This window comes from Bos indicus x Bos taurus, chromosome 11, assembly GCF_003369695.1.
Source record: "Bos indicus x Bos taurus breed Angus x Brahman F1 hybrid chromosome 11, Bos_hybrid_MaternalHap_v2.0, whole genome shotgun sequence".
NCBI lineage: Eukaryota > Metazoa > Chordata > Mammalia > Artiodactyla > Bovidae > Bos > Bos indicus x Bos taurus.
In genome coordinates this window covers 23,227,694-23,516,051 of record NC_040086.1, presented here as the reverse complement: position 1 = coordinate 23,516,051, position 288,358 = coordinate 23,227,694, and positions in this window count along the sequence as shown.

The following is a 288,358-nucleotide window of genomic DNA, read 5'->3' as shown; positions in this document are numbered from 1 at the left end:
GACAGTGAAGGACAGGAAAACCTGACCTGCTACAGTTCATGGGGTCACAAAGAGTTGGACATGACTTAGAAACTGAACAGCAACAAATGAATGAGTGAAAGCTGCTCAGTCGTGTCCAACTTTTTGCGACCCCATGGACTATACAGTCCTTGGAATTCTCGACACCAGAATACTGGCGTGGGTAGCCTTTCCCTCCTCCAGGAGATCTTCCCAACCCAGGGATCGAACCCAGGTCTCCTACATTGCAGGTGGATTCTTTACCAGCTGAGTCACAAGAGAAGCCCAAGAGTACTGGAGTGGGTAGCCTATCCCTTCTCCAGCAGATCTTCCCGACCCAGGAATCGAACCAGGGTCTCCTGCATTGCAGGTGGATTCTTTACCAATTGAGCTACCAGGGAAGCCCGAACAACAACAAATATAGGCTACCTATGTTTCTGAACCTTGTGTGTATCAGTATCACTTGGAAAAAAATTTAAATATATATATATATAAATTAGTAGATCCCACCACTCAGAATTTCTGATCTAAGAAATTCATCCTCATTGTATCATGAACTCACTAAAAACATCCACTTATATCCCCAATACTCAGATTAATTTAGGCTCAGCAAAGGTATACACATTTTAAGTTTTGGGAGAAACAGCATTATAATATGTGGGGAGAATGCAAGAAAGTGTGTGTCAGTGTGAGTGTTTGTATAAAATGAATCCTTAACACACATTGAATTCAAATGTTACGGGGAATGGACGAAGAGAGAAAGGACACTGACTATTGTTTTAACCCAAAATCTGAAGAATTAAGTCGAAAATCAGAAATTCCAAAATCAGAAAACTACAAGTTAATTATTCAAGTGGGTAAGTACAATGCAAATAGCATGATGAGTTGATGCTAGAAAGGAAAGCAAGCTAATGTGTCTATCTAGGCACATTATTCTATAAGCTTAATGCTTTCAATTTTTAATTTTATAAAAAAATTGGTTATGAAATGCTTTTTTCTGTGAAATGTTACAAAGAAACTTAGCACATGAATTAGATCTTTAAAAGAGTGGCAATGCTGAAAAAAAAACTTTTAGATCTTCTTAGCCCTACAGGTCTTAGGAGCTAGCCCAGCCTCCAGCACATTTTCATTAAATAAACACAAGGTTTTACAAAATGCAAATTGTAGCAATCAGATTTGGGTGGCAAAGCAAACTGATGGCAGAGATTGCTTGTCAACCTCTTGGTTGTTCATCCGAAGCAGCTGGGACTGTGAACATGAGTGAGGTCTAAATTTTGCTATCAAAAAATTAGATCACAGGAATCTAAGGACAATGACTCTCCAGATTTGGGAATCATTTCCAGTTTCATCCCTGAATAGTCCCACACTTATTAGTTATCACATGTACAGGAGACATACTACATATGAAAAACTGGAGCTTATGTCAACAAACAGTAATGCTTCTTGGTGTCTGATAAAGCTTTTTAAATTCATGGTGAAGATGAAGGTGAATTTTGTGTAGTGTATGTCAGCTTCTTAGTAAGAAAACATCTAGTACAGAATAGCACACAGCTTTCTCTAGCTACTGACAAGAGACGAAGTGAAAGGTGCCTTCATGATCTCATACAGCAAGCTATACCAGAGTTAAGTTACCAAGTACGTGTGATTAACCTCAAGCAGATGCAAAGGCTTTTATGAAATCCAATCCATACTAAAATCTAATGCAATAACAGGTATTATCCATACTACTTCCATCAGCTAGAAATGTACTTGGCTCCAAGTAAAAGAAAACCTGTACGAAGTTTCACAAGAGTTTATTTAATTTATGCACCAAGACATACCAGGAATGGCTTTTCTAGCAGCTTAACACCTTTAGAGAGATGCTCCTTCTGTCTTTCTTTTCACAGCATTTAGTGATGGCTGCTTCAGTTTCGTGCATTGAGAGCCCCTTCCAGACAGACAGAAGGGATGAGGAGAAGAGGTTGCACTGGCTAACCAGCCATTACGTTTCATTGTGCCTCATGGCAACGTGAAGTTTGAAGGCAGGATGGAAAATTGGTATTTTAGCTTTAGAATGACTGAACTAGTTAGAAGGGAAATGGAGCTTAGGACATCCAACTTAAGTCTAATACTAGTTCTAATATAAAAAATATTTAAATATGTCTTAAATATTAATGTTAGAGAAGACCAGAGGAAACAATATATAATTTAAAACTTCTTATAACATATCCTAATGTATCTCTACTTGATCTATATATCTAACGTGTTTTGACATTCTTACTATTTTTTATCTTGCTGAAAGAAGTCAAACATTTTCACATGACAATGTCACAATGTTCACATACCTCCTCTAATTTCAGAGGTTAGGAAGCAAAACATGATGCACATTTATGTATCTTCTAATATTGGCCACCTTTATGTCATTAATTGGTAACATTTTCAAATATAAAAGCACCATTTTAAATAACATTTTAGGAAGAAAAACATTGTTATTTTAGTATTTTTTTTCTTTTTTAAAAATTTATTTAATTGGAGGCTAATTACAATACTGTAGTGGTTTTGCCATACAGTGACATGAATCAGCCATGTGTGTGCATGTGTTCCCCATCCTGAACCCCCCTCCCACCTTCCTCTCCATCCCATCCCTCAGGGTCGTCCCAGTGCACCGGCCCTGAGCGCCCTGTCTCATGCATTGAATCTGGACTGGCCAACTATTTCTCATATGGTAATATACATGTTTTGATGCTACTCTCTCAAATCATCCCACCCTCACCTTCTCCCACAGAGTCCAAAAGTCTGTTCTTTATATTTGTGTCTCTTTTTGTATTTTAACAAAATGGCTACAACCCCAGGGTTCATATTTAGGGTGTAATATTCCAGTGCTATAATTTGATATATTTTCAATCACACGATTAAAATAATTTTATAAGATTAGTGTACTGGATTTAATGAAAAATAAATGTTTATTTTTAGCCCGTACTTTTGGATATTGATTTTGCAAGCCTATTAAATCAAAATTTACTTTGAATGCATGTAGCATGGCATAAGACTAATTGAACAGACAGGTGGTATTCATAGGATTTCTTACAGAATCAACTATAGAAAGGTGTGCATTAAATTTTTAAAACTTAAGTTGTACTATAGGTGTAACGGATTCCCTGAAGAAGAGAAGTAGAAGGAGCAGTAGACAAATATTTGAAGAAACAGTGATCACAGTTTTTCAATTTAATGAAAAAATGGACACCACACGTCCATGAAACTCAACAAGCACCAAGACAAGAAATGTGGGAAAAACTATTCCAAGGCATATCACAGACTACTCAAAACCTATGGAGAAAGAGAAAATCTTAAAACCAAGTAACCCCTCTTCTCCCCACAAAAGACATGCTATATAATGTAAAAAGAAGAGCTGTAGGCATGACTCCAGATTTCTCATGGGCAAAGATGCAAGTGAGACTGCAACCACCACAGTACATGGTACAGCTATATAACGGCATAGTATAAAGCAACAAAAAAGAATGAACTGTTTAATATGCATGCACAATGAATGAACATCAACATAATTATCTGAAGCCAGACAAAACACACTGTGTGCTTTCATTTTTACCAAGTTACAGAATAGTCAAATTGATTATTTGTAACAGCAGATCAGTGGTTGTCTGATGGACAAGGTGCAGAAACTTAAGGGGAACAGAGAAACTTTCAGGGGTGATGGACAAAATTATTTTCTTTTCTTGTTGGACTAGGCTTCCTACACACATCATAATCTTTTTTAACTTTTTGAGATAATTTTAGGTTCCCATAGAGTTATAAGAAATGATACAGAGGGAGCACATGCCTTCTTTACTCAGTTTCCCCTGTTGGCAAATCCATGCATAATTATAGTACAGGAATTATATAAACAGGAAATTCATATCGACACAATCTACCAACCTCGTGCAGATATTACCAGTTTTACACATACTCATTTGTGGGTGGCTATTTAACCGTATACAGTATTATTGCCTATGTTGTTTCATGTGACCACCACCAGTCAAGATAGAACGGTCCCATTGCTATCTTTTCACTATCCTTTTATAGCTACAGTCACTTGGTTTTCTATCCTTCGTCACCACCATACCCCAGGCAACCACTAAACTGTTTTCCATCTTTTTAAGTTTGTCATTTCAAGAATATTATGTAAAGTGAAATTATATAGCATTCACTAAATACAATGAAATGCACGTATCTTTTTTCATTTTGCTGATTTTGGTGATGATTTCTTGTATCTATGTGTCAATCCTATCAAATTTTACATTTTACATATGGTCAGTGTGTATGTCAATTATACCTCCACAAAATACTTTAAATAAAAATGAAATAAAAATCCTATGAAGCAGTAAAAATTGCTAAATCCTGCTATGATTGTCCACATCTTCTTTTTATGCTGAATTTAACATACAATGAAAATGTGCAGGGAAATATGATAAAACTCTTATGCCAATTGGGTTTTCATTGACTACTAAATGTGATAGATTATAAAGGCTCCAGTATTTTTTTTCCTGTGCAAATTCTTGCCCATTTAAACATGAAGCTATCAAAGCTAAAGGGCACATATGTCCATTTTCAAACACTTTGGTAAATGCAGAGCTTTTACTTAAGAAAAAGTTTTGACTTGAAAACTTGGATTTCCCATAGACTTGTCATGAAAAATCCTGCAAATTTGCTTATCACCTGGCGAAGAAAAGTAAGACAATCATTATTATGGAACACTGATGAGGCCAGGTATTACTAAAATTATTAAGCTTGGAGTAGAAGAAAGCTCAAGCAAATCATCTCGAATGATATCATCTACTTGAATCACTAATTGCTGAAGTTCCTTTTATGACATTTATCTGCAGCATGAAATAGGGTGCACTTTATTTTAGGACAACTTTTTGATTTTCATTTACTCCAGGCAAACTGACACCATTGCAGAAGATGTTGAATTTTATTATATCCCTTTGTATATTACAAAGGATATTATCATATAGAAATATCAAGATATAAAAATCTTATTACATTTATTCTATGGAGCATCTATATTTTTTGATAATGATATCATCCTGCTTTAGTCATGAAGAGCATCTATAAGTCATTGTTTCTGCATTGGCCTATGTTATCCTCAAATACTATTAGGCTAAAATACAGCTAGTGTTAACTGTTTCTTAGGTTTTTCTGTCAAACAAGCAAAGTAGCAAGTTAATGTTATACTGGGGATAAAGAATAAAAATGAGGAGTTGCTGTGTTGTGAGGTTGATCATGTGATGCCATTTGTTCCTGGAGATGTGCTTGAAGGTTAATGATCAAACAGCTTGTATAGAATAGGAAATCCACGTGATTAGGTATGTGCATAGTTGAGGCTTGTGCTTTTTTTGTTTACTCACAGAAAAGCCATCAATACTCAAAAGTTCCCTCTGTTGCCATATATGTAAATGGTTGCCTCGTGAACATATATTGCAATATTCGATTTCTTAATGCATCATCATCAAGCCAACCTGAGATTTTAGTGTATTAAGCCAGACAATAGTCTATTAGAATCCACTTCTGGTCAGCAATAAAGTGACAATTTCCAATTTTCAAACAATTGTTTACTAATCCCATCTTAGTAATTGTTACACTTTATCCTGGTGACAAAAAATTATCAAAAAAAAGCACATATAACCAGGTAATATTAATTACAACTCCATTTATTCTGGCCCTCTCCACTCTCCTTTCCATTATAGATTACAGGTTTTTATCATAGAATAATAAAAATTCCAATGTGACCCTTGAGTTTGTAGGCACCAGTGTTTATGTTAATCTCATGTTGCCCAGGATTTGAGATTGCAGATGTTCATTCTGACACTGTTGAAGATCTCTTCAAATTTTAGTAGTCAGCTTTCATCTGATAGCACTGACTTTCAAGAATGCATTCTTATAGCTTCCAAGGCCATTAGCCAAGGTTTAGAGTTTTGAGGTTATGCAATCAGAAAGCCTATCACTAGGAGGAACAAGCTCAGGGTTGGGAGATCCAGAGACCACTTCATCATTCCAACATACTCTAAGTTGTTTTTTGTAGATTTGAAGCAATAGTAGCATTTATCCCAAATTCTAAGACTAGACAGTGATTGAAGGCTGATTGAAGTCCTCTATATTTGCTTCTGTCTAGTCTCATTCCACTGCGAGTGATACATCTTTATTTTATTAACAGTAATCTTTATATGGGCTTCCCTGGTGGCTCAGAGGGTAAAGCATCTGCCTACAATGTGGGAGCCCCGGGTTCGACCCCTGGATCGGGAAGATCCCCTGGAGAAGGCAATGGCAACCCACTCCAGTACTCTTGCCTGGAAAATCCCACAGACTGAGAAGCCTGGTAGGCTACAGTCCATGGGGTTGCACAGAGTCAGATATGACTGCCTTCCTTATTTAGCTATTAAATTAGGAGTTGTATTTCAAAATATCTATACTGATTCCCATGATGTAATACTGACATGTCTCAAGCAGCTTGAATAATAAGAGGAATCCAGAGTCTTCTAATGGGCCTGACACAGCACATTTCTTCATGCTGAGTAAATGAGCCAGTACCACTTACTCCTAACTTTCTATTGTTTTATACCAAGTTAAAAGCAGAGACATTACTTTGCCAACAAAGGCTCGCCTAGTCAAGGCTATGGTTTTTCCTGTGGTCATGTATGGATGTGAGAGTTGGACTGTGAAGAAGGCTGAGCGCTGAAGAATTGATGCTTTTGAACTGTGGTGTTGGAGAAGACTCTTGAGAGTCCCTTGGACTGCAGGAGATCCAACCAGTCCATTCTGGTTTTTTTGTTTGTTTGTTTTTTGTGTTTTTTTTTAAATTTTATTTTATTTTTAAACTTTACATAATTCTGTTAGTTTTGCCAAATATCAAAATGAATCTGCCACAGGTATACATGTGTTCCCCATCCTGAACCCTCCTCCCTCCTCCCTCCCCATACCCTCCATCTGGGTCGTCCCACCATTCTGAAGGAGATCAGCCCTGGGTGTTCTTTGGAAGGAATGATGCTAAAGCTGAAACTCCAGTACTTATGCAAAACTCCACCTCATGCGAAGAGTTGACTCATTGGAAAAGACTGATGCTGGGAGGGATTGGGGGCAGAAAGAGAAGGGGATGACAGAGGATGAGATGGCTGGATGGCATCACTGACTCGATGGACGTGGGTCTCAGTGAACTCCGGGAGTTGGTGATGGACAGGGAGGCCTGGTGTGCTACGATTCATGGGGTCTCAAAGAGTCGGACATGACTGAGTGACTGATCTGATCTGAAGCATTTTTGCCTAGCATGCAATTACTAGTGCCTAACTTCTCAAGTTCCCAAAACACCAGAACATCTGATCCAAACCCCAGCCCACTTCAGCAACATTTTGGCAAATGTTCTATCTACCTGAATTGAGACATCAACACTAACCCTGGAGCATTTTAGGTGGTTGCTAAGTCACTTCAGTCATGTCCAACTCTTTGCAACCCCATAGACGGCAGCCCACCAGGCTCCCCCGTCCCTGGGATTCTCCAGGCAAGAACACTGGAGTGGGTTGCCATTTCCTTCTCCAATGCATGAAAGTGAAAAGTGAAAGTGAAGTCATTCAGTTGTGCCCGACTCTCAGCCACCCCATGGACTGCAGCCTACCAGGCTCCTCCTTTCATGGGATTTTTCCAGGCAAGAGTACTGGAGTGGGTTGCCATTGCCTTCTCCGATTTTAGGTGGAGGCCTTATAAATTGAACCTCTACTTCATTGCAATTAGCCAGGATATCCTTGGCCTCCAGAGGGTGGTACTTTAGGTCATTTGGGTTTCAAGGTGCCATATCTATACCTCTAAGCTTGGTGCAGAAATTCTGGATTACAATATTAGTAAAACAGATTCTGCTAGCTTGTACCAGCTCTAAAACAGCTAATAGGTGCCAACCTAAGCAGACAGTACCTTCAGTTTATGGGTACAGTTTCCATGCTTAAATCAAAGACCTAAACTTGGCATCATTTTATGAAAATTGAAATGGCAAGAGATCTTCCTCCTATGTTATTAATTATTTATAATATTACATAATACTTTCTGAGATACATTTTAAGAGCCAGAACAAGAGAGCACTCAGCAGTAGTCTGGCCACCTTAACAGGTATCCTTCCTAAATAGTGATTAGAATAAACATTGTGTATTGGTGAAGCACATTAAACTAGTAATAAAATTCTAAGAGTTTTCTCTTTATCAGAGTGGATCAAACTGGGCATGGAGTAATAAGCAAAATAAAGTTCTTGTTTATGAGTGCCTTGGGAAAGAGTACTTGCCAGTGAAGCAGCATAAGAATAGAATTCACACTTAGGATTCATTGCAAATAAAAACTAGAATTTAAGACACAAGATGATGCCTGTCTACATCAAGTACAGAGGCCCAACATCTTCTAGAGTTTTAGATGTCTGTGTACATACTAGATGCTTCTCATTAGCCTTTAAATATGTCTGTATTGTCCCCATTAAAAAGAAAAGCAGGAAGAACATAAAAAGAGGAGGTATGAAAGAAGAGGGAAAGCAAGAAAATGGAAAGGAAAACAGCAAAGAAAAGGAACATCAACGATACAAAGACTACATAATTCAATGGAGAAAGCATTTAGTATCTTTCATCTCTGATGTGACATAGAGTTTTCTTTGAAATTATCTGGGTTCCCTGACTTCCTTAATAATAAAATACCTAATTTCTAGCTGGGCACATGGCCTACTGTGAATAAAGTATACATTTCCCAGACTCTTAATACTAGGCTTGGCTACATGACTAAGCACTGATCAACAGAATGCAAATAAAAGTATATGAAAGCGTCCAGAAATCATCACTGTTAGGATAGACAAGCCTCTGTCATCCTTGTCATTCTTTCTCCCTCCTGAAGGCTGAAGTCATTATGGCCTGAGAGTCAATAGACCTCTAAAATTATAAAATGGAAGCTGATGACAGGGAAGCAAGCTGACAGAGGTGGGCCCTGATTGTCATGAAGCTTAAATTTACACAAAGTTATATGTCAATTATAGCTCAATAAAGTTGAAAAAAATTATAGTGATTGTGCTGTAAGGATGACATAATGTTGAAAAGTCTTGGTACAAAAAGCCTGATTTTCTTTTACAAATGCTATTAAAAATGTGCTTAATAGGAGATTAATGCTTCAACCATTCCCTGGTGGTTGGATGTTTGGGACTCCATGCTTCCAGTGCAGGGAGTGTGGGTTCAATCCCTGGTTGGGGAACTAAGATCCCACATGCTGAATGGTGTGGCCAAAAAAATAAAAAATAAACTAAAATGTGCTTAATAAATGGTAGCTATTATAATGATGATGATATTTTTAGTAAAGCATTGTGCTAGGCAGTATGTGTACAGCAAGACAGTCCCTATCCTCAGTGAGCTTGTGGTAGAGGATAGACATACCAAAACATTAAGATGCATAAAATTGTGAAATATAAGCAGATAGTAATAACTTTTAATTTTACAATGTACTATATATTTTTTCCTGAGATTCTTAAAGTCACTGTAAAACTCTATTGAACTTTCACCTTTTAGACATAGCCCCAATAATAAAAATGGGTTTTAGTACTAAAACTACAAAACATCCACAAACCACCTGTTTGCAATTAATCCAGTTTATTTTCCACAGTAGAACAAAAATAATCCCAAAATATTTTGTCATATCCTTGAACCAAAGATCTGAAAGGAAAAAACCCCTATTATGACATTTCAATACATATCATCTTTTAAAGTACAGCCTGTTTACTTGAGGGAATATAATTTCAATTGTGATATGTATATATGATAGATGTTATATGTGTGTATATTGTTATTTGCCTAAAAATTGGTGGTAAACATGCAGCCTAACTATAATATATACCTATTTAATATATTTAGTAATAAAATTTTAATAGTACTCTTCACAATTTTATTTTATATGGAGAAAATTTAACCCAGTGCATTGATATCTTGAATATATCTATATATTTTTTTTACCAATGCGAGATTTTTAAAAAATTATAAACAACTCCAGATTAAATTTTTAAAAAGAGAAAGTGACAATTCAGGTTTTTCTCTTGGATTTTATTTTCAGTAATGCCCATGTTTCATATAATGATATTAGATAATTAACATTTTTAAAATAAATTAATTTCAGTAATGGAATCAGATTATCTCATAAAACCACAAGTTATTTCCTCACATGTACTAAATAAAAATGGCCCTCAAATTTTTCTTTTAATCAATAAGCTTCATGAATATTTTTTTCAATTGACATAATATAGACTATGGAGAACAGGCACTTAATCTGGATAAAATAATATCCAAAACAGAAAAAGTTCTGGATCTTTATTCACTCAGATTTCCTTCTTCCTGCCCCCGACAGGATTCCTATTGGCCAATAAAATGTGAAGAAAAATCTGTATGTGTGTGTGTGTGTGTGTGTGCGTGCGTGTTTGGGAAATGAGGTGCTATTGTGAAGAAGTCTCTTCTCTGACATGTTATGAATGCATAAGTCACGTGAACCCACTTCAGTCATCTGGAAGCCAGGGGATAAAGTTGAACATAAGGTGGAAAACAAGAGAAGAAGGAAAGAACCTGAGACTATCTATTATAACATTGCTGACCCACTAAATCAACAAAATCTAGAACGACCCTATGTCTAAGCTTGCTGTTTAATGAGGAAATAAATTTTCTATTGCTTAAATCAATTTGAACTTCCTGTTACTCTAAGTCAAAGGTCTCCTGATTAATATAGTCTGCACAATTGGAAAACCACTACATACAGACCAATCGTAGAATGGATAAATAGATTGTGGCATATCCATATAATAGAAAACTACTTAGTAATAAAATCAATGAGCAGATACATGCAATGACATGGTTCAATCTCAAAAGCATCAGGCTAAATGAAAGAAGTGAGACGAAAAACATCACTAACTGTACAACCAGATTTATACAAAATTCTTGAAAGGTCAAAATCAGACCAGTGATTACAAGATGGGGAGGGAGAGGTTTGACCTCCAAGAAGCAGAAAGGGAATTTTAGGCGCTGAGAGAAATGTTCTGTATTTTGATTATAGTGATGATTACATTCATTATACATTGTACATATATCACATGAGAATGGTGAACTTTACTGTATGTAAATTGTACCTCAGTGAATAAAAATATCTCTTTTAAAAATATATAAATGAAAATACTCCAAAAAAGGACTGGAAGTCATCATGCTACAATGTCGTCTCAATACACAGTAGAAGTGATAAAGTATTTTACAAGTAATATTTTGCTAATATTTAAGTTTTAATACTAAAAAGTGATGAGCTTTCTAAGTTAATTGCTATAGATTTAATGTAATCCTTAGAGTACCATGACTTTCCCTCACTTGCAGTCCTTTTCTCTAACCGAACTTCTTCAACAAATAGCTTAGCCTCTCTACTGCACTGTTGGAAAATCACGTGTTCTGCTTTCTTAACTGAGAGAGAAAAAATGATCATCCAGTGTCCACTTGAATGCTCCTGATGAATGTCTCTACTGACTTTTGAAAAGATGAAAAGCTATCCAAGTATTTAAGAAGTAGGAAGAGTCAAGACCATCAAGTATTAAAAGTAAGTGAGGATTCAAGGTTTTCATTAGAAGAATTTTCCCTGAGTTTGCTGGTCATTGGAACATTAATTACGAGTAGTTTTGGCATAAGTCTTTGCTAATGCAACACTAAAGCAGCTCATTCTACTAATGGCTAGCTCTAATTCACAGCAAGTCTTTCTTATAATAAGCAGAACTCTGGCTTGCTTTAACTTATAAACATTTATCTTCTGAATGAGGCCTTTTCTTTTACCACATTAGGATCGCTTAAATAATTGAAAGCATTTCATTTCCCCATCCCTCTCCACATTTCTGTCTTTCTTTCTAGGGTCTGTGTGTTACAAGGATGGAGGAAAAGGAACATTTCTTTATCCATGAGGTTATAGAAGAATAATTTTATTTCTTTTTTCATCAGCGATGAGTAGGAGAGACACAATTTGATTCCCTCTATTCACACCATCTATGCATAGCCTCTTCTCTCTTCCACCTGGAAAAAAAATGATTAATACAGGCAAAGGCCTAATATCGATTCCTCTCTGATGGTCAGAATTAATATTCCAAGTTCACTGACCATGTCTGTCTTGGCCTCTTGCAGTTTCTCTCCCAGATGACAGGAATGCCTCTAAGTGGCAGATATTCTCCTCAATCCTGTCTATGTGGTAAGCTCACCACTAAAGACCTTCCCAGTCTTACTAACTATAGGAAATAACGGTTATTCAACTGCCTGGCCTGAAACTGGATGGGCAAGAGAGTTCAATTCATAACGAAGAGTGTAGAAAGCCTCTCTTCACTGTTAAGTCCAAGACACATTTTCACATTCAATGTGAACAGTAAGCTGTGTGCTTTGGATAATAAAGTTGATACTGGATGCATTCCATCCTTCGTCCAAATCCTTGAACTTCATCTCAGTTGGCTCAGAATTTAGAGCGAGTCTGTGCATTATTCAGAGCTGGCAAATCTCCCCTAATAATCCTTAGTTCTTTCAATATTCTTTTGTACATGTTGTCCTTATTCTCCAACATTATGTTTATCCTTTTCTGAATAGTCTTTAATTTGTGTAGGCAACTCTAACACTGTGGCCTCTGAGTATCATAATATACTTGAAAAAATCCTTAAATTGAATTCAGTTAGACCTTGGTTAACATCCTGACTCCACTGGTTACGAGATGAGAGTGGTTGGGTAGATTACTTCACAGCCCTGAGTCTCAGGTTCTCCCTCTTGAATGAATAGAATATCAACCTCACAGGATTGTTATGAAGCTAGAGATAATTAAGACATTAATAGCATTTGTAAGTCATTTAGCATAGTGCCTGATATACACAAAGTCCCTGAAGAATGTAGTTTTCCTTTCAGTGTTCTCACACAAAACTACACCTATTTCAGTGTTATACCTGGGACATACTGAAGATATTTTAAAATGTAATACTTGCTCCACTGACTACACATATTTTGAGAAAATTTTGTGGAGCTGATATATTTCTATATAAATCATTGTAAGACAATCTCTTTTAAAGGAAGTTATACCTCCTCAAAACATTTGTTCAGTGCATCAGACAAACTTAACCTTCTTTCTGAGCCTCAATTAAATGCTATGTTTTCCGTGAAGGTTTAATGATGTCTTCTCAGCCTTAACAGAATCAGAATGATGCATTTGATTTAGGGATCTTTTATATTACTGACTTCATTCTTTATTTTGCTAATCTACTGTTATCTAATAATTCACATTACATTGTAAACTCCTATGAAATTAGGCCTGGCACAATGGTACTGATTCATACCAGGATTCCCATCTAATATCAGAGTTTCTTAGAGGTCAAAGGGCAGTGTAAATAAAATGTTAACACTGGGCCTGCTTGAAGTTAACACAACACTGCTTGACGTTTTCCTTGGAAGTACTAGTGAAGACAAATGAATGTTTATGCCTCCTTTGCGGCGTGGTACTGCACTGGTTTGGGAGAGAGGTGATTTGGGATGGAAGGCTTCAACTGCAACGGTATACAAAATTGGTGGGTAGAGGGGTGATGCCCTTCCATAAGTCAAGGTGATCCTCATACTCTTTGATCCTCACCTGTGGCAACCATATGTGACCCATGTATCCAAGGAGACAAAAGTAGTTGCATTTTTGGATACATTTTGCTCAGGCCTTCTAATGAGATGAAGATATTGTATTTCCTGCTTTGTATCCTTCTAAACAGCTAATTAACTATAGTATTATATTACTATTCTCTATTATTAGATTTTATTGCCATTTTGTTTATGTCACATGAGTCTTATTGCGAATCTGAAACCATAGCCATAGATTTGCTACTGCCAGGAGACTTTCATAACTTATCTGAATCATTCAGAATCAATAGAACATTTACCAAATGCTCCTGGTTTATCAGAATAATAACGCTGGCATTTGCAATTATTGAAAGATCACAAGGTTGGGGGTCAAAGAAGTTCAGGATGTATTACACCACTGAGTAGCTACTGTGGCTACTATGTAAGATAGAAGCCAGAAAAATGGGAAGACAGAGAGTCTGGGAAACTCTGCAGTGAACTTGCATACCTCCCTAAAATTTTACGCAGTATCTTTATAAATATGCATTGATTATTTCTCCGAATATGCTCACATTTTACAGAGGTGCTGAAACATGACCACATAAAAGGTTAAGAGTTATTACTTTACTTTAGAGAGGCTGAATGCTCTTCTGAGATAAATTCAGGCAATTTATGTGGAAAATTATTTCTTTGATGCCTCCAGGTTACCACTTAGCAAATTACTCTTAGACTCTACCAAGTGGCCTTAATTACCTAAAATTAAGGTTAATTTTTCCACCTAAAATGTCTTGCTCATCTCTGAGGAACTTACTCAAACACTGTTAAGGACAAGTTTTTCCAAGAGTTCCAGTACAATTGGCAATGTGTGTATGCTTAGTCGCTCAGTACTGTCAGACCCTTTGACCTCATCCTCTATTCATGAAATTTTCCAGGCAAGAATACTGGAGAGGGTTGGTATTTCCTTCTCCAAGAAATCTTCCCTATCCAAGGATCAAACCTTTGTCTCCTGCATTGATAGGCAGATATTTTTTAATCACTGTACCACCTGGAAAGCTGACACTAGTCAATACATTATTTCTAATGAAGGTTATCAGAACACCCCTTCATCTTACCCTTAGAGGAAAAATGCTCAAATAGGAACAAAGTTCATGTAAAAACTAAATGTTACTTTGATTGGCACTGGGGACAAAATAGTTGAAACAAAGTATCCCCTCACTCCTAGCCTCATCTAATGACCTTCCAGTTCCTGCAACAGAATGAAGCATTCAGGAAAGAGCAACAGCACTGCGCTAAAAAAAAAAAAAATCACAAATGGAAAGAATTAACTGTTCACTACTAGTATTGGTGATTATGGTAGCCTTTACAACCAACAGACAGTGTTTCTTTTTTAACATAGAGATTGTATACACATGCTAATGTATCAATTAGGAAAGGCTTTCCCTTCAAGTGAGACAATAGCCAAGCTAATGTAGCCTAGACTAGAGACTTGATTTTCTCTTCCTCACTCAACAAGGGTAGGATAATTATTTCTTGCAGTCATTTGTTAAGTCAGCACCAAGGATTTATGACTGGCATCACTACAGTTTCCCAGGTCTTTTTTTTCAGTGTTCCAAAATGATGGAAGTTATTCTGATCATCATATCCCCACAAAGATTTCATTCAAAATAATGAGACAAGCAAGGTGTAACCCAGAACAAATGCTTCTTCTTGAATCTACTGTAACTTTATACTAACTAGGAGTAATTTTCTCTGAGCTATCTCTGCCCCCAAAGGGCTTATTCCCAGAATTGAGTCACTTGCCAAACTCTAGAAAAAGTGCTATCTAGAACCACAGTTGATGATGTCAGAGATCACCACCTAATTCATAAACAAGAGATATTAGCAGAGATGAAGTAGTAATACTAGCCTTGGAGTAAGCAGCCAGTGTTTTATTTTTGCTTTATTTCATTTTGTTGTTTGTTGAGCTTCAATTACAAAGATTTGAATTCATCATAATCTGCAGTTCAAGTTATAGTCTCATCAATGATCAATGCAAGAAGCCTCTATTTTATAAATATTATATATATTTACTTATCATGTTTGGTCTCCATATAGTGCTATTTCCCTCACATGGGACAATGGCTATGCTCATTTACTGCTGGCTTTGATATTATTTCCATGCCTTTATAGTGGTCAAAAGTAAAATATCTGTACTTTTAAAGATAAAGTACATCAAGAATTCTTACTGATTAATTTATTCTTCATTCATTATTACAGATTTTACTTAGCTTCATTAAAATTTGCCAATTGAATTTATCTCATGATATAAATTTTAATCTCAATGATATCAACCTAGCTATTCACACTACAAAATAAAATAACAGTCTCTGAATACCAATAATAACATTTAAGTCATCAAGATAGTGACTAGGTAGTTCAAAAAACACAACAGTATGGTAATAGCATAAAAAAGATGCATAGACCAATGGAACAGAATAAGGAGCTCCAAAATCAACCCTAATAAACTAACTAATATTTGAAAAAGAATCAAGAAAAAAAAAGTTAGTCTCTTCAATAAATGGTGCTAGGAAAACTGGATATTCATATACAAAAGAATGCAACTGGACTCCAGTCTTACACCTCTCCCCCAAATTAACTTGAAATGGATTAAATACTTATGCAAAACCTGAAACCATAAAACTCCTAGAATAAAACAAAGGGACAATATTTTTTCATTGGTTTTGGCAATGATTTCATGGCTATGTCACCAAAAGCACAAGCAATAAAAGCAAGAACAAGCAAGTAATCCAAAAAGCTTCTGCACAGCAAAGGAAACCATACACAGAATGCAAAGGAAACTTACTGAATAGGAGAAAATATTTGCAAACCACAAATGTCATAATGTACTAATACTCAAAATATATAAGAAATGCATATAATTCAACAGCTAAAAACTCTACAATAAGTAATTCAAATTTTACAAATGAGAAAATAGACATTTTTCTTTCTTTTTTAAAAAATTAATTTATTAAAAAAATTAATTTATTTAATTGGAGGCTTATTACTTTACAATATTGTGGTGGTTTTTGCCAAACATTGATATGAATCAGCCATGGGTGTACATGTGTCCCCCATCCCAAACCACCTTCCCACCTTCCTCCCCATCCCATACCTCTGGGTTGTCCCAGTGCACTAGCTTTGAGTCCCCTGTTTCATGCATCAAACTTGGACTGGTCATCTATTTCACATATGGTAATATATATGTTTCAATGCTACTCTCTCAAATCATGCCATCTTTGCCTTCTCCCACAGAGTCCAAAAGTCTGTTCTTTATATCTGTGTCTCTTTTGCTGTCTCGTATATAGGGTCGTTGTTACCATCTTTCTAAATTCTGTATATATGCATTGATATACTGTTTTGGTGTTTTTCTTTCTGACTTACTTCACTCTGTATAATAGGCTCCAGCTTCATCTGCCTCATTATAAAAGCTGGAGAGGGTGTGGAGAAAAGGGAACCCTCTTACACTGTTGGTGGGAATGCAAACTAGTACAGCCACTCTGGAGAACAGTGTGGGGATTTTTCCAAGAAGATGTTCAAATGAGTAACAAGAGCATGACAAGGTATTCAACCTCATCAATCATTAAGGAAATACGAATCAAAACCTCATGAGTCTTATACCATAAACCACCAATGAAAATTATGAAATGCTGATAGTTATTGGCTTTTCCCATAATTTTCTCTTCTGAAAGCACAATCTTTATTGGAAAAAGGATTAGAGAAACCACTTCTGCTCCTTGATCCAGCTCCCCTTCCTGGACTTTATAATCAAAAATGAGATGTTTTTTAATACAATAATTTATCAATATTACCATGAAACTGAGCAAAAGTTGGCACTATATGTAGGACTGGTGAATTGGAACAGACTAAATTACATTGCTATCTAGGAAAGCAGTATATCTTCTATTAGACACACTAGTGTCTAGGAAGTCAGTATTGTACCTAACCAAACGTCTCGCTACATGCTTCTTCCATCAGAGAGAGAGAGATAGCTTGCGATAGTTATAGCTATAAAAGAAGAAATTCCTTATAGGAATTGACTCACAGTTTTGCAGATCAAGAAGTCCCACCGTCTGCCGTGTTCAAGCCTGAGAACTAGGAGGGTCACTGATGTAATTTAATCCAAGTCCAAAGAAGGGGAAACCAGAAGTGCCAGTGTCTGTGGGCAGAAGAGAGTTGTCACAGGTAAGCAGAGAGAGCAAATTCATCCTTCCTTCACCATTTTTGTTCTATCCGAGCCCTCAGCAGGTTGGGTAGTGCACATGGACACAAGCAGAGGTGGCCCTCTTTACTCAGTCTGCTGATTCAAATGCCAATCTTTTCTGGAGACACTGTCACAGACACGCCTCGAGATAATGCTGTACCAGCTGTCTGGGCATCCCTTAGCCCGGTCAAGTTGACCCATAAAATTAACCATCATAGGAATCAACAATTTTCCTTAAACTATTATTGCCTGAATACCCTCTTCATCATTCTGTTAAAAATATTAAACTCTACTGCTTCATATAATCCAGATACAGCATCTAGGTCCTTGATTTCATAATTTTTCCATACCCACTTGCCTTGCTCTATTTTTGCCACACATCTTATCACCTCCTAATGTTCTATATTATTTTATCATTATATTTTCTGTTTCCTCTTGCTAAAATTCAAGCTCCGTAAAGACCAATTTTTATCTATTTTAGCCTAGTGATATATTTCAAGCATCTATTTAAAATATACCTAGTAAATACTAGGGGCTCAATATCCATTTCATAAATGAACATAAGTAAAATCTTATTTAATGTAATGGTATATAGTTTCCTCTTTTTCTCTTCCTCTTCTATAGTGGACTACTCTTTGATAAAGTCCAGTGTAGAGTTATTTCTTATAATATTCATCCAACTTCATTTTTTTAGGTAACAGAAGTAGTCTTTACCTATCTAACATACAAACACATTTTATTAGTCTCCATGTATTTTAGTTTATCATGGATTTCCTGTAGATTATTTTCCTATATTCTCTCAAATGAGTTAGAGTAGACACATAGTACAATTCAAACTTTTTCAAAAAGCTTTTCTAAGAAGGTGTTGCACATATGAACACAGTACTAATGACCATATCAATGGAGAGACACATAACATACATATTCTGTTGGTCTCAAGAACATTTGTGTTTTTTTTTTTTTTTGCTGGAAACTGAACTGTAGCATTTTATGTATACTCTCACCTCCAAAATGCCCAGAGTAAAATGCTTTTGGTGTGTGTGTTGTTCAGTGAGAGACGGTAGCATTGTTACAGTTAAATCTTCATGGTATAGTAATGAAAGACCTGGTTCCCTAAAAGGCTGAAAAAATATTTCTCTCTGGGTTCTTATCTCACTGTCAGAAAGGGACTCAGGCTCAAAGAAAACATAGTCTGATACTTGCAGATCCTTAAGGATTAAACAACCAAGATTAAATTCCACACTCTTGCTTCTGACTGTTGATTGAACCCTAAACCATGTTTCATGGGTTGATGGAAATCAGAGTTAACTTTTATCTATAGGAAAATAATATTTTTATAGCTGCTCACAATCCTCCCTGTAAAACTGTCAATTTTACAAATGTTGTTGGCAATAGAAGCATAAGTTGCAATGCCTCAAAATAATCCTAAGTGCTATGCAATAAAAATAAATATCCATGGCCTGTTTTTTACTGAAACTATTATTTCTTGATTCACATTGACATAGCTGCTGCTGCTGCTGCTAAGTCGCTTCATTCGTGTCCGACTCTGTGTGACCCCATAGACGGCAGCCCACCAGGCTCCCCCGTCCCTGAGATTCTCCAGGCAAGAACACTGGAGTGGGTTGCCATTTCCTTCTCCAATGCATGCAAGTGAAAAGTGAAAGTGAAGTTGTTCAGTTGTCTCCGACTCTTAGAGACCCCAGGGACCACAGCCTACCAGGCTCCTCCATCCATGGGATTTTCCAGGCAGGAGTACTGGAGTGGGGTGCCATTGCCTTCTCCGCACTGACATAGCAACAGTTGCTAATATTTTTATTCATTAGATTTATCTTCTTCCCCTTATCTGCTTGCCTCCTTGCCTCCTGTGAAGACATAAGAACATATATTCTCATGACAATTAGGGTATTAATGACACTATCAGTATGGCCCAAAGGAGCAGCCAACAAGAGCACCTGCCTTTCTCTCTTTTCTTATATTCATTTAATTTCAAGTCCTTCTCCCACCACGAATACACAAGTATATCCTCCCAAAACTCCACAAAGAGTAAACCCACCTAGTATGGTGGTATTATGCCACCAACCAGAGAGAATTTTCTCTTTTTGGAACAATTTCAGTCTTAAAGGATATTTGTAATATTATCCTTAGTGAGAATATACTAATATTCTTCATGAAATGCTACTCATAGGGCTATCCTGCCCATTATCAACCTAGGAATATGGCTATTAATTAATTGTGTAGGCAAATTACTTGTTGGGGTATCATGTGGGCAGTATAAGTAAATTCTGGAGTCAAATTTTCTGGATTCAGTTCACAGCTCTGACATTTACTAGCTTTGTGACATTAGGCAGGTAACTTAAACCTCAGGGTTTGTTCATCTGTATAAGCCAACCTATAAAAGGATGGTTGTGATGATTTGCTGTGTTATTATCTTTACAGTTTCTGGTATCATATAATGTAAGATGCTATTATCAATATATAGCTACAAGTGATGGGGTGTTTTAGAAATATGTTGATAGTGACATTCAGTATCCCATCAGTTCTTTTTCTCCCTGTCTCTCAGGAAACTGAACTTACCACTGCCCCTAGGCAACTAAAAATGCTAAATAAATCAGCAAAGACCAGTAAAGGACTGGATTTATTTGTAGTGTTTCCTTATAGAAATTAAAAGTAAAAGTGAGTTTGCAATATCATAAAAGATTTTTATTTTTTTATTTTTTTTTAAGTATCTCAAAGTATTTTTTTTTTCCTCCTGTAGATAGGTTTTTATTTTTTTATTTTTTTTTTATTTTTACAGGTATACATGTGTTCCCCATCCTGAACCCTCCTCCCACCTCCCTCCCCATACCATCCCTCTGGGTCGTCCCAGTGCACCAGCCCCAAGCATCCAGCATCGTGCATTGAACCTGGACTGGCATCTCGTTTCATACATGACATTTCACATGTTTCAATGCCATTCTCCCAAATCTTCCCACCCTCTCCCTCTCCCACAGAGTCCATAAGCCTGTTCTATACATCAGTGTCTCTTTTGCTGTCTCGTATACAGGGTTATCGTTACCATCTTTCTAAATTCCATATTTATGCGTTAGTATACTGTATTGGTGTTTTTCCTTCTGGCTTACTTCACTCTGTATAATAGGCTCCAGTTTCATCCACCTCATTAGAACTGATTCAAATGTATTCTTTTTAATGGCTGAGTAATACTCCATTGTGTATATGTACCACTGCTTTCTTATCCATTCATCTGCTGATGGACATCTAGGTTGCCTCCATGTCCTGGCTATTAGAAACAGTGCTGCGATGAACATTGGGGTACACGTGTCTCTTTCCCTTCTGGTTTCCTCAGTGTGTATGCCCAGCAGTGGGATTGCTGGATCATAAGGCAGTTCTATTAAATTTTTAAAATAATTTCTAAGACTTGAAAGGCAGTAAACATTTCTCTGTACTGAATAGAAATGTATGGCTTTACTATTATTTTATATATGAAAGTCAAATTGATATTTTAAAAATTAGTAATGTGCCAAGTGAAGAACTCCTGGCTGATTCCATTTGAGATTCAATCCTTCTTGGTATTTAGGCTATTACAAAGCAAGATGGAGTCCAAGATGCCCATAGGACTTTTGCAAGATAAGTTTTTACCACATAGACATGTGATATTAATAGAGTGGAGGATTTACCAAAAGATCGTCTTTTAAAAACTCAAGAAAAGTTTAGGCATCAGTCACAACACTGCCTGGTCCCCTAAACTGTGCTGAATAGTAAAAAATTCTTTCCTTAGATTTTACTGATAGACTTTCAACATGAAATAGCATATGAATAATTTCTCCCTTTAAAAAGAACTTGTAAAAATTGGTACGGAATTAATATTAAAATTTCAATCACACAGGCCAAGTCAACACAAAAATGAACCATTACCATACCATCCTAAAGAAGTACTGTTTGCATTTAAAAGAGATATTTGATTATTACTCTCATATTTGGGTGAAGAAAAAAACTGAAATGAAACTAAATTTTGTGATGAATTTCAAATAGTTTCTTCACCATAGACATGTTATTTCCTAAATATCAATCTAGAGTCATATGAAATCAACATAAAAATATTGAAGTCCTTGAAAACTGGTTCTGTATTTCAATGGTTTAAACACTCAGCCCTACTCTTTCCTATAGAATTTCTCTATTTCTTTTTTTTTTAATTTAATTTAATTTTATTTTTTCACTTTACAATATTGTATTGGTTTTGTCATATATCAACATGAATCCGCCACAGGTATACTTGTGTTCCCCATCCTGAACCCTCCTCCCTCCTCCATCCCCATACCATCCCTCTGGGTCATCCCAGTGCACCAGCCCCAAGCATCCAGTATCGTGCATCAAACCTGGACTGGAGACTCGTTTCATATATGATATTATACATGTTTCAATGCCATTCTCCCAAATCATCCCACCCTCTCCCTCTCCCACAGAGTCCATAAAACTGTTCTATACATCTGTGTCTCTTTTGCTGTCTTGCATACAGGGTTATTGTTACCATCTTTCTAAATTCCATATATATGTGTTAGTATACTGTATTGGTGTTTTTCTTTCTGGCTTACTTCACTCTGTATAATAGGCTCCAGTTTCATCCACTTCATTAGAACTGATTCAAATGTATTCTTTTTAATGGCTGAGTAATACTCCATTGTGTATATGTACCACTGCTTTCTTATCCATTCATCTGCTGATGGACATCTAGGTTGCCTCCATGTCCTGGCTATTAGAAACAGTGCTGCGATGAACATTGGGGTACACGTGTCTCTTTCCCTTCTGGTTTCCTCAGTGTGTATGCCCAGCAGTGGGATTGCTGGATCATAAGGCAGTTCTATTTCCAGTTTTTTAAGGAATCTCCACACTGTTCTCCATAGTGGCTGTACTAGTTTGCATTCCCACCAACAGTGTAAGAGGGTTCCCTTTTCTCCACACCCTCTCCAGCATTTATTGCTTGTAGACTTTTGGATCGCAGCCATTCTGACTGGTGTGAAATGGTACCTCATAGTGGTTTTGATTTGCATTTCTTTGATAATGAGTGATGTTGAGCATCTTTTCATATGTTTGTTAGCCTTCTGTATGTCTTCTTTGGAGAAATATCTATTTAGTTCTTTGGGCCATTTTTTGATTGGGTCATTTATTTTTCTGGAATTGAGCTGCAGGAGTTGCTTGTATATTTTTGAGATTAGTTGTTTGTCAGTTGCTTCATTTGCTATTATTTTCTCCCATTCTGAAGGCTGTCTTTTCACCTTGCTTATAGTTTCATTTGTTGTGCAGAAGCTTTTAAGTTTAATTTCTCTATTTCTGAGTATTTTAATATAGAGTTAGTTCTTTATGTTCCATTTTGTTATATAATAGTTTTATTGGTTTAACAATGATGTATATTGTATTTTCCTAATTCTGCTTTATTTAATGTCTTTCTGTTTCCTTTAGAGATGAAGGGTAATGGGAGAATATAACATTCTTGGGCTGCCCTGTAGTTCTGGAATTATGGGTTATTGGGAAGAAGTCCAAGACCACCATGATTTCCCTTTCGATACTGACTTGCTCTTCTACCTGGATACATATGCTTTATTCCATCCTTGAAATTTAGCAACAAAGGGCCTTTGTAATGAACTTTACTAAAAAATCTCTAGCACCCCTCCTGGCTTTGCACTCTAGTTCACCCTTAGTTTTCCTCTGTTTCTATAATTTTATTTTTGTAATATTTCTTCCCCACTCACCAAATCTTCCACTCCTCTTCAGCTTGTTGACACTTCTCCTATTTGAGATATAATTATGTGTCAAAATTATGTGCTCTGAACATCTGTGTGATAAACTATTTACTGAACTATATTTTGTGTTTTGGGATGCAATTGTGTATTCTCTGTCTACTTAACAGAATGTGGTGCTTCTAAGTGAAAAAAGTGTTACAAGGGGCAAGTGATAAATACAAAGACATTAGAAGCCATGTATTTGCTAAATAAAAATAGCATCCCTGCAGTAATTGTCAGAATCACATGCTATATCAAACAGGCTTAGGCTGAAGAGCATCGTTTGTCAAACATAGCCTCACTGAGAACATCTCTCCCTTGGAACCCTCCCTGCCAGCATAATTTCTGCTGATTTCAAAGGTTTCTTTGTGGTTATCTTAGGTCTCTTGGCCAGCTTGTCACAAAGGGTAAACTGGTCTTTTACCCTCACGCACCCAACTCAGGATTTTATCTAGAGAGAATTAAGTTTCTTTTTCATAGAGAAGATGTTAGTTTGGGGCATCTATAATTTGGGGGTTCGGCAAAAGACCAAATAGAAAAGTCAAGAATAGAGGCATTTGGACTTTCAGAAGCAATATATAAAATGAAAGTTTTCTTAGGAAAAAAAAATATTTATCTTCTTTATATTTATCTACTGTTGTTCTTTCCTATTCACTGCACAAAAAAGTTTTGTTGTAAAAGCATTTTTTAAAGCAGGAACTTATACATTTAGAGTCAAATTTAAAGGCTCTATTCATAAAATAGGCAAACAACACATTTTGGGGCCATTATGAAAAATCAACTCCATATGAAGCATATATTTTATGGATTGCTAAATGTTCATGGTAGATTATACATAGAGAAGTCCTCATCAAAGACCTTAGGATGACACAAACGATAATAATGAGTGTCTTTGGTAAGGGTTTGAGAGCAGTATAGAAAATTCTTTAGGAGCTTCGAGAGGATGAGCCCCCTTTTTCTTGAAGGAATCAAGACAGATTTTATCAAATACTCAAGAGATAGAGAGAGGTGGACAGAATCAGAGAGTAACAGAAGCAAGGCATGGAGGCAGGCTATTACGATGGAAGTGTTCCCCCTCCCCCAGGAAATATCCTATCTAATGACAGCTGTGACCCTTAAAGTTTATTAAAACTTGTATAGCTATTGCACACATATCAGTAGTTTTACAAGTCTCTCTGATAACAAGTAATATGAAATGAAATTATAGTTGATACTATATTTAGTACCAGGTCATTGATTTACAGAAGGTCAAGATTAGCCACAGACTGAACAGCTGAAGCTTATTATGTTCCTCTGGTCACTTAGCTTTTATGACCATCCCTACACACACACACGCACACAGCCTTTCATCCTAGACTGTTAGCTTATTTTCCATTAACTTTATATGTCTTCTGCCATCCCACTTCCCTGATTCTCATGTCTGCAAATACAGTGACACTCTTTAAGAGGTACCCTTCTATGATTTCATTATGTTCCAAAAGCTAGCTTTTAAGCTCCATGTGATTTCATTTTTGCTATAGTCCTAGTTCCTGTAACACGGTGAATACTCAATAATAGTTGTCAAATGAACAGAAGATTAAGAGACTGTCATAGGCCAGCCTGTTTGACAAGCAGAAGATGGATTATCGTGTCCATTTTGTAGATAAGTTTGCAGAGATAAAGAGAGGTTCTAATTCCGTAACTTGTGCTCATTTTATCATGAGACATTGCTTTTACTCAAACAATGATTAATGGTAGCAATTACAGATTGGGTGCAGGAGTAATGTAATGATGGTTTGGATGCAGAGAACCTACAATGGTCCCTCAAATCATGCTACACAAGCATCACACAGTCAGCCAAGGAGGGGATAGTAGTATCTAATGAGAGAGAATACAACTGGGAAGAGACAAAAATTAAACATGTGTGGTTTGTCACAATTTCCTTAATTGTCTTGCCCTCTAACTTCACCTTTTCATACTCAGTCTCTCCCCTTTCTATAACCTGGATTATTAATAATTATACTTTTAGTTAATGATTCCCAAGTGTTTTCTTGCAGGGAGAATTGGGGCAATGGTAGAAACAGCACAGGAATAGTGAGATATTTTCATTAGAAGGAGCTTGAATTTATTGCTGATTAGACCAAAAGCAACAAAATAGTGTTATACAGGGAGAAACTGAGTATATGTGGGTTATGTGAGAGTAATTGTGGGTACATTTTGTCATAAAATGGTGAGATCCTTAGATATATTTGCACATTATGTGTGACACTGATCCAACTCTTTGCAACCCCATGAACCACAGCATACCAGGCCTCCCTGTCCATCACCAAATCCCAGAGCCTACCCAAACCCATGTCCATTGAGTCAGTGATGCCATCCAACCATCTCATCCTCTGTCGTCCCCTTCTCCTCCTGCCCTCAATCTTTCCCAGCATCAGGGTCTTTTCCAGTGAGTCAGGTCTTCTCATCAGGTGGCCAAAGTATTGGAGTTTCAGCTTCAGCATCAGAGCTTTCAATGAATATTCAGGACTGATTTCCTTTAGGATGGACTGGTTGGGTCTCCTGGCAGTCCAAGGGACTCTCAAGAGTCTTCTCCAACACCACAGTTCAAAAGCATCAATTCTTCGGCACTCAGCTTTCTTCACAGTCCAACTCTCACATCCATACATGACCACTGGAAAAACCATAGCCTTGACTAGACAGACCTTTTTTAATATGCTGTCTAGTTTGGTCATAACTTTCCTTCCAAGGAGTACACATCTTTTAATTTCATGGCTGCAATCACCATCTGCAGTGATTTTGGAGCCCAGAAAAATAAAGTCAGCCACTGTTTCCACTGTTTATCCATCTATTTGCCATGAAGTGATGGGACCAGATGCCATGATCTTTGTTTTCTGAATGTTGAGCTTTAAGCCAACTTTTTCACTCTCCTGTTTCACTTTTATCAAGAGGCTCTTTAGTTCCTCTTTACTTTCTGCCATAAGGGTGGTATCATCTGTATGTCTGAGGTTATTGATATTTTTCCTGGCAATATTGATTCCAGCTTATGCTTCCTCCAGCCCAGTGTTTCTCATGATGTACTCTGCATATAAGTTAAATAAGCAGGTGAAAATATACAGCCTTGACGTACTCCTTTTCCTATTTGGAACTAGTCTGTTGTTCCATGTCCAGTTCTAACTGTTGCTTTCTGACCTGCATACAGGTTTCTCAAGAGGCAGGTCAAGTGGTCTGGTATTCCCATCTCTTTCAGAATTTTCCACAATTTATTGTGATCCACACAGTCAAAGGCTTTGGCATAGTCAATAAAGCAGAAATAGATTTTTTCTGGAACTCTCTTGCTTTTTTGATGATCCATCAGATGTTGGCAATTGATCTCTGGTTCCTCTGCCTTTTCTAAAACCAGCTTGAACATCTGGAAGTTCACGGTTCATGTATTGCTGAAGCCTGGCTTGGAGAATTTTGAGCATTACTTTACAAGTGTGTGAGATGAATGCAGTTGTCTGGTAGTTTGAGCATTCTTTGGCACTGCCTTTCTTTGGGATTAGAATGAAAACTCACCTTTTCCAGTCCTGTGGCCACTGCTGAGTTTTCCAAATTTGCTGGCATATTGAGTGCAGCACTTTCACAGGATTATCTTTCAGGATTTGAAATAGCTCAACTGCAATTCCATCACCTTTACTAGCTTTGTTCATAGTGATGCTTCCTAAGGCCCATTTGACTTCACATTCCAGGATGTCTGGCTGTATGTGAGTGATCACACCATCGTGATTATCTGAGTCATGAAGATCTTTTTCATACAGTTCTTCTGTGTATACTTGCCACCTCTTCTTAATATCTTCTGCTTCTGTTAGGTCTCTACCATTTCTGTCCTTTATCGAGCCCATCTTTGCATGAAACGTTCCCTTGGTATCTCTAATTTTCTTGAAGAGATCTCTGCTGCTGCTGCTAAGTCACTTCAGTCGTGTCTGACTCTGTGGGACCCCATAGACGGCAGCCCGCCAGGCTCCCCCGTCCCTGGGATTCTCCAGGCAAGAACACTGGAGTGGGTTGCCATTTCCTTCTCCAAAGCATAAAGTGAAAAGTGAAAGGGAAGTTGCTCAGTCGTGTCTGACTCTTAGCGACCCCATAGACTGCAGCCTACCAGGCTCCTCCGTCCGTGGGATTTTCCAGGCAAGAGTACTGGAGTGGGGTGCCATTGCCTTCTCCGGAAGAGATCTCTAGTCTTTCCCATTCTATTGTTTTCCTCTATTTCTTTACATTGATCGCTGAGGAAGGCTTTCTTACACTGATGAACTGGTAGAAACAAGGCTTTTAGAAGTTTTGCTATATGCTAAAAATAGGAGTCTCTAGAGAGACTGTAATGAAGATTTCAATTCCTGTTAATCATCTTTTAGTTGCCAGACATGTTGTTCATTCACAAGTAGACATGAGGCAGCCTAGTTACTGTGATTTCCTTGTGGTCTCCTGATTTGGTAGGAATGTTTCAGCTCTATATATTGTAGCAGAAAACATGATATATAGGGGCCAATATGTAGAGGGGTTAATTTCTTCTCAGCTAACAAGAAGTCTGGAAGTACTTTCTTCTACCACTTTCTTCCTTCAGAAAAGGATGTGGGAAAAGGGCTTGTGTCCAAATAAATATAGAGAATTCATAACACTGTGCAAGTCTCAAGAAAAACAGAGGGTGTTCTGTAAGGTACCACTATTGTGAAGTAAGTCAAGAGTAGTTCAGAGGAAGGAATAAAGAGGCAAAGAACAGGAAGTATGGAAAGTATGTTTGCTGAAGTATTTAAGAATATTCATTTCTGTTGTAAAGACTGTGACAAAAAAATAGCAGGCAAACTTAAGCACAGAAGCAAGTAACTGCTGAGATATATTAAACATAGTGTTAGCATAGCACATATATCCATGTGTTAATTATAAGAGAGATGATGGAAGGAATAGGTAAACCTTATCTATTCATAAGACATATATTAGGTCATCTCCAATTGGTAGCAATGTCATCAGGTATCCATAGATGACACACATTCCGGCCTTAGGCATCCTCTTCCAAATCACAGATAAAAACCATGGATACTCAGCAGGCTAGCAGTCAGTTTTAACCATAACCAGTAATTTACCTTGACTCTCCCTAATAGAGCAAGTGTCTTTAGGCACAAGGTACCTTCCATCTGCCAAACCATGCTTGGCTTGTCTTCTGAACCATATGATTAACAGGAGGTTGGTGTGATATAGAGATAGAATATGCAAGCACTGCACAATGTAGAATCCATCTTTCTTGCATTTTATTTAAGGATACTTCCTTACCCTGTTACTAATATTGATAGTTGTTAATATTATATATAATACATGAATATTATATATGCATATGTTATATATTAATCATATACATTATAGCAGTCATTGATAATATCAACCATATAACATATTATAGCACATAATATTGTATATATGCATGTATTATATGTGACATAATTATTAATATTAACAGTTCATAGTCACAGTATGCAAGTATTTGCTCCAGGAAATGACTGATTTTAAAACAAATCAATTTCCTTTGCCTCTAATGAAAATTTTATAAGAAGATTTTATATAAAGAAGCTATTGAATGTGGAAACCTGTGTTTATCTCCTATAGATATTTTCCTCTTGATATTGCAAATGAAACTCTTCATGCATATACAACTCAGAGCTGACTTCCAGGCAGAGTGCCTAGCAATAGAGATCTCCCTGTACAGCATAGATCCTTGGAAGAAGGCTGAGTGCTGAAGAATTGGTGCTTTCAAGCTGTGGTGCTGGATGAAATTCTTGAGAGTCCCCTGGACAGCAGGGAGATCAAACCTGTCAATCCTAAAGGAAATTAACCCTGAATATTCATTGGAAGGACTGATGCTGAAGTTCCTGTACTTAGGACTTGATGTGAAGAGCCAACTCACTGGAAAACACCTTGATGCTGGGAAAGATTGAAAGCAAAAGGAGGAGGAGGTGGTAGAGGATGAGCTGGTTAGACAGCATCACTGATTCAATGGCCATGAGTTTGAGCAAACTCCTGGAGGCAGTTAAGGATAGCAGAGCCTGGCGTGCTATAGTCCATGGGGTTGCAAAGAGTCGGACATGACTTAGCAACTGAACAGCAGCAAATCAGAGCTTTAATGTCTGCTGCTGCCGCCAAGTTGCTTCAGTCGTGTCCTATTCTGTGCGACCCCATAGATGGCAGCCCACCAGGCTCCCCCGTCCCTGGGATTCTCCAGGCAAGAACACTGGAGTGGGTTGCCATTTCCTTCTCCAATGCATGGAATTGAAAAGTGAAAGTGAAGTCGCTCAGTCATGTCCGACTCTTAGTGGCCTCATGGACTGCAGCCTACCAGGCTCCTCCATCCATGGGATTTTCCAGGCAAGAGTACTGGAGTGGGGTGCCATTGCCTTCTCCGCCTTAATGTCTATATAATCTCTATTATAAACTTATTTGCCTGAGCATGTGTGTGTCCTTGGTTGAATCATGTTGGTTCTTATTCACCTCATTTACAATTGCTCTTTTTTCCATGTTGTAAAAGTTCTAACACTACACCTCATTCAATTTGACCCTTACTATGATACCTTACCTCAGATGCACAGTCCTAAAAACAGCCTACAAGCATACCACAAATCATTCACCTATTCATCTCAAGAGAAATTTATTTCAACATAATTATTCTTTTTATGTGTAATGTTTGTTCACCAAATGGTTAATACATTCAAGACTTGATGTTTTTATGTTAATAATAATTGGAATGAGAATTCAATTAAGAAGAAAATATTAGCACATAAATCCACATGGTCACAGGAAAGAAATTAAAATTTTCAATTATGTACACAGTTTTATTGTAGAGAATAATGACTGAGTGATTACTAAAATACTTTCAAGCATAAAATTATATTATGTTAGTATAAAATTCTATTGACGTGAAAATACAAACTTATGAGCAAAGGGAGCAATGTAAAATTTGTAATAATAAAGATAATTATTCATTTTAAATGATTTATAGCTAGTAACAAATTGCTATTGCATTAGTACACCACGGGAAATTTATAAAGGGATGATATATGCTAATTATTTTTTAACATCAAATTTTACAATATGTGATAAATCACACCAGTTCCAATTGCTTAAGTTTAGTATCTAAATGGACTTTTAAAAATCTAGAGGTAACTACAATGTGTACAAAGTAGTATAGTAGTAAAATACAAACATATTATTAATCAAAGTGCAACAGACTAAAATTTCCAGATAAAAGACAAAGTATATCATAATAGTGAAAAAAACTTGGACTCTTATAAACTGACTAATGTTTATATGGACTCAAAGGACTCAGGGTAATCAATTCAACATTAAAAGAGAAGAACAATGTTGGTGAACTGATTATTGCCGTCAAGACTTAAAGCTATAGTAATCAAGACAGTGTGTTTTGGACAAAGAGTAAACAGATCAATGAAGCAGTAGAAAGTCCAGGAAGAGACCTCTCTGAGGATACTCAGTTGTTCTTCAACAAAGGAACAAGGGCACTGCAATGGAGAATGGACAGCCTCTTCAACAAATGGTGTTGGAACAACTGGACATCCACATACCAAAAGAAAAGAATCTAGACACAGACCTTACACCATTCACAAAAAGGAACTCAAAATGATTATGGACATAAACGTAAATTTTAAAATTATGAAACTTCTAGAGGATGTAATAGGAGAAAATCCAGACGACCTTAGATATGGCAATAGTTTTTAGATACAACACCAAAGGCATGATCCATGAAAGAAATCATTCTAAACTGAAGAAATAAAAGCAAAAATAAACAAATGGGGCCTAATCAAACTTACAAGGTTTTGCACAGCAAAGGAAACCACAGGCAAAATGAAAAGACAACCTACTGAATGGGAGAAAATATTTGCAAATGACGTGACTGATAAGGACTTAATTTCCAAAATATACAAAAAGCTCATATAACCCAACAACAACAGAAAGAACAACAACAACAACAACAACAAATCAACTGAAAATGAGTATAAGAACTATATAGATACTCTTCAAAGAAGACATACAGATGGCCAACAGGTCCATGAAAAGATGGTCAACGTCACTAATCATTAGAGAAATGTGAATCAAAATTACAATAAGGTATTACCTCACATAGGTTAGAATGACCATCATTAAGAAGTCTACAAATAAATACTGGAGAGGGTGTGGCAACAACGGAACCATCTTACGCTGTTGGTGGAAATGTATGTTTGTACAGCCACTAAGGAAAACAGTACAGATATTCTCCAAAACACTAAAAATAAAATTTCCATATGCTCCAACAACTTTACTCCTGGACATATATCTGGACAAAACTATAATTCAAAACGTGCATGCACCCCTATGTTCATAGCAGCACTATCCACAATAGCCAAGCCATGGAAACAACCTGAATGTCCATTGATGGACGAATGGATAAAGAAGATGTGTCATGTATATACAACAGAATACTGCTGCTGCTGCTAAGTCGCTTCAGTCGTGTCCGACTCCGTGCGACCCCATAGACGGCAGCCCACCAGGCTCCCCCATCCCTGGGATTCTCCAGGCAAGAACACTGGAGTGGGTTGCCATTTCCTTCTCCAATGCATGAAAGTGAAAAGTGAAAGTGAAGTCGCTCAGTCGTGTCCGACTTTTCGCGACCCCATGGACTGCAGCCCACCAGGCTCCTCCGTCTAACCATAAAAAAAAAAAAAAAAAAAAAAATGAAATAATGGCATTTGCAGCAACATGAATGCACGAGAGATTACCATAATAAGTGAAGTCAGAAATAAAGAGACTAACATCATTTGATATTGCTTACATGTGGAATCTAAAATATGGCACAGATGAACATATCTACAAAACAGAAATGGATTCACAGACAAGAGACTTGTTGGTTCCTAAGTGGGGTGGTGTGAGATGGATGGAGTAGGAGGCTGGGGTTATCAGATGCAAGCTATTATATATAGAATGGATAAACAGTGTGTTCCACTATACTTAATGTAGAAAATGAACAAGCAGCTACCATATAGCACAGGGAACTCTGTTCAATATTATGTAGAAACTTAAATGGGAAAATAATTTGAAAAAGAACAGATACATGTATAACGGAGCCACTTTGCACAGCAGAAATTAACACAACATTGTAAATCAATTACATTTGAATTAAAACATAAATTAATGCACCAATTTTCCTGGGAAAAACAAGAAATAATTGTTAAACTGGCTTTATTAAAATTAAAATAAAAAAATTCTGCTCTGTGAAAGTCAGTGTCAAGAGAGTGAGAAGACAAACTACAGCCTGGGAGAAAATATTTGCACAAGGAACAGCTGATAAAGAGTTGCTATTAAAAATATTAAGAATTCCTAAAAGTTAGTAATAAAAAAATAATAACCTAATTACAAAAGGGGTTATCATGGTAACTCTTTTGAAATGTACAGAAATACAAGTCACTGAGTTGTGTAAGGACTGATGTTGAAGCTGAAGCTCCAAAACTTTGGCCACCTGATGCAACGAAGTGACTCATTTGAAAAGATCCTGTTGCTGGGAAAGATTGAAGGCAGGAGGAGAAGGGGATGGCAGAGGATGATGCCGAGGTCCTGCCCCAGCTGATCCGGGGTATTCGAAGGAGAGACGGCTTAGGCGACCTATTCAAATGTTAATTAGAGATATAAAGAGTAATAGAATGAGGACAGCTCAGTAGGAAAATTCAGTGGAGAAAAGAGGCTGAGTAGTTTGGTTTACGCGGAAAATCAATATAACCCGTGATAACAGGTTAGCGTTGACCACGGAGGCCGCAGGCGCCCTCTCAAATAGCGGAAGGTGCCCCACCTTAGACACCTTCTCGAGTGGGTCTTAGAAGCCCAGGCAAATAAATGGTCGCAGAGGATATCCGTGCTCCAGATGGAGACTTCAGCCAGAATGTGAAAAGAATGACATGGGGAGACCAAGCGTTGGTGAGCAAGGCCCGTAGCTTTATTTTCAACAGGGGCTTTTATACCCTAAGTTACATATAGAGGATAATAGGGATGCAAAGTCAGCAGTTTTTGATCCTTATCAAAAACCAGGGTTTCTTTCCTGCAAATTTATCGTATACAAATGGTTTAGGTGATTTACATCATCTTCTGGCCAGAAGGCCTATTAACAGTTTATGACTCTTGACAAGGACTTATCAACAAAGACTTATTTTCTCTAAGAGTAATTATTTTAAGGTTTGGCGCCATCTTCCGAAGATAAAATTGCATTCCTATAGGGCGGATGTGTAATGGGTTTACAACAAAGAAAAGAGTTTATTACCTTAAGGGTCTAAAGTTACTAACACCAAGGCCACTACTTATTTTTTCTACATACCAACTATTAATTAATTAATATTCAAGGATACAATTCAGGGGATGTGGAAACTTGGCAACAAGCATTGGCTCATCAATGAAATCCTTTACTAGTTTATTCTGACAGTTTCTAACTCTCTGAGAGGCTCTAAGCTATTTGAATATCTTAAGCTTCCCATGCCTCTCGAGGCTGGGAGACTGTAAACAATCGTATGCATAGCTGTAGGAGTCCACGTAAACTTGTCAGGCGAGTTAGAGAGCCAGCTGAGGGGTTTGGATTTAAACACTCCTAGTTGCCCAGGAACTTTATTAATTGGAGCTGTAAGTTAACTCTTTGACAGAGAGAGCGAGATGGTGGTAGGGGACAGCCCCCAGTAAAGTCAGAGGTGAGAGCACAAAGCAATAAAGTAGGCAGACTCTGGTTTTTTGGGGGTAGATACTCGAGAATATCCGGGGGGACTCCTGAGGCTCCATCCCACCTTTGCTTATGCCGAGCCTCCTTCCTCATGACCTTTGTCACAAGTGGAATATCTCTCGCTGGCTCCCGGCAGGATGAGATGGTTGGATGGCATCACCGACTCAATGGACCTGAGTTTGAGTACACTCTGGGAGTTGGTGATGGACAGGGAGGCCTGGCGTGCTGCAGTCCATGGAGTCGCAAAGAGTCTGACGCAACTGAGCGACTGAACTGAACTAAGTTATATAAAAGGAAATAACATAGTGTTGTAGGCTAATTATTCTTTAAAAACAAACAAACTCACAGAAAAAGGTCAGATTTGTGATTACCAGAGGCAAGTGGTAGGAGGAGGTAGAATTGGATGAAGGCAAACACAAGGTACAAACTTCCAGTTTTACTTTAATTGTAAGTAAGTACTAAGGAAATAAAAGAGAACATAATAAATATAGTTAACACTGCTGTATGTTATGGGAGTTTGTGTTACAAGAGTAAATCCTAAGAGTTCTCACATAAGGAAAAATTTTTCTTTACTATTTCTATAATTTCCTATTCACATGATATGACAGATGGTCACTGAACTTACTGTGATAATCATTTCATGATGTATGGAAGTCAAATTATGCTATACACTTTAAACTTATATAGTGCTATATATCAATTATATTTCAACAGGATGAATTAGGAGATTAAGATATATGTATATAATAAACATTATAATATAATATATATAATAATATAGAATATAACAAATACTATAACACTATAATATATAATATAATATAATATATAAAAATAATAAAATATAATTATATGATATAAATATACTATAATATGTATTTATTGTATTATCAATAATATAATATATATAATAAATATAATAATATAATACTGCTGCTGCTGCTAAGTCACTTCAGTCATGTCCGACTCTGTATAGATGGAGCCCACCAGGCTTCCCCATCCCTGGGATTCTCCAGGCAAGAACACTGGAGTGGGTTGCCATTTCCTTTATAATAAATATTATAATATAAAATAATTTAAAATATTATAATATAATATGAATTATATTATGATATTATTATTTATTATAATATAATATTATGTTTTATATTATATTATAATAAATAATAATATCATAATATAATTCATATGAATATATGAAATATGAATATAAAACATAATATTATATTATAATAAATAATAATATATTATATACATATAATCTAGTGTAAAACACCCAGTGGGCAGCTGCTGTATAGCGCAGGGAGCTCAGCTTGGTGCTCTGTGATGACCTAGAAGGCTGGGATAGGGGAGGTGGGAGTGAGGTTCAAGAGAGAAGGGATATATGTATACATATAACTGTTTCACTTTGTTGTACCACAGAAAGTAACACAACATATAAAGAAATTATACTCCAGTAATAAAAATAAATACAAAAGCAGTTTACATAAAACTACTACTACATGATTCTTTGCACATGTTAACTTTTTTTGATAAGAGCACAGCAATGTGGAGGAATGTTTCCAAGACACTGAGATCAGGCCTGTCTCCATGCTGAGGTATGTGTGCGTGTGTGTGCATGTAAAATAAGCAGAACCAAAATATTAATGGTTTATGAATATATATGCAATATAACCACAGAGAAAAGCATGGGAATGATAACACAATAATCAGGAGTATAATCACCCCTGGACAATGGGAGAGGAAAGTAACTGAGAGGAGAATACAGTGATCTTCTGAGGTGTAAATATTCCATTTCTAAGCTGCATGGGGAGAACTTGGGTGTTAATTTATTTCATAATCTTTAAATGTTGTATGTGCATTATGGAATTATAAAGGGAAGAGGTGGTAGAATTGATTGAACTCTATGAAATAGTCCTGGGATGGGGCGGTTTCTAGATGGTGTTTGCTAGAGAGGGCCCTATTATCATCAGGATCCCGGTTCCTCTGTTTTCCCGGTCTGTTTTCCTCCATGTGTCAGCTGCATCCTTTCCTCCTTGTAGTAAGGGTTGGCTGTTACAGTTCTGGTTTATAGTTTATGAACACAAGACTACTCTGAAAAGGAGAACTTTCATTATTCAAACTATCAGGCAAAAGTCCTTGACTTCACACACATCAAACCTACATAGGTTATGTCCCTGCCTGAATGAATCCCTGTGCAAGGAAGTAGGGGCGAGGCCAATTACTCTCCACCCAGGATACGGGTGGAGGTTGTGGAGTCAACCAACTAGGGCGACCACTCTGCTCAGTAGCCTGAGGCTTGACATGTTCTAGTTGATGCTTCTGTGTCCCACAAAACCTCTTAATCCCAGGCAAGCCAAGATGCTGGTCACCATACAACCAGCAGCGTAGACATAAAAATCAGCTGCCCCCTTCCCCCAAACCCGTGCTCAAGTCTTATTACTAGGTAGTAGATTTAAATAAACGACTATGTCTACTTTCTCATAACAGGCATCTTTCTCCCATAGGAACTACTGAATCTTTTTCAATTATAGAATTCCACACTCAAAGAATTTCTTAAAATTTTTTTCTCTTTCTCTTAAATGATCAATTAATATCCCTTATGTTTTCTGATGTTATTATTTGATGTAATTTTCTAGTCTGTCAGCAGCATTTCTAAACCTTCTTTAGAATCAGAGCCCCAAAACATGAGATCCTATGGAGGGTTCTGTGTAACATTTCACAGTTTCAGAAATGTTTTCTCAGCTATTCCCCAAATCCTAGTTAGGTGGGAGGTAGAAGGAACTGTCTTCTGAGAAAGATCTGTAATCTCCTAGCATAAAGAAGGTATTTAAAGGCCACTTTATTTAGAATGATAAAGTTAATTGTTTTCTTAAATTATATCAAACAATATCCTGGTTAATTTCTTGATTCATCTCAATTTATGCTTATTGTTTGCAAATATTCTACTAGTTTCCCTGATGAGCTTATAAAGCAGTAAGTTTTACAGTTAAATTTCTCTCTCATTTTCTGTTTGCTTTTCACTGTGTCTAAAGGTGTGAAACTGAGACTCCGAGGTTCTGTCCAACTACTAATAACATCAAAGAAAATATTAAGCTATTTGATCATTATTATGTAAAAAAGATAGGAAGAATTTCATATGTTTTATATCTTTCATTAGGTTAATTTCAGGAATGGGTTATAGAATCTGCAGGAATTCTTGTTAAAAATGGAGATTTTAGGCTTTTAAATTCAATAATTTGGAGTGGCAAGGACCTTGCTTTGAATGAGGATCCAAGACTAATCTCATTAAAATAACCTCTGGTGTATTTATAAATGCAGATACCAGGCTGGAGACTCTAGGAACTAATTCCAAAGTTTGTACACAACCATGAAATCTACAGTTCTGAGAGAGTCTGAAACCAGAGTGTTGAAATTCCACCACAGCTGAAGCTTTAATTTTGTTTGTTATCAAAAATATTAGATAACACGAAGGGGTTGAAACCCATAGGGTTTCGATGAAAAATGTCATGGAAAGCCCCAATACCCTCCATCCCCTCAAAAAATTGTGATTTGGACGTCTTTTGGAATACAGTTATAAAGCTATCTTCTGTGAGTGTTAATATGGTGAGAAGAACAATAATTTCTTTTGAATTAAAATTTTGTCAGAATTGATCAATCATTTCCTCTTCAAGCCTTTGGAATTAAATCCTATTATAGCACAGGGTTCTTTCTTCTCTACAAGGACATTTTCTGGTCAAGAATTCATTCAGTAACTTTGCTGTATCCACAGAGGAAATGGCTGTGACCTTTCTGGCCTGAAAGGTTATGCATTTTGACAGGCGGCACTGAGCCAATCCCTCCAACCACTCGGCACAGACGACCACACACTGTTCTCCTGAGGCATGCTGCTACTCATGTTGTTTAATCACATTCGGCATGTCTGGAGCTGAACGTCACTCAGAACATCAGAAAGACAGAAAAATCTGTGCTACCAATTCCATAGAAATCCTCAGTGAGAAGCAACATTCATAGCTGGCTGGTGATTTAACAGATATGTATTTGCTTCCAAAAATATCGTCCCCTTCTGTCTCTGTTACTTGCCACCATATCCAATTGCAGCCTCAAACATGAATTTTGATTTGTCAGAAATTACAGAACTTGTTAAAAATCAAAATAAAACATTAGATACCTTCTTTGCTCCACATTATGTACAGAAAAATGAATCACAGCCCTGACTTAAGGCTTATACCCTGGTTGGATTATACATGTATATATGCAGTACGCATGGAGTATTTACTAATACATGTTTCCTATCAGACTCCTTCATTTATCAAATGTTAGCTCTATTTTGACCTATGTCAGAAACAAAGCATATCTTTTCTAACACACACACACACACACACAGAACACCTGGAATTCATCATGGATTTTGGGAATCTAGTTACATTGCTGAGATTCAAGAATAACAGTGAGTGTTCACATCGCATTTTGCATGAATTTCAACCATCTCTAATTGATTCCTCAGTTGTCTCAGTCTCTTTTTCTTTCTCCTCCAGCTCCTGATTTTTTCAGGAACAATATGAATTCTCATTTTCCCCTTTATAGCAATTCAGCCAGACAAGAGCTGTGCTCTGTGCTCAGTCCTGTCTGATACTTTGTGACCCCATAGACTGTAGCCCACCGGACTCCTCTGTCCCTGGGATCTTCCAGGCAAGAATACTGGAGTGGGTGGCCATTTCCTCCTCCAGGGGATCTTCCCGACCCAGGGATCAGACTCCCGTCTACTGCATTGGCAGGTGGATTCTTACCACTGAACACCTGCCTACCATCAAACTTCAACCTCTACCCTAGGTTCCTTATGAAAATATCTCCATGAAAAAAATACAGTTTTCTTCTCCAGGAAAAATCTAGTGAATAAAAGTTTCTCCACCTTCAATTTATGAAACGACATTGACAAAAGTGTGAAACTATGGTGTAAGGAAAGGGTAATAGAGTTGTGAGAAAACTGAACACACCAGTGATGGCTGGAGTACTTAAGGACTTGCTGAGATGTCCTTCTGATATGTCCCCAGGATAATTCATGATTCAAAGAAACAATGCTCATATGTTTGCTGGTTCTCTTTTCATTAAATACTAAGCTTACCGAGGACAGGCACTATGCCTAAACCACTATGTAGACTGCCAACATGGAGAACAAGGTTTTAGGAAAAGAGGGAGCCAATTTTAAACTGAGGAGTATCTTGACTGAGTCTTGAAGAAAGCATGAGATTAAGGTGCTTTAAAGTAAAAAGAGGAAGCTTTCCCAGCAGAAAGAATAAAATGAGTCAATCACGGGAGAACTTAAAGACTAAATAAACAGACTTAACACTAACATAAAGGAGCTGGCAGATATTGAAAAGTGAGTGTGTTTAATTTAGACAGTGGTCAGGAAAAGGGAAGCTTGAATGCCTGTTGGAGGATGTTAGATGCATTGTTGCAGAAAATAGAATGATCAGAATTTTTTGAACATAGAACATAACTAAGAAGACTAGTATCCAAGAAGCTTAATTATACTGTATATGTGGGTCATTGATGTTCCTTGCTTTTTCAGCATCTAAAGTATTTGGGTTTCTCCTATTAAATCAGAGTTGCTATCTTTTTTTTTCTGTTCCATTTCTTTCTCTTTCTATCTCTTTCATACTATTTTAGTCTACCAAACAATATTATACATGCTGCTGCTGCTAAGTCGCTTCAGTCGTGTCTGACTCTGTGCGACCCCATAGACGGCAGCCCACCAGGCTCCCCCGTCCTTGGGATTCTCCAGGCGAGAACACTGGAGTGGGTTGCCATTTCCTTCTCCAATGCAGGAAAGTCAAAAGTGAAAGTGAAGTTGCTCAGTCGTGTCCGACTCTTCGCAACCCCATGGACTGCAGCCTACCAGGCTCCTCCATTCATGGGATTTTCCAGGCAAAAGTACTGGAGTGGGGTGCCATTGCCTTCTCCGAATATTATACATAGCACAGGTTTATTCTAACAAGTGAAAAATATTTGAAAAACTCACTTAGAAAGAGGTTGTAAGGTCTTAAAATGTAGGCTCTCCTGCAGCGATATGCAAAAGCATTAAAAGCAGAGACCAACACTCAGAAATTACTATAGGAGGAATTTTTATCACCACAGTAGGGTTAGAGTGTTGTAGGCCAGAGAAGCAGGTAATTTGAACTTCAGAGTACAACTCAAATCCCACTTAATAAAAAAATAGATTCACAGTTTATTGATAAGATTGATCTACTTGACAACAAAAAAAATTAAGCCTTAAATGTTTATATTACATAAATCTCTGACAGCTATCATTCTTCCTATTGTAATCAGCCTGTAAACACAGAATAGATCCTCATCCAAAATTTAGATTGGATGTTCACTGATACCGCATACACACCAATAGGTTAGGAAAACTTTTATTGCTTACATAAATAAGACTTTCTGGGAACACAGGGCATAACACCCTAGATGGTCAAAAAATGGCTTAAGGTAGTAGGGAAAGGTTCCTGTTTTTTTGAGTTCAGTTGCGCAGTCATGTTTGACCCTTTGCGACTCCATGGACTGCAGCTTCCCTGTCCATCACCAACTCCCGGAGTTTACCCAAACTCATGTCCGTTGAGTCGGTGATGCCACTCAACCATCTCATCCTCTGTTGTCCCCTTCTCCTCCTGCCTTCAATCTTTCCCAGCATGAGGGTCTTTTCAAATGAGTCAGTTCTTCGCATCAGGTGGCCAAAGTATTTAGAGTTTCAGCTTCATCATCAGTCCTTCCAATGAATATTCAGGACTGATTTCCTTTAGGATGGACTGGTTGCATCTTCTTGCAGCCCAAGGGACTATCAGGAGTCTTCTCCAACACCACAATTCAAAAGCATCAATTCTTCAGCCCTCAGCTTTCTGTATGTCCAACTCTCACATTCATACATGATTACTGGAAAAACCATAGCTTTGACTAGATGAAACTTTGTTAACAAAGTAATGTCTCTGCTTTTAATATGCTGTCTAGGCTGGTCATAACTTTTCTTCCAAGGAGCAAGCATCTTTTAACTTCATGGCCACAGTCACCATCTGCATTGATTTTGGAGCCCCCCAAAATAAAGTCTGTCACTGTTTCCATGTTTCCCCATCTATTTGCCATGAAGTGATGGGACCATATGCCATGATCTTAGTTTCCTGCATGTTGAGTTTTAAGCCAGCATTTTCACTCTCCTCTTTCACTTTCATCAAGAGGCTCTTTAGTTCCTCTTTGCTTTCTGCCATTATGGTGGTATCATGTGCATATCTGAGGTTATTGATATTTCTCCCAGCAATCTTGATTCCAGCTTGTGCTTTATCCAGTCTAGCATTTCCCATGATGTACTCTGCATATAAGGTAAATAAGCAAGGTGACAACATACACCATCCTTTCCCAATTTGGAACATACAACATCCTTTCCCAATTTGGAACCAGTCTGTTGTTTCATGTCCAGTTCTAACTGTTGCTTTTTACCTGCATACAGATCTCTCAGGAGGCAGGTCAGGTGGTCTGGTATTCCCATCTCTTGAAGAATTTTCTACAGTTTGTTGCGATCCACACAGTCAAGGCTTTGGCATAGTCAATAAACAGTAATAGAAGTAGAACCTGTCTTTTTAGGTTTTTATTGTAGTACAGGGGGTGGGGCCAAGATGAGGGCTTCTGCTGGTGGGCAGGGGATTGCATGGCTTGAACTTCCCATTGGCAACAAAGGAGAAAGCATCCATGCTTTGTTAACAGCTTGTCCAGATTAAGAGCATAGGGTAGAGAGGGAAAAGGGAGAGGGGATGCTAATAGCTATCAGAAATTAAACATGAAATGAAGTCAGACTCTTCATTTTACTTTCATAGTTTAATTTGCCTCAGTATCCCAAAATCACAATAGTTTTTTTTTTTTTTTTTTTTTAAGAGAAAGACATACAGTTTTTTCTTTTCCCGAGTAATCTTACAGAATGTGATATTAGCACATGGTCTTATACTAGTTCATTGCCCCTAAACACTAGTCACTGTAATCAACTCTCCAAAATCCTTTCACTCTAAACCACAGTACTCTCGTTCCCATAGTCAGAGATTAGAAACAGGCATGTGATGGTAACCTGGCCAGTGAGACCAGAGGGGAAGCTTACTAAGAATTCTGGGTAGGATTTCCTCACTATCAAGAAGAAAACAAAAAGAAGAGATTGCTCTGATTTTTTACTCCGGTAGTTGCCAAGCTTGAAAGTGGTACCTGAAAGTCCTGAAATTAAAACATCCTAATTTATATACCTTGTCTAATAGAAACGCTCTGGCCAAAGAACCAAATTTTATACAATCACACCTTTAAATGAACAAGACGGTACCATGGTAATGAGCAAAGAGTATTAGCTGCTGTACGGGACAACCTGGATTTCAGCTCGTTCTAACCTTTACCAGCAATGCATACCTGAGTGGACAATTTAAGTCATCTTGAGCATCAGTTTTATTCATTTGTAAATAGTGAGTATGTATTAACACTCCCTAGATATGTTTTGCAGAGTTATTGTTGCAATCATATAAACTAATGTTTTATTCATTACTTAATTATTAATTGAAACATATTTAATGAGGGCCTACTGCAGCCAAATATTATGCCCAGAGTGCAGAAAAGACTGGTGAATACAATAAAGCCCCTATCTTTACAGCATTTATAATATAGTTTAAGTAAATTTCTCTACATATTATAAAGCCTCAAATACACATAAATATGCATTCACTATACATTATTAGCACCCACCATGGGGGAAACATTGTTTTAGGTGCTGAGAATTTAAAAATAAATAAGATACAATTCCTGTTGAGATGCAGTCAACTGCCTTTATATTACATATAACTTAAGAACTGCTTCAACAATAAAAAGCAAAATATCAGATAAACCTGAGGGCTAAACAATGAAAATATCAAGTTTTTAAAGTCTCAGAATGCTTGGATATAGACTTAAAATGTCAACAAAGGCATAGCTCTTCTTTCCAAACTTCAGCTCTCAGGAAGCTAGGCAAGTATGTATCTGGCACAGGGGACTAGAATAACAGTAGTGACTTAGGCAAGTCATGATTCATCCTTCGGGTCTGAAAACATTGTGCTACAAACAGGATTGACAAGAAAAAAGATAAATGGCTCATGGGAAGATGTTTAAAATATCTGTTACAATATCTATGATGATTATATACGATTTAAAGGAAACAAAGTAACATCTTAATTTTTACAAGATAATAATTTTGTGCCGGGGGAGCATCATTCTCATATCATGCAGTTGCTAGTCCGTAATTTGCATGTTTATAAATTTGTGATTTTCATGTTTATATGTTTGAGTATTTTCTCTAAGTGGGCTTAATCTAAAGTTGAAAAGAAATCTAAAGGTATAATCCCTTTGGATTTAATTCCTATTTACCTTTGGATTTAACACTAGACTCCTGAAGTACCTATCCATGGTACTGGCTAGATCAAGTAGTTAAAAACAAAATAATACATGTACTCAGGTTATACACTGAGCCTTAGATATATCTCAGAGAAAGAGATACATGTCAGTTTAAATTCAGCACAATTCAGCCTCAAAAATAAAATTATCTTGCATTTTTCTTATTTTCAAGAATAAAATTATTCTTGCATTTATAGTTTTTTAAAGAATGTCTTATATCTTGTTTTACTCATAAAACATGTTTATGACATCAAATGGAAAACATTTGTTTTTATGGGAGAGGTAACTGAAACAGGGGCTTCCCAGGTGGCTCAATGGCAAAGACTCTGCCTGCCAATGCAGGAGATGCAGGTTCTATCCTTGGATCAAGTAAGATCCCCTGAAGAAGGAAGCAGCAACATACTCCAGTTTTCTTGCATGGGAAATCCCATGGGCACAGGGGCCTGGTGGGCTACACTCTGTGGGGTCACCAAGAGTTATACATGACCTCGCAACCAAGCATGCACACGTCTGAAACAAAGACATCTGAATGGCTTTTTAAAAAATACGACCCAGAGGGATGGCATGGGGAGGGAGGAGGGAGGAGGGTTCAGGATGGATTTTCTTTAAAAAAAAAAAGAAAAGTAAAAAAAAAGAAGAAAAAAGAAAAAAAGAAAAAAAAAAAATAAAGGTAAATTATGCTGGAAAAAAAAAAAAAAACGCAGTATACCAATGTCAGCAGAAGACTATATTCATTATGGTTCAGGTTGGAAAAATTTGGTAGCACTCCAAGCTCACAATCATATTTGCTCAGCCTGGAAGTTGACATTCAAGGACTTGAGGTAGTAAGAATTCTTCAAAGTTGAGGAGCCATTCATATGATATGAAGAACACTTACCAAGGTACTAAAATACAAAACTAGCAAGAAGTGAAGTCATAAAAAAGCAATTAAAAAAATGAAAATATAGTCATATGTACTGTATAATTTTGTGAATGCATAGACACAAATATCAGACTAGAAATATAATCATCAAAACGTTAAGAGTGATTACCCCGAGTGCGATAATGAGGGAATCTTAATTTTTGTCTTTCCTTTTTATGTGTTTTTTTTTCCATTTTTTTCTATACTGAAAATATATTAGTTTATATAAATGACTAATATATTTAAAAATAAAATGGGTGGTGACATGGAACAAAAAAGAATCCAATCCTTTGTCACATATGCCAATTCAGTGTCTTGCTTCATGTCATTTTTTTTTTTAAATTATTGTTATCTTCAAAATCGGACCCTAATCCTTCAGAAAACTCTTAGAACAAGGAAAGTATGTCTATTTTTTGGTTATACTCTTTATCAAGTACAGGCTTTTCCTTGGCTCTCTATCCCCTTAGGCTTCATTAGAATTGACAAAGGATTTTAAGCCAATAGGAAAAAAAAAAAGTCCATTGATTCAAGGCAATTCCATGTTTTTCCATACCAAGAAAGATTAATAGGGATGCTGCCACTGCTGCTGCTAAGTCGCTTCAGTCGTGTCCAACTCTATGCAACCCCATAGATGGCAGCCCACCAGGCTCCCCTGTCCCTGGGATTCTCCAGGCAAGAACACTGGAGTGGATTGCCATTTCCCTCTCTCATGCATGAAAATGAAAAGTGAAAGTGAAACAGCCACTATGGAGAACAGTGTGGAGATTCCTTAAAAAACTGGAAATAGAACTGTCTTATGACCCAGCAATCCCACTGCTGGGCATACACACTGAGGAAACCAGAAGGGAAAGAGACACGTGTACCCCAATGTTCATCGCAGCACTGTTTATAATAGCCAGGACATGGAAGCAACCTAGATGCCCATCAGCAGATGAATGGATAAGAAAACTGTGGTACATATACACAATGGTGTATTACTCAACCATTAAAAAGAATGCATTTGAATCAGTTCTAATGAGATGGATGAAACTGGAACCTATTATACAGAGTGAAGTAAGCCAGAAAGAAAAACACCAATACAGTATACTAACGCATATATATGGAATTTAGAAAGATGGTAACAATAACCCTGTGTAGGAGACAGCAAAAGAGACACTGATGTATAGATCAGTCTTATGGACTCTGTGGGAGAGGGAGAGGGTGGGGAGATTTGGGAGAATGGCATTGAAACATGTATAATATCACGTATGAAACGAGTCTCCAGTCCAGGTTTGATGCACGATACTGGATGCTTGGGGCTGGTGCACTGGGATGACCCAGAGGGAGGGTATGGGGAGGGAGGAGGGAGGAGGGTTCAGGATGGGGAACACAGGTATACCTGTGGCGGATTCATTTCGATATTTGGCAAAACTAATACAATATTGTAAAGTTTAAAAATAAGATAAAATTTAAAAAAAAAAGAAAGGAAGTGAAGTCGCTCAGTCGTGTCCGACTCTTCGCGACCCCATGGACCGCAGCCTTCCAGGCTCCTCCGTCCATGGGGTTTTCCAGGCAAGAGTACTGGAGTGGGGTGCCATCGCCTTCTCTGATTAATAGGGATAATGAATTTGCAAACCATTTTCCAGGATTTTGTGTTTTCTTTCTGGCTCAAAATTGCCACTATTGATAATAAAATCAAATTATGTGCACAAAAAGAGACATGCCAATAGTGTCATCTGAAAAACAAATAAACAAACCAAAATGCCCTAGAAACATGTACTTAGAAAATGTAGAAGCCTCACTCTTCAATGATATTATAATTGTTAGTAAGGAAACCTGTCATTAATTTTTTATTTTTTTTCTGAGCAGCCTTTCTTTAAAGATAAGTGTTAATACTCATATGATTCTCTATTTCCTGCTGCAAAACAATCTACTCAAAATATCTTTATCGTAAGATTTTTCAGGAAACGTGAGGCTTTTCTTGCAAGAGTAGGAAGTGATATGGAGCAACAGAGAAATTACAACATATGCAGACAGAGCAGGTGGCTATTACGGAGATAGACATGAGCATTAACCTTCATTCCCAAAATAGCTTCAGCTGAGCTAGCACTTTCTGCATTGTGCAAGGTCTTTACATGTGTGATTCTTATGAATCATTCCAATTTGGAATGAATGGGTGGTAGCTGTTCTCTTCATTTTATGTGCAGGAAAACTGTAAAAACACCAGAAAACTACCCACCGTTTCCAGTGTCATGTAAAAGTCAACATAGATGGGTAAAGAAGCCCAATTCTTTACAGCGAATATACTTAGATTTCAAAGTTACCTTTTGAAAACAACAGCTTTAAAATGAGTGCATTTTTTAATATGTATATATCTTAAATTTAAATGGAAGAAACAATTCTATGTCTACATGCCCACCAAAAAATAGAATCAGTAATATCAGTTCCTTGTTAGAAAATGTCGACAGCTTAAACAAACATATAAAAGGGGAGCATCCTTAGGTGTCAACACATACCAGAACTATTTAATGATGGGATGGCAACAAACATCTCTATACCAAGTAGAAAGATATCTCTGTTTGGGTTTGGTTTTTTTTTTTTTTTTTCCTTTTATATTACATGCCACTAACAGGATCATAGAATGTGTAGGTTTGAGCATTAAGGACTAACAATTCAAATTTCTGAACATCTTAAGGGAAATAAAGCCATGTATAAGGGGTTACATTCTTGAGTAAATATTCTTGACATTTTAATTAGTTTATGGGAATTCTTAGGGCAAATAAAAAGAAGAAATTTATCACACTCAAATTGAAGACAATAAGAACAAGTTACCAATTTTTTAATCACCATATAAATCAATATTTTGTCAAAATTTTAACAATTAATTGGTATCAACGTTTCCCTAGAGACTTCAAATATAAAACATCTCTAACGCTAAGGCTACTATCCTTTTGCCTTTTTCTCCCCCTCACTAGTTCTGGTAGTTTCCAGAACTTCACTAACAAATAGGATGATCATTTGCTTTCATAGAAACCTCTGCATTTTGTGCTTTAGGGTTATCTTGGGGCTACCCTAGTGGCTCCCCTTGCCAAGCAGGAAATGCGAGTTCAATCCTTGGGTCGAGAAGATCCCCCAGAGAAGATAATGGCAACCCACTCCAGTGTTCTTGCCTGGAAAATCCCATGGACAGAGGAACCGAGCAGGCTACAGTCCAAAGGGTCACAAAAAGAGTCAGACATGACTTAGTGACTAAACAACAAAGTTTATCAAACTATTTATAAATGGAATCTGTAAATGTGTTTTTCTCCCCTTTTCCTGAACACGTATACCCCTTCTCTTGTACTAGACTTTTACTCCGGTCATTGCTGCTACACTTGGCATAACATCCATTCAAATGAAAACTGCAGGCTCAGACTAAGCAAAGGCTATTACCATTTAGTTACATTTTCTATACTTTGCTTCATGAAAAAATTATTGTGACGGTTGCATTTAATCCTTGTATGTAGTTTTAATGTATAGACTAAAGCTTGAATTTTGTCTGATGATACTGGTTAACAGCTATGTTGTTTTAAAAACTTTTCTTCTGTTGAGGTACAAAGCATTTCAAAACTCTCTCTGATACAGAAATAGAACCACAAATGGCAGGGGATGCCCCTTCTTTATCCCTACCAGCAGAACCATGACCAAATTCAACAGGGGCAGAAATTTCCCTAAAATGCCTGCTTTATATTTTATGGCATCCAGCAACCTATGGGATAATGCTCATTATCCTCACTCATTTCTGTGATGCCAGAAATTTCCACTTCATTTAGCAATGAAAATCAGCCTTCCAAAAAGATGAAAAATAGGGATATTCTTTTATATTTTTTATTATTGAGGTTAAATTTGGTGCAAAATCTTTTACTTATTGAAAATGAGACTTATGTGCATAATTTTCTGTTTTTAGCCATGAGGAATTTCTTTGCTTATCTCCTAAGGCTCAAATATGTTAGGGTTTCTGTCTATTGGAAAATGTCAGATAAAACACTAAATTAAATGAGGTAAAGCTTTTTTTCCTCCTTTTTACAAGGCTGCTTAAAGGAATCAGCTTAAATTAAAAAGAGCAATGTAAAGAAGATAAAAGGTAAATGGTGACTGGTTTGACATGATGAATGTGTAGCTGATTCCAGGCTGCCTCATGAAAATGTCACAGTGCTGGGGAGATTTACCATTTTCTTCACTAAGCCAAATGCTATTGTTACTCATATTCAGTGAAGGCCATCAAATTCCATTACACAATATATAATAGATTTTTGAGATACATCCACAATAGTCACAGGTCTCAATCATGCTGTCAACTCTTGGAGTTTTCCACCAAGTTAGGAGTGGCCAGCCCTGGATCATGACTGGCCTAGAAGTTAGTCAATTGAGACAAATGTAAAACATGGTGAGGGATCAGAGGGAAGGGAGGACGAAACGAAACAGAGGTTTGAAGCCTAACCCATTTAATACTTTAAGAAGAGAAGCCTGTGAAATCTTGGAAGCATTTTCTTTTCCAAAACACAGGCCTAATGGTAAATGTCTGTGACCAGCATTTTTATTTTGACTTGAGCTACAGTTTTAGATTGATGCAGTCAGTTAATTGCTCAGCTATGCTTAATTACATTACATTTGAAACTACTAGGTTAAATATCATAAAAGGGTGTTTAATCCTCCTCCAGGGAAATGGTATCTTACTAAATACATGATTGAGGCATCAATAGTAAATGAGTATAACTTTATATTGATATAAAGGGAGAGAAGAAAAAGCTTAAGCATCCATCCCTTCATACTCCCCATCTGCACATTATGTATTAGGAATCAGAAGGAAATTCACACCTCTAATTTGAATCACAAGCAGATTGCTTCAAGAAATGTGTCACATCACTGGCTTCAGGAAGAACTTTAAATTCTTGGAGCAAAATACAGCACTTCTGTCGGTTTCAAATATCTCATAACTGCATGTTAATTTCAAAGGGTTCAGAAGGAGGCTTTGCCAGCTTCATGTCACTAATCCCACAGTTGGATCATTGTCAGAGCTGGATTTTTTCATTTACAGTCCAGAGGGGCTAATTGACTTGAGGAACAGTGGGTCAGGTTTTTTCTCAGTTCAGTCCCTGAGTTTGGGCCACCTGGGGATATAGGCATTACAGGGCCTCAAATAACCTTGAAGTTTCCATCTTTGAGATAAACAGTCTTATAAAATAAATGCCCTTTATAAGAAAAGAACACAGTGGGGGAAAAAAAAAATCCCAGGTGGAAGGAGAATAGCAATTTTGCTCCTCTTTCCACACTTCACAGAACTCTCACTACTCCAGTCCTCCAATCCTATCTTCATGAATGCAGCCACAGTTTTAATCATTGCCTCAAGCACTTTGGACCATTATTTTTTTTCAATGGATCCTAAATTTTAGTGTGGCAAGCTAATCATTTAGAAAAGTATCACTGGAATAAGCATTCCCTTCTTCCTCACTTGCTCCTCCTCGTCCTTCTACTCCCAGAAGCACAGACTTTGGTTGTGAAAGCTCTTCATTTTAGCCAGAAAATAATTCGATGGGTATAAGTTATCAGGCACAGTTTATTTGTTCCCCTTCCTAGAACCATTATTGTTTGAGTTACACTACAAGACTTTTTTTTTTTTTTTCAATTGCTTTCTTTTTCACAGAGCTATCTAGTGGTGGGGATGGAGTAGGAATGATGACCTTTCCAAGGGGAAGTGTTTAGTAAATGTGGAGTGGAAGCTTGATCTTTCCCTTAGGGCATGAAAAAAAAAACAAAAAACAATAGACCCATCTTACAGAAAATGGTATTACATTATCCTGCAGAAAAACAGGAGAGTAGTTAGCAGAGGAGTTCATCCAAAGAAAGAAGAAATAGATGACAATATATAATTCTGTTTTCCTCTCTCAAGGTTTGCATAAGACATGAAATGAGCCTCAAACTAAATAGCTGTTGCATTAAGCAAACTATTAAATGGAAGGGTTGGTATTTGAACATAGGATATCTGAGTCCCAAATCCAAACTCTTTCTGGGGAACCATTTTGCTTCATTCACAAAGTCAGTCAACCTCCAAATGAGATTTTCATTCATACACTCAACAAAAGTGATTAACTGCAATCCAGTCACTACATAAGAGTTGGGGAGTACAAATGATAAAACCAAAGTCCAGAGCCCAAGATTTTATATTCTAGTATAACTCATATACAACCATAGGAAGACTATATTTGATATCCAACTATCCTTACTGATATTTCATTAATTAGGTCATAATTGTTAGACATTCACAGATCGAATCAAAGAATTTGAAGAAGCAGTTAGATGTCATAGCCTCCAAATGCTTTGACCAGAGGTAACTGATTTTACATGCTTTTAAGAGTTTTGAAATCTCTCCTGACTTCCTCTCCCTCTTCCTCTCTTCTCAATCAATGAGATAGTAATTACTGCTATTGACGATGTCTGAGTTGGTGTAGATAGTAATCTAGTAACCCGGGGAATTATGCTTACCGTATTTAGAGCAATTACTTTGGAGATATTTGCAAATGAAAAGAAATTTATAAAATGACCTTGGGAAGAGCAGTGATAAAACTTTAACGAGGACAATGCCTAAGGCTGGATTTCAATGTCACTAAAAACACACAAATTATATGCAAATCCAAGAGTATGCCTCTGGAAAATCCTTGTAGAAGCCACATTTGTAGATCATTTCAAAATGCTGACTTTAGGCAGAGATGACACTTTTAGGACCTCAGTCTATTACAATCTATCCAAGTAGTTTTCTGCCATAGCATAATAAGTCTGTGAACACTGAATTAGCTTTATGTTTATCAGCCTACTTAAATGTGAGTTACATGCATAAATTATTAGACTAAATTATGACTACAGACATACTTTAAAAATCAAATTTTCGCCTGCTAAATCTAGAGTTATAAGGCCACCTGTGAAAATAAATAATGAATTATAAAAAACAATTGGCAGACTCAAAACAAGTTAGGGAAATACTTTTCCGAAAATCTAGTTGTAAAACATCCAGTAAAATCAGTAGTTTCAGAACACTAAAACTGGGTAAAATTGTAAATATTACATTCCATCTTCAGTTAATAAATCAATCAGTCAAAAATCTACTGTGAAGAATTCAGAAGACAAAAAATGGGTTCTCAGTCATTATCACATAGGAAAAAATTTCAGTGTACTTGAAATGCATTCTGAGCTATGAGCACGTTAGTGCAATATTCTTCTGGGAAAGAGAGAGAAATTCTTTGACTGTCCACAGTTAGGAAATCTTCAGGTCAGACTGATCACAACCCACACTTCACAAAAATGAAAAGCCAAGAGAAGGATGTCCTGAGGAAGGGATGACAGGGGTGTGAACATTAATTAAACAGTAAAAACACAGAAGCAGACAGGATGGCTTTGACATTGTGAGATGCAGGAGGAAATTGGTAAGCCTGACACAGATGGTGCAGGAAAAGTTGATCATATAAGTTAACACTGGTTTCTTGAAGACTGAACCATGACCCTTCCCATCCCCCAAACAATGTCACATTCGGAAGGGCATCTCAGGTCTACCATCCACCATAATTGGGAATATTACAGACTAACAAGTATGTTTGCTGGTCTGCCTATGTTCCAGTTTCATAGACCTAGCAGGTACTTGTGTGTGTATTGAGAGGTACGATATAACTGTGGTAGAGAAGGAAGTAGATAAATAACAGCTCTATACTTCTGTATGAATGGAGTTCATAGTCATTTTTGCCAGTTTTATTTCCATGAATAAACATTTTTAATTGTCTATTCAGAATCTTGGTTGGAAAAAAGGACATTTTAGTGATAAACATTTCAGCCATTATAAACCAATCTTTACAGCAGAGAATTAAAGTTCATGATTGAGCATGGACAAAAGTGCTTATGTCATCAAGAGAAAGGGTTGACTGCAAATTTGACCAAATGTTACCTATTACATAAAACTCTATATGGTGATATGATGAATTTTTATTACAGATGCATAATCGAGCTGTAAATAGAGATATAAATTTGAGTGTCTTCAGAGTATATATAGCTGTTATAAAATTACCAAGGTAACAAGTATATCTAGAGAATATGAAAAGCATGAGGGCTAAGCCAAGGGCATATCAATATTTAAAAGTCAGCAAGATGATGAAGAAAAAATATGGAAAAAGACTGGAAAGGAAATACCAATTAGGTAAACAAGAACTGAAGAAAGACTGTGCCTAGAAATGAAGACATGAATAACAATGTCAAACTATGCTGCCAGTTAAAGTAAAACAAGGTCTAATAGTTGCTAGTTCAGTTGAACCAAGTGGAACTCCTTGGTGAACTCTAGCAGAGCAATTCTCACAGAGTGGTGAAAGCAAAATCTGGGTTGAAATGAATTCAAGAGGAGAGAAATTAGAGACAGTGGCATATTTGTACATTGACTCAATCAAAACTTGCATCTTTTGTTTGAACTCTGGCATATAGGACCAGAGTGGAGATTTTAGATTTCAAAAAGATTACTGGGAAACAGCCATCTAGAGAGGAGGGAAGGGAACTATGAATAACTAAGGAAGGCCATCACCCAGTGCCCATTATCTCAGTGCAAAAAAGTAAATGAAATGCATTTTATAAGTTATAAAATAGTAATCTAGGAGAGTGAGACGGTGAATGAATTAGGTAAATAAAACAGGCACCCAGGGCCCTTTTAAGATAGGGATCATGAAATGAAAGTTCAGGTGAGTCAGCAAGTTTGGGTTTTATTCTTCAGACATATTATGTTGTCCATATAGATGAAGTAGCAGCAGTAGTGATAAGATATATATACTGAAGGGTTATAAAGAGCCGAACTTCACAACACATGCCTCAGAGGGTTATTTAATTTAATTTTTACAACAATCCTACAAGGTAGTAATGACTTTCAATTTACAACTTCCACTACTTTATAGATTGGGAAAGAGTTCACCATGAGTAGCAAAGCCAGAATCTGAATGTAGATGGTAGTTAAGCCTTTGACTTCATAACCACTCACTACTCTACAATGTCTCAGGCACTCTATTTCATTCTGCGAACAGCAACCTCACTACCTTTTCTAAGTCTGGTTAGAAAATATTCCCATTCCTTCTCGTGCCCCAGCCCAAACTCCTCCCTTGAGTTTCAGACCTAAATATTTTTTAGCCCACTTGGCCTTTCCCCTGGACGTTCAATCCAAAATCAACGTGACCCAAGCAGCTCTCAATTTCTTCTCCCCATGCCAGCCTCTTTTCTATCTTCCCCATCTTTCCATATTACAATTCAATAACTTTTTAAAACAAATTCCAAAATATTTATGGTTACCTATAGGAGTGAAAAATGTAAATGCAAAGTAAATAGAGTAAAAATTATAATGACCATGGAGGAATGGAGAATTCACAGAATATTAAGTAAAAAACTGCAAAATAATGTACTTAACTAGAAAGGAATATGTGTGAATTAAAATGGTTATCTCATCAAATCAGATCATTTATGTTTCTTTTTGAAAATTACTATTTTGGTTAAATTATCACAGCTAAGAGGGGAAAAGACATTCAACATAGACACAATATATGAGACCAAAAAAGTATATATTTTCCATGTTTTCAAAATAGAAATTGGTCTTAAAGTGTTGCTAAAAAGTGATAATTCTCAAGAGATTCATGAAAAGACACTGGATTCCTTGCAGTTAGTATCACTAACTGTTTAACCTAAGTGCTCAGAAATGTGATAAATAATCATTGAGGATTTTTCTCTCTGACAATTACACAGCAGTAATAAGAGCAAAAGAAGAGAGAAACTGAAGGATTTCTTGCAGGTTTCTGAAAACAGCAACCTGTGATTTTCATTAAATAGTTCAAAGGCTTCCTGCTGATACAATCATTTTTTCTGTCTACATCTCAGATTTTGTGTCTTCTAAAAAGGAGACATGCTTAAAGATGTAAGTTTTGATTGAGTCAATGTAAAAAGTATACCTTATTTAAACCTTAAGTAATTGCAAAAAATGTTTTCATTCCAAATAAAGAATATGGTTTCATTAAGATCAACTATATCTCTTGATGAAAATGTAAATTTAAACTGGAAAGTCATGGAGATTTCTGTGAAATGTGGTATCTTGCCTCACTGCATTCAACCAGGGGGCAATAAGGCTGCAAGATATGTCTATGTAAAGGTGTATTCACATGTCTATTAGAATAAGTCATGGTTTTTGACATACTTATTTTTTTCTTATATGATATGCTGTTAAGATCTCAAGCAGAAAGCCTCTCTGAACACTCTTCCCAAAAAAATACCTTGACACTATGATCACTGTCATTTAAAAATTTAACAGATCTAACAAAAATAAGATTTTTCATATTTCTTAATAACATAATACTCTACAATATATATGATTGCAAATTGTTTTCATGCCATATCTGAAGGTCTAGAAGAAATAAGGACGAGATGTAAAATATATATTATATATTGAGAGAGATGGTTCTGACTAGGATATTGACTAGGGGATCCTGGGTGAGATGAAGGTAATAAACACATTGGTACAAGGGGCTATTTCAAATCCTAAAAGATGGTGCTGTGAAAGTGCAGCACTCAGTATGCCAGCAAACTTGGAAAACTCAGCAGTGGCCACAGGACTGGAAACAGTCAAGTATCATTCCAATTGCAAAGAAAGGCAATGCCAAAGAATGTTCAAACTACTGTACAATTGCACTCATCTCACATGCTAGCAAAGTAAAGCACAAAATTCCCCAAGCCAGGCTTCAACAGTACATGAACCATGAATTTCCAGATGTTCAAACTGGATTTAGAAAAGGCAGAGGAACCAGAGATCAAATTGCCAACATCCGTTGGATCATCATAAAAGCAAGAGAGCTCCAGAAAAACACTTACTTTTGCTTTATTGACTATGCCAAAGCCTTTGTGTGGATCACAACAAACTGGAAATTTTTTCAAGAGATGGGAGTACCAGACCACCTGACCTGCTTCCTGAGAAATCTGTATGCAGGTCAGGAAGCAACAATTTGAAGTGGACATGGAACAACACACTGGTTCCAAACTGGGAAAGGAGTACGTCAAGGCTGTACACCATCATTGTGCTTATTTAACTTGTATGCAGAATAGATCATGCAAAATGCTGGACTGGATGAAGCACAAGATGGAATCAAGATTGCCTGGAGAAATATCGATAACCTCAATATGTGGATGATACCACCCTAATGGAAGAAAGAAAAGAAGAAGTAAAGAGTCTCTTGATGAAAGTGAAAGAGGAGAGTGAAAATGGTGCTTAAAACTCAACATTCAGAAAACGAAGATCATGGCATCCAGTCCCATCACTTCATGGGAAATAGATGGGGAAACAATGGAAACAGTGACATACTTAATCTTTCTGGGCTCCAAAATCAATGCAGATGGTGACTGCAGCCATGAAATTAAAAAACACTTGCTCCTTGGAAGAAAAGTTATGACCAACCTAGATAGCATATTCAAAAGCAGAGACATTACTTTGCCAACAAAGGTCCATCTAGTCAAGGCTGTGGTTTTTCCAGTGGTCATGTATGGATGTGAGAGTTGGACTGTGAGAAAGCTGAGCACCAAAAAATTGATGCTTTTGAACTGTGGTGTTGGAGAAGACTCTTGAGGGTCCCTTGGACTGCAAGGAGATCCAACCAGTCCATTCTGAAGGAGATCAGCCCTGGGATTTCTTTGGAAGGACTGATGTTAAAGCTGAAACTCCAGTACTTTGGCCACCTCATGCGAAGAGTTGACTCATTGGAAAAGACTCTGATTCTGGGAGGGATTGGGGGCAGGAGGAGAAGGGGACGACAGAGGATGAGATGGCTGGATGGCATCACCGACTCAATGGACATGAGTTTGAGTGAACTCTGGGAGTTGGTGATGGACAGGGAAGACTGGCATGCTGCAATTCATGGGGTTGCAGAGTTGGACAGGACTGAGTGACTGAACTGAACTGAACTGCATAAAACAGGAGGGACTGAGGTAAACTCTGTTTATACCTGGAAATGGACATGTCTTTTTGTTGGGCCATCAGTGCGCAGGATTGAGTCAATCTAGTCAAGAAGGACATTTGGTTTTCTTGTTAATATGGTTTTCAGCAGTGCACCACAGATCTCAAATTCCTCTAGCATTGACTGCCATGCTCTGTGCTTAGAGCTGAGGCTCAGTTGTTGGAAGTTTTTCTCCCTGTTCAATTATCCCCTTTCTTGCAGCCCAGGAGAACTCTTCCTGCACTTTTTCTTTCCCCAGAGTCCGCTGTTACTTCTACTTTGTCTTAGGCTCATGTTGTGAGTATAGGTTTTTTGTTGTTCTAGTTCCACCTAAGTCCAAGGGTTGCCCATATGCCTAAGTCTTAGTGGGGAGCCTTTCTCCATCTTCCTGTGATGGGTCTTAGGTGTGAGTTTCCTGCCCACCGCAAGTAGTACCTAACCTTTATATGGTGTCTTTATAGGCTCTTAGGCTCAAGGAAGTTTCTTGCTCCTCCATCCAGTGGTAAAAACATATTTTTCTAATCTTAAAATGCATCTGGGAAGCTTTGTATCTATCTTGTATAGCTCATTGCCAATTTTGAAAAGAGGAAAAGAGGATTCATTCCTACTCTTATAGCAACTTCTTTTCCTTAAGAGATAAGAGCTTGAAAAAGTAGGCTTGTCTTTGTGCCAATCTCAGCAACCATCACCTGCACCACTGAACGGAGGCCCTCACTAGTCTTCTGCTCAGTCCTTTCTTCCTCCAACTTGAGACCTGAGGTCCCACCTAGTTCCTGACAACGGCTTATGGGAAAAAGCTTACAAGTGAGTGTGAGCTCCCCTTGTTTGTGTGTGTGTGTGTGTGTGTGTGTGTGTGTACACGCACTCACACTTGTGTGTGTGCTCAGTGGTCTTCTACTCTCTGTGGACCCATGGACTGTAGCCCACTAGGCTCCTCTGTCCATGGAATTTTCCAGGCAAGAATTCTGGAGTGGGGTGCCATTTCCTACTCCAAGGGATGTTCTCGACCCAAGGATCAAACCCATGTCTCTTGAGTCTCTTCATTGGCAGACAAATTATTTATCAGTAGTGCCACCTGGAAGCCCTAGCTTCTGTGGTCCCCAGCTGTTTTAGTCCATGATTGGCCTTTGGGGTTTTCTCAAAATTTAACTGATTCTGGACAGAGCCTCTTTTTCCTGTGTTCCACTGGTCTGTGCTGCAGTGTCCACATCACTTTAGAGAGGCTTGGCCCACTTTGGAATTCACTTCGAGGCTGCTTTGCAATCTCAGTTCTCTGATGATGGTTTCCAAGTAATGACTTGGATGAAAGTTTACTAGGCTTTTACTCATTTTTGAGATGGGACCAACACCCTTTGTGGCTTTCTATAGCCTAGGAAACCAAAATTCCTTGCACATCAGTTTTAAAATTTTGAATGAGAATTCTTTTAGTTGAGACACACTGTACTTCTCCCATTCTCACTTATCTTTACTAAGATTTATGAATTAACCTTAGTACTTGTACTTTTCTTCATGGTAATTAGAGACATCTGAATTTGCAAAAACCTTTTCAAGTTCAATATTGTAGGAAATCTAAGTTTTTCAGAGATTCAAAATACCTAAAATCTTAGAGATTTTAAAGACAATTATTCATTTGAAATGGTGAATACATAATCTTTAACTATTAAAAATTCATCTTTAAAATTTCTAAAGGGATCTTCTATATTAATTTTTCTCTGCATATTAACTATATTTTATGTATTCAAACAGTAGAGAAAAGGTCAGCACTTCCAAAAACAGTATTTAGAAAAAGAGGTTCTAGATTATAACTGCAAGTGCAAATATAAAAATCATGACTCATTGATTTTCAGCTTGAGTTTTTGTATTTCTTTAACAACAAAAAAGAGTTGTAAATAAAGTAGAACCAAAGAACCAAATAAGGACAAATGTGTTTGTGTACCAACTTATCATTCAGGTATAGCTGATTGATTAGAACCTAAAAGTGTACAGTTGCTATAAGACTGTGTGCCTAGCACTAGCTGTCTCATCAAGCTGTTCATTTTCAAACTCCTAAGAACAAAGCCATCTAAGTTGCTGACCTCATTTGCTTAGACCAGGATGAAAAGGAGAAAAAAACAATAGAGCCTTTAATTTCATAAACTATTTAGAAAGTGCCTAGCTTCCTTGAAATTCAAATTGGCTAAGATTCAATAAAATAATAAAACTATAAAAGCAGAGCAACTTCAGTTTTCTGGCCTATGCCTCTACCCTCAGGCAGGCAGATATCCAAATATTCTAACCAAAAAGTTGTCTGTGCTATAGTTCATATTCTTTAAGGGAGAGATTCTGTAGTAGATTTTAGGGTTAAATTTTTGTAATAGATTTTAGGGTTAAATTTTCACAGGCTTAGGAGGTTACATTTGAGCTTCATAATATGGTGGAAGATGCGGAAAAATGAACTCTACCATTTTGTGTAAAACATTATGGTCAGGAGTAACAGCATTTGGCCTGCATTTAGGACTGTTTATAAATATTCACTAGCATGCAAACACTGCAGCAAAACTGACTTCTTTTCTTTCCTATGTTTGGCACAAAAATAAGTGTGTCAGTTACTTATTGTCACAATGAAAAATACCCTTAAACTCAGATAACAATTAATTTGGCTCATCTAGTCTGGCCTTGGCTTGTGGCTCTGATCCAGGCTGTTTAGGTAACTGGGCAGTGTACACCTGATGCTTGCACTAATGACGAATCACTGTGGTACAAAAGACAAGTCAGGTATTGCTATAATAATACTGCATAAAGAAACTCCTAAAATCTCAGTGGTGTAAAATACAAGCATTCCCTCCACACCCCACCCCCACCTCCATTCAGAGTGTGGGCAGCTATGATTTAGGCTATGAACAGGTCAGACTTAGTCTAAGTTTAGGGTTTGGGTTCAAATCCATTTTATACATCTCCACAGGGTCAATGGCAACCCACTCCAGTGTTCTTGCTTGGAGAATCCCAGGGACAGGGGAGCCTGGTGGGCTGCTGTCTATGGGGTTGCACAGAGTCGGACACGACTGAAGAGACAGCAGCAGCATAGGGTCCTTGAATAAGCGCTACCTGCGGTATGCTCTTCTTAAGGGAAATCTGGAAAAAGAGCCACACTGATGCTTACAGGCACATTGAAACTGTTCAATCATGCCATTTGGATAACTATAATCAAAGCAACACAGCCAAACTAAATTCAATGAAGTAAGGAAGTATGCTCTGCCTCAAAGAGGATGCTAATGTAAGAGAATATTTACTGTGCAACATGCTGGTATATTAGTGTAGGCATCCACATGTTCTTGAAGATATAATAATCACAATACATATGCATTCAGTGATCATTTGTTCAACCAACTACCAGGCTAAGACATATGTCATTTAATTTGACCCTCAGAAGACCCCTTTGAAAACATACTACAATTATCCACATTTACAGACAAGAAAACTAAGACAAAGGGGGTGCGAGTCATTTCCCAATTACATGCAGGTTCTGTGTGTCCACAGTGGTATCTGAACCCAGGTGGTCTTACTCTAGAACATGGCCTGCAAGCCACTCTGATAATGACATTGTGTTGATTGAGTCATCCCACAACCAGCCTGAGCAATCAAACTTTCTGACTGGTTGACACTATGACTCTTTAAGTGATATGTCTTCTGGATTGTAGACAGATATTGAACACATGGATTCACAGTGCTTCTAGTGTTCAGGGAAATCCCTGCACTCCCTGTAATCAGGCCTTTCAAGCTTCCTGTCCACTTACACTGGGGTTGTGTCTTCCAGCCTTTCTTTAGATCGTTTGTTAACTGGCTGATTCCTAAATAGCCACGTGCCAGTTTATAATCTGCTTGATCCCCTAGTCAGGGACGATGTCCCATATGCAGCACCTGCAAGAGTTAACACGTGCAGTTCAATCAAGTATTTCTGAGCCCTCCTAGGAGCATCAGCATATCCACAGTATCACAACAGTGGAGCAGGAGGAGAGAAAGAGCCTGAAGAAGGCACGAAATGCAGACCACACAACAGCAGAGGCACCAGAGAGGTAATTTTTCCTATATTAGAAAAGAAAAAAGTGAAGTTCAGAGAAATTGGTTAGTTCATTAAAGGTTGCTCAAATGACAAGCTGCACAGTCAACTCTCAGTTCAGGGTTTATATGATTCCTAAAATGATCTCACCTAATAGTCAGGACTGCCTTTCATAACTAGCCAGAATTTAACATGAGTCTAACAAAACCCACTTCCAACTAAGCTCCTACGCTATAGATGAGAGTCACAGAGAACTTCCCCAAGTCTATTTTCTCCCTGCAGAAAAGCATCTTGAACACTCTCCCCATTAATCTCCCTAATTCATTTACACCACAAGTTAACAAATCTAAATTCTTCCTTCTGACTTTCAAGCTCCTGATTAACTAATTATTAATACATTTGTCCTAAACTGATAGCCATAAAGGCAGTATGAATCACAAATGCCATTCTACCCTGTGGACCACAGGTAGTATTTCTCATTCAACAACACTGACAGATCATAATTTATTCTCATATGAACATGTTCAGAAGTCCACCAAAAAGTGTGTCTTTCTGATCTACTTTTCATGCATGATAAAACCCAATTAAGTGACACTCAAGCATCAGCCCACAGCACCAATATAGTATGTGTGTTAAGTCACTTCAGTCACATCCGATTCTTGGTAACCATCTGGACTGTAGCCCACCAGCCTTTTCTGTCCATGGGACTCTCCAGACAAGAATACTTGGAGTGGGTTGCCATGCCTGCCTCCAGGGAATCTTCTTGACCCAGGGATCGAACCTGTGTCTCCTGAGACTTCTGCATTTCAGGCAGAGTTTTTACAGCTGAGCCACCAGGGAAGCCAAGATAGTGCTATATTGAGTCTTATTTTGAGTCTTATTTTTCTTTCTTTTGCCTTAATCAGTCACATATATCAAAAAGCTATCCTTTATATACAAAGATGGGTCAATATTCTTATAAAGAATTTAGTAGAGGAAACTACATTCTCACTCTCTTTCTCTACATCCATAGAAATAAAACAGGAAAATAATCATAGAGAGGGAATCATAATGTGGTAGATATGACTTGAGTCTAAACGTCAAAGGATATGAGTTCTGCCGATAAAAAACTAACTCTGTGATTTGAGAAAGTTACATCCATCATTTTCTTGGATCTCTAGCAACTCCACTAGCTCACAACTATCTCATTGTGGTTTTCTCTCTGCCCCCAAATCTATTCAACTGTTTCCTTTCTTAGTAAATGGTATAATCACCACCCATTGCCTAAGCTAGAGACTTAGGAATCAGCTACCTCCTCTTGCTTTCCTACTAACTCAGTGAGATATTAAGTCTTATCTAGCTTACTTATAAATATATTTAAAATATGTCCTCCTCTTTCTACATCAGCTGCCATCACCAGGTTCAAGTTTTAAAGCTCTGGCAACAACCTTTTAACTCCTTTCCCTACATGCCTTCTTGTTCCCATTCAGTCCACTCTCCACGAAACAGACAGAGTACTACTGTTTGCAAAATGTTGCCTTAATCATGTCCCTCTTCTTCTTGAAACCCTTCAATGGCTTCCCATTGGCTGAAGATGCAGAATAAAATTTATAACCTGAGCTACAGGCTCTGTATAGCCTAGTTTGTCTCTTTACCCCTCCTAGTCTCAACTCGTAAGTCCCCTTCCACTATTGTCTCTATAGCTACACCAGCCCTCTTTCATTTTCTTTCATGTGTTCTCTTTTGCTTTAGGACATTCATGTATGTTCCCTGTGTCTGTCACTGTTCTGGTCTTCCACCCTTCACTTACTATCTGGTGCTAAACCTGTTCATTCTTCAGTTCTCAGCATAAGGTCATGATGACAGGAAAGTTCTTTTTTATTTTCATACCCCATATTAGAAAAGATATAGGATATTAAATTATATCTACAAATTATGCAATACTCTTCAAAAGGTGGAGCCTAATTATACTTCTTCCCCCTTGAGTGTGGGCTGTACTTAGTGACTCATTTCTCACAAATAGAATGTGGTGGAAATGACATTATGAGTAATGAGCAAGTTATGAGACTAGGTCATAAAAAGGTATTGTGGCTTCGCTTACTGCTCTTTCTTTTGGATCATTCATTCTAAGCAAAGCCAGAAGCCATACCATGAGAATATTCAAGCAGCCTTATGCAGAAGCCAATGTGGTAAGGAACTGAGCCCTCTTGCCATAAACCACGCGAGTAAATCTTCTTTAAAGTAGATCCTTCAGTTCCAGAACTTCCCTAACAACCTCCCTAGTCAGCATAAGTCTGCAGTCTCGTGAGACACCCTGAGCCAGTGCCAACCAGCTGGGCCAATCTCAGATTTCACTGTGTGTGTGCTCAGTCACTCAATTGCACGTGTGACTCTTCGCGACTTCATGGACTCTAGCCCAGCAGGCTCCTCTGTCCATGGAATTTTCCAGGCAAGAATACTGGAGTGGGTAGCCATTTCCTACTCCAGGGGATTTACCACTGTGCCACCTGGGAAGCCTGAAGCTTTCACTGTAAGATAATAAATACGTGTGTTTTAAGTTGATACATTTTGGAGTAATTTATCCTGCTGCATAGATAACTATCACAGCATGTGTGTCATCAGGCATATTCAAAATATGTTCATAATATTTATACATTTAACTACATTATTTCATAATAATATCTAATAAATGGCACCTATGCTTGATAGCAACTTCACAAAGGTAAAGACTATATATATTTATTTGCTTATAATTTTATCCCTCTTCATTCCTCTCCAAAACAGAGCCTATAGTACACAATAAATATTTCTTAACAGTATTCATCCATCTGAATTAATATGTATGCTAATGCTACAGAGACAGAACCTTCTGGTTATTTAATGAGTGCTATTTAAGTGATTGATTTATTCATTATGCAAAATTAGAAAAATAGATATCCTTATGGCAGAATGATTAAAATTTCTCTTTTAATGGTGCCTTCTGGTAATGAGATAAACCAGTACATCCCTACAAACATCTGAGAAATGATCCTCTCAGCAATAAATAGAAGCTTCAAAATCAACTCAGAGTTTTGGAAAAGAATTATATTTAGAGTAACAAAACATGTAAGGAATAGACAGTTGCTATAAAATTCAGTGTGAAATGTGCTATTTAAAGTAACATTTTGGGGTGCTTGGTCTTTCAGTCATTGACTCAACAAATTCATTTTTTAAAAATAGTCTCTAGCTTTTGCATTTTCCATAATGTATTTTGAAGATAGAAAGTCAGTCTGAGGCATTACAACTCTTTTCCATTAACTAGAACTAACATGATCTAGCTAAATTTTTTTTTTATTATATTTGTGACTGTCTTTATAAATTTTCTAATAGCAATTTTCTTTCCAGGATGTTGGAGCTCCTAATATTGAAATATTAAATTCTATTATCATTCTTTCTATTAATATCATTACTTGACCTCTTCCAAAACATTGCTCTACATATTATAGGAATTTTTGCACCTAAGTTCACTGTATTTGTCTCATTCTCATTCACTCTCGTTACTCAAGGTTAGCTTAAAGCTTAAATATTCAATAAATATTTATTGCACCTCTATTTTGTGGCATAGTACAGAATTAAAAACTATGGTTACATAACTGACCAGATTCTAATCTGGTGGCTGAAATGGTCCTTGAACAAGTATTTTATTGCAACTCTGATAGGTATAGCTTACCAAGGAGAATCAGATTCTGTAAGGTATATATAGAAGAAAATGGGAAAAGAGTACATCAAGGCTGTACATTGTCACCCTGCTTATATAACTTGTATGCAAAGCACATCATGCAGAATTCCAGGATGGATGAATCACAAGCTGGAATCAAGATTGCCAGGAGAAATATCAATAACCTCAGATATGCAGATGATGCCATCCTAATGGCAGAAAGTGAAAAGGAACCAAAGAGCCTCTTAATAAATGTCAAGGCGGAGAGTGGAAAAGCTGACTTAAAGCTCAACATTCAAAAAACTAAGATCATAGCACCCAGCCCAATCATTTCATGGCAAACAGATGGGGAAAAAAATGCAAACAGTAACAGACTTTATTTTCTTGGGCTTCCAAATCATGCAGCCATGAAATTAAGACACTTGCTCCTTGGAATAAAAGCTATGATAAACCTAGACAGTGTATTAAAAAGCAGACATTACTTTGACAGCAAATATCTGTATAGTCAAACCTATGGTTTTTCCAGTAGTCATGTATGGATGTGAGAGCTGGACCATAAAGAAGGCTGAGCACCAAAGAATTGATGCTTTCAAACAGCAGTGCTGGAGAAGACTCCTGAGAGTCCCTTGGACTGCAAGGAGATTAAACCCTGAATATTCACTGGAAGGACTGATGCTGAAGCTCTGATACTTTGGTCACCTTATGCATACAGCCAATTCACTGGAAAGGACCCTGATGCTGGGAAAGATTGAGGGCAGGAAGAGAAGGGGGTGACAGAGGATGAGACAGTTGGATGGCATCATTCATGCAATGGACATGGGTTTCAGCACACTCCAGGAATTAGGGAAGGACAGGAAAGCCTGGTGTGCTGCAGTCCAAGAGGTTGCAAAGAGTTGAACACAACTTAGTGACTGAACAACAACAACAATACTAGAGGAGCAGTGCCAAAGTTCAAACTACCAGACAATTGCACTCATTTCACATGCTAGTAAGGTTATGCTCAAAATCCTTTAAGCTAGGCTTCAGCAGTATGTGAACCGAGAACTTCCAGATGTACAAACTGGGTTTAGAAAAGGCTGAGGAACCAGAGATCAAATTGCCAACATTCACTGGATCATAGAGAAAGCAAGGGAATTCCATAAAATTTTCTACTTCTGCTTCATTGACTACACTAAAGCCTTTGATTGTATGGATCACAACAAATCATGGAAAATTCTTAAAGGATGGGAATAACAGACCGCCTTACTTTCTTCCTAAGAAACTGTATGCAGGTCAAGATGCAACAGAAACAGACATGGAACAACTGACTGATTCAAAATTGGGAAAAGAGTATATCAAGGCTGTGTATTGTCACCCTGCTTACTTAACTTCTATGCAGAGTACATCATGCAGAATACTGGGCTGGATGAATCACAAGCTGGAATCAAGATTGCCAGAAGAAATATCAACAACCTCAGATACGGATATAGTGAAGGACCCATGCTGCAGTCCACAGGGTTGCAAAGAATGAGACATGACTTAACGACTGAACAACATCTTCATCATCCTAGAATGTTGGTTAGGGCAAAATATAAAAATGGATATAATGAATATTGACATAAAGATGAAAGTTTAAAAAAGGCTTCTCAATCTCAGCACTATTTATATTTTGAGGTTATCTTTTACCTGTGGTTGTGGGGGTTGTGGATCGTGGAATGTTTAGCGGTATTCTTGGCCTCTACCTGTTAAATGCCATTGGAATCCCTTCTCACGGTGACCAAAATTGCCAGATGCCCTCTGGTGTAGTGCTGTCACGTTTAGTAAAAATAAGCACACCAGAAACCCAGCTGAATTTTAATTTCATATAAACAATTATTTTTAATATAAATATGTCACACATATTTCATGGGGTGTACTTATGCTTTAAAATTATTTATTGCTTAATTGATACTCAAATTTAATTAGATGTTCTGTATTTTATTTGGCAATCCTACTTGGGGGATGAAGTTACCCTTAGTTGAGAACCACTGCTTTAAGAACTTATTGATGAGTCCTTAGACCTTCAGTCTTATGGACCACTGATCTACTAAACATCTCTAATTTTATATTTTGTTCACTTTATCAACTCAGGGTATTCTTGTTCTCAGGGAGCTTGTAGACTATGAATAAACTGAGATTCTTAATAGTGCTCAATAGTTTAGTATCATCTGTTTCTTTTGCCTTCTTTTCTCTCTAAGTTTACACTGGAAATGAAACAATTCTTCTAAATTACAACCAGTTTGAAATTCTTATTAAACTTCTCTCTTTAGGTGAACTCATTCATTACAAAAATTTAAAATACTAATGATTCACAAATATCCATGGCCTACCTCCTAAATTCCAGATTGAAACTACAACTGACCACTAAAGAGCCTATCTCGCTGGGATCTCAAATTCAAAGTGACTTAAGTGAACTAAGTGACCTAAACTCTACACCTGGGATCTCAATCAACTACAAGTTCTGTATTTGCTAATTTAATTACAGGGATCATTACCTTTACTGGTAGGCAAAGCTTCTAAAAGCTTTGAACAGTTATTTAAATTTTTTCTTCTCCCTCTTTCTACTTACACAGGCTAGTGATAGAATTTTAAGATGAACTCATGATTGTTCTGAGAAATGGGATACTTCCTGGCATATCAATTAACAAAGGACATCATAATCATTAGCGATTGCAGCCACTGCCAATGGTGAACTGGTATTTGCTGAGGGAACTCAAGAAGGAAGAGAATACCTGCCATTTAGCAGCTGTCAGACTGCAGCCACTCCCTACTGTGAGCCCTGAGGAACCAGGATATGAAAACACAGGATACTGGCCCCAGGTACATATCAAAGAGATGATTTCTGTGAGCCCATTGAACCCAAACTTTCGCATCTTCCCATACATAGAAAAGCACTAAATTCTTTAACTTGAAATATCCAGTTTTCCTTTAATTACAATAATCATTCGATGTTCAGACTACCTACCCTTTGTTGAAAAAAGTCTATATAACTTGGTCTCTTCCTTACCCCACTGTTTAACTTGTTTCAACAGTTATCTAAGGGTTACTTGAAAAGCTGCCTCCCAGGCTTGAAGTCTTACAAATTCCCACTGAATAAAACATAACTCCAAACTTTTAAGTTGTGAATATTTATTACATCAATGACTGCCCCTGGTATACACATACATCCTCTCAGTTATTCAATCAAACACAAATCTAGGTGCTGCTACAAAGGAATTTCATAGCTATGATAATGTAGCAAATCTGCTAACCTTAAAATAGGGAGATTATCCAAATCTGGTGAGTTCATAAAAGGAATGACCAGTTCTTGAAATAAAGATTCAAAGTGAGAGAGATTTAACATGAAGGAGATTCTTCACTGCTGGGTAAGGAATGGATGGGCCTATGAGGCAAGGAATCTTATCAGTGTCTAAAAGTTGAGAATAGTCTTTGGCTGGCTGAAGCAAGGAAATAGGAATCTCAGTCCTACAAGCACAAAGAACTAAATTCTCCCACAAGCTCTCTAAAGATCCAGATGAGAAAGCAACCAGGTCTTGAAATTGGTCTGTAGATTCTGAGTAGAGGACCTAGATAAGCCGTATCTTTACTTCTGACATACGGAAATGTGAACTAATAAATAGGGATTATTTTAAATTGTGAACTTTGCGGTAATTTGTCACACAGCAGTAGAAAACCAATATAGGCTATTTTTGACAGAGGTATTATTTCTGCTAGTACTGGTACTACAATGTGTCTCCACGAGGTATATGTGAATCTTCCTCTTTTTTTCATTACCACTGCAACAAATTATCAAAGAACTTATCTATCTCTGACATGATGCTTGAAAATCCAGAATGGCCTTTCCATGACATTCTATCCTATTAAAATATCTGCTCATCTTACATTGATCCCAGATAACTGTAGGAAGTTTAGTCCTTCCTCCTTTGTCTCAAAACTTTTAAATCATTTTATATCGCTTTATGATAAGATATGGCACTTAGCTCAATGATCTTATAGCACAGCCCATTGTATGCACCCACTCCTACACTAATCTCTCAACACCTTGAGGTTAGAGATGTGTACTTGGGGGTGGCCCCCAATAATGAATAAATGTTTTAACCATGGGCTTCCTAGTACCTCACATTCCACACCACTGTTTTATTCCATATATCCGGTTTAATATGACGAAATGAACACAGAACTTGGAGTTGTGCCTTCTTAAATGGCTGACTCATCTACTTAGCAATAGTTTTGTGATCTAGAGCTGGCTGCTTTGGCCATCATGATTTATTTTCCTCCTTTCTAGTTAGGAAAGATAAATAATATGAGATAACTTAAAGGAAATAACTTTGAAAAAATAAACTAATCAGATTAGATATTACTTATGAGAATAATAAGTCTGTTGTCCCTTTAAGCCTATAGTTTTGTTTTTTTAAGAGGACTGATAAAAGCTTCTGGGCCTCATTAGCAGAGTTGGAGTAAGGTTCAATAGAGGAAGATTAGCAACAACAGAATATAAATAATTGGAAGAGCTGGATACAGTGCTATCTGGTGACATCTCAATTTTAAAAGTCATCTGTAACTCAAAATTTGGTGATGCTTCCATTTCCTACCACTGTAAATTTCACCTAGGCAGTCTGCACTCAGACTATTTGCTACTGAAAAATTTGCATCATAATTATTAAGACATTAGCTAGCCAGCCCATTTTTGGGACAAAAATATAACCTGAGCCTGTCACTATAGTTGAAAGAAAAAAAAAATGCTAACATTTTCAGATAAAATGACTTGGGAGAGATCACATGCTTTTAGTTATTAATACTTTTAAAAATAAAATTGAAATCCAATTAAAACAACTTCCATTTTGGGTATGATAGCATTGTTATGTTTGACTCTAATACAAATACAGACATTGAAAGAGTTTCTATAAGCCATTCTTTAGATCTAAATTATTTTCTACTTTGCTTATAAGTATTATATTTATCAGTGAGTCATCAAACAGCATAGATAATTATCATGTATTTCTTAAGCATAAATCAAATTCAGGAACAATGAAGAACTGAATACTATTTAACTCTTGTTTAAAAAATCTTAAAGGAAGTTGTCTTTTGTCTCCCCTTATTTAAAGCATTGAAACATTTTTCCATTCATCTAAAAAGCCCATGACAACTTTACAGCCCATTCCAGTTTATCAACAGGGAGTCCACTTCTAAGAAACAATCTCATTTTATTACCCAATTTTCTCTTCTTTGGACATCGCCTATCTTTTTTAACTCTTTCAACTTATATAAACATTAAGTTTCATAAACTTCACTGAAAATGAGATCCATTTAAAAATTTAAGTGAAATTGTCAGATATTAATAAGAGTTTTGGAGAAGGAAATGGCAAGCCACTCCGGTATTCTTGCCTGGAAAATCCCGTGGATGGAGGACCCTGGCGGGCTACAGTCCATGGGGTTGCAAAGAGTCAGACATGACTGAGTGACTAACACACACGAAATGAGTTTAGGCCCTAAGCTATTAAAGCAACAAAATATTTCTCTCTAGAAGAACTTTGATATAATTTTACAAATATAATCTTCAAAACAGTCCTAAGAGACAAAGTAATAAAAATTTTTGCCTAAATCTACTTTGTGGTTGACATAATATGGATGAGCAAAGTGATCTGTGTTATTTATAACTCTATACAGAATACAGCATAGGAGACTTTATATACCAATATGGAAAAGCCACAGGAAATTTTGGTTAATCAGTAACTTACCCCCAGATTCCTAGTGGTAAATAGAACGGCTAAGTCTTCCTTGTTTCTATAACAGTATACTTGCCCTGTGCAAGTTTTGTTCCTTTGGTGAGCTTTTGTGTTTGTCTCGTCCCAATGCTTAACTTAGACCCTGTACTTGCTTAGTCACTCAGTTGTGCCCAACTCTTTGTGACCCCATGGACTGTAGACCACCAGGCTCCTCTCTCCAAGGGATTTCCCAGGCAAGAATACTGGAGTGGGCTGCCATTAACTTAGACCCTAAACTTCCATCATTTCTAAGGAAGGAAAATCTACCCAACTCTCTAGTGAGTCATGTTGACATTACTAAATATGTCATAGAATAAAAAAGAATAGCTATACTCTACACTAAATAGCAAATGACTTAATAGACATTCATCAAATATATTTCTATACTCCCCAAAACTCCTTCTTTTATTTCCCATCTCTTTGACCCCAACCCCAACTGTTTTTGTGTCTGCAAGTCTCTCCCACCTCTTTTCTGAAAGAAAGGCCTCTCTTCTCATTTTAATCCAGAGGAACTTTACCAGGATCTCATAATCTAAGGATCTAGCCAACTCCATGCTTCTAGCCTTTTCATAGAATTATCAAAGTAGTCACAAAACAAAATGAGATTTCTATCTAGGAAAGACTGGAATTTAAAAACAATATTTTTTTAAAATGACTTTCTATATTAATGTACACATTTGAATTGGCCATTAAAGAGGATCCATTAGAAGATCAAGTAGTTTTCAGCTTTCTGTATAAACGCAATAAACATAAGATTGTTTATTCAGATGACCACATTCCATAAAGTTCAAGTGAATCGTTTCATGACACTGTATACAAATAAGCATGTATCCCATTTACAGTAAACTTACACACATGGAAGCTTTAATGTTTTGAAGATAAATAACCCACTAAAAAGTCCATCAAGATCTTTATTTTTTAAATCGGGATTTAAACTTTGTTTCTTGGTAAAGATAGAACAATTATCTATTTATTTTGGTTGATTAGGATTGTAATCACTCAAACCGAATGTAGAATAAAATAACAAGGACAATGTAGGGTAGTATCTTTTCAATTATTCATTCCCACCCTCTATATTTTATACTATGTTCATCATCTCTCGTCAGTTTCCTCATTAACTTTATACTGAGAGGGCAGATGGAGACTAAATCATAATCCTGGTATTCAAAATTAATTCTGGTGTAAGAAAAGAGATAAGCATATATAATTCAGATCATCTTGCATGTAAATATATGTGAAATTATTTATATTAAAACATACTCATTCACACATCACACAGACAGGAGTAAATTCTAAATCATTTTATCTTTACTTTTTTACATAGGTAATTTTATCCAGTTGCATGACTTTAATAAAAGCTATAAAACTAATAGCTATCAAATATTTCTCAAACTCCAGGTATTATTGACCAATTTGTCATGAAAATAGCAGTTGATAATGAAGAACAGAGGAACACACAGATGGATGAAAAAAAGAAAGAAATTTAAGTGGGAAAGAATAGATAAAATAGACATGGCAAAAAAAAAATATGCATGAAAGACAAACATTTTAAACCAAATGGAGTAATATGGATTATATTAACTTTCTTACCTGAATAACCAAAAATCATGACAAAACATATAAAATGAAACACTGGACATTAAAGAATGAGGTACACTGATTTCAGATAGAAGGTGGAAAACAAGTAAGGTGAGGCTTACAAAGACATGAGTTTTCGGATTTGAGAGAGTTTCTCAGTTACAGTGCAAGGAAAAGATAGCCATCAGGAACCATGAGTTGAAAAGAGAACTAAAAATAAAAGGAGACAAATATAGCTAGAATTTGCAGGACAGACAATCAAAGGAGAGAGAACTACACAAAGAAAGAACACGAGAGATGAGTAGAGGCCCCCTCAAGTATTCAGCAGAGGGCTGATCTGCACATGGAAATGAAGACACTGCCCAAGCCAAGGAAAATATTAGGGGGAAGAATGTCTCATCCTGCATAAAGCTGAGGCCAGTGCCTGCTCCTGTCAGCCAGAAGGGAAAACCTTGTAACATATGGAGCTCAGGCAGAGTCCTCAAAAGGTCTAGCTTCAGAAATGGAGACTATTAGCTCTAGCTCACTGCTTCTCAAACAGACATGATCTTGACTCCCAGGGGACCATTTGAAAATGTCCAGAGAAAGCTTTGGTTGTCAAAATAGAGGGGGGAGGGCACTCTGGCATTAGATAGGTAATGCCAGATGCCACTAAACACTGTACAGCAGAGCATCTCATACCAGGAATTACCTACCCCCAAATATCAGCGATGCCAGATCTGAACAAATTTCTCCTAGAATGAGACAGCCCTGTCTCACCTAACAAAATTTAAAAGCAAGATTCAAAAGGGTCATATTCTTTCCAAGAAATTTAACTGAGTCCCAAAACAAAGTTCAAAATATTTACATGAATAGGCAACTATCCAGCACTCACAGGCAATAGTCACCATCTCTGGCATGAAATAAAAATTGCAAGATATGCAAAGAAGGAGGACACAATGACTGACAATAAAATTTAAAAAAAAGCAATTAAAATCAACTCAGATCTAAAAAGTTGGTAGAATTAACAAACAAATGCTTAGAGTAGTTATTATAGCTCTCTATGTGTTTAAAAAGTTAAGTAGAAAAGTGGAATATTTTAAAACACAAGTCAGACTTCTAGAGATGAAAACTATAATAGGTAGGATTAAAGAATACTTTGTGGGATAAATGGGAAATGAGATATTGCAGTAGAAAAGTAGTGAACTTGAATGCATAGCAATAGAAATAAACCAAATGAAAGACACACAGGGAAACAAAAAAGATTTTAAAAAGAAAAAACATATCACCAGTGAGTTGCAAACAATTTCAAGCATGTAACACATGCATGTTACATGTAACATACACATGTTACATGTAACATACGCATGATACATATGCATGTAACAGTAGTATTTTTCTCATTCCATATTGAAAAGTTATATACAGATAAGAATTAATAAAATGCTAAAACTGAAGCAGGCTAATGAAGATATATTTGGAAGCCCTGAAGGAGAGGAATAGATGAGGTAGAGGCAGAAAACAGTTTAAAGATTTCATAGGTATAATCTTTCTAAATACAATAAAAACTATAAGCCCCTAGATCTAAAAAGCTCAAGACCCAGAAACATAAGAAAAACTATACTAAGACACATCATAACCAAATTGCCTAAAATCAATAGTAAAGAGAAAACCTTAAAATCATCCAGAAAATTGAGGTGAAAAAGTCATGCTTTAAAGTGCTGACAGTACAAAAAACTTATCCACTTGGATTTCTATAATCAGCAAAAATATATTTGTGACCCTGGATTAGGAAAAGATTGGATTAGGGATAATTTCAAAAGCGTGATGCATGAAAGGACAAAATTATAGATTGGAATCAAAATTTAACACTCCTGTTCTTTGAAAGACTATTAACAAAATGAAAAGACAAGCCACATGTTGGGGCAGAAATCTAGCAAATCATCTTCTGATAAAGAGCTTATATCTAATTAAAAAAAAAACACTTAAAATTAGATAATAAAAATAAAATATGGCCAAAACATCTGAAGTAATACTTCTTCAGGAACATATATGGATAGCCAATAAGCACATGGCAAGATGTTCAATATCATTAATCTCTAGGGAAATGCAAATTAAAAGTATAATGACATATTGCTACCCTTCTAACAGAATGGCCAAAATTTGAAAAAGACTGACCCTATTTAGCGTTGGTGAATTTGGAGGAACTGGAACTCTGTTATACTACTAGTGGGAGTGTAACATGGCAAAATCACTTTGGAAAATAATGTATCATTTATTAAAATATTAAACACATACTTGCCAACAGACTCAGCCATTCCACACCTAGGTATTTACTCAAGATTAATGAAAGCATATGTTCAATGTTCATAGCAGATTTATAATAGCTGGAAACAATCCAAATAGTAACAGTTGAATAATCATCTAATTATGGTATATCCATACAATGGTATATCCATACAATCCAAATAGTAACAGTTGAATAATCATCTAATTATGGTATATCCATACAATGGTATATCCATACAATCCAAATAGTAACAGTTGAATAATCATCTAATTATGGTATATCCATACAATGGTATATCCATACAATCCAAATAGTAACAGTTGAATAATCATCTAATTATGGTATATCCATACAATGGTATATCCATACAATGAAGTTTAAAAAAAAAAAAGTGAATACATTTTGAAACATGCAACATGAGTGAACCGCAAAATTATTTTGTATACTAACAATATATAATAGCTACTATATCAATCATATTATATTAAGAATTCAGACTCCCTCAAATAGTACATACTGAATGATTCCTTCCACCTATGTAAAATTCTAAAGTGTGAAAACTAACTTAAAGTAATAGAAAGCAGTAAGCAGTAGAAGGGTTGCTTGAGGTTCAGGCAGTGAGAAGGGTGGGAGGGACATGAAGCTGAGATTAATAAGCACCACAGGGGCATTTGGGGAGTTTGAATAAGTTCATTATATTTCCTTTTAGTGATAGCTTCATAGGTATATCTATATATCAAAACACACCTTAAATACGTACACTTACTATGTGTGTTAAGTCACTTCAGTCGTGTCCAACTCTTTGCAACCCCATGGTTTGTAGCCTGCCAGGCTCCTCTGTCCACGGGATTCTCCAGGCAAGAAAACTGGAGCGGGTTGCCATTTCCTCCTCCAGGGGATCTTCCCAACCAAGGGACAGAACCCATGTCTCATGTCTCCTGCATTAGCAGGTGGTTTGTTTACCACTAGCGCCGCCTGGGAAGCATTAAGTCAGTTATATTAACATTTCAGTAAAGCTATAGCTTTACCATCTTCCACGGGAAGATCCTCTGGAGGCAGGCATGGAAACCCACTCCAGTATTCTTGCCTAGAGAATTCCCATGGACAGAGGAGCCTGACAGGCTATGGTTCATAGGGTTGCAAAAAGTCGGACGCAACTCAAGTGACCACGCAAAGCAACGTTAAAACAAAATAAACATGTATATATTGAGTTGGGTTGGTGATAAGCAGAGTTACTGGTAATTTTAAAGTATTTTGACTTACTTAATTTTAAAAATTTCTGTTTTTCTGTTTCTTTGTACTTTTATTTGCCGTTTCTTCATCAAAACTCACCTTGGTTTCTTAGGGAGTAAGAGTCTGCTTTGCAGAAAATGTTTTCGTTTTGAAACATGAACATATGGAAGTAGTGGAAAGGGTCATTTTATTCCTAAAAAAAGAAAGAAATGTCTCAGTTTCCTATTAGTGTTTAATTCTCACTATAATGCACAATCTTCTAAAGCATATTAAGCTACCCAAATTCAGTTTTCTATGAGAATGAATTATTTAAGCAAATATGTTTCCTGTTTCCAGAAGTTTCTATTCCATAGAAAATGAACATTTTCTGGTTACTTTTCCCTAGAATATTTTAGTGCCATTATGTTACTGTGTCTTTTTTTTTTTTTTACATGATTTTCATGTAGAAAGTACTAGAATTATCTGAAATAAGGAAACTGCAAAATATAAAAGAAAATGTAAAGCAGTTTCTCGTACTGGGGTAGGCATATCAGATCTGCTCTGAGACCTTCATCTTGGCAATAAATTCTGGCACTCTTGACTTAAGTTTCTTAGACTTTAAACCTGACTCAAATACATCTGCTGATGAATTAGATGTCTTTATTTTTATCAATATACTTACTCACTCAGTTATTCATTTATTCAGGATCAATGGAGAACCCATTTTACCCCAAATATCATAATAGGAACCATAAACAGTTAAAAAGCAGAATTTCTAGTACTTATATTCAGGGAGCTTATGATATGATATGTAGAAGACAAATGGTACAGAAGTGAAGCAAGTATATTAAGTTACCACCCAAAGAGTTAGATAGTGTAATAATAAAAAAAAGGGAAGTAAAAAAAAGATTCATAGAGTGAACTTCGTTAGTGTGGTATTGTAAGTGTCATAGCCAGCCTTCAAGATGGCTTCTGATGACTACCTCCTCTTATTATTTATACTCTTTCATACCACCTTCCTCCTCACCCCTTTAGCTAGGACTGATCTATGTGAGGAATAGAATATTGCAAAAATGACTGAAACTAGTCCAGAAAAAGCATGTGGTTTTGACTTTGAAGCACGCTTCTGCAGGAAGCCAATTGCCGTGTTGTGAAGACAACTCAGTGGCCTTTTGTAGTGGTTCATACGGTGAGTGACTGAAGCTCCCAGTCAAGAGCCAGCACCACCTTGACAGCCATGTGAGTGAGCTATCTAGAAAGCAAATTCTTAAGTAATGCTGACTTAAGTCTTTAGTTAACTGCAGTTACTGCCAACTTCAAGACTAGAAACTTATGGGAGACCATGAATCACTCAGCAAAGCCACTCCAAAATTAAGAATTTAGAAACCCACAGAGACTGTTTGAGATAATAAATGCTTGGTGCTGCCTTAAGCCACCCAGGGAAAATCAGTTACACAGCAATTGATGTTTAATGGACTTAGACAAAGCTTGGAATCAAAACTGGCTCTAGTATCTGTGAACATGGTCAAGTCATTAACCTGTCTAAGCCTTAATTTACTTAACTGTGAAAAAGTGGTATCATCCAACTTTGGATACTTTATTATGTCTTTGTGGTAAAGAAAACAGTTTTTTTTTTTAATAAGAATTTTATAAAACTTCAGATATAATGAATATTATTATTAGCTTTTTTCATATAGGGATTTAGTATTTTCTGTTAACCCTTTTATATTAGGAAAACATTATCTATGATGAACTTTGAACTCCATAGAGGAAAGAATATATGCAGAGCAAAGCTTGTAGGTATGGCAACCTCATGCAAACGTCAGGTTTAATGTTAAGGCGCTGAAAGTTTAAGTCACTCAGTCATATGCAATTCTTTGTGACCCCATGGACTGTAGCCTGCCAGGCTCCTCTGTCCATGGAATTCTCCAGGCCAGAATACTGGAGTGGGTAGCCATTCCCTTCTTCAGGGTATCTTCTCAACCCAGAGATTGAACCCAGGACTCCCACATTACAGGCAATTCTTTACCATTTGAGACACAAAGCACTGATGGGGACCAAACAATGAATATATACTATCAGAGATTCTATCAGAGACTGAGTTTGAAAAATTCAGAGATACAATAAACATCAGAAGAGGATACATCCTCCTCCGATATTTTGAAAATTCTAGGGGCTATAAAATTATCTTCTGATTGGTTCTGTTAAAATTGTCTTCTTATTGGTTCTGTTACCACTTTTCCAATTATTTCCAGCTTCTTACTTCCTCTTTTCTGCTACTTTTTCTTCTTCTGCCTAAATCTCACTTTTCACAGGGATTCCTTTATAGTTAAATGTTTCCACATTTATCATCTTGCTATAAAACCTTATAATGATCTCACCTACAAAACTGAGCTTTGTTTACAAAAGGCAAAGAATTATTTTGTGATTTCTCCTGTTTAGAAAAGTGTCTGAGGCCATACCATGTTATTTCTTTCTTCAAGACAGGGAGTTATACAATATGTATGATTTTCTCCCCTGCTGTTCTTACAGGATATTTCTTTTTAACCTTTGTCAGTGTCTTCAAAGTCCTCACTTGCACCTAAAAATAATAGGACTAAAAAGATTGCTCAGCTATGTGCTAAGTGCTGTTGTCATCTTTTTAAGGTAGTATCAAATGACAGAATTAGAGAAATTCAGTTATTTATATATGTTGCATGGTAGAAATCATCTTTGCACATATAGATATTACTTAGATATGAGATTACTACTTGGAAAAATATTTTTATAAGAAATATAAATTTTCATCCTCATTAGCACAGTTTCTTTTTCAGTTTTTGGACCTCCTTCAACATTCTATCTCTTGGATTCTGTGAAGATAATTAACTCATTAAATAAATGTCATCACTCCTTATTCAATGGTCTAAACATTTCTGAGGTTAAATTTTCACATTTTCTTGTTGACCCAGAGATTATGAATATAAAAGTTAATATTTTTTTAAATTGGTATGAAAATTCTCTTTTTTTATCTTGCTAAAGTTGTACGATTCCTATAGCATACAAAGAGAATTTGTAGAAGGAAGCAGGGAAGCAGAAACAGGAAGCAGAGACTTCTCTGGTATATTCAGGTTTTTTTGTTTTTTTTTTTTAAACCCCCTCTCATTTCTTTGATGCACAAAAGGCCTTGATGTGTCTGGGAGTATATAATGATGTAAAATGTGCAATCTCATTGACTGTGGAAACGTCAGGTTTATTTTTGCTTTTCTTTGCCTTGTGTTCATTTTTCCTGTTGCGTAAGCTTCTTATCAACATTAATTTTAGCCTCTAAAGATGTTTTGCATAACAGAATTAAAATGTAGTGTCTAAAATAGTGCTGCAAACCATAGTTTCAAATGCATTAGGAAGATGAATCATTTCCTTAACATGGGCCACTGTGTTATTTGAAATGATTACTTATGATACAGAAGCAATACATAATTAAGCAGGCCAAAAAAAGAAATCAAGGAGATTCAAACAATAAGTGCTTCTTCTGTTCTTCATGGAGGATAGGAGAAATCTGAAACTCTTTCTTATTTCCATTTTGAAATGAAAGAGTGTTGAGAACTGTAACTATGTATCCTAGTAGCGAGTAGAAAGATCTGGGCTGCAGAGATGAAGAAATGGGCTGAGACCAATTTCCATCACTCTGGGTAACCAATTCTCTACAAGACTATTACTGGATACAGATCATTGCTGTGAATCTATTTTTTATGTGAATTTTACTCTTGTGTGTATGTGTTACATTTTATTTACCCCTCTTGAAATAGCTTCAAAATAAAAATTCTGAGCCAACTCTGAACAACAATAGGGAAGGGAAAAGGGGTTAGCTATTTCTAATGTATTCAAGTGCATAAGATTCTCGAATCTTTTTTTCCAGGCTTTCACTCTTAATGGCCACACCAGTACCACAGGGAATACTAATGAAATGTAATAGAGGGCATCAATCATGGTCCATCCAGGCTAGGGACATAACCATGTACAAAGTAATAGTCCCTCTGGCTTAATGAAGCCGTCTTAAAGAAAAACTATTTGCATTCAAGTTCAGAGGAACTATCAGAGAGCTTGTAAAAGAGGAAGATAACACTTCTTATCCTGAGTGATCTTGGAAACTAGACTGTACAGTTTCTAAGGGCAGACATTGGTGCAGAGAATCTCTATCATCTTACTTCTTCTCTTTCTCCTACTTACTGTGCCTCCTCAAAGTCTGAGTCTACAAGCATTACTGAACAAATGTTGAAAAAAATCATAGGAGATAAAGCATTAAAGTGAATAATTAGAAAGTAAAACATCATAAACAGCTAGACTTAATAAGATTTATACCAGCAGATAATTTTCTCTGCAGTCTTCAAGGTTTGCTATTTGTGGAGTTCAAATTAATCTCTCTCTCTCTGACTTAAGCTTCATCATTTTGCCATCTTCTTAGACTATGTTTCTATATTCTATATATTCCTCCTTTCTAATAACAAATAAGTCTCAGAAATGGTTTTGAAACTCACAAACTTTGGGACCAAATAATATAGATCAGCCTTATGGTAACGTGAAGGTGAGGTGAAGTTGCTCAGTCGTGTCTGACTCTTTGCAACCCCACACACTGTAGCTTAACCAAGCTGCTCCATCCATTTTCTTCTCCAAGCTATTGCCTAAATACATAACAGAGATACTATCACAGCAGCTACATTCTTGGAATCACTATATTAGTTACAAATCTCTCCCTGGAAGAAGCTCCTGACTAACCTCAAAAGCATGGAAATAAAAGTGAACTGCAATGTGTTAAAACACTAAAATAGAGTGTGTAATTCATTCTAGCACATCATAGTCCCATAATCTGCTCAGGACTCTATCTTTCAAGGTCCTTCTTAGACCCACTCCCAACATGAAAACTCATTGTAAATAAATGTGGTTATTATAGAACAGACATATACACATTTATTTAGTAATATATTTGATCATGAATGCAAAGATTCCTCGGGCCAGGGTGCATGCATAAATTTAGTTTATAAATTTGTCCCATGTACAAATGAGTCTTCATCTTTTTTTTTCCTCTTGTTATTCTCACCATATACAATTTAGATGCGAAAATAAAGAAATGGGCTGAGGTCCATTTATATCACTTCAGGTTACCAACTGCTGACAAAACTATTACTAGATACACATAACCGATGTTGAATGTATAGGAAACAACCTTAGCTGAATTCCTGTATCTACCTGAGGGAGGAGGTATGGAGAAATATGGTGTATTAGTTAAATATTGCTGCAGTAATGCTTCATGCCAAAGAACCACAAAATCTCAGTGGCAGGCAATGATACACATCTATTTTTCACCCTGTCTGCATGTCAGTTAGCACGGCACTATCTCAGCCTGTACACCTACACATCTGGGGAACTTGTTCCTCTTGGTTCATGCTGAAGCAAAGGCTGAACTAGCAGTAATACCTAAACCACACTCTTCTCATGGCAGAGATCTGAAACCCCTTGGGGGGCAAGCCAAAACATGTAATATCTCTTAAGGCCTAGACTTAGTATTTAACCACTGACCCTGCTGCTCATTGTCCTCTGGATAAATCATATCCTTTGGTCTAGGATAATATCAAAGGGTTAAGGTAATATACTCTTGCTATGGAAGAGGGGTGCATAAGAGTTGAATACATGCTAAGAAGTATTCTAAATCTACCCTAATCTCCTCCTTTATTCAAAATATTCACATCTCTCTCATTTGCAGAAAGAAAGCTCACTATTATTCCCAGAATCCCCAGTCTCTTTTCCCAAGTCTTATTAAAACAAAGCATTGAAGGCCAGATGTAGTTCCTCATGAGCCACAGATCAACTAAAAAGAAAAGTTATGTGCTCCCTACCCAGGCAACACAAAACAGTGTCAAAGGGACAGGATAACTCCAGCAAACACTTCCACAGAAAAGGGGGAATCCGAGTAGGAAACTGTTACTAGGAGCCCTAGATTGTAAATAGACTCTCTTATTTGAATAAGCCCTAATTCTGCTCCCTGGAAATAATTCCTTAGTACACTGTTTTCTATGGTTTTCAGTTTCACCTTCTGGAAAATTCTTCATGTTTCATCCTCCTCCTTGGCCACTTCACAAAAGAGAACATACCCTCTATTTTAATTATCTGTTTCTTCATAACAAAATCCAGTGGTTTAAAAGAGCAGTGACTTACTATTTCTCATGATTCTATGGGATGCCTGAATTTTACTGATGGTTCTTCTACTCCATATGCTGTTTTCTAGGGTCACACACATGGCTGCATTCATTTGGGAACTTGGCTGGACCTGGGACATCCATGATGACCTCACTTATAAGTCTGGTGGCCAGTCTTAACTAGTAGTTCCAGGAACTAGATTCTCCTCTGATCTATTTATGAGGCTGTCACTGTTTAGTAGGACTTTGTTATGTCATGTAGTAAACCACACATATGGCAGAAAACAAAGAAGAACTAAAGAGCTTCTTGATGAAAGTGAAAGAGGAGAGTAAAAACGTTGGCTTAAAACAACATTTAGAAAACTAAAATCATGGCATCTGGTACCATCACTTCATGGCAAATAGATGGGAAACAGTGTAAACAGTGGCTGACTTTATTTTTCTGGGCTCCAAAATTACTACAAATGGTGACTGCAGCCATGAAATTAAAAGATGCTTGCTCCTTGGAAGAAAAGTTATGACCAACCTAGACAGCATATTAAAAAGCAGAGACATTGCTTTGCCAACAAAAGTCCGTTTAGTCAAAGCTTTGGTTTTTCCAGTAGTCATGTATGGACATGAGAGTCAGACTATAATGAAAGCTGAGCATGGAAGAATTGATGCTTTTGAATTGTGGTGTTGGAGAAGACTCTTGAGAGTCCCTTGGACTGCAAGAAGGTCCAATTAGTCCATCCTAAAGGAAATCAGTCTTGAGTGTTCATTGGAAGGACTGATGCTGAAGCTGAAACTCCAATACTTTGGCCACCTGATGTGGAGAACTGACTCATTTGAAAACACCTTATGCTGGGAATGATTGAAGGTGGGAGGAGAAGGGGATGACAGAGCATGAGATGGTTGGGTGGCATCACCGACTCAATGGAGATGAGTTTGAGTAATCTCCAGAGGTTGGTGATGGACAAGGAAGCCTGGCGTGTTGCAGACCATGGGGTCACAAAGCGTCGGACATGACTGAGCGACTGAACTGAACTGAAAGCTATTTGGAATCAGTTTGAATCTTTTAAATCTTGCTTTTGAGACTTCTTGGTTTACATCCAGAGCAGTCTCTGGCTTAATCATCCTTTCACTCCATTAGTGAGGCAATATCTTACTTAAGACTATACTGGCTGCCTCATATATTTTAAGTTCTCTCTGCTCTTGCTGGTGAGAATGCAAATATTCCCCAACATCATGAGCTCTTAGAATAGTTAAAAATAGCTTTTCCCCTGACTTCATAGTCTTTGGTAAAGATCTGAACTCAGTCAAAATATGGTAGTTCTTCCCCACTTTACATATCTTTGAAATGTTCTCTGTGTTGCTCTTTTCCCATATTTTCTCCTGAAAATTCTAGCCTGGAATCACCTAATATTCCTGAACTTCCATTTTTGGAAGTTCACCAAAAACACACACAAACAAACAAAAAACTGTTCTGTTTGTTTACCCACTCACTGCACTGCAGCTTAGAAACTCCTTCCTGGAATGTCAGCCAGGGAAATTGTAGGGTTCCCTCTACTGATTTTCTTCTCTCACTGACAGAAGTCCTGCCTACTGACCAATGTGTGAAAACAGTTGTTTCATAAATTTTGACCATCCCTCTACTTGCTGCTGCTGCCCATTTGCTTCAGTTGTGTCCAACTCTTGTGCTATGCCATGGACTAAAGCCCACCAAGCACCTCTGCCCATGGGATTCTCCAGGCAAGCATACTGGAGTGGGTTGCCATACCCTTCTCCAGGGGAACTTCTTGACCCAGGGATCAAATCCTTGTCTCTTACATCTTCTGCATTGGCAGGCGGACTCTTTACCCCTAGTGCCACCTAGCAAGTCCTGTCCTTCTACTTGGTTATGGACAAAATGCAATCCATTGTTGCTGGAGTGAGGAACAGTGCCCAAATAAAGTACTTTATAGTAGTCTATTTTATCCTCACTCCTGGCTACTTACCCATACTTGATTTTTAGTGGTCACTTTACCATTTACAATATGTAACTTTAATTTATAAAAGACTACTTTCAAGTGCTCTTATTTCATTTTACATACAATGTAATAGCTAACATACTTTAATATCTCCTTCCTATTCTCTGTACTATTTTTTCACTCATTTTGTTGACATGTGTTATAAATGTTTTTATATATTGTTACTGTTTACATAAAGAGTAGATTGTCTTTTAAAACAAACAATTTTGCTTGTCCCCTAAAATTAAAGACTTTAGAGAATGAGAAAATAAGTCTTCTGTATTCATATGCATATTAACCATTTCTAGAGTTCTTCATTCCTTTGGATAGATCCAAGTTTCTCAAATTATTTTTCTTCCTTCTAATGAATTTTTTACATTCTTTCTAGTGCAGGTCCTGCTGGCTACAAATTCTCTCAGCTTCTGTTTATATAGTAGTTTTCCCTCATATTATTGCTAGATATAGAATTCTAGTTGACCATTTTTCTTTGTCTTATTTTATAATTTTCCTTCAACACTTGAATATAATCACCTCAAACTTTTAGGCATAGTGTTTTCCCATCCTTTTAATCTTGCATGGGTTTTGATGAAAAAGTTGAACTCTTATCACTGTTACCCTATACATACTGAGCTATTCTTTGCCCACTTTCATATTTTGCTCTCCTGTATAAGCTATGAAAATTTCCATTCTAGATATTTTATGATCATAGTTTACATGGTAATTTTTTCTCTTTCCATACTTTGAATCCCCTGGCTGTGTATATACATATATGTATATGTATACACACATATGTATTGTCTTGTGACAGTATATAATTTGATTTTGTTTTTATATTCAATCTGAAATTTCTGCCTTTTACTTGGAGTGTTTCAGTTAAATTAATTCAGTTGGATTTAACACTGTTTGTCCCCCCGTTTCTTCTAATATTTTTTCTTTCCTTTTATACATATAGTGATTATTTTTATAATTAAATTTTCACTATTTTTTGACCTTTTAAGCTATATTGGATTCCATTATTTTTACTGTTTACTCTAGAGATTAGCATATATACTCTTAATAACCATTAACTTCAGTTTACTTAGTATTAACAGTTTATCACTTCACATAAAATATAGAGAGCTTGCAACCATACATGCCTACTTACCCCTAGTCTTTCTGAGATAGTCATTATATGTTACATTTATGTACATTGAAAGCTTATAATACAATACTATGATTTTCTTGCATTAAAAAATTCTGCATAGTTTCAAAAACAGTATAAAAATTGTCTTCTATACTTATTGATACATTTTCATTCCCAATACTGTATAGTCCTTTCTGGAATTCCCATTTTCCACCTGATATAATTTCCCTTCAATCTGCAATATTCTTTGTTGATCTAAAAATGTTTTTACTTAGCCTATACTATCAAACAATATTTTTCTGAATTCCAAGAATTACAGACTCTTTTGGTATGGTTTTGTCTGAATATCTAGAAATGGAGAAGGCTTCAGACAGAATAGCTTTGAATGATTAAATCAGCATATTGGTGTCAGGCTTATTGATTTTCAGATCATTAAAACTCCAAGTAGATATATAAGCCTGTTGGTTGAAATAACAGTCAGAACTGAACATAAACAATCATCAGCATATAGAGCAGACATTATTGAGCTGTGAGACCAGAAAAACAATCAACCAGGGATTGAGGACAGATGAAAAAGTGAAATATGGACCATCTCTTAGGGCACTCCAACATTAAAATGTTTGGAAGAAGAGAAAGTAGTAGTAGAAAGTGAGAAAACAAAACCCCACAAGTTAGAAGGAAAATTAGTAATTTGTGGTACTTGGCAAGCCATATAAAGGAACAGAATAAAGGAAGATAGAATAATCAACTGTGTTAAGCACTACTGACAGATAAGATGAGGAAAGAATATTGACCATCAGCAGTAGTAGCAGGCAGGACTTGGCAACACTGATGTTTTGATGAAGTGATAGCATTAATATTCTGATTAAAAGTGAGCAGTACACTTTTGATTATCACAAATGTGAATGCTAAACACTTAATGCTCAAAGTTCTCCAAGCCAATCTTCAGGAATATGTGAACTGTGAACTTCCAGATGTTCAAGCTGGTTTTAGAAAAGGCAGAGGAACCAGAGATCAAATTGCCAACATCCACTGGATCATTGAAAAAGCAAGAGAGTACCAGAAAAACATCTATTTCTACTTTATTGACTATGCCAAAGCCTTTGACTGTGTGGATCACAATAAACTGTGGAAAATTCTGAAAGAGATGGGAATACCAGACCACCTGACCTGCCTCTTGAGAAATCTGTATGCAGGTCAGGAAGCAACAGTTAGAACTGGACATGGAACAACAGACTGGTTCCAAATAGGAAGAGGAATACGTCAAGGCTGTATATCATCACCATGCTTATTTAACTTATATGCAGAGTACCTCATGAGAAATGTTGGGCTGGATGAAGCACAAGATGGAATCAAGATTTCCGGGAGAAATATCAATAACCTCAGATATGCAGATGACACCACCCTAATGGCAGAAAATGAAGAACTAAAGAGCCTCTTGATGAAAGTGAAAGAGGAGAGTGAAAAAGTTGGCTTAAAGCTCAACTTTCAGAAAACTAAGATCATGGCATCTGGTCCCATCAGTTCAGTTCAGTCACTCAGTCATGTCCGACTCTTTGTGACCCCATGAATCGCAGCATGCCAGGCCTCCCTGTCCATCACCAACTCCCAGAGTTCACCCAGACTCACGTCCAACAAGTCAGTGATGCCATCCAGCCATCTCATCCTCTGTCATCCCCTTCTCCTCCTGCCTCCAATCCCTCCCATCATCAGAGTCTTTTCCAATGAGTCAACTCTTTGCATGAGGTGGCCAAAGTACTGGAGTTTCAGCTTCAGCATCATTCCTTCCAAAGAACACCCAGGGCTTATCTCCTTCAGAATGGACTGGTTGGATCTCCTTGCAGTCCAAGGGACTCTCAAGAGTCTTCTCCAACACCACAGTTCAAAAGCATCAATTCTTCAGTGCTCAGCTTTCTTCACAGTCCAACTCTCACATCTATACATGACCACAGGAAAAACCATAGCCTTGACTAGACGGACCTTTGTTGGCAAAGTAATGTCTCTGCTTTTGAATATTCTATCTAGGTTGGTCATAACTTTCCTTCCAAGGAGTAAGCGTCTTTTAATTTCACGGCTGCAGTCACCATCTGCAGTGATTTTGGAGCCCCCCAAAATAAAGTCTGACACTGTTTCCACTGTTTCCCCATCTATTTCCCATCACTTCATGGCAAATAGATGGGGAAACAGTGGCTGACTTTATTTTTCTGGTCTCCAAAATCACTGCAGATGGTGACTGCAGCCATGAAATTAAAAGATGCTTGCTCCTTGGAAGAAAAGTTATGACCAACCTAGACAGCATATTAAAAAGCAGAGACGTTACTTTGCTAACAATGGTCCATTTAGTCAAGGCTATTTTTTTTCCAGTAGTCATGTATGCATGTGAGAGTTGGACTATAAGGAAAGCTGAGCACAGAAGAATTGATGCTCTGGAACTGTGGTGTTGGAGAAGACTCTTGAGGGTCCCTTGGACTGCAAGGAGGTCCAACTAGTCCATCCTAAAGGAAATCAGTCCTGAGTGTTCATTGGAAGGACTAATATTGAAGCTGAAACTCCAATACTGAAACTCCAATCGCCACCTGATGTGGAGAACTGACTCATTTGAAAAGACCCTGATGCTGCGAAAGATTGAAGGCAGGAGGAGAAGGGGATGACAGAGGATGAGATGGTTGGGTAGCATCACTGACTCAATGGACATGAGTTTGAGTAAACTCCAGGAGTTGGTGATGGACATGGAGGCCTGGCATGCTGCAGTCCATGGGGTTGCAAAGAGTTGGACACAATTGAGCAACTGAACTGAACTGAAACACTTTAACTAGACCATAATGATGTAAAAATATTACATTTCTTTTTACAATTTTATTTACAATATTATTTTATAATTTTAATATTTGGTTAGATTCATACCCAACAGACAACTACCACTTCACTGAGAACTATCCTCCACCTCTGTCCCTGAAAGTATATTGCAAGAACATTTCCTCTCAGCCCTGATTTAACAGAATGGGAATTTATGTCCCAACCCAACCCCACCAGCTCATCACTCTATTAAATTTGAATCAGGTTGTGCTGATTATTTGAACTGGGTATAAGTTCTTCCAACTGCATAGAATTACAAAATGAGAAAAGGAACATGTACAAAAAGGAACGTGAATAACAATCATGAACTCTAGAAATAGAGAATACTTATTTTCTAACATATTTCAAGATCCTGACTTTGGTTCTTCGTGAACTCAACTACTCTTTCTTCCTTTGGATCCCATGAAGTACTCTGATGGAATGAGATGATATAATTTATTCCTTAAGCAGCTGACCTCAATATACCAATACAAAATGAAAAACACTCTTTCCCCACATCAGAGCCTTGAACTTTAGTTCACTTCCATGCCAATCTCATCCACTCTGAGTGTTAAAGTCAGAAAACAAGGGAAGAGAAGTCACCCTTATCAAAATGGTTACGGTCTTTTGGACTAAAATCAGTGTTTTTTATAAAGAAATTAGGGAATGCAATTATCATGGTCACATCTTCCTGTCATGGGGTTGATGACATCCAATATAACCTATTTTAATATGGGCACATTTACTACCAAAAGAGTGTTTCTTATCATAAATGAAGACTATTTTTGAACTAAACTCTATTTTGAGCTAAATGGCTGGAAGCCAGTTATGACATGCAAACAAACAAACAAAAAAATCATCCTGATAATATGGTATGATATGATGATATTAATATCATGATATTAATAATCATCCTGATAGAAATATGGTATTTCCTCATGGATTTTGAAATTACTCAAATTGCTAATATCTAGAGAATAATATGGAGAAGGCAACGGCACCCCACTCCAGTACTCTTGCCTGGAAAATCCCATGGATGGAGGAGCCTGGTCGGCTGCAGTCCATGGGGTCACTAATCGGATTCGACTGAGCGACTTCCCTTTCACTTTTCACTTTCCTGCATTGGAGAAGGAAATGGCAACCCACTCCAGTGTCCTTGCCTGGAGAATCCCAGGGACGGGGGAGCCTGGTGGGCTGCTGTCTATGGGGTCGCACAGAGTCAGACACGACTGAAGCGACTTAGCAGCAGCAGCAGCAGAGAATAATAAGATTAGTAATAATAAGAGTAATAATGTATGGTTGTGAGTGTTGGACCATAAACAAGGTTGAATGCCAAAGAAGTGATGCTTTCAAATTGTTGTGCTGGAGAAAACTCTTGAGAGTCCCTTGTACTGTAAGTAAGTATGGGTCACTCAGTCGTTCCTGACTCTTTGAGACCCCATGGATTGCAGCCCACCAGACTCCTCTGTCCATCATATTTTCCAGGCAGGAATACTGGAGTGGGTTGCCATTTCCTTCTTCAGGGGATCTTAAGGATATCAAACCAGTCAATTCTAAAGGAAATCAACCCTGAATATTCATGGAGGGACTGATACTGTAGCTGAAGCTCCAATACTTTGGCCACCTGATGCAAAGAGCCAACACGTTGCAAAAGACCCTAATGCTGTGAAAGATTGAGAGCAGGAGGAGAAGGGAGAGACAGAGGATCAGATGGTTGGATAGCAACACTGATTCAATGGATATGAATTTGAGCAAACTCCAGGAGATAGAGAAGGACAGGGAAACCTGGTATGTTGCAGTCCATAGGGCTGCAAAGAGTCCAACATGACTTATCAACTGAACAGTGATAAGACTAGAAGGATATAGAAATCTTGTAGCTGGGTAACCGTCAGAAAATAGTAGTGTTACTTTACTATGTCTTAGTTGAAGCACAATGCTTCCCCATCGGCAAAGTAATAATTTGAACATTTATGAGAAATTCTTATGATACTATAGGCACTACTGGAAGCAAGACTTTACTGTTCAAAAATAAAAGAAAAAACCCATGAATCATTAAATATGAATGATATTTGAATCAGAACTAGAAATGAGAAATAGCAAAATGTATACTTATATCAACATATACATGCTGATATTTATACCATTCTATGTTTTGACAATATAAACAACATAAATGACCAAAAGAAGAAATGTGCCTTTTAATTCGATTTAGGTAATTATATAGGATAAATCTTCCCTGGTAGCTCAGCTGGTAAAGAATCCATCTGTGAAGCAGGAGACCCTGGTTCAATTCCTGGTTTGGGAAGATCCGCTGGAGAAGGGATAGGCTACCCTCTCCAGTATTCTTGGCTTTCCCTGGTGACTCAGCCAGTAAAGAATCTGCCTGCAATGTGGGAGACCTGGTTTCGATCCCTGGGTTAGGAAGACCCCCTGGAGAAGGGAACAGCTACCCATTTTAGTATTCTGGACTGGAGAATTCCATGGACTGTATAGTCCATGGGGTCACGAAGAGTCAGACATGACTGAGCAAATTTCACCTTCACAGTACAAATCTAACACCTTGTTCAGTTGTTATACTTACAAAAAAAGAAAGAAAGAAAAAACCATGAAGAACCTCCTATAGTCCTTCCTATTTGTAAAATTTTAATTGCTTAATAATCAAGAAATAAAAACAATTCCAGTTCCGATCAATATACTGAGTTTTGTTGGTTGACATGCCCGGAAATCATTGGCCTGCAGTAAAGAAGGTGACTAGAATGCTGATACAGCTAATCCTTTAGTAGAGCCATGTACCACCTGCCCCTTTTTTAGACAGAAGATAAGTGAATAAATACGCTCAATATGTTCCAAAGAAAAGAACAAAGATAAATCTCTTGAAACCAATCTTAATGAAACACAGATAAGTGATTCACCTGAAGGTTCAAAATAATGGTCAAAGAGATGCTCATCAAGGTCAGAAGAGTAATGAGCAAAGTGAGAATTACGACTAAGAGATAGAAATATTTTTTAAAAATACCACAAAAGAATCCACAAAATTGAAGAATAACTAAAACACACTCAATTAATAGATTCAATAGCAGTCTAGATCAAGTAGAAGAAAAGATCAGGAAATTCAAAGATAAATCAGTGGAATTCATCCCATCAGAGATGCAAACAAAAAAGTTTGAAATGTTCAAAGAGCTTGAGGGATTTGGGGACACCATTAGAAGACCTAAAAGGAGGTCTTGGAAGGAGAATAGAGACAGAAAGGGGCAGCGAACCTAAAAAAGAAATCATAGCTGACAAGTTCATTAAACTGAGTGAATAAACAGATATCCAAATCCAGGAAGCTCAAAGAGTACCAAAAAAGATCACTCTAAAAGACCCACACTTATGTCCTAAAATAGACTGTTATAATTAAGATATCTTACCTAAATCTCAAGATAACCACAAAGAAAAAAAGGCTATCATAGATTCACAAAACAGAAAGAAAAAAAATCAAAGCATTCCACTACAGAATATCACCAAATCATGAAGCATGAGAGTAGTAAAGTAACAAATTAAAAAACATCCAGAAAACACTTAACAATATTAAGTTCATACCTATTGTTACTGTAAACGTACTAAATTCTACAATAACAAAAACATAGCACGACTGAATGAATAAAAAGAACAGATACAACTATGTGCTGCCTACAAAAGACTCACTTCAGCTTTAAGAAGACACACAGACTGAAAGTGAGCAGCGGGAAAAAGATATTTCATGCAAACTGAAACCAAAGAAATCAAGGTTAGTGATATTTACATCAGAAAAAAAGAGGCTTTAGGCAAAATCATAATGAGGCAAAGCAGACAATTATATAATAATAAAGAGGTCAGTTCAGAAAAGGATATAATAAAGTGTAAATATTTATACAGTCACCATATATAAAGACTTGTTACCTGTTCAGAAGGGAGAAATAGAAAACAGTACAATAATAGAAGGGGTGATTCAATACCCTGCTTTCAACAATGGATAGATTCATCAGACAAAAAATGAATCAGGAAGCACTGGGTTTAAACTGTATGTTAGACTAGATGAACCCAACAGAAACAAAACAATCCACCCAACAGCATCAGAATAAACATTCTTCTTAAGCACACATAAAACATTTTCAAGGACCAGTTATAAAATGTTAGGCCAAACAAAAATTTTAATAAAGTTAAGAATACTGAAATCATATCAAGCATGCTTTCCAATCACATGGTATGAAATAAATATCAATTATTAAAAAATAAAAATGAAAATTTTTAATAGTTTGTAATTACATTTCTGAGCTGAGTGCTTGAAGGTGCCAGTTGAACTGAAAAGCAAGTGTTGTTTATTTCATTGTCAGGGTGAGAGTATGATGGAAGAGAGTTTCTAACATACTTTGGAACCAATTCAAACATTCCAAGGAAAAAAATTCCCTGCTTAATAGTTATGCAAAATATTTTCTTTGAGTGAATCTTGAGTTAGAGAACAATTTAGATCTTCTCTAACTTCTTTTACTAACAGCTCATACTTTTAACATATTTAACAATAAACAAAGTTAGGAAGGTTGTTTTGCAGATACTTTTTTTCTCAATCAAAAATTTTTTTGGTTTCATGAGTTTACCAATATTGAAACCTAATAATTTCCTCCTATACATTTGCCTTCAAATTTATTTTAATTTTTGTCTTAAAAAATTAATTCAGTGGCAAAAGTATAAAATATTTCAAGTAAATTGAAACATATGTCAATCAATTAACACAAATAAGGTTTTACCGTTAGGTTCTAAGACTTATTTAATTGTGATATTTTAAAACTTCATGGTAGTTTGATATTTATATGCAAATTGATTTCAAGAATCTATAAGGAGCAAAGGAAATAAAAACAAAAGTAGGAAATAGGCAATGGATAGGTTTTGAACTGAAAGTTTTGTTAGATATTGGGTAGAGGAGCTGATGAAGCCAAGTGATAATGAGATGATATATCAGAGTGATTCCACCTCAAGAAGATACATGGAATTCTCTGGGGAAAAAAAGTGGCATTTAATAAATTCTGGGTTCATTCTTAGTTCTGAATGACTTTATATTATATTTGGTTTCTTATTTTTAAAATCCTTTAAATGAACTAGAGAAATATGCCATTTAACAAAATCATTTGCTAAAACTTTTCATAAAATAATATCCTGGAAATATACGCCAGAGTTCTACAAAAATTTTTAACAGATATATCCATTATGCCCACATATATAGTTGATAAAAGACTAACATACAACAGTAATATACTACATTTCATCAATTCTAAAACGCATTTAATTTTTAAAAAATATTTCCCAAATGAGGTTGCATTTCACATTTATACTCAAGACACCTACTCATAGTTCAGTGATTTTAAGTTATGTGCCTTGATGGTTCTGTGCATATTGAATTTAATTGTTACTTAAAACTCTTCAAAATGATTATCCTGTGATTTGGTACTGAAAGAAAAGACATTATGTAATCAGTTAGACATGAAAGCAGGGTGGCAGAGAACAAATCCAATATAAGTGAAGCAAATATTTGTATTTAGAAAAATGACTTCAATTTCATATTTGTAGCAAAGCAACAAATATTTATATATATATATGTATATATATATATATATATATATATCCTAAGGAAGAAAGATCTTCCCAAGTAAGCAAATCTATGTTATTACTCATTTAAAGGTATCAAACACCAAGTAATGCAGCTGATGACAGCCAAAAAAATGAATACCTTAGAGTAGGTCAAAGAAATTCCTCTATGTCACACTGTTCAGTACTGTTTTTGCTGCTGCTGCTGCTAAGTCACTTCAGTCGTGTCCGACTCTGTGCGACCCCATAGATGGCAGCCCACCAGGCTCCCCGATCCCTGGGATTCTCTAGGCAAGAAGACTGGAGTGGGTTGCCATTTCCTTCTCCAATGCATGAAATGGAAAAGTGAAAGTGAAGTCGCTCAGTCGTGTCCGACTCTTTGCGACCCCATGGACTGCAGCCCACCAAGCTCCTCTGTCCATGGGATTTTCCAGGCAAGAGTACTGGAGTGGGTGACCATTGCCTTCTCCAAGTACTGTTTTTAGAGTTCATTAAACTTGAATTCAGAAACATTGAAAAAAAAAGAAATTCCAAAGCAACAAACATCTATTGTGATAAATTTATGTGTCATTTAGATTTATTTTTAAAAAGAATAGGTCTTAGAATTTTTCTAACATATTTTTCTTTCCTAATGTTATATAAAACAATAATGTTATAACTGGTTTCACCTTAGAGTCTATATGAAACAGACTGAAATGTGAGATATTAGAAATCAAATATTTATACCTAACATACATGTACTATTTTATGGTAACTGTTCTTAAAAGTTTTTATTACTCATGTAATATTTATACATAATTAGGAAGAAAATTGAAAACTTGTGAGAGTTACCAAAATGTAACGGTGAGACACTGAGTGAGCAAATACTGTTGGAAAAATTGTGCTGATATATTTGGTTTTCACAGGGTTCCCACAAAGCTTCAATTCTTTTAAAAACACAGTATCTGCAAAGTAGTACAATAAAGCAAAGGACGATAAAATTAGATGCGCTTGTATGAAAGTATTTTATGCACACACACTGATATTTTCTTTCTACACGACCAGCAGATATTGTTCCTATTCCTGTGGTACATATACACCACACACTGATGAACATCAGTGGATGTAATCAAACCCCTTCCAGCAGGAAAGGTTTATTTATGTAGGTACTAATTCATTACTTTGTATCAGATTGCTAGAGTGGAATTCTTAAGAAGAATCATGCAATAAATTATTATCTACATGCCTGTATGTACTGAATAGCCTGCCCCTCCCCTGCTCAGTGGTCAAGAATATGTCTGCCAATTCAGGAGATGCAAGAGATGCAGGTTCAATCCCTGGGTCAAGAAGATCCCCTGAAGGAGGAGCTGGCAAACCACTCCAGTATTCTTTCCTTGAAAATTCCATGGACAGAGAAGCCTGATAGGCTACAGTTCATGTGGTTGCAAACAGTTGGAGTGACAGCATGCATTCACACATCCCCCGAAAACTGTCTTCAACCCTTCCCAGAGGGCTGCTCATGGCCAATGGCTCATGTGGAAATTCAATGACCTATCTCCCGTGCCTCAATCTGAGACAACGTCAAAAGCCATCCTATCTCCACAGGCTCTTACAGGACGTGGACTAAGTCTTCAGTTGCAGCCACCTTGTGGCTTCTCTCCATTCCCAGCCCTGCCTTTCTCACTTCTTTACAGGTGTTATCTCCCAACAAACCTTCTGCGCACAATTCCCCATCTCAGAGTGTGACTGTGGGAAACCCAGTCTAAAACACTACATGATATTTGAATTTTCAGCATGGAGAGTTCATGGAGTCTTGAATGGTACTTTATCTGTAATTTTTAAAATAAAATTTTATTTGTAATAGAAACCACCGTGCCTTGAATTAAACAAGGTAAGAGGATTATAAACTGGTATTAAAAGGGAGGCTAGTTTGTGACTGAAGAAATATAGCCTGATACATAATGACTCACATACAATAGTTTATTTTCTTTCCTTAAAAGAATAGATAGTGTGTCTCCTTATAGTGGTTTAATGTTCCTTTCACAGTGCAACTTCCCCAGTTCCTAGGGTATTATATCCCAGGGGCAGCAAATGGGAGAAGAAAGTAGAGAGTCAGTGATCCTTTCTAAAAAGCAGCACTCTAAAACTTGAATATATCAGTTCAGTTCACATTCCATTGTCTTGACTTCATTCTTTAGCTTCAAGGGAGGCTGGGAAAATTAGTCTAGATAGAATCCAAGAAGAAGGGAAAATGGATTTTTTGATAAGCTAAAAGAGCCCTTCCTATACATACTTTTCACAGACAGTAAATGAACTTCCAAGAGAGATGGTCAGGTAAATATGTATTTTCCTAAACGTACTCATTCCCATTGGGATGAAAACAAATGAACCAATTTCAAAGAATGAGACCCATCTTAAAGTGAAGCTCAAGGATGTTCACAACCTCATACCAATGTCATGTTAGCTAGACATCACACAATTTTAAAAATGATAGAAAAAGAAATCCAAGATATAATATATACTTTCCTAATATAAGCAGAAGGTAAAAATATTTTCTAAAATAGCCACAGTCCCTACTTTGGAGGGATAAGAACCCTATTTGAAATCCAAATAAACTTCCAAATGAGATTTTGAAAACTGACAAAAGGACTCTTCATTTGGAGTGATAAATGACATTAGGTAATGAAATATTGAAAATGAAATATAACTACAGAGTATGTATTCTTCCATGTGAATGTCCTTTGAAATAGAACACTGTTACTATTATAATAATTAACATGTAAACCAGCACTTAGCACAGTGACTGACATATAGTAGGCAGTTGGCAAACAGTTTGTCAATAAATGAATTAAATGACAAATAATAAAATAGCCAGAAACTGAAGAAAATAAATATTCATTCTATATTATGGCATTTCAAATGAGGAGAGGATGAGTTATTCACTAAATATTTATAAAATACATATTATCTGAAAAAGAAACTGTTAGATTACAACCAACCAACTCCAATGCATGCACAAATATTTTATTTTACCAAATAAATAAAAAAGCATAGGCTATTGAAAGAATCAGAAGGGTTGTATTGTTCATCCTCATTACCTTACATTAGAAGAAAACTGATTTCAGAGAGATTGAGTTTCTATTAAAAGACCAATTTAGTAGAGAGCCATAACCTGGATATCTGATTCAGTGCTTTTTCAACCATATTGTGCTTTCCTGTTGCGCTGTGCTCAGTCATGTCCAGCTCTTTGTGATCCCATGGACTGTAGCCTGCCAAGCTTCTTTGTCCATGGAATTTTCCAGGCAAGAATACTGGAGTAGGTTGCCATTTTCTCCTCCAGGGGATTTTTCTGACCCAGGGATTGAGCCTGCATCTCTTGCATCTCCTGCATTGGCAGGGGGATTCTTTCACCACTGGCCACCTGGGAAGCCCATTATGCTTTATTAGAAAACTGTATACATAGGCCCAATGGGAGGCTCAAATTTAATTACTTTACATTCTCATCCACAGAGATATAAGTAGAGAATTGAATTAAAAGGTAATTAAGCTTGAAATCTTAAAAGTATTGATATTTCCTATTTTCAAAAATCTCCAATAAAAGTAATCCCACCACCGTTCTTATCAGAGTGAGTTTTAATACTCCAAATGTCTCATCTTAAATCTCATTTGCTACAGTTTGAACTTCCTTCCTCATTGTCTTCTTGGAGCAGTTCAAGACAAATTCTATAGTGGTCACTTCCACAGAACTCAATTTTAGTAGAAACCTAGAGATGGCAAAAAGCACTTTTTCTTCAAGTAACATTAAATTAGTTTGACTCCATCTTCAAAAGTTTTCAATGTAAGAAATGGTATTGTCAAAAGAATAGACCCTATCCAGCTAATATATTGATGTAGGAAGTTTTAGATCATTTTCTGAATTAGCTGCCTTAGCCCTGAATCTCCTGTTTCTGAGGTTGTGAAGTGTACAGCCTGCCCTGCTCAGTTCCCCTTCCCTGACTGTTTCACTCATGTTCCAGCTGCAGCTGAGGACTGACAGCGACAGCTCAGGTTTACCTGTCTCCTAAGATTTGCCACTGGCCTGATACCTAGAAAATGACACCATCTCCACAAAGGGTAGTCTGCACCTCATGACTGACTGACTGTGCAGGACAAGAGGTCAGCTCCTCATCCATGCAGGGCTTTGCATGACTCTTCTTGTTCCAGAGCTCACCCAGGCTCTGGAATGACGATGGGCTTGAATGGCTTTGGGCTTCAGCTCAGCTCTCACCTTCGCAGATTCCTCGTAGCTTGTTTCTCTTACTCCCTGGCAGTAAGTTCAGGAGTGTACTTACCAGTGCAGCAGTCCCCAGTCTTTTTGGAATCAGAAATTGGTTTTGTGAAAGACAATTTTTCCATGGGCCTTGGGTAGGGGGATGGTTTTGGGCTGATTCAAGTGCATTACATTTATTGTGCATTTTATTTCTATTGGAGAAGGCAATGGCACCCCACTCCAGCACTCTTGCCTGGAGACTCATGGACGGAGGAGCCTGGTAGGTTACAGTCCCTGGGGTCACAAAGAGTCAGACATGACTGAGCGACTTCACTCACTCACTTATTTCTACTAGGATTACATCAGTTCCACCTCAGATCATCAGGCATTAGATCCAGAGGTTGGCTGCCCTAGTACACTCCTTGAAATCACTTGCATAAGAATTCTTGCAACAGGCTCTGATTCTAGAGACAAAACTTAGCACAAGGAGTGGATAAGAAATGTCTCTGTCCACACAGAAAAACTGACTTGCTTTCAACCACCAAAGATAAAAAGAACCCTATTATTTGAAGATATGATAGTCCTCTATACTGTGTGATACTCTGTTCAGTCTACTATCCCCTAAACAGCCTCCAGAACTCCTTTTCTGGTTCTATCTTACGACATATGGAAATATACACTTATTATATTCATCTATTTCTTCACTTTACTTAGCTTATAACACTGTATTGGTTTAGCTGTAGCTAGTTTTCCCTCCTCAACTTCTCATACAGAATTGAGATATAGCTGAAGCATGACTTCATGACCCAGTTTACGTGGCAGCAAGTAGAGAAGCAATTACAGGTAACAGGTAGTTAACAGGAATGGGTCTCTGAAGTCTCTTGGGACACAGAACTATGAAGACCTCATAACAGGATGTGGAGGCAGTTATTCACTTCTCCCTTCAATCATGCATTCAACAAGCACATGTCAAATATTTTCTATGTGCCAAGAAGATATTAAATACATGTTGGAAATATTAAATACAATGGCACCCCTCCCCTAACAGAAACCTTGCCTTCAAGGAAGTTAAATTGTATTGGAGAAGGTAAAAAGAACATTTATTTAATAATTACAAGAAATGTTATAGTTGCTGTGATAGTAAAAGCAGGAGGTGCTCAGTAGCACATGGGAGAATCATCATCTAACTCAGCATCTAGTACATGACATTCTGGGCGAAGCAATGCTCATACTGGGGTGTGAAGCTTGGGTCACCATTAGCAGAGAAATTAAAGTAGAAAGCACATTACAGATAGATTGAAAAAAAAAAAAAAAGACCATGTAAGAGACCCAGAATCAAAAAATGTCTGGAATATTTGAGGAAGATGAAATGCAATATGTTTGTACTGGGGGAAGGGAAATGAGAATGAGAGACTAAAGACTAGGAAGGAAAAAGTAGACAGATCAAAAAGGACTTTATTATTTATGATTGAAAGACTAAGATCCTTCTGTCTCACCTCATCTGAGTCAGGCAAGGAATAATCTTGTCTTTTCATTGTTACACAGCTTTCAGAAAACAATGTTACAAATCACTAGAAGGTATACATATTCTGGTCAGTGACAAAGCAGGAGACTTGAAAAGTGGTGGCAGTTTGAAGCTCTGAATAGCTTTGTCACACTCCTGTGGTATCTCAAAACTCTATTATCTTTGGCCACAGGACTGCCAAGGTGCTGCCACAGGACTGTATCACCCTCACAATATTGTTTATATTGGTATAGTTCTTCGACGTTTGCAAAGATTTCTTTCTTGGACTTAGCCTACACTTTTGTTCTTAGCTGCTACTACTAGCCTTTGTTGGTTCAAGTGACACTTTCTATTAGGTAGATCAGATAGAATATTTTATCACGGTCATTTAGGAGGAGAGGCAAATGAGACCAAACGCTTTGAAATGACTATAAATTAACAAATCAAGAACAGGTTGAATTCTGGACACTGTCCTGTTTTCTTGACTCCATGTCCAGAGCTCAACCTCTGTCCATCACACGCCCATCTCAGTTCCTTCACAAAGCAGAGGGCAGGAGTCAAGACTTAAAACACTGTTTAAAATCATTAGCTTTTATAACCTGAATCATTTTATATAGGTCTATGTCCTGTTAGAGAAGAAAGTCTAATGGAAACGGGATTCTTTCTTGTAAAAGAAAGAGAAGAAAGGTGGGGGGCGGGGTTGGTTAATCATGATTTTTCATGATTTAAGTTTTTAAATTTAAGTTTTAAGTCATTTCAGTATACAAGTTGCACTAAGAAATAAAAACCAGTGAGTAGAATAATTTCAAATATATGAGAATTACTTCAAACAGAAAACTAAGGATGTGTGTATCTGTGATGAGTTCAATAGAAATGGTGAACAACTGCTGACATGACCACAACTGAGTGATCAAGCAATGCATTCAAAAGCATGGGGTTTGGGGGATTACAAATAAATTACATTCTGCCTGTTACAGTGCCTGGCAAACATCCAATTTTTGAGCAGATGAAATAGTTTTGCTTTATCTTCCCTGAAAGTGATTAAACCATTTTGCTGATGTTATTCATTCTCCATATGAAATTAGGACCATTATTTGAGAAAATATGTAATTATTCATATTTGTCACATAGGAAGTAGTTTTTTTTCACAGTAAGAGGTAGAGATACTGATGTTTCATATCTGTCTCCTTTGTGATAATCACAAATGCCCATCATGCAGTGCAAGTCTACATACAGAACTTTGATGTATGTCCTGGGATGGCAGGTCTTTTTCTCAGTAAAGGAAAAGAGAGCAGAGAGGGCTCAGCATGTGACGAGAGCATGTTCTCAGTAGCCCAAAGAGGACACGCACTCTGAAGCCAACTGTGAGATAAGGAAGCTTCCTTTGAATCCTCCCTCATCCATTGCAATGCCTACTCTTATGCCATCCTTTAAGACAGCCTCCAATCAATATCCCTGTGTGTGTCTATGTCAGACTTGACCTTCGATATCTAGTCACTCTTATTGTCTCCTCCCACAGGATGCTTGGTTTTCAGTTCAAAAGCCTCTTTATTCTGTTCTTCACGTCTTGCTTGGAAACTCTGTATTCACATTAGTCTTATAATAAAAAAATGAAAATATATTACTACTTGTGAAAAGTTTTGTGGATAAACATTTTTTAGAAACTGAATTATAGGCAAAGATAAATGGGGAAATTAAGGAGGAAGTTGCTGCCTTTTCTCTCTGTTCCAGCACAACCCATTAGTCTCCTGAGAGTGACAAAACACTTCAGATGTTTCTAATGGAGGGAATTTAAAACTGGGGATTGGGTACACAGGTGATGGAAGGGCTAAGAAATCAAATATGGGCTTGGGAGACAACACGACAATTAATAAGCCACTATTAAGTAACAGTTCAGAAAACATAGTGACCAATTTGAAGTCTGTACAAGGTGATTTTAAGACTATACCATATTTCTTCAGAGATATTTCTGGGGAAATGTCTGCTTTTAACAAAAATTAGGAACCAAGAGGAAAACCTGGTTTAGAAGGAAAGATGATAATTTGTGGTGATTAGGGAGAATACAAGCAGGTATTTTAAGTATGATTATTAGTATTGGGCACATAGGAAATACTAAGTGTGCTTTGCTTTGATTTTTTAAAAAAATATGTAAGAAGTATTATGCTAAAAGGACGGTTAAATCAGCTGTATACATTAAATACTTATCAATAGTGGGTAAAATCACAAATAGTATGTGTAGATGATAGATAAAAAGCCAAGGATCAGACTTAAGAAATATCTGAATATAAGAGCTAAAAGAAGAAGAATCAGAAGAGGCAAATAACTATATTGTGCATCTTTGATGAACCATGTTCAATATGGGATGCTTTATGAAATGTGGAAACAGTAACAAAAGCCTCCTGAAAAATCACAATATTGGAAATAAAAATAAATCACATTTCATTAAAGGGATGCTATGAGGCAAGCCATTTGAAATGCTTTTTTAAATGTTCAGATCAGATCAGATCAGTCGCTCAGTCATGTCCGACTCTTTGCAACCCCATGAATCACAGCATGCCAGGCCTCCCTGTCCATCACCAACTCCCGGAGTTCACTCAGACTCACGTCCATCGAGTCAGTGATGCCATCCAGCCATCTCATCCTCTGTCGTCCCCTTCTCCTCCTGCCCCCAATCCCTCCCAGCATCAGGGTCTTTTCCAGTGAGTCAACTCTTCGCAAGATACTATACTATATATAAAGCTCTTTATTTGACTGATAGAATTAAATGATATTACATGTTACCAACCATAGAAACAAAAATAGGGTCCCCTTTTTCCCCAGGTTTATTTAAACTGGCATAAGAACATTGTGTAAGTTTAAGGTGTTAAATGTGCTGCTTTGATACACTTACATATTGTAAAATAAACACCAACATTCCTTAGCTAACACCTCCATTAAGTCACATAATTACCACTTCTTTTATGGTCTCACGAATAGTTTTGTCCATGTTCTCATCTCTTTCAGAATTACTAGGTTTCTTCTCACGCATTTTTTAAGCTTTCGTACAGAGATTAGGGGTTCTTGCTGCCATTTTTTTTACTTCTCAGCTTCCCTCTACCCAGCTAGAGTTGAAAACACTGTATCACAAGACACCAGCTTTCGGGAGACATGGTGTAGGGAACTGTGGAAAGCCACAAGTCACGGCGTATTTGTTTTCTATATTGCTGATGTAACATACTACCATGAAATTTGTAGCAATTTGTGGATTTAAAACAACACAAAGATGATTTATTTTCTTACTGTTCTGTAGGTCGGAAGTCACAGGTCCTTGCAGGCTTCATGGGAAAGTCCATTCCTCCCTTTTTCCAGCTTCTAGAAGTCACATGCATTTCTTCTGCAAGTCACATGCATTTCTTCTGCAAGTCACATGCATTTCTTCTGCAGTGGCCTTTCCTCAGCAACATGGCATCTTTCTGACCTTTCTTTCACTGTCAGCTCCTCCTCTCACCACAGCTGAGAAAGGTTCTCCTTTTTAAGGACTTGTGCGATACATTGGTTTCATCTGGATTATCCAGTATTTTCCTCATCTGAAGTTCATCAGATTAGCAAACTTCATTGCATCATTAATTCCCTTTTGACATGTTCACAGGTTCTGGTGATCTGGCAGTTGGCAAAATATTAATAAGTACACCCCGGCCAAGGAGGTCCATGTCTGGATCACCAGAACCTGTGAACAAGGCAAAAGGGAATTAAAGTCAGCGGAAACAAAAGATCTAGCCAACTCTCCCGACTGGCTTGAAAATTCCTTTGAATATGAGAATCATAAAAAGTAATATTTGTCAAGTGTTTTCACTAAGCCAATAAGAACATTTGCCAAATTGATGATAATTGGCTATATTCCAATCTGAAGTTACTCTGTGGATATCATGCCCTTTGTCATCATAAGTCAAAGCATCACATCTCAGTCCACTTGTTTCAGACATAGAAAAAGAAAGAAAAATGCTGAGATTCATCAATAATGATGTAGTCCTCTAAGAGAGGACTTCGAAGTAACAATTTGCCAAATCATAGTTTCATGGTGTGATCCTCATATTCCCCCTCTGATTTCATCTGCTGTGGACTGCCTTGCCCATTCTATTCAAACTAGGCTGGCTTCCTTGCTGTCTTTTAAACACAGCTGCCATGCTTCCATCTCAGAGCCTTTCTACTTTCTCTTGTTTCCCTCGAATGCTTTGCTCTAAACATCAACCTATTTCACTTCACCTTTCTCAGGACATTACTTAGATGCAAACTTATCAACAAGACTTTCCTTGGCTACCCCTCATAAAGTTGCAAAGTCCCAACCCTAATTTCTATATCCTTTCCTGTTTATGATTTCTTCCTGTTATTCTGTTTTTATCTTTATTGTTTACCTTATCCCTCCAGAAGTTATGATTTTGTGTGTGTGTGTGTGTGTCTGTGTGTGAATGCACACACATGCTCAGTTGTGTCTGGCTCTTTGCAACCCCACGGATTGTAGCCCACTAGCCTCCTCTGTCCATGGAATTTTCCAGGCAAGAATACTGGAGTGGGTTGCATTTCTTACTCCAGGGGATCTTCCCAACCCAGGGATCAAACCTGTTTGTCTTGTGTCTCCTGCATTGCAGGAAGATTCTTTAACAACTGTGCCACCTGGGAAGCCCTGATCTTGAAGCAGAAAATATTTGATGGACTCTCAGAACTTAGAACTTTCCTAGGCAGTCAGTAAAAAGGAATAGATTTCTATGACACTTAATTCCAGAATTTCACTTTTCACTTTCATGCATTGGAGAAGGAAATGGCAACCCACTCCAGTATTCTTGCCTGGAGAATCCCAGGGATGGGGGAGCCCGGTGGGCTTCCGTCTATGGGGTTGCACAGAGTCGGACACGACTGAAGCAACTTAGCAGCAGCAGCAGCAGCAGCTTTAGTACGTAACCAACCAGTGAGTTCTTAAATGGTAGGCTCTCTCTGTGTTTGTCTGTTTACATTGTAGTTCCACAGTGCCTGGCAAAAAGTAGTCAGTTAAAAGTATCTTAAACTTAAAGTTAGTTATATAATAATGTTGGGAATCTATTGTCATAGAAGAGTTTTGAGTCCCAGGCCTCTTTGATTTTAAATAATAACTCATGAAATAGGATGCCTTTAACAAAGTGAGTGATTCTGTGGAGACGAGGTAATTGGGAAGGATGTTAAGTTCTTTCCAGATAAGAGGGAATTAAGTATACTTCCTTTCACTTCAAATAGTTTTACCATATTTAGGGGAGGGAGATTTATGCTAGAGAGGAACCATAAATCTCATGAAAATACTATTCTCCTCTAAGAAGAAGCACAGAGTGTGGGAGGAAATTCTGGCAAAATGGTCACTTACTAAATTCAGCCAAAATCTTGATGGTTTAAGCAGAAAATATGGTATTTTGAAAAGTTACACCCCAGAATAGAATACTTGAAGCTTGCTTTCGTTTAATTATAGACCTTCCTGATTTCCTAGTCAAGCTGTTGCCTGTTGGTGGCCCTTCACATAGAAACAGTATTAACATAGCAGTGCTTTATATTAGCTCTCGGTGGTTCTGCGACTTGAAGGTTTCTCCAACAACTTGCTAAACTTGTCCTGCACAGTTCTGATTATACTTTCTATATATGCCTTTAAAGCTATTTCTCACATACTGACACCAACCTATAACATGAAAAAAGGGAGGATAAGGACAAAATAAATATGGAAAGTCTCATATATGCTGAGGTAAACATGTAGATTTGATTTTTTCTTATTTTATTTCCTTCACTCTTTCATTCCCTACTTTCATTTATTGCCATCCACTACAAAGGAGTAAGAAAGGGACGTTGAGTTTCTTAAACCCAAGGTTCAATATGGAAAAGATAAAAGTGTACCTTAGCTTTTTTTAATCAGCCCACAAAAGAGAATCTGATGTTTCCCCAAGATTCTCTTTAATAATTGTACCTCGTTTCTCCATTACGGGTTCTCTCTGTTCAATCCAAATATTGTCTCTTTTCTCTGTTTAAGTATTAAGCAACTGAGTAGCAAATCCATAAACATAAAATAGACATGATTTTGAAAACACACATGGTATGAGGTTTGATAAGTTCTCTTTCCCTCTAGAAAATAATCTAACACAAAATAGTATTAAGAATTTCTAATTGAGAATGCTCTGAGAGAAGCAGTATTAATCTTCCCTATTTAATCTGACTACTTAAAATATTTTTTATTATTTTCATGAGTTAACAATATTTACTATAACCAACCTTTGGCTGATGTAATTTTCTAACCATATATTATATATATAATATATATATATATATATATATATACTGCAAAATGAGGAAGTACTGCAATCAAAATTCAAGATTGGATCATAAGATTATTTTTAAAAAGCAGTTATAATTTTCAAACTTATTGATTTTTTGAATTTCCACATTTCACCTGAAAATTTATGTAATATGATTATTACATAACAGCTAAAAAACTAAACAAAACTAAACTAAAGAAAAACAGCTAAAATGGATCTAGTAGAATCAAGCTACAAATATTTTATAACAATATACATGGGAATATCTCAGTTCTCAATGATAAAAGGATTGTCTGCGAATCTGGACTATGCAATTCTTTAAGAGTAGATTTCTATAGTATTTCAGTGAAGAAAACCGAACACTATCTCAGCTAAGACTAACACAAACAACCTGAAACAATCACAACATTGTTAATTGAGTATACACCAATAAAAAGAATAATAAAGTTCATTAAAAAATTAACATGAAAAGGAATATGTTGACAGAATATACCTTTGATACAATGGGATGAAAATTGTACTTGACCTTTGGGTCTTTCTCTCCAAAACTCATAACCATTGTCTAACTGTGAGAAAATCATCAAACAATTCCACTATAGAACATTCTATAACATGCCTAGCCAGTATTCCTTAAAAATGTCAAGGTCATCAAAAACAAAGAAAGCCTGAGAAACTATTACAATCCAGAGAAGACTAAGGAAACATTATGACTAAGCACAATGTGATATCCTGGATGGTATTTTTGAACAGAAAAAGGATATTAGATAAAAACTAAAGAATCTAAATCAAATATGTGGTTAATAAGAATAAAAATAATGTATAAATAGCAATTAATAGTTGTGACAAATGTAACAAATGCAACATACTAATATAAGGTGTTTCTCATGGGGAAACTGGATATAGAAACTGTATTACCTTTGTAACTTTTCCATAGATCAAGAGTTATTTTTTTAAATGTTTATTAAATATTTTGTAAAGTTTACCAAATGCGTCAATATAAAGTTTTCATAATATATTTTTTCATAAATATGAAATGAAATAAAAACTAGAAAATATTTTGCCGGTTCCACTAACCATTTAAAGGGTTCAATAGCCACATGTGACTAGAGGCAATCTTTTAAGACATCAGATATTGAACAGAAATGATCACTGGAGAAAGTTGTATTGCACAGTGTCAAACTATGGAGATGTCTCTCTCTTTCAACTGCTGACATGGTCTTGAAGAAGCCATTTGTTATTTACTCATTCTCTTGAAGGTATGCATTTCACTTTACTGATTTCATCTGCTCTTTTTTCAGTATTATTTTTCCACTTCCTGTTCTTTCCTGTTTTTTTTTTGACTTTCTTGTTCAGTTTTTTAGCTTCTTGTTAAACTAATAACAGATTAATAGTCTCGTGTTTTTTTAATATGTACATGTAGAGATAAATATTAAACTAGACATACATTTAAAGCCTAAAGATTAGCTATATATCACATTGTGATATTTTCTTTAAACTCAGTTTAATGTACATTCTGACTTCTATTTGCTCTCCTCTTGTCTTGGTGTAATGTAATTAGATATTTTACTTCTGTGCATGTTATACTTGTTATACAACATGATTATTATTGCTGTTTTAAAGAATCAGCATCATTTTTAAATTTTTTCACAAATTTACACTTCTTCATTCCTTAATGTAGTTTCACACTTACAATAATTTCTTTGCTTAAGTACATCTTACTTTAGCAATGTTTTTTTCCTCAGCTCTGCTTCTGTAGAAGCATTTTTAATCTCAATTTCATTTTACAAAGATATTCTTCTGAGTAAAAAACTCTGGTTTGACAGTTATTTATCTATTTATTTACCCTTTCAGCAGCACACTAAATGTGTCATTCCATTATCTTCTTGGTTCAACAGCTTTAATTAAAAAACAAGATATATTTTATTATTTTATTCTTTTAAAGTTAATACACCTTTTCTGTAGCTGCCTTTAAGATTTTCTACTTGCTCTGGTTTTTATTTTTTTAAATTTATTTATATATTTTAATTGGAGGATAATTACTTTACAATATATTGATGGATCTTGCATACATCAACATGAATCGGCCATAGGGTATACATGCGTCTCCCCATCCTGAATCCCTTCCCACCTCCTTCCAACCCCATCCTTACAAGTTGTCACACAGCCCTGGGAGCCCTGCTAGTTTTTTAAATGTTTCCTATTAAGAACTAGTATGGTTTTCTTGATATTGATCCTGCTTAGGATGGGCAGACCATAGTGAATCCACGGGTTCAAAATTTTCACCATGTTTGGCAAAATCTTTGCCTTTATCTCATAAAATATTGCTTCATGCCAAATGCATTTTGCTTTCAGGGAGTCTAACTAGGTATACATTTGACCCACATATTTCTTTTGTTCTATATTTTTATTCTTTGTTTTCCTCTGGGCTGCACCTTGATCATTCTCTATTGATCTGTCTTTGGGTTTACTAATTTTATTCTTCTGTGTTCAGTACTGTATATCACATCTATCAAATAAGCTATCAACATTAGATGCTTTAAAATTCTAGAGTGCCCATTGCTTTCTTTTTTATATATTTCAATTTTCTGCAGGCATTGGTCACCTTTTTCATGTTTGTCTATATTTTCCTCTATTTTCTTAATATGCACTAATCATGGTTATTTTTAAATCCCTATGACAATCCAACAATTGACAAATGTGTTTTTCTCTTTTTTCTCTTTCCTATCAATCACATTTTTCTGTTTTTTTTTATGTATATAGCATTTTTTTCTTATTACTTTACTTTGTACATTGCATATAAAGTAACCATACATAGGTCATTTTAATGATCTTCTAGAAAGTTTACCATACTAAAATAAGCTATACTTTAATAATAAATCAGCTAAATACATGAAACAATAACCACGAAACAAAGAATTCTCTTGAAACTAAAAGATAAAGGTTTCCAGAATATATTGTTAAGTATAAAAAGTAAAATTAAAAAAAAATACAATGCTCTGCGTGATTAACATGAGGGGAATATAAATCAAAACTGCAGTGAGGTAACGCTTCACACCTGTCAGAATGCTATCATCCAAAACACCAGAAGAACAAGTTTTGGTGAGGAAGTGAAGATAAAGGAACACTTGCTCACCATTGGTGGGAATGCAAATCCGTACAGCCACTATGGAAAACAGTATGGAAGTTCTTAGGAAAATTAAAAACAGAACTACCACATGATTGAGGAATTCCACTTCTGGGTACTAGCTGAAGAAAATGAAAATACTAATTCAAAAAGATATATGCACTGCAGCATTATTGACAATAGTCAATACAATGGAAACAACCTAAGTGAATGGATAAAGAAGATGGATACAATGAAATATTACTCAGGTATTAAAAAATGAATGAAATCTTGCCATTGTGACTACATTGATGGATCTTGGGGGCATAATCCTAAATGAAATCAGTCACCCAGAGATAAACATTTTATAATCTCATATGTGGAATCTAAACAAATAAATATGAACATGTAATATACATATTACGTAGAGTAACATATTACAATGTTTTATTATAAATAAATATAAATAAAGTCTTACATACAAAGGGCAGATTGGTGGTTGCCAGAGGCAGAGAGTAGAGATTAGAGAAATGGATGCATTTTTTTTTAAGATTAAATAAGCTGAATTAAAAAGAATAATTTTGTTTAAAAAATACAGGCATTAAACAATTTTGGAACAATTAGCAAAAGGTATTTAGTTTAATTTTTTATTATTAACATACAAACCCCCAACATACATCTGGAAGTGCATCATTTCATTCCTTCAGTACTCCAGAAAATTTATATCTCCTTTTCAAAAGGAAGAAGGGGTAGACAAAGAAGGAAAAGAAAAGCCAGAAGAAATAAGAAGAAAGGAAGGCAAGGAGAGGAATTATGAGAGGAGAAAGAGAAAGAAGAAGTAACACCGTATCTGAAAATGACATCACCAATCAGAGCCTTAGAAATTACTTTCTATAACTGTGTTACATTCTTCATCAAAGGTAAAAATATTCCTTGGTGAAACATTAAAGAGTTCACTTTTAATTGTGCATTCTTTTATAATAAAATTACTCATTTTTATATTAGATTATCTCTACTTATAAGTACACAGCTAAGTAAATATCAGGTCAACTGCTATGTGTATGAATCAAAGCTGGATCCTGACTTAATCTTGGCCCTTATTCCAATTTTGTTGTATCTCATCCAAATATGTTAATGCTGTGAAAAAAAACAAAACAAACAAAAAACCCCATCTACCCAATGAGAAGAGTGATCTTCTTGAAAATGAGAGTTACTCAGTCATGTCTGATTCTTTGTGACCCCACGGACTGTAGCCTGCCAGGCTTCTCTGTGTGTGGAATTCTCCAGGCAAGAATACTGGAGTGGGTTGCCATTGCCTTCTCCAGGGGATCTTCCTGACCCAGGGACTGAAACATCTCGTGTCTCCTGCATTCCCAGGCAGGTTCTTTACCACTAGTGCCACTTGAGATCTTCCTGAACATAAATGATATTCATTCTCTTGGCAAACAATATAGTTTATATAAAAACTTTTATTTATATGTTTACTTATGTAAAATAGTTAAATTCGTACATGTGTTTATACATATAATATGGTAGGACTTAGAGCAATAAAGATAAGTAGCAAAAATCATAAGCCGTAAATTCTTAGCATTAACCCTAAGATTCACAAAGTGATTAATATTTGACTCAATCTAGGGATTTCCTAAAATATACATGTCAAATGACTACTAATGTGTCAACTAACTAAAATAATTGAATGCTCAGTACTGTTCAAAGCAATGCAGGTCAGTATTTGACAGCTCTGTTAGAGATGTAATTCTTACACTGAGTAAAATTAATTAATTCTCTCCTTAGTTCATCTCACCTATTAATTACTATACAGACAATTCCCATATCTAATTCACCAGCCTTGTCTTCCAAAGAAATTCTCAGCTTGAATTCAAATTATCTTTCTTCATCACTGCCTTTTATTATTAGGTGTACAGAGTAAACTCTTCTAAATCAAAGTGACCAAAATTGCATCTGAGTGTCATTATCCTTCCCACATCTGCATTATTTATCTCAACCCTCCTAATTACACTAGAAAATATCTTTAATTTTGACCTTTACTTCATCCCAAATAGTTATTCCTTCAATAATTTATTTTGATTTTTACTTATAGAATATTACTAATATTTATTTCCACATCATTTCCACTTTGACAGCCTCTATAAGCCTTCATTATATATTCTCCTCTTTTCCTTCTCTTCCTTCTTGGTTGAAAATATTTGCTCTGACTATAATCTCTAGTTTATAATATAATATATAATATATTACTCAAGGCATGGATCATTTGCTTTATTTACTCTAATGATATAATGAACACTATGACCACATTATTGAACCTTAGAACTGGAAAATCAACAATAAACATGTGCTTCTTTCTGATCCCAAGACCCTGTTTCTTCCTAAATTCCAAACAAACCAAATAAACTTCATGTCTACAGTTTTATATTGAGTGTTACTACTAATATCTGATTTGGTCATCTCTCTCTTAATCCTTTTTTTCAGACATATCTTGAAGTGTCTTGGTCACTTGAAATGGAAGTTCAAATGTCATGTTTCAAGAAACCTCTGGTAATATATTTTTTATTACAGTGCCACAAGATCTACAGCATTTCAGGCAGAACTGCTATTTATTTCTGCAGCTATAATCTTATTGATGAACAAAGGCTCTCTTCCCATTTGTATGTCTTCTTTACTAAATTTTAGTAAAATTTTATTTTTTTCTATATAGGTTTTATATATCTTTTTAAAGAATTTTCCCAAGTGCTCTTTAGTTTTTGCTTTTCATTATTATGTGGTATTTATTTTTAAAAGATTGTTATTGTTTCCAGTTTTTTAAGGAATCTCCACACTGTTCTCCATAGTGGCTGTACTAGTTTGCATTCCCACCAACAGTGTAAGAGGGTTCCCTTTTCTCCACACCCTCTCCAGCATTTATTGCTCGTAGGCTTTTGGATAGCAGCCATTCTGACTGGTGTGAAATGGTACCTCATAGTGGTTTTGATTTGCATTTCTCTGATAATGAGTGATGTTGAGCATCTTTTCATGTGTTTGTTAGCCATCTGTATGTCTTCTTTGGAGAAATGTCTATTTAGATCTTTGGCCCATTTTTTGATTGGGTCATTTATTTTTCTGGAGTTGAGCTGTAGGAGTTGCTTGTATATTTTTGAGATTAGTTGTTTGTCAGTTGCTTCATTTGCTATTATTTTCTCCCATTCTGAAGGCTGCCTTTTCACCTTGCTAATAGTTTCCTTTGTTGTGCAGAAGCTTTTAAGTTTAATTAGGTCCCATTTGTTTATTTTTGCTTTTATTTCCAATATTCTGGGAAGTGGGTCATAGAGGATCCTGCTGTGATGTATGTTGGAGAGTGTTTTGCCTATGTTCTCCTCTAGGAGTTTTATAGTTTCTGGTCTTACATTTAGATCTTTAATCCATTTTGAGTTTATTTTTGTGTATGGTGTTAGAAAGTGGTCTAGTTTCATTCTTTAACAAGTGGTTGACCAGTTTTCCCAGCACCACTTGTTAAAGAGATTGTCTTTTCTCCATTGTGTATTCTTGCCTCCTTTGTCAAAGATAAGGTGTCCATATGTGCATGGGTTTATCTCTGGGCTTTCTATTCTGTTCCATTGATCAATATTTCTGTCTTTGTGCCAGTACCATACTGTCTTGATAACTGTGGCTTTGTAATAGAGCCTGAAGTCAGGTAGGTTGATTCCTCCAGTTCCATTCTTCTTTCTCAAGATAGCTTTGGCTATTCAAGGTTTTTTGTATTTCCATACAAATTGTGAAATTATTTGTTCTAGCTCTGTGAAGAATACCGTTGGTAGCTTGATAGGGATTGCATTGAATCTATAAATTGCTTTGGGTAGTATACTCATTTTCACTATATTGATTCTTCCAATCCATGAACATGGTATATTTCTCCATCTATTAGTGTCCTCTTTGATTTCTTTCACCAGTGTTTTATAGTTTTCTATAAATAGGTCTTTAGTTTCTTTAGGTAGATATATTCTAAGTATTTTATTCTTTCCATTGCAAAGGTGAATGAAACTGCCTTATGATCCAGCTATCCCACTGCTAGGCATACACACTGAGGAAACCAGAATTGAAAGAGACACGTGTACCCCAATGTTCATCGCAGCACTGTTTATAATAGCCAGGACATGGAAGCAACCTAGATGTCCATCAGCAGATGAATGGATAAGAAAGCTGTGGTACATATACACAATGGAGTATTACTCAGCCATTAAAAAGAATACATTTGAATCAGTTCTAATGAGGTGGATGAAACTGGAGCCTATTATACAGAGTGAAGTAAGCCAGAAAGAAAATTACCAATACAGTATACTAACGCATATATATGGAATTTAGAAAGATGGTAACAATAACCCTGTATACGAGACAGCAAAAGAGACACTGATGTATAGATCAGTCTTATGGACTCTGTGGGAGAGGGAGAGGGTGGGGAGATTTGGGAGAATGGCATTGAAACATGTATAATATCATGTATAAAACGAGTCACCAGTCCAGGTTCGATGCAGGATACTGGATGCTTGGGGCTGGTGCACTGGGACGACCCAGAGGGAGGGTATGGGGAGGGAGGAGGGAGGAGGGTTCAGGATGGGGAACGTGGGTATACCTGTGGCGGATTCATTTCAATGTTGGGCAAAACTAATACAATATTGTAAAGTTTAAAAATAGAATAAAATTAAAAAAAAAAGATTGTTATTGAAAAATAGTATACCTACCAAAAAATAAATCAAAAGGGTATAGCTTAATGAATTTAAATTTTAAGTAAAATTAAATCAATGAACTATAGCTAATCTAAAGTGTGTTCAGTTTACCTGGGAAACCAGTATCAAATCAAGAAGATGTTAATTGATGTTTGTTTTTTTAATTTACCTTTTTTGATTTTTGTTGCATGTTTTTACAGCTGTGGGTTCCTGTATGATATATTGGGATTGAGACATGACTAAAGTCCTCAGGACAGAATACAGAGGAGGAAAGAGCTTTACAGAGGCTGACCTAAGGATTGGCAACTGAAGACTGCAAATATTAAGGTCATTCTACAAAGTCTTGAGAACTTTTCTATCTTAGTCCCCTCAGACTGTCATTTTCAAGGTGCAGTCCTCACCCTGTGGCAATCATAGGGTTCATCTTATTTGTTGCCCATTTCTTGGGGATCTCTTCCTTTGTTGCCAAATGTTCAGTGCTTGCAAAACCAATTTCCACATATTTTGCTCTTTCTGTTTTTCTGATTGCTTCAGGTAGGATTGTAAATTTGATTTCTATTAGTCCATCTTGAAGGGAAAATGAACTCCCCTTCCTGTTTCCATTTTAACTTTTTATGTCTAATAAGCCAAAGAACACTTAAGTTAGATGAAAGAAAGTATAAAAAAGAATTCAAGGTGTAGAAGTGACTTAAAAAAATGAGGGATCTAGAATACATAGGACCTTCCTTGAAATATGAGCTTTGCTTCTGAAAAAAAAAAAAAAGGTTTACTTTGAATATGACCTACTAGAATTAGTATTTGAAGGGAAGATCATGAATAGTCATAATTTCTTTAATCTGATATAAAATTATATCAAAGTAACATATCCAGGTGATATTCATAAAAATATTAGATGTGTTTACAATAGACATAAAAATGTCATAAAATAAACTCAACCACAATGGATTTTATTCATGTTGTTTTCTTAGTTTTGTTTATCCTGCATTTCACATCTCCAAATGCCACTCAATCTTGGAAGATCAGTTTCAGCCCTGCCTTTACAGGAAAGCATTCCAAACAGCACTAGGATTTTAAATTACAGCCTTTATGACATAAGAAAACAAATTCCAGTGTTTTATGTTATTCTATCACGTAAAAAATGCTATGATAGCAGAAATTAACAACTTTTCCCACATTATTATATACCTGCATACATTACTTTTTTCCCTTATAACTCAGACTAATTTACTTGCTATCATCTTAATTATGACATTCTATTTATTATAAACAATACATAATAAGCATGTAGTTCAGGTTCTAAATTTCAATCTGCCTTTATAGAGTAAGAACTTTCAGATGTTCAAGCTGGATTTAGAAAAGGCAGAGGAACCAGAGATCAAATTGCCAACATCTGCTGGATCATCGAAAAAGAAAGAGAGGTCCAGAAAAACATCTACTTCTGCATTATTGACTATGCCAAAGCATTTGACTGTGTGGGTCTCAATAAACTGTGGAAAATTCTGAAGGAGATGAGAATCCCAGACCACCTGACCTACCTCTTAAGAAACCTATATGCAGGTCAGGAAGCAACAGTTAGAACTGGACATGGAACAACAGACTGGTTCCAAATAGCGAAAGGAGTACGTCAAGGCTGTATATGGTCATCCTGCTTATATTACTTCTATGCAGAGTACATCATGAAAAACGCTGGGCTTGATGAAGCACAAACTGGAATCAAGATTGCCTGGAGAAATATCAATAATCTCAGATATACACATGACACCACCCTTATGGCAGAAAGCAAAGAAGAACTAAAGAGCCTCTTGATAAAAGAGAAAGAGGAGAGTGAAAAAGTTGGCTTAAAACTAGACACTCAGAAAACTAATATCATGGCATCTGATCCCATCACTTTATAGAAAATAGATGGGGAAACAGTGGAAACAGTGACAGACTTTGTTTTTGTTGCAGATGGTGACTACAGCCGTGAAACTCCAATTGCTCTTTGGAAGAAAAGTTATGACCAACCTAGACAGTATATTTAAAAGAAGAGACATTACTTTGCCAACAAAGGTCCATCTAGTCAAAGCTATGGTTTTTCCAATAGCTATGTATGGATGTAAGAGTTGGACTATAAAGAAATCTGAGTGCCAAAGAATTGATGCTTTTGAACTGTGGTGTTGGAGAAGACTCTTGAGAGTCCCTTGGACTGTAAGGAGGTCCAACTAATCCATCCTAAAGGAAATCAGTCCTGAATATTCATTGGAAGGACTGATGCTGAAGCTGGAATGCCAATACTTTGGCCACCTGATACAAAAAACGGACTCATTTGTAAAGACCCTGATAATGGGAAAGATTGAAGGCAGGAGAAGGGGATGACAGAGAATGAGATGGTTGGATGGCATCACTGACTGAATGGATGTGAGTTTGAATAAATTCCCTGAGTTGGTGATGATGGACAGGGAGGCCTGGCATGTTGCAGTCCATGGGGTCATAAAGAATCAGACACAACTGAACTGAACTGAACTGAGACCAAAGGAAATGGCTTATAATCATTCTATTTTTAAAAATGAGCTATTGTTAATTAAGGCTGTTTGTGAACGGTCACAGTAATATGAGTCCTAAGTAAAGAAAGGATAAGAACAATAACAATATACATGTAAAGTCCTTTAGATAGAGCCAATAACCAGCAAAAAAAGAAACAAAGAAGAAACATTGAGTGTTATAGACACAAATAGGATTTTAGCTGACACATAGAACTAAGATTCAGGAACAAATTGAAATTTGGATGGAGAAAGAGATAGATTGGGAGAGTTTGAAGAAAGGCAGGAAATTTGTCTTAAAATACCAAACTCTTTAATTTATTGGAGAATTTTTGAATGGCAGGTATGTGGAGGATCAAAATTTTGCCCCCAGTACGAATATTCAATTGAGTCAGCATCTTTTAGGTGGTTCCTCCTTTCTTTTACTGTATTGTATGAAAGCACCATTGCCATTAATCAGGTAATCATTTATATATAGGTCTGTTTCTGGTCTTTATTCCACTTGTCCGTCTTTCAAAGTTTATACTTGTACAATATATTCTAAGAATTACGTTGCTAATTTTCACAAAAGAAAAACTCCTAGTATACTGATCTGGCTTTAACTGCATCCATAGATCAATTGGAGGGAAATGATATTATTCATGAGCATAGTTTATAATTCCACTTATTTGTCTTTGCTTTTGCTCCATGAGAATTTGTAATTTCCTTTGCAGAAATACTTTTTATGTAACTGTAGTAGACTGCCCCCACCCCCCCCCACCCCCGCCTTATCCATGGTTTTGATTTTCAAGATTTCAGTTACCTGTGATCAATCTAGGTGAGAAAACATTAAATGGAAATTCTAGAGCTAAACAATCCATATGTTTGAAATAGTCCTCCATTCTGAGTAGTGTGATGAAGTCTCATGCCATGCTGCTTCCTCTGGCCTGTGACATGAATCATCACTTTATTTAGCATATCTCACCCATTCGTTAGTTCACCCTCTTCATTTTTAGATCAACTGTCTTGCTGTGGAAGTGTTGGTCTTCATGTAACCCTTATTTTACTTAAGTATGGCCCAAAGCTCAAGAGTAGTGATGTTGACAATTTGGATAAATCAAAGAAGTCATAAAATGCTCTGTTTAAGTAAAAAGGTGAAATATATTGCCTTAATAAGGAAAGAAAATATACATATGCTGAGTTTCCTAAAATCTGTGGTAATAACAAATTTCCTGACCAAATTGTGAAGAAAAAAAGAAATTCATGCCAGTTTTGTGGCTGCACCTCAAATCGACAAAGTCATGGCCACAGTGAATGATAACTGCTTAATTAAGATAGAAATGGATTTGAATTTGTAAGAGATTTTGGTAGAGACCACATTTATATAATTTTTATTACAATATATTTTTATAACTGCTCTACTTTAATATTAGTTATTACTTCTAATCTCTTACCATGCCTACTGTATAAATTGAACTTTACCATAGGTATGTGGTCTTCCCTGGTGACTCAGTTGGTAAAGAATCTGCCTGCTATGCAGGAGATCTGGTTTCCATCCCTATGTTGGGAAGATCCCCTGAAGGAGGGCATGGCAACCCACTCCAGTATTCTTGCCTGGGGAATCTTCATGGACGGAGGAGACGGGAGGGCTACAATCCAGGGGGTCTCAAAGAGTCGGAACGACTGAGTGACTAAGCACACACACACAAAGGTATATAGGTATAGGAAAAACTAATACATATAGGATTTGCTACTATCTACAGTTTCAGGCCTCCCTATGGGACTTGGGATGTAACCATCACAGATATGGAGTGCTCACAGAATGTGATAGATGGGTGTCAGGGTAGTTGCAAGTGGCTTCTATTATCTATTGGAGAAGGCAATGGCACCCCACTCCAGTACTCTTGCCTGGAAAATCCCATGGATGGAGGAGCCTGGTAGGCTGCAGTCCATGGGGTTGTGAAGAGTCAGACATGACTGAGCAACTTCACTTTCACTTTTCACTTTCATGCATTGGAGAAGGAAATGGCAACCCACTGCAGTATTCTTGCCTGGAGAATCTCAGGGATGGGGGAGCCTGGTGGGCTGCCATCTATGGGGTCGCACAGAGTCAGACACGACTGAAGCACCTTAGCAGCAGCAGCAGCAGCATTATCTATTTCTGTTAGTCAGTTCAGTTCAGTCACTTGGTCATGTCAGACTCTGCAACCCCATGGACTGCAGCATGCCAGGCTCCCCTGTCCATCACCAACTCCCAGAGCTTGTTCAAACTCATGTCCATCAAGTCGGTGATGCCATCCAACCATCTCGTCCCCCGTTGTCCCCTTCTTCCCCTGCTGAAGGACTTTCCCAGCATCAGAGTCTTTTCCAAGGAGTCAGTTCATCGCATCAAGTGGTCAAAGTGTTGGAGTTTCAACCTCAGCATCAGTCCTTCCAACGAATATTCAGGACTGATTTGGGATTGACTGGTTTGAGCTTCTAGCAGTCCAAGGGACTCTCAAGAGTCTTCTCCAACACCACAGTTCAAAAGCATCAATTCTTCAGTGCTCAGCTTTTTTGTAGTCCAACTCTCACATCCATACATGACTACTGGAAAAACCATAGCTTTGACTAGATGGATCTTTGTCGGCAAAGTAATGTCTCTGCTTTTGAATATGCTGTCTAGGTTGGTCATAGCTTTTTTCCAAGGAGAAAGTGTCTTAGTTTCATGACTGCAGTCACCATCTGCTGTGATTTTGGAGCCCAAGAAAATAAAGTACGTCACTATTTCCATTGTTTCCACATGTATTTGCCATGAAGTGATGGGACAAGATGCCATGATGTTAGTTTTCTGAATGTTGAGTTTTAAGCCAGCTTTTTCACTCTCCTCTTTCACTTTCATCAAGAGGCTCTTTAGTTCTTCACTTTTTCAGGTGGCTCTATATTCTTACCAACAGTTGACATCGTAAGTCTTTTAAAATTTATTTATCTGATTATTTTTTAATTTTTAAGTAAGTTTATATTTTTAAAATTTATTTTAAATTGAAAGATACTTGCTTTACAGTATTGTATTCATGTGTGCATAATCCTTAGAGTTTTATATGTATATTATCATCTATACAGTAACAGTTTTCATCTTCCTTTCCAATTTGACTTACATTTTTTCTTTTTCTTGTCTGAGTTCTGTGGTTAGGGCTTCCAATGCTATGTTGAATACAACTGGCAGAAGTGGGAAATCTTGTCTTGTGGATGATCTTACAGGAAATGCTTTTAGCTTTTCACCATCGAATATGATGTTGACTGTAGGTTTGTCATATGTGGCCTTTATTATGTTGAGGTGTGGTTCCTCTGTACCCACTTTGTTGACAGTTTTATCATGTTGATGTTGAATTTTGTCAAAAGATTTTTCTGCATCTCACTGTCATTTCTTCTTTATAATTTTGATTGTGAACAATCTTTTTTGCTAGTCTTCAGTCATTCTCATCAATAATTGCTCTGTGAAAGTGAAAGTCACTCGCCGTATCTCTTTGTGACCCCATGGACTATAGTTCGCTGGGTTCCTCTGTCCATGGAATTCTCCAGGCAAGAATACTGGAGTGGGTAGGCATTCCCTTCTCCAGGGCATCCTCCTGACCTAGGGTTTGAACCCAGGTCTCCTGCATTGCAGACAGATTCTTTATCTTCTGAGTCACCAGGGAAATCTTTGTAATTCTGGTGTGCTCATGGGTGTAGGTGAGCTCAGGCTTCCTACTCTCCCACGTGGCCACAGCAAGCCCAGAAAGAACTAAATAGTTTTTCCCAAGAGGACCCACATCCTGTTAGATGGTATAGGATCACCTGACAAAAATGTTGATGATTTCTAAGTGTCTTTGCTGACTAGGGTGGAATATCATTCACTACATATCAAGACCCATCTAAATTAGGATCTATATCAGGGTTCTATAACATAGCTTCATGGACATTGAAACTAACTTGAGAAGCTCAATCTGCTGGTACTGATTTGTGGACTTCTGTAAACTCCACAGTTTCAGGACTAAATTCTATTCCTTTGCCATCTGTGAGACAATGCCCAAGAGGACACAGAGATGATTTCCACAGAGTCACTCATTTCTGCCTGTGAAGTAGGCCAAAGGAACCCTCATACCTATAGTTCTATCTTATTGTGACTAGTACTTAGCGAGCCTGGTGATAAAAATCCCCTACCCAGTCTTACTACTTTCTTTTTTCATCTAATAGAACCTGTGTTTATTTGCCTGCCTGTTTGGAATAATGCATTCTTCACAGGCCTGAGTTTTCAAGAAATTCTTCAAATCTTTTATCCTGTGGTAAAAACAAGATACAAGACACTTTTTTTTCTTTGCTCTAAAGAAAGAAAAATAATTCCTTTATATTATATTGCTGGTGTATGTACAAATAAACAAAAAAAATGTTATTTATTAAACTATTTTCAGAAACCTACCTTTTTATTTCCACATATATAAGGAATTATATTTTAAATGTATACTAATAATTTAAATAAAATAAATAGAATAAATTTAAATTTATTTTAAATTTAAATGACATCAATAAAGATATTCATAGGGGAAAATAGAATGGTTTTCTTTTTTTCCTACAGAATATGCATCTATCAAAAGCTTAATTTATCAAAGAATAATAAATCATTTTGGAGTTGTCACTAGGTTTGATTCTTGTGATTCTAGTTTATATCAATAAGAAGGCTGGTCTGTTGGGATAGAAATTCAATTAAGAGTGCATATACCTTAATCAGAATGAGCTTTGCCTTAGTTTCCTGAGAGTTTTGGAAAAAATCTCCAAATCTGATATGCTTTACTTTGAAGGACTGCCTGTCTCCAAGGGGATTTATAAGAAACAGACTTCTGCAAATGGGTCCGACAAAAAGCAATGTATAGTGATGACAGATGACACCCAGCAGGTGGCTGGGGATGAGGACAGTAGAGGCCCTGAAGGACAGAAAATTGTTGTCAGGCATTCCTCTGTTGATTCACTGAGACCCTGGAAAGCAATCATTGTGAACTAATCATTGTTATCTACTTCTAGTAATTATTAGTTGAGGAGAACTTAAAAAGAGCCCAAATGGAAAACTTTTTAACACTCACACCCTGGAAAAGTAATCTTAGTATGCAATTCACATTTTGTTTCAACATAAACACTTACACAAAATTCCAGTTTAGAAAACTAACAAAAACAGAACAGTTTTTGTAATGGGAGAGGTTCTGAAACTCAACTTCTCACCTTAACAGCGTCAATTTATTAGGTTCTTCTTAGAGATTAAGAATAAGCAGGAAAAAAGACGTATAAAAATAAACAATATTCTGGAGTATTACTTATTGTCAGATCATTTTCATGTATTTACTGTTATGTGGTGTCTGCATTTTACTGAGTTACTTGAGCATCACCTATGACTTTTTTTGTGTGACATTTTTGATGGTTAATAGATGCTAGATGAGCAATCACAAATGTTGAGAGACTCAGGAAGTGACTTTTGAGGTAGTACATGTTGAAAACACTTTTTGCAGCAACAGAATCAGTCCACACCCATCTTTTGCCACACTCATGGCCTGTGGAGAGCAGTCCTGAAGCCATGCTTTCCCAAGAGTTTTTCTGAGAATAAGGACAACATCTTTCGTTTCTTTTCAACAACAGATCCATTTGATTATATTTCACTTTTGAATAGTATCACATTCTTTTCTGGAATATAGCATTTTGGTTTTACCTATTATTTCTCCTACCTTATAAATATTTGAGGAGATATTTGATTCCTGGCAGTACCTACAACTCCCTTGCTTATAGCAGATCCTCAGTGTATATTTATAGTGGTAAGGAGTTGGGATTTGGAAAGATTGGGTTTGAAAATAGCAGCTACATAAGTTAGCTGCATAACTTTGGTCAAGGCAATCCATTTCTTTACTTTTCAGTCCTTGAAGTGAAAGTAAAGTCGCTCAGTCGTGTCTGACTCTTTGCAACCCCATGGACACCAGGCTCCTCTGTCCATGGGATTTTCTAGGCAAGAGTACTGGAGTGGGGGGCCATTTCCTTCTCCAGGGAACTTCCTGACCCAGGGATAGAACCCAGGTCTCCCACATTGTAGACAGACACTTTACCATCTGAGCCACCAGGGAAGTCTTACTACTAGCTAAAAAGTAGCTAATGAGGATAATCATTCTAAACTGAGGGGAGGGAGGTTGCGAGGGTTAGAAATAATGTTTACAAAACATCATATTATCTGGTACATAGCATCCCTCTGAAACTCTAGTTGTTTTATTTTTTATGAATATTGTTAAAATCATTGCTGAATGACCTCATCATACCTAATTCAGTTTAATAAATGCTGTTAGCCTACCAAATGTATCTCTATTTTTAGTTAGACATGAGATGCCTGAGCAACAATAATTTCTTTATTGTTTGTTAACTTTATTTGTGCACAAGAAAAATACTAACATGTGCTGGTGCACTAGAATAATTCAGCTCTGTGAACGTTTAGGAATATTTCAAGGGAATGAATCAGTACACAGCCATAGATGGTGTCACTGATATTTGCACCCTTGTATTAAATGACATAAGGGTAGAACAAAGTACCTAGTAAGAAATTCAAAATAAGTCTGTTTATACGGAATCATCCTAGAATATCGCATTAATTAGATTAATTCTAATCTATTTTCTAATTTATCAATTTCCCCAAAATGGTAGCTAAAGTTTAAGCTTGATAATGTAATATATGAAAGTGTATTATACTGTTAACACTATTATGAAAATAACTTTAAGGTAACTTTCTAACTGAGCATTGACACAAGATATTAATGAGTATGACTTAAGTACAGAATCAACCGAGTAGTGCTAATATGTCATTTGATAAAGTTGCAGAGGGCATGGGATCAGACGTCAACCTGACAGATTGTACACAGAAGTATGCAACATAAATAAACAAGTTCTCTAGAGCCAAATGTAAACTACTGTGAAATTTTGTGTCATCTGAAACTGTGATAATTCTAGTTTTATATTATTATCTGCACTGTTTATACACTACATATTATGAAAGACTTTTTCAGAGCAGAGAGCTCTACCACTGTTTTGTTGACCTCCTTCCAACCTTTTGACCCTGAACTATTAAACTACTCTTCTTAAATTTAACTATTTTGAGGTAAGTGCTTCAGAGAAAAATTCACATTCAGTTGTTGACCTTGGTAGTGGTCCTAGCTTCACATGCTAACTTGTAAAATAGAGTAAACATGAAATAGGCTTTCCTTCTTGATAGATCATCTATAACATACATGACTTGTATCATACAGAGAAGACCTTATATGCTATTATTTACATTTTAAAATGTTTTTTCAGCCTAAGCAAACAAATGCAGTACTCCAGTATTTCTTTTGGCTTTCATGAGGCCCATCGAATCAGTGTGATTTGTTTCTAGATTGGGAAAAGGGCTGTATTTTATAACTGCCATTTTATTCCCCTCACTTTGCTCCGTGCACAAAACAGCTGTTAGCAACAGGATAGGTGGGAATTTCGCTCTCAGGACATAATAAACAACATCGCTCTCTAGCAAAGTGGAGGAAGTGGGGTAAAAAGTCTCAGCTCCAAAAGGGTGTGATGAGTGGCAGGATATTCTGCATGGATGGCATATTCTGAGTGCTCCCTGAGAAACCTGCTGGGAAAACAGAAATTCCTAACAATGAATACAGATACAAAAATCACAAAATCAAGCTTTAATATATACTGATTTTAAAAAAAAAGGAAAATGATGGGAACACAGAGAAATCAGATTTCAGACATGAGACTTTGAAGAAGTTTATTTATTTATTTTTAATTTGAGATTTTTTGGTCCTGGAATTAAGGGAGACCTAAATCACAACTCACTGCTGGACAACCATCAACAAAAAAGACTAGAACTTACCAAAAAGGATATTCTACAAGACTGAGAGAGATGAACTGGAGTGGTATTTATGGTTAGGTGAACGATGCAGGGTATGAGGGGTGATGGGCAAGTTAAGCCAGCAAAGATGGATAGATGTATTAGAGATGAAAAAAATGGATGAATATAGAGCAGGGTGTGTACATGCATGCTAAGTCACTTCAGTTGTGTCCAACTCTTTGTGACCCTATGGACTGCAGCCCTCCAGGCTCCTCTGTCCATGCAGATTTTCCAGGCGAGAATACTGGAGTAGGTTGCCATGCCCTCTGCCATGCCCTCTTCCTGACCCAGGGATTGAACCCATGTCTCTTATGTCTCCTGTACTGGCAGGCATGTTCTTTACCACTGGTTCCACCTGGAACCCATAGAACAGGGTATGAGGTTACAATTAACATATATCTGGAAATAATATGAATATAAAATCTACATTATATAAATATGATTCTCGCTGAAGAATAGAATACAGTCAAAATGCACTAAGAAGGGAATGGTGCCAACTGTAAATTAAATGCTCTACTAAGTAAAAATGTAGATGCGTATATATTAATACTAGCTGAAATATCCCTTTCAACTTCGCCTAGCCAAAGAAAAATAGGGTTTAGATTATGGACATCAATACTACTTTGGATACTAATAATGTGGACATAGGCAAGTCAGTTTAATGCCTAAAACTCCATATAACAATATCAACTCTTTTTATTAATTAAAAAATATTAATTGAACACCAAATATATGTCCAGAGCTAGTAGTGCTGGGATTAGGTAGTATAAGGGGATTCATGGGAACAGAGGAAATATGGAATCAAAAGATACTGAGCTTGTGAGCTAGTTGGGAAACACAATACAAGAAACAATTGAGAAATAAGATGATGCTTATGACTAAAGTTAAATCTAAGGAATGATTTTGGGAGAAAGTAAAACAATATTCTTTTAAATATATTAATACGTGGCCTGAACTTGGACTCAAAAAGAGCTGGGCTTTTTTTTTTTTTTTCTTACTTCTAACAGCTGTGTAAGCTAGAGTATGTCATTTATCTCTCTAAACTTTTATTTCTTATCTATAAAATAGGAATTGTAGCATTCCTTTTAGAGTTGTTTTGTAGTTTAATGTTAATGCCCTTATAACCTTGAACATTTATCCCTGGTGACTAATAAACATTAAATAAATGACACTTTAAAATTTGCCAGCGGAATTAACATAATAAAAATGGAATAAAACAAATAACATGCCCTATTAAAATATTGGGTCCTTTTATTCTTTTACCTTGCTTGATCCAATGGACATATATTATATAAAAAAGCACTATAATCAAAGAAAAGAAACATGTTTGCCTGCTATATCTACATAAAAATTTATTTCTTCCAATGAACAACTCTGTGTGCCATGGTTGATGTGTGTTATCTAATTATTTATTATTCAAAGTGACAAATCAAATAATTTTTTCATTTCATAAATTTAATGAAACAATTATGCTCAACAGAAAATTCAGTCTATGTAAACAACTCACTTTCATGTATTTTCAAGTATCCTACACTTATTTCTAAGTAACTATAAAAGTAATCTAGAAATACTATAAGGCTTCATGGATTATTTAATGTCATTTTGACACTTATTATCTTATTTGTTTATCCCTATTTTTCCTGGTTGTCTATTTAATCTATCTCTCTTTTTCTCCTTCAATCTGTTTTGAGGAGAATAAAATTTTCATTTTTTCAAATGACATGGTCTGATTGAGATAGGGGTATCTACTGAAAATTACTAAAAATTTGGGGAGAATCAATCCTCACATGAACTGAAAAAATAAGAAATTCTCCCAGATATTCACCACTCCTCACTTAAAATGCCAAGAGACTCAGGAAAAGTTGTGGGAACATATTTGCCAATACTGAGGGCTGGACACTCGATATTCAGGTAAACACAACTGATCATAGTGTTTTGGTTTATTGTTAGGATGTAATACCTCTAAATCTATTGACTGAAAGGTTTAAGCTGATTTTATAGATAACTATCCTCTTTTCTTCTTATCACACTTCATCTGTATTTCTTTTAGAAATCCCCACTCAGTTGAAGAGGGTGCCTTCCCCTGCCCCCTCCAGTTTTATTGACAAATAAAACTAGTCGACAAAACTGTCAGATAATGGACATGGTGATAACTTGATATCCAAACACATCATAAAAGCATTCTCCCTGAGTTTGATTAGCATATCCATCACCTCACATATTTATTTTTTGAATGTATGTGTAAAAAATGTTTAAGTTCTTCTCTTAGCTAATTTCAATTATACAATACAGTATTATTTACCAACCAAGGTCACCATGTTAAACACTAGATAATCAGACCGATTCATTTTCTAACTAAAAGTTATAAATTATCAGCCTCACCGTTTCCCCCCATCCCATGAAAACCACCATTCTACATGTGGGTATACAGATATCTCTGCAAGATAATGGTTTCATTCCATGTGGACATATACCCAGCACCAGACATCCTCATACTCTTAGGATGTCTATTAACAAAGAGACAGGAGATATTAATAACAAAAGCTGGCAAAAATACGGAGAAAAATGAACCCTTGTTAGTGAGAAAGTACAGCTTTCTGATATAGCTACTATGGAAAGCAGTATGGAGATTCCTCAAGAAATTAAAAATAGAACTATTATATGATCCAGCAAACCCGTTTCAGGGTATATACTCAGAGGATGTCTTCTGCAGAATGAAAATCTCTAGCACACTTCCTGTCACCTGACTGGTCTTGAATCCATTTGGTGGGAAATCATTTAACAAATCTTGTTCTCCACATTGTTATTCTTCACATACTAGCTATCAATATAAAGTTTAAGAGCACAGGTTTAGAAACTTACAGAAATTATTTAGATTTTCAGCTATGTTATTTACTAGAAATAAAATGGTGTTTTAAAAATACTTAACTCAGAGTTATTGCAAATATTAGACTGTATAATAGGTATATTAAGCTTTTAGCACAATGCTTAGTAAATCATGATGACGTCAATGTAAAATGTATGTGCGTGTGTGTCTGTATGTGTATAGCTATGCTATATGCTTAGTCACTCAGTCGTGTCTGACTTTTTGTGACCCCATGGACTGCAGCCCGTCAGGCTCCTCCGTTCATGGGGATTCTCCAGGCAAGAATACTGGAGTGGGTTGCCATGTCCTCCTTCAGGGAATCTTCCCAACCCAGGAAGCTAATAATGAAATAGTGTTACTAATAATGAAAATGCCATTTGAATCAGTTCTAATGAGATGAATGAAACTGGAGCCTATTATACAGAGTGAAGTAAGCCAGAAAGAAAAACACCAATACAGTATATACTAACACATATATATGGAATTTAGAAAGATGGTAACAATAACCCTGTATACGAGACAGCAAAAGAGACACTGATGTATAGAACAGTCTTTTGGACTCTGTGGGAGAGGGGGAGGGTGGGATGATTTGGGAGAATGGCATTGAAACGTGTATAATATCATATATGAAATGAGTCGCCAGCCCAGGTTCGATGCACGATACTGGATGCTTGGGGCTGGTGCACTGGGACGCCCCAGAGGGATGGTATGGGGAGGGAGGAGGGAGGAGGGTTCAGGATGGGGAACACATGTATGCCTGTGGCTGATTCATTTCGATATATGGCAAAACCAATATTGTAAAGTTTAAAAATAAAATTAAATTAAAAAAAAAGAAAATGACGAATAAACTGCCCAACAAGCACCTGAATTGATGAGTAAATAATGAACATCTGCCAACACGGATTTAGCAACTAAAATTGTTAAAGGCTTCAGATAAATTGTAAAATGCTTCAAATAAATTATTTGCACAGATAAAAAAAAAAAAAGAAAATGCTACATAAATAGTAATTCATGCTTTCAAATATCCAAATGTTGATGATGGTCAGCAAATATTTTCTTAAAAGGTCAGATATTGAATATTTTCTGCTAGCATACATACAGTTTCTGTCACCAACAATTCAAATATCCCATTGTAGCACAAAAGCAGTCATAGAGAGTACATAACTGAATAGGCATTTCTGTTTCCCAATACCTTCTTTACAAAAACAGGCAGCCAGCCACATGTTTGCTGACTCATGACATAAACTATCATAAGTTTATTTGGTACTTGTAAAAGTAAGGTAAATGCTATAAATTTAACATCAAGTAATATATGAGACATGCCACATTTTTAATTTCATTATAGTTAGATAAAGCAGTTTATGTTCTTATATATCTTCATCTGGCTACATATTTATTTCAACAAATACCCATAAAGTAACAACCAAGCTCCAAATATTGGATTATGTGCTAGAACAACAGTGATGAATAAGGCATGACCCCTTTCCAAAATGGAATAAAAACGGTTTCTTTCCATGGTATGTCTGTATTCACGTGCAAGGAGAGCAGGGTTACAAATCCACAGAAAATTAATATGCTCTCAAAGTCCACAGCTGTGGCAGATTGCAATAATCATTACCATATTTGGCACCTTTCCACCACCAAAAATCAGAATCTCTTTCTCCATCCCCTGAGTCAAGCCGTGGTCATGTTATTTGCTCTGATAACAGCACACTGATGGATAAAAGCAGAAGATTCAAATGTTCTTTAAAGTTGAAGTATATCCTTTCTTGCTGCTCTTTTGGAACCATAGACCATTATGTGAAGAAGAACAACTTACTGGAGGATAAGAAATCATATGAAACATAAATGAGCCATCACAGTTGAGACTCCCCAGATTAACCACACTGCCAACAACAGATGTGTCAAATCTAAGCCATCCAACCTTGGCTGAAACTCCAGTCAACCAAACATATCAGAGAAGCTGACACAGACCAAATAAACCATCCAGCTGACCCATACAATCTTAAGAAATAATAACTTTGAGGGTAAGAATGGATACATGTATATGTATGGCTGCATCCCTTTGCTGTTCGCCTGAAACTATCACAACATTGTTAATCGGCTATATCCCAATACAAAATAAAAAGTTAAAAAAACACATTGAATTTAATGTGTTTTTTATACATCCAATGGTAACTGACATAATAGCCACTCATCTCTCATATGGAAACACATGTAATTCATTGGCATATCCACATGTATGGTCATTTTTATGAGTGTCTTTGTATAGTATTTGGGCTTCCCTGGTAGCTCAAATGGTAAAGAATTGGCCTGCAATGCAAGAGACCCAAGTTTGAACCTTGGGACAGAAGATCCCCTGGAGAAGGAAATGACAACCCACTTCAATATCTTTGCCAGGAGAATTCCGTGAACAGAGGAGCCTGGCAGGCTCCAGTCCATGGGGTCACACAGTCAGACACGACTGAGCGACTAACACTTTCAACACTTGGTATAGTATTTACATTTCTAGAACAATCATACTCACAGCCCTATATTATTTTGTCTGTTTAATATATATTACAGTTTGGTTAAATTAAAATATTTTATAAAGAATGCCAATTAACATAATATATTATCGACATCTTTAAATTGGCATTCTTCAGTTACTGAGAAAGGGTCTGTTTTCAAGGGAAAAAAATGAAGAAACTGGCACTATATGAACTTTTGCCCAAAATTAAAATGTGGAACATTTAAAAATATGTAATATACCATATGTCACCCGGGCTTCTATTACTACAGTAATTCATAACGTTTCAGCATGCCAACAAAGCTTAGTAGTCTGTATAATATGATCTTCAGTCCACTGGCATTTATCATTGCTTCATATTATATTACTCAGTGTTAGTAAAAGGATGAGATTTTTGACTATTTAGAGGGCCATTAATTTCTATAGTTCATTCAGTAACAATTCGTATGGCAAGTTCTAATGGGCTCAAGATTTTTTAACAAATAATGTTCCCATAAAAGGTGAACAATTTTTCTTTCCCCACAGTAGAAAAAGATACAGCAAATACAAGGCTCATCTTCACTTAGCAATAAATGTCAATTCTTGAGCTCTTGGATATATCGCTCACTCGTGTCCAACTCTTTGTGACCCCATGGACAGTAGCCCACCAGGCTCCTCTGTCCATGGGATTCTCCAGGCAGTAATACTGGGGTGGGTTTCCAGACCCGGGGATTGAACCCAGGTCTCCTGCATTGCAGGCAGACGCTTTAACCTCTGAGCCACCAGGGAAGCCCAGTGGATACCTAGTAACATTATACCCCATAAGAGAATCACGGATTAAAAGTCAAGGTGCTCCTCTGTGACAGCCCCATAGCACCTAAGAGCTTGTGGACTCTCCAAAGGGAGACTGCTTTCCACTGCCCCATTCAGCTTCCAGCAGGGGTCTTTGCATTTTTTTCCCCCTACCTTTTCATTTAAGTTCATATTATCCTTAGGATTGTACTCTAAGAAAAGTCTTCTTTGTAGTGACTTGAACTTGGTTTTTGGTTTTCTGTTTCTTTGTTTTGGATATGACAGCCATACTTTATTCATTTCCTTCTTGTCAGAACAATTCTCCGTATCTGAGCACTAAGTAAAAACAAAACAAAACACTCCAAATGAGAAAACCTTTAGCTTCATTATAAGGCACATTAGGACAGATGTTTTTCATAGAAGAAACGGAGCTCCAAATTCCTCCTTTATTCTATGAAGATCATCTATCAGTCAGTTAGAGCTAAGGCTACTGGTAACAATATATGGTGGCTGTCAAAGTCATAATGGAGACAAATAAGAATTGTCATCAGTCTATATTGCTTTCAGTTTTCCTTCTTATTCTCAGTATCCAAAATATATTTTTGTATTACTATTTGAAAAGAAACCAACTACTTCACCAAGACACTTGTAACTTCTCAAGCAAGATGTCCCATTTCCTCCTTATTCTCACCAACACTGTATGGTAAAATCTTTAGAATATGTTCACTTCTTTATTAAAGTATAGTTGATTTGCAAAATTATATTAATTTCAGGTGTACATGTAGTGATTTAATATTTTTATAGGTTATACTCCATTTTAAGTTATAAAATATTGACTACATTCCCTGGGAAGTACATTACATCTTTGCAGCTTACTTATTTTATACCAGTAGTTTATATCTCTTAATCCCTTTCTCCTATCTTGTCTCTTCCCCACCCCATGCACACTGATAACCATTAGTTTGTTCTCTGTGTCTATGAGTCTGCTTGTGTTTTCTTATATTCATTTGTTTGTTTTATTTTTTAATTTTCACATATAAGTGAAAGCATACAGTATTTGTCTTTCTCAGTTGGACTTACTTCACTAAGCATAATATCCTCCAGGTTCATCAATGTTCTTGCAAATGGCAAAATTTTATTCTTTTTTTATGGCTAAGTAATATTCCTTTGTGTATCTACATACTACATCTTCTTTATCCATCTATCAGTTGATGGACACTTAGGTTGCTTTCCCATCTTGGCTATTAAATGATGCTGCTATTAACATTGGGGTGCATATATCTTTTCAACATAGTGTTTGGCTTTCTTTGCAAATATACCCGAGTGAAACTGCTGGATTATATGGTGGTTCTACTTTTTCTTTTTTTGAGGAACCTCCATACTGTTTTCTGTACTGGCTGCACCAGTTGACGTTTCCACCAACCGTGGGCTACAGTTTTATTTTCTTCACATCCTCATCAACATTCATGAATGTCTTTTTGATGATAACCATTCTAGCAGGTATGAGGTGTTACTTTATTGTGATTTCGATTTGCATTTCCCTGATGATTAGCGATTTGAATATCTTTTTGTGTGCCTGTTGGCCAGCTGTATGTCTTCTTTGGGAAAATGAAGTCTTCTGTCCATTTTTATTTTGGTTACTTTTAAAATATTGAATTACATGATAACTGCTTAGATACATCATTTACAAATATTTTATACCATTCAACAGATTGCCTTTTCCTTTTGTTAATGGTTTTCTTTACTGTGAAAAAGCTTTTACATTTAATTAGATCTCATTTGGCTTTCTAGGTGGTGCAGTCGTAAAGAATCCACCTGCCAATGCAGGAAATGAGAGAGACGTGGGTTCAATCTCTGGGTCAGGAAGTTCCCCTGGAGTAGGAAAAGGCAACCCACTCCAGTATTCTTGCCTGAAAAGTCCTGTGGACAGAGAAGCCTGGTGGGCCACAGTCCATGGAGTCACAAAAGAGTCAGATACCACTAAGCATGCAGATATCATTTCTTTTCTTTCTTTTTTTTTTTTTTTTAAGATTCATTTACTGATAGATTTTTGGCTGCACAGGGTCTTCATTGATGCATGTAGGCTTTCTCTAGTTGCAGGGAGTGGGGCTACTCTTTTTTGCAGCGTGCAGCCTCACTGTGGTGGATCTTGTTGCGGAGCACAGGCTATAGGATGTGCTGGCTTCAGCAGCTGTGGCTCTCAGGCTCTAGAGCATGGGCTCAGTAACTGTGCTGCATTGGCTTAGTGGCTGTGCAGCATGTGGGATCTTCCTGGATCAGAGATTGAACCCATGTCCCATGAGTTGGTCAGTGGAGTGTTTTTTGTTTGTTTGTTTTTAAGGCAGGCAGAATCTTAACCACTAGACCACCAGGTAAGCTGCTCCTTTCTTTATTTTGGTTTTTGTTCCTCTTGCCTGAGGACACAGATTAAAAAATACTTCTAAGACATGTCAAAGAGCACACTGCTTATGTTTTCTTCCAGGAGTTTTATGAGTTCTGATCTTACATTTAGGTCTTTAACCCATTTTGACTTTATTTTTGTATACAACATGAGAAAAAGTTCTAATTTTATTCCACATTAAGCTGTCCAGTTTTCCAAACATCATTTATTGAGAAAAACATATCTTTTCTTTATGGTATATTTTTGTTGAAGATTATTTGAGTGTATGTGACTATATCTGGACTTTCTATTCTGTTCCATTGATCTATGAGTGTTTTCATGCAAGTACCATATTTTTTCATTACTGCAGCTTTGTAGTATAGTTTGAACTCAGGGAGCTTGACACCTCCAGCTTTGTTCTCCCTTCCCAGGATTGTTTTGGGTATTTGAAGTCTTTCATGGTTCCATATAAATTTTAGGATTATTTATTCTAGTTCCATGAAAAAATGTCATGGATATTTTGATAGAGGTTGCATTAAATTTATAGATTGCTTTGGGTAGTATGAACATTTTAACAATAGTATGTCTTCCAATCCATGGACACAGAATATCTTTCCATTTGCATACCTCAATTTTCTTCCTCAGTTTCTCCTTGTTTTCAGAATATATGTCTGTCACCCACTTGGTTGTTTATTTCTAGGTATTTTATTCTTTCTGATGCAAGTGGGATTTTTTCTATCTTTCTCTTTCTTATAGTTAGTTACTGGTGTATAGAAAAGCAACAGATTTTTATATATTAATTTTGTACTCTGTAACTTTAGTGAATTCATTTATTAGTTCTAACAGTGCTTTTTGGTGGCCACTTTCGGGTTTTCTATATAGTATCATGTCATCTGCAAACAGTGGCAGTTTTACTTCCTTCTTAGCAATTTCAACACTGCACTTTTCTTTTTCTTATATGGTTGCTGTGGCTACACTTTCCAATATTCCAGTACAGAAATGCGAGAGTGGGTATCCTTGTCTTGTTCCTGATTTTGGAGGAAAATTTTTCATCTTTTCGTATGTGTTAGCTACGGGTTCTCATAAAAGGTCAATATTATGTTGAAATGTTTCCTCTATACCCATTTTGATGAAAGTTTTATCATAAATGGGCATTGAATTATACCAAATGATTTTTCTGTGTCTATTGAGATGATCATGAGATTTTTACCCTTCATTTTTTTAACATGATGTATCATATTGGCTCATTTATACATATTGAATCATTTTTGCATCCCCAGAATAAATCTCACTTAATCATGATGTACGATCTTTTTTGTATATTGTTGAAGTCGGTTTGCTAATATTTTGTTGAGAATTTCTGCATCTATATTCATCAGAGATATAGGCCTCTGTTTTTTGTAGTGTCTTTGGTTTCGGCATTAGGGTAACTGAAGCCTTTTAGAATTAATGTAGGACTGTTCCATCCCAGTCATTTTTTCAAAACAGTTTGAGAATAGATATTAGCTCTTTTTTATATCTTTGGTAAAGGTCTGCTGTGAAGCCATCTAATCCTGGACTTTTTTTCCGAGAGAGTTTTTTTGTTTGTTTTGTTCTATATTACAAATTCAATTCCGTTCCTTGTGATCAGTCAGTTAAGATTATCCATTTCTCCCTGATTAGGTTTTAGAAGATTGTATGTGTCTAGAAATTTATCCATTTCTTCTGGATTGTTCAGTTTGTTAGCATGTAACTGTTTGAGTATTCTCTTATGATTTTAAGTCTGTGATATCAGTTGTGATTTCTCCTCTTTCATTTCCTATTTTATCTTTTTGAGTCCTCTCTTTGTTTTCTTAATGAACCTAGCCAAAGGCTTACCAATTTTGTTTATATTCTTAAAGACCCAGCTCTTGATTTCATATGTATTACTCTATTATTTTTTGGTCTCTATTTTTATTTCTACACTGATGTCTATTATTTATTTTCTTTTCTTGGGATCATGCAGTTGCATCCAGCTGGAGGATCAACTCATTTGGAATGTTCAAGGTGACCTCATACAATTTAGCCACATTATTTCACCACTAAGCCTTTCATCCTATATTTAGCTATATTGTCTTTCTTTGCACATTAGTTTCAGGGCCATGTTTCAAGCAGATGAGGGACAAAGATGCAAGACCTTTCAAAATTTATGCTCCAGAACTCATATATCATACTTAAATTATTCTACTGGCAAAAATGAAAGACATTGACATTTTAAGTTTGGGAGAGTGGGGAAATAGACTCTATCTTTGGATAGGAAAGTCGTAGTGTGAGTAGAAAGGGACATGCATACCTGGATGGAAGGAAGTTGTGCTTATTAAAAAAAAACAAACATGAATGCAAACTTTATGGTATAACCAAGACAAACACCACTTATGTTAGAATGAAGATCAAAAAATAATACTATGGTTTATGGTTGAGCACAGCATTTCTCAACTGATGTTTTAGGGGGTGCATATTTTTCCTCAAGATATTCAAAGAAAAAGCATGAAAATTATTCTGTTCCTCACTGAGTTTTGAAAGAATTATGTATTATATTCTATTCAGAGACTATGAGTCTTAGCATAAAGAAGGCTCTCAATTAAAGGCTAGAATACGGATGCTGTTGATCTTTGTTTAACTCAGAATTTGAGTAGGGGCACATGCTGCTTGTGTTGACATAAAACAAACAGACTGCCAGATATTTCTCTAGCAAAGATATTTATTCAGGATCAGTAGATTTGTGGTCTGCAACCATGGAGAGTCACATGAATGTCTCTGAACATCAAGGTCAGGAGATCACTTTCATAGAGACAAAAAGGGAGTTGGAAGGACTTGGAGTGAACAAAGAGTCCATGGCTTTTCATTAGCTCCTTTCTAGGAAAGAAGAGGAGTTTTTCTTCTTCCTAGTGGGCTCTACTATCACTGTGATTTGTGAGAGCTCCTGCTTCAGATCCTTGACTCAATTTAATTAAGGTTTCTATTCATTGATTTTTACACTAGTTATCCTTATCCTAAGTGTATTCTGACCAAGACGGTTCTGATTTGCAAATTGCTGGATAGATAAACAGGAAATAGTTGCAAAAATGGATACACAGTTTAGCAGGCACAATTACTATCATCTTGACTGACAACTAAAAACCATCAAGTGCCAATAATTACAGACATAACTATGGATCATTAACACAAGGTATAACTTTATGCTGTTTTCTATTAGACTGGAAACATCCTTTCCCTGCTTTAATTCATTATATGTTTTTTTATATTTTAATAAGATAACTGACAAGATTCAATGAGTTAAACTGTAGTTTTTTCAAACCAGTTTTGAGGCAGCATGTATAACAATTAGTAGTGTTAAAGTGTTATTCTAAATTGTTTGCATATTCCATCTATATAAGGAAAATACATCTTTTCCTTACCAACATTTCCTATAAGCTGTTTAAAAATGTATATATCCACAATAAATTTGGAAAGGATGGTAATTCATCAAAATAAAACATTTTCTCATGCCAAGTTTCAAAGCAATACCACAGCTAGCCATTATTTCCATATGTACTCATTAAATACCCATGACATGAAATAAATGTGGATTCAGTAATGGGAGAACTTTATTGTAGCAGATGGCATCTATAATGCTATTTAAATACAAGTAGACAATGATGATTGCATGGTTCTCCATAAACTTAACAAATGAGTATGTATAACCGCATCTCACATTTTGTAAAATATTTAAGGTTTGAAATAACATTGTGGGACAATAATATAACATTATAAAATAAAAGAGTGGCAAACCCACAGTTTTATTAACTCAGGAGAATATTTCTTTTGGAGAATTTTTACTGCCTTTAATAATTTTCAACAGTTTCAGATCTCATAATATAGCTATGTAATATAAGATCTTATTTTCTCACTAAACAGATAATTCCATAGTAAGGTAAAAACGAAGTCTATTGCCCTGGCAATATCATGGGATCCAGATTGCTTTTAGAATGCTATTGAGGCACTCCAAAGTAGAAAATATCAATTTATCTCGAAATGAGGTTAGATCTCAATTATCTTCTCTGACTCCTATATTAATGTTCTTTGGTTCTTCTTGCTTATTTGTTAACTTGAAACATTATAACATAACAGAATGATATCAATTTATCCTCAAAAATGTAAGACAAATCATATCACTTTAGAATTCATATTTCCTGCTGGAACTGTGTATTTTTAGGAATTTTAAATGGAAAGACTGTAGCAAATGTATCATGTTTTAGGCAGTACTCAAGCTAAGACTGAAAGGGAAAATTTTAAAAATTAGGTACATGGGAGAACAAGATGGTGGAGGAGCAGGTGGATGTGGAGTACATCTCTCTCCGTGGATACATCAGGAATACACCTTCAGACACAGAAGTGCATGCAGAACACCAGCTGAGAGTGGACAGGAGTACCTGACCAGTGGAAAAGAGTACATATAAACATTCAAAACTCTCATAGGAAGCTGAACAATAGACAGCCTGGCCCATTAAACACCTGTTACACAGAGTAGGACCCACCCAGGGTGCTCTTTTCAGTGACTGATGCACCAAACTACAGAGTAGGACCCCAGTCGGGGGAAGGGGGCCCTCTATGTGCATAACACACAGAACAACAGAGAAGGACTCCAGGCAAGGGAGCCCTCTAAATGCCTGAACTGGTGGAGCTACGGAGAAAGACTAGCCAAAGAGGTCTTCTGATCACCAGCTGGAAAAAAGACTCTGATAGGTCCATAACTCTTGTGATGGAGGCAGTCTGTGTCCCTGCACACTTGGCACTGCCAGGATCCCCGCAAGCTAAGCAGCTGTACCACCTTCATGCTCAACTCTCACTGGGGCAGAGCTGCCACAGGCAAAAAAAAAAAAAAAAAAAAAAGTCTTACATTTATGCAAGCAGGGTCGCTTCAGCTGTGTCCGACTCTTTGTGACCTTGTAGATTGTGGCCTGCCAGGCTTCTCTGTCAGAGACGGGGTTTTCCAGGCAAGAATATTGGAGTGTATTGGCCAAGACTGGTCGCCATACCCTTCTAGAGCACAGTATTTCCTACTATCCTAGCCGCCAACCCCCCTGAGGACCTGGTGCTGCCAGAACCCCTGTGACCCAAGCAGCTGCACCACCTGCACACCTGGCCCTCACAGGGGCAAACCCAAACCCTTCAGGGCAGCCTCAGGAGCTAAATCCAGTGGATGACCCACATGTAGAGCCACAACTGAAATAAAGCCACAACTGAAACCCAGGGTCAGTATGGCTAAGGAAGAAGACCCAAAACCTTCCCACCAGCTGTACAAGCTGCAGATTAAATCCACATGATCAACTAAGCAGACTCTGTGTCTATGGAATATATAAAAGGCCATTGGGAGTGCCCACAAGAGAAAACGCACTAGCTCTGATAGCTGTGGACATTGGAGGCAAGAACACACAGGAGTAAGACCAGATTAGAATCTGGGCAGCCCCCATGGTAGGTCCAGAGATCCGCACGGTGTTGGAGGGCATCCTAGGGAAGCAAGGTGAACTGTGATTCCCAGAGCAGGAAAGGACTCTGAAGCAGTGACCCAAGAAAAACATTTATTATTCTTGTTTTTTAACTTGTTCTGTAGATTCTTTTGGATCTTCTCCCCCAACCCCCCACCTTTTTCTCCCCCTCTGTTGTAGTTGTTTATTTTACTGGCACTAAGAAATCCAATTAAGCTTTTGAGCTTTTTTCTGTCACATTTTTTTATTGTGGTTATAAACCTCTGCCTCTATGTTGGGCTTTTGCAGTTCTGTGAAGTTTTCCTATTTTTCTTTTATTTTAATTTTTTAAACCTATCATTTTTCTACATTTATTCCTTTGTTTGCTTTTCCTACCGTTCTTTTCCCCTTGCAGTTAATCTTTACTGTATATAAATCTTCTTTATCTACCTCTATTTAACTTTGCATATCTATTCTTTCTTTTCTTTTTCTCCTTTCCTTTCAACATATTTGCTAGTTTTATTTTCATTGCTTTATTCCCCAATTGGCACCTTGCTTTAGTTTTGTTCTACGGTTTGTGCTTTAATTAGTTTTGTTCTGGTAGATAAAATTTTAAGTTTCCTTTGTTTGCTAGGTCAAAATCTATTGTACTTTATTTTTGTTGGACTGTTTTGATTTTGATTATGGGTGTATATTCAGTCACACTTTCTATTGTTGTTATAAACCTCTACCTCTATGGGCGTTTGCAGTTCTATGGAGTTTTCCTTTTTTTTACTCTTTTTTCTTTCTTGTTCCATGTTTTTCTCTTATGCATATAAATCTTCTTCATCTACCTCTATTTAACTTTGTATATCTATTCTTTCTTTCTTTCCTTTCCTCTCAACATGTTTGTTAGTTTTGTTTTCATTGCTTTATTCCCTACTTGGCACCTTGCTTTAGTTTTGTTTTCCAGTTTGTTCTTAAGTTAGTTTTGTTCTTAACTGGTAAATATAATTTTTGATTTGCTTTTTTTGCTTGATCAATCTACTGTACTTTATTTTTGTTGGACTGTTTTCATTTTGCTCATGGGTGTACGTGTATATATGTATATTCCATTATTTTAATTATTTGCCTGATTTTGTAACTACCATTTGCCTGGGGTTCATCTTCACCTTTTTTTATGTTTATATGTCCTAACTACAAGAGGATAAATAATATTGGACAGAGACAATATAACATGAGCACACACACAGTTTTTCTTTAAATCTCCCACAGTTCATCTATAGCACTGCATTGTCCATGCTCAATAATTCATAATGTTACCTGAATTAATATGGAGGCATGTCAGGGGCTCGGAGAAGGCAATGGCACCCCACTCCAGTACTCTTGCCTGGAAAATCCCATGGATGGAGGAGCCTGGTAGGCTCCAGTCCATGGGTCGCTAAGAGTCGGGTACGACTGAGTGATTTCACTTTCACTTTCATCTTTGGTTTCTTGTTTTTCAATATTTGGTTTAATCTCACTTAATGCCATAACAAACCACTTGTGGAATCTTCATTCCTGACCAGAGATCAAGCCCTGAGCTTTTGGAGTGAGAGCACTGACTCCAAGACCCTAGACTACCAGAGAATTAACCCTAGGGAGTATCAAGTAGTAAGAACTAATATAAAGGAAACCACTTGAATACAAGACTTGGCACCACCCAACCATCAGTAGCACCCAGTGCAGGAGGCCTCATCTAAACAAGAAACAAAACAAAAATACAATCATCAGCAGACAGGATTACCACCTCACTCAGCCTTACTCATTGGAGGAAAAACAAACAAACAAAAACTCAGCACAAATCTCACCCTATACGAATCTCACACAAATCACTGGACCAACCTTAGAGGGCAGAAACCAAAAGGAAGAAAGAATTCAACCTTCTTCAAGAAAAGAATTCAACTTCCCTTGAAGCCTGGGAAAAGGAAACCTCAAACATAATAACATAAAAAAAAAAAAAAAAAAGGCAGAGAAATACTGCACAGATGAAGGAACAAACTAGAAACACAGAAGTCCAAATAAATGAAGAAAAGAAAGAAAAATGAAGTTGCTCAGTCGTGTCTGACTCTTTGCAACCCCATGGACTGTAGCCTCCATCCATGGAATTTTCCAGGCAAGCATACTGGGGTGGGTTGCCATTTCCTTCTCCAGAAATAAATGAAAAAGAAATAGGCAAACTACCTGAAAAAGAATTCAGAATGATAGTAAAGATGATCAAAAACCTTGAAAACAAAATGGAGAAAATACAAGAATCAATTAACAAAGACCTAGAATTAAAGAATAAACATACAGAGACAAACAATTACAGAAATCAAAAATACTCTAGAAGGAATCACTAGCAGATTATCTGAGGCAGAAGAATGAATCAGTGAGCTGGAAGATAAAATGGTGGAAATAAGTTCTGAAGAGCTGAATAAAGTAAAAAGAATGAAGAGAGCTGACGACAGTCTCAGAGACCTCTGGGAACATATCAAATGCACCAACATTCAAATTATAGGGGTCTAAGAATAAGAAGAGAAAAAGAAAGGGCATGAGAAAATTTTTGAAGAGATTATAGTTGAAAATTTCCCCAACATGGAAAAGGAAACAGTCAATCAAGTCTAAGAGGCACAAAGAGTCCCATACAGGATAAATCCAAGGAGAAACATGCCAAGACACATACTAATCAAACTAACAAAGACTAAAAACAAAGAAAGAATATTAAAAGCAGCAAGGGAGAAGCAACAAGTAACATACAAGGGAAACTCCATATGCTTAACAGCTGATCTTTCAGCAGAAACTCTGCACGCCAGAAGGGAATGGCAGAGTATATTTAAAGTACTGAAAGAGAAAAATCTACAACCAAGATTACTGTACCAAGCAAGGATCTCATTCAAAACTGATGGAGAAATAAAAAGCTTTTCAGACAAGCAAAAGTTAAGATAATTCAGTACCACCAAACCAGCTTTACAACAAATGTTAAACAGACTTATATAGTCAAGAAATACAACAGGAAAAAAAAAAAAGATCTACAAAATGAACCCAAACAATTAGAAAATGGCAATAGGAGCATATATATCAATAATTACTTTAAATGTAAATGGATTAAATACTCCAACCAAAAGACACAGACTATCTGATTGGATACAAAAAGAAGACCCATATATATGCTATCTACAAGAAACCCACATCAGACCTCAAGAAACATCTAGACTGAAAGTGAGAGGATGGAAAAATAAATTTCATGCAAATGGGAAGCAAAAGAAAGCTGGAGTAGCAACCCTTATATCAGACAAAATAGACCTTAAAATAAAGAAGATTACAAGTGATAAGGAAGGACACTACATAATAATCAAGGGATCAATCCAAGAGGAGGACATAACAATTGTAAATATCTATGCACCCAACATAGGAGCACCTCAATACATAAGACAAACAATAACAGATAGAAAAGGAGAAATTGACTAACACAATAATAGTAGGAGACTTTAACACCTCATTCACACCAATGGACAGATCATCAAAACAGAAAATTAATAAGGAAACACAAGTCTTAAATGATACATTGGATGAGATGGATTTCATTGATATCTTCAGGACATTCCATCCAAATGGAAAAGAATACACCTTCTTCTCAAATGCATATGGAACATTCTCCAGGATACACCACATCTTGGGTCACAAATGAAACTGCAGTAGCTTTAAGAAAATTGAAATCGTATCAAGCATCTACTCTGACCACAACGCTATGAGACTAGATATCAATTACAAGAAAAAAACTGTAAGAAACACAAACATATGGAGATTAAACTGCACGTTTTAAATAACCAACAGGTTACTGAAGAAATAAAAAATTTTCTAGAAACAAATGACAATGAAAACACGACAACTCAAAACCTATGGGATGCAGCAAAAGCAGTTCTAAGAGGGAAGTTTAAAGCAATACAATCCTACCTCAAGAAACAAGAAAAACAATGAATAGACAACCTAACTTTATACCTAAAGCAACTGGAAAAAGAAGAACAAAAGAACCCCCAAAATTAGTAAAACTAAAGAAATCATAAAGATCCAAGCAGAAATAAATAAAAAGAAATGAAAGAAACAATAGTAAAGATTAATAAAACTAAAATCTGGTTCTTTGAGAAGATAAACAAAACTGACAAACCCTTAGCCAGATTCATCAAAGAAAAAAGAGAGAAGAATCAAATCATCAAAATTAGATATGAAAAAGGAGAGGTTACAACAGACAATGCAGAAATACAAAGGATTATGACAGACTATTATGAACAACTATATGGCAATAAAATAGATAGCCTGGAAGAAACAGATTCTTATAAAAGTTAAATCTTCCAAGACTGAACCAGGAAGAAATAGAAATTATGAGCAACCCAATTACAAGCACTGAAATTGAAGCTGTGATCAAAAATCTCCCAAAAAATAAAAGCCCAGGGCCAGATGGCTTCACAGGAGAATTCTATCAAACATTTAGAGAAAAGAAAAGCTAATGCTTCTAAAACTATTGGGAACACGTGTACACCCATGGCAGATTCATGTTGATATATGGCAAAACCAATACAATATTGTAAAGTAATTAGCCTCTAATTAAAATAAATAAATTTAAATTAAAAAAAAAACTTTCAGAGGAAGGAACACTTCCAAACTCATTTTATGAGGCCACCATCACCCTGATACCAAAACCAGACAAAGACAAAACAAGAAAAGAAAACTATAGGCCAATAACACTGATGAACATAGATGCAAAAATCCTCAAAAAAATTTTAGCAAACAGAATTCAGCAACATATCAAAAAGCTCATACACCATGATCAAGTTGGATTTATTTCAGGGATGCAAGAATTCTTCAATACATGCAAATCAATCAATGTGATATACTATATTGACAAATTGAAAGATAAAAACCATGTGATCATCTCGATAGATGCAAAAAAATCCTTTGACAAAATTCAGCACCCATTTATGATTAAAACTCTTCAAAAAATGGGCATAGAAGGAACTTATCTCAACATAGTAAAGGCCATATATGATAAACCTACAGCAAATATTATTCTCAATGGTGAAAAACTGAAAGCATTCCCCCTAAGATCAGGAACAAGACAAGGGTGTCCACTTTCACCACTATTATTCAACATAGTTCTGGAAGTCCTAGCTACAGCAATCAGAGAAGAAAAAGAAATAAAAGGAATCCAGATCAGAAGAGAAGAAGTAAAGCTCTCACTTTTTGCAGATGACTTGATACTGTACATAGAAAACCCTAAAGATAGTATCAGAAAATTAATAGAGCTAATCAATGAATTTAGCAAAGTTGCAGAATACAAAATCAATACACAGAAATCACTTGCATTTCTATATACTAACAATGAAAAATCAGAAAGAAAAATTAAGGAATCAATCCCATTCACCATTGCAACAAAAAAAATTCAACATCTAGGAATAAACTTACCTAAGGGGAAAAAAGAATTTACACAGAAAATTATAAGACACTGATGAAAGAAATCAAACATGACCTAAACAGATGGAGAGATATTCCATGTTCCTGGGTAGGAAGAATCAATATTGTGAAAATGACTATATTACCAAAGGCAACCTACAGATTCAAAGTGATCCCTATTAAATTACCAATGGCAATTTTCACAGAACTAGAACAAAAAATTTCACACTTCATATGGAAACAAAAAAGATCCTGAATAACAAAAGCAGTCTTGAAAAAGAACTGAAGGAATCAAGCTTCCTGACTTCAGATTATACTACAAAGCTACAGTCATCAAGCCAGTATGGTACTGGCACAAAAACAGAAATATAGACCAATGGAACAAAATAGCCCAGAAATAAACCCATGTGCCTATGGGTATACGTGGTACATATACACAATGGAATATTACTCAGCCATAAAAAGGAATGCTTTTGAGTCAGTTCTAATGAGGTGGATGAACCTAAACCTATTACACAGAGTGAAGTGAGTCAGAAAGAGAAAGATAAATATCATATTCTAATGCATATATACAGAATATAGAAAAATAGTACTGAAGAACTTATTTACAGGACAACAATGGAAAAATAGACATAGAGAATAGACTTATGAACATGGGGAGAGGGTGAGGAGAGGGTGAGATTGTATGGAAAGAGTTACATGGAAACTTACATTACCGTGTGTAAAATAGATAGCCAACAGGAATTTGCTGTATGGCTCAGGAAATTCAAACAGGAGCTCTGCATCAACCTAGAGGGGTGGGATGGGGAAGGATATAGGAAGGAGTTTCAAAAGGGAGGGGATATATGTATACCTATGGCTGATTCATGTTGAGGTTAAAAGAGCAAGATTCTGTAAAGCAATTATCCTTCAATAAAAAATAAATAAATTAAAAAAAAAAAAAACCAAGGAGCATAAATCACACTTCTGGTAATCATGGAGAACCTACCTTTAAAAATAACTGGGAAATAAGAAACTGATTTTTTTTTCAGACATTGGACAAAAGTTAGTACAGGACAGTGATCCCCAAGGGAAGGAAAACAAAGAAGATGAGCCCTTTAATTTCTCTATTTACTGTTTTGTGGGAATTTCTTGACCATAGAACAGGAAGAAAACAGAGTTCAAAATGAAGAGGAGTCAATGCAGCTACAATCCACAGAGGAAAAGCTGTAAGAAGGTGAGATTGCTGAACACCAAGAGAGATTCTAGAGATCTGCAGAAGGCCCCCTCTGGTCTTTGGCTGAGTTCTGATTAGCAAATGCTTTAAGATGAGAAAAGAACCATTTGGTAGGAGTAAGTGAAGACCTGGAGCTCCTATAGGTCCAAAATGTTGGTTGCTCAGTAATGTCCAGTTCTTTGTGACCCCATGGACTGTAGCCTGCTGGGCTCCTCTGCCCATGTAATTCTCCAGGCAAGAATACTAGAGTGGGTAGCCATTCCATTTTCCAGGGGATCTTCCCAACTCAGGGATGGAACCAATGTCTCCTGCATTACAGACAAATTCTTTACCATCTGAGCCACCAGGGAAACCCACATACAGGGCCAAAGATAGTTTCTATTCTTATCAGTTAGCATTGGAAACCTCACCCATGATTCCAGGAATTATAAATAAATGTTGCTGATATTTTCCCCATTTTTCCTGATATTTATGAATTAAAAATCTGAGCATTATATATTTAAAAAAATAAGAAGACTGAAAGGTGGAGAGAAGACACAGACTGGCTAGAGATTTCAGGATCTAAGGAATGATATGTGTTAAGCTCCCTGTATATTCCTCATAGACTTTGACTTGATCATTGAGAAGCCAGAAACCTGGAATACCAATGGGCATGGACAAAGCAAAACCCCAACAAAAGCCTATTCTCTCAAACTAAAAGATGAGAAAAGGGGCAGTCTAGTAAGATAGACAGTAACTGTTCCACTCCAGCCAAATATCACAGAAAATTCGTGGCCCCCATCCTCACCCTCAGTAGCAAAGGCTCAATGGAGAGCTTACACTCGTACCCTTGTCAGGTGGGGCACTGAACCCTGAAAGCCTTGTTAATTGCCCAGCTGTGCGACTGAAGAAAGAGCCCAGAAAGCATCATAGAGACATCCATGATTATAGGTTACGGAGTCTTACAGGCCAGAAACAAAAGGTCCTGGAGTGACACTCCACCATGCACGGTAGATGGCAGGCTAAGCATGGCAGTAATCTGCACTGCTGGGAGATGGGGAGGGTGGAATTGACATCAGGATAGCTCATCTGTTACCAGGGATACCAGCAGAGGAGCATGTCCCTCACAGTCCCTTGGGTTAATGATCATCACGGGGGCAGATGTTTCCCTTTGATAACCTAGCATGGTGGAGCAGTTCTGGTCTAAGGATTAGAACAGTAACTACCTGGGGCAGGGGGGAAGCACGTGGGTAGTTACCGATTAACTTGGGGTACAAGTGAAGCAGGGACTGGTTCAGTGAGAGATGTATGAAGGGCAGGAGAACATCATCTTGAGTGGCCTGATCATGGTGCTGTAACACTGTGCCAAGGTGGTTTCAGAGAAGGCTGAATAAGAACTGCAGCATTTGCCCTCCACCAGGTGGTAAACAAGGCCTCTCTTCCATGGTGTCACTGGAGACCATATGTGGAGCCTGGACTTATCTTACATGGTAGTAATGACACATCTCGCTCCCTCCTTGTTGGAGTGGCACAAAGAAGGTCTAGGGGAGATTAAGAACTTTTACAACCACTCAGCTGTAATGAGGCTGTCTTCTCACTGCATCAGTATAAGCCACGTGAATATGGGTTCCAGCTATCTATGGAGTCCACATAGAGAACTGTATTTCCATCACTTGTTATATCTCACAGAAATGAGAGGGCATCTCCCTTTCCTTACAAGGGTGGTATCAGAGGAATCGTGCCAAAAGGAAATATTTAACTATGATCCAGAGTCTCATTAAAACAATACTCTAAATGTCCAGGTTTTATTTGAAAATCACTTTTCATACTAAGAACCAGAGAAATCAAAATTTGAATGAGAAAAGGCAAAGAAGTTATACAGATGTTAGAAATTTTGGAAAAGGATTTTAAAATAACCATGGTTCAATGAGCAATTATTAACACACTTGAAACAAATCAAAAAACAAAAAGAATGTTAGCAAATAGAAATTCTCAGAAAATAAATACAACACACAAAGAAGGACACAATGGAAATTTTAGAAATAAAGATACAACAACCACCAAAAAGCAATCCTGTGTTCAACATTAGGATAGAGGGAACTGAGAAAATAATTAGGGAAGTTGAATACAGAATGATAGATATCACTCAATCTGAACAACAGAGAGGAAAATAACCAATAAAAAAATATATATGTATATCAAAGCCTCAGGGACTTGTGGTACCATAACAAAAGATTTAGAGTCTGCATCATCAGAATTCCAAGAGAAGAGAAAGACGGTTGAGATGAAAAATACATAAATTAATAGCTAAAATTTTCTCAAACTTGGTAAAATTCTTAAGTCCACAGATTTTTTAAAGCTGTGCAAGCCTCAAACAAGATAAACAGCAAAATACACATCAGTATCCATCACTGTCAAACTTAATTAAAATTAGTGATTAAAAAAAAAAGTAAGAAATAACATCGTATCAGTAAGAAAAAAGCAATTCAAATGTCAGCCAAGTTTTGATAAATCACAGAGGCTAGAAGAAAGTAGCATCAACTTTTCCAAGCATTGAAGGAGGAAACCTGTTGAATCAAAATTCTATATCCAGGGAAAATATCCTGCAGAAAAAAAGAGAAATATCAAGATATTATCAACTGAAAAAAAAGATGAAAGTTTCTCACCATCACCTCTCTTCTAGAATGGCTAGAGGGAGTTGTCTAAATAACATGATTAAAAAAAAAAAGTCTTGAGAACTCAGGAATAAGGAAAAATAAAAGAAAGCAAAAATATGGGAAAATACTATTATATATGAAAGAAAATTTAAAAATCAGGAGTTTTTAAGTTAATATCAGATAGACTACAGATGGATTGAGAGAGATGAATAGGTTATAAAGGAAGTTCAGGAAATGATAATCAAAGAATGTAGGTAGTAAACACATGGACATTCATTATGAACTTTTTTCAGTTTTCTGTACATTTAAATTAGATAATTATAGAAAATATATCCATTACCAAAATGCAATAGAAAAAAAAAATCAAACAAATAGTATCGCCTCAGCAGCAGGTCAAAATTAGCCATGTGGACTTCCCTGGTGTTCCAGTGGTTAAGACTCTGTGCTCCCAATGCAGGGGACCTGAGTTTGATCCTTGGGCAGGAAACTAGACTCCACCTGCTCAAACCTAGACCCAGTGCAGTCCAAAAAAAAAGAAAAAAATTAACCATAGGTGAAAAGTTGCTGTGGCCCTGACTAATAAAGGTTAAAAGCCAGCCTCCAAAGGGTAGAAATCACTTCTACATAGCTGTACTTCAGAAACAAGACAAAGAAGATTTTAAAGAATGCAAAAATATCCATCATCTAACAAAACAGAATTAATAATACCTGGCAACCAAATAAAAATTACCAGGCATATAAAGAAGTAAGAATGAACGGAGGGTATGGGGAGGGAGGAGGGAGGAGGGTTCAGGATGGGGAATACAGGTATACCTGTGGCGGATTCATTTCGATATCTGGCAAAACTAATACAATATTGTAAAGTTTAAAAATAAAATAAAATCTAAAAAAAATAAATAAAATAAAATTTAAAGTTGAAAAAAAAAGGAAAAAAAATAAAATAAAAATTCAAGCCACTGATGAGAAAAATTAAAAAAAAAAAAAAAGAATGAACAAGCCAAGTTGAAAAATAAATCAATCTATAGAAATAGATTTAAATGAGATAGATTACAACTTTAGGATAAAAGGACAGTAAATGAGTGTTTATAGTTATATATCCTCAAGAAGGTAGAACCAGCAAAGGGATTCTATATAAAATATAATAAAGATCCAAGTTGAACATATTGATACTAAATAATCTGACAATATGAAAACACACTGGTTGGAATTTACAATTAGATACTGTAGAAAATGATCAGTGAATTTAAGGACATAGCAGATGGAGTTACATCAAATAAAACATGACGAGTAAACAGTAACAACTATGGTAAATATTAATACAAACACAAAGCGTCTCTGAGCTGTGGGGCAACTTCAAGTGGCCAGAGTCTAAGTGGAGTCTAAGAAGGAGAAGAGATAGCAAAGAGAACAGGAAAAAATAGAACAGAAAAATAAAATAGTTGAAGAAATGAGACTAAATATCTCCCAAATTTAATAAAAAACTATAAATTCACAGATTCAAGAAATTAACAAATATTAAGTACAAGAAACATAAATAAAATTCTGCTAAAGCATCTCATAATCAAATTGCTAATACAAATAATAAATGGAACATCTTAAGACAACTAGAGAAGATATAATATAGAGAGAGGAATATAGAAAACAATGACACAGACTCCTTCTTAAAACAATTCAAGGCCAATGACAGTGCAAAAACATTCTTAAATGTAAGAGGAAAATCTCTTAGAATCCTGTAATAAGCAAAATAATCTTCTTAAAACAGAGACAACATAAGATCAACATCCAGCACTAAGAGAATTTATCATCAGCACACTTGCTGTACAGGGAATTTTAGAGAAAAACTTTCATGAATAAGAAAATGATGCTACATTAAATATGAATTTTAATAAGGGAAAATATGTGGGTACTTGTAAAAGTTTTTTTTACTCTTTTAAACTTTTTAAAATATAATTGACTATTTAACAAAAATTATATTGTGAGATTTAAAATGTATAAAGAAATAAAATATTTGACTATAACAGTGGAGGGTTAATAGGAAGATGGTAGTAACTGTTACAAATTTATTGTTTTATGCTTGGAGAGTTACAATAGTTCTTTGTTCCATTCTTCTACATTCTTCTATTCTTTAGACTTATGTGAAAAGTATACATGGACATGATTCCCTTTATAAAAAAAATTATAGAAAATACAAAGAAATCTATAGTAAGAGAAGAGATTAGAAGGGAAAATATAGGAGGGAAGAATGGATTTAAAAAGGATTGATGGAAATTATCAGGGTTGAAGGAACTATATCATAATTATGGAAATGGTTTCATAGGTTTATACATCGTTCAAATATGATTAAATTATATACTTTGATACATGCTGTTTGTTGTATGTCAGTCATAAGCTGATAAAAGTAGTTAATTAGAAGTAAAAGAAAGCAAAATAAAACACAAGAAGTTTAAATTATTAAAGGAAAAATTTAATCATTCTCCATTTGAAAAAATTGAAAAAGCTAGTTCTCTCTTTCAAAAAGACTCAAAATTGAGCATGTATTAGTGTCAAGCCCTTTGCATCAAAAACATTCTGTAGATGAATTTCTTTTATATTACATGCATGCCAGGAATGTAAATTTATTATGCTCATTCATATGAGGGTGACAGTTAGAGAGGCTGTGTGACCTGCTCAGGGTTACAGAACTACTGACTTAGGTGCGCGCTAAGTTGTTTCAGTCGTGTCCAACTCTTTGCAACCCTATGGGACCGCAGCCCGCCAGGATCGTCTGTCCATGGGATTCTCCAGGCAAGAATGCTGGAGTGGGTTGCCATGCTGTCCTCCAGGGGATCTTTCCAACCCAGGGATCAAATCTAAGTTTTGTATGTCTCCTACGCTGGCAGGAGGGTTCTTTAGCACTAGGTCACCTGGAAAGCCCAACCAGTGACTTACAGAACCAGAATGCAGACCTGAGGATCCTTTTCTTTACTGCCTATTTCATCCTACTAATACTGGTATTATATAAAATCAATGTCAGAATCAATTTTAAGGCATTTTTTTAAGCGTACATCAAATTTGCATGTTACAATTCTTTTTTTGCAAGCCCCACCCAACCCTCAGTGGAACTGATATTAGTATAGAAAAATACTGTCATTTTAATTTCATTTGCCTTTGTTTTTATGTAAATAGCTCAATATCTATCATATAGCCATTTGTTTTTTTTTTTTTTTTCATTCCATTCTTCTGAGAAGTTTATCAAATTCTTCTCATCTGGCCATTATCATCTGATGTAGAAATTATACTCTGAAAAAATATAATCTGATTATCCATATAAATGGCTCTTAAATATGGTAGTTTTGTTGCTTCTTATTTTAAGGAATTTCCTTGTGGGACTGGAAATTATATATTTAAAGTCTTGAATCTGGAACATATCAAATTACTTGCAAAACGAAGTCAGGTTTCTGACCTGGGCCCTTCTCTGTATTTATTCTCCCTGATTGGGCTATGGTATTTGGAAATAAAACATACACATAATTTAAAAAAAAAGGCATTTGACACTTAAGCAAAATAAAAATAAGTTAAACTGAAAGAATTGCTTGCTTTCCAGAAACCTCTGTCTTTGTAGCTAATGAGTTTTTTGTTTTGTAACATTAGCCATTTCATCAATCTTCCTAAGATTTTAAAGAATCCATCCTCCTCCTTATTTTGCATCCTGGATGTTCCTATTAAGTGTTTTCATTATTTTATTAAAACTTTACCTCAATTTCACTCTAATTCACCCTTTCTTCCAGGCCCACGGCTGCAATACTGATGCATGAGTTGGTGGGAGCATCTCTCTGACACAATTTCATCCTTTCTACAAATACCCTTCTGACAATTTCTAAACCGATTTAAGACAAGCTAGTTTACTCAGGTTGCCTTATTCTTAAATTTCTGAGAATAGCAATCTAGGCAAGAAATATAGACTTCCAGGTCAAAATCTGGTTATAACTGCTCATATCAGTTTGAGCTCATTTTTTTTGAAATTTTCACTTGTAAACTATGGCTCTCAATATCCACTTAAGCTAATGTTTCTGGATCATAGCTTGCCTGTTAGTTATAAGTGATCCTCTAGGCACTGCTGTTGATATCAAGAATAGAAAGACAAATCTCTATTTTCTAGAATATTTAATATTCTATGTAGTAGAGCATCTTTCTAATTTGAAGGAGGACTTGCTTTCTAAGAATAAATGGCAATAAGAACTTGGACTGACTTGCAGCAGCATGAATGAACCTAGAGATTATCATACAAAGTGAAGTAAGTCAGAAGGAGAAAGACAAACAGTATATGATATCACAAACGTGTGGAATCTAAATATGACATAAATGAGCTTATCTACAAATAGAGACTAACTCATAGACATAAAGAATAGACTTGTCATTGTCAAGAGGGAGGTGGGTAGGCGAGGGATGAATTGGAAGTTTGGGGTTAACAGATGCAAACTCTTAAATACAGAATGGATAAACAAGGTCCTAATCTTCCCAACCCAGGGATCAAACTCAGGTCTCTTGTATTGCAGGTGGATTCTTTACCATCTGAGCCACCAGGGAAACCCATTAATATAGCACAGGGAACTATATTCAATACTTCTGATAGATTGTAATGGAAAAAATATGAAAAAGCATTCATATATATATATGTATTCTTTTTCATATATATATAGCTTAATCACTTTGCTGAACAGTAGAAATTAACACAGCACTGCAAATCAACTATGCTTCAAATAAAATACATTTTAAAAAAGGGAAAAAAAGAACTTGACCTTACCAAAAGAATGGGTGGCCAATAGGTGTGATATTATATTTGGTCAAAAATGATACGTGATTATAAAGTATTGAGGCTAATATTCATTCATTCCTTATAAATTAAGTTTTAGCAATACCACAAGTGGTATTTCTAAAAATGTTTTGAGAAATAGAAATACCTTGAGCAATAAATCACTTCTCACTTTGATATATAAGATTTGAAGTCAGAATCACTTTTTATCATGTATTTATAAGCCCTGCCATGTCCCTTCTCTCTCTTTCATCTTTTTGAAAGATCATTTAATAGCATTGGAATTACTCCCAGGTTTTAAAATAAACACCACAAAGCCAAATACCAGAAAAATGTCTTTGGATCTAATTGAACCAATGGAATAATGTTGGTACTTGTTGAGTCAAAAATCCAAACCAATTTGAGTTTATAAAAATCATAACTCCCAGGAAGGAATCCAAACATGCTAAAGAGTTTTGTCATATTGCACATGTTTTGCACAAAAAGAGTAATTTGAATTACAGTTTACTTTGGAAGGTTCTCCTTTCAATACTTTTATTTGGCCTACATTAAGTTTACTGTGGAGTTACTGCATTTACTAATTTAAAAAGGAAATAAATACAAATAAAAAGCAATCAAAACCATCCTAAGAATACATTTTCTTTGATTTAATTCCCTATTGAGGAAAACAACTACACACACACATGTATGTGTGCACACACATGTACTTTTTAGATTTATTAAATAAATTATATTTGACTTCATGGGCAAGTTACTGTGAATGCATTTCATTCTTTTACTTGAGAGTTTCCTCAGCGGTCTGTTTACAATTCTATTTGGAAAATTAAATTCCCGAAAGTAGATTTTATTACTCTGCATAAATAATAACTTGAAAAGTTTAGGAAAATTAGACTCACCAAAGAGAAAAGTCTAATAAAATATGAGCTATAAATATCGGAAAGGCAATTCAGCCAAACTATTCTGATATTGCATTGTACCTAAAATTTGTTTAAATTCAGGAGAAATAATAAAATATGCACTTCACAAAATCAAAGTTTTTTATTGTCAATTATGATGGCAATCAAACAGGAGTCTATATGACCATTTTCTTTGATGTTGCTTGCTAGCCTCTAGTCCCTCTCTTATCACTATACACAAATACATCCAAATTAATAAAAACTTAATTTAGAGTGTTTAATAATATTAGGAAATTAAGAGAATCCTTAAAATTATCTTTAAAAATATTGTAATACAGAGATACATGGCAACATGCAAACAACTTTCTGATTCTTCATCTGCTTGGTCTTATTCAAAGTGCCAAACATATTTGTTGGGAATTAATAAGCTTTGTTTTGTTTTAAGCTTGCAGAGAGATGGCTTTCCAAATCTGTTTCTTGAAAATGTGGCTCTGCAAGGATCATCTTGGAATTCACAGAGTTGACTATATATAACCTATCAGTAGACACTATTTTCTTGCCTCAGTTTTCATGCTGAATTGGAAGCCTGGGGTTTCAAATCACAGCACAGAAACAATAAAAGGGAGAATTTAAGTGAAAGAATTCAATTTAAATATATTAGCTATAACAATGTTCCACTATGTAGGGTTGATGATGATCTCAGTTTGCTTCTGGATTAGGAGCATCGTGGATAAAAGCTTGTTCTCTAGAGTCACTCAACAAGCTTTTCAACACTTGAGCAAACTTTCCTAAGGGTAACATTTCCTATGACTCAGTTTCCTCATACATAAAATTGTGTAGTGAAAGTCAGTCATTAAGAGGAAAATGCAATGATACAAATATCCACACAATCTGAGACAAATCAAGAAGGAAAGCAAAAGAAACAGGAGGGATGCTACTGAGCATAAAATAGGATGGTAGGTATAAACCCAAATATTTTGGTAATTGTATAAGTATAATTGTATACAACATTCCATTTAAATATTTTCAGACTGCATTTAAAGTTTCAAAAATTTAACAATGAGCTGTCTACAGGAGGCACATATAAACATACTCATACAAACCTAAGAGAAGAAAGCTGAGGGGAAAATAAGTAAGTGACCAACTATATCCTAAAGAAAGGCTGTGCAGCCACGCTAACATCACATGAACGAAGCTTTAATGAAGAGAAGATACTAGAAGTAAGGAGAGGGATTCCAAATGGGGAAGACTCACCAGGGAGGTATAGGCATTAAAATTTGTATATATCCAATAAAATGTAAAAAGCAAAAAAAAAAAAAAAAAAAAGACACATCTATGAGAAGAAATAATGAACTCTACAAATAGAGTGGGAGCTTTGAACAAACCTTTCAACATTTTAGAGAACATGATGGAAAGGTCAACATTATCATAAAATACAAAAACTAAATATTACTAGTGAACATAACTTCCTAAAAATTCCCAATAACTGATGCTTGTGAAAAAGAATTTGTTTTATCATTTATACCAAAGTGTGTATCTTTGGTATCTTCTGTTTGAGGTTGTATGATAAAACAACCAAGACATTACAGCATTGTCAATATATTAGACATGACATGAACTAGATGTCAATGCCAACTCTGGAGTAGCTATGTATCATTCCATATTAGTTTACAAGACCTGAAAATAAAATCTTTTTAGCTCTCATGCCTCCATCCTTTCAATGGTCTTGTTCAATCTGTGAATGTGCTATGTCCAACTCTATTGCATTCTATCAGTAACTTGACAAAGTCAGACCCATTAGCTTAACACAATTTTTAATAAAAGAACATTTATTATTGCTTCCCCCCTATGCTCCTTAAGGCAAGATTCCATCAATAATTCCATTTTCCAGTTTTGGGCTTTGTTAGTTTCTAGCCAAAACTTAATCAAGATTTAACGCCAATGAATAGAGAATCAGCTTAGCCCTTGAGGGAGTAAGAGCAAAAGATAAATGTGATGAGCAGATTCTTATCACTGCCATTAGAACTACAGAAAATAAAATAACAGCTAGATCTTTAAAGACTTTAACAATGAAATTACCTGGCTTGCTTATAATTTGGAAAAGTGAGCCCAGCTAGGGCCAGTCAATGCAACTACAAAAAGGGGAAACTTGATTGCTTTTCCACTCATGAACACATCAATAAAATGAAATCTTTCCCCTTTTGTCCAAGTATTGACTATAATTATAGATAGGAATGATTTCTTAGTTTCTGTAAAATATGGACATTTTTATATTTATATTGCATTTATATTGCTCCTAACTATACAGCTGATTATTAAAAGAGTATAAGGAGGCTGTAGTTGATTGAGAGTAGTTTTAAAAAACAATGGAAGAGGGAAGCCATTACTGCACAATATTGCTGCTCCTTTATCATTAGCTTGAAAGCGCAGCCAAAGAGTAACGTGTCTAAACTAGTTCAGCTACCATTTTATTATTAACTCCCCACAAGTTGTTCTATCACTACACGCTCTTTCATAAAAGAGAGGGAAAGCAAGTATTTAATACTATATCTTAACAGCTATGTAGATCTCTATTTTTCCCATAACACAGATCAAACTGTTCTCAGACTGGTAGGAAAAACAAAACCTCTTGCTTTATACTTTTAGAAATAGAATGGAAACTTGAGAACAGAAACAGACAATAGATATCAAAAGGAAGATGTTCTGAGTTTGAAAATGTAAGTTGGAGGTTTAGAGATAGAAAAAAAGTCAAGGGATATCTCTGCTGGTTCAGTGGTTAAGACTTCATGCTCCCAATGTAGGGGGCCAGGATTAAGGGAGCTAGATCCCACGTGCTGCAACTAAAACATCCTGTATGCCACAACTAGGGCTTCCCTCATAGCTCAGTCAGTAAAGAATCTGCCTGCAGTGCAGGAGATCCAGGTTCAATTCCTGGATCAGGAAGATCCTCTGGAGAATGGAATGGCAACCCATTCCAGTATTCTTGCCTGGAGAATCCCATGAACAGAGGAGTCTGGCAGGCTACAGTCCATGGGGTCACAAGGGTTGGACACAACTTAGGGACTAAATCACGACCATGACACAACTAAGACCCAGCACAGTCAAATAAATACATAAATAATTTTTTTTAAAAGGGAGAATCTCATGAATTATATTGTAGGCCATTCACAATAACTTTGCCATATTCTTAGTGATTATTATTACCGGTTTTACACCAGTCTACTGCAAGACTCAATGGAGTGTCTGTCACCAGAGAGCAACATGCTTTCTACAGTTTCTTTAATTTTACCCTGTGGCAGCCCCTAATGGCTCTTCTGGTTAATTATAAGTGGCAAAACTTATTCACCAATCTCTTCAATCCACACAGTGTCTCAGTTTAGAAACCAACTCTTAGGGCCTGAATAACAGTGATAGATGCCATCTTGCTTTCAAGTTAAAATTAAAATTTCTTCCCTGGCTTACTTAATATGAATGAGAATCTGGAAAACTTGAAAAGGGGTATGTACTTCCTTATTCCATGTCTACCAAATATTTCTATTCTTCCTTTTCTGTCTTGTTAATTTTAATTTCAGACACCCTTTATGATTGGATCAGTGGGAGGGCATGGCAGCAGAAAAGTTTCTAAAGACTGTTGTTTACATGGAAATCTACCACCCTCTGAACTTGATGATGTTTATGCTTATTCTTTTGAAGAAAAACTCCCATCACTTTGATCACTCAACTGAGGTTCCATAAGCACTGGTGAATCATCTCCATTCTAACTTTTCCCCTGTGATTCCTTTCACATAGCCCAGGCATCTGTTATTATGTCCAGCTTTTCTCTGCTGAGAACTTGAATTATATTTGAAAATTGTCCAGTAATGGCTTTCTTTATTTATTTCATGTATATATACCAAAGAAGATTCTCATGCTTTCAGTACCCTTAAAACCCTAAATGCTTTGTGAGTTCAGGCCAATTCTCAGACAATAAGAATAGTTCCTTTTCTCCACCATCAAAGAAACTGGTTAGCCACTCAGTATACCTTCAGATTTCTTTGTTTTATGTCAGACACCAATCCATGGTGTCCCACAGAATAAACAGAACCATATAGGATGCTCTGAGAGTTCCCAATTAAAGACCTGGTTCTTAAACTTGGGATGAAGGACAGAGCTGCCTATAACCCTTATGTATAGATGTTATTATAAACAACATGCCAATATCTCTCCACCAAAATTATTGACATATCACCATCTCTAATCAGCTCAAGCCCTCTTATGTCCTCAGTGGGGATGATGGGTTTAAAAATCACAGTTGATAGACACTTCTGGATTCATGCACTTGCACCCCTCTTTGGAATATAGTCTACATTGCCATGGTACTTCAACTACAACTTCCATTGTGCTTACATTAATATTGACGTCATCATTATTCAAATAAGGAGACTACTTGGACATAACTAATTTCATTAGAGACACTATTGTTGAACAAATTTAATCTTAGTTTTGGCTAGAAATTCAGTAAACAAAATATTTAAGGTACTATGATTTTTTAAACACTTTTAAATAACACATTTTAAGAAGTACACTGGCATCTTACTAAAATTTGTAATTTGAAGAACTTTTTACTAGCATTCTTTTAACTATTCCATAGTGTCATTGTTTTTAATAGACTAAATAAGTGAATAGTTAGAGACAGGATAAGTAAAGAACTCATCACAAATAAATGAGAGTCCTGGTGAAATTAAGTACCCAGGACATTTCTTGCCCCTAAGAAATTGCCCCTATTGTGTCTCAACAATAATTTTGTCATGTTTCTCAGTTTATGTATGTATAGACCAGCAGAATCAAACTCAAGACAAGTTTTTATCATGATTAATGCATAACATTAGGTCCTTTTTTCCAGGTATAATTTTGCTCTTTAGATGACAGGAACTGCAAAATATCACACCCAAACTGTGTCCCTGGAAAACACTGTGTTAAGAAATTTTTTACACAAATTTGTTAATGTATTTTCCAGAAAGCTCTAGTAGAAAGGTGTCCAGATCATTCCTCTAGTCATAAGAGAAACTAGTAAAGAAAACTGCTGACACTAAAGACTAGAGGGCTAAGTCCAAGAAACCTAGGTTTTCCACTTCACCGAAGTGTCATCTCACACAAGATGTTTAATTTCCTTGGACTTCATTTTTCTTGTTTTCCAAAAATGTTTAATAATCCTACACAGCCTGCTTTGCAGATGACGAAATAAGCAGCAGGCATAAAAGTGCTTTGAAATTTTAATAAAAATTCAATCACTTTATTCAGAAATTACTGCCATCACTGCCTGCACTATTCCGTGGACTTTCCTTAAAGTCTAATGTGGGATATCATAACTTAGGTTTAAAAAAAGTCTAAATTTCCAGAAATCGATAACTTTTGATTACTTGTGACTATTATAACTATTAATTCCACCCCCCCCCCACCCTCCACCCCAAATTCTCTGATGTCAGTGGGATTGGGAGACTTGTGAGAGATCAGAACTGACTAGTTTGATAATGTATATATTATTATTATTTTTGAAAGACCAACTAAAATTTGTCTTACTTTAAAGATTGTCATGAGCACAGTTACTCATCTTTAGCTGAAGATACAGATGTAATTTTACATGAGTAAAGGGAGTGCTTGATCCACAGTCAATGCATAATATATCTATTTTGACAGGAAACTCCATGTATCAAAAGAATTGTTTTGGATTAATCTAGAGCAGGTCACTTAAAACAAGTGTTAGAAAAAGTAAAAAATCAACAGCACTCAGTAATATAGTAAAGTTAATACATTTCCTCTGGTTTTCAATGTCAATATTAAAAACAGCTGTAATGTTAGAAAAGTATCCAACCCCAAATGTGTAAGCCATGCCAAAACCTCAAAACCACCAAAGGTATAAAACCACGTCCTATTTAATTGAGGTTGGATGAAGAATGATAGTAAAATATTTCTTGAGGTTTTAACATGGAGCTTTCCTCAAGCCAGGAGAGAAAACAAACCCAGATGTTCATATGGCATACACACTTCCTTTTCTAATGTTTTCATGAAGGCTCCTAGTTAATTGTTTATAGCAGCTCTAACTACAAAAAGAGTAACATTTTTTGGGGGGAGCTATTCCCAAATATGGATGCTTGGATCTATAAATCATATTTTTCTCAGTTAAACTCTGAATCTCATAGGAGACTCAATCTCAAAGTGATGCAGCTTCTTGGAAGCACAAAATGAAGCTAATTCTTAAATCATTGCAACTTGCCGTCTAGCTGAGGAAGTACCACTTGAGTAGTTATTTATCACAGCCTTCAACTAAGGGGTGGTCGAATTCATACCCAATGCAGACTCCAGTTTATTCCATTAAAGATATTTAAATTAAGTGACTTTGTCTATATCATCTCCTTATGACAGACACAACTAGATTCCACTTGATGGAATTCTACACTAAATTATCCTTTACTTCCAAGTGATCTGAGTTGAGAAAGATCATGTTTAAACATATGGCTGTCATAAGTTACCAAGTGTGGTAAACTATGTTTTCTTATAATTATTCTGACCACTATCATTGTGTATAATCAATTTATATTTTTGCTTTTATTCATTGGCTTGGCATCTTAAAAGCATAGATATTGACAAAAATTATACAAAATTAGCATGATGTATTATTTTTTGTGAAGATACTTTTTCCCTAGGATTTTCTATTCTTTGGAATGTTATGTTGACAATTAGGAACACAGTTAAAGAGACACAAATTTTCTGCTGTTTTCAATCTTCAGGGGGTATTATTACCTAAAACATCCCATGAGCATCATGACCTATTTACAATTATGTGTGGTTGTTGTTTATTGAAGTAAATTGTTTTCTCAAATATATATCCACTCAAATTTGACTCTAGCTCCTAAAAATCTACAATTTTAATAGACTTTTGTGGGTGTTTGTTTTTGGAGGGGTGGCACTCAGAAGGGATCATCATTATTCCCTGGAGATAATTCAATCACCATTCTTTTCTGTTTGTTTTACCTAGAAAGTAACCACAAGGAAAACATTAAATAATAGTATAACAGTTGTATTATTATTGCTGCCATAAAAAGTCACAATAAACTTAGAAATTTAAACAATACAATTATTCTCTTATAGTTAGTTCTTGGAGTTCAAAATTCTGAACTAGCTATTAGTAGACCAAAGTCAGATGTATACAAATTATGTTCTCTAGAGATTCTAGGGGAAAGTCTATTTCCTCGAAGTCTCCAGATTTTAGAGATGCATGCATTCCTTGGTTCATAGTCACTTCCTGTATCTTCAAAGCAGCATTTTTCAATATCTCTGAAAAAAGAATCCACCCGCAATGCAGGAGACCCCAGTTTGATTCATGGGTTGGGAAGATCCCCTGGAGAAGGGAAAGGCTTCCCACTCCAGTATCTGGCCTGGAGAATTCCATGGACTGTATAGTCCGAAGAGTCACAAAGAGTCGGACATGACTGAAGGACTGCTGCTTTCACTTCCACTTGTTAAGGGCCTTTGTGATTAAAGTGAGCTCACTCAGAAAACCCTTTATAATCTCCACATGTGAAGGTCAGCTGATTTTATCCATTTTAATTCCATCTGTAAACATAATTCTCACTTGACATGTGATATTACAGATTCAAGACTTCCATGGATTAGAACACGGGCATCTTTAATGGTGATGGTGGGAGGCATTATTGTGCCTACTACAATAATCAATCTGCAAAACATTCTAATACAGTTACTTCCAATGATTAGCTTCACAACTGAATTCTCTCTAACATGCACATCCATTGACTTCATTATCTTAATACCTGATGTGAATTTTGGGTTGAATGTTTTAGTTCTCATTTGGTTCTCTATTTCCAGTTTATAGTTCTTTAGTACCATGATATAGTATTATTATTTCTTAATTTAATAGGACTAATCAATAGGATTATATAAACAGAACATGTGGGTCATATTCTATTTGCTTATTTGATGTTCCTCCTTTTTAATTTTATTGTTGTTGTGATTTTAATTTCTATTTGGCAAGTTCATAGTGCTGTAAGCCAAGTGGAACTATTCCATGGCAGGTTGCCTGCCTTTCAGGGACCCCCTGAAGTGATATGACACATACCCTTATAATATGAGCAACAGTTAATTCATTTGAAGTGCTTTATTATGCTAACTTTAGGTTTATGAACCAAAATGTCTTGAGTATCCATTGTGTGCTGTGTGCTTTAGATGAGTAATTTTCCTTTATCTTTCTAAGCTACCTTTCATAGATGATGCAGCTAAGGTTCAGAGATATTAGGGAACTTGAACAAGATCATAAGACAATACAGGTAGAACTGATATTTGAATTTGATTTCATTTTCCACAATTACTTATTAATACACTGTAGCAAAATGTAAGAAAGGTGGTTTAAGAAACTACTTGTAATTTTGCTAGAAATGAAAAAAGGAAATAGTGATGTCATATTAATAAGAGTGATACACATTTTAAGGACTAGGTGTTCAACAGTGCATTTGTGAAAAGACTGAAGAAGAAGAAATAAGGATTGAAAGAAAGTCACTGAATTAGCCTTATCAACCTACAAAAGAGGAGTATTGGCCTGATGATTGTTCAGATGGCAAACTGCAAGAAGTTTAAGCATGACAGGAAATGTACAATGAGATAAAAAAAATCAGGGTTAAAATAAAAGCACTGAAGGAAAGAAAAAAAAAGGATAGCAAGTAGAATAACCAGCAAAAAAAACAACTGTTGATGCTATACAAGTAATGGGCATGGAGTTACACAGGAATGAAGATTGAACCTTGATTCTACTATTTAGTAGCCATAACTTTGGTCATTGGATTAGCTTGTTTGGGCTATAGTTTCCTGTCTGAAAATCAAGGGCAGTAATAACTCAACATTGTTACAAGGATAAAATACATAATTATTAGATATTATTAATTCTAGAATGTTTGAATAGTAGGAAAAAAAAAAAAGAAAGAAAATGGGCTTGCTTGAAGACCAGGAAAGAGCACAGAGAGACCTAAAGAAATAAGAGACAGATGTTACTTTTGATGAGATGAGACTGAGGGGCATGAAATCTAGAAAACAGATAAAAGGATTGACATTCTTGCCAAAGATATACATTATGTATATCTTCTTAAACAAACCCCAAAAAGCACTCTGTACTGGTGAGACTGAGATACCATGAAAGGAATTCACATTAGGGTAAAAAATTCCTTTTATTTGAGTCTTTTTTCAGTTCTCCAGAGTCTCATTGTCATCGCCTATTCTGTATTTCTATAGTCACTTGTGAAAGTCCTGACAAGAAAGAATACAAGACCTTAGAAATGCTTCTCAAATAGACAGTATTATTAGTAGGTTTTTGGGCTTCCCTGACAGCTCAGTTGGCAAAGAATCTGTCTGCAATGCGGGAGAACTGGGTTTGATCCCTGGGTTGGAAAGATCCCTTGGAGAAGGGGAAGGCTACCTGCTCCAGTATTCTCGCATGCAGAATTCCATGGACTGTATGGGGTCACAAGAGAGTCGGACATGACTGAGCAACTTTCACTTTCTTTCTGCAATTGAATTAACTCCCTAGGTCTGCAGTATTTATTGGTACTACTATATACAGTGGTGTAAAGATGGAAGACTGGCATTGGTGTTCTTCCCTATGGCAACGACAATTATCAGGAAACTCATGGTCAGTTCACTTTAGTTCAGTTCAGTCGCTCAGTCCTGTCCGACTCTTTATGACCCCATGAATCACAGCACGCCAGGCCTTCCTGTCCATCACCAACTCCCGGAGTTCACCCAGACTCAGGTCCATTGAGTCAGTGACGCCATCCAGCCATCTCATCCTCTGTTGTCCCCTTCTCCTCCTGCCCCCAATCCCTCCCAGCATCAGAGTCTTTTCCAATGAGCCAATTCTTTGCATGAAGTGGCCAAAGTACTGGAGTTTCAGCTTTAGCATCATTCCTTCCAAAGAAATCCCAGGGCTGATCTCTTTCAGAATGGACTGGTTGGATCTCCTTTCAGTCCAAGGGACTCTCAAGAGTCTTCTCCAACACCACAGTTCAAAAGCATCAATTATTTGGCACTCAGCCTTCTTCACAGTCCAACTCTCACATCCATACAAGACCACAGGAAAAACCATAGCCTTGACTAGACGAACCTTTGTTGGCAAAGTCATGTCTCTGCTTTTGAATATGCTATCTAGGTTGGTCATAACTTTCCTTCCAAGGAGTAAGCGTCTTTTAATTTCATGGCTGCAGTCACCATCTGCAGTGATTTTGGGGACCCCCAAAATAAAGTCTGACACTGTTTCCACTGTTTCCCCATTTATTTCCCATGAAGTGATGGGACCAGATGCCATGATCTTCGTTTTCTGAATGTTGAGCTTTAAGCCAACTTTTCATTATCCACTTTCACTTTCATCAAGAGGCTTTTGAGTTCCTCTTCACTTTCTGTCATAAGGGTGGTATCATCTTCATATCTGAGGTTATTGATATTTCTCCTGGCAATCTTGATTCCAGCTTGTGCTTCTTCCAGCCCAGCGTTTCTCATGATGTACTGTGCATATAAGTTAAATAAACAGGGAGACAGTATACAGCCTTGACAAACTCCTTTTTTTATTTGGAACCAGTCTGTTGTTCCATGTCCAGTTCTAACTGTTGCTTCCTGACCTGCATACAGGTTTCTCAAGAGGCAGGTCAGGTGGTCTGGTATTCCCATCTCTTTCAGAATTTTCCACAGTTAATTGTGATCCACACAGTCAAAGGCTTTGATAGTCAATAAAGCAGAAATAGATGCTTTTCTGGAACTCTATTGCTTTTTCCATGATCCAGGGGATGTTGGCAATTTGATCCCTGGTTCCTCTGACTTTTTTAAAACCAGCTTGAACATCAGGAAGTTCACAGTTCACATATTGCTGAAACCTGGCTTGGAGAATTTTGAGCATTACTTTACTAGCGTGTGAGATGAGTGCAATTGTGCGGTAGTTTGAGCATTCTTTGGCATTGCCTTTCTTTGGGATTGGAATGAAACTGACCTTTTCCAGTCCTGTGGCCACTGCTGAGTTTTCCAAATTTGCTGGCATATTGAGTGTAGCACTTTCACAGCATCATCTTTCAGGATTTGGAATAGCTCAACTGGAATGCCATCACCTCCCCTAGCTTTGTTCGTAGTGATGCTTTCTAAGGCCCACTTGACTTCACATTCCAGGATGTCTGGGTCTAGGTCAGTGATCACACCATCGTGATTATCTGGGTCGTGAAGATCTTTTTGTACAGTTCTTCTGTGTATTCTTGCCATCGCTTCTTAATATCTTCTGCTTCTGTTAGGTCCATACCATTTCTGTCCTTTATAGAGCCCATCTTTGGATGAAATGTTCCTTTGGTATCTCTGAACATTGGTAGGTTATCTCAAAATGAAGGCAATTTAGGCTAGTCAATATTTGAACTATAGCCAGAGTAAAGAATGTATTTATTTCTTTTATTTCATGAGACATTACTACAAACATAAGTTGTCATGACTACTCATTCTCTTCTCATATTTAGTTTCATATAATACACCATATGACTTTTTAAAATTTAAATTTATTTATTTTAATTAGAGGCTAATTACTTTACAATATTGTATTGGTTTTGCCATACATCAACATGAATCTGCCTCGGGTGTACACATGTTCCCTGTCCTGAACCCCCCTCCCACCTCCTTCCCTATACCATCCCTCTGGGTCATCCCAGTGCACCAGCCCCAAGCTTCCTGTATCCTGCATCAAACCTGGACTGGCGATTCATTTCATATATGATATTATACATGTTTCAATGCCATTCTCCCAAATCATCCCCCTCTTCCCTCTCCCACAGAGTCCAAAAGACTGTTCTGTACATCTGTGATTCTTTTGCTGTCTCACATACAGGGTTATCATTACCATCTTTCTAAATTCCATATATATGCATTAGTATACTGTATTGGTGTTTTTCTTTCTGGCTTACTTCACTCTGTATAATAGGCTCCAGTTTCATCCACCTAATCAGAACTGATTCAAATGTATTCTTTTTAATGGCTGAGTAATACTCCATTGTGTATATGTACCACTGCTTTCTTATCCATTCATCTGCTGATGGACATCTAGGTTGCTTTCACGTCCTGGCTATTAGAAACAGTGCTGCGATAAACATTGGGGTACATGTGTCTCTTTCAATTCTGGTTTCCCCGGTGTGTATGCCCAGCCAAGTGGGATTGCTGGGTCGTATGGCAGTTCTATTTCCAGTTTTTTAAGGAATCACCACACTGTTCTCCATAATGGCTATACTAGTTTTCATTCCCACCAACAGTGTAAGAGGGTTCCCTTTTCTCCACACCCTCTCCAGCATTTACTGCTTGTAGACTTTTGGATCGCAGCCATTCTGACTGGCGTGAAATGGTACCTCATAGTGGTTTTGATTTGCATTTCTCTGATAATGAGTGATGTGAGCATCTTTTCATGTGTTTGTTAGCCATCTGTATGTCTTCTTTGGAGAAATTTCTATTTCGTTCTTAGGCCCATTTTTTGAATGGGTCATTTATTTTTCTGGAATTGAGCTGCAGGAGTTGCTTGTATATTTTTGAGATTAGTTGTTTGTCAGTTGCTTCATTTGCTATTATTTTCTCCCATTCTGAAGGCTGTCTTTTCACCTTGCTAATAGTTTGTTTTGTTCTGCAGAAGCTTGTAATTTTAATTAGATCTCATTTGTTTATTTTTGCTTTTATTTCCAATATTCTGGGAGGTGGGTAATAGAGGATCTGGCTGTGATGTATGTCGGAGAGTGTTTTGCCTATATTCTCCTGTAAGAGTTTTATAGTTTCTGGTCTCAATTTTAGATCTTTAATCCATTTTGAGTTTATTTTTGTGTATGGTGTTAGAAAGTGCTCTAGTTTCATTCTTTTACAAGTGGTTGACCAGTTTTCCCAGCACCACTTGTTAAAGAGATTGTCTTTAATCCATTGTATATTCTTGCCTCCTTTGTCAAAGATAAGGTGTCCATAGGTGTGTGGGTTTATCTCTGGGCTTTCTATTTTGTTCCATTGATCTGTATTTCTGTCTTTGTGCCAGTACCATACTGTCTTGATGACTATGGCTTTGTAGTAGACCTGAAGTCAGGCAGGTTGATTCCTCCAGTTCCATTCTTCTTTCTCAAGATTGCTTTGGCTATTCGAGGTTTTTTGTATTTCCATACAAATTGTGAAATTATTTGTGTGAGCTCTGTGAAAAATACCGTTGGTAGCTTGATAGGGATTGCATCGAATCTATAGATTGCTTTGGGTAGTATACTCATTTTCACTATATTGATTCTTCCGATCCATGAATATGGAATATTTCTCCATCTGTTAGTGTCCTCTGTGATTACTTTCACCAGTGCTTTATAGTTTTCTATATATAGGTCTGTTTTTTTAGGTAGATATATTCCTAAATATTTTATTCTTTTCATTGCAATGGTGAATGGAATTGTTTCCTTAATTTCTCTTTCTATTTTCTCATTATTAGTGTATAAGAATGCAAGGGATTTCTGTGTGTCCATGTTATATCCTGCAACTTTACTATATTCATTGATTAGCTCTAGTAATTTTCTGGTGGAGTCTTTAGGGTTTTCTATGTAGAGGATCATGTCATCTGCAAACAGTGAGAGTTTTACTTCTTCTTTTTCGATTTGGATTCCTTTTATTTCTTTTTCTGCTCTGATTGCTGTGGCCAAAACTTCCAAAACTATGTTGAATAGTAGTGGTGAAAGTGGGCACCCTTCTCTTATTCCTGACTTTAGGGGAAATGCTTTCAATTTTTCACCACTGAGGATAATATTTGCTGTGGGTTTGTCATATATAGCTTTTATTATGTTGAGGTATGTTCCTTCTAGACCTGCTTTCTAGAGAGTTTTTATCATAAATGGATGTTGAATTTTGTCAAAGGCTTTCTCTGCATCTATTGAAATAATCATATGGCTTTTATTTTTCAATTTATTAATGTGGTGTATTATATTGATTGATTTGTGGATATTGAAGAATCCTTGCATGCCTGGGATAAAGCCCACTTGGTCATGGTGTATGATCTTTTTAATGTGTTGTTGGATTCTGATTGCTAGAATTTTGTTATGGATTTTTGCATCTATGTTCATCAGTGATATTGGCCTGTAGTTTTCTTTTTTTTTGTGGCATCTTTGTCAGGTTTTGGCATCAGGGTGATGGTGGCCTCATAGAATGAGTTTGGAAGTTTACCTTCCTCTGCAATTTTCTGGAAGAGTTTGAGTAGGATAGGTGTTAGCTCTTCTCTAATTTTTGGTATAATTCAGCTGTGAAGCCATCTGGACCAGGGCTTTTGTTTGCTGGAATATTTCTGATTACAGTTTCAATTTCTGTGCTTGTGAATGGGTCTGTTAAAAGATTTTCTATTTCTTCCTGGTTCAGTTTTGGAAAGTTGTACTTTTCTAAGAATTTGTCCATTTCTTCCACGTTGTCTATTTTATTGGCATATAATTGCTGATAGTAGTTTCTTATGATCCTTTGTATTTCTGGGTTGTCTGTTGTGATCTCTCCATTTTCATTTCTAATTTTATTGATTTGATTTTTCTCCCTTTGTTTCTTGATGAGTCTGGCTAATGGCTTGTCAATTTTATTTATCCTTTCAAAGAACCAGCTTTTGCCTTTGTTGATTTTTGCTATGGTCTCCTTTGTTTCTTTTGCATTTATTTCTGCCCTAATTTTTAAGATTTCTATCCTTCTACTAACCCTGGGGTTCTTCATTTCTTCCTTTTCTAGTTGCTTTAGATGTAGAGTTAGGTTATTTATTTGACTTTTTTCTTGTTTCTTGAGGTATACCTGTATTGTTATGAACTTTCCTCTTAGCACTGCTTTTACAGTGTCCCATAGATTTGGGGTTGTTGTGTTTTCATTTTCATTCATTTCTATGCATATTTTGATTTCTTTTTTGATTTCTTCTGTGATTTGTTGGTTATTCAGCAGCATGTTGTTCAGCCTCCATATATTGGAATTTTTAATAGTTTTTCTCCTGTAATTGAGATCTAATCTTACTGCATTGTGGTCAGAAAAGATGCTTGGAATGATTTCAATTTTTTTGAATTTACCAAGGCTAGATTTATGGCCCAGGATGTGATCTATCCTGGAGAAGGTTCCGTGTGCACTAGAGAAAAATGTGAAAGTCATTGTTTGGGGGTGAAATGTCCTATAGATATCAATTAGGTCTAACTGGTCTATTGTATCATTTAAAGTTTGTGTTTCTTTGTTAATTTTCTGTTTAGTTGATCTATCCATAGGTGTGAGTGGGGTATTAAAGTCTCCCACTATTATTGTGTTATTGTTAATTTCCCCTTTCATACTTGTTTGCATTTGTCTTACATATTGTGGTGCTCCTATGTTGGGTGCATATATATTTATAATTGTTATATATTCTTCTTGGATTGATCCTTTGATCATTATGTAGTGACCGTCTTTGTTTTCACAGCCTTTGTTTTAAAGTCTACTTTATCTGATATGAGTATTGTTACACCTGCTTTCTTTTGATCTTTATTTGCATGGAATATCTTTTTTGAGCCCTTCATTTTGAGTCTGTATGTGTCCCCTGTTTTGAGGTGGGTCTCTTGTAGACAACATATATAGGGGTCTTGTTTTTGCATCCATTCAGCCAGTCTTTGTCTTTTGGTTGGGGGCATTCAACCCATTTACGTTTAAGGTAATTACTGATAAGTATGATCCCGTTGCCATTTACTTTATTGTTTTGGGTTTGAGTTTATACACCGTTTTTGTGTCTCCTGTCTAGAGAATATCCTTTAGCATTTGTTGGAGAGCTGGTTTGGTGGTGCTGAATTCTCTCAGCTTTTGCTTGTCTGTAAAGCTTTTGATTTCTCCTTCATATTTGAATGAGATCCTTGCTGGGTACAATAATCTGGGCTGTAGGTTATTTTCTTTCATCACTTTAAGTATGTCTTGCCACTCCCTCCTGGCTTGGAGAGTTTCTATTGAAAGATCAGCTGTTATCCTTATGGGAATCCCGTTGTGTGTTATGTGTTGTTTTTCCCTTGCTGCTTTTAATATTTGTTCTTTGTGTTTGATCTTTGTTAATTTGATTAATATGTGTCTTGGGGTGTTTTGCCTTGGGTTTATCTTGTTTGGGACTCTCTGGGTTTCTTGGACTTGGGTGATTATTTCCTTCCCCGTTTTAGGGAAGTTTTCAACTATTATCTCCTCAAGAATTGTCTCATGATCTTTCTGTCTTCTTCTTCTGGGACTCCTATGATTCGAATGTTGGAGCATTTAATGATGTCCTGGAGGTCTCTGAGATTGTCCTCATTTCTTTTAATTCATTTTTCTTTTTTCCTCTCTGATTCATTTATTTCTACCATTCTATCTTCTATTTCACTAATCCTATCTTCTGCCTCTGTTATTCTACTATTTGTTGCCTCCAGAGTGTTTTTGATCTCATTTATTGCATTATTCATTATATGTTGACTCTTTTTTATTTCTTCTTGGTCCTTGTTAAACCTTTCTTGCATTTTCTCAATCCTTGTCTCCAGGCTATTTATCTGTGATTCCATTTTTATTTCAAGATTTTGGATCATTTTCACCATCATTATTCAGAATTCTTTATCAGGTAGATTACCTATCTCTTCCTCTTTTGTTTGGTTTGGTGGGCATTTATCCTATTCCTTTACCTGCTGGGTATTCGTCTGTCTCTTCATCTTGTTTATATTGCTGAATTTGGGGTGTCCTTTCTGTATTCTGGCAGTTTGTGGAGTTCTCTTTATTATGGAGTTTCCTTGCTGCGGGTGGGGTTGTACAGGTGGCTTGTCAAGGTTTCTTGCTTAGGGAAGCTTGGTTGGTGTTCTAGTGGGTGGAGCTGAATTTTTTCTCTCTGGAGTGCAATGAAGTGTCTAGTAGCAAGTTATGAGATGTCAGTGGTTTTGGAGTGACTTTGGGTAGCCTGTATATTGAAGCTCAGGGCTGTGTTCCTGTGTTGCTGGAGAATTTATGTGGTATGTCTTGCTCTGGAACTTGTTGGCCCTTGTGTGGTGCTTGGTTTCAATGTAGGTATGGAGGGGTTTGATGAGCTCCTATCGATTAATGTTCCCTGGAGTCAGGTGTTCTCTGATGTTCTCAGGATTTGGACTTAAGCCTCCTGCTTCTTGTTTTCAGTCTTATTTTTACAGTAGTCTCAAGACTTCTCCTTCTATACAGCACCATTGATAAAACATCTAGGTTAAAGATGAAAAGTTTCTCCACAGTGAGGGACACCCAGAGAGGTTCACAGAGTTACATGGAGAAGAGAAGAAGGAGGAGGGAGTTAGAGGTGACCCGAATGAGATGAGTTGGAATCAAAAGAGGAGAGAGCAACCTAGCCAGTAATCACTCCTTTATGTGCACTCCAGTCTGGACCGCTCAGAGATGTTCATGGAGTTATACAAAGAAGAGAAGAGGAAGGAAGGAGACAGAGGTGACCAGGAAGATAAAAGAGGGGAATGAAAAGGAGAGAGACAGATCCAGCCAGTAATCAGTTTCCTAAGTGTTCTCCACCATCTGGAACACACAGAGATTCAGAGAGTTGGGTAGAGAAGAGAAGCGGGAGGGAGGAGGCAGAGGTGACCTGGTGGAGAAAAAGGAGAGTCCAAAGGGGGAGAGAGCAGTCAAGCCAGTAATCTCGCTCCCAAGTAAAAATGGGTGCTGAAGATTGGGTTCTTAAAGGTACAAAATTGATAACAAATACCAAAAAGCAAAGATTAAAATTCTAGAGTAGAGGTTGGATTTTCAAAAATACAATATTAAAGAAAAGAATAATAATAAGAAAAAAAACAAAGTCACAAAAGTTATTAATATATATATATGAAGTTTGCTTTAAAAATAGTCTTTTTTTTTAAGTAATAGGTTATAAAAATGAAAATTAAAGGAGTAATAGAGGACTTAAAATTTTTTTTAAAGTTAAAAGAAAAGAAAAGAATGATCATTAAAAAGTAAAAATCTATCTAGGACTTTCTCTGGTGTTGTTGTAGGCAGTGTGGGGTCAGTTCATTTTCGGATAGTTCCTTGGTCTGGCTTATATTTCTCAAGATCTATAGGCCCCATCCTATGTGCTGCTGCTGCTAAGTCACTTCAGTTGTGTCCAACTCTGTGCGACCCCATAGACGGCAACCCACCAGGCTCCTCTGTCCATGGGATTCTCCAGGCAAGAACACTGGAGTGGGTTGCCATTTCCTCCTCCAATGCATGAAAGTGAAAAGTCAAAGTGAAGTCGCTCAGTCGTGTCCGACTCCTAGTGACCCCATGAACTACAGCCTACCAGGCTCCTCCGTCCATGGGATTTTCCAGGCTACAGTACTGGAATGGGGTGCCATTGCCTTCTCCACCTTCCTATGTAGTTGGTACTAACTACAGGGTTTTAACCTATTGCACCTGTCACTTCCAAGGTGGTTCCTTCGGTTTTAGCTTCTTCTGTTTGCTGGTCTCTTCAGTGTCTGATTTCCGCCCTGACACATAGAGGGCGGTGGTGGACACTTTCTTTTAGGCTCCCTTGTTCAGTCGCTCTGTGGGGAGGGAGGGACGTTGCAGACAAATAACACCGGCATGTGCTCACAGTGTCTCAGCCTCACTGGGCCTGTGCCTGCTCACCGGGCGTGTAGCCTCCCTGCCCACACAGCTCAGGCTCTAGGTTGCTCCCCCGGGAACCGTCCGAGGCCGGCCCTGGGCTGCATGCACCTCCCAAGTCTAAGCCGCTCAGGTTCAGGCATTCGGGTAGTCCTCAGAGGCGCAGACTCCGTTGGGCCTGTGTTTTGTGCCCTTCCCAGCTCCGAGCAGCTCGGGTGATGAGGTGTTTGGCTAGCGCGGTCACTGCGACTTACCGCCTTTCCCGTCCCTGCCGCTTGGTTTTCTGGGTGTACAACCAACACACCTTTTCAGGTGGATGATGACTGTCCAGAATCCCAAGAAGTCTTAGTTAGCAAAGAAGCCTGCTTGCAGTTAGGTAGATAATGTCTCTCTGGGGCTCCGATTGCCCCCGTCCAGCTCTGGCTGCCTGTCATCAGAGGGGGATGGTCTGCAGCCGGCTAGTTCTGTTCAGCCCTTTGTTCTATGGGCGGGCCTGGTGGTGTCTTAGGGCTTTTCAAGTGGTAGCTATCCCACAGTCTGGTTTGCTAGCCCAAATTAGTTTGCTCTGATTAGCCTTGGGGCATTCAGGCATGACCCTTACTCTAAGCAATGCAGCCCGCACCTCCCTGCCCAGCCCCCGCTTGCTAGTGGCAGGTGCAGGCGTCTGCACTGCTTCTCCACTGGTGCGGTTACCATTGGGCTCATAATCTGTGGGTTTAAATTATTTACTTATTTTTCCTCCCTATTATGTTGCCCTCTGTGCTTCCAAGGCTCGCCACAGACTCGACAGTGAGAGTGTTTCCTGGTGTTTGGAAACTTCTTTCTTTTTAAGACTCCCTGACCAGGACAGAGCTCTGTCCCTATCTCTTTGGTCTCTTTTTTTGTCATTTATATTTTTCCTACCTCCTTTTGAAGACAATGGGCTGCTTTTCTGGGTGCCTGATGTCCTCTGCTGGCGTTCAGAAGTTGTTTTGTGGAATTTACTCAGCGTTTAAATGTTCTTTTGATGAATTTGTGGGGGAGAAAGTGGTCTCCCTGTCCTATTCCTCCACCATCTTAGGACCACCTACCATATGACTTTTCATTAGAAATTAATACTAGGAAGACTTTACTATTTCTGTTGACATCATAAGATTTCTTTTCTCAGGGAAAGACAAAAATAGAGCACACTAGGATGCTTTTGTTTCCTTGGTTTTGTTTTGTTTTGTTTTTTTCTTCTTATACAAAATTCATAACTGAGCAAAACACTTGACTGCAGTTATTTTGGGTTCTTTGTAAGATTTTTGTTCTGAAAATTCATATGACAATGCTATGTTAAAAAAAACCATGCTACTATATATTCAACATAATTATAAATAAAAAATACTTACAAAAGAATTAAGAGATGAGGAATATGTTGGAGTAGAAGTACATGAAGCTAGCCCCCCCCCCCCACCACAATCACATCTAAAACATATCTACATGTGGAACAGTTCTCATGAAAACAAACTGGAAACTGGAGAACTCCTATAAAACCAAAGCATTAAGAAAGACCTCCACTTAACCAGATAGAATGGGTGGGGGGAAGGCATTGGGTTGGAGCCTGCACCCCAGGAGGTATCTGTAAGGAGAAGGAAGTCTGCACAGGCAGCCCTCAGTCAGGGGAGTGAGCAAATTAAACCACAATCTGGACAGTCCTGTGGTTTTGTGCAGGGAAGACAGGCCCCCTTGCCTGATGGAAAATCCACTTTCAGATAGAAGGACTAGAGAAGCCTAGACTAATTATGAAGAGTGGGCATATGCTGTTTTCATTACATTCAGAGTGGAGAGAGCCCTGCATTGGGGGCTACCACCTAACAGCAATTCACTCTGTGAAGTGGAAAATACACCAGCCCTGCTCACTCCATATCAGAGCCTCGCATGTGACATGAGCAGATATTAGGACAAGAGAGACTGGGACATTTGGGGTGTGATCCAGGCGGAGTAATAGAGGACACTGTTGGAGCACACATGGGCAATGCCACAGGAACACAAGATAGCTAAGAACTGCACCTCAGGAAGACAGGCTCTGAGACTCCTCAGGCTATGCAGAGACAACCGAGGGGGCCTATGGCATGGCCCAGGTTGGGCAGCAACAGCCCTTATCTGCACACTTAGCAGTATTCAGCAGTTCACTTCCCAGTGGGAGTGTTCAGCTTTACTCACTTCACCACAGCTTGGCTGTAGATCCAGGGCAAACAGGTCCTAGGACAAGTCTGCCAGAGAAGTGGCGTAGATCTCTGGTGATAGTATCACCATCTCAGTTCCTACAACCACAGCACCCTGACTCCCAGCACTAATCTACTCCACATAATAGCCTTTCACTAGATCTGAGATGAACACACGAGGGAAGGGGATGCTTCTGAGCAAAACTGCAGCTGCCTATTCAGGTGGCACACTGGTCCACTGTAGCACAGGGGTCTCAATTGTTTTCAAAAGTACCTCCTTTGGGGCAGAGCATGCACTTGAGGAAAATGGAACCTGATTCAACCCAACCTTAAGGGCTTCTATTCCAACAACTGGGGAGCAGTCTCTATCTCTGACAGGTGATTACCGCCATAGAAGAGATAGGAAGTCCCATGTCACACCCAAAATAGGCTCTAGATTGTACAACAAAAATCACACCTCATATTAAGGGGATAACATCCAGCACATCTGGAAGGAAGACATGACTTGTATAACACAACCAGCCCTCTTAACCAAAAACATTGGAAACACGTTGTCTATAGAGGGAAGCTCCCACATAAAAATACCCTTTAAAGACCAGAGTAGACAATTGTTTCTCCTACATTGATACAGACAGAGAATGTTAAAATGAAAATGTAGAAGATCTATTCCCATCTAAGATAACAAGAGAAACACCTGAAAGAATAATAAAACAGACCTCACCAGTATACTAGACCCTGAGTTCAAAATGGAGGCAATAAAAATGCTAAATGAATGAAAAAATATTATTGATAGAAATGCAGAAAACTGGAACAAGGAACTATAAACTATATAGATGAACCAATCAAAAATAGACAATCTAGAAAAAATAAAGATCAGAACAAATGACACAGAAGAATGAATAAGTGATCTGGAACATAGATAGAATAATAGAAACCACCCAATCAGAACAGCAGACAAAAAAACAAATGAAATAAAAATAAAAGCAACATATAAAATCTATGGGATAATATAAAACAGAAAAAAACCCTAGTGGCTCAGACGGTAAGGCTGCCTATAATGCAGGAGACCTGGGTTCGATCCCTGGGTTGGGAAGATCCCCTGGAGAAGGAAATAGCAACCCACTCCAATACTCTTGCCTGGAAAATCCCATGGACAGAGTAACATGATGGGCTACAGTCTATGGGGTCTCAAAGAGTTGGACACGACTGAGCAACTTCACTTTATGCATAATAGGGGCATCATAAGAGGAAGAGAGAGAGATGCATTATAAATCGTTTTAGTTGTGTCTGACTCTTTGCAACCCCATGAACTGTAGCCTGCCAGGAATCCATGGGATTCTCCAGCAAGAATAGTGGAGTGGGCTGTCATTTCCTTGAACTGGATCAAAAATGTATTTTAAGAAATTTTGGCTGATAACTTTCCAAACCTAAAGAAGAAAACATATTCAGTTACAGGATGCACTGCTGCTGCTACTGCTAAGTCACTTCAGTCGTGTCCGACCCTGTGTGACCCCATAGACGTCAGCCCACGAGGCGCCCCCATCCCTGGGATTCTCCAGGCAAGAACACTGGAGTGGGTTGCCATTTCCTTCTCCAATGCAGGAAAGTGAAAAGTGAGAGTGAAGTCGCTCAGTCGTGTCCGACTCTTAGCGACCCCATGGACTGCAGCCCACCAGGCTCCTTCGTCCATGGGATTTTCCAGGCAAGAGTACTGGAGTGGGGTGCCATTGCCTTCTCCATCAGGATGCACAGAGGGCCCCAAAGAAGATGAGCCCCAACAGACTCATACAAAGACCTACAACAATCAAAATGGCCAAAGCTAAAGATAAAGAGAAGTTTCTAAAGGCAGCAAGAGAAAAACAGAGTGAATTAGAAGGGAACCCACATGAGGCTATCAACCGAATTCTCTGCAGGAACTTTGTGGGCCAGAAGGGAATGGCATGTTATACTGAAAATCCTGAAAGGGAAATACAGCAACCTATCAGCAAGATTATCATTTAAAACAGAGAGAAATAATTTCTCAGACAAACAAAAACTAGAAGAATTCAGCAATACTAAGCCTATCCTAAAAGAAATATTGAGAGGGGTCTTCTCTAAATAGAAAAGAAGCAAGATCTATAGAAAAGGGCAAATCATAATACAAAAAGCAAATATATAAAAACACTGAAGTTCACTTAAATAAGCAGGTACATAGGTTAAGAAAACAATAAAAATTTGTAAAAACCAGTTATAACTACAATTAACCATAAAAAGATAAGCATGAAGATGCAAAATAGAACATCAAAATTACAAACTGTGAGGGAGGAGAATTTAAAATGTACATCTTTTAGTATGTGTTTGAACTTGAATGACTATCAGTTTAAAGCAAGTATAAAGTTCTGGATCAATGTACTTGAACTTCATAGTAACCACAAACCAAAACAATACATAAGATTCACACACACAAAGAAATAATAAACAAAAGGAACTCAAATATACTACAGATCATCAAAATACAAAAGAAAAAACAAAAAGAAGAAATGAACAAAGAACTACAAAAAAAGTGAAAGGCATGAATTAAATTGGCAATAAGTATGCATTCATCAATAATTACTTTAAATGTCAATGGACTGTGTGCTCTGATCAAAAGGAACAGGGTGACAGATTGGATTAAAAAAAAAACAAGAACCTGAAATATGCTGCCTATAAGAGATTCATTTCAGGGTGAAAGAAATGCAGGCTGAAAGTAATGAAATGAAAAATGATAGTTCATGCTAATGGAAAAAGAAGAAAGTACGAGTAGCAATAATAATATTAGACAAAATAGACTTAAAACAAAGTCCATAAAGAAAGACAAAGAAGACATCATCATTATACAATGATAAAGGGATCGCTACAAGGGAAGAGATTGTTACACTTATTAACATATACACATTCAATTCAATATAGGAGTATCTACATATCTAAAACAAATACCAGTAAACAAAACTGAAAAATTGGAAATAATATAAAAATAGCAAAAGATTTTTAATATTACATGATATCAATGGGCGGATTATCAAGACAGAAAATCAGTAAGTCAACAGAGGTCCTAAATGATACAACAGACCAGTTAGACTTAATTGATATCTATAAGACACGGCAATGTTCTTTAAACTCTACCAGTAACATCAAATGGAAAATAATATGCATTACATTGAAAGACAAAATCAGCACACTATTTAATTCCAGGATTTTCATATTCACATGCAAATCCAGTATGACTCATTTTATTAAGAACATTTCCCATAAAATCTTCTCCAGGGGATCTTCCCAACCCAGGGCTCGAACCCAGGTCTCCCGCATTGTAGACAGATGCTTTACCGTCTGAACCACGAGGGAAGTCCAAGACACTGCATGCATGCACAGAAAAAAGAAAAAAGCAGAAAGCAAATTCTTGTCAGCTTGGACTTAGTGGCAATGATGAAGAGTCACATAATTAAGAAAACAAAAGCAAGGGGTTTCACACTGAGAGAGAAAAAAGACTGTTAAAAAATGACTTTCTTTGGGTTTCCCCTTCAATATTTTTTTAAACTTGTCAGTGTTCTAAGAATTGATTATAGATGCAATAAAATACATCAACTACATCAAGAGTTGAATGGATTTATGGGAAATGTTCTTAATAAAATGAGTCATACTGGATTTGCATGTGAGTATGAAAATCCTGGAATTGAACAGTGTGCTGATTTTGTCTTTCAATGTAATGCATATTATTTTCCATTTGATGTTACTGGTAGATTTAAAGAACATTGCATTGATGTCCTTCTTCAAGGTAATAAAATATTGACTAGAAAAGGGTTCTTGCATATCCATATGAAATTTTCTTTTAGGTTTACAATCAAATCTGTCATTGGCTGAACTTTTTAATCAACCAATTATTAATATTTCTAAGTATACAATCATTGATCTCCATGAACATTTTGTAGATATTATAGCATTACTGAGCTCCTACTGTGTTTACCGTATACCAACTGGGCTATCAGGGAAACCCACTAGAAGAAATAGTGGGGGTTTTTTTGTTTTGTTTTGTTTTTCTGGTAAAGGTTGTATGACAGGAACAAGTTTAGAAGTATTGAAAACCAAATAGGAAGAAATATCTTTTATCTTACTTGATCCAGGGAAGTAAACATTTGAGTTGAGTCTTGAAGACTGGACGGCTTTAGATAAGCAAAAATAAAGGAGTGAGCATTTCAGAAAGAGGAATGCACCAGCAAAACAGTAAGACAGTAGAATGCAAGACATGTTTAGGAAGTTTCAGTTTATACAAGAAAAACTGGTTAAATAATTTCACAAGATCAGTTAGTAAATAAACAGCTAGTCTTGGTATTGTTTAACTTAAATATAAACCTGTATATTTTCCCTTTACTATGACGTCTCTCTTCTGTTGACTCTTTAGGAAGAAAAGTGGTACTCAAGCAATATGGCACTTAGGGACATTATTCTAACTATGCTATACAGAATAGATTGCAAGAGAAATTCTCTAACAAACTTTGGTAATGGTTCATGCACGGAGAAAACCACACATGGAGGAGTAGTTTGTAGTTTTCAACCATTTATTTGAACCTGTTCTCTCTACCAAGGTATTATCATTAAGATCCAAAGGCTTCTTTCTCATTTATCCATCTTTATTTAGCTGTTTAGACAAGTGTAAATTTTTCTGTATTTATATGATGTCTCTAGCAATGTGGACATTCTATAATGTCAAAACACCCTTTTAAGATCTGTCAATTAAAATTTGGAAAATGATACAGTCTCTGGATAATGGAAGCATCTTTGAACTGGGGTCACTTAGCCTAGATTTTCCAACAATGAAGATTAAGCTGCTGTCTTTTTCTTTTAAGCTGCTGTCTTGAATATAGCCACCTTCCTTTGTTCATTCACAGCTCCTGGGAGCATTCTACATTTCATTTTCTGAGTGAAAAATCTCCTAGGGAAGCTTCATTAGCTCTTTGACCTAATTATACACCAGAATCTTTGGTAAAAAGGGAACAAAAAAAACCTGACCTCTGGGGCAGAAACACCTTAAAAATACTTTTGGTTAACAAAAACAGAAGGAAAAATATAAGTATTGAGAGATTACAGAACATCTTGGATTTGAGACCTTATAATTTGTAAAACTAGTTGAGAAAAATCATTAAATTTCATTCTAATTTTTCTCATGTAATTAAATGGAGATAACATAATTTCCATGATTACCTCAGAGATTTGTATATATGTTCCAAAATGTTTAAACTGATCTGTAAATATTGTTAAAGTATTTACTTAAATAATAAGCTGTGTTATTTTAAGAGTAAGAAACTAATACAGCACCCACCTTACATTTAGATATATGAACTTTGTTCAACCTCTCATATATATTTATATAAATTGTTTAAATCTGAATTTTAAATCAAGTTTTCTACTTTAAAATGTTATTTTATTACTGTTGGCTATGTTAGCTCTTTTCCCCCCCTACAAACTTTGTGAAAAGCTTAATTAGAGAACGTATGTTCTAAAATTTTTGAAAAATATTTCAAAAAGAAATACAAATGTATATTATCTCTCTCATTAGGAATGGTACACATCTAAGTAGAATGAAGCCTTCTGTGATTCTCTAATTTAAGGAATAAATAAAATCTACCTCTCATGTAAATTTTTTTAAGAGAGAGAGAAAATGAGGATGATATTGTAATTTAAACATCTTATTTAAAAACACAAACTCAAGATCATTTGAAACTAAAGTCAATACAGTATACTCTTGGCATTTGACTAAATTCTGTATTATTTGAGTGTCTGTTTTGTTACTTGATTCTTTAGTAATATTACACTTGATATGCCTACTTCACTGTTTCCATCCATTTCAGGATGAAAGCTTTTTTAATGGAAGAAACTTGGAAGAATTTTTTTATTAAAATACCCAATTTCTTTGCACATCGTGCTACTATAAAACATTTTATTACAATGTTAGTGAAATCACTAACTTCTATATTGGAGATATTCCTAGAATGTTCTAGGTACATTCATAGCCAGACTTTATAAGCTCAATATAATCCTGTGATTAGTTCCAGGAAAACAGAGTGAAGTACTTCAAACCTGATTTTTCTAAGTGGTCTAGAATTTATAGCTTCTAAAACCATAAGAAGTAGAAATGATTATATGGCATGGATTTAAATGAATATTATCAATACAGCTACTTTTTAAAAAAAATCATCTGTTATAACTAATAAGCAAACTGAACAAGGTTTAGACTGCACATTTCTTCTAGCTTCTGTGGTCACATGATGGGTCTCAATTCCTCAGTCTCCACTGCATGTGATTACTAGATGGATCCTGTAGAATGGAGGTCAGTTTACAGGGCCATTCTCCTGTCAGTGGCTGTAATTAGGGGGACTAATTGGCTGGAGAAGAATGGTAATCTTAGCATAGGATTCTACACAAAGACTTCAAATTAAATAAAATAAAAATTGGTATATAAACCAAAAAAGCTAAAACATTTGTTTTATTCAATTTTCTAGTTCTATAGTGTCCTTTTGTAATTTGTTATCCAAATGTTGATTTATTTTTTATTAGAGATAAGGCAATGGCACCCCACTCTAGTACTCTTGCCTGGCAAATCCCATGGATGGAGGAGCCTGGTGGGCTGCAGTCCATGGGGTCGCTAAGAGTCAGACATGACTGAGCAACTTCGCTTTCACTTTTCCCTTTCATGCGTTGGAGAAGGAAATGGCAACCCACTCAAGTGTTCTTGCCTGGAGAATCCCAGGGACGGGGGAGCCTGGTGGGCTGCCGTCTATGGGGTTGCATAGAGTCGGACATGACTGAAGTGACTCAGCAGCAGCAGCAGCAGAGATAGCATTGGTTTATAATATTAAGCTTCATGTATACAGCATTGGGCTTCCCTGGTGGCTTTTCACTTTTACTTCTGTATACACTAGTGATCACCACCAAAAGTTTAATTTCAACCTATTACCATACAGCTGATCCCCCTTACCCATTTCACCTTTCTTCCTTTTCCTTTTCCCTCTGAAAACCACAACTCTGTTCTCTGTACCTGTATGTATGCTTTGTTTGGTTTGGTTTGTTCATTTATTAGGTTTTTCTCTTTGTTTGCTTGTTTTTTATATTCCACATAAGAGTGAACTCACAAATATTTGACTTTCTTCGTCTGACTTATTTCCAAGTGCTGATTTGAAATTTGCAAATATATACAATCCACCTGGAACATCAAGCAGAAATGTTACTTAACATCATGAAACATTAGCTTATTTATAGGTCATCACATTCGGTCAGTAGAACAAAAGCAAGTAGTGTGTATCACAGCAGGTCACAGAACACTACATTACACTCTGGACTTACATGTGTTTTTTTTACGTAGTCCAAGAGAAAGTTTTCCCTGGTCTTTCCCAGCAACAGAAAGATGGTCATGCAATTATTCTAGGTACTTTGATTCTCATTCTCAGTCACTAACAACAGGAACAATAATCCAGTGATCTGATCATTTAATCTTGACTATAACTCTAAAACTTGAATTAAATGTATAGTCCAAAATTATCTGCGATCTTAGCATTTAAGTTGTAGGACTCTTGAGGGTAGGAAGCATCTGCACATAGATATCTTTGAATCGCAGAGGGAAACAGTTGTAGATTTACCATTGTATTTCCCATCAGTTATAGAAACTTATCAGACTATACAATTTCCTCAGACTATTCTTATTTTCACTTAAGGAGAAACATCTTTTTCACAGTTCTCCAATTTCCAGCTTCATTTCTAGAGGAATCAGAATCGCAAGATCAAAATAGTATCATTGGATTTTTGTTACTTTATTTAAGACTACAAATCAAAGATTTGAGTTGCTAGTTGTATTTTCCCTTAAAATGTTAGTTTATGTTTTTAAGGATTGATATATGTCACATTTATACCTCTACCTACAAATTGTGCCTCCTTCTACAATTTCTTTTATTTTAATTAGTAGATGGCTTTCTCAGCAGATTCTTATATTAATGTGGTGGTTAAGATCATAAACTCTTATTATAGTTAGGAAACTTGGGTTTGAATTCTTCATCTGTCAATTACTAACTGTGAAACTTCAGAAAACATATTTTGCCATCCTATGCATCAGCTTTCTCAGGATTTCTGTACAGATTAAATTCTTCAACACATGTTAAGGGTCAGAATGCCTGACAAAAAATAATACTCTATTATTATTATTATTATTATTATTATTATTATCTATTATTATCACAACAAACTGTGGAAAATTCTTAAAGAGATGGGAATACCAGACTACCTGACCTTCCTCCTGAGAAATCTGTATGCAGGTCAGGAAGCAACAATTAGAACTGGACATGGAACAACAGACTGGTTCCAAATCGGGAAAGGAGTACGTCAAGGCTGCATATTGTCACCCGGCTTATTTACCTTATATGCAGAGTGCCTCATGAGAAATGCTGGGCTGGATGAGGCACAAGCTGGAATCAAGATTTCCAGGAGAAATATCAATAACCTCAGATAAGAAGATGACACCACACTTCTGGCAGAAAGTGAAGGACTAAAGAGCCTCTTGATGAAAGTGAAAGAGGAGAGTTGGCTTAAAGCTCAACATTCAGAAAACTAAGATCATGGCATCTGGTCCCATCACTTCATTCCAAATATATGGGAAAACAGTGGAAACAGTGACAGACTTTATTTTTGGGGGCTCCAAAATCATTGCAGATGGTGACTGCAGCCATGAAATTAAAAGATGCTTGCTCCTTGCAAGAAAAGTATGACCAACCTAGACAGCATATTAAAAAGAAGAGACACTATTTTGCCGACAAATGTCTGCCTAGTCAAAGGAATGTTTTTTCCAGTTGTCATGTATGGATGTGTCATGTTGGACTATAAAGAAAGCTGAGCACCGAAGAATTGATGCTTTTGAACTGTGGTGTTGGAGAAGACTCTTGAGAGTCCCATGGACTGCAAGGAGATCCAACCAGTCCATCCTAAAGGAAATCAGTCCTGAATATTCATTGGAAGGACTGATGTTGAAGCTGAAACTCCAATGCTTTGGCCACCTGATGTGAAGAACTGACTCATTTGAAAAGACCCTGTGCTGGGAAAGATTGAAGGCAGGAGGAGAAGGGGATGACAGAGGATGAGATGGTTGGATGGCATCACTGACTCAATGGACATGAGTTTGTGTAAACTCCTGGGGTTGGTGATGGACAGTGAGGCCTGGCATGCTGCAGTCTGTGGGGTCACAAAGAGTCGGACATGACTGAGTGACTGAACTGAACTGAACTGATTATTATCTTTATATTAATCATAGGTGGATTATCAGTTGGCAAATTTCTATCTGACCAGTTTCTCAGGGAAATAAGTAATCATTTCAGAAGTTAATATTGGCATAGTCTAACCTTTAAGTCCCAATATCTTGGCCTCAGGAGTCTGGGAAGAGTTTATCTCCAAATAACTGTCAAACCCAGGAGCAGGAATGTGAAACAGAATAGTTCAGGAGTGGGGTTAGTGGTTTGACAGGAAACTAGAGGGTTTACTGGTACTTACTTCTGAGGCTGGAAAAGTGAATTCCTATCACTTTGGAGGGAAAGAAGGGTGAAATGACATTTCCTTAAAAAAAAAATCACGTAGTCATGAGTGGGCATGCAAAGTTTAACCCCTAGGAGTGGCAGACTGCTCTCAGTTGAGAAATGTGGGCTTGCAGAAGAAGAATGGAAAAACTGGGCCATATGGCAACCCAGGTCTTAGGGACTGGAAATAGACTGGATCTGAGATCAGAGGTATCTGCTCTCTGCCACAAGGGACAACTGCTCAGATACCAGTGGCATGGCAGCAGGGCTGCAGGAACCTGACCGTAAAGTGAAGGGCACCAAAGCAGGGGTTCTAAACTGTCATGGGGCCAATGGGCAGCCTGCTGTGTGTGTCTGGTAAGGACAAGCAGTTGACTTCAACATTGTGTATGGTGGTTGGCTGTTCATAAATGAATCAAAGGTTGAATTCTTTCAGTAACTTTACTTCACCATAGTCACCATTTCTTATGTTTGGTACTTGCTACCTCTGGAAGCCCAGGACACACTCAGCAGGCCAGGCTTTGGAACTACGTGGCTCACTCTGTCCCATTGTTGGCAGCGTTGTTCACATCCATGCCTTTTCTCAGAGCAGAAGACACTCCATGGCTGTGACTTTGCCTAGCACTTCCCCAAACCTCCTTCACTGCCCTGTATACAATCTCTCTTCTGTTTGCTGAGTGAGCATTGTTCTGTCTTCTTGCATGTGTTCCTCAGGATAGATACTTTCATGTTCTCCTGTCTGGATCTACAAGAATCATTCCATTAAATATCTCACTGATGCACAAGGAAGTGTGCTCCACTTGACACATTCTCCCGATAGATTGCTACTTTATGTAACTTTACAGAGTGATGAAAGGTGCTGTAAATTAAAACATCATCAGCCCCATACAAGGGAAACAAAAAATCAAAGACGGGAGAAAGAAATGCTTTGTGGGAAATAATGCATCAAGTTCAGAAGATCACATGCTACAAATAACAATGAAAAAGAAAAAAATGCTATTGCTACTAAAATAAAACCGACCAGACAATACATATTTAACAGCAACTTCACCAAGGAAAAAGCCAGCTGCTACGAAAATGATGTATGACAAGGACAGTCTTCAGAAATGGAAGCTGATCGCCAAAGCTTTCAAGGACAGACCTACTTACAGATTTTAGTTGGAATTGTTTTAATAAGAGCATGTTTCAAGTCAAAGCATGAAAAATCTTTTCTTAAAAATTTTAGTTGTCCAAACTTTATTATTTTCTTATTTGTGGAAATATTTATTCAGGAAGGTCTTCTAGCAATAAAGATGCTAAAACTTTAAAAAAAAATAAATAAAATTAAATTAAATTAAAAAAAGAAAAGAAGTTAAATAAGGAAAAATAAACATCCTGATGATTTTAATAAGCATTAATTTAAAGTTTGCAAAGTGAGAACCGTATACAATTCAACAAGTAAATGGATTCAGGAGAGCTGGAAATCACAATCAAAACCTCAAAAGTATCTAATTTCCATCCCTCATCCTATCCCATATAGGTAAATCCCTCAGAGCAGCTAAAGTAAATTGCTGATATATTTTAACACTAAACTGTTTGGATGCCCTTATTTGTAAGTGATTGTCCCAAATACCCATTTAATTGCGATTTTGCCCTTTTCCTTTTACCCTTTCTTATTTTATCCTTTTCCTACAGTGATAATGAATTATTTCTAATTCATTTGCTCAAATGTGTCTCTTTGCTCAAATGTGTCTTGATTCAAATAACATAAAAAAAAAGCAACTAAAGTTTCTGTAGAAAGAAGTATGTCTAGTAGTAGTTGCTCTCCAAACTCTGTTCTTTTTAAAATATTATCCCTAAAAGGATGGTGATAATAAATGTGACTGTTGCAAGGAGCATCTCTGTCACTCAGGCCTGACATGGCTAAGCTAGGAGACTGTTACACCTGTTTCCTAAAGCTATTTTGCTGTGTGTTATCTTAAGAAAAATCTAAACTCAAATATAAAAAATTAGCATATTATCATGTTAGCACTTTTAATACACTTATTATATATATATATTTTTTTTCAGTTTTCTGGTTACAAAGTGCCATAGGTTTTGAACGGTCTCCTTCAATCCTATTTTTCCCTACAACTTCTGATTTTCTGAACCGAGGCTTTTCAGAAACACATATAGTGCACCAGAGCAGGAATGTTTAGTTTTTCTGAGCTATATATCCCAGGACTAAGTCAGGGAAAATCACTGGGGTTAGAGGGATTGTTCATACTCCAAAGTATAACAGTAAATTTGAGGGGCACTATTTAATAATGTCTATTTCTCCTCAGTGAGAAAGTTAAAGTGATGATACAACAGCCAAATATTTTCACATGAACCAGTTTTTTTTAATACTTGAAAACATGGCCCTATTACAGACAGGACGTTTTTGCAGTTAAAATATCTTAGTTGTTTGCGAGTATTAGGATGGGAATGGATTGCTTAAATATTTCACATTTCCTTTTCCTCTAATCATTGCCTATGCATGAAATTTAAAATAATTCACAGTGTAAAAAATCTGAACATAAAATATGGCTTAGAAACAGGATTGATTCTGGTAAAAAATCAATCATGTTATTCATTTAACATATTTTCTTAAGGTATATGGATAAAAGGAGAAAATGAAGTTAGGTAATTACTTCTTCATTTAGGTTCATGGTGACCTTGTGCAAATTCTCCTGTACTTCTGACTAAAAAGACATATTCCACAGCCCACAGTATATAGCAATAATTACAGAAGTAATTCAGGAAGAAAAAAAAATAGCTTCAAGTTGTTGATTCCAGGTATTCTCCCAAAATGAAGCAGATATTAAACACTGCAGACCTCCTTTAACAACAGCTTTAAAGTTAAATGGGGATTGACGATCAAGGGTACAGGCTCTCAGAGGAAGCTTTCTGAGATTAACACCTATCCAGCTCAGAAACATACATCTGAAGAAGAAAATTAATTAACTGTATTAATAATTACAACCATGCAATTTTTTCTTTTAATTTTTAGTGATAGGCCTGCCTCACAGGTAGAGAATTCCTTTCTTCTTAAAAGTAAATTTTGGCAAGTCTGACACATATGTTTGTACATAGACTATGCCAATCCATTGAGGCAACAATGATGCAGTGATTCATGAGACTGGTAACTTACAAAGTAGCCATCTTTCAGAAATCTGGACAGATATAGAAGTAGAGGTATATGATGATTAAGTACAAAGTCTCAAATTAGACAAATTGAAGTTGAATTCTGTCTCTGTACTTGATTGTGTGATCTTAGACAGACAACCTCACCAAGTCTCAATCTCCTCAGTTACAACAAAGTACAAAACTCATGGCTGTGTTTAAACATTGAACTTAATATTGTTTGCAAGCCACTGGAACTCAGTAAATTTTAGATCTAGATAGAGAGGATAACCTATTAACTGAATATAGCTCAATATAGCATATAGAGAGTAACAAGTGGTGTGATTTTAATTAATTTCCAATTTTCTTGCTTCTGATTTCTTAAAAACTTCATAAGTAATGGTAAGACCTTTATAAAGACATTTTGAGTGTGCTCAAAATCTGAATGAACAAATTAAAAAGTCAGAGAACCCACCATAACAATGAGAATAAGACAGATAAGCCAAAAGCTCATGGTAGTTTTAAACTGAGCAGAAACAAAGAAAACTAAATGAACTAAATTACAGAAAGTAATGAGCATTTCTTGAGAAAGAAGAGGTCTAAATCTGCTTTTCTGTATGTAGAATAGTGAGAAAACGAAAAATCTACTACAGATGGCTGTAAAGAAGAAATCAGTCAAATTTTTAGCGGCTATGTGTGGACACATGTGAAGGATTAGAATCCTGAGGAGTCTTAAGCACAGAGCAAGTTTACATCCACTTGCCAATTCTTTCCCCTGGGCCTTCCAAGAGGGCAAGGTAGAGTGCCTAAAAATAGGTCAAGACAGCAGAGAGATAACCCCACTGAGGTTCATGACCCATCATTCACCGCAAGACACTGACACTGCTTAAGATGAAATTATGACAGGAGAATGGATAATTTCCTCCTGGTGGCTTTGGGAAGGACAGATGTAACTGACATAATTCTCTCTGAGGAACTCTAAGGATTCACCAAGTAGAAAGCTGACTTGCCAAACACTGGGTGTGAATATCGGGCACTGACAAAAAGCTCCCAAGGTACCCCAGACCTACTTCAAGTGCACTGCAACCCAAAGGCTGGGGTTAGGACACCAGGGAAGAGAGGGAGCTCTTAAGGCCCAGGAAACTGGCATTGCAATCAGAGAGCACAGAGATCACCCGTGTACTCTTCAGTTAGACAGCAGACAATAAAGTGGATCTAATTCTGATAACGCTGGTAACTAAGCTTTTATAAAAAGATCAGTGGAGTCTTGAGAATAGGGGACTGAAAACGGTGCTTACTCCCACTTCTATTAAAATTTTACTGGAAATCCTAACTGGGAAGAAGCAATAAAAGGCATGAAATCTATAAAGAAAGAAGTAAACGTGTTCTTATTTACAAGTAACCTGATTGAACACTGTGAAAACTAAAAATAACTAATGACAGAACTAGTAGTAGAATTACTAAAGTCAAAGGCAATAACTTGCTGAACCTGAGTGACACTGATTCACAAGAGCTGATTTTTTTTTTTTCCAATTTTCAGGAATTTTATGTACAGGTTATAAAGCAACAGAAATAAATTTAAATTAAACTTACGAAATAAGTTATATTAAAATCTAAAGTATACTCAGAAATGACCACCTCCTAATATATTTTAATACCTTTTAATATCTATGGTTTGAGGATATTTACATCTACTTGGAGAAGGCAATGGCACCCCACTCCAGTACTCTTGCCTGGAAGATCCCATGGATGGAGGGGCCTGGTGGGCTGCAATCCATGGGGTCACTAAGAGTCGAACACGACTGAGCAACTTCACTTTCACTTTTCACTTTCATTCACTGGAAAAGGAAATGGCAACCCACTCCAGTGTTCTTGCCTGGAGAATCCCAGGGACGGGGGAGCCTGGTGGGCTGCCGTCTATGGGGTTGCACAGAGTCGGACACGACTGAAGCGACTTAGCAGCAGCACATCTACTGCATCTGTATAATGGTAATACCATAGATTAACATGCTACTGCACACATCATGCTAATTCATTTTCAATCATATACTTTAGTAGCTTGATATCTTATACCAAAACTTTTATTCCATGAAAATTAGCAAATTGCAAACTTGAGCTCTTTTTTTCACTCAATAAACTATTAGACATTTACCAATTCAACACAGGCCACAAGATATAAAACTAATCATATTTCTATATATCAGAAATAAACACTTAGAAATAATCTAAAACATCAAATACCTAACACAAAATATGAAATATATGCAAAATATCCCTAATGGAAATAGAATACAGAAAATAGGAAAATATGATGAGATAAAGAAGACTTAGCAATATGGATTGTATATGGGTTATTAAGACTCAATATTGTTGAGATTTCCACTATCCTCAAGACTTATATGGATTCAATACAATCTTAGTTAAAATCCCAGATTTTTTAAATTTATTTTTTATCAATATTTTAATTAAAACATAGTTGATTTACAATGTTATGTTGATTTCTGCTGTACAGTAAGGTGATTCAGTTATACATATATGTATATATAATACATTTTTTAAAATTTAATTTTATTTTTTAACTTTACAATATTGTATTGGTTTTGCCATATATCAAAATGAATCCGCCACAGGTAAACATGTGTTCCCCATCCTGAATCCTCCTCCCTCCTTCCTCCCCATACCATCCCTCTGGGTCCTCCCAGTGCACCAGCCCCAAGCATCCAGTATCGTGCACCAAACCTGGACTGGAGACTCGTTTCATATATGATATTATACATGTTTCAATGCCATTCTCCCAAATCATCCCACCCTCTCCTTCTCCCACCAAGTCCAAAAGACTGTTCTATACATCAGTGTCTCTTTTGCTGTCTCATATACAGGGTTATTGTTACCATCTTTCTAAATTCCATATATATGTGTTAGTATACTGTATTGGTGTTTTTATTTCTGGCTTACTTCACTCTGTATAATAGGCTCCAGTTTCATCCACCTCATTAGAACTGATTCAAATGTATTCTTTTTAACGGCTGAGTAGTACTCCATTGTGTATATATACCATAGCTTTCTTATCCATTCATCTGCTGATGGACATCTAGGTTGCTTCCATGTCCTGGCTATTATAAACAGTGCTGCAATGAACACTGGGGTACACGTGTCTCTTTCCCTTCTGGTTTCCTCAGTGTGTATGCCCAGCAGTGGGATTGCTGGGTCATAAGGCAGTTCTATTTCCAGTTTTTTAAGGAATCTCCATACTGTTCTCCATAGTGGCTGTACTAGTTTGCATTCCCACCAACAGTGTAAGAGGGTTCCCTTTTCTCCACACCCTCTCCAGCATTTATTGCTTGTAGGCTTTTGGATCGCAGCCATTCTGACTGGCGTGAAATGGTACCTCATAGTGGTTTTGATTTGCATTTCTCTGATAATGAGTGATGTTGAGCATCTTTTCATGTGTTTGTTAGCCATCTGTATGTCTTCTTTGGAGAAATGTCTATTTAGTTCTTTGGCCCATTTTTTGATTGGGTCATTTATTTTTCTGGAATTGAGCTGTAGGAGTTGCTTGTATATTTTTGAGATTAGTTTGTCAGTTGCTTTATTTGCTATTATTTTCTCCCAATCTGAAGGCTGTCTTTTCACCTTGCTTATAATTTTCTTTGTTGTGCAGAAGCTTTTAAGTTTATTTAGGTCCAATTTGTTTATTTTTGCTTTTATTTCTGATATTCTGGGAGGTGGGTCATAGAGGATCCTGCTGTGATGTATGTCGGAGAGTGTTTTTTTTAAAAGATGTTGACACCTCTTATTCTAAAATTTGAACTAAAATGCAAAAAAATAATAAAACCTGGAGGATTTATATTAACTGATTTCAAGGTCATATAAATCTATAGCAATAAAGACAGTATTGACATAAGGATAGAGAAATAGATAAGAGGAATATAGAATCCAGGAGTAAACTCAAACATGTATGATTGATTCTTGGCCAAGGTTCTAAATCAATTCATTGGGGAAAGAAAATATTTTTAACAAATATATTTAACAAATATTTAAAAAATATTTTTGACCTTTTGATATCCACATGGAAAGAAAGTGAACTTTGTCTTATACTCAACTCCAAAGACAAGTAATATGGAGTGAACCATACTCCTAAACTTGTAAGAAAATTTAGTAGAGTATTTTTGTTACGTTGGAATAGGCAAAGATCTTTTTCCAGACAAGACATGACAACCACTAGTCACAAATGAAAAGTGACAAATTAGAACTCTTAAGAGTGTACATTTCCTATTTATCAAAAGATTCCTTGAATAGAATGAAAAGGAAAGCCAAAAACTGGGATAAAATTGAAATACATATAAAAAGAACTTGTATCTTGAGTCTATAAGAAACTACTATAAATGAACAATAAAAAGATAGACAACATAATTATAAAACTCACAAAAGATTTCAACAGACATTTCACAAAATAAGATACACAGATGATCAATAATCTTCCATGAAAAGGTGATCAGAATTTTTGATTTTCAGAAAAATGCAAATTAAAACCCACAATGTAAGACCATTTCCACAATTTAGAATGTGTAAAATAACAAAGAACAATAATATCAGAGAATGGTAGAGATATGGAGCAACTGAAATTGTTATATAATGGTATGAATTTAAAATTGCATAATTGCTTTGGTGAATTGTAGCTTGTTCTTATAAAGATAAATGTATATTTAAACTAAGGGTTTTGGTAAAATTATTTTGTAATTGGTCAACTAGCAAATAGTTTAAGCTTTATATGTCAGATGGTTTCTACTACAAATGCTCAATTTGTCCACTGCAACACAAGTGCACTCATAGGAAATATGTAAACAGGTGAACATGACCTTGTGTTAATAAACTTGAATTTACAAAGACAGGTGGTGGGCCAGATTTGGCCCACAGAAAGTAGCAATTTGTTAATTGCTAATCTGAATTATTAACTGAAATCCAATACTCATAAAAAATGAAAATATTAGCCTATTAAAAGATTTGTGTTCTAGTGTCTATAACAGCTTTATCTACCACAGACAAAATCTGGGAACAATCCAAATGTCTATTAACAAGAGAAATGAATAAATAAATTCAGTTATTTGTATAACAAAATATCATTCAACAATTTAAAAGAGTGAAACACTAGTATGTGCAATTAGCATGGAGGAAATAACACACGCAAACCCCCTGACAATGCCAAGTGAAGATGAATATGTTACCAACACAAGCACAGCGAGTCAGGATATACAAAGTGACTGCAATTGTAATGCATTCCTAGTGAGAGTGTAAAGTCTGTACAAACATTTTAAAGGACAATTTGGCAATTTTATCTAGAGTCTAGATAAATAGTGTAGATGTTAAATAAGCTATACATTGACTTTTATAAAATACTGTTAATTTTCCAAAGATGATGTCCCACTTTATTCTCATACCAGCAACTACTCTATGACTTAGCAATTTCATTCCCAAAGAAATAAGACCCTCAAGGGAACCACATTCCTAAGAGAGATCACCCAGTCTAAAGAGAAAAAAACATGTTCACAAAAAGACTTGCTCAATAATGGTTACAGCAAACTCATTAATGTAGGCAATAGCTGGAAACAGGCCAAGTGTCATTCACCGAGAAAAAAGGCAATAACATTTTGACATATTCATTTTTGACATATTCAATGGTATACTACTTAGTAATTTAAAGGAATATACAAGTTACTGATATACACAACATAGGTGAACATTTAGAGACAAAGGAATACTATAAAATCCAAATTATAGGACAAAAACAAAATCTGTGGTGATAGAAATGAAAAATGATTGCCTCTGCTAAAATGAGTATATAGTAGAGAAAGAGACATTCACAAGTAGTGACAACATCCTAATTCACTTTGAGTGACAGTACAGGGGTGTATACAGTTATCAAAACTCATCAAATTGAAACTAAAACCTGACTTCATGACATGTAAATCATAAAACTCTTTTTTAAAGTAAAACAGAAAGAAAAATGTTAACAAAAACTAATCATATAAATTGCCCCACACATATTTGACTTAGGCAATCATGGTACTGCATATGTTATCATGGTTTAAGACCAGTCACTTTCTAACTATGATATTAATCTATATATTTTACATCCTTGAATGTTCTTTTATGTCATTTACATCTGGGTGATGGAACAGAAACTTATGGGTATGTTTATTATACTTAGTGCTTTACAAATCATTTATAGTTATTTTCTCATCTAATCATTAATATCTCTCTGAAGTATCAACATGTTTGTTTTATTCTTAAGAAATTAAAAGTTGAAAAATTTCTCCAAGATCAAAAAATTGTTAACTGGAGGAACAGAACTTGAGTACTTAGCTTCTAACTCTAAAACTCTGCTAATATGTTATGTTCTATATACCTGTTCTTTATAACTATGGCTACCACAGACCATATCCTGAATTTATTCAACTACTAAGCTATATGCGATAGTAGACTTGTCTCTAGTTTGTCTTGCCCATCTCTCAGTCATCCTTATCAGCCTGTTTTCAAAGAGGAACAAAATGTTAAAACAATGAGAATGTCATATTGTAAACGAAAAGTGAAATTGTACAACAGCTTCCACCCAGGGGAGGGATCTGAAGTGCATGCATACGTATGAAGAACTAAAACAAAAAACATTCTAAAGACTAATATATAAGAATGATAGCTGCAATCTATGTCATTTGATTCTCAAATCAGTGATGTACAGTGAATAAGCATTACAAGAAGTTCTCATTGCAGAGTTAGCAATCAGAAGTTGAACTTAAATATTTTATAGTATATGTAATTCAAGAGGTAGAGATGACGATAGTATTTCTTGTCTAATGAATAGCTTTCACCTTCAGCCTAAGACAAGAGTGACAAATGGGTGTCTGTTTACACACCAACTCCCAAATGCTCAAGGTGGCTGCCTGAATTACAATGATGGGAAGGAGTCACATTCTTTGACTGGGCTTCATGAAAGTGTCATTAAATGGGCTTAGGATGGGAAAGTGGTACCAAAAAAAATAAATAAACACTTCTGTAACATTCCTTTAACTGTGAAGTGAAAGTTGCTTAGTCATGTCCCTCTTTGCGACTCCTTGAACTATACAGTCCATGGAATTCTCCAGGCCAGAATACTAAAGTGGGTAGCCATTCCCTTCTCCAGGGGATCTTCCCAACCCAGGGATCAAACCCAGTTCTCCCGCATTGCAGGCAGACTCTTTACCAGCTAAGTCACCAGGAAAGCAAGAAAAATTCCACTCTGTGAAGACAGCTTTAGGAAAACGGCCCTCTCTTTTTCTTGATTTTTTTCTGGGCTTGCCCCTAGCTATATATACCACTAAAGTGAAGTCACTCAGTCGTGTCCAACTCTTTGAGACCCCCATGGACTGTAGCCCACCAGGCTCCTCCATCCATGGAATTTTCCAGGCAAGAGTAGTGGAGTGGGTTGCCATTTCCTTCTCCAGGAGATCTTCCTGACCCAGGGATCGAACCTAGACGCTTTACTGTCTGAGCCACCAGAGAAGCCCATATATAATAGCCAAACAGTTGTAGATTAAGTATTTTAAATGTAAAAGAAATGAGAGGATATCAGGATAGACAATATACATAGGTGTACACTGACAGATGCTAGGTTGTACCAAGTATAGTGTCAATATTTGTCCAGTTGAAGTTAAGACCTCCCTGGAAATTCCTTGTTATAATAGCTGCATCACACAGAGGATATCTTTTATAAGCAAATAGCTTACTCATTCCCCTGAACCCCTTTATCTTCTCATCCAAGGAGCTTTCTTTAGTTCTGTCCTAGCTCTACAGGCATACCTTGGAGGTATTATTCCAGACCACTGCAATAAAGCTAATATAGAAATAATGTGAGTCATATGGATTTTGTGGTTTCCCAATGCATTAAAATTTATATTTATACTATAGTAGTCTATTAAGTATATAATAGTATCATGTCTAAAAACAATGTACATATCTTAATCAGAAAATACTGCTGAAAAATGCTAACCATCTGAGCCTTCAATAAGCCTTTTATATTATTGCTTATAGAGGAACTTGTTATCAATGTTGATGACTCCTGACTGATCAAGGTGATGCTTGCTGAGGACTGGATAATTTCTTAAAATAAGACAACAAAAAAGTTTGCTACATTGATTAAATCTTCCTCTCACAACTTCTCTGTACTTGCAATGTTGTTTCATAACATTTTACCCACAACAGAACCTTTCTTTTTTCAAAATTAGATTCAATCCTCTCAAACCCTGTTATTGCTTGATCAACTAAATTTATGTAATATTCTAAATTCTTATTGTAATTTTAATGGTCTTCATAGCATCTTTACCAGGAATAGATTTCATCTCCAGAAACTATTTTCTTTGCTCATCCATAACTACTCCTTAACAGTTAAACTTTTATCATAAGATTGCAGCAATTCTGTCACATTTCAGACTCCACTTCTAAAGATGCATGTTGATGTATGGCAAAACCAATACAATATTGTAAAATAAAAAAATAAATAATAATTCTAGTTCTCTTGCTATTTCCACCATACCATAAGTAATTCTACCTGCAATTACTTACACTCCTGAAATCTTGAACCTCTCAGAGTCATCTGGGAAAGTTGGAATCCATTTCTTCCAAAGTCCTGCTAATGTTGATATTTTGACCCCTCCCCATGAATCACAGATGTTCTTAATGGCATTTAGAATGGTGAATTCTTTCCAGAAGGTTTTCAGTTTACTTTGCCCAGATCCATAAGAGGAATCATTATCTATGGCAGCCATAGCCTTACATAATGTCTTTCTTAAATAATAAGACTTCATAGTTGAAATTACTTCTTGATCTATGGGCTGCAGAATGGATGTTGCATTAGCAGGCAGGGAAACAACATTAATCTTGTCATACATCTCTATCAGAGTGCTTGGATGACCAGATGCATTATCAATGAGCATTCTGAAAGGATTATGTATATTTTTTCTCAGCAGTATGTCTTAACAGTGGGCTTAAAATATTCAGTAAACCATGTTGTGAACAGATGTGTTATCATCCAGACTTTGTTGCTCCATTGATAGAATATACTCTGTACAGAAAGAGTAAATTGAATATAATTCTTAAGTGTCCTAGGATTTTTTGGAATGGTAAATAAACTTTGGCCTCAACACAAAGTCACCAGCTGCATGGGACCCTAACAAAAGAGTGAGCCTGTCCTTTAAAGCTTTGAGGGCTTCCCTGGTGGCTCAGATGGTAAAGAATCTGCCTGCAATGCAAGAGACCCATGTTTGATCCCTGGGTTGGGAAGATCCCCTGAAGAAGGGAATGGCAATCTACTCCAGTATTCTTGCCTGGAGAATCCCATAGACAGAGGAGCCTGGCAGGCTACAGTCTATGAGGTCACAAAGAGTCGGACACGACTGAGCCAAGAACACTTAAAGCTTTGAAGTGAGGCATTGACTTTGCCTCTCTAGCTATCAAAGTCCTAGGTGGCATCTTCTTTCAATAGAAGGCTGTTGCATTGCAATGAAAACCTGTTGTTTAGTGTAGCCACCTTCATTAATGATCTTAGCTAGATCTTCTGGATAGCTTGTTGTAGCCTCTATACCAGCACTTGCTGATTCACCTTGCACTTCTATGTTATAGAGATAGTTTCTTTCCATAAACTCATGAACCAAGTTTTGCTAGTTTCAGACTTCTTCTGCAGCCTTTTTTTTACCTCTCTTGAGAATCCCAGGGACGGGGGAGCCTGGTGGGCTGCCATCTATGGGATCACACAGGGTCGGACATGACTGAAGCGACTTAGCAGCAGCAGCAGCACACTTCATAGAATTGAACAGGGCCTTTCTTTGGATTAGGACTTTCCTGGTGGCTCAGCAGTAAAGAATCCATCTGCAATGCAGGAGATGATGGTTCGATTTCTTGGTTGGAAAGATCCCCTGGAAGAGGGCATCGCAACCCAGTCCAGTATTCTTGCCTGGAGAATCCCATAGACAGAGGGGCCTGGTGGGCTACAGTCCATGGGGTTGCAAAGAGTTGGACCTGACTGAGCAACTTAGCACCCACCCCATTCCTCTGGATTAGGTTTTGGTTTAAGGGAATGTTGTGGCTGGTCATTTGATCTTCTGCCCAGATGACTAAAACTTTCTCTGTATCAGCCATGAGACTATTTTACTTCTTTATTATTCATGTGTTCACTGGAGTAGCACTTTTTAATTTCCTTCAATGACTTTTCCTTTGCATTCATAACTTGGCTAACTGGTACATGAGGCCTAACTTTTGACCTTTCTAGGATTTTGATATGCCTTCCTCACTAAGTTTAATCATTTCTAGCTTTTGATTTCAAAAGAGATACATACAAGTCTTCTTTTCACTTGAAAACTCAGAGGCCATTGCAAGATTATTAATTGGTCTAATTTCAATATTGCTATGTCTCAGAGCGTAGGGAGGCCCTAGGAGAGTGAGCAAGAGGGGGAACGTGCCAGTTGGCAAAGTAGTCAGAACACATATATTTATCAACTGTTTGCTGCTATATATGGGTGTGGTTCATGGCTCACCAGAACCATTATAATAGTAACATCAAAGATCACTCATTGATTATAGATTACCATTACTAATGTAATAATAATTAAAACATTTGAAATATTGCAAGAATTAACAAAATCTGACACAGAGCAAATTGAAAGGTGAGCAAAAGCTATTGGAAGAATGATACCCATAGACTTGCTCCCTGCAGGTTTGCCACAAACCTTCGATCTATAAAACTTGTGGAAGCGCAACAAGTCAAAGCATAATAAAACAAGTATGCCTGCACTTTCTTTGTAACAATAATAAAAATACCTTAAATAAGTATGGTATTTTACAATTTATGAAACACTTTAAATTCTTTCCTGATATCTAATGCTTTAAACAGTTTTAGAGGGTAGCTTAATGTTACTCACATTTCTTAATAAGAAAAAATAAAGACAGAAAAAACTACAAGTCATTAAGTTCAGAATGATTCTAGATTTCAGCTCCCTGAATTTCAACTCTTTAATACTCATCCCCAACCAAGAAGCAGGTGCATAAATATATCATATACATAGTGTTTGCAACAAAGATATTCAGAAACAGGCTGGAATATATGCTGAAAGTACTGAGATAACTTTAACATAATGCTCCTGGGTAGGCACTGTCCTGCTCTTTTAATAACTTGTGTAATGGAATTACTGACCCCAGTTGGTTTAGGTTCATGATTCCTAAAATAAAGCATGATCTTGGAATACTAACCATATTTTCAAGGAAAAGTAATGATTATTCTGATAGTCCCTCATTACATGCCCTGCAACGTAGGATACAAGAGATCTAATGTCAGAACAATCAATTGAAGTGTAAAACTGTATTGAGCTTTAGAGAACTGATTTGAGAGATTTTTCTGCTCTATGGATTAAACATGTTTGCTGGCATGACTTGCACACCCAATTATAGATACTGTACATTTAACTCTGGACTGGGACTTCTCTGTTCTGTTTAAATATGCTCACTGATTCCTCAAAGACTTTCTGTAATGCAATGTTAATTTGAAGTAACTACATCTGTAAAAATTGGGAAAACCTTTTTTTTTTTTTTCTTCTGTTCATGGTAAGCTGTGTTTCAATCCTATTTTTCAGATGCGTTTTGGGGGGATAAAAATGTTTTCCACATATAGCCTGTTCCTAACCATCTTTCCTTTTAAAAGAATAGAAGATGAGTAAAACACATATAATAATTTTTAAGTTTAAATCCTTCTTTTCAATTAGAGAGAATAAAAATATATGACACTGCAGAATTTTTCAGAGAATTAAATAATATACTGAATGAGAAATTATAAAGTGCAAATTATAACGAAAATGTTCTTAACTTGATACCTAAGGCCAAATTGTCTCTATCAAAGCTGTCAGGGTCCATTGATAAATTTCAAGAAATTGAGAATAACTAGAATTAAGTGAGAAGTTGATGGATGCACACTTGTAATGTGTCACATTTGAGTAGTTCTTTTTTGTGCCTTGGTGCCTCTCTTAGCAAAAGAACTTCATCTTTCCAATTTTATAGATAAAGAGACTAAGAGCAGACAACAAATTATCTGAACAGGACTCTGGGATTCAGGACACAGTTTTCTTGACACCAACACTCTTGTCACTCCACTACACAGGACAAAACCATGGAACAGAAAGTAGATTTGAATCTATGTTTTGTGAAATTTCAAAGCAACAGAGAAATCCTCAGTTGTCTACAAGGTATTCATATATGGATTTTAATGTTCTTTGTCATCATCTCCTTCCTTTCTCATGTCTCATTTGAATAACAGACCAAGTAAGCAGAGGAAGCATTCAAATTCAAGTAGCCTGCACTCATTTGGGAGAAGTTTCTGGATGGAAATCTGCCCTCTACTGCAATGCAATCCTATGTGGAGAATGTTTCAAGAAGACATTCATTTAGTAGCTATTTTTTGAGCTTGCACCTTATAGGTGGCATTGTATTAAGTATGGGGGAAAAGAGAACCTGGACTCTTTAAACTGTCTCACTTGAGAAGGGTCTTGAGCCTGTGAATATATTACCATATTTGCATTAAAGAAAATGAATCACACCTGTATTTAGAAAATAGATTGGTTCTCAATGTAGACTGAGTAATCAATTTGGATAATAGTGTAATAATCCAAGCAGCAAGTGGTTGGGGCATAGACTTGGATTACTGTGCTATTGAATGGTTTGCCTTGGAAATGAACAGAGATCATTCTGTTGTTTTTGAGATTGCACCCAAGTACTGCATTTCAGACTTTCTTGTTGACTATGAGGGCTACTCCATTTCTTCTAAGGCATTCTTGCCCACAGTAGTAGATATGCTCATCTGAATTAAATTTGCCCGTTCCTGTCCATTTTAGTTCACTGATTTCCACTTTAGTTCACTTACTCCTAAAATGGCAAGTTCACTCTTGCCATTTCCTGTGTGACCACTTCCAATTAACCTTGACTCATGGACCTAACATTCCAGGTTCTTATGTAATATTGTTCTTTACAGCACCAGACTTTACTTTTACCCCCAGACACAACTGGGCGTTCTTTCCTCTTTGGCTCAGCCTCTTCATTCCTTCTGCAGCTATTTCTCTACTTTTCTCTAGTAACATACTGAACACCTATTCACATGGGCGGAGGGGTGGAGGCTTCATCTTTCAGTGTGTACTCTTTTACTTTTTCATACTCTTCATGGGGTTCTCAAGGCAAGAACGCTGAAGTGGTTTGCCGTTTCCTTCTCCACGGACCATGTTTTGTCAGAACTCCCCACCATGACCCGTCCGTCTTGGGTGGTCTTACACGGCATGGCTCACAGTTTCATTGAGTTAGGCAAGGTTGTGGTCCATATGATCAGTTTGGTTAGTTTTCTGTGATTGAGTAATGGGGAATGAAATGGCAGTGAGATGCAGAGAAGGGGGTGAATTCAGTAGAAATTTAAATACACGAATAAGAAGTTCCTGATGGCTGTTGGGCTGATTGATGAGAAGACTGAGAGAAACTGACAGATTGAAGAACATGCCTGGGTGTCTTATTGGGGCAACCAGGATGATGGTGATGATGCTGACATCATAAGGAACTTAGGAACTTATAAGGTGACAGTGGGACTTAATAATGAAGATTATTCATTTAAACTTGGGATAATTTAATCATTTTCTTCAAAGAGAACTTGAAGAAACTTCAAGGGTTTTCTGGAAAGATTTGAAAGTTTTACTGTGTTGGTTTGTTTATTTTGGGGACTAGGGTACGCTGGTCAGCACAGCTACAAGAACAATTAATACAGAAATTTTCCACAGTTGAGGTTCAATCTCCCCAGCATTTCAATTGGGTGAACTCTGTCCTGTCTCACCTATGGGGATCTTTCCATGCCTGTCATGTTGTGGTGTGTCATTGAGCCAGTCAACTGGCAGCAGTTTGATCTATTTACCAAGAAAATTTGTAGCTTGGAATTGATTTGTTACCTTAATTCAGTGACTGCTAAGCAAGATGGAATAGGAGGTAAAGGGAAGTGTGTGGGGAATCTCAGCATCCTACATGAAGGGCTGGCAAATTGGAATTCTTCCTGCTGCAATGGGGGTGGCTTTGCACATGTTGTCTGAACAACCTCAGGACATGCGTTGCATGGCCCTTCCCTTCAGTGAAATGAGGGTCCCTGAAGCAGCTGGATCCTGTGCTGGGGCATCCATTCTGTATGGAATGGCAGGACACTAGCAGTTTTAGGGTAGCTTAGTTAACATTATGCGGCAGGAAGACTCAAGGAAACAACATTCCAAATACATATATACTTTAAGCAAAATTAGCCCCTTGGGGTATGATTTGAATAGTATTTAATGCTTGTTTTAATATTTAAAACAGGGGGAGGAAAAAAAGAAAAATATGAGTAAAATTTATTATAGCTACCTCCATCTCTATTGTGGCATTTATTTTTAATTCTCACTTCCACACTAAGATGTAGGCAATAGGATACTATGCTTATTTTTAAAGATAAGAAAATAAACAATTAAGAGTTTTAATGACTTGCTGAGGGTCATTTTTATCTTTAACAGTATAGACCTGACCAAGCAAAACTGATCGTTCTCAGCAAGAAATAGAACCAAGGTGATTTTTGCCCCCTAGGGGATGTGTGCCAATGTCTGGAGATGTTTTGGATAGTCACAGAATGTAGTACTACCAACATCTAGTTGGTACCAGGGATGCTGTTACATATCCTTAAATGCACAGAAAAGTCCCACACCACACTAATGTGCACAACAAAAAATTATCCAGCCCCAAATGTCAAAGTGCTAGGACTTTGGATTTAGGCTGTGTGAATCTAGATCAAAACTTGAAGGGGACCTTCCCTGGTGGCCCACTGGTTACGACATCACACCTTCACAGCAGAGGTGCAGGATTGATCCCTGATTTGGGAACTAAGATCCTGCATGCTGTGCAGCACAGTGAAAAACAGGAAAAATAATTGCAGGTAATTGGGTAATTAGATAAATTAGTTGATCTCAGTCAGTCAGTCAGTTCAGTTACTCAGTCGTGTCTGACTCTGCGACCACATGGACTGCAGGACGCCAGGCCTCCCTACCATCACAAACCCCCAGAGTTTACTCAAGCTCGTGTCCATTGAGTCGGTGATGCCATCCAATCATCTCATCCTCTGTTGTCCCCTTCTCCTCCTGCCTTCAATCTTTCCCAGAATCAGGGTATTTTCAAATGAGTCAGCTCTTCACATCAGGTGGCCAAAATATTGGAGTTTCAGCTTCAACATCAGTCCTTCCAATGAATATTCAGGACTGATTTCCTTTAGGATGGACTGGTTGGATCTCCTTGCAGTCCAAGGGACTCTCAAGAGTCTTCTCCAACACCACAGTTCAAAAACATCAATTCTTTGGCACTCAGCTTTCTTTATAGTCCAAACCTCACGTTCATACATACTGCTGCTGCTGCTAAGTTGCCTCAGTCGTGTCCGACTCTATGCGACCCCACAGACAGCCCACCAGGCTCCCACGTTCCTGGGATTCTCCAGGCAAGAATACTGGAGTGGGTTGCCATTTCCTTCTCCAATGCATGAAAGTGAAAAGTGAAAGTGAAGTCGCTCAGTCGGGACTACTAGAAAAACCATAGCCTTGACTAGTCGGACCTTTGTTAGCAAAGTAACATCTCTGCTTTTTAAAATGCTGTCTAGGTTGGTCATAAATTTTCTTCCAAGGAGTAAGCATATTTTAATTTCATGGCTGCAGTTACCATCTGCAGTGATTGTGGAGCCCCCGCAAAACAAAGTCTGCCACTGTTTCCACTGTTTCCCCATCTATTTGCCATGAAGTAATGGGACTAGATGTCATGATCTTTGTTTTCTGAATGTTGAGCTTTAAGCCAACTTTTTCACTCTCCTCTTTCACTTTCATCAAGAGACTCTTCAGTTCTTCTTCACTTTCTGCCGTAAGGGTGGTGTCATCTGCATATCTGAGGTTACTGATATTTCTCCTGGCAATCTTGATTCCAGCTTGTGCTTTATCCAGCCCAGCATTTTTCAAGATATACTCTGCATATAAGTTAAATAAGCATGGTGCCAATATGCAGCCTTGAAGTACTCCTTTCCCTATTTGGAACCATTCTGTTGTTCCACGTCCAGTTCTAACTGTTGCTTTCTGACCCGCATACAGGTTTGTCAAGAGGCAGATCAGGTGGTCTGGTATTCACATCTCCTGAAGAAATTTCCACAGTTTGTTATGATACACACAGTCAAGGCTTTGGCACAGTCCATAAAGCAAAAGTAGATGTTTTTATGGAATTCTCTTGCTTTTTCGATGATCCAGCAGATGTTAGCAGTTTGATCTCTGGTTCCTCTGCCTTTTCTAAAACCAGCTTCAGTTCAGTTCAGTCGCTCAGTCATGTCCAACTCTTTGAGACCCCATGAATCGTAGCACGCCAGGCCTCTCTGTCCCTCATCAACTCCCAGAGTTCACTCAGACTCACATCCATCGAGTCAGTGATGCCATCCAGCCATTTCATCCTCTGTCGTCCCCTTCTCCTCCTGCCCCCAATCCCTCCCAGCATCAGAGTCTTTTCCAATGAGTCAATTCTTTGCATGAGGTGGCCAAAGTACTGGAGTTTCAGCTTTAGCATCATTCCTTCCAAAGAAATCCCAGGGCTGATCTCCTTCAGAATGGACTGGTTGGATCTCCTTGCAGTCCAAGGGACTCTCAAGAGTCTTCTCCAACACCACAGTTCAAAAGCATCAATTCTTCAGTGCTCAGCCTTCTTCACAGTCCAACTCTCACCTCCATACATGACCACAGGAAAAACCCTAGCCTTGATTAGATGAACCTTTGTTGGCAAAGTCATGTCTCTGCTTTTGAATATGCTATCTAGGTTGGTCATAACTTTCCTTCCAAGGAGTAAGCGTCTTTTAATTTCATGGCTGCAGTCACCATCTGTAGTGATTTTGGAGCCCCCAAAAATAAAGTCTGACACTGTTTCCACTGTTTCCCCATCTATTTGCCATGAAGTAATGGGACCAGATGCCATGATCTTATCTGGAAATTCACAGTTCACATACTGTTGAAGACTGGCTTGGAGAATATTGAGCATTACTTTACTAGCGTATGAGATGAGTGCAATTTTGCAGTAGTTTAAGCATTCTTTGACATTGCCTTTCTTTGGGATTGGGATGAAAACTGACCTTTTCCAGTCCTGTGGCCACTGCTGAGTTTTCCAGATTTGCTGGCATATTGAGTGCCAGCACTTTCACAGAATCATCTTTTAGGATTTAACATAGCTCAACTGGAATTCCATCACCTCCACTAGCTTTGTTTGTAGTGATGCTTCCTAAGCATTCCAGGATGTCTGGCTCTAGCTGAGTGATCACACTATCATGATTATCTGGGTCATGAAGATCTTTTTTGTACAGTTCTTCTGTGAATTCTTGCCACCTCTTCTTAATATCTTCTGCTTCTATTAGGGCCATACAATTTCTGTCCTTTATTTAGCCCATCTTTGCATGAAATATTCCCTTGGTATCTCTAATTTTCTTGAAGTGATCTCTAGTCTTTCCTATTTTATTGTTTTCCCCTATTTTTTTTTTTTTTTTTTTGCACTGATCACTGAGGAAGGCTTTCTTATCTCTCCTTGGTATTCTTTGGAACTCTGCATTCAAATGGGTATATCTTTCCTTTTTTCTTTTGCTTTTTGCTTCTCTTCCTTTCACAGCTATTTGTAAGGTCTTCTCAGACAGCCATTCTGCTTTTTTGCATTTCTTTTCCATGAGGATGGTCTTCATTCCTGTCTCCTGTACAATGTTACGAACCTCCATCCATTGTTCATCAGGCAATCTGTCTATCAGATCTAGTCCCTTAAATTTATTTCTCACTTCCACTGTATAATTGTTAGGGATTTAATTTAGGTCATACCTGAATGGTCTAGTGGTTTTCCCTACTTTCTTCAATTTAAGTATAAATTTGGCACTAAGAAGTTCATGATCTGAGCCACAGTCAGCTCCTGGTCTTGTTTTTGCTGACTGTATAGAGCTTCTCCATGTTTGGCTGCAAAGAATATAATCAATCTGATTTCAGTGTTGACCATCTGGTGATGTCCATGTGTAGAGTCTTCTCTTGTGTTGTTTGAAGAGGGTGTCTGCTATGACCAGTGCATTCTCTCAGCAGAACTCTATTAGCCTTTGCTCTGCTTCATTCTGTACTCCAAGTCTGAATTTGCCTGTTACTCCAGGTGTTTCTTGACTTCCTACTTTTGTATTCCAGTCCCCTATAATGAAAAGGACATCTTTTTTGGGTGTTAGTTCTAGAAGGTCTTGTGGGTCTTCATAGAACCATTAAACTTCAGCTTCTTCAGCATTACTGGCTGGTACATAGACTTGGATTACTGTGACATTGAATGGTTTGCCTTGGAAACAAACAGAGATCATTCTGTCGTTTTTGAGATTGCATCCAAGTACTGCATTTCAGACTCTTTTGTTGACTATGATGGCTACTCCATTTCTTCTAAGAGATTCCTGCCACAGTAGTAGATATAATGGTCATCTGAGTTAAATTCACCCATTCCAGTCCATTTTAATTCACTGATTCCTAAAATGTCGATGTTCACTCTTGCCATCTCCTGTTTGATCACTTCCAATTTGCCTTGATTCATGGACCTAACAGTTGATTTCAATGAGTTGCAATTCCAGGAAGGAATCCTGGAATAGAATGGGCCAGTTAACTACATTAGAGTAGAAAATGTATATTGCTGTTCCTACACTCCATTGGAAATGTTGGAAAGGTATTTCAATATTTCACCCTTATGTGAATTCTCTCCTATTCTTCTGAAGATAATAAAATTATTAGACAATAAGAATGACAATAAAATCAATGAAAATTAGTTAACTCCAACTTATACAGAACAAAAATTTACATGCATACTAAGACACATATACATACACATATGTATGTACATATATATACATATATATGTATGAGATACATATATAAGAATATAAGAGATACATATATAAGAATATATATTACATACACACACATATTTACTAAAACATACATAATTTATTTTGTAAACATATTGTTCACAAAGTGGACTCAACTCTTTCCCCAAAGATTTATTGATTTATTTGAAGACCTTGCAATCATTTTGAGAATTTTCCCTGCATGAAACAAATTCCAAATTTGTAATATCAAACTTTTCAAGAGGTACATAACTCTGAAGTCATCCAGAATAAAATCCACAACTCAGATCTAGAAGAGGAAATCAACATACCCAAATCAATTATTCATGGAAAGCTTCAGAGACATTAGGGCTATCAATTCTCATCATAAATAAGAAATGTAAAACATGTCATAAAGAGAATTTAAAATCCAAACACAGCTTCAAATTTGGAGTGTCTCCAAGCAAGACTTTGCTATTGCATTGTTAACTCTTGGATGCAGAATAACCATATAATTAGAAGAAAGAATCCTGCTTACTATAACATAGATATTTTTTAGTACTGGTACTCTTAGATTGAAGTAATTGATTTCATAACTGCATAAGATGTCAACAAGTCAAAATATGCAAATCTCTGAAATGCTAATCAATAGAAATAAAAGTAGTAGCCTTGGAAGGGGCTACAGAGAAGTACAGTTAGCAAAGGAGAATATGCAGCCCATGTAAATAACTGGGAGGGACTGGCAAGCATTCTGGAGAATAGAAGGTGGAAAATGAAACCACAAGGGGTCTGTGAAAGATATTGATATTGGATACCAATGTTTAGACACCATGGGATACATAAATATATAAGACATTGTTCTAACTCCAGCGGAAGCCTAGATCACAAGAAAATAATAAAGTTTAAAGGAAAATAACTCATTCTTACAGTTAAATTGGAGAATAGTTTCATAAAAGTGTTATTTGGCTCTTGAGTTAAGCCTTAAAACTATAAATTTATATTGGAATAGATAGTGGAACAAGGAGGGAAAAATCATACTGTGTGTTTGTGGTCTATAAGGTCCTAATTGCTTTTTTTTTTTTAAACCCATACACTACTTCCTGTATTACCTATCTGTTGCAGGAAGGGGGACCCCTTTCAGGGCCCCAAACTGGGCTCTTGTCTAACACTCAGAAATGAATTGTCCGAGGAGACACATCTGCTAACAAAGCAAGAGATTTTATTGGGAAAGGGCACCAGGTTGGAGAGCAGTAGAATAAGGGAACCCAGGAGAACTGCTCTTCCACGTGGCTCGCAGTCTTGGGTTTTATGGTGATTAGTTTCCGGGTTGTCTTTGGCCAATCATGCTGACTCAGGGTCCTTCCTGGTGGTGTAAGCCTTGTTCAGCCAAGACGGATGCCGGAGAGAAGGATTCTGGGAGGTGGTTGGACATGTGGTTTCTCCTTTTGACCTTTCCTGAACTCTTCCAGTTGATGGAGGCTTATTAGTTCCGTGTGCCTTACCAGGACCTCCTGTGGTAAAACAACTCATGCAAATAGTTACTATGGTGCCTGGCCAGGGTGGGCGGTTTCAGTTAGTGTGCTTCCCTAACATATCCACTGACTACCTAAGTTGTTACCGACAGATGTCTCCACAGTTCTTTACCCTAAGGATATATACTATTTTGTCATCACCTTCAAAATTTAAGCTCTTTTAGACAGAGCAGCTGTCTTCTCCACTTTTGTACTCCCAGCTTATTATAACCATGAAACAATGTAGGCAGTCTACAAAAATTGGTTGAAATGGAGAAAATGAAATCCCAGAGCAAGCCCTGCACGAGGCTGAAGACTGCCTTTACTCCTCAGGGGGAGATTATATGTGGAAATATTCTGAGACTGAGTAGAGAAACAGTCACTGAAGCAGTGAGTCATTTTCAGGAAAATATTTCTGTCTTTTGAAGAGCATTTGAACATAGCCCCGCTTGCTCACTAAAAATGCCACACATCCTCTGAAATGATGTACATAAATTGAGAAACATGAGTATTAATGCATCTATCTTTAGCAAATTCCTCTTTAGCAGCATGTTATTTATTGCTCGCTCAGAGTAAGTTTACAGATTTGAGGAACTATGCATAAGCAAATGTTTAGTAAAGTGATTTCCTCTTTATGTAGAATCTCACTAGGAAAATCCTTTTCCTCCATTTGCCCCTGTGAAACATAACCTAAGCACATGGTTTCTATAACATTAAGGACAGAATCACCTATCCGGGATGAAACTTTATAGGTAGTTAGGGAGCTAGGTTTACAGAGTTGTCATCTGTCTCACATCCTGTTAGTTAGAGTTTAAGGGCATGTCTCTGTTCTTGAGAAACCCTAGGAAAAGTGGAAATGAAAGCGTTATTAGCTTAGTCATGTCCAATTCTTTGTGAGCCCATGGACTGTAGCCCACCATGCTGTTCTGTCCATGGATTTCTCCAGGAAAGAATACTGGAGTGCATAGCTATACCTCTTCTCTAGGGGATCTCCTTGACCCCAGGGATCAAATATAGGTCTCCTTCATTGCAAGCGGATTCTTTGCCATCTGAGCCACCAGGGAAGAGCTATACAGTTGAAAGAAAGTGAGAGTATTAGTCACTCTCACTTTGACTTTGACTCTTTGCAACCTCATGGTTTGTAGCCTGTCAGGCTCCTCTGTCCGTGGAACTCCCCAGGCAAGAATATTAGAGTGTGTTGCCATTTCCTTCTCCAATACAATTCAGCATATGCTTAAATAACATTATAGAGAATCTTTTCATACTGTTCATGGGGTTCTTGAGGCAAAAAGGGTTTACCGTTCCTTCTCTAGTGGACCACATTGTGTCAGTTAATGGACGTGATGGAATTCCAGAGAAGCTATTTCAAATCCTAAAGGACGATGGTGTACAAGTGCTGCATTCAATATGTCAGCAAATTTGGAAAACTCAGCAGTGTCTACAGGACTGGAAAATGTCAGTTTTCATTCCAATTCCAGAGAAGGGCAATGCCAAAGAATGTTCAAACTATAGTACAATTGCACTCATTTCACATGCTAGCAATGTAATGCTCAAAATCCTTCGGGCTAGGCTTCAGCAATACATGAACCAAGACTTCTAGATGTACAAGCTAGATTTAGAAAAGGCACACAAGTCAGACATAAAATTTCCAACATTCATTGGTTAATAGACAAAGCAAGGGAATTCCAGAAAAACATCTACGTCTGCTTCATTGACTATGCTAAAGCCTTTGATTGTGTGGTTCACAACAAACTGTGGAACATTCTTAAAGAGATGGGAATACCAAAGCACCTTACCTGTTGAGAGGGTAACAGGCAGGAATGCCAGGGGTCTCCAAATGGAGGAAATAGGCAGCAAGTATCAGACATTTTTTTATCCCTCTCTTTAGCAGGAAGAAATAAACTACAAGTGTCAGATTTTCTTCCCTTCTCTAGGGCTGCACTCAATATACCAGCAAATTTGGAAAACTCAGCAGTGGCCACAGGACTGGAAAAGGTCAGTTTTCATTCCAATCCCAAAGAAAGGCAATGCCAAAGAATGCTCAAACTACTGCACAATTACACTCATCTCACATGCTAGTAAAGTAATGCTCAATATTCTCCAAGCCAGGCTTCAGCAATATGTGAACCATGAACTTCCAGATGTTCAAACTGGTTTTAGAAAAGGCAGAGGAACCAGAGATCAAATTGCCAACATCCGCTGCATCATCAAAAAAGCAAGAGAGTTCCAGAAAAACATTAATTTCTGCTTTATTGACTATGCCAAAGCCTTTGACTGTGTGGATCACAATAAACTGTGGAAAATTCTGAAAGAGATGGGAATACCAGAGCACCTGACCTGCCTCTTGAGAAACCTATATGCAGGTCAGGAAGCAACAGTTAGAACTGGACATGGAACAACAGACTGGTTCCAAATAGGAAAAGGAATACGTCAAGGCTGTATATTGTCACCCTACTTATTTAACTTATACACAGAGTACATCATGAGAAACACTGGGCTGGAAGAAGCACAAGCTGGAGTCAAGATTGCTAGGAGAAATATCAATAACCTCAGATATGCAGATGACCCCACCTTTATGGCAGAAAGTGAAGAGGAACTAAAAAGCCTCTTGATGAAAGTGAAAGAGGAGAGTGAAAAAGTTGGCTTAAAGCTCAACATTCAGAAAACTAAGATTGTGGCATACGGTCCCATCACTTCATGGGAAATAGATGGGGAAACAGTGGAAACAGTGTCAGACTCTATTTTTTTGGGCTCCAAAATCACTGCAGATGGTGACTGCAGCCATGAAATTAAAAGACACTTACTCCTTGGAAGGAAACTTATGACCAACCTATATAGCATATTCAAAAGCAGAGACATTACTTTGCCATCAAAGGTCCATTTAGTCAAGGCTATGTTTTTTCTATGGTCATGTATAGATGTGAGAGTTGGACTGTGAAGAAAGTTGAGTGCCGAAGAATTGATGCTTTTGAACTGTGGTGTTGGAGAAGACTCTTGAGAGTCCCTTGGACTACAAGGAGATCCAACCAGTCCATTCTAAAGGAGGTCAGTCCTGGGTGTTCTTTGGAAGGAATGATGCTAAAGCTGAAACTCCAGTACTTTGGCTACCTCATGGAAGAGTTGACTTATTGGAAAAGACTCTGATGCTAGGAGGGCTTGGGGGCAGAAGGAGAAGGCAGGAGGAGAAGAGGATGAGATGGCTGGATGGCATCACTGACTCGATGGACGTGAGTCTGAGTGAACTCTGCTAGTTGGTGATAGACAGGGAGGCCTGGCATGCTGCAATTCATGGAAAAGACTCTGATCCTGGGAGGGCTTGAGGGCAGGAGGAGAAGGCAGGAGGAGAAGAGGATGAGATGGCTGGATGGCATCACTGACTCGATGGACGTGAGTCTGAGTGAAGTCTGGGAGTTAGTGATGGACAGGGAGGCCTGGCGTGCTGCAATTCATGGGGTTGCAAAGAGTTGGACCAACTGAGTGACTGAACTGAACTGAAGTGAACTGATACAAAATAAAAGGAGGTTTCTTTTAAAATTCTGTGTTGTCATGAGGACACCTGGTTGCACCTGAACTTAACTTTTCTCAAACCTTGTGCTAACCAATGCATTTTTTAATGGAAATGATTTTCTTAAGCTGTGTTAATAAACTATGTATTTACCTTAGACTTTATCTTTCTTCCTGTTGGTTCCATCTAAGACTCAGAACTGACTGGACAGTTTACTCATGTAAATGTTCTCTTAAGCTATTTAATGAGACTATATTTGCTTGGAAACCTGCCTTTTTTCAAGATTCATGTCAATAATTTTATGGCCGGAATGACTCGCCTTGTCCCAGTGTTATCTCAAAATGCATGTTGTGGTGAGGGGTCTGGTGCCACTCTCTGAGTTTTGAGACATTTCCTTTCTCTAATTAGCAGCCTGCTAATAGATATATAACTTCCTGTCAAAGACTAGCAGGGGGACACTCTTTCTGCCCCCTTCTGAAGTCTATGTCAAAAGCTTTCTCTATCTCTTTTATACTTTAATAAAACTTTGCTACACAAAAGCTCTGAGTGATCAAAGATCGCCACTGGCCCCAGATTGAATTCCTGTCCTCTGGAGGCCAAGAATCCTGGCGTCTTTCATGGCTCAGCAGCAACCTTTCACTGTCTCCTGAGAACTGTGTATGCAGGTCAAGAAGCAACAGTTAGAATCAGACATGGAAAAACAGACTGGTTGAAAATTGAGAAAAGAGTATGTCAAGGCTGTGTTTTCATCTTGTTTATTTAATTTATAAGCAGACTACATCATGGGTTATGCCAGGTTGGATGAATCACAAGCTGGAATCAAGACTGCCAGGAGAAATCAGAAAAAAAGTGAGAAATATTAACAACCTCAGATATACAGATGACACCACCCTAATGGCAGAAAGCAAAGAGAAACTAAAGAGCCTCTTGTTGCGGGTGAAACAGGAGAGTGAAAAAGCTGGCTTAAAACTCAACATTCAGAAAGCAAAGATCATGGCAGTCAGTCCCATTACTTCACGGCAAATAGATGGGGAAAAAGTGGAAACATATTTTATTTACTAATAAAACAATGTGACAGATTTTATTTTCTTGGACTCCAAAATCACTGCAGATGGTGACTGCAGCCATGATATTAAAAGACGCTTGATCCTTGGAAGGAAAGATGACAAACCTAGACAGCATATCACAAAGCAGAGATTCTTTGCCTACAAAAGTCCATATGGTCAAAGCTATGGTTTTCCCAGTGGTCATTTATGGATGTGAGAGTTGGACCATAAAGAAGGCTGAGCACCAAAGAATTGATGCTTTTGAATTGTGGTGCTGGAAAAGACTCTTGAGGGTCTCTGGACATCAAGGAGATCAAATCAGTCAATCCTAAAAGAAATCAAACCTGAATATACATTGGGAGGACTGATTCCGAAGCTGAAACTCCAATACTTAGACCATTTGATGCAAAGAGCAGACTCATTGAAAAAGACCACGATGTTGGGAAAGATTAAGGGCAGGAGGAGAAGAAGACAACAGAGGAAGAGATGGTTGGAGAGCATCATTTACACAATGGATATGAGTTTAAGCAAACTCTGGGAGATAGTGAAGGACAGGGAAGCCTGGCATGCTGCAGTTCCTGGGGTCATGAGAGTTGAACCATAAAGAAAGCTGAGCATTGACCCTTCATAGGGGTCAATAACAGGCACTATTAGCTGCCTCCCAATAGATATTCACCCTTTCTTCCTTGCTAATATTTAGAATCTTAGTAGTATTCAAAGAAGCAATGTTTCCAGATAAACAGTCATTTTTACAGCCTCCCTAGCTGATATGAATGGCCATATCAGAAAAACATTTTGACTAAAGAGGCATAGTGAAAAATTTCCTCCAAAAGCCTTTGCTTTCTTGAAAAGGGGGACATCCACAGCTGCTATAGCTTTCACATCTCCTATTTTAAAGCAAGCCCCACTTTCCCTCCAGATAATACACAATCTGTCCAATTCCCTTTCCCACAATTTTTCTCAAATAATTAATTTGCAGTTTCTTTTTTCAGTTTCTCTACTCTCGCTCTATTTTAAACACATTCCAACCAGACATTCATCCACCACTCTACCAAAACCCTTCTCACAATCACTAATGCCCTCCAGCTGTCAATACTATGATTATCTTTCAATCCTCCCATTGGCTGATCTAACAGGAGATTTTCAAACTCTTGAACAGCTCATCCTTTTTCAAACACTCCCATAATATTTTTCTGTTAGGAAGAAAATTCTCTTCTGTTTTCCTCTGAGTTTTCCAGCCTCTTATTTTTGTCTCTGCACTGGATCCTCCTTATATTCCTGAATGCAATGTACTGGCTTGCAGAGCTTGAGCCTTAGAACTCCTCTCCTCTTCATATGGTCCTTTGGATCAACTCTAATCTCAAGCCTTTAGACCACCATCAATTCACTGAAACTCTCAAAGTTTTATTTTAGTTTTCAAGACTTCAGGTTTTAACATTATCATCTGAATCTCAAGCACCAACCAAAAATTTAACAAGTTCAAGACTGAACTGCTAATTTTCTTTCAATCTGTTCTTTCTTCATTTTAGGCAACTCAGTTTCAGTTGTTCATGCCAAAACCTTCAACATCATGCTTATCACTCTCTCTTCCTCACACCCTACGCTTCCCAATCACCACATCCTGGCAGGTCTACAGATTATATAGAGAATTTGACCATTGCTCACTACCACCATCATTTCTCACAAGATTACTGCAATATTCTTTCACACGTTCCCCTGTTTTCACTCTTGCCTCCCTATGGTCTCCCCTCCTCAGAAAAGCTAGGGCATCATATCACAGTGTAAGTCAGGTCATATCACTTCTCTGTTTAAAACCTCCCAAATGACTCTCTTTGGAGAAGGATAAAAGCCAAAATCTTTACATGGCCTCCGCAGTCCTGTATCATCCATCACTCTCTTGTTCTGGCTTTCTCTTCACTCTCCACTGTTTCTCCTCATCCTAGAAACACTTCAGGCAAGGTCTTGCCTCAACATTTGCAATGACTCTTCTATCAGGCATTTCCTTCAGATGTTCATGAGTACTTCCTTCACTTACTCAGTTCCCTACACAAAGGCCATCCTATCCTTCCCTGACCACACCACAGAAGACAGCCATTTCTCCAGTCATTTTTCCCTCCTTGTTTCCTACATACCCTGTTCCATTTCAATGCCACCTACCACATATATATTTGAATATTTGTTTCTTCTCTGTGGATTTTCAGTAAAATATAAACTTTGAGAAAACAGGTAGATACTGCATACCTAAAATAATGTTTGATACCTTGTAGGGTATCAATGAATATCTGTTTAATGGATAAACAGGGAATCAATGAACAAATGAATAATTATGGCAAGCTTCTCTGCACCCATCAAAATTATGGGCAACCCAAAACTTTAAGTAACATGTTAAAATACTGAAAATGCAGTAAGTTGACCAAAAAAAAATTTATATATATATATATAATATTTTGAAATTAATTGTTTATAGTATATAATTAGGCACACATGCTGAATATTAAAGTAAAAGTGCTAGTCACTCAGTCATGTCTGACTCTCTGTGACTCTATGGACTGTAGCCCTTCAGGCTCCTCTGTCCATGGAACTCCCTAGGTAAGAATACTGGAGTGGGTAGCAATTCCCTTCTCCAGGGGATCTTCACAACCCAGGGATCAAACCTGTGTCTCCCGCACTGCAAGCAGATTCTTTACCCTCTGAGCCACCAGGGAAGCCCCAAATAATAAAAGGACTACATAAAAATATTGACAATGATTTTTACTGTTTGGGAGTGAAATATCTTTTACCATTATAGCCTTAAACTATTAATCTACATGTATTATTTTATATTATTTTAGAACTAAAAAAAGGATTTATTTTTAAAATAAAAGTCATACTCCTTTAACTTTCACACTTGTATTCTTCCCTATGTTCAACATAATGCCATGCATATAGTGGGTGTGTCATCAGTATATATAAAATAAGTAACTAAAATACTACTTTAATATAAAAATTTTCAAGATCAGTTTTAATTTCCAGCAACAGCTTTTAAAAAGCATTTTTATATATTCAGTCAGATTGTCATTCCATATACATTTTTAAAGCAGAAATTTTGTCAGGCAAGATTCTAAGAATATAGGAGTGATCATGGCAGTTAAAGCTTCACCTTATAGAACTTACTTTCTATTATAATTGAGACTTGCTAAATAAGCTCTACTGGCTTCCCTGGTGGCTCAGACGATGAAGAATCCACCTACAATGTGGGAGACCTGGTGTGATCCCTGAGTTGGGAATATCCTCTAGAGGAGGGCATGGCAACCCACTCCAGTATTCTTGGCTAGAGAATCCCCATGGATAGAAGAGCCTGGGAGGCTACAGGCCATGGGATCGCAAAGAGTTGGACATGACTGAGTGACTAAACACAGCACAGCACAAATAATCTCTATAAGGGCTTCCCAGGTGGCTAAATGGTAAAGAATTTGCCTGCCAATGCAAGAGGCATGGGTTGCTTACCTGGGTTGGTCAGGAAGATCCTCTGGAGAAGGAAATGGCAACCCACTCCAGTATTCTTGCCTGGAAAATGCCATAGACAGAGGAGCATGGCAGGCTGCAGTCCATGGAGTCACAAAGTCTAACACAACTGAACAACTGAGCAGGTGTGCACAATCTCTATGAATTTGAAAAATAGAAATAATAATCATGTATTAAGCATGATTCTCTCTCTGTCCTTAACAATAAAATGTTTGTTGTTGTTGTTTATCTTACCCTTTCCTTCTGTTTGTTGGGTACTGTAATTAACAAAATAAGGAAATTACTTGATTAAAGCCAATATGAAAGTCTTTTTGGAGACATGCTTTAAATGCCCATTCGAGTGTGCTTTATTGATTTATTTTCCTTCAAATATAGTGAGATAAGCTATACTAATTACTGCTGTTTGTATATTATTATCATCATATCAATTTGTGTTTAACAGCTCAGAGGTGAATCACATGAAGAATATTAAAGCCATTTACACAGAAAATACACATTTTGGAGCACAAACAAGTTGAATATTTTAATTCTTACTATTACAAATACCAAATGTTGATAAATTTAACTATTCCTTTAGGGTTATTATAAAGTGAAATCATGTGAACTCATTAGGTTATCAGATTCCAAAGCCATTTCATTACCTACTTAATTCTTCTTTCTGATTTCATGCATACCAAATGTCACTCTGATTATAATTTGCTTTTTGATGTAATTTTTCTTCAAAGTTAAATGATAAGTTTTGGTGAAGTTCCTGTGAGGACAGACTTGACAGTGATACCTTTTTTACTAATATAGCTAAACGGTCATTATGTTGCATATTTTAATGCAAAGCCAATATGCAAATAAAAGTCTTCCAGAGTAATTTCTATGATGGGTGACAACTAGATCATATTGAATATAAGGAGAAATACCAATTACACTCTACTGATTATGCAAATAATTAAATGTTGATAAGCAATGTCATATTTCCTTAGACTATTAACAGTGCTGTTTCCAAATCAAGATTTCCATAAATATGTGTTTAATTAAAATAAGAGGAAAAGCATAGTCTAAAGCATAACACATATTTGTATGGTGATACAAAAAAAAAATCTTGGAAAACACTGTAGTATTTCCTAATTATATCTTTCAAATATTAGTTACCCATTGTCACCTACAATTTATTCTATCTTTCTACAGAGTAATATTTTGCTTACATTTTTGGCTATGAGTAAAAGCAGTATATACATAAAAACATGTAAGCACTGACTAGCAAAATACAGTAGCTTTGTCTATATTTCGTGAGGTATTTAGCAGTTGTCTGACACAAGAATGAAGCCACCATAACAAACAATATTTAAAGCTTTATTATCTGCTTCAAATAGAAAAACATTCTAGCATTATATATGATGCTAAACAGGGACATGATGCTAAACAGATGAAAATTACATACTCCAACATATAACAGACTGCATACCTGTATCTAGGAATAAACTCAAGGGAGATTTTTCAGACTAGAAAATGGTTTATCATCAGACATTACATGTCATTGTTCAAAAATTTTTAATGAAATTTTATTTTCATAGGCATTTTATTCTTATTCTATGTGCACTGTTAAAAAGGTGTTTGTGTATGTGTTTCCCTCCCTGGATTAAAGTAAATAAATTCTGGTCTAGTTAATTTTGTCTTAAAGAACTAATAGATGAATTAAAGTTGGTCCATATTCCTTACTGTACTCTACATTTCTTTGTGCACTTGAGCAAAAGAACAGAAAATTGAAAAAAAAAATGATGAAAGATCATAATAGCTCAAAATAAAAATGAGTATCTCTATTTTATCTTCACAAATTAAAGGAGAAGTGGCTGAGACTTTCAATCAACCTACCATAATCATCTCTGTTTGTTTCCTTTTCCAACTGTTTGTTTCTCCTGATATTAATTATGAATTTCAGGTTTTGAAGCAGTAATATAAAGAACATAGACTGTATAACCAGCCATAAGAGGATTTGCATTACATATTTGTACTTAATAATTCTGTGACCTCACACAGTTTGACAGTAATTTTGTTTATTTTCTTCGAGTGTAAATATAAAAGTTTTGCTTCATAATACTGCCAGGAGTTAATGAAATAACGTATGCATAATGCTGAATACATCTGTTGTTCAAATTCTTCAATGAAAAATTTGGGGGATGGGTGAATTTTTCAGATTGCTGAGGATCACAATCGAGGGTCAGAATTAAATGCTGTGTGATTGTGTGAAATAGTAATTCTTAAAAACTTATTATAATTGCTAGCAGAAGGGCCTCCTATAGGTCAGACTTATCATTAAGAATCTTCTACACATAACCTTTGATATTCACTCCAAGTTAGAAACTTAATAAAAGTAATTTAAAAATGAAAAATTTGAGGTTTGGAAATTTGGAGTAACTAGCCTCTATAATATAATGCAGGGAATATATCTCAAGTTACCCCTGATTTACAATGTGAAACGAAAGTCATGTCCCACTTTTTGTGACTCCATGGACTATACAGTTCTCCAGGCCAGAATACTGGAGTGGGTAGCTATTCCCTTCTCCAGGGTATCTTCCCAGCCCAGGATTGATCCCAGGTCTCCCACATTGCAGGCAGATTCTTTACCAGCTGAGCCACAAGAGAAGCCCAAGAATACTGGAATGGGTAGCCTATTCCTTCTTCTGCGGATCTTCCCGACTTAGGAATCGAACCTGGGTCTCCTGCATTACAGGCAGATTCTTTACCAACTGAGCTATCAGGAAAGCATTTCTATAATGCTAATATCTTATATTAACATGCTATGATTGTCAAAAGGAAGAAATCAAAATTAGTACACGATAATTAATTAATCTTCAGATTTTATTTGTATTTTACGAGAAGGAAATGGCAACCCACTCCAGTGTTCTTGCCTAGAGAATCCCAGGGACGGGGGAGCCTGGTGGGCTGCCATCTATGGGGTCGCACAAAGTCAGACACGACTGAAGTGACTTAGCAGCAGCAGCAGCAGCAGCAATTTTTCACTGATATCATCAAGGGAGAAAATAGAAGAAAATTTTGTTCTTCCCCCGAGAAAAACAAAAGGAACCATGGGGCAAAGAACAGATGAAATAGAACAAACAGAAAACAACTAGTGAGTTGATAAGACTTAAATCTAATTGTATCAATTACATATTAAATGGAAATGGAAATGCAGGTATACCGCATCATGTCATCTGTATTTATATGCAAGACTTCTTGCATATAAGAAAGAAGACTTCTTGCATATAAATACAGAAGATGTTCTTTGTATCTGTAATAATCTTAATAGTATATGTAGGGTTAAAATAGATGTAAGATTAAATGAATAGCAACAAGAATGCAGAGGAATAAAGGAGAAAAGAGTTGTACATGACTGAAGCAACTCAACACTCATGCAGGGGGGAGGAGCTAAGATGGTGGAGGAGTAGGACGGGGAGAACAATTTCTCCCCCACAAATTCATCAAAAGAACATTTAAACGCCGAGTAAATTCCACAAAACAACTTCTGAATGCCGGCAGAGGACATCAGGCACCCAGAAAAGCAACCCAAGTCTTCGAAAGGAGAGAGAAGAAATACAGCTCCACCCACCAGAACACCGACACAAGCTTCCCTAATCAAGAAATCTTGACAAGCCACCTGTACAAACTCACACAGAGCAAGGAAACGCCACAATAAAGAGAACTCCACAAACTGCCAGAATACAGAAAGGACACCCCAAACTCAGCAATTTAAACAAGATGAAGAGACAGAGGAATACCCAGCAGATAAAGGAACAGGATAAATGCCCACCAAACCAAACAAAAGAGGAAGAGATAGGGAATCTACCTGATAAAGAATTCCAAATAATGATAGTGAAATTGATCCAAAATCTTGAAATCAAAATGGAAACACAGATAAATAGCCTGGAGACAAAGATTGAGAAGATGCAAGAAAGGTTTAACAAGGACCTAGAAGAAATAAAAGAGAGTCAATGTATAATGAATAATGCAATAAATGAAATTAAAAACACTCTTGAGGCAACAAATAGTAGAATAACAGAGGTAGAAGATAGGATTAGTGAATTAGAAGATAGAATGGTAGAAATAAATGAATCAGAGAGGATAAAAGAAAAATGAATTAAAAGAAATGAGGACAATCTCAGAGACCTCCAGGACAATATTAAACGCTACAACATTCGAATCATAGGGGTCTCAGAAAAAGAAGACAAGAAGAAAGACCATGAGAAAATACTTGAAGAGATACTAGTTGAAAACTTCCCTGAAATGGGGAAGGAAATAATCACCGAAGTCCAAGAAACCCAGAGAGTCCCAAACAGGATAAACCCAAGGTGAAACACCCAAGACACATATTAATCAAATTAACAAAGATCAAACACAAAGAACAAATATTAAAAGCAGCAAGGGAAAAACAACAAATAACACACAAGGGGATTCCCATAAGGATAACAGCTGATCTTTCAATAGAAACTCTTCAAGCCAGGAGGGAATGGCAAGACATACTTAAAGTGATGAAAGAAAATAACCTACAGCCCAGATTATTGTACCCAGCAAGGATCTCATTCAAATATGAAGGGGAAATCAAAAGCTTTTCAGACAAGCAAAAGCTGAGAGAATTCAGCACCACCAAACCAGCTCTCCAACAAATACTAAAGGATATTCTCTAGACAGGAAATACAAAAACGGTATATAAAATTGAACCCAAAACAATAAAGTAAATGGCAACGGGATCATACTTATCAGTAATTACCTTAAACGTAAATGGGTTGAATGCCCCAACCAAAAGACAAAGACTGGCCGAATGGATACAAAAACAAGACCCCTACATATGTTGTCTACAAGAGACCCACCTCAAAACAGGGGACACATACAGACTGAAAGTGAAGGGCTGGAAAAAGATTTTCCATGCAAATAGGGACCAAAAGAAAGCAGGAGTAGCAATACTTATATCAGATAAAATAGACTTTAAAACAAAGGCTGTGAAAAGAGACAAAGATGGTCACTATATAATGATCAAAGGATCAATCCAAGAAGAAGATATAACAATTATAAATATATATGCACCCAACACGGGAGTGCCGCAATATGTAAGACAAATGCTAACAAGTATGAAAGGAGAAATTAACAATAACACAATAATAGTGGGAGACTTTAATACCCCACTCACACCTATGGATAGATCAACTAAACAGAAAATTAACAAGGAAACACAAACTTTAAATGATACAATAGACCAGTTAGACCTAATTGATATCTATAGGACATTTCATCCCAAAACAATGAATTTCACCTTTTTCTCAAGCGCACATGGAACCTTCTCCAGGATAGATCACATCCTGGGCCATAAATCTAGCCTTGGTAAATTCAAAAAAATTGAAATCATTCCAAGCATCTTTTCTGACCACAATGCAGTAAGATTAGATCTCAATTACAGGAGAAAATCTATTAAAAATTCCAACATATGGAGGCTGAACAACACGCTGCTGAATAACCAACAAATCACAGAAGAAATCAAAATAGAAATCAAAATTTGCATAGAAACGAATGAAAATGAAAACACAACAACCCAAAACCTATGGGACACTTTAAAAGCAGTCCTAAGGGGAAAGTTCATAGCAATACAGGCATACCTAAAGAAATAAGAAAAAAGTCAAATAAATAACCTAACCCTACACCTAAAGCAACTAGAAAAGGAAGAAATGAAGAACCCCAGGGTTAGTAGAAGGAAAGAAATCTTTAAAACTAGGGCAGAAATAAATGCAAAAGAAACAAAAGAGACCATAGCAAAAATCAACAAAGCCAAAACCTGGTTCTTTGAAAGGATAAATAAAATTGACAAGCCATTAGCCAGCCTCACCAAGAAACAAAGGGAGAAAAATCAAATCAATAAAACTCAAACTCTTCCAGAAAATTGCAGGGGAAGGTAAATTTCCAAACTCATTCTATGAGGCCACCATCACCCTAATATCAAAATCTGACAAAGATCCCACAAAAAAGGAAAACTACAGGCCAATATCACTAATGAACATATATGCAAAAATCCTTAACAAAATTCTAGCAATCAGAATCCAACAACACATTAAAAAGATCATACACCATGACCAAGTGGGCTTTATCCCAGGGACGCAAGGATTATTCAATATCCACGAATCAATCAATGTAATACACCACATTAACAAATTGAAAAATAAAAACCATATGATTATCTCAATAGATGCAGAGAAAGCCTTTGACAAAATTCAACATCCATTTATGATAAAAACTCTCCAGAAAGCAGGAATAGAAGGAACATACCTCAACATAATAAAAGCTATATATGACAAACCCACAGCAAACATTATCCTCAATGGTGAAAAATTGAAAGCATTTCCTCCAAAGTCAGGAATAAGACAAGGGTCCCCACTTTCACCATTACTATTCAACATAGTTTTGGAAGTTTTGGCCACAGCAATCAGAGCAGAAAAAGAAATAAAAGGAATCCAAATTGGAAAAGAAGAAGTAAAACTCTCACTATTTGCAGATGACATGATCCTCTACATAGAAAACCCTAAAGACTCCACCAGAAAATTACTAGAACTAATCAATGATTATAGTAAAGTTGCAGGATATAAAATCAACACACAGAAATCCCTTGCATTCCTATACACTAATAATGAGAAAACAGAAAGAGAAATTAAGGAAACAATTCCATTCACCATTGCAACGGAAAGAATAAAATACTTAGGAATATATCTACCTAAAGAAACTAAAGACCTATATATAGAAAACTATAAAACACTGGTGAAAGAAATCAAAGAGGACACTAATAGATGGAGAAATACACCATGTTCATGGATTGGAAGAATCAATATAGTGAAAAAGAGTATACTACCCAAAGCAATTTATAGATTCAATGCAATCCCTATCAAGCTACCAATGGTATTCTTCACAGAGCTAGAACAAATAATTTCATAATTTGTATGGAAATACAAAAAACCTCGAATAGCCAAAGCGATCTTGAGAAAGAAGAATGGAACTAGAGGAATCAACCTACCTGACTTCAGGCTCTATTACAAAGCCACAGTTATCAAGACAGTATGGTACTGGCACAAAGACAGAAATATTGATCAATGGAACAAAATAGAAAGCCCAGAGATAAATCCACGCACATATGGGCACCTTACCTTTGACAAAGGAGGCAAGAATATACAATGGACTAAAGACAATCTCTTTAACAAGTGGTGCTGGGAAAACTGGTCAACCACTTGTAAAAGAATAAAACTAGAACACTTTCTAACACCATACACAAAAATAAACTCAAAATGGATTAAAGATCTCAAAGTAACACCAGAAACTATAAAACTCCTAGAGGAGAACATAGGCAAAACACTCTCTGACATACATCACAGCAGGATCCTCTATGACCCACCTCCCAGAATATTGGAAATAAAAGCAAAAATAAACAAATGGGACCTAATTAAACTTAAAAGCTTCTGCACAACAAAGGAAACTATTAGCAAGGTGAAAGACAGCCTTCAGAATGGGAGAAAATAATAGCAAATGAAGCAACTGAAAAACAACTAATCTCAAAAATATACAAGCAACTCCTACAGCTCAACTCCAGAAAAATAAATGACCCAATCAAAAAATGGGCCAAAGAACTAAATAGACATTTCTCCAAAGAAGACATACAGATGGCTAACAAACACATGAAAAGATGCTCACCATCACTCATTATCAGAGAAATACAAATCAAAACCACTATGAGATACCATTTCACGCCAGTCAGAATGGCTGCGATCCAAAAGTCTACAAGCAATAAATGCTGGAGAGGGTGTGGAGAAAAGGGAACCCTCTTACACTGTTGGTGGGAATGCAAACTAGTACAGCCACTATGGAGAACAGTGTGGAGATTCCTTAAAAAACTGGAAATAGAACTGCTTTATGATCCAGCAATCCCACTGCTGGGCATACACACTGAGGAAACCAGAAGGGAAAGAGACACGTGTACCCCAATGTTCATTGCAGCACTGTTTATAATAGCCAGGACATGGAAGCAACCTAGATGCCCATCAGCAGATGAATGGATACGAAAGCAGTGGTACATATACACAATGGAGTATTACTCAGCCATTAAAAATAATACATTTGAATCGGTTCTAATGAGGTGGATGAAACTGGAGCCTATTATACAGAGTGAAGTAAGCCAGAAAGAAAAACACCAATACAGTTTACTAACGCATATATATGGAATTTAGAAAGATGGTAACAATAACCCTGTGTACGAGACAGCAAAAGAGACACTGATGTATAGATCAGTCTTATGGACTCTGTGGGAGAGGGAGAGGGTGGGATGATTTGGGAGAATGGCATTGAAACATGTATAATATCATGTATGAAACGAGTCACCAGTCCAGGTTCGATGCATGATAGTGGATGCTTGGGACTAGTGCACTGGGACGACCCAGAGGAAGGGTATGTGGAGGGAGGAGGGAGGAGGGTTCAGGATGGGGAACACAGGTATACCTGTGGCAGATTCATTTCAATATTTGACAAAACTAATACAATATTGTAAAGTTTAAAAATAAAATAAAATTTAAAAAAAAAAAAAACATAGGCTGTTCACTCTATATCAAAATGTGGTCTTATCATAAGGTCTTGTATATAGTAAGTAGTCATTATTTATTTGATGGATCAAATAATGCATATTGAGTGAATGAATGCATATTTTGAAAGATAATCCAATGATCTTTTTTTCTGGAAATGATTATCTTTCTTATTACATTCCAAGTATCTAAAAAAAATAAGATGAATTGAATTTGATTCATTTTGCTGGTAGGATATTTATATCAGAACTAAATAAAAAGTGATTTGATTATTAAAAAAAAACACTCATGCACAAGAAAATAGTTCTGAACAAAAGGAATAATAAACTTGACTGACATAAAACAATTCATTAGAAAAATGATCAATAAGCATCGTGGTAAATTACTTTAGTCATGTCCAACTCCTTGCAATAGCTGCCAGCTCTTCTGTTCATGGGATTCTCCGGGCAAGAATACTGAAGTCAGTAAGCCATTCTCTTCTCTAGGGGATCTTCCTGACACGGGGGAGTAAGCATCATATTTAATGGTGTCTTATGAAAGTGTTCCATTGAAAGTGAGAAAGAAGAATATTATTGACATTTCTATTCAGCATTCACAGGGAAGTCCTTCCAAGTGCAAAAAACAAAGCAAGAACAAAAAACTGAGAGATAAGTTGGGAGTTTGGGATCCACATATACACTGCTGCTGCTCCTGCCGCTAAGTCGCTTCAGTCATGTCCGACTCTGTGCGACCCCAGAGACAGCAGCCCACCAGGCTCCGCCGTCCCCAGGATTCTCCAGGCAAGAACACTGGAGTGGAATGCCATTTCCTTCTCCACATATACATACTACTATATATAAATTAGATAACCAACAGAACCTAATATATAGCACAGATAATTGTACTCAGTATTTTGTAATAATCTATAAGATAAAAGAATCTGAAATGAAATATATATATGCATTACTGAGCTGTACATCTGAAAGTATTACAATATTACAAATCCAAAAAGAAAGAAAAAAATAACAAAATGCTATAAGGAGTGAAAAATAAGAAGTATAACTGTAACTATCATAGATGAAATAACTGGATATACAGAAAAAGAAACCAAAAATATCCACTGATAAATGTTTAGAATTAATGGATAATGTTTAGAATCACTGCCTATTAGCAAATATATATGTATAGACACACATGTATATATACACACAAATAATTTTGATATTCATTAGAACTCTAATAATTTCACATATGGCAAGAAATAGCCAGAAAGTAAAATGTAAAGTGATACTATTTACCTGAAATATCAAATACCAATGAATAAATTAAATGTTAGATGCTTTTACAACTAGTGAAAAAATTACAAAATATTTTACAATAAACAATAAAGACTTGAATAACTAGATTATAGTTTGTTAATGAATTGGAAAACTTAATATTATAAAGATGTCAGTTTCTCCCAAATTCTTTAGTTTAATCTAATCTCAGTACTATTTTTGCAGATTGAATTCATATATGAAAATAGGAACATTCATTATTAGTCAACCTAATGTTCAAAAGAACCACCTGAAGAAGTTTTACCAAAATTCATAAAGGTATCATATTAACACCATAGCAATTAATAACCATGTACTATTGGTTTTGAAAAGATAGACAACTAGGCCAAAAGAACTGAACAGTAAGCCCAAGAATAAGTAATCATTTGATTATGACAATGACACCACTGGGATGGAGTAGAGAAAGGTTTCCTTTGTTGCTTTTGTTTTGGTTTCCATAATGTTGCTGGTCAATTGTATATTCATAGGCAAAATGTTTAAAAATCATGAAAATATGTTGTATCCTTGATATTTCATTTTATTGAAACAGGACACATTGTATAATTTTCTAAGTAAGTTATACATGTTATATAGTTCAATAATTCATTATTCTAGGAGCCATCTCATATTACAGATATCTATCTGAAGAAGGATTATAATTTCTAAAGCTTAGAAAAAGAGCAGAACTGACCATGTTTTGCTAAACTTCCCATTTAAGTTTGATATTCCCTAAAGACTAACCTATAAACTATTAATCCTCTCCTCCACCTTCAGTAAAACACGTTTTTCATTTCTTTTTACCCCGTCAACCAGAACTCTGCATTTACTACATATAATTTCTTAATAAAATAAGATTTTTAAGTAATAACATTTTCTGCAATAGACTGAATCCTTAACACAAAACAGAAGTAAGGAAAGAAACATTGTATTTTTGTTAGGGGAAGCACATTGACTGAAATCCCCCACCCTGGCTAGGGACCATAGTAACTATTTGCATGAGTTGTTTTATGACAGGAGGTCCTGGTAAGGAACACAGAACTAATAAGCCTCCATAAACTGGAAGAGTTCAGGAAAGGTCAAAAGGAGAAACCACATGTCCGACTACCTCCCAGAATCCTTCTCACTGGCATCCATCGTGGCGAAACAAGGCATGCACCACCAGCAAGGACCCTCAGTCAGAATGCTTGGCTAAAGACAACCCAGAAACTAATCCCATCACCATAAAACCCAATACAGTGAGCCACATGGCAAAGGTGTTCCCCTGGGTTCCCTTACTCTACTGCTCTCCACTCTGGGGCCCTTTCTCAATAAAATCTCTTGCTTTGTCACTAGATGTGTCCCCTCGGACAATTCATTTCCGAGTGTTAGACAAGAGCCCAGTTTCAGGCCCTGGAAGTGGTCCCCCTTCCTGCAACATTCTGAGGACAATGAAGAAAGATTCCAGTTACTTAAAACTAATACATTTTTAAAAAAAATAAAAATAAAGAGGAAAAACATTCATTTTAACATAGATGAATAATATTTGAGTATCAGATGTCTTTGCTGCTGCTGCTGCTAAGTCACTTCAGTCGTGTCCAACTCTGTGCGACCCCATAGACGGCAGCCCACCAGGCTCCCCTGTCCCTGGGATTCTCCAGGCAAGAACACTGGAGTGGGTTGCCATTTCCTTCTCCAATGCATGAAAGTGAAAGTGATGTCGCTCAGTCGTGTCTGACTCTTAGCGACCCCATGGACTGCAGCCTACTAGGCTCCTCCATCCATGGGATTTTCCAGGCAAGAGTACTAGAGTGGGGTGCCATTGCCTTCTCCATCAGATGTCTTTAGGCTTTATCAAAGTTCATCTGAGTTTTTTATATTCTCTTAAGATTTATATTAGTATCCTTAAAACTGCTATTTTATAAGCATTTATAAAATAGCATTTGTAAACATTTTTAACATGTTATAAATGATTAACTTTGTCATCGTGAAAAAATTTTTTGAAATAAAATAACAGCTTTTATGGTAATCAAATAGATAAATTTTTCTCCATAATCCATAAAGATCATGTAATTCTCTTGAGCTGGAGGGTACATTGTTGAGGTGATTTGGAATCTTGAACCAAATAACTGACAATCAGGAAGGTCCTAGTAATAGCTTCTGATTTAGAGAGGCATTCTTCTTTACATTACTATTTGAGGCAACGTTCATTTACAGAATATCTGCACTCATCATAATCATTAAAGTAAACAAAAACCAGTTGTAATTGCTGATTCTAGCACCCTCTCATCTGCAGAATTTCTGCCATAAAATTCATTTTTGAGTGAGTAAAATATTAGCTTTTCTGGTCATACAGCACTGTGGAAAATTTTGTCAGGTTTCATCCTTCTGGTGAAGAAGTAAGCTTTGCAAAAGTTATAGACATGACTGCAGAAGTCTATGTTCGTAATCTGTCTCTACTAGTTTCTAGCTGGAAAGTCTAGTTTCAAAAACTCAGTCTTCGTGTTTGAGTAATTTGAGGCATTCTACTACTGTCTCATAAAATTGAGAAAATTAAATAAAGTTATGCATGTAAAAGTAGTCGACAGAGGGTCTGGAATTTTGTAGATGCTCCTTAAAAATTGTAATTCTTCCTTCCAAAGATTAAACTTATCATATCTATTTTAATGTTATTGCTTTTTCATGAGAAACAAAGGCTTAATTTGTACCATATACAGTCTGCCTGCAAGACTTCTATCAATGTTCAGGTCAATATAAGAACTTATATGGGATTATATATATAGACTCATTTTATATTAAATGTGACTTACATCAACATTTATACTAAAACCTTCAAGTTTTTCCACTTAAAATTTTTCAATTTGTTTGATGTCCTGTGTTCTCTCAAAAAGGTTTAGAAACTGAGACAATACATCTACTCTGAGATTACTTATAATAAGAGGTAAACTCAAGTATATAATCCAAGGCTAACACTTACTTAGATTTACATAAGGTAAGAAGTAATTTCAGTAAATTAATGAAAAAAAATTTTTTTCCTCTAAAATACAGGTTCTTTAAAAAGTACATTTAGTTTTTTTTTTTTTTTAACCCTTTCAGTTTTTTCAGACCCAAGGTTAAAGTTCATCATTATCATGCCAAACATCGGGAATTCTCGCTATTCAACCTGTTTCCTGACATGTATTTGTTTTAGAATTCACCCCATCTCATACTGGAAGCTAAGATACAATATTCAAGGCTCTAGCATTGCTTTAATATTTAAGCAATAATCTCTCCTGGCTTCCTGCAGTCTCTGAAAAGAGGCACTCCCTTAATCATGGTGTCCTGTAATTACAGATCATGTTGGATACATGCAGGCATTATATTACATTCTGAGTGAATTGCAATAATTCATACTTTATAATTCTTAAGAAAGAAACATTATATTCACTACCAAGTTTTTGTACTTGATAATACACTGGTATGTTGGAAATATTATTTATAATGTCCTTCTCAAATTTAAGAAAAGACTTAAATGTTTTAAGAGAATATATCCTCATTCAAAACAGGAGCAGTATGATTTGTTAGGACAAACAAGACTTTAGATCAAACAGATTTGCGTTCAAATTCTGACTCTTCCAGAAACCAGCTCTGTGACCATGAGTAAGGAACACACCCCATTTGCCTCAGAATTTTTTTCATTTCAATGTTGTCTTGAAGAATTCTTCAGAGGATTAGAGATAATTTACACAGTCAATCCTCATTAAATGTGGATTCTCTACCTATGAATTTGCCTAGTGACTAAAATTTGTTTGTAACCCCAGAATCATTACCTGTGGCATTTCTGTGGTCATGCACAGATGAACAGAAAGCAGCAGCAAACTTAAATTCTCCAATGTGTACCTTTCCAGCTGAGTTTGAAAAAGGCTATGATTTACCCTCTTGTCTCCTCTCTTGTGCATAATGAGTATAGTCTGTTTAGTCTTACATTTTTTGACATTTTTGTATTTTTTTGGTAGTGGTTTTGTCGTTTACAATGTCCCTAAATGGTAGGCATGCTATTTAGTGTTTCCAAATGCAAGAAAACTGTGATGTGTCTTAATCAAATAAAATACACGTGTTAGACGAGCTTCATTCAGACATAAGTTACAGTGATATTGGCTGTGAGTTCAATATTAATGAATCAACAATATATATTAAGTAAGGTGTCTTTAAACAGAAATACACATGATACAAGACTATGTACTGATCGATTGACTACAAATGGTTTTAATATAAATGGCTCAGAGGAACCTAACTCCTATTTCCCATAGGAGCAATGTTTCCATATATATTAATTCAATATTCACTGTGACTTTGTGACTTTACTAATAATGAGAATTGACTCTGTATACACAAGTTTAGGGCTTCCCAGGTGGTGCGTTGGTAAAGAATCCACCTACCAATGCTGGAGACACACGAGACGAGGATAGATCCTTGAGTCAGGATGATTCCCCTGGAGTAGGATATTACAACCCACTCCAGTATTCTTTCCTGGAATATTCCTCGAGCCTGGTGGGTCCCTACAGTCCAGGGGCTCACAAAAAGTCCGACATGACTGGGCAACTGACTGTAACACACACATACATTTAGTACTTACACACTACAGTGAGAAAAAGAAAAGCAAGCCCTGACATCTAGAAGCTGGCCTGGCACTCACACGTAGGCACTGGCATCCTCCTACTGATCATAAACCATTTCACAGAGCAGTCACATCAGACAGGGTTACTCTGGGAGCATGATGGATCTCACCTCAGACAATTCATTTCTGAGTGTTAGACAAGAGCCCAGTTTCAGGCCCTGGAAGGGGTCCCCTTTCCTGCAACAGAACTGCCCTCAGTCTCAGACAAAACCCAATCCAGACCACAATTCCATTGTTTTGGACTCTCTTTAAAAACACCTAACCAATCCATGTCCAAATCCTTCCAACACCCTCTGAGACACCCCACAGTTGCCCATGCCATGCATCTCCCTTGCTGCAATGAGAAATAAGCCCATCTCATTCAACTATATGTCTGTTCCTATGATCCTCAGCTACAGGGAATGGACAATAAAACATAACTATTGGGTAGAAGTGCTTTGGTTGATTTTATATATATATATATATACTGGTAAGGCTAACCCTTGCTAACTATCCCAGATAGACTGGGAAAAAAAAAAATACACAGAGTGTGATTGCCTCATAGACAGTTAATTATGTTGTTGCAAGTGTGTTTCATTTTATTTTTGTAGTACTAGGAAATCAGTCCTGAATATTCATTGGAAGGACTGATGCTGAAGCTGAAACTCCAATGCTTTGGCCACCTGATCTGAAGAACTGACTCATTGGAAAAGACTCTGATGCTGGGAAAGATTGAAGGCAGGTGGAGAAGGGGACAAAAGAGGATGAGATGGTTGGATGGCATTACCAACTCGATGGACATGAGTTTGAGCAAACTCTTAGAGTTTGTGATGGACAGGAAGCCTGGCATGCTGCAGTCCATGGGGTTACAAAGAGTCAGACACGGCTGAGTGACTGAACTGACTGATTAAGAGTTAAAATGTAGAAACCTTAGTGGATTATCCATGGCTTGTATTTTCTGATGCTCTGATATCTTGAAACCTTGGTGACCCCAGAAAGACTTCTTCTCCTAGGGCTAGCTAATTTCTAGCAAAGAGCTGGTCCATACTTTTTATATGCAAATCGACCAAACTAGAACCCATATCCCTAATCATCTCTCTTAAACCTTTACATCCTAGGTCACTATTTCTTTGCCTTAATCATCCTAGGACCAAGTACCAGAAAACTAGAGATAGACGCCACACCCCAAAACCCACTGAAATTATTCAATCTAGTCAGTAGCCATTGATTCACTATTTACAGGCTGTTTCCCCTGGTTTGCCCATTCTTTCTCATGGAAGCTACAACAGAAGCTCTTGCCCTATTTGCCTCTGCTCCCGCTGCCTCCTGACTGACCCTGGTGCTTCTGTTGCAGGAAAGGGGACCCCTTCCAGGGTCTGAAACTAACACTCAGAAATGAATTGTCTGAGGAGACACATCTGCTGACAAAGCAAGAGATTTTATTGGGAAAGGGCACCCGGGCGGAGAGCAGCAGGCTAAGGGAACCCAGGAGAACAGCTCTGTCACATGGCTTGTAGTCTCCAGTTTTATGGTGATGGGATTAGTTTCCAGGTTTTCTTTAGCCAATCATTCTAACTCAAGAGTCCTTGCTGGTGGTGCATGCCTTGTTCAGCCAAGATGAATGCCAGACAGAAGGATTCTGGGAGGTGGTCAGACATGTGGTGTCTCATTTTGACCTTTCCCGAACTCTTCCAGTTGGTGGAGGCTTATTAGTTCTATGTTCCTTACCAGGACCTCCTGTTGTAAAACAACTCACACAAATGGTTACTATGGTGCCTGGCCAGGGTGGGCGGTTTCAATCAGTGTGCTTCCCCTAACACTTTCTTGTGTGGCCCCCATGGTGTATCATACCTTCATCTGTTGGGATCTGCAAGTATAACAAATTCCTTTTCTTAATGGCAGTCATCTTCTGATCTGTTGGCCTTGTTATACCTAAATACTAATAAAAGCTATATTTTCAAACAATTTATCTTTGCCATAATGGAATTTAGAGTGTAACATTGGTGACTGGATAACTCATACAACAAAACATAAAGGAAACTACCAAACACAATATGTAACTAGCGCAAATCTATGCAAAGCCGAGTGCAAAGGCATTGTTGGCACCAAATATGCAAAGGCTCTATGGCAGACTAAAGACAGCAAGGCTTGCAGTAATGTGGTGAGCTTGTTGGATGAGATAAAGATGAGAGTCTTTGGCGAGAGTGACAGTGAATGAACCAGTGAATTTGGAAGAAGGTGATTCCCCTGAAAAAATTACTTGGCTGAAGTACAGCATTCTAATTTTCAAGTTTTAAGATTATGTTTAAAAGGAGTTATAGAGTGATAGATTAAAATGTGTGAGTGATGCTCACTCTCAAAATATCTTTCTGACATTTTTTTCAAAGGCACAAAGGAATTCACACTTTTGTTTTTCTTTTTAAAGGGAATATCCTAAGGCATATATGATGATTATGGACATAAACTGCTGTATCCAGGCAACGTCACTTTGAAGAAGGGGGCAGATTATTGATATTTCACAACTGGGGTTCTAAGAACACCAAAAGAAAAGGCAGTTGTGAAAGCAGAAATAGTCCACAGACCAGGGCTCTTAGAAAGTTGGGATAATTACTAAAATCACTTCTGGCCCACAAAGAACATAAAAGCTTAACACACACTGTTAAATTGCATTTTGCTCACCTGTGGTTTACCACACTTTCTTTTTTTTTCTTTTTTTGTAATGCTAAGATTTTGTAAAGACCAAGTGAGATTTCTAACAGATCATTAATGAAAAGCACTCATGGCAGTAATGAGAACTCCAACCTATCACAGATCTTAAAAATCTACATTTTATGTAACTTGGAAATTCATAAAATGGAATGAAAACTACCAAATCAATTCCAACAAATGACATTTAAATAACGGGTCTATGGAAGTACTTTTAAAAGTTTTTAACACTTATATATGATTCAATTTACTTATGACGTGATTAATTCTACTTGTATTGAAAGGTCATTTGTATATGAATAATCCCATGAATATTTGGTAATTATTCATTCATTACCACACTCCACCTGATCTATACATAATTCATGAATCCTGTAGTTGATTTTTCAGGATAGGAGATCATTATAGTCATAAGTTCTATGGTGCAAATGACTGCCTAGGCCTGGAGAAGGAGGGAGCCACAGTGTGCTGGCTTCACGCCCAGTGAATAGGAAAGCATTTCCACGTGCTACCACTTCCCAGGAGAAGAAATAAATGCCTAAACCACATGAATGGTGTTGATAATGGTTTCAAGATTATTTAGACTATAGGAAATTCAGACAGACAAACTCAGCACAACTCTTCTGAGATCTTGTAACTCTATTCCATAGTATGTTCTTTAAGTTTATTGCCAGAAAGCATGAGAAGTGATAGTGAACCTCATCTTTTGTTCCTCAAAATAATTCGCATTTATCTGTTTGGGGATTGCTAAGTTGTGGGGGTTTTTTTGACAAGGAAAACCTAGTTTTGATTCTATTATTGCAACTTTTTAAAAGAAAAACTGAACAAAAATTATTGAATATTTTGGAGCTTTCATTTTGGTTACTTTATAAGTATATTGCCTATATTGTAAAGATTTATGGAAACTAGATCAAAACACATAAAAGAACAATACAGGCATGCAGCAAGTACTCAAAATTAGGATCACTCTTCAAAGAACTAATTCCAAAACAAATTGGGATCTTTAGAAGAAATGGCTTGAAGGGATCTTTGATCTTTTGTCAAAACTAAGAAATGAGGGGTTTATTTTTGTCACCATCCAATTCCCTCTTTTGAACCATTTTATTTTTGTGTGGTGGCTTAGTGCTTGTCATCCTTCTTGATTAATGTCTCTTCTAAGGAAAATTTTATAATTTATTTACATGACGCTATCTCATTAATCAGATTACCTCTGCCAATTAGTTACAGACTTTAAAAGATTAACTATATAATGGGAGGCTTCAGCTATTAGATGTCTGTTTTTGATCCAGTGTATATATGTGTGGATGGGTGGGGGCTGGAGAGAAGGAGTGAGCTCAGAGTTGATTTGCTAAATTTATACATCATGGATTACAACCTGGAAAACTTTACTTTCTGAAGGAGAGATTTGTGTTCTCTTTTAAGGTAAATTACATGAGTGATTGCATTCAGTGTATTTTCTAGGGACAGATTACAATGCGAAATATTTTTGAGTAGGTTATTACTTTACAGAACTTTTAAACGGTTTCCTATCCAAAAGTGACATATGATGTGCTATGCTTAGTCACTCAGTCATGTCTGACTCTTTACGACCCCATGGACTGTAGCACGCCAGGCTCCTCTGTCCATGGAAATCCTCCAGGCAAGAGTACTAGAGTGGGTTGCCATGCCCTTCTTCAGGGGATCTTCCCAAACCAGGGATTGAACTCAGGTCTCCCGTATTGCAGGTAGATTCTTTACCATCTGAGCCACGAGGGAAGAGGAGGTGATATATTAAACTATACAAAGCCTATAATCTTGTAAGATTTTAAGAAAAAAATGTTTTGTATTGAGAAATGGAATATTGCCCACCATTTCAATTAACAAAGGATGCCATTGTCATCATTGCAGCTACATCCAATGGTAAGCTGCGTTAGAAAATTCAGGAAGGAAACAAAGAATACTTGCCATCTAGCAGCCATCAGACTGCAGCCACCCCTGATGCTGAGCTCTGCAGAAACTCAGGATGTGAAAACACAGGGTACTGGACCTAGATACCTGAGATGCATATCAAGGGCATAATTTCAGCAAGCCCAGACTCTTGCATCTTCCCATATACAGAAAAGCACTAAGTTCCTGAACTTGAGACTTCTAGTTTTCCACAGTAATCTTTTGTTCCTACTCCCTGCCCTTTGTTACAAAACTCCTATATATCCTAACTTCCCTCTCACCTCCTCCTCTTAGGGTTACTTGAGATGCTGCATCCTCGTCTGAAGTCCTACACACTTCTGCTGAATAAAATATAATTCTCAACTTTTAGGCTTTGAATATTTTTTAGTCAAAAGGATTGTCCTAGACACTTAATTTTATTCACTTGCTTTTACCATTTCCAGGAAAATGTGCTTTTTGTTTTTCGCTCAGTGCTGACCAAATGTATTAAAAAGAAAAATGAAGCTGTAAGTTTGGAGCCTTAATATTTAAAGTCTAACTTACCAATAATTGGATACAGAAACACAAATGAACTACCCCCCCAATATTTCTGGGTTTAAAAAATACATATTACCTGTAAAATTAAAATTAAAGTTTTTTTTTTCCCTTCCTCTTAGAAAACTGGTACAAGCATACCTAGAGGTCTTCTTGAATTAACAGGTAGAGAGCAGTGATTGGACAATTGATTTGGGGTGATAAATGATAATGATACTGAAGAGCAGCAGAAAATGTCATCTCAAAGTATGACTGTAGGAATTCAGAATATGTTGCCCCAAAACATTCCACTTTGGTATATTGATTAATCTGAGCTGTAGATACTTGAAAAACAATAGATGCTAGAAAACAGAAAGAAGCTTTCTCTGAACTTCCCTTAAAAACAGACTCTCCAAAAGGAACTCAGTTGTCATAGATCTTTTCCCCGAGAGATTCGTCAGCCAGGGAATATTGACTCTTTTCAAAGCAGAGGAGATTAGAAACAAATACCCCACTCAGGCAAACTTATCATAAACTGTTGATGGGGAGCAGATTTTGTCACCCTAAAATATTCTTCTTTAGCACAATGATTATTTTAGACTCATTATTTTGTTTAAATAGGAGACACAGGAGAGGTTCTGAAAACCAAATAAAAGTTAACACATTGAAAGAGGTATTTATGTTTATAAGGGACATTTCTATTTATGAGAATATCTCCCTCCCTGAATGAGAAGAGTGAAAATGAAAGTCTCTCAGTTGTGTCTGACTCTTTGCGACCCAGTGGACTAATCTCCAGGACAGAATATGGGAGCGGGTAGCCGTTCCCTTCTCCAGGCGATCTTCCCAACCCAGGGATCCAATTCAGGTCTCCTGCAATGCAGGCAGATTTGTTGGTGGTGGTGGTGGTGGTTTTTAGGTAAGAAGTGGATTTATTCAGATAGAGAGAGAAGTACACTCCACAGACACTGTGGGCCATTGCAGAAGGCAAGTGTGGCCACAGGTGGATTTTTCACTAGCTGAGCCAGCAGGGAAACCCAGGAATAAGGAAGACGGGGATGACCAAATCTCTAAAACCTATCAATGGAGAAAGTACTAACAAATCTACATAACAACTATATCCTTCTTTACTATGTTTTCCTGATAATCTCCCATAACTGGCTCCCCAACTTACAACATCTTTCTTTTGTCTTGGGCTAAAGATGGTAGCTAAGGTAATGGCCTGGTCCATTTTGGAGAGTTACTCAATTTTCCTGGGTATCTTCCACATATTAGAAGGTATACACGTTATTAAGCTTTTGTTTGTTTTTCTCCTATTAATATGGTGGCTGTTTTATTACAGGAGTGTCTCAGTCAAGAACCTAAAAGGATAGAGGGAAAATTATTTTTTCTTTCCCATACTATCACACCTCCCATTTGTTCTTCTACGGACCCATTCATCCTCCCTAAAAATCATTTCCTATCCTTAGAGACCTAGATTTTCTCTCCCCATTCCATATTATGAAAATACTTAAATCTGAATTCCAAGACACTTCAGAAGTGACTCATTTTTCCTTGGGTTTCTCCCATGTATACATGAGGTAGATGTGTTAATGAACTTCTGTTTATTTCTTCTCTTGTTAATATGTCTTTTATTACAGGGGTCTCAGCTAAGAACTCTGGTGAATAGAGGGAAAATTACTTTATCTCCTATTTAGTATAATAATACCTATATCTCTTTTTATACTCAGTGCAGTTTCTAGCATCCATAAAAGAGTTTCATATGCCTATATGTTTAGATTATGGTTTATACTCCATGTAGTCTGAAGATTTCCTCCCTAGAAAACATCATATGCCATTGATTCAAAATAATTTCACATGGAAAAAGTTACATTTGTGAGAATGTTAATTTGAGTAGATGCACCTGGAGGCTTAAAAAAAAAAAAACATTATAAAATTAAAAAAACAACCTTACTTGAAGCTGTATGTGCAGAATGTATATTCTTGATTATTTTATATAGTTATTGGTACTATTCTGAAATGATTACTCTTCAGAGTTTTAATTCCTACCCTCCTCTGATGGCATGCTGGAACTGATTACACAAATATAAAATTTAATCTTCTTCCAAGTCATGTATTTTACAAGTGCAATTTAACTTTGGGCCATTACATTTAAAATTAAAGGATTCCAACTGAAGGGAAACAGATTTAGACTGTATGAATTCAAAGACTTTTCATTTCCTTAAGCAGCATCTAATCAAATCAATATATGAAACCTAAATACTCTGTATTTTCCCACCATTTCTCTTCTCTCTCTTCCACTGAAACACGGCCCCTACATAATAATGATTTTGGACCAGTTCCCCACAGACTGCTGCTAACAATACCTCACAGTTCCTTTGTTGAGTTGCTTTTAAGTTTAAAATACATGATTTAAAATTAGTGCAGATCTCAACTTTTTCATTAAGAAGAAAATGTATATGAGAGAAAACATTTATGAAAGAGACCTGTAATAAAGTACTGCTATCTAAAATACCCAAAAAAACTTTTAAAACTCAACAATAAGAATATAAACAACTTGATTAAAAATATGCCGAAAACCTTAATAAATACCCTACCAAAGAAAATACATAGATGGCAAGTAAGTACATGGAAAGATGCTTCACATCATTTGTTATCAAGGAAATGCAAATTAAAACAATAATGAGACCACTATGAACCGTTTAGAATGAACAAAATTTAAGACACTGACAACATCAAATGCTGATGAGGAAGTAGAGCAACAGGAACTCTCATTCATTACTGGTGGGAATGCAAAATGATACAGCTACTCTGAAATACCGTTTGGCAGTTTCTTGAAAACCTAAATATACTCAAGTGATTTCAATCCTTGGCATTTACCCAGAGAAGCAAATTAGTTGAAAACGTATGTCTACACAAACACCTGCACATAGATATTTATAGCAGCTTTAGTTATAATTGTCCAAACTTGGAAGCAACCAAGATATCCTCCGGTATGTGAGTGGGGCTAAAGTACAGCATATCCAGACAAATGAATATTTAGCAACAAAAAGAAATACACACAACAAACTACGTAAAGACCTGGGAGAAATTTAAATGCATATTACTAAGTAAAAGAAGTCAGTCTGAAAAGGCTACATACTGTTTAATTCCAGTTATATGACATTCTAGAAAAGGCAAAGCTCTGGAGACACTAAAAAGATCAATGGTTGCCGGGAGTTACAGAGAAGGAAGAAATGAATAGGTGGGACACAGAGGATTTTTATGACGGTGAAATCATTGCGTGGTACAATAATGGGGAATACATGTTCTTATAAATTTTTTTCCACACCTATAGAATATACCATGCAATGAATGTAAAGTATGCACTTTGTGTGATAATGATATGTCAATATAGGTAAACAGCTGTAAATGTACCACTATGGTCAGGATGTTGATAATGTGAGAAGATAATGTGTGTGTGTGGGACAGTGAATGTATGAAAAATCTCTGTATTTTCATCTCAATTTTTCTGTGAATCTAAAACTCCTCTACAAATTAAAGTCTATTAAAATATATTTATGCATATATTTATACAGGCATACACATTTACCTTCAGGAACTTCTGTCTGTGATGTGCTGGCAAATGTTTAACAAGCTGAAAGTAAAACAAAGCAAAAAAAAATCACTGATTTGTACTATCTGCTGATGTGGGGAGGAAGGTGTTTTCCTTTACCCTCTGTTTCTTCTGGATTGTTTAAGAATCAAATTGACATGAAACAGATTAAAAGGAAATTTAAAAATACATATAAAAGTTTAATGACATGAAAAAAACCCATAAAAACTTAGAAACTTGCCAAAATACCCCAAATCCTTACTTTAAATACCATTTTCAGAAGATGTTGGAGACAGTAATTTTGAACTCAGAAGGGGAGGAAGGTAACTGATATGGATATGGAAAAACAAATGTTGGGTAAACAAATGTTTGCTGGGCCCTGCAGAGACAATGGGACATAGGGTGGACTCTGATCTCTAGGTTCTGTCTAGTTACCCCCACCAAACCTAGCCCAAGTTCTTTGCAGAGATCTCTAGTGATAGCTCTATTACAGAGACAGGCCCTCTATTTACATTCTTCAGGCAGCTAAGTGTTAGTCGCTCAGTTGTGCCCAACACTTTGCAACACCATAGACTGCAGCACACCAGGCTCCTTTGTCCATAGGGATTTCCCAGGCAAGAATACTGGAGTGGGTTGCCATTTCCTTCTCCAGGGGATTTCCTGATCCAAGAATCAAACCCGGGTCTCCTGCATTGCAGGCAGATTATTTATCATCTGAGACACCAGAGAAACTGAGGCAGCTAAGGTGGAGATTAAAAAGAAAGAATTCCTGCGTGTTCGGTTTCTTAAAAATTATGAGCTTAAATTAATCCTTATGCCAGATACACATTTTGGAGTGGCAAATTTTGCTCCCTTCACTGATTTCCATGGTGTAAATAATTCTGTCTTGGCCAGTTCCTATATATCAATGTGATGTCACTGAATGAGAGGTTGGGAAAATATACATGATAGCACATTATATTACAGTACAGTGGATCTTTGAATAACAGAGTTTAGGGCTGCACAGTAGAAAATCCATATAGAACTTTATAGTCAGCCCTCTGTACCCTTGGCTCTGAATCCAAGAATTCAGACAACTGTAGACTGTGTCACAAAGCAGTATGTATTTGTTGAGAAATATCCACATAAAAGTGAAACTACAGAGTTCAAACCCATGTTGGGTCAAATGTATTTGCACCATTCCCTTACATGATACAACAATGTAAATCACTTCAAGAGCATTCAGTTCAGTCACTCAGTTGTGTCCGACTCTTTGCGACCCCATGAATTGCAGCACGCCAGGCTTCCCTGTCCATCACCAACTCCCAGAGTTCACTCAAACTCATGTCCATCAAGTCAGTAATGCCATCCAGCCATCTTATCCTCTGTCGTTCCCTTCTCCTCCTGCCCCCAATCCCTCCCAGCATCAGAGGCTTTCCAATGAGTCAACTCTTTGCATGAGGTGGCCAAAGTACTGGAGTTTCAGCTTTAGCATCATTCCTTCCAAAGAACACCCAGGACTGATCTCCTTTAGAATGGACTGGCTGGATCTCCTTGAAGTGCAAGGGACTCTTAAGAGTCTTCTCCAACACCACAGTTCAAAAGCATCAATTCTTCGGCACTCAGCTTTCTTCACAGTCCAACTCTCAAATCTATACATGATTACTGGAAAAACCATAGCCTTGACTAGATGGCAAAGTAATGTCTCTGCTTTTGAATATGCTATCTAGGTTGGTCATAAGTTTCCTTCCAAGGAGTAAGTGTCTTTTAATTTCATGGCTGCAATCACCATCTGCAGTGATTTGGGAGCCCCAAAAGATAAAGTCTTCCACTGTCTCCCCATCTATTTCCCATGAAGTGATGGGACCATATGCCACAATCTTAGTTTTCTGAATGTTGAGCTTTAAGCCAACTTTTTCACTCTCCTCTTTCACTTTCATCAAGAGGCTTTTTAGTTCCTCTTCACTTTCTGCCATAAGGGTGGTATCATCTGCATACTGAGGTTATTGATATTTCTCCTGGCAATCTTGATTCCAGCTTGTGCTTCTTCCAGCCCAGCATTTCTCATGATGTGCTCTGCACATAAGTTAAATAAGCAGGGTGACAATATACAGCCTTGACGTATTCCTTTTCCTATTTGGAACCAGTCTGTTGTTCCATGTCTAGTTCTAACTGTTGCTTCCTGACCTGCATATAGGTTTCTTAAGAGACAGGTCAGGTGGTCTGGTATTCCCATCTCTTTCGGAATTTCCCACAGTTTATTGTGATCCACACAGTCAAAGGATTTGGCATAGTCAATAAAGCAGAAATAGATGTTTTTCTGGAACTCTCTTGCTTTTTCCATGATCCAGTGGATGTAGGCAATTTGATCTCTGGTTCCTCTGCCTTTTCTAAAACCAGCTTGAACATGTGGAAGCTCACAGTTCACATATTGCTGAAGCCTGGCTTGGAGAATTTTGAGCATTACTTTACTAGTGTGTGAGATGAGTGTAATTGTGCAGTAGTTTGAGGACTTCCCTAGTTGCTCAGATGGTAAAGCGTCTTGCTTACAATGCAGGAGACCTGGGTTCAATCCCTGGGTTGGGAAGATACTCTGGGGAAGGTAATGGCAACCCACTCCAGTACTCTTGCCTGGAAAATCACATGGACAAAGGAGCATGGTGGGCTATAGTCCACGGGGTTGCAAAGAGTCAGACACAAATGAGTGACTTCACTTTCACTTTGAGCATTCTTCGGCATTACCTTTCTTTGGGACTGGAATGAAAACTGACCTTTTCCAGTCCTATGGCCACTGCTGAGTTTTCCAAATTTTCTGGCATATTGAGTGCAGCACTTTCACAGTATCATCTTTCAGGATTTGAAATAGCTCAACTGGAATTCCATCACCTCCACTAGCTTTGTTCATAGTGATGCTTTCTAAGGCCCACTTGACTTTATATTCCAGGATATCTGGCTCTAAATGAGTGATCACACCATCGTGATTATCTTGGTTGTGAAGATCTTTTTGTACAGTTCTTCTGTGTATTCTTGCCACCTCTTCTTAATATCTTCTGCTTCTGTTAGGTCCATACCATTTCTGTCCTTTATCCAGCCCATCTTTGCATGAAGTGTTCCCTTGTTCAAGAAAATCTCTAATTTTCTTGAAGAGATCTCTAGTCTTTCCCATTCTGTTGTTTTCCTCTATTTCTTTCCGTTGATCACTGAGGAAGTCTTATCTCTTCTTGCTATTCTTTGGAACTCTGCATTCAGATGCTTATATCTTTCCTTTTCTCCTTTGCTTTTCACTTCTCTTCTTTTCATAGCTCAAGAGCATAGATAATGATAAAATGTAGGAAAATAATTAGGAAGTGACATGTTTTGAGTATTTATAATTTAATTGTAAATTTTTATGATTTTATTTTAAATAATGTTTGCGTTTAAGAATTTCCTTACAAAATCAGTGGAAACTGAATGGTTCTAGTGGGCAAGTACATTCTGGCTCTAGCACGCCACTGGAAAATCTAAATAGAGGGAAGTGCTAACAACTGCACTTTGGGTTTAAACAGAGAATGCTACTCACCATTCCAACTCTACAAGGATTAAGTTGCAACCCACTGCAGTTGCTCAATGACAACACATAGGAGATAATTCAGGATGGCAAAAAAAAAAAAAAAAAAAAAAACTGGACAAAGCATTCCATACTTTTACGTATATGGACCCCTAGATTGTTCAGAAGCTTATTTAGCAAAGAATTTCAAGACCCAGATTCTTCCATCTTCCTCTCAACTACAAATTGGGACTTGCCAAGAACACTTGCCAGAGACTGAACAACAACAAGGGCATTTTCCATTTGCTCTGCAGAGATTTAACCCTGTGATGCTGCAGCTGTTGACTTCCAGCACACTCTGAGGGATTTCAATGTAGAGAGAGGCACGTTGTGCTCCAGGGATTCTTGTGGAACAAGTCTTTAGATAGTTAGATATTTTCAGGAAATGATTTCATGATCCCAATCCTTATTGTTGTTCAGTCGCTCAGTCATGTCTCCTTGTGACACCATGGACTGCAGCATGCCAGGCTTCCCTGTCCTTCACCATCTCCCAGAGCTTGCTGAAACTCATGTCCATTGAGTCGGTGATGGCCATCCAACCATTTCATCCTTTGTCATCCCCTTTTCCTCCTGCCTTCAATCTTTCCCAGCATTAGGGTCTTTTCCAATGATACTGCCAGTCCCATCAAGCAGCCAAAGTATTGGAGCTTCGGCTTCAGAATCAATCCTTCCAATGAATATTCAAGACTGATTTCCTTTAGGATTCACTGGTTTGATCTCCTTGCACTCTGAGGAACTCCTAAGAGTCTTCAACACCATAATTCAAAAGCATCAATTCTTAGGCATTCAGCCTTCTTTATGGTCCAACTCTCACATTCATACATGACTATTGGAAAAAACCATAGCTTTGACTAGATGGATCTTTGTTGGCAAAGAAATGTATCTGCTTTTTAATGTGCTGTCTAGGTTGGTCATAACTTTTCTTCCAAGGAGCAAGAATCTTTTAATTTCATGGCTGCAGTCACCATCTGCAGTGATTTTGGAGTTCAAGAAAATAAAGTCTCTCACTGTTTCCATTGTTTCCCCATCTGTTTGCCATGTAGTGATGGGATCAATTAAGCCAGCTTTTTCACTCTCCTCTTTCACCTTCATCAAGAGGTTCTTTAGGTATTCTCCACTTTCTGCCACAAGGGTGGTGTCATCTGCATATCTGAGGTTGTGGATATTTCTCCCAGCCATCTTGATTCCAGCTTGTGCTTCATCCAGTCAGCTTTTCTCATGATGTACTCTGCAAATAAGTTAAATACGCAGGGTGACAATACATATAGCTTTGACATACTCGTTTCTCAATTTTGAAACAGTCCATTGTTCCATGTTGGGTTCTAATATTGCTTCTTGACCTACATACAGGTATGGCAGGAGACAGGTCAGGTGGTCTGATATTCCCATTTCTTTAAGAATTTTCCATAGTTTATTGTGATTCACAGAACCAAAGGCTTTGGCATAGTCAATGAAGCAGAAATAGATGTTCTTCTGAATTCTCTTGCTTTTTCTATGGTCCAACAGATGTTGGCAATTTGATCTCTGGTTCCTGTGCCTTTTCTAAATCCAGCTTGAATGTCTGAAATTTCATGGTTCACATACTGTTGAAGCCTGGCTTGAAGAATTTTGAGCATTACTTTGCTAGCATGTGAGATGAGTGCAATTGTGTGGTAGTTTGAACATTCTTTGGCATTGCACTTTTGCATTTCAGTCCCCTATGATGAAAAATACATCTTTTTTTTGATGTTAGTTCTAGAAGGACTAGTAAGTCTTCATAGAACCATTCAACTTCAGCTTCTTTGGCATTAGTAGTTGGAGTGTAACTTGGATTACTGTGATATTGAATGGTTTGCCTCAGAGACAAACAGAGATCATTTTGTTTTTGAGACCACATGCAATCTGCATGTCAGGCTCTTTGTTGACCATGAGGGCTACTCCATTTCTTCTAAGGGATTCGTGCCCACAATAGTAGATATTTTATCTCTTCATATTGCCTTGTGAGTAGCAGAAAACCTTTTGTAAAGTAAGCACTTGAGTATTGAACTCCCCCTTCACTAAAATCTTACATATTGACTTTCCCCCACTCTCTCTTTGGAGCAGTCTCTCAGAGCTCCTTAAGGTGTTTCCAGGCTCATTTTGCCCCCCAATAAAAGTTAACTTGCAACTCTCAAGTTGTGCATCTTTTTAGTCAACATAAACACACACTTAAAATCAGTAGAATCATGAACTTGAGATATCTTACTTTTTGTGTGTGATTAGCAAGCCAGTTTGCTACCATTACCAACTACTACTCTTTTCTTAGGAAATTGGCTATTTTCTGATTTCCCTATTAAAGAGGTAGTGGTTTTATGATATTAAAAATGAAACATAAGAGACTACAGAGGTATTAGAAACTGAGCTTCCTTCTAATATGCATGTCTCAGGGTCCTAAAAGTTCAGAAATTTCACAGCAACCCTCATTTCAATAGCTGAATTTAAAAGAAGTGAAAACAAGGAAAGCTTATTAATGCAGAATAAACTTTCAATTTTAGATTCTGGTGTTCATTTCTTGTTTGCAGTATTTTTATATTCATTGAGAGGACATTTTTATTAAAATTAAATTGTTAAATTTCCAAACATAGATGCCTAAGATCTCCTTCCCATTCATCAAGTATTTCCATCCAACCTTCTCATCTGAACAAAGGTTATCAGGAATGATACTCTCAGGTCTTTTATGATGTTAGAAACACACAGCTAGCTCCTTTATTGCTTCCTTTATTTTTTATTATTTGCTTTGGAAACAGGTTGTGTTGGAGATCATCTCAGCCATCAATACATTCCACTCTCAAGATGAGTGTGTATCTGTGGTGTGTGTGTATGTGTAGACATTCTCTTCATGGAATTTAACATTAGAGTGCTCATGTCTGATGGTAACTGCACCCAAGGGTCTCTCTCTCTCTCTCTTTCTTTTCTTAGTAGCTAGGTAAGTTATTAATCACTAAGCATGACTAAAAATTATTTTAAAAGAAGATTCAATGACTCCAACTAGACTTCAAGTACAATTAAAAAAAAGAAATCTTATATTTTCTCTGTGAAAGTGCTAGATTGGTATAGATTGGTACCAAATTTTGAGGAAGTCAATTTAGTTATTTTTTTAATTTTCAACTTTTATTCCTACTAATTTTATCAATAACAGCTGGCTATATATATATATATATACACACACATACATACATATATATTTTTTTTGTTGTTGTTGTTGTTTGTTTTTGTTTTTTTTTCCTAATCCATGAGTCAGATTTTCTTTCTCGGAGAACAGGAAGGAAATAAAGATAGCACTGTTGAAATACTCATGTTACCTTACACAAAGAGGAATGTTTACTGCAACTTTAATTTTGGGACAATTAAGCCTCTGTAACACTTTTAGTTGCCAGTCAACATTTACCTCTGTATTTATTCAGACAGTGTCGGGGACAGCTCCAAGATGGTCTCCAGTGAACTCTGCCTCTTGGTATTGATGCTTTCTACTGAGTGTGCTGTGCTGTGCTGTGCTGTGTGGGGTGCTGAATCGCTTCAGTTGTGTCCTACTCTCTGTGACCCTATGGACTGTGGCCCACCAGGTTCCTCTGTCCATGAGATTCTCCAGGCAAGAATACTGGAGTGGGTTGTCTTGTCCTCCTCCAGGGGATCTTCCTGATCCAGGGATCGAACTGCATCTCTTATGTCTCCTCCACTGGCAGGCGGGTTCTTTACCACTAGCACCAACTGGGAGGCCCACTACTGAGTGTAGGCTTTACCTGATGGTGGCTTCCAACAAACAATGGACAACAATAACAGATGTCACTTTTGTAATTAGGTTACAAACATATTACGATTGTAGTTATTTGTTTTTCCCCCTTTGGACTTTCATCTCTCACGCTATGGCTCACTTGCTCTATGAGAAGCCAAGTGGCATGTTGTGAGCAGTCCTATGGAAAGATCCACATGGCAAGGAACTGATGTTCCTAGCCAATTGCCAGTGAAGACATGTCAAAGACTTGTAAGTGAGGTTCAGAGCATATCAACGGCTCATAGTTAAACCTTGTGATACCCTGGCTAACACCTTGAATACAGCATAATTTGACACTTTGAGCCAGTGGCACCCAGATAAATGCTCCAATTCATTATCCACAGAGACTGAAATAAGAAGTGTGTGTTGCTTTAAGCTGCTAAATTTATGGTACTTGTTACTCAACAATAGATTATAATACCATCAGATTCTCTGCTTTTCTAATAAATCTCCAATGAATTTATATATATTTTTCAAATTCTAATCTGTTCTATCAATTAATACATATAAACTATAAGTCTAGGGAAAACATGTGCATCATAGTTTTTGGTACTCTTTTATTTCTCATTTATGTTACAAATTAAATATAAAGAAGACTGGGGATTTCAGGCTAGTCTTTTTTATTTTATCAAGCTATATTTTCTTTTAGGAACATTAGGTTCTCTCAATGAATAGCAATCTCTTAAGAGAATATAGTTCTTTGAAATAGATTAGCATAGACATCTGCATAAACTATTTTCTTAACTACAGAAAAGAATCAATAATAAAACTAATTATTTTAAATCATATTGGCATCCTTTTGTTAAAAAGACTCTTCAATTAAGATTTTCATCCTCAAATAAGCAAGACTCTTAATAGGTAAAGAAATGAGAAATTGAACTATGTTAAAAAGAATATTGGATAAGTTCTGAGTAAGGCAACCAAAGCCTTCCCATAAGACAAAAAGTCTTAAGAAGTCAAAAGTGGATTTTTATTTGGATACATAGTTTCTAGAAGGTTTTAGGAAGTTGAAGATATACTATTTGATTGTTTCTCCAATCTTGCCCCAGTAGGGTGCAGTAGAAACTCTCCACAGCAGTGGTTATGAAAGCAAGCCCTGTTGGGTTCCAGATCATGGCAACCATTCCTTGTATCCAATTACTTGTTTGTAGGGAATAGACTCTAACCTTCATGACCTTCCCTGAGTCCCAAAGGACAAATTCAAACAATTGCTAATCAGGGAATGGAGAGGATACAGAGAAAAAGGAAAAGCAGCCAACAATAGTGCAGTCTTGGGGCACAGTCTTGATTCTGCCTCAAAGGATACACATAATATCTTTTGAGCTCTTTATAGAACTAAACTCCCCAATTAATGGAAAATGTCAGCATTCTTCATTCCAGAGAAGCCCACCTGAGGCCAGATAAAGCTCATCAATAGATTGGACTTCCCTGGTGGCTCAGACAGTAAAGCGTCTGTCTACAATGTGGGAGACCTGGGTTCCATCCCTGGGTCGGGAAGATCCGCTGAAGAAGGAAATCGCAATCCACTCCAGTACTATTGCCTGGAAAATCCCATGGACAGAGGAGCCTGGTAGGCTACAGTCCATGGGGTCGCAAAGAGTCAGACACGACTGAGTGACTTCACTTTCGTTTTTTTCCTTTCCTTTTAGTTGCTCAGTCATGTGGCTCAGACTGCAGCTATCAAAATATTACCTGAAACCAGATTAAGGGAGTGCAGGCTTTGTACACACCCTAATCTTAGCAACCCCACCTTGAACCATTGTTATCAAAACCCCTCAGTGATTCCTCCCAGGTTGGGACAGTTTTTGACAGCAGAAGCCTGCTGTCTATCTCTTTGCCTGGTAAAGCAATCAGTTAGCTCAGTGGCTCAGTCTGACTATTTGCAACCCAATGGACTACAAAAAAGAATCTAATCAATCTGATTTCCGATTTGACCCTCTGGTGATGCCCATGTGTAGAGTCATCTCTTGTGTTGTTGGAAGAGGGTGTTTGCTATGATCAGTGCATCCTCACCTAGAGCCAGACATCCTGGAATGTGAAGTCAAGTGGGACTTAGGAAGCATCACTATGAACAAAGCAAGTTCAGGTGATGGAATTCCAGTTGAAGTATTTCAAATCCCAAAAGATGATGTTGTGAAAGTGCTTCACTCACTATGGAAAACTCAGCAGTGGCCACCAGACTGGAAAAGGTCTGTTTTCATTCCAATCCCAAAGAAAGGCAATGCCAAAGAATGCTCAAACTACTGCACAATTGCACTCAAACCCCACGTCTAAGGAGTGGTGGCTGCACAGGCGCAGGAGGGCCTAGAGGAGCTACTCCACGTTCAAGGTCAGGAGGGGTGGCGGTGAGGAGATACCCCTTGTCAAAGGTAAGGAGCAGTGGCTGTGCTTTGCTGGAGCAGCCGTGAAGAGATACCCACATCCAAGGTAATTTATTTATTTAACTTATATGCAGAGTACATCATGAGAAACGCTGGACTGGAAGAAACACAAACTGGAATCAAGATTGCCGGGAGAAATATCAATAACCCCAGATATGCAGATGACACCACCCTTATGGCAGAAAGTGAAGAGGAATTCAAAAGCCTCTTGATGAAAGTGAAAGTGGAGAGTGAAAAAGTTGGCTTAAAGCTCAACATTCAGAAAATGAAGACGTGGCATCCGGTCCCACCACTTCATGGGAAATAGATGGGGAAACAGTGGAAACAGTGTCAGACTTTATTTTTCTGGGCTCCAAAAATCACTGCAGATGGTGACTGCAGCCATGAAATTAAAAGATGCTGACTCCTTGGAAGGAAAGTTATGACCAACCTAGATAGCATATTCAAAAGCAGAGACATTACTTTGCCAACAAAGGTCCATCTAGTCAAGGCTATGGTTTTTCCTGTGATCATGTATGGATATGAGAGTTGGACTGTGAAGAAGGCTGAGCGCCAAAGAATTGATGCTTTTGAACTGTGGTGTTGGAGAAGACTCTTGAGAGTCCCTTGGACTGCAAGGAGATCCAACCAGTCCATTCTGAAGGAGATCAGCCCTGGGATTTCTTTGGAAGGACTGATGATAAAGCTGAAACTCCAGTACTTTGGCCACCTCATGCGAAGAGTTGACCCATTTCCCAGCATCAAGGTCTTTTCCAATGAATCCGTTCTTTACATGAGGTGGCCAAAGTTTTGGAATTTCAGCTGCAGCATCACTCCTTTCAATGAATATTCAGGACTAATTTCCTTTAGGATTGACTAGTAAAGCAATAAAGCTATTCTTTTCTACTTCACCCAGAGTTCTGTCTCAGATTCTATTCAGCACCAGTGTACAGAGGCTGCGTTTTCAGCATCAGTAATATATTTTAAAAAGTCAGTTTGAAGTATATATAAAATTTCTAGTCATATTTGAATATTTGATGGGAAAATACAAAAAAACTTATTTATACATATTGTGGAATGATTATATTCACTATTTCTAGAGAATTTAGTTCTAAATTTAAAACCATGGCATACAGACTTTTAGTTACTATAAACTTCCCTTAAAAATGGAGATCCCTGGCAAAGAAATGTCACATGAAATAGAATTATGGGATAAAAAGTTCCATCAAGTGCCTTGGGACATACTCTTAATTTAGAAGTTTATCTTACAGATAAATCTCAGTTGTAAAACAGGAAAAGCATTTTGTTAAATATTTTCTGGCAATAAATAACTGCACAGTAGAGAAAAGTTCAGAGGCAGAACCTTCAGAAGGAAGTAAGTTTCCCTCAGTTTTATACCTCAGAAGAGACTTTCTCAACTTCTTTCACAAGAAGGATAACATTGTTTTCTAAAATAGAATTTATTGAAAGGTGAATAGACTTTTAAGCACATTTCCTACCACAAAATATTTCTTGCTTAAGGAAAGTGTTTATAAACCTAATATTAAGAAGTCTTTTTATGCTCAAACTGATTTGGTTAAATCAAACTAATTTGCAACTTCCTATACGATTAATTTTGATTTTTAAAAATATTGCTTTTTATTGTAAAGATATTTACTACCAGATATCTGTAATCATTGTAAGACATAAATGATAGATAATATAGATAATAGATAAGTATATTGATAATTTGTAGATGTATCTACATTTGTATGTTTAGCTCTTTCTATCTATCGTGTAAAGGTATTTTTAACCTTAAAATATACTTCTAGACCTAGCACTATAGACTAACGCTGAGAACATTCAGTTTATGTATCATTTTAGCATTTTTCTAAGATTTCACAAAGGTTTCTTTATTATTAGAATAGATTTGATAGTATTTTCAAATGTATGGGAAGTTCTCAAGGGAATTGAAATCTGTGGAAAAGAATTATGGCACAATAATAACTGTAATGAAATAAAATGGATAATCATTTCCTCAGAATATTCAATGCACTCAAAACAACATTTCTTTCAAACTTGAGACATAATTTAGTTTGTCTTGTAACACACATAAATTGCAAGAATATATATTTAAAATAATCTTATAAAAAATAAGTATAAATTTTTTAAAATAACATTTTATCTGATTTATAATTAATGTAGCCTACCAACATTACTTTTTATTTCTCCCCAAATTTGTTTTTCCTTGTTCAGCACTACCAGCAAAGCTCAACATGAGGCAAACCTTTATATGAGGTTTAAATGTCAAAATGAACTTTCCTTTAAATTGGTCTATTTTGCAATCTGAAGGCTTTTTTCTCCTGAATGAATGGTTGTGATTGCAAATTCAATTGATATAAAAAAATCTAGTGCTTAGAAAAAAACAGAAAACCATCAGGACATTTGACAACAAATTAGTTTTTATACTACGTTTAAAAGGAACAATTACTCAGTACCTTGAAGGAAAGTGCTTAATGGACAAAATGACCCAACAGGGACTAAAAACACAATCTAAAAAGCCAGAAGAAAATCTGCTGTTTTGGATAATGTGACAGAAATAGCATTACTTGGAAAAATTTCTTTTTTATCTAATCAATTGTTTGTTTTTTGCTTCCTCAGAAAAATATTCTAATTTCAATACAAAGCTGTCACTTTATCTTCCCTTATAAATTATTTATCTAGTTTAACTAATGAAAAAGCTCTACCATCTCTGATTCACAGAAAAGGTACAGTAATTTTGAAGTAGGATTATATTATTTTAAAGCATACTGCTTAAAGAAAAGAATCTTTCCTCAAACCATTTACTGATTCTCTTCATGGCCCAACAAATATTTGCTTTTCCATCTCTTTGTCAATTGCCTTCCTCCTCTTTCAAGCCCAGACCACTAATCCAATCAACCTCTTTTGTCTTGCTGAAGATGGTATTCAAGGTGAGGGCTTTGTGCATTTCCCCAATGTCAGGTCCCATGGTAGGCTGCCCCCAAATGTGTTTCGATAATATATTGATTATTTTGAATTAAACTTACTAAAGAAATAGCCAACACAAGAGGGACACTCAGATTCTCCTTTCTGTTTCTGTGAAGGCAGGAAATAAGCCTCTCATGTGAAAGGTGTGCTCCCTGCATCTGGAAGCAGAAAGACCCCCTTATCATTAGAAACAGGGATTTTGAGATGAGAAGTCTTTTATAAACAAAACTTGTTACCTCTGTAAGTTACTATCCCAAGATGAAATTATGTTTAGATTCTTCACTAACTGAGCGCCCAAAGTCTAAGTTTCTTCATCCTGTCAATACCTCACAACTTTATTGTTCCTTCATCTAAAAAATACAGAATCTATCTATTTTGATCACTTCCTAGGTCCCATTTTTTATGAGAACTTCATACACATGAACTAAAATTTCTTTTTTGTTAATCTATTTTACATCAATTTTAGTCCAGCCACAAGAAGTCAAGAGGGACAGCATGAGATATTCCACCTTCCCTGAGAGTTACTCTGTTTTCCTGGGTCTCTTCCATGTATACAAGTTATTGAACATTTATTTTCTCTCCTCTTAATTCATCTCATGTTAACTTAATTCTTCGATGAGCCATAAGAACTTAGAAGGATAAAAGAAAAATTTTTCCTCCTGACACACTAACTCATATATTTAAAAGATTTCATATAAATGCCTCTTTTGATGGATGAGGTTCATAAGAAGTTATCTTATCCTCTTCAATTTCTTATGAATGTACACATTTTAAAACTTCAAATCACATGTTTAAAATTGAAAACAGTAGTAGATTGGTGCCTAGCAAGAGTATATGTCTTGATTATAGCTATAATAATATAGTAAGTAATGGGGGGGGGGACTTCAAGAAAAAGAATTAAGTCAATGAAAACAGAGAAACTAGAAGTTGAGTGATAAATATAGAGCTGTGATATACAGAGGTGATAGGATTGAATGATAATAGGCTTGAGAAGGACAGAGAAGATGCATGCATTTCTCTGTATCTACTTATTTTAGGTACTTTATTAGGCATCTTCTATTTTTTATAATAGAATGATAAGAGTAGATGATTCATTTACAACTGAGCCAACTGTGGATAAATGATGTTGCTTAGCCCAAAGCCACACAGCTTATAAGTTTTAGATCCAATTACTTGTAGTATATGGAGAAAATACTTAAAGTTTACCTGGGAAATTTAGAGAAACTTACCATTATACAAACTTATGTTCATGACTCCAAAACTTTCTATACCTAATAGTATCATATGAGCAAATCAACAATGAGATGTGAAGTATTATAAATATGTGTGGGTAATGGGATATGGAAGGAGCACGGGCTATAAGCTAATAATGAAGTTGGACTAAAGGTGGGTTGTAATTAAATTTTCTTGGCTAAAATATTTAGAAAAAGTTAGGTAGAATATATTTACAGAAAAGTCAAAGTTTATGGTAAAACATATTAGGAAACTATAGAATACATTTTGAAGTGACATGGAAACATGGAGGCTTTTTCTAAGTCTTTCAGATTTATGAAATACTTACTACATGACAGAAATCTGACAGTTTCTGGGGTTACAAACAGGTGAAGGAAGTCCTGGCCCTTGGTGACCTTTTATTTCAGAAAGGGTAATACAATCAATAGGCAAACAGATAAGAAAATAATAACAACTCTGATAGAACTGAGCTACAAGCTTATCTGAAAGTCAGCATTTCAGGCAAAAGGAAGAGTCAATGTACATAAGTTAGCCAAAAATGTGCTCAGAGTGTTTTAGCCTTCCAAGTAGACCTGGAATGTATGACAGAGTTAAGTTTGCAAGAGGTGAGAGAGAAAGCAGATGAGTATTAGGGTGGTAGCTTGGAGGAGCCCAGAACATGTAGAGTCTTATAAGGTATTGCTTGAATTTTGCTAATTACTGTGGGAATTCATTAAAGGATTTTTATATGAGTGACATAATTTCACTCACATTCTGAAAGATTCATTATAGGAGTAGAGAGCAAGAGCACAAAGAAAATTCCAGTTATAAACTATTGCAACAATCTAGACATGAGGCAATAATGCCTTGGAATTTAGTTGTAGAGGTAGAAATTCTGAGATTGGTTAAAAAAGAGATCTATTTTTAAACTTAAGCCAAAAGAATTTACTGATAAATTAGATATGGTACATGAAAGAAACAGAGGAAATATAGAATACTCCAACAAATGAAACAGGGTAGATGAGGAGGAAAGGATTTGCAAATACTAAGAAATCAAACTGTTAAGTTTGAGGTGAGTATTAGATATTCAATGGTAGATATGAAAGTTTAGAGTTCAGAGGAATAGTCAGATGTAGAGATATAAAGTGGGAACTCCTAAGAAGACAAATAATATTTACTCCTCCTGTAAAATCTGGGAGAATGGGGTCTCCCACAGGGTAAGTGTAGGTAAAGAAGAGAAGTCTGAGACCTTAGCCCTTGGACTTTCCAACAGGTTAAAAGGAAAAGGAAAAACAAGCCAAAGAAGTAGCAGCAATGAAGGCAGGAGGAAAATCAAGAGAGACTGATGTCTTGAAAGCCAAGTGAAAAAATGAGTTGGTGATAGAGTAAATGATCAACTGTCTTGAGAACTAAAATCACTGAATTTAGCAATCGGCTAGTAATTGTTGACCTTAACAATAGCTGTTGGAATTGGTATGGAAGAAGGTCTAATTATACTGGTTTGAAGAGTAAATGAAGGATAATGGAAGCACTATTTTAGAGGAGTTCTTTTATATAATGTTGCAAAGAAATGGGCATGAATTGGAGCAGAATGTGGGTACAAACACATATTTTATTTTATTTTTTTTAAGTAAGTCTTTACTGAATTTGTTACAATATTTTCTGCCTTTTGTTTATGTTCTTTTTTTTTTTTTCTGGCTGTGAGACATGTGGGATCTTAGTTCCCCGACCAAGAATCGAACCCACATTCCTTGCATTGGAAGGCAAAATCTTCACCACTGGGCCACCAGGGAAGTCCCCTACAAACACATATTTTAATACAGCACATATTATGTCAGGTTTTTATCCTAGTTGAAATAATCCATAAAAGATGAAAAATGATAATGTAGCAGAGGGAGGAGAAATTGAATAGAGAAGAGAGAATGAAATGTATTCTATGGAAATATGAATATTTTGTCCATAATAAAAAAGAAGTAAGTAGATTGGTAGATGTGCTCTTAGGAGTGTTTACAGAAGTTCTCTTTGAATACTTCTATTGGGGTTCACACTATGTATCTATTGTCCCTAAAAAGTACATCAAAAATCCATAGAATTAATTGTAACTTTGTGAAAAACATGATTTTTAGGTTAATCAAGAACTTTCAGGTCTTTTTCTCAAGTCAGTACTTTAAAAAATATTTTAAATATGTAATAATAATTTTAATATGTATAAAAATTAATATAAATAGAAATGCTGATAAATATAGACAATTATTTAATGAATTCCTCTTTTCTGATTTGTTTTCAATTTTTATGAATGATATTAATTTTTCTCATGTTCTATTTTCTAACTGAAGCATGTTAACTTCTCAATAAATGCAGCTATTATTAGGAAAATAGAATGGAAAATGTAATTTCTTGGTTGACATCACTTAATGACATTGAGACTTCAGACATCCTTTGTTTTTATGCAAATTGAGTCTTCAAAATTTTGTTCAATTGTGGAAAAACATTTTACTGCACATAAAACCTGAGAAGAGCCAACTTCATTCTTGAATAGTAATCCTCCTAAAAACATGTTCTTAGGAAGATATTCACACATATGTCTGTTACTAAAGGGCTTCATTTTAATTTTCAGGTAAGGTCACCTAAATGAGCCAGCAGGATTTCCTAAAACTTGGTTTATTTCCTAATAAAATTCTATACTCTCAAATCATGCACTGCTATGATTGAGGTTACTGCTTAACTCTAAATCTACTGATTTGGGGGGAAATAATCAACAAACTATTGACTTTGTTATTATAGTGGGAAAACTCAGACCAAAGAAAGAAAATATTTTAAGTAGATAAATAAGTCCTAATGCTCAAGTTACAACTCTTGACATGGAGTCAACTCTGACATGCTATTGTAGAGAAGAAAACTTTTCCTTTCTTCCCTTCTAGGTTCCTTGGCTGGTCTAATAATTTAATTGACATCAGGCAAAATAACAGGAGAAAACCAAATTTAATTTCTATATACAGGAGTACATAGAAAGATGAGATTTAAGGAAGGGAACAAAGCAGGCTGTTTGTATACCTTTTTATAAACAAATAATAAATTCCTACAGAACTGAGTGACAAAAACTTCTGGGTACAAGGAAGTGAATGAGTAAAGGAGTAACAAGGTTTGTTTATAGACTCTTCTTGGCCTTGAACTCCCTACTCAGGTGATAAAGATGTCTCTCTACCTCCTGGTACAGGAAGGGTACTTTTCATATGGGAGTTTTATTTCCTGCTTTCAGGGGGACAAATGAGGGTCAGAAAGTCCTTTCTAAGTCAGTTGTTTCTTAAGTAACTTTATTCAAAATAATATGCCAAAGTGACATATTTTGGGAGTGGACTGCTCTGAACCTCATCATTATTTAAGCAACAGGACAAAGCTTCTTCTCAAAGAAAAGACCAAAACTTAGAAAGGATTATGTCACCACAAATCTTTAAATTATTTTATTTTAATGTTGTTTAGGATATTCTTGAAAGAGCAGCTAATGATTTTTTGAGCCACTGGGTATCTGGATATATGGTAATGTTCCTCACCTTCCAGACGTCCAACAGTTAATTGAAGAAACTAATACATTTCCACCACCATCTAAACTTGAGACATTCTAAGTTATGGAAGCTCAGAAATAAAATCAAAATTGTGGGAAATGGCAGAAACTTCAACATCCGAATATTGATTTTTTTGATGAACAAGTATTAGTATTTATATTTCAGTAATTTATTAGACAGCAGGATAGATTTCTTAAACCATTATTCAAACAAGAAATTTTAAAGGGAGCTTTTCCAAGCAGGGAATAACCAACCACATACATATACTTCATTTTTATTTCTACCTTTTAAGAGGATACTATTAGTTAGGGAGAGAATATTGCTATCTTTGCAAAAAGAGTGAGTGTATTTCAGTTCTAGATGTTTTTAGATTTATATAGGAAATGTAACCCTGAAAGATTTCTGTTTTCTCTTTTAACACTTATAAGTAAAACTTTGCTTTTATTTATCTGAAATGATTTCTCGAAGACATGGTTATGGATATAGACATATATATTTCTGCATTTGCAAAATCACTGTAAATGAAACACACTAGGGAAATTTGTATTTTTTATAAATTAAGTATCTATGGAAATAAAAACAAAACATTTATAAATTAATCTACATGCAATGCTTAAAATTTTAACCTGCTAAATTTTAGATCCTAGATATAGCTTTTCTATAATCATAAACAAATCAGGAGAAAACCAATAGTGAGGTCTTATAAAAGCATACACACATATCATTTTATAAAGTTGATAGTCTTCTAAGAAAATCACTCATTGGTCTATTATTATTATTGCTATTTTGAGATTCATAACTTTTTTTTTGTGATTGAAGAACAAGAGATATACAAAATAAAAGTATTTCTTGCTCTGAGAAGCCAGGCTATATTATTTTATTTTGGGAAAAATTATTAATTTCAGTGTTCTTTAAAAATGACTAGAAAAATAAAGGTGAGCTATTTGAATCAGTTCTAATGAGGTGGATGAAACTGGAGCCTATTATACAGAGTGAAGTAAGCCAGAAAGAAAAACACCAATACAGTATACTAACGCATATATATGGAATTTAGAAAGATGGTAACAATAATCCTGTATGCGAGACAGCAAAAGAGACCCAGATGTATAGAACAGTCTTTTGGACTCTGTGGGAGAGGGAGATGGTGGGATGATTTGGGGGAATGTCATGGAAACATGTATAATATCATATAAGAAATGAATCGCCAGTCCAAGTTCGATACAGGATGCTTGGGGCTGGTGCACTGGGATGACCCAGAGGAATGATATGGGGAGGGAGGTGGGTTCAGGATGGGGAACACATGTGCACCCGTGGCGGATTCATGTTGATGTGTGGCAGAACCAATACAATATTGTAAAGTAATTAGCCTCCAATTAAAATAAATACATTTAAATTAAAAAAAGAAATAAACTCAGAATTAAAAGAAAAGAAAAAATAAAAACATCATGGAAATAACAAAAGCAGGTTTTAGTATACTGAGCGTGTTTTCATACTTTATGCTATAAATAACCAAAATATTACATACTGAAATGATACCAAGGAAGAAAAAAATTCCAGGAAAATATTTCATTTGGGCAGATTTTGGGCTATATTTATAATATATATATGTATATATACATAATATATATATGATAAAGTATGATAAAGAAAAAGTATGATAAATATATATATATATTTATAGAGAAAAAGGCTGTTACACAAGGATTAATTTTTCCATGTATATTTTCTTTTATTTAAGAAAGGAGAGAAGTAACTAAAATTGTGGTCTTAAAAATACCAATGCTTAATTAATGCTTTTCTCTCTAGTTTGACTTCCCATTCATGGAGAACTGAAAATAGAGATGATTTATTCTCTCTTTTAACACCCACCTGAAAGGAGATAGTGAATCAAAGTCTAATTTTTGTTTGTATTTATTTGAATTACTCTATTCAACATAATTTGAGAACGATCTGTTTTTTAACTACAAGCATTTATAAAGAATGAATATTGAAAAGTATGATAAAGAAAAAATAAAAAGGTCAGAAATATAGTTTAGAAGTATTAATTTTCATCATTTCTCATTGAATTACATTTAGTTTTAACTTTTGACCATATTAACCACAGATTGGTTCTCATGTAACCTATTTGTTAAAGGAACTATAGTTGTTGTTTAGTCACTAATCTGTATCCAACTCTTTTGTAACCCCATGAACTATATAGCTTGCCAGGCTCCCTCTGTCCATGGGATCTCCTAGCCAAGTATACTGGAGGAGGGTTGTCATTTTCTTCTCCAGGATATCTTGCTGGACCAGGGATTAAATCCACATCTCTTGCACTGGCAGGTAGATTCTTTACTGCTGAGCCTCCATGAAAACCATTATCTGACCCTTAGGTCATTCAAGGTCTAGAGTGCAAGATAAGCAAAGGAATGTGTGTGTTACGTGTGTTAGTCGTTCAGTCATGTCCAACTATTTGTGACCCCATGGACTGTACAGCCCGTCAGGCTCTTCTGTCCATGGGATTTCCCAGGCAAGGATACTGGAGTGGGTTGCCGTTTCCTTCTCCAAGCAAGGGAATAGGCAACTGTGATATTCAGGGTAAAAAGTTGTATGCTAGAGGTAAGGAGAAAGTAGGATGAAAATCTGGGAAGTGGAGGGTGGGGCAGAAATATTTGAGTTTAATTTCAATTTTGATTGCAGAATGGAAAACCTTAGATTGTGATCACCTGGAAATCAGAGATACAAGTGGAGGGAGCGTTGCCCTAGTGCAGGAAAGATATAGCAAAAGCCAGATCTAGGGCAGCAGTAATGGGGATAAAGAGTAAGCAGATACATTTAATATTCATTAGGGAAGTATGCAGATGACACCGCCCTTATGGCAGAAAGCAAAGAGGAACTGAAGAGCCTCTTGATGAAAGTGAAAGAAGGGAGTGAAAAGTTGGCTTAAAACTCAGCATTCAAAAAACAAAGATCATGGCAACAGGTCCCATTACTTCATGGCAAATAGATGGGGAAACAATGGAAACAGTGACAAACTTTATTTTCTTAAGCTCCAAAATCACTGCAGATGGTGACTGCAGCCATGAAATTAAAAGATCCTCCTTGGAAGAAAAGCTGTGCCCAACCTAGATAGTCTATTGAAAAGCAGAGACATTACTTTGCGAAAAAGGTCCGTCTAGTCAAAGCTTTGCTTTTTCTAGTAATAATGCATGGTTGTGAGAATTGGACTATAAAGAAACCTGAGTGTTGAAGAATTGATACTTTTGAATTGTGTTCGAGAAGACTCTTGAGAGTCCCTTGGACTGCAAGGAGATCCAACCAGTCAATCCTAAAAGAAATCAGTCCTGAATGTTCATTAGAAGGACTGATGCTGAAGCTGAAACTCCAATACTTTGGCCACTTGATGTGAAGAACTGACTCATTGGAAAAGACCCTGATGCTGGGAGGGATTGGGGGCAGGAGGAGAAAGGGACGACAGAGGATGAGATGGTTGGATGGCATCACTGACTTAATGGACATGAGTCTTTGTAAGCTCTGGGAGTTGGTATGACAGGGAAGCCTGGAGTGCTGCAGTCCACGGGGTCACAAATAATCAGACAGGACTGAGCGACTGAACTAAACTGAAGATAGTAGATAGATAGGGCTTGGATTTGTGGATTTGTGGATGAGGAAGAAGAATGTCAATGAGTGTTAATCTTCTGCATTGGCGGGCAGATTCTTTACCACAGAGACACTGGGAAAAGGACTATTAGGCCTTAGTAAACTAACAAGGATTTTGGGGTGTGAAAATCTGAGTCTTCCTCACTGACATGGAGAACAGACTTGTGGACACAGCAGGGAAAGGAGGGTAGGGAAGGGATGAACTGGGAGGCTGGGGTTAACATATGCAAGCTACTATAAATAGAATCAAACTCCTACTGAATAGCACATATATTCAATATCCTGAAATAAAATATATAGAAATATATATATTTTTCTATTCCATTCTATTATTCTATAAGTATATAGAATATATATTTATTTATATAAAAATATATGGAAATATATATATATTTCTAGTCTATTCTATTATTCTATAAAATATATAGAAATAAATTCAATATCCTGAGATAAATCATAACAGAAAACAATATAAAAATAATGTATAAACATGTATAATTGAATCGCTTTGCTGAACAGCAGAAATTTACAAATGTTATAAATCAACTATACATCAATTAAAAAAAAAAAAGTGAGCCTTCCAGACTTCTTCATTTCCATAGAACCAACTTTTTTTTTTCCTTTTAAAAAATTCTGTGAACAAAAGCTGTTGTGACTTTGAATAAAAAGATACAAACTTCCAGTTGCAAAATATATGTCATGAATATGAAATGCACAGTGTGGGCAATATAGTCAATAACTATGTGATATCTTTGTATGATGACAGATGGCAACTAGACTTAACTGTGGTGATTATTTTGAAATGTATAGAAATACTGAAACATTATATTGTGCACCAGGAACTAACATAGTGTTGTAGGTCAGTTATACTTTAGAAAAAAGCAATCAAATCAATAGAAAAAGAGATCAGATTTGTGGTTACTAGAGGTGGAGAGTGGGAACAAGGGGAACTGGATGAAGACAGTCAAAAGGTACAAACTTCCAGTAGAAGATAAATATGTACTAGAGATATAATGTACAACATGATTAATATAATTAATACTGCCATATGTTATATATGAAGGCTGTTTAGAAAACAAATCGTTAGAGTTCTAATCCCAAGAAAAAAAGTTTCTCTTTAATTTTGTATCTATAGATAAGATGATAGATATTCACTAAACTCACTATGGTAATTGTTTCATGATATATGTAAGTCAAATCATTGTCCTGTAAGCCTTCAACTTAGAGCTACATTTATTACATTTCAATAAAACTGGAAGGAAAAAATGATCTGAACAGAAGCTGTTGTGAGTTTGAACAACATGTGATTCTACAAAAACAGCAAAAAGTTTCCTCTGAAAATGTCCAAAATACACTGTTTTTATATTATTTATATAAATGATAAGGTAAGAATACTCAAGTGACTCTTTGAAAAACTTATTGTCTGATCTTTGCACATGCTCTTTCACTAGCCTCATTGTTAACATGAATTTGGTTGCTGGTTTATGATTTTATCATAAACCAAAGACAATTTTAATTTGTTGCATTTTTATAACATGCATCTTATTAATTTCTTTATACAAAATATTTCTGGAAAATAAAAGGAATGAAAGCTTTTGTGGTGAGTGTAAATATAAAAATATCGAGGTCATCAAGAGGAATATAAAAGGCTGTGCTGATCGATTTCTGAGTGTGTCTGGACTGATCTAAGTGAAAAAAAATTATATTTCCAAGATGACTGCACAGTGATGTTTCTGCCAGGAGTCAAGAGACAGGTGGAATTAATTACAATAGCTGATATAATTAGGGAAAAGATTACTACTTTAAAATTAACCCTCACAGCAAATTTTCAAATTTCTTGTTTTAATAAAACTGCATATGCAAAAGATTTTGAGCTCTTTGAGAGGGTATCATGTTTCATTTTTAAAAATTTCTTGAACTCTAATAAACTATTTATTACCTGTCAGGTGCCAACTAAGTATTTATTGCTGGGAGCCAGTGTGAGGAACTCCGCCCGTGACAAAGGTCATGAGGAAGGAGGCTCGGCATACACACAGGCGGGATTGAGCCTCAGGAGTCCCCCTGGAAATTCTCGAGCATCTACCCCCAAAAACCACAGTCTGCCTACTTTCTGCTTTGTGCTCTCACCTACACCTCTGACTTTATGGGGGGCTGTCCCCCACCACCTCTCTCTGAAAAAAGAGTTAACTTACAGCTCCAGTTAATAAAGTTCCTGGGTGTGACAGTGTTTCAACCTACAAACTCCTTTGGAAGTCCTCTAGCCTGCCTGAATAGGTTTTTTCGGCCATATGTGACTGTTCAGAGCCTCCCAACTGTGAGAGGCATGAGATGTTCTAAACTGTCTAAATACAGATTCCTTTGAGCAGTTAAAAGATAGATTAGAAATTGTATTGGTGAAGGGTTTTTCACTTGTTGGGCCAATGTTTGCTGCTAAGTCTCCATATCCCTTACCTCCTGTGTCCCTGGCAGTGTATTGATTGATATACTTGGTGTATAGAAATGTAAGTAGTAGCTTTAATGTTTGTAACCTTGGACCCTTGAGTTAATTATTTTCTTGTTATAGCCCACCACACCTTTGCCCTATAGGAATGCAACTTTATCTAATGCTTTTGGAGGGTGGCACCTGACTTTAGAATAATCACCTTTAGAGAAAAAGAAGTTTTCTGAAGAAAGGATCTTAAAATGTTAACAGGCCTCCTGGCCAGAAGATGATGTAAATCACCTAAACTTTTGCATATGATAAGTTTGAAGGCCTGGCTTCGATTAGGATCAGGGACTGCTGACCTTGCATGACTCTACCCCTTCCCCCATTATCCTCTATGCACAACTTAAGGTATAAAACTACTTTGGAATTTTTGGTTCACTGAAACTTGGTCTCCCCATGTTGTTCTTTCTCTCACCTTCTGGCTTAATTTCTATCTGGGGTGGGGAGGCTCGTCAAGCCTACTAATTTTGCCTGGGCTTCTAAGATCTGACTGGGGAGGCCTTAGTGTCTCCTGTCCTTCGGGAGAACAGGAGGACACCTGCGGCCTACGTAGGTGGCGCAAATTCCTTATTTTGGAATTTTATTAGCTTTCCACGTAAACCAAGTTATTCAGCCTCTTTTCTCCACTAAATTTTCTCACTGAGCTATCCTTATTTAACCACTCTTTATATCCTTAATTAACGTTTAATTAAGCAATTGTTTCCTGATCCTCGCCTACGCCGTCCCCACTTCAAATTCCCTGGATCCACCGGGGCTGGACCCTGGCAATTTATAATATAATGGATTGATATTTGATCAAAAACCACATGAGTCCATTATGAAATATTTTACAACCAACAGGAAAGCCAACCAAACTGACATTAAATATTTAGCTGAAAGTTACACCTGAAATACTGTTTCAGAAAATTACCTACTTGGAGAAATCAGTGACTAATTTTCATCATTTTGTCCTAACTGCCCTGTCTAAATATCAAATGTTGGATGATTTAAAATTTTAACTCATATAAAAAATAGAAGTCCAGCCAAAAAACATTAATTTTTCCTTTAAAAAGCTCTGTTTTATCTTTAGTCTCCTAATGTAATTTCTCTTCCTACCAATACAAATTTCAGAAGAAGGGCAGTTTTTATATGCTCACTTTAACAGACTGGAAAAACTATGATATAAAAAAGTGCAGCTGTTTCTTGATGTGATTGTGTCTTTCTCTTCTGATTTTTTTGGTGTAAATGATGCACAGCATTATCTTTTAGAGTTCTAAATGACATCTCTTCTACATAATAAAGAAGAATCATTGAGTGAAATGGTGAACTCTCTTTCTCAGTGAAAACAATATGTTCTGTTTCAGTCAGTCCACTATTCATGTTTAAAAACTGTTCCATGTGTGTTCTTACAGGGAATTTGGAAGAGACTCCACAGAAAATAAACTTTTAACAGAACTGTCATATTCAAGTCACAAAGAAATAATAATGCGTCCCAGAAATCTTAACTCTCTTAAAGAATTGGAAGAGGATTTCTATTAATAATCCTTCAAATGTCTTCCAATCACATCCATTTTCACAGGAGAGGTCTAGAACTCTGGGGATAGCCATATTTATTATCAAGGGTATGTTTTATAAGTGATTGGTCAAAGGTGATGAAACAAACCTAAAAGCATGGATTCTCAGAAAGATTTAAATTGAAACAAAGATGTAAAATACTTCACCATCATCATCCCCACCATCACTAACATGTATTGAGTGCAACGAGTGAGGAAAAATTTCACACCATCTCTTTTAAACTCCATGCACTATATACTTTTATCGCCAACATTTAGCAGATGAAAGCATCAGGGCACTGACAGGGTAGATAACTATCTATGGTCTCACAGATACTAAATGGTGGCTTTGGAATTTATATCCATGTACTTTGGATGCAGAGTTCACATGCTTAATGATATACTCTATTAACTCATCCAACTCAATGTTAGATACACAAAAAGCCTTACATATTTTTGAGTGCCACTTCCTTCAGAGACTGTTAAGCTTTGTTACTCTGGAAACACAGATGTGTCTTTGAGAAGAAAAGGAAACTTGAATTTACAGTGAAGATTCTAAAAATCACAAATACCAGCCTGAAGTCAAGGCATCACTTTAAAGGTTAGAAGTAGCTAAAGGTTAAGAACAGGGGCTAAAATGTGTCTGCAGCCTTTGAAACAGAATATAAAGCAAACATGTTGCAAGAACTGAGACTCTGCTATTTAAGGACACTTTTCATCTGGCAAATTTACACACTACCTTAGGTCAAGGATTGCTGTGATTAAAAAATGTAACTGCTCACTCTCTACTATGATTCTTTGTGAAATAGAATGCATGTATTAAAAGTAGAAATAGTTATTTGGTTTTTAATACAGTTAAATGAAAGGATTACTTCTTAATAATATGAAGGGTTTGTATTTGTTATATTTTCCATTTTAAATAGAATTAAGTGAGGGGAAGGGGCTATCTCTCACAGGCAGAAATTGGCAAATACATGCTATTATTTTTAAAAAGAATCTTATACTTTTAGGGCTAGAATTTGAGTGTTCTTGTTGGTTTTGTTCCGTCACTAAGTCATATCCAACTCTTAGAGACCCCATGCACTGCAGCATGCCAGGCCTCTCTGTCCCAGGAGATTAACTACTTGAAAAGAATTGAAAGCCAATTTCATAATGAATTTTGCACCCTAATACACAGTGAAGTTAGAAGTGATTTTAATTTTAAAAGGTAGCGCTTACTATTTGTTGCTTTGTAATTACAGAAGTAGAATCTTTAAATTGAAACATTTTGTTAGATAGGAAGTTAGGCATGATCAACAGAGGGATGGCCTAGCCAGAAAGGGCGCAAACTGATCTCTAAACCCATCCCAGACACATCATGAAAAGCTCAAAGATATGCTACAAAAATAACCACAGAAGACTTTTTCCAACTCCTGCACAAGTACCTTAGGCATACCCTGGATACAAACTAACCACAGGGGCTTCCTCAAGTGACCTTAGGCATCTAGGAGCCCATAAGGGTTTATAAGTATTCTGTACATATAAACATCTGATTATAACAGACTGAATTATGGGAAAGACATGCACAACAGAGCTTGTTGTTATGTAACTTGCAACTGTCAATCAGCCTTGAGTGTATGCCTATTTGCATTCCCTTTCCTGACTGGTGGCAGATACAAGCTGTGTTTTGCACAGGGCAGAACCAAAAGGAGGAGACAGGAAGTATAAAATGCAAAGCCAAGAGAGATTATACAACTCCTTGGGGTCAGCCTGCTCCCATGTCTCAGGAATGGTTGTTTAATGAACGTTCTGCCTGCTTGAGCTTTAATTTGTCTGTTGTTTTAAACCCATTAGCCCATCATCCCAATTCTTTGTTACAATGAGACAAGAACTTAGGGAGAGAAATAAACTAACCTGACAATTTCATTGTGGATCACTACTTACTGGAAGGTCAGAGGTTGGGAAAATAAATAAATCCTAAATTTTGGAATGAGAACCTTCTCACTGTTTTGGGTGAACTTCTCCATCTCCCTGCTTTTGAGTACCATCAAGTGTAATTTTACTTGCCTTGAAGAAAAGTCCCCCAGAGAGACTCACACATTGAATTAAAACTATAATAGAAAGTTTTATATGAACTTTCAGTAAGAAACGTGCTTTCTTGTTTTGACCTGGGGCTTCCTGCTTTATCCATTCATCACCCTCACGTTTTATGGAGTTCTGTGTTATGCAAACAAAGAAAAGAAAATCCATGCTACTTTAAAACTGTCCACCAAAAAAGAAATTTTTGTGAGGAATTTGTAGATTGCTGCAATTCAAGATGAAAATTTTTGGATATTTATTAACTTGTTTGCTATTCTTACCAAATTATAAATTTGGGGATTTGATATGACTTCCATTTCCCATTCAATACAGTAAGAAACAAAAGGAGGGAGTATTTTGGAAAGATATTCTACCTAGTTAAAAAAAAAAATTTAACTCTGAATTAGTAGAAATTTCTTATTATATTATTTATGTTTATAGTTCCATATTTGGTTAGGAATATAAAACATGTAATTTTACATGCATCTTTTTGTAAAGTAAGTAAACAGATTTGAGCTGAAAATTAGAACTCAGCAATATTTTTAAAAGAAAATGTAGTTGTTTTTGATCATCCCTGAATAGCATCACTCACCTCTTCATGGCTTCATGAAAACTAAGGCATCACAATTTTTCTGTGACTATTTCCAGGAGAATTAAAGCTAAAATGGGCTGCAAAAGCACTGCTATGAGCCTGGCTATAAATTAAATTAATTGCAAAATAAATATCTACTCTGTGTTTTAATATCTTATTTATATGATTAAACTTGAGGAGTTTTTACTTAAATCTATAGAAGATAACCTCAATTTTATATTCTCTCAAATACTATATATTCTAAGAATATACTGAAGACAACTTATTTGAACTTTAAGTAGAAAATGTAAACTAACTCAACACACATTTACCTTAAGACAGAGTGGATGTACATATTTTAAGTGAGGCAACTATCCAGTACTGAATTGTTTACCAAGATAATCCAAGTCTTAATTTTGGTTATTACATAATTATATAAAAATTTAAAATGCACACGGAGGCAGTCCTTATTTTGCAAAATTTCAATATCCATGAGTTTTAGTTACCATAATTTAGTTAAATAACACCATTACCCAGTAACACAGTTCAATTTTTAATTATGATATATTAACTCTGAATAAGTAAATAAAGTACAAATATCACTACTAGTTCTTTGGCACACAAGCAGCTGTACATATAACAGAAGTGTATCATGATCAATGACCAATTATATTACTTCTTTCAAACTCTGCCCATGAGTGGTCACTGCTCATCTGTTAGTTCACAAACTAAAAGTATATTACAGCATAAGTGATACCAATAAAATACCTCAAATTAAAGGAAATCTCAAGGATATTGCAAAACATTGAAATCACAGATTACCTGTTGGAAACTAAACTTAGAATTTATGACAATTTACTAAGGCATATAGAAAAGGTGTTTGTTTCATATTGTAGGTTATACAGTGAGAAGAACAAAGCAAGCATTTGGCCAGAATACACAGCCAGTTAGTGAGAGAGCCAGTCCTGTTTACCACTGCACCCAGAGTAATCAGCTTTATAGAATCAGACTTATCTGCTTTCTCATGCTATATATAAAAATAAACTCAAAATGAATTAAAGACTTAAATGTAATACCTAAAACTATAAAACTTCTAAGAACACATAGGCAGTACACTTTCTGACATTAGTTTTAGAAATATTTGTTGATATCTATCTCTTCAGTAAAGGGCAAAAAAAGCAAAACTAAACAAAGAGGATCACATCAAACTATAAGCCTCTCCACTGTGAAAGGAACCAACAGCACAAAGAAAAGTCACACAACAGAATGAGAGAAGATATGTTTGATGGGGCTAATATTCAAAATATATAATGGACTCATATAACTCAATATATCCTCCAAAAAATCTATTTAAAAATGGGCACAGGTAATATCACATTAACAAAATAAAGGATGAAATGATACAGTCTTCTCAACAGATCAAAGGAAAGATTTGACAAAACTGAACACTCATTAATAATGAAAACTTTCATAAATCTGTTGCTTTTGTATACATGAATCATAAACTATCAGAAAGTTAAAATAAATCCTATTTAAAATTTATATTTTGATCAAAAAGAACAAGGTGCTTACTAATAAACTTAACTTAGGATGTTATATTCTGAAAACTACAAAACCTTGATAAAGGAAACTGCATAATAAAAAGAAATGAAAAAGAATCCCATGGTCTTGGACTGGAAGAATATTAAAATACTTATACTACCCAAAGCAACCTACAGATTTAGTGCAATCCTTGTCAAAATACTCATGGTATTTTTCACAGAACCAGAACAAATAATGCTAAAATCTATATGGAAGCACAAAAGACCTTGAATTGTGAAAGCAATCTTGAGGAAAAAAGAACAAAGCTGGAGGTAGCAGGCTCTCAGACTTCAGACCATATTACAAAGCTACAGTAATCAAAACAGCATGGTACTGGCACAAACACAGATACATATAAATAGATCAATGGAACAGAATAGACAGCACAGAAATAAAGCCATTCACCTATGGCCAAAAACTATAACAAAGAAGTTAAGAATATACAATGGAAAATATCTCTTTAATAAACTGTACTGGGAAAACTGGACAGCTACATATAAAACAATGAAATTAGAAAAGTTCTTCATACCATATAAATGATGAGCCCCAAATAGATTAAAGACCTAAATGTAAGACCTGAAACCATAAAAGTCCTAGAAGAACACATAGCCAGAATACTCTTTGACATAAATTATAGCAATGATTTTAAATGTCTTCTAAGGAAAAAGAAATAAAATCAAAAATAAATAAATGGGACCTAATTAAGTTTAAATGCTTTTCCACAGCAAAGGAAACCATTGACAAAATGAAAAGACAAATTACAGAATGGGAGAAAATATTTTCAAATGATATGAACCGTGATCAACTAGGGGTTAATATCTAAAATATATAAACAGTTCATACAACTTAATATTAAAATTTTTTTAATTAGCAGACCTGAATAAACATTTTTCCAAATAAGATATACAGATGGTTCTACAGATCGTAGATGTACAGATTTCTCTTATTAGAGAAATGCAAATCAAAACAAGAATGAGATCACCTCACACATATCAGAGTGGCTATCATCAAATCATCTACAAATAACAAATGTTGGTGAGGATGTAGAGAAAAGGGAAACTGCAAAGTTGGCAATTTGATCTTTTTCCTCTGCCTTTTCTAAATCCTTTTCTGAATCTAAACTGGGATGCATGTGTATTTTCAAATTTTTGTTTTTATTTATTATTTTTTTACAGATATATAGCCAAGAATGAAATTGCTGGGAAGTATGGTAGTTCTATTTTTAGACATTTGCTTCTTGGAAGAAAAGCTATGACAAACATAGACAGTGTTTTAAAAAACACAGACATCACTTTGCCAACAAAGGTCCATATAGTCAAAGATAGTTTTCCCAATACTCATGCATGGATGTGTGAGTTGGACCATAATGAAGGGTGAGCACCAAAGAATTGATAGTGGTTCTGGAGAAGACTCTTGAGAGTCCCTTGGACCGCAAGGAGATCAAACCAGTCATTCCTAAAGGAAATCAACCCTGAATATTCATTGGAAGGACTCATGCTGAAGTTGAAACTCCAATACTTTGGTCACCTGATGCAGACAGCTGACTCACTGGAGAAGAACTTTATGCTGAGAAAGACTGAGGGCAGAGAAGGGGCACCAGAGGATGAGATGGTTGGATGGCATCACTGACTCAATGGACATGAGTTTGAACAAATTCAGGAAGATAGTGAAGGACAGGGAAGTATGGTGTGCTGCAGTTCACGGGGTCACAAAGAGTCAGACATGACTTAGCAACTGACCAGTTACAACGCACCCCAATGGTCAAAGCAACACTATTTACAATAGGCAAGATAGGGAAGCAGCTCAAGTGTCCATTAATAAAGGAATGGATAAAAAAGTGATATATGTATATATACAAACAAACATATATATATATATATTACTATATATTTATACTTATTTATATTTGTTGTTTTAGCTGTTAACTTTTGTCTGACTCTTTTGTGACCCCATGGACTGTAGTCCACCTAGCTCTTTTGTCCATGGCGTTCCCTGGCAAAAATACTGGAATGGGTTGGCATTTCCTTCTGCAGTGAATCTTCCTTACTCAGGGATCAACCTGTTATCTCCTGCACTTGCAGGTAGATTCTTTATCACTGAGGCACCAGAAAAGCCTATATATATCTCTATATCTATCTATATATTACTCAGCCATAAAAAATAATGAAATTCTGCTATTTACAACGAGGATGGACATAGAAAATAATATGCTTAATGAAATGTCAGACAAGACAAATACCATATTATACCACTTATATGTAGAACCTAAAAACAAATGACTGTGTATAGCAAAAAAGAAACACTAACAAGTACAGAAAACAAACTAGTTGTTACCAGTGGGGAGAGGAAAGAAAGGAGGAGTAAGATAGGGTGTGAGATTAAAAGCTACCAACTACTATGTGTAAAATAGATAAGAAACAAAGATATATTTTATAGCATAGGAAATTATTGCCATCATCTTGTAATAATGTTTAATGGAGTATAAACTAAAAATACCGAATCACTAAACTGTATACCTGAAATGAATATTATAAATCAATTATACTTTGATAAAAAAAATTAAAAATAAAGCAAAATGCTCAAAGCATTTCCTCTAGATCAGGAACAGAATAAAAATGTCCATTATCTCTAACTTTAATTCATGGCCTTCAGACAAATGAAAAGATGCACACTATTTCTAATTATCAAAGAGATGCAAATCAAAACCACAGTGAGATACCATCTCACACCTCTCAGAATGGCTGTGGTCAAAAATGCAACAAATAACAAGGATTGGCCAATATGTGAAAAACTGCAATGTCAGTGACTCCAATTTTTTAACAATGTTTTTTATTTCTCATGCACCTTCTTTTAGACATAATGCTGTTGCACACTTAAGATATTAGAGTTTAATGTGAACATAACCTAATGTTATGTTCACATTAAACTCTAATATATTACAACATTGGTAAAAAATATTAACCTTTATCTGAGGCTTCAGTGAATTAATCTTTTTGCTGAAGGAGGGTTTTGCTTTAGTGTTGATGGCTTCTGACTGATCAGGGTGGTGGTTGCTGAAGTTTGGGGTGGCTGTGACAGTTTGTTAAAATAAGACAATAATAAAGTTTGCCACATCAATTGACTCTTCCTTTCACAAATGACTTCTCTGGAACATTTAATGCTGTTTTATAGTTATTTACCCACAGTAGAACTTCTTTTAAAATTGTAGTCAATCCTGTCAAACCCTGCTGCTGCTTGATCACCTAAGTTTATGTCATATTCAGAATCCTTCTTGTCATTTCTACTGTCTTCATGGCATCTTCACCAGCAGTAGATTCCACCTCAAGAAACCACTTTCTTGGCTTATCCATAAGAAGTAACTTATCCCTTAAAGTTTTATCACGAGATTGCAGCAATTCAGTTACATCTCCAGGCTCCACTTCTAATTCTGGTCCCCTTGTTCTTTCCATCACATATCCAGTTACTTCCTTCACTGAAGTCTTGAACCCCTCAAAGTAATCCAGGAGAGTTGAAATCTGCTTCTCCCAAACTCTTGCTAATGTTGATATTTTGAACACTTCCCATGAATCACAAACGTTCTTAACACATCTAAAATGGTGAATTTTTTCCAGAAGATTTTCAACTTACTTTTCCCAGACCCATTGAAGGAATTCTTAGCTATGCAGCTATAACCTTACCCATTTTTTTCCCTTAAATAATAAAACTCAAAAGTTGAAATAACTCCATGATCTATGGGCTGCAGAATGAATGTTGTGTTAGCAGGCATGGAAACAACATGAAACTCACTGTACGTCATCAGAACTCTTGAGAGATCAGCTGCACTGTCAGTAAGCATTAGTATTTTGAAAGAAAAATTTTTTTCTGAGCAGTAGGTCTCAGTAGTGGGCTGTAAACAGATATACAGTCATTAAGATTTTTGGTCTGTTGATTAGAGCACAGGCAGAGCAAATTTAGCATAATTCTTAAGGGCTCTATGATTTTCAGAAAGGCAGATGAACATTTGGTTTCTAAAGTCACCAGCTGTGTTAGCCCCTAACAAGAGAGTCGTTCTGTTCTTTGAAGTCTAACATTGACTTCTGTTCTCTAGCTATGAAAGCCCCAGGTATTATAACATCTCCTTCCAGTATAAAGGTATTTTGTCTGCATTGAAAATATGTTATTTTGTGTAGCCACCTTCATTAATCATCTTAGCTAGATGTTCTGGGTAACTTGCTACACTTTCTACATCAGCACTTACTGCTTCACTATACACTTCTTAGAAAACAACACACACACATGCACTTCTGTGTTATGGAGACTAATTAAAAATACTAATTTAAACATTTTTCACAGATGACACATTTCTTACTATGTACTGATGGGTTTTGTTCAAACAAGTGTCCATTTGTGCATATCACCCTTTGGTGATACATGATACTCCCATGGCATAATTATTATGCTATGATCAGAAAAAGAAGCAATACAAATTTTATCTATGAATTAGGCATTCCCACTAAGTGACTATTAATTTATGTCAACAAACCATAAGTTTGTAGAGCTCAGAAAGACAAAAGTAAATCATTAGATCTCCACAAAACAGGTAGCTGTTATCTCAACTCAAAAATAAGTTGCTATATTCATTTAGTAGGAGAAAAATTATATTGTTAAACTTTTAATTTAATTATTGGTTTTGTAGTTTTTCTTATAGATGTATAAGATCTGTATGTCATGTACACATATTTTATATGCATACATGTTAAATATTATTATAATGAGAATAGCTAAAAGTCATTTACCTTGAAAGGAATTTTGAATTACTCAAGTTTGAGAAATATGTAACAAGACCTTTGAAAATGTTGATAATTATTTAATAACTTTATCAGTCAGTTCAGTCGCTCGGTCGTGTCTGACTCTTTGTGGCCCCATGGACTGTAGCATGCCAGGTGGCCCTATCCTTTACTATCTCCTAGAGTTTGCTCAAACTCATGTCCATTGAGTCAGTGATGCCAAACAACCATCTCATCCTCTGCCGTCCCCTTCTCCTCCTGCCCTCAATCTTTCCTGGCATCAGGTCTTTCCCAATGAGTCAGTTCTTCACATGAGGTGGCCAAAGTATTGGAGTTTCAGCTTCAACATCAGTCCTTCCAACGAATATTCAGGACTAATTTCCTTTAGGATGGACTGGTTGGATCTCCTTGCAGTCCAAGGGACTCTTAAGAGTCTTCTCCAACACCACAGTTGTATTTCATTAAAATTCAATTTAGAAATATTATTTTTTGAAGTCATAGTATTCTCTTGATTATTTAATGTAAATATTTAATACTTTGAAGTGAAGTGGCGTCACTCAGCTGTGTCCGACTCTTTGCGACCCCATGGACTGTAGCCTGCCAGGCTCCTCTGTCCGTGGGATTTTCCAGGCAAGAATACTGAAGTGGGTTGCTATTTATAACCTAAGCAGGGCTTATTGGATTGGCTTGCCTTGATAATTAACTGTGACTTCAGACACTGAGGAAACTCATTTGTTTGTAAGTCACAACTTATCAAATGTATTAGAACATAAGCAATTCACAAATAGGGATTGCTGATAAGTATGGCATGAGTTTTGAAGAGCTGGCAGCCTCAAATACATATTTTCTTAAACACCGATTTTTAAAAGATATTTCTTATAATTTCCCTGTTACTTGAGTTAAAAAATTTTGTTAGCAACTGGGGTGCATGATGAGAAAACTGAAGATTGAGAACATTCTGTTAATCTGTTTTTAAAAAATTTAATAGCTAATCTTAAACCAGTCTAAAAGTGTTTTCTGATGCTTTATTTCATGACTCTCCATTTCAACAAATCTGATGATATAGCTCATGCCTCCAATGGAAGCAAGCAAATTGACTGGGAATTTGTCCAATTTCCCCATACAAAGTAATTATAATATTATTGATCATATTCCTTATGCTGTATATTATACTCCCTGTGACTAATTTATCATATAACCGGAGGTTTGTAGCTCTTAATCACTCCACTTATTTTTCCTACAACCTCCTATACCCCTCCCTTCTGATAACCACTTGTTTGGTTTGTTCTCTTTATCTATGAGTCTGCATAGATACCTTTGAGGCTTTATTTGTTTGCTTGTTTGCTTTTAGATTCCACATATAAGTGAGATCATGTGATATTTTTACCATCTCTGTCTGACTTATTTCACTTAGCATAATGACCTCTAGACCCATCCATGTTATTGCAAATGGCAAGATATTTTTTTAATGGCTGAGTAATACTTCATTGTGTAGATATACAACAGTTTCTTAATCCATTCACCTATCAATAATCATGTAGGATGCTTCTATATCTTAGCTATTGTAAATAATGCTCCAATGATCATTGGAATATATATATACCTTTTAGAGTTAGTGTTTTTGCTTTTTTTGAGTAAATATGCAGAAGCGCAATGGCTGAATAATGTGAAAATTCTATTTTTAGATTTTTGAGGACCCTCCATACTGTTTTCCATAGTGGCTGCACCAATTTATGCTCCTGCCAACAATGGTTGAGTGTTCCTTTGTTTCCACATAATTATCAACACATTATTTGTTGTCTTTTTGATAGCCATTCTATAGGGTAAGTTTGTATCTCATTATGGAGAAAGCCTTTTTTTTTTTTTAAATGGATAAAATGCATAGCTGAAAGCTGCCCCTGTTCTTGATCCCCTTTTGCTCCCACCCAACAACCAACTGAACAGTGGGACCTGTAGTCTTGGAATACTTCTGTTCTACAGGCAACACAATGATAGCATTTCTTAATTTTTAGAAGGGGCATTTTCCAAAGGGAATCCTTATGATAATGGGCTTAGTGAAGAATAGATTATTTTCATGGGAAAGCTAATCAAAGAAAAGCTATTTAGGACTTAAATTGGAACTACTCAATGATATCATTACTGTAACTAGTTCCTTTTACACTTTAAAATCCATTTAAGATTAATTTTTACCAATTTTGCCAAAAGATAATAGGAAATGGCTAACATATTAGATATAAATAAATCACACTTGAGCTTCATTTTATGAGTTAACTTCTTAAAGAGTGTATAAACCAACACTATCTAAAGCAAGATAGCTAAATGATTCAGGTGACCAGATTCACTGTTTTATTCCACTGACTCATGGGTTGACTTCTGCAAGTTATTTCTCCTTTCTGAATCTGTTTCATATCTTTAAACGAAATGGGCAGACTAGTTCTGACATTTTCATTCAAAGCTTCCATGGAGACACCTCAGAGGTCTCTAGGGATTATAATAGAGAGGGAGCAGATGTCTACCTACTAATCTCTCACACCCATCCTCAACATTACTCAACATAAATTACTGCTATTATGTATTTATATATTGAGTTTAGTGGAAGTATTTTTTAGAGAAAAATGGACCTAGAAATATGTTTTTAAGTTTTTGTAACTATGAGAATAAATTCTCTCCATGGTGCTTTCTAATGCCTGTAATTAAATCTACTAGCAATGAAACAGCATTCACAACTTGTTATTACTGTTAATAATGACATCGGCATGACACTAAAACACAGACATTTTGATATAGTAAGTTATCCACTTAAAACTAGGTTGTGAGGTACACATTTGTTTATAAATTGGCTAATTGGGAGATGGAAGGCATTTTTCCATAGAAATAGTTTTTCAGGTGAAGTGGTTAGGCTAGTTGTGGGGGAAAAAAAGGGGAGGGAAGAAAAAAAAAACAAAACTAATTGCACTGCTAAGGTTAAAACAGTCTGTGAATGAAAAATGTTTCCTGCCATATTAGTTAACAAAGGATGTTGCAGTCATCAAGCCATCGTGTTACAGCCACGCCAACAGAGAGCCTTGAGGCAATTCAGAATGCCAGCCATGAAGCCCTTAGCCACTGCAGCCACTGCCAAAGGTCCACCCAAAGGGGACTCAGCACGGAAAAAAAATAATAATAATAGGATACTGACCCTGGATACCTAAGGTGCATATCAAAGGAAATATTTCAATGAGCCCAGATTCTTGCATCTTCCCATACATAGAAAAGCTTTAAATTCCTGAACCTGAGATACCTGGTTTTCTTTAATTAACAGTAATCTTTTGGTGTTTTAACTACCTGGTCTTTGTTGCCAAACCTCCTATATATCCTGGCTCTTCCCTTTCCAGAGCAGTCCCTTAGCATCTCCTGGGTTTGAAGTCCTCAGAAAGTTGGGATGCATAATTCTCAGCTTCTATGTTGTGCGTTTTTTTTTTTTTTTCAATCAACAAGTCCATTTTCAATAAAGATGAGACAAATACAAAAGCTGCAATTAAATTTCAAGAAGAATAGTATTGTAGATTGGCTTTTTAAATATTTAACATTTGAAGACAAATGATATTTAATCTATTTAACTATTTTCTTTATTTAACTAGTTTCAGAGTTATCCAAAGAGACATGATTTGAGAGACAGCTCTTTACTGATATTGGCATGGTGACTATTCAAAAAAAAAAAGAAAAAGCCAGTAGTCATTTAGTTTCATTAGGAATGAGAAATTTGCTCAACCCCATTTAAGTCCTGATATTACTCTCCAAGTTAAAACAAACATAAAATTTTTGAGTTAACATTGGGGGAAAACAAAATAAATCAACAAATAAAAAGATGCTTTTATAAAAGGAAAGTATGGGGAAAGTTGGTGGCAATAGCTTTTGCTATCTAACTATCCTTACCTCTGTTCAGCATGTGAATTGCTAATCAGAAGAGGCTGATAACTCAGGGAGGAGCTCTATTAAGGCTGGTGGAAATCTTGCATGTTTTAAAAATCTTCCTGGGGTACAGGTTTCTTAAAAAGATCAGTAAATGGAGGTCAAGAAAAATTAAATTTTAAGAGAATCTAAGCATCCAGATAATTTTTCAAGGTAGATGCAAGTATCTAGTTATTTTGAGGGCTATGAATTTCTAATTACCTAAAAATATCACATTTGCAAATGTTTCTAGTACTCTCTAGAAAAGTCTGTTTCACTTATGCGGTAGCATTTTCAGACTAAATATTGTAACGGAATAAGATGGTTCAGGATCCATGGCTCATTAATATGTTGTTCAACATTCTGAATAAATGGGACAAACATCAAGGGATCATAGGAGTAAGTAGGTGAAGTTGCTCAGTTGTGTCCGACTCTTTGCAACCCCATGGACTGTAGCCTACCAGGCTCTTCCATCCGTGGGATTTTCCAGGCAAGAGTACTGGAGTGGGTTGCCATTTTCTTCTCCAGAGGATCTTCTCGACCCAGGGATCGAACCCAGTCTCCCGCATTGTAGGCAGATGCTTTACTATCTGAGCCACCAGGGAAGTCTCCTAAAAGTGATCATAAATATTTCTATAAAATTCTATGTTTACCAATCTCAGTTCTAGGATGTTTATATATTTTGGAGGCATCAATGTCCTTCTTGACCTTCTAACAGTAGAATAATTGGGCATTCCACAAAGATTTCAGTTTCCATGAGCCTGACTGTGAAAAATGGAAATTTCATATCATTATATGCCAAGATTATACTTATCACAGAGAGTTACATGACCGTTCTGACCCAGGGGTTAACATACATTGAATCCTCTGCATATATTTTGAAACCTTGCAATTTTGAAGAAACATTTTAGTAGTCTGCAATCTGTATTAAGTTACACTATTAAAACTTCTTTTATATCTTTATATTTTAATCACTAATACAGGACCTCTTTCCTTACCCAGTCACAAGAACATAAAATTCCTTTTTCAACTGTTATGAAAAGAATGGATTTGTGTGTTCTCACACAAAACAAAACAAATCACCCTTCAAATTTCCCACTTCCTGTTTTAGAGCACAAATTTCATTGAACAAGAAATCTGAAGGCTGATTATATTCCCACAAGATTTTTATCTTTAGAGAAAACATGCTTCTTAGAGGCAGTTATTTTTAGGAAGGTAGTGCACATTTTTCCAGGCAGTGATTTCCTTTTGAGGTGAGCATAACTGATAATCACATATAGTAATTCTATGTCATTTGGGGGAGATAGGCATCACCAAGCATTCACACATGTGTCATGGGGTATATGAAGATTATGCTTTGATTAGACTTTTGTTTAATTTCAGGGAATGTAACAGTTTCTTGGAAACGAATTTCTGAAGAAAAAAGGATTCATTTTTCTGGTGAAGTAAAACGAAGGGACTAAACATGACTTTTCTTTATAAAATGTCTACATGATGTTCCAGTAATGTCAGTATACTTTTGGATAACATCTTCCTTCTATTTTTTCTCTCTCCTTTTGTGAAAGCTAAAAGTGACAGGATGAGAGATTACAGAATTCTTCATCAGCATTTAAATCTCCTTGCTGTCATGGTTCATCATGTGATTCATGGCACATGTAAGAAGATACCTAACCCAAAAATGTATTTACTATGAATGAGATTTTAAATATATTATTCTAAATATTATACTTATGTAACACATATATTTCTTCTAATTTCTTGCCAACTGTTATTATATAAGAAAGTGAAAGTGAAAGTCACTCAGTAGTGTCCATCTCTTAGAGTCCATGGAATTCTCCAGGCCAGAATACTGGAATAGGTAGCCTTTCCCTTCTCCAGGGGATCTTCCCAAATCAGGGATCAAACCCAGGTCTCCTGCATTGCAGGTGGACTCTTTACCAGCTGAGCCACTAGGGAAGCCCAAGAATACTGGAGTGCATAGCCCATCACTTTTCCAGGGGATCTTCCCAACCCATGGTCTCCTGCATTGCAGGTGAATTCTTTACCAACTGAGCTATCAAGGATCACAACAAACTGTGGAAAATTCTGAAAGACATGGGAATACCAGACCACCTGACCTGCCTCCTGAGAAATCTGCATGCAGGTCAAGAAACAACAGTTAGAAATGGACATGGAATAGCACACTGGTTCCAAATTGGGAAAGGAATACATCAAGGCTGCATATTGTCACCCTGCTTATTTAACTTACATGCAGAGTATATCATGTGAAGTGCCAAGCTGGATGAAGCACAAGCTGGAATCAAGACTGCTGGGAGAAATACCAATAACCTCAGATTGCAGATCACACCACCCTAATGGCAGAAAGCAAAGAGGAACTGAAGAGCCTCTTGATGAAAGTGAAAGAGAAGAGTGAAAAAGTTGGCTTAAAACTCAACATTCCGAAAACTAAGATCATGGCATCTGGTTCCATCACGTCATGACAAATAGATGGGGAAACAATGGATATAGTTAAAGACTTTATTTTGGGGGGCTCCAAAATCACTGTAGATAGTGACTGCAGCCATGATATTAAAAGACACTTGCTCCTTGGAAGAAAAGCAATGACCAACCTAGACAGCATATTAAAATACAGAGACATTACTTTGCCGACAAAGGTCCATCTAGTTAAAGCTATGGTTTTTCTAGTAGCCATTGTATGCTTGTGAGAGTTGGATTATAGAGAAAGCTGAGCACCGAAGAATTGATGCTTTTGAACTGTGGTGTTAGAGAAGACTCTTGAGAGTCTGCTTAGACTGCATGGAGATACAACCAGTTAATCCTAAAGGAAATCAGTCCTGAATATTCACTGGAAGGACTGATGATGAAGCTCTAATACTTTGGCCACCTGCTGCGAAGAACTGACTCATTGGAGAAGACCCTGATGCTGGAAAAGATTGAAGGCAGGAGGAGAAGAGACGACAGAGGATGAGATGGTTGGATGGCATCACCAACTCGATGGACATCAGTTTGAGTAAGCTCCAGGAGTTGGTGATGGACAGGGAAGTCTGGTGTGCTGCAGCTCATGGGGTTGCAAAGAGTTGGACAGGATTGAGTGACTGAACTGCACTGAACTGATAGAATTCTTAGTCGTGATTTTCCCAATCATGAAAAAAGACCATGACTTTTAAAAACGGAAGGGCCAGGTGACAGTCTTTTATATTCTAACAAAAAATCAAGTTTGTAAATAAAGGGCTTGCAAGATTCTTTTCTGAAACCCTGTTTCCTTAACCAGCATCATCGATAAATTTATTACAAATGCATTAAAACAGAACTTTGGTTAAATGTAAATTAAGACATATCGATTTCAGAAAAGATATTTAAATCAAGTTGCACAATATCAAGAAGCGACTTAAAATTAGGATGAAGAATAAGATAATGCAGTTAGGCTATAAAAGAAGAACCAGAAATAAGACTTAAAATGTCTTAGGTAGTAGTTTAAGTAACTGGAGCAGCTAAAAATCAAAACAGAAAAACAACATCATATATATTCACATGTAACATAGTTGCCCACATTTCAGTATTAAATAAAAATGTTTTATTAAAGTATCATAGAGCAAAGTGTGGCTCAAGGAGCTTCTACATGTATCTGTGCAACCAGGTAATCACCAGCCAGATCAAGACAAAGGACATTTCAAAAAGCCCCCTCATGCCCCATCTCAGTGAATATACTACATGCCTAAGGCAATGATCATTCTCTCTAACCTATCACAACAGTTTAGTTTTGCCAGTTCTTAGACTTCACATAGCAAAAATCATATAATATATATTTTTGTGTGATTATTTTCTTTTTCTCATTCTTATACCTGTGATATTTACCTAGACTGTTGAGTGTAACAGATGTTCATTCTTACTTCTAAGCAGTATGCTACTGATAAGGTGTACCACGAATTCTTTATATAAGAATGTTATTGGTAATGAACAGTCCAAGGGATGTCATTTCTCTCTACACAGGGTATTCAAGAATGCCCACCATAGTCTGTATTGCCACCTTCCATCTCCAAAGTAGAAGAAATAACAGTGAAACAAAAAGGGAAAGCTCACTGTCTTTTATGTAGTAAGATGATATATTATTTCTTTGTTCCCTACATTTCAATTATTATAAGTAAATAAATGACTGAGCTCAGAATTCAAAAGTCACAGAGAGCCACTCCCTTAATAGAATGGCATGACTCAATCACTGATAAACATGAAGCAATTCTATGAGTAAACAAGTAGGAAGTGGAAGGGGATTTGGTATTAACAGAGATTTTAAACATTCTTCTGGAGAAGACAATGGCACCCCACTCCAGTACTCTTGGCTGGAAAATCCCATGGGCAGAGGAGCCTGGTAGGCTGCAGTCCATGGGGTCGCTAAGAGTCGGACACGACTGAGTGACTTCACTTTCACTTTCACTTTTATGCACTGGAGAAGGAAATGGCACCCCACTCCAGTGTTCTTGCCTGGAGAATCCCAGGGACGGGGGAGCCTGGTGGGCTGCCGTCTATGGGGTCGCATAGAGTCGGACACGACCGAAGCGACCTAGCAGTTAGACATTCTTCAGGTGGAAGGAAATAAACGCTTTGTAACATGCAAGCAGGCAATCACATATTGATGGACGTGGAAGGAAATAAACGCTTTGTAACATGCAAGCAGGCAATCACATATTGATGGACATGATTTGAGAAGGATGTTACTAAGAGTGTTGCAACTGATGCATGTAAGAACTCCACAAATTTACATTCCAAAGTTCCTTTAGATAGATATTTATACAACATTTGATCTAAAAACATGATCTTAGCTTTTCCAAATAGTTCAACTATGGCATGGTTACCAAATTTATGAATGACTGAAAACCAGAACAGTCAATTAATATAAGATGCAAGAAAATGACTCTATGATGAACCAAATCAACATTATAAAGTGTGACAGGCATAAATGTAGATACGAATTCCACACTAGAAAATATATGAACATAGTAGTGGAAACCAGCTTGCTAAAGAATATGTGTGGTTGTGTGTGCGTTTGTCCTCATGTATATGATGGTAAGACTCTGCTTTTACTTACAAATAAATTTAGCATTAGCTAAGATTGTCTGATTAACAGAGGCACATGGACGCTTAAGTTGCATTAATTAAAAAAAAATATGTCTTGAGGAAGAGAAATACCAGCTCCTCTGTGCTCTCTCTGGTTGTACCACGTGATTATGTACAAATTTGGGAACCACATTTTAAGATCAACAACAACAAATTGGATAATTGGTCTATCAGTGATGTTTTATCATTGAGAGATCACAGATAATCTTTCATTGGGAATATACGAGAAGCCATATAGATATATCACCCAGAAAGCTGTGCTTAATGTTTGCATGCAAAATTTTATTTACAATTTCAGAAAGGTTTACAGAATTCCTTACAACCCATTTATGAATTCTGTAGATATATGGGCTTCAGCTTAAGAATCTCTGACCTAAGACCAAATGGTAAGGTGGATAGCGTTTTTTTGTTTCCCTAACATATGAAAACAGTTAAAGGAATTGGAGATGTTTAGTCTGTAGTAAAGAACACCAGAAGGGTAAGGACAAAATACCTACTTTCAAATATTTAATGCATTTTCATGTTCAAAAGTTATTACACTTATTTTTTTGTATTCCCAAGGAGAAGAAAAAGATCAGAGAGACATATTTTATATAAGTAGAAAAAGGATAAACGATAGAAATTTAATTCAGCTTAACATTCAATCAGTGCTTTCCACATGGTATGCTAGACTAGGAGAGGAAATGTAAATATCAAATGAATAAAACATAGTCTCTTTCCTTGGTATGTTCAGAGAAGGAAGTTTCAGCTCCAAAAAAGCAAATCTCCTTTAAGGAGGTGTTAAGAAAAATATATGCCAGCCCTCTTATGACTAGACAGATATAAACCTAGAGTAGATTTTCATTATTAGGAAAACAATGATTTGAATGACCCCAAAGAGTGATGCCAACAGAAACCATTTTAGTGGTGCTCACTGACCTATGGAAGGACGTGACAATTGACTCTTGAGGCTTTGACACTTTTTCTGAAATGTCCTAGGTATGCAGAGGTGGTAGCTGGAATAAGGATGAAAGAACCTATTATACAGAGTGAAGTAAGCCAGAAAGAAAAACACCAATACAGTATACTAACGCATATATATGGAATTTAGAAAGATGATAACAATAACCCTGTGTACGAGACAGCAAAAGAGACACTGATGTATAGATCAGTCTTATGGACTCTGTGGGAGAGGGAGAGGGTGGGGAGATTTGGGAGAATGGCATTGAAACATGTATAATATCATGTATGAAACAAGTCACCAGTCCAGGTTCGATGCACGATGCTGGATGCTTGGGGCTGGTACACTGAGATGACCCAGAGGGAGGGTGTGGGGAGGGAGGAGGGAGGAGGGTTCAGGATGGGGAACACAGGTATACCTGTGGCAGATTCATTTCGATATTTGGCAAAACTAATACAATATTGTAAAGTTTAAAAATAAAATAAAATTAAAAAAAAGAAAAAGAAAAACTATGCATAGGGGCCAAAGAGCATCTTGAGAAAAAGGAATCCAGATTTTTTTCCTCTTTGAGAATTCACTTTACTAGAGTCACTATCAGAGAATGAAATGTTCCAGATGGATATTTCCTTGGAGGAAAAAAAACCTTCAACTGAAAATTCACCCAAAAAGTGACAGCAGACCTAACTTGTTCTCAGGTGAGAGCTGATTCTAGCTAAGCATGCTGCCTAGGCTGAAAACTCTGTCTGACTCAGCCACATGGACATAGCAGTCCTATTTTAAGGACAATGTTTGATCATGTCAGTGTGATCCAGAATAGCTGTAATACTGAGAGCAGAGAATACCTGGAGATCTTCCTGTAGGTCTCTATGTGAACCTAGACTGGCAAAAAATATTTATATCTATAATACTATACACAATTAGATATTATCTTTCCTTTTAATCTGTCTGTGTCTATGTCTCAAGACAAAATAAGGAATGCTAACTTTTTACCTGTCCTGTGCTTCTCTTTATGCCAATTGATGATACATTTTAAGAATAATAGTATCTATGCTCTCTGAACTTGCTCACATTACTTTCTCTTAGGATTCATACCTAACAGATTTTTATTCATGTGTTTATATATTTAGATAACTTCTTAGCCCCTCCCCCAAAGACCATATTGCTAAACTTAGGAAAATAATAATACTCCCTATATACTGATTCATTAAAAATACCATTTGTGCCTCCATATCAGTTTTTCTGGGTCTATAGATATTAACAAAATGATTTTCACATAAAGCCAAAGACTTTACTGGCATTTAAGTTTCCCAGATGATTGAAACTGTCATATACTTTAAAAGATGAATACCAACCATCTATCATTAAGAACTATTATTTTCTACCGCTATATATCCATTTCTTCCCCAGGACTTAAGCCTTTAATTGTGATTTCTCCCCTCTAAAATGAACCACCAAATAATTTGATGAATTATATCAAAGCAATTTGATGAGGGTTTTTTTTTTTTTTAATTTTTCTTAGCTCAGAGGACATTTTTGATGCAAAATGATACAATAAAAATATTACATTCTGAACAATCCTTTGGGGAAAAATTATATGCCTAAGGGCTGTACCCATAGAGGAACTTTGAATTCCCAGAATATTGTTATAAGGCATATTCCTCCATCTACGTTCCCTCTCTATACTCAACAATAACAAAAATAAAACAAGGAAAACCACTTTCAGAGGCATGATTTAGCCAGTTCAAGTGCAATCTGTTGGCACTGCAGTCATTCTTAGAAAAATAAATTTGTAGTCTCAGTTTCAAAGCCATCCCTCCCTTCTGTACAGCACACCTTGGGAAACACAGCTATCTTGGAGTGCCAGCCTGTCAGTCAAAAACCTTGATGTTATGCCAAACATATGCAGAACACCACGGTTTTCACTATGGAAGCTCAAGGGAAATATCTGTGTTTGTGTGAACGTGTTTCAATAGAATACAAAAATTTCAGGCAATTTAACTGAGTAGAGTAGTGAAGAAATATTGAAAAACAGAAAATGTTTCTAAGAGAAGAGTAGTATATGAAGGATGAACTAGGATAATTTTTTAAAAAGAAGAATACAAAACTGGTTCTAAGTATCCTGCTGCTGCTGCTGCGAAGTGGTTTCAGTCGTGTCCAACTCTGTGCGGCCCCATAGACGGCAGCCCACCAGGCTCCCCCGTCCCTGGGATTCTCCAGGCAAGAACACTGGAGTGGGTTGCCATTTCCTTCTCCACTGCATGAAAGTGAAGTCGCTCAGTCGTGTCCGACTCTTAGCGACCCCATGGACTGCAGCCCACCAGGCTCCCCCGCCCATGGGATTCTCCAGGCAAGAGAGTACTAGGAGATACCTATTCATATTTGGTTGGTAACAATAACTTGTACGTTATCAGCAGTGCATATAGTTTCAACTAGTTTTTTGAAAGGATCCAGGCTATTGTTTTATAACATGGTGCATTTATGCGGGTATGTTTGCGTCTGTGTTTGTGTGTGTACGCGCATGCGCATACCCACAGGCCTTACAAACCGGTATAGGAATGCAAGCACCAAGTGAAAAGAGAATCTGGAAGCTTCTCGGATAGACAGAAAAAAAGGATCTATTATGGAAAGGAAAGCACAGGTCTATTTTGCATGGTTTAATGTTCTTATAATGTTGAAAATCCTCTCTGGATCCATAAACTCAGTTTCAAAGTATGATCTCTGCTTTGTTCTGGCACATTGTGCTTATCACAGAATTATGTTTTCTTCAAAGTTATTACTTGAGAGAAGAACAGCAGCCAAATATAAAAAAAAATTAACTTTCAAATATCTCATTTTTCTTCACAGATAAAGTAAACTTTCAAAAAAATTTTTTGAATTGAAGTTTTGGATGGCATTCAATGTTCTTCACTTCAAGTTTTAAAAGTCCAGGATATCGTGCCAAGCATACAGATCAATTGTATTGGAACTGTAACACTTCAATAAGAAGTCTTAGACATTGCCTCCACATCCCCACATGGCGGGACTCTCCTTTATCGGAGCCATCTTTTGCCAAGCTGCCAACTTCCTCTTTTGCTAAATGCTCATAAAACTCTATCTTCTCATTGACTCTCTTCTTGAGTTCACATTTTGTTCCTTAAATGTCTATTCTGTGAATCGGGTTTGCTTTTTTTTTTTTTGTCACCTACACATCCTACACTTTCTACGTAATGTCACTTGAGAATTATCTTTACCTCTTGGAAATACTGCCATTTCCATCACCAGAACAAGGTCTCTAGATGTAAAGAGCATTTCTTTGATTCAAACAGCAAAAGCAATGTTATCAAATTGGAGTTACAGCTAGGCACAGTGAAGTTCTCTCCAGATCAAACACCAGTTTTTTTAGTCCTGTTGCCCTTTCTCTCTGACAAGAATGTTCATGTCTGTCAAGTGAAAGTTAAAGTCACTCAGTCGTGTCCAACTCTTTGTGACCCTATGGGCTATAGGAATAGGGAATTCTCCATGGAATTCCCTGGAATTCTCCAAATCAGAATACTGAAGTTGGTAGCCTTTCCCTTCTCCAGGGGATCTTCTCAACCCAGGGATCGAACTTAGGTCCCCTGCATTGCAGGTGGATTCTTTATCAGCTGAGCCACCAGGGAAGCCCAAGAATACTGGAGTGGGTAGCCTAATCCTTCTCCAGGGGATCTTCCTGACCCAGGAATTGAACCAGGGTCTCCTGCATTACAAGTAGATTCTTTACCAGCTGAGCTACCAGGGAAGGCTTCGTGTCTGTAAGTAGTTGTGAAAGGTCTGGAGAAGATCAATTTCATATTATCATGGAAAAGAACAATACTAAAAGAAATGTTACAGTCCAAATTTTTACTGACTCTCCGGAGAATACATGAAACTAAATGAGTTATTTAAATAAAACACTCTAGGTCTATGGCTCCAGTGCATTAGTTTAAAAAAAAAAAAAAAAACTTTGTAAAGCAGAAAAGGTAGTATTTTTTTTTCTTTTTAATGAAGGAGTTCTGTTTCTTCAAAAGAAAAGTAAAGAAGCCATGTAAAGTGTCTTACCTTTTTTAGTCAAAAAATATACGGAGAAAAGTGGGGGCATCCCCTCCTAAGTTCCTCAGTTTTACTCAAAAGCAGCTGTGAAGTGCTACATTTAAATCACTTGACAGTTTTCATAACAGTTTGAAAATAATAAGACCAAGAGATACCAAACTCCAAATGACAATGTTTATGATTGGGAAAATGTCCTCATGGTATATTCTTATCTGGTAATTTTTTTAAATTATCATTTAAATATCTATACTTCAAAAGATATAAGGAAAAATAGAAAAATACTTAATGGAAGTATAAGCAGATTTCTACATATGATTATACATTACTGTTTTGAAGAGAGCGTTCAAAAGTAAAGGAACTAACTCATTCCCACATTGAACTATATTTTATTTAAATAGCATGGTAAGATGTATTCATGCTGAAACTATCACTTCAACCATGGCTCTCAAAGGACAAATGTACAAGGAGACCAAATCCTAAACATCAGATTGTCCTTTGGAAAGAAGTTTTGCAACTGGTTTCATTTTGGCACAAACAGCAGTTAGGTAATTGCCATCATTCTTATTAATGTCTCTTTCCAGAGATCACTAGAGAGGATGAAAGATAGTACTACTTTAGTAACTCAAATGGCATTAGTTAGGGTTTCTTTTTCTTTAGAAAAGATTTGATTTTAACAAAAATTTCATTCTTTTAAGGTAGATTCTTATTCTCTGATAGGAAAATATGATTTCACTTCCGAATTCTGCAAATACTTAAAGAAGAATTAATACTAATCTTTCCAAACTCTACCAAAAAAACTAAGTAATTTCAAACTTATTTTATGAAACCAATGTTATCCTGGTACCAAAGCCAAACAAGGACTCTTCAAGAAAAGAAAAACACAGGCCAATATACCAGATGAATATAGATGCAAAAATCCCCAACAAAATACTAGCAAACAGAATTCAACAGTGTATTAGAAGGATTATATGCCAAGAACAAGTGGGATATATCCCTGGAATAAAAAGGGCAACCCACTCCAGTATTCTTGCCTGGGAAATCCCATGGACAGAGGAGCCTGACGGGCTACAGTCTATGGGGTCACAAACAGTCAGACACAACTGAGCAAGTAACACACACACGACAAACACAAATCGATAAATGTGAAATGCCATATTAATATGATGAAGGGTGAAAGTCATATGATCAACTCAACAGATGAAAAAAAAAACTTTTGACAAAATTCAATAACATTTTATGATAAAAAACAAAGAAACTCTCAACATGTTAGGGACAGAAGGTATAATAAAAGCCACATATAAGCCTATAGCTAACATTATATTCAATGATGAAAAGCTGAAGCTTTGTCTCTAAGGTCAGGAAAAAGAAAAAACTGGCCACTCTCACTACTTCTATTAGATATAGTACTGGGGTTTCTAGTCAAAAAAATTAGGCAAGAAAAAGAATACAAGGTATCCAAATCAAAAGGAAGAAGTTAAATTATTTTTGTTTGCAGATGACAGGATCTTGTATATCAGTTCAGTTCAGTCACTCAGGCATGTCCGACTCTTTGCGACCCCATGAATCGCAGCACGCCAGGCCTCCCTGTCCATCACCAACTCCTGGAGTTCACTCAAACTCATGTCCATCAAGTCTGTGATGCCATCCAGCCATCTCATCCTCTGTTGTCCCCTTCTCCTCCTGCCCCCGATCCCTCATGCATCAGGGTCTTTTCCAATGAGTCAACTCTTCGCATGAGGTGGCCAAAGTATTGGAGTTTCAGCTTTAGCATCAGTCCTTCCAATGAACACCCAGGACTGATCTCCTTTATGATGGACTTGTTGGACCTCCTTGCAGTTCAAGGGACTCTCAAGAGTCTTCTCCAACACCACAGTTCAAAAGCATTAATTCTCCAGCGTGCCTTCTTCACAGTCCAACTCTCACATCCATACATGACTAATGGAAAAACCATAGCCTTGACTAGAAGAACCTTTGTTGGCAAACTAATGTCTCTGCTTTTCAATATTCTATCTACGTTGGTCATAACTTTCCTTTCAAGGAGTAAGCGTCTTTTAATTTTATGGCTGCAATCACCATCTGCAGTGATTTTGGAGCCCAGAAAAATAAAGTCTGACACTGTTTCCACTGTTTCCCCATCTATTTCCCATGAAGTGATAACCAGATGCCATGATCTTAGTTTTATGAATGTTGAGCCTTAAGCCAACTTTTCCGCTCTCCTCTTTCACCTTCATCAAGAGGTTTTTTAGCTCCTCTTCACTTTCTGCCATAAGGGTGGTGTCATCTGCATATCTAAGGTTATTGATATTTCTCCCGAAAATCTTGATTCCAGCTTGTCTTATTCCAGCCCAGCGTTCTCATGATGTACTCTGCGTATAAGTTAAATAAGCAAGGTGACAATATACAGCCTTGACGTACTCCTTTTTCTATTTGGAACCCATCTGTTGTTCCATGTCCAGTTCTGACTTTGCTTTCTGACCTGTATATAGGTTTCTCAAGAGGAGGTCAGGTGGTCTGGTATTCCAATCTCTTTCAGCATTTTCCACAGTTTATTGTGATCCACACAGTCAAGGCTTTGGCATAGTTAATAAAGCTGAAATAGATGTTTTTCTGGAATTCTCTTGCTTTTTCCATGATCCAGCAGATACTGACAATTGGACCTCTGGTTCCTCTGCCTTTTCTAAAACCAGCTTGAACATCTGGAAGTTCACGGTTCACGTATTTCTGAAGGCTGGCTTGGAATATTTGGGCA